At 42.6% G+C, this 226,967-nt stretch overlaps 2 protein-coding genes and 1 long non-coding RNA gene across 6 annotated transcripts; 2 read left to right on the top strand and 1 right to left on the bottom strand.

Moving 5' to 3' along the window:
• Positions 1 to 220: 220 nt before the first annotated feature.
• On the bottom strand, positions 221 to 15,694 carry LOC144327007 (uncharacterized). 2 transcript variants are annotated; one of them, XR_013391975.1, is made up of 5 exons: positions 7,824 to 8,102; positions 6,666 to 6,782; positions 4,706 to 4,780; positions 2,810 to 2,942; positions 221 to 1,570 (listed from the first exon to the last, which is right to left on the bottom strand). It is a non-coding gene; the product is annotated as an uncharacterized LOC144327007 (long non-coding RNA). The 2 variants fall into 2 exon arrangements; XR_013391976.1 differs by lacking the exons at positions 6,666 to 6,782; positions 7,824 to 8,102 and adding an exon at positions 15,614 to 15,694.
• A 113-nt stretch (positions 15,695 to 15,807) lies between these two features.
• FGD3 (FYVE, RhoGEF and PH domain containing 3) lies at positions 15,808 to 126,570 on the top strand. 3 transcript variants are annotated; one of them, XM_028719019.2, is made up of 20 exons: positions 15,808 to 16,314; positions 69,688 to 69,858; positions 70,838 to 70,897; positions 72,473 to 72,644; positions 73,724 to 74,321; positions 84,866 to 84,955; positions 85,704 to 85,744; positions 87,165 to 87,321; positions 88,802 to 88,940; positions 90,849 to 90,907; positions 93,372 to 93,518; positions 94,867 to 94,959; positions 95,738 to 95,817; positions 96,121 to 96,151; positions 97,432 to 97,533; positions 100,270 to 100,332; positions 106,552 to 106,674; positions 110,918 to 111,070; positions 122,784 to 122,924; positions 125,028 to 126,570. In XM_028719019.2, the coding sequence occupies exons 1-20, from the start codon at positions 16,302 to 16,304 to the stop codon at positions 125,250 to 125,252; spliced, it is 2,658 nt and encodes an 885-aa protein (XP_028574852.2). In that variant the 5' UTR covers positions 15,808 to 16,301; the 3' UTR covers positions 125,253 to 126,570. The 3 variants fall into 3 exon arrangements, with proteins under 3 accessions (XP_028574852.2, XP_028574850.2, XP_028574851.2); XM_028719017.2 differs by having other exon boundaries at positions 15,811 to 16,314; positions 85,608 to 85,744; XM_028719018.2 differs by lacking the exon at positions 70,838 to 70,897 and having other exon boundaries at positions 15,816 to 16,314; positions 85,608 to 85,744.
• A 49,551-nt stretch (positions 126,571 to 176,121) lies between these two features.
• SUSD3 (sushi domain containing 3) lies at positions 176,122 to 225,365 on the top strand. The gene is made up of 5 exons (XM_077924911.1): positions 176,122 to 176,865; positions 202,157 to 202,345; positions 206,150 to 206,297; positions 209,717 to 209,878; positions 224,976 to 225,365. Exons 1-5 carry the CDS (start codon positions 176,778 to 176,780, stop codon positions 225,190 to 225,192), a joined length of 804 nt encoding a protein of 267 aa, XP_077781037.1. The 5' UTR covers positions 176,122 to 176,777; the 3' UTR covers positions 225,193 to 225,365.
• The last annotated feature ends 1,602 nt before the right edge of the window (positions 225,366 to 226,967 follow it).

The raw sequence follows: 226,967 nt of genomic DNA, 5'->3' as shown, positions 1-226,967 counted from the left end.
GCTTGAAACTCTTCAGAACATGTCAAATTTTGCTTACTCAAAGCAGATATGCTTGTTGGCCAAGATTGTTCATGGCCAAATGACAGGCAATACTTGCATGAGATATGGTAATTGGTTCCCGGAATCAACTAGGTAAGTAGAGTCTCCTGTCTGTGGGTGGCACGTGTTTGGATTATCCGTGGCTTGCACTTCTGAGGTGCCCTTGCTACCACAATGAAACTCTCATTACTCAGAGCAAAAGCAAACCACACACATAGTTTGGGAACGTATGGAAAGTATCAGCTGAACCAAGCTTCTTGATAACAGATCTTTATTGTTGATCCAATATAATTTGTATAAAAAAACAAGCCTTTCTGCTTTTGGATATGGAACAGAAAAGGATTTATTGTATGGATTTATTCCAGCAGCCGTCATAGCAAATCTAAATCAATGTACCTGTTAATAAAATAGTTCATCAGGAGAAACATTTAGTCCACATCAAAAACAATACCTATTTATCTTGGCACACATTTTCTCTCTCCCTTTCTTATGTTGAATTGGGCGTTTCAGGTTTACATGAAGCAAAAGGAAGGGTGTCATCAGTAATAACACTATTAAGGGTTTGATTTTAGATGCAGGTCTGATTATTGTTGTTAAACAAGGGCTTACAAGCTTGGATCTTTGCAAAGGGTAGAAGTTCCGCCTGACAGATGTTGCTCTGCTTAATCTCAGGGCAAGGAACCTTCTATTAACCTAACACTTACTCCCACCTGTCATGAACAATCAACAATTTAATGCTGAGTCCTTGTTGCCTGCCTATAGTGACGCTCTTCACAGACAAAAAAAATAAAATCGAATTATAGTGTAGACATTTGTGATGAGAGCAAGACGGAGTTTAAAAGAACTAGGTGACTGATCTGTTGAGCTGCTGAATTCCATAACTGTTTTGTTAACTTCAGGGAATGCTGGAATTATTTGCCTTCCTGGCATGCCACATTGCGGAAGAATATGGACTTTCTGTAGCCCACTTTCCTGACTCTGAAAGGGAGATGGCAGCAGTGATGCATTCTCTTGCCTAAGAGGGTGTAAAAAGTGAATTCATTTTGGCAGTAAGTGCAACACTACCTAGATATTATAAAGGAACCAGCACTCATGGGCAACATTTCTACCCAGAAACAATGCACCCAGCTACCATGACATCACAAAAGTGATAAAAGCCATAGGTTGGGCTGTGCCACAAAGTCCTAGTTAAGCGCATCCTTTGAACATACTGGGCAACCTTCATTGCTTTGTATCTACAATCTGCAACCAGCCCTGTACTATTTCCCTAGTACATTTGCACATAATATTAGGCATAGATGATATTAAATTAGATGCACAGTTAATATTAGAACTTCTTAGTATGGAGGGTGAGGAACAATCTGAAGCTGGCAAAGAATGCAGAGGGTTTCAGCCTCCCTTCCACTTGTGCAGCCTTCCAACACTCATTTTCAAATATCTCCAAATATGGAACACCATTTCTGTCTGAAGTGACATAGACAGGTGAGAGGGCAGTTCTTCAGAGCAGCAAACCAAGTTGACAGCCCTGTCGCTGAAGGAGGAAACCAATAAAAAGGAGAAAGAAAACACATCAAGTGGAAGACAGCCACCTTTGTGTGTTCATTTGTGTCAGAAACATTTTCACTGTATTATTTATTATAAGCTGCTTTGAAGCTTCATGAGATAAGTGGAGTAAAAATAGGCAGTATGACGCCATGTTTTGCAGCCACACTGTCTTGTTTATTGTCTCTTCTTAGATATGCTGTGACTACATTGTCCTTGAAGGATAGTTCTCAACCCGTCCAATACAGATAGTGGAACTAGCAATCTGCGGTTAAGACAGTGATGCTTATTTTCAAGTAAATATGGTGGAATTGGGCTATACAGAACTAGAATCAGACCACCACCATAATCCTTTCCAATGCCAAATGTAGTGATCCAGTGGAGATAGACTTAAAAAATGTGTTAAAAGGCAGGGGCAAAATGGACTGACAGACAAAGATTCATCCTTTGGGATGTTTTAAAACTGCCACACGATTTGAGAGTGATTTCCCCCTGCTCTTGTTTCCATCTGAAATCTTGGCACTCCATTTTCTTTTACTTCTAATTCCACATAAATCCCTATTACTAGGTTATTTTATCTGGCATTGTAGAGTTTTGCTATCTGCAGTTCTCACAACAACCATATACTGTAAAGAAGATAATAAATTTGGAGATATTGCAGATTGTGGGCTGGGCTTTCTAAAAATAGGGTCTGCGGCTTTGGAGTCTGGCTTGCAAAAAGTAAGCTACCCAGTGCTTTTTTTTTTTTTTTTTTTTTTTAGGAAAAGGTGCTGGAACTCACCGTGAACTCCCTTGAATGGCAATGGTGCCCACCTGAGAAGTGCCGGAACTGAGTTCTGGTGAGCTCCATCTAAAAAGCCCTGAAGCCACATAAAACAATTGTTTCAGCTGGGCTGCAGGTTGAGAGTCCGTGGCTTGGAGACAGAGCACGTTCCTTGCATTGCAATGGTGTTGGGTTCACTTCCTGTCATCTCCAGCGAAAGCAGTAGTGGGAGAACCTCAGGCCTGGGGCTGGATGGAGCCTGAGCAGGCCCCTCTGGCCCTCAGGGCTAGCCATGTCGTGTACCTCCCAGACCACATTCCTTCCTGGTGCTGCTCTATGCCCTATCCAATGCTTTTACCTGGCCCTTGAACTAAGCTAATGCCTCTTGTTTGCCTGGGTAGAAGAAGACACAGCTAGCTGGACTGTAGCCTTCTGTACAATAGTAAGAGCTGCAATCCTGCTCACCTTTGCCTTTGGTTCCTGCTCACTGTTGACATGTGGTCCACACGGCTTCTAGTTCCCCAGGAGGAATGTGTCCCGTCGCTGAAAGTCAGAAGACCCCAGGTTGCAGAGCTGGAAAAAAGCCAAGCCAGAGCCACTGTAGTAAATACAAAATATGATAAACAAATTAAATGGTTGTAAGACATCTTCACCCAAGGTTATTTATTTTGTTTTTAAATCATATTGACAGATACGCTTATTCATGAAAGAGATTAACTGCGTTGTTCTCTCCTCAAAAGAAAAAGGTACCTCAGGTTGTATAAAACCCATAAACAGGAAAACAAAACCTTCACAACTAAATCTTCAAAAATAATTTTGCATGCGCGTGTATGTCCTCCATACTGCACAGAGTGCATTATTATCCCTCAATGTCCTTGTGTCATAAACGTACCAGCACTAGCATAGCAACAATTCAGGCCCTGCTAGCAGTTTATTCCTGTTAGCCTAGACAAGTGTCATTATCACCTTCTGCAAATTTATTGGCTATTCTGGGCACTTTGACAGAACCACTTCCTGACATCTCCTCTTTCTGCAACTGCTCTTTATCACAACCAATGACAGCAGGGCTATCTATACAGGGAATGTGATACCTGAAGCCTCTTTCTCCTCTAGGTTTTCCTTCCTGTGTATCCTGTTTGCTTCTTACTCAGATGCCACATCTGGCTTGCTTTTTCTAAGATATTTTTAGGTGAAAAGTGGAGCGAGTCTCTCTGTGTGAATGAATCACCGTACATGTTTTTCATTTTATACAGGGGGCCATAAACATGGGAGTCACCTTCCTCTATTTGATACAGTATTGGGTATGGATGTTAAAAAAATAAATTCCCTGTTGATTGACTATTTGTTAAAACCAAGTATATACCACTTTCCATTTCAAAAAGTAGAAAGGCAGTTCAGAAACAAACAACAAAATAATATAAGAATAAAAAACAGCTCAGTAAAACAAAGTTTAGTAGTGAAGCTCACACCATTGTTTCCCAGCCTAGACTTAAATTTGAGTAAGTGGGAATAAAAGGACTATTATTATTATTATTATTATTATTATTATTATTATTGATTGATTTTGTATACTGCCCTTCATCTGAAGATCAGGGGGTAGTTCACAACATAGAACCCAAAATACACAATAAAACAAGGAAAAAACAATAACCCCCATCCCACAAACACATTTAAAAGGGCATAGAATGTTGATCAGCCAAAGTCCTGGTTAAAGAAAAACATTTTCACCTGGCACCTAAAGATATGTAAGAAGGCGCTGGTGAACCTCTCTGTGGAGAGAAATTACAAGTGGGAAGCCACCACAGAAAAGGCCTGTTCTCATGTTGCCACCCTCCAGACCTCTCACAGTGGAGGTTCCAGGTTGGTTCATATGGGAAGAGATGGTCCTTGAGGAATTGTGGTCCTTTATAGGTGAAAACCTCACTTTGAATTGAGCCTGGAAACTAATTGACAGCCAGTGCAGTTGGGCCAGGATCCATTGTAATATGCTCATACCTCATTGCCCTGATGAACAACCTAGCCACTGAATTCTGCACCAGCTAAAGTTTCTGAATCATCTTCAGAGGATGCCCAATGTATAACATGTTGCTGTAATCTAACCTAGAGGTTATCAGAGCATAGATGACAGAAGTTAAACTATACCTGTCCAAATAGGGGTGTAGCTGAGCCACCAGCTGAAACTGATGGAAGGCACTCTGTGCCACCGATGCCACCTGAGTGAGCCTCAAGCAACAGCAGAGGATATAGAAGTACCCTTGAGCTATGTACCCACTCCTTCAGAGTGAGTGGAACCCCTCAAGAGCAGGCAACCGCCACCCATCCAGTCTAGGGAACCACCTACAAACAGTACCTCCATCTTACCTGGATTCAGTTTGTTCCCTCTCATCCAGTACATTACCGAGGCAAGACAACAGTGCAGCACATCCACTGCCACACCTGCAGATGAAAAGGAAAAGTAGAGCTGCTCTTATCAAACTTGGGACTATTTTTATTTCATTTTTTAAAAAAATAATAATATATATCCTTCTTCATGGAAAACTCCAGGTGGTTTACAACAATTAAATAAGAACCATGCTGTACAAGAACACACACACCCCACCAGAAAATCCACAGTAACAAAATTAAAACACTGTGAGCTAGATAATTACAGAAGCGAATGTTTAGAAAACGCAGAACACTACAATATTCACTATGTCTACTCAGAAGTTAGATTGCAGCCCAGTTCTTCAGCAAGCACCTAAAACCAGTCAACTTTTGTGCTTGCCTGACATCTAGTGCAGGTAGGGGATCTGAATGCAATTATAAATAGGCTGTCAGGAGGTGTGCTTTTCTGCTCACTGCCCTTGGACAATTATTCTCACGTAACTTTTCTCTGCTTTAGGGATGCGGGTGGCGCTGTGGGTTAAACCACAGAGCCTAGGACTTGCCGATCAGAAGGTTGGCGGTTCAAATCCCCCCCGATTGGGTGAGCTCCCGTTGCTCGGTCCATGTTCCTGTCAACCTAGCAGTTTGAAAGCATGTCAAAGTGCAAGTAGATAAATAGGTACCGCTCCGGCGGGAAGGTAAATGGCATTTCCATGCGCTGCTCTGGTTCGCTTAGTCATGCTGGCCACATGACCCGGAAGCTGTACGCCGGCTCCCTCGGCCAATAAAGCCAGATGAGCGCTGCAACCCCAGAGTTGGTCACGACTGGACCTAATGGTCTGGGGTCCCTTTACCTTTACCTTTTTAACTTTTCTCTGCTTTACTCTGTCTTTTACAAAGCATACTGAGTACATAGATGACGAATATTTGGCCCTTGAATTCAGGGTTGCTATGATGTAGCATTTAGCAGAGGGATCCTTTCTTCTGTTTCTAAATGTATTTATTCTAAAGATCTCAGAGTAGCTACTGATTAAATGACCATATACAATAAAAACGGGAAAATACATGAACTCCATATACCCAACTTTTAAGTTGTGTGGCAGTGATAACTCAAAGTTAGGCTTCAAAAGCTTGAGTAATGAGTCACACTTGGACCTGGTGTCTAATTATCAACAGAGGTGACAAGATGGCAGAAGTGCTGCAGCTGAGAACAGTTTCTCACAAGTCCCTGAGTAAGAAGGGACTTCACCCACAGATCTTAACTCCTGGGTAAGAACACACAGAACCCAACAGAACAGGGACTAGAACATCAATAGTAGCACCATGTGACTGGAGGGAGAAGAACAGGACCCAGAGTTGAGGACAACACACAAAACACTTGCCATGGAAGCAAGGTTATCAAGGAACACACCTCCCTGTATCAGGGGGCAAAGAACAAAAATAATATCTGAATTATGTGCCAGCCAGTAGTGTGGTACCAATCTGGAAGCAGGCATAATACATGATAATACATAATGATGAGGGGGATCACTCCCTCCAAGGAAGGAGACACAGAAGGGCCAAAATGCAACAACTGAGCTCAGCAGCACACAATGCCTTGAGTGCTGGTGTTGCTAATTTAAGTAAGTAATAACACTTTTACTTAGCAGGTCTTCAGGACCTGGTTTGTCATTTTTCTCCACTGCAGCCCTACCTGTATTGAGAAAAGCTGCCCTGGTTAGGTTACGGCCTCCTGCTGCTATGGTTTAATGGCACAGGATTACTATTGGAAAGAAGGGGGTGAACAGCTACTTAACTGTGGATGGCTCTCTTCCATGCAGAAACTGCTAGGTACTTTTTAATACTAGCGAGGAATTCAAGGAAACATTCCTATGCAATGAATTAAAGAATTAAAAATAATTAGAAGACATGCTACAAAGGGACCACTAGATGGTAGTACTGCACAAAATAGTCTTACAACAATCAATGCAAGTAGATGGAGAAGTCAAGCAGCTGTATTAAATTCCCTTCCATTTGGGGCACTTGACTCCTCACTGCACCCTCATCCTCCACTGTGTCTCAGAAGAAATGTTTCCTTTGCCAAAAAGAAAAAGAAAAAAAAGGTTGTTATTTGTGTATGGTTTTTTCCAATAGGACCATGCAATCTTCTGAGATGCACATCTTTCTTAAACTGGTAATACCTGGGATTTTGGTTTTTAAAGGGTGAGGCATTTTTTTCAAGCATGGACCCTTGCATGCATCTAAACAAATATATGATGGTTCCACAGGGTATTAATGAAGTTCTGGGCCACAGCTCTTCATGTGTTGTTTTCAATTTAAACTTGCTTTTGTGTAATGTTCACTAGATGTTAGCCAGCAGAATTCTCTGGAGAAGGGAGGACCCTCTGAAAGAGACTGGTGTGTGTTTGTGTGTGTGTGTCTTGGGAAGGTGCTTGGGGGAAGAGAAGGAGAAGTCTTGCTGCATAAGCAGAAATCCATTTAGCTGATATCGGATATTATTCCCCACTGTATTTAGAGTGTACAATCCAAGGAAGAAAGTAGAGTGGTACCTCGGGTTACCTACGCTTCAGGTTACATACGCTTCAGGTTACAGACTCCGCTAACCCAGAACTAGTACCTCTGGTTAAGAACTTTGCTTTAGGATGAGAACAGAAATCATGCTCCAGTGGTGCGGCAGCAGCAGGAGGCCCATTAGCTAAAGTGATGCTTCAGGTTAAGAACAGCTTCAGGTTAAGAACGGACCTCCGGAACGAATTAAGTACTTAACCCGAGGTACCACTGTATGTATTTTCTGTGGCCTACAGTAGTTGCCCTGCTTCTGTGAGTTGCTATAAATATTGGCAAGCTAACAAATACTGTATCTGGCATCATTTATGCCTTTCTTAAATTATATAAAATCTCTGGATATCATGTGTGTGCTGCTTGCCTCTTGGGCGTAGAAAATCAGCTGATGAACTAGAGCTAGACTTCAAAGCTTCTGCTTTCCAGCCTACAAAGGAACTTTGCTTCATCTGCCCAACTTTTATTATTTTATTTAAATATGTTAATCCGATACAGCAAACAAACAGAAGGCCTGTAAAAAGTTCTTCATTGCTACAGTGTGGGATAGGCTCACCTCATAAATCCTTTATCCCTTGTATACAATATTTAAGGGAGGGATCATCAACTGGGGTCCCAGGCCAAATCTGACCATATGAGAAGCTTCGCCTCCTTCCCTGTTACCTAGAGTTAAAGAAAAGAAATTGGCAGCTATACTAACAGAACTCGATGCAAGTCTATGAACTCTGTCCTCCCATAGTAGCCATCCAGAAAAACTAGCTACTAACCAAAGCTTTTAAAAAAAGATGTTTACACTGAAACCTAAACATTTTACTAGAGTGTAAAAAAGCTAAATATAAAGGACCCCTGGATGGTTAAGTCTAGTCAACGGCGACTATGGGGTTGTGGCGCTCATTTTGATTTCAGGTCAAGGGAGATGGCGTTTGTCCACAGACAGCTTTCCATGTCATGTGGCCAGCATGACTAAATCGCTTCTGGTGCAACAGAACACTGTAACGGAAACCAGAGCGCACGGAAATGTCATTTACCTTCCCACCGCAGCGGAACCTATTTATCTACTCACACAGGTGTGCTTTCGAACTGCTAGGTTGGCAGGAGCTGGGGCAGAGCAACGGGAGCTCACCGTATCACAGGGATTTGAGCCACCAACCTTCTGATTGGCAAGGCCAAGAGGCTCAGTCAGAATGCTTAGGGTTGTACTGTTATTATTATTTCAGCGATGAGGGATGGTTATCGGCATGAAATTATAGCATCATATGTGTGAGCTAGTGCTGTGTGTAATGGCAAGGATGAGACCTCATCTGTATTTTTCTCCTCTTGATCTCAGTAGTTCAGCAGGAAGGCATCACCAGCTGCCATCTATATTGGTCATCACTATAATCTAAATTATATTTGTGTGACCACCTGCCTTTGGCCTTGAAGCAGCCAATTGCTTGGCTCACCACTGTCGCTCTGAAGAGCAGAGGCAGCAGATGTGATAGATGATCAAATATTTGCTTTGATGGTAAATAAGAGGGTAGAGGAGACAACAAGGACTGCATATACAAGAATGCTTAGCATTGTCCAGGTGTGCTTAAACAAATAAATGTCAAAGTGGTTTGTTAACAACAGAAGTACAGTAAACAAGAGTATTTTCATGACAAAGAGGTCTCTAATGCCATTTTTGAGAACGCATGATATCTTTGAGAATGCATTGTCTTCCATCCATCTGCCCATATATTAACATCAGAGGAAGATAACTTTCCTGGTGGTTGCTGGAGAGGTGTGTAGTGGAGGACAACAACAATTTCTCCATGCATGCCTCTAAAGAGAGGGAATTCTAGAGTTAGGGAGCAATCTCACACCCCACCAACATATGCAAGACTTGCCAGCAAGACTGCAAGCTGCTCAGAGTAGCAGGGAAAGTTCCCCTCCTCTGGGGAGGCCTGGACAGCACTTGTTTGAGGCCTTCTGGAGCCCTGAAAAGCACACCCTGTATGTTCTTTATTGTACAGTCATACATTACTCTGAAGCATAGATGTGCACATGAGGTGTGTCAGCCACACTCTAATGCTCAGGCAGACCCCCCCTTTGTTTAAGGGGGAGGGGGGATTAAGGGAAGCAGAGGGTTGCAGGAAAAATAAAAAGGCTGGAACAGATCTGCAGCTTCTGCCTGCATCTGTCTCTGGTGATTGGCTCCAGCAGCAGCAATAACGGAGGAAGAGGAACTTCCTCCTCTGCAGGATTCATTCCAGCCTTTTTCTTCTGCCTGTGCCTGTCACTGTCTCGTGACTCTTGTCTCCACTGGAGCTTTGCTGGCCACCTTTTGCAGAGAGATCCATGGGAGTGAGGGGCTGCTTGTGTGGTGCACAAACAAGGAGAAAGAGGAGTCACCCAGCCCTTGGTCATCCTGATCTGTCCTGCTCTGGTCAACTTGGCACAGGTCTTCTTCTCTGTGGGAAAAATCTATCTTTTTTGGTTCTTGACCACTTTTGTTGTGGTCGTCATGTTGGCTTTTTGCCTCTGTGCCTCTTCCTTGTCCTTATTTATTTGTCTTGTTGTTTCCCATACCACCACTCCCTTCTTCCTTCATTGAAATAATCAATAAAAAAATATGGGTGCACACCCCAAAGCTCTTAAGGAATAATGTCTAAAGGCAACACCCCTTTCATATTCCAGTGATAGAAATCTTACTAATGTATGCCACTAGCCTGGCTGTGAGTGCTCCAGTAAGGAAGAAAAGTACTCCCCCTGCTGGTCTCCTAATGAGTCTAAGCCTGATACTATACAGCAGTGGCTTTCAACCAGTGTGCTGTGGCACCCTGGGGTGCCTTGAATGATGGTCAGGGGTGCGGCGGGCAACACTGGCCTCTGTCCCTCTTTCCTTCCCTCCCTTCTCTGATGCCCTCTCATGTCTCTGTCTCCCAAAGGCTTGCATAGCTGTTTGTTGCAGCAGTCCCAGCTACAAGCTCTGCAGGCAAGTGGTGCCTCTGGGGTTGGCCAGGGGGTGCTTCCCAGGCCCCTGTGGGGCAGTGTGAGGAGGCACTTCTCTTTGGGCAAGGGGGACAGCTCAGAGACCAGGGGTGGCTGAGGGAACACTCCACAAGGGACTGTGCTTGAAAAGGGGTGAAGGGCTGCCAGCTCTGCAGGCAAGGGGTGACACAACTGGGCTCCTAAGCTTCACAGGGATGCTGCAGAAAGAATGTAGTTGGTCAAGGGAGCTGTGGACTCAAAAAGGTTGAAAACCTGCTATGCAGCAATGAGTTTTGCAGTAACAGCAGCAATGTCAGTGTGACCACAGTGTGTGGTGAAGTGACTAGACTACCGAAGTTAATGATGAAGCCTGCCATGTGATGTAAGGCTAATTGACTGCTTTCTCTGCCTAATTTACCTCAGGAAGCTTTTATTCTCTTTGAGTATTGTATACACACACACACACACACACGGTTGCATACACAGGAAGAGCCGCCAGCAAGTTCCTTGAAATAGGCTATTTGTGAAGGGCATCATCAGAAGTATTAACTTATGGCAAAGAAAAACATTATTAACACAAAAAACCTGCTCAAGTCAGCTGTTTCCTGAAAACAAAATAAAAACAAAACAAAAATATTTTACAAACAAACCAGAGCATTTGAGTGCTTTACAGATCAAAATGTTTAGGTCATTTTGAGACGTTGCCACTTGCTGTTTGAAGTAAAAACATAATACTTGTGCTAAGGGCAAACATCCCCGTTAGGCTGAAATCCCACTGCATTGAATGGGACTGAATCAGAATAAGGCTGCACACAGTAACAGAGCCTTAACTGTCCTTTTATCTTTCTGTTATGTTTGAACTGTGGCAGCAGTTCATACAAGTGCACCCTACTGATCTAGTTGTGTGCTCATGTACCCTTGGAGCTTGTGCACAGGTGAGCTGCTCCATGAATTCCAATAAAGGTAGCCGAAACGTATGTGTGAATTGTGGACATGTGAACCATCTCTCTGCATTTAAATGAATAGGACAGCTTTGTGGGCAGAGAACTGTGTGTGTTGCTTGATTCAGGGGACCTGTGTTTAGACTTACCCAGGAAGTCTTAATAGCAAGCAGTTGCTGTAGTATTTTTTCCAGCCTATTCCTCTAGCCCCAGCCATATCTGTTTCCTGAGTTATAGACTGCTTGACAATGAGTTATTATAAACTTGCAATCTAAAAGCCATTTCTTAGTATACATTTCAGTTTTCTGCATCCAGAATAACATCATAGAGTTTGGTGTAAGTGTAACTGTGCTTCCCATTTGTGGCATAATTGTAATTCACTGCTTTGCTGTTTGTTTACATGTGATAGGATCTTAGTCCAAAGAACTTCAGTAGCAAAGTTCATAAATAATCAGGGTACAACAATTTTAATTCATCTTCATGAGAAAAATTCTTGTTTAAGGAAGTGGGTTCTAATTTAAAATCCTGCCATTTATAAATAGGGAGCTGTTGCACAAAGGAAGCACTTTGTACATTCAGTAGAGTATCATATGATGGCAAACGCACATGAGGGTCACCCTAAGGATTACCTCATACAGCAGTGAATGAAACACATATCTCTTAAATGAAAATTGTGTCAGGAGAAACTATCTACTTTCAGATGTTGTGGTTTATAGTCTCTGATGACTCATAAAATGCAGAGGAATTTATATGTATAGATTTATTTATCATGAGCATATTTTGGGAATCTTCAGTAATGTGAAAAGCACACCACCAGGAAGAACAGAACTGTGCACAAAATGTTTTCCTTCTGGATCAATATCAATGCATTATGGTCAGAATTATGTGTGTTGCTGCTCTTGTGGAGTAAGGAGACAATGAAGAAAAGCTCCACATTAAAATATTTCATTTTGCACCAGAGACTGAAAAATAAAATCTGAACTAAAGCAGCTATCCTCGTTTACTGGAAATACTGTGTTTACAATGCTAACCTCAAATCAAGTATCACATACCACAGATTCTATTATCTCCAGCTCTAATTGCGAGATGGGAAGTACCAGGAAATGTCTCACTTAACTCAGTGACAAAACATGATTAGGACTGAGCTGTTTGTCAAATCATTGCTGAAGAAGTGGAAAATCATAACAGAAACTTGTAACACCTACCTGCATGAAATATACTCCAAAGAATGGTCGACATGACAGATGTGGAATCCTAATACACAGGAAGTACCATGAAGTGTAGTTTTTAAAGGGTATTTTGACACTGCTTACTAAGAAAATATATAGTTGGTGTTGTATATGAATGCTTAAGTCCTTTTTCCCTAGAGGAATAACACTGCTTCTCCGTGATTATTTGCATTTTCATTAGCTGCCAGAGACTACGATTTATTAAGTATAACCTAAATTTTTAGTCATTCTGGCAGGTTCTCTTTTCTGATGTGATTTGTAATGTCAACTCTACTGCAGAATATTAGATGGCAGCAATGAGTAATAGATGAGCCTTACATTTTGCCTTGGGAGGCAAATAAAATTCAAACCACATTAGTTAAGGAGCACTGGAGCTGAACTCCTCCCCCTCCTCCCCTCCCCACCCAGGTTTTGTAGTGTTTCCTGGGGCAGCTTAAAGGAAACCACAAGCACTGAAAGATCATCAACCCTGTTCTTTCATCAATGAGATACATAAGCCTCCTTTTAATTCCACACTGGCTTTCCAGAATTAATGGTATTGCCACACTGATAAGCATCCCCTTCTCCTCTCCAAGAAACCAAACACAGGAAATACACTTTACGCCTGGTCCTACAAAGCTGTTATGTCATTCCTATATGTATAAGCACAGCCCCCCCCCCCCAAGCCGGAACTTGCCAGAACTCAGTTCTGCAACCTCTCAGGTGGGTGCCCATTGCCATTGTTAAAAAAACCAAGGGTGGCGTTCATAATGAGTTCCGGCACCTCTTTTTCTTGAAAAATAGCACCGTATAAGCATTTGCTCATAAAAAACAGCAGATATCATGGCAAAATAATGCATTTTCCTTGTTGCTCTGTTCCCATGATACCCAACCTTAAATCCCAACACTAGCTTTCTGAAGACAGGAGTGCCTGGCGTGCTCTGGTCCAGGGGGTCACGAAGAGTCGGACACGACTAAACGACTAAACAACAACAAAGCTTTCTGTCCACTCCTGGATCCAGCATAAATCCCTTGTCCTTACCTTCAAAGCTCGGGTCCTCCCCACAGCATCTAACTACTCTTATGACCCAAACCACACTTTCTTGTCACCTTTAGTCCTCCAGCTCTGCCACTTGACCATCTGCTCTCTCAAAGGACCCCCCCCCCATTTTGTCGTTATGCTTGTAACGACCTATGTCTTGTAACCTGAACTGCAACCCTTTTTGGCCGAAGAAGCAGGGTAAAAAAAACAACAACTTTAAACAAACAAACAAACAAACAAACAAACAAACACACACACACACATGTGTTTATCCGACCCAACATGTCTCTCTCTAATCTGGCACATAATTTTAATCTAATTAATTGCTACGAGTTTCTCCATTATCATCCTGAGACTATTAGAGGCAAGAAGGCACCCTTTAAAAAATGGAAGCCTTGTTCAAATGAGAAGAAAAGAGAAGACCAGCTTTGGCAAAAGGAATGAAAGCAGACAAGAAGGAATGCATAAGAAAAATTCAAGGAGTGCATTGCTAAAAACAAAAAAGATAAGCATAAAAAACGCACTTTAATTACATTGGTAGGCAGCAAGAGACTGGCAAGGGAGGTGGCAGAACACTTGGATGACAAGGGAGTCAAAGGTGATACAAGCGTGTGAGAAGTGTGGGTTCAAGTGCTATGGGTCACATCCAACCTATACATTTAAAGCACTTGGCTACCCCCAAAGAATGCAGTTCCCAGAACACTTCACTACAGTTCCCAGGATTCTTTGCAGGGAGTCATATGCTTTAAATGTATGGTGTGGATGTGACCCTGTTGTTTAGGATCAGATATCCCTCTTTCTTTTCTAGTACAGATATACACTAGGATGCCAGAGCAAGACAATTTGAGGAAGCAAAGTGATGGCCAGGACTATTTTAGGGGAGCAAGTACTTAAATCCATGTTCAAATAATAGAATTGTAGAGTTGGAAGGGACCCTGAGGGTCATCTAGGTGGAGTCTACACACATATAAAAAAAAAGTTCTGAAAATGCTTTTTAAAAAGTGTTTTTAAAAATGCATTGAATTTTCCATAAAGCTCACCATCTCCATCTAGTGTCACATTGTATATTGCACTTAAAACACACTTAAAATGTTTTGTTTGCAGCTGTACAGCTGTGTCTAGTCTAATCCACTGCTATGCAAGCATCACAACACACAGTCTCCCATCCAATTTGAAACCATACTGGACACTGCTTGGCTTTGAAAATGTGCTAGCAGTTTCATTGCTGCCAGTTGTATGTACATACCTTAACGTACTGTGACTGAAAGCTAGGAACTTAAAAGTGGTAGTGGGAAATACTTTTCAGGGTGCATCTAGTACCCATCAGCACCATCACCAAGGCACAGAGATGTCACGGGGCACCTCATGGGCTTATGCCTCCTCACTTCAGAAGGTAGGGTTGTCCATACGTCGGCAGCAGTGTCCGGGTGGAAATTGATAAAATGTCCAGGAAAAATCGGATGTATGGCAGCCCATGCCAGCAGTGCTGTTGTTCGATAGAAATAGCTCAACAACTTTTCTGCTCAGATTTTCAGTTTGAAATATGGCAACCCTACAGAAAGTGACGGCCAGTTCAATCTTCAGTCAATGCTGCTTATTCGAGTGGCGCCCCTTGCTCAGCTGATGTATTTATGTTGTTAGGGCATTGACTGTTTACATAATAAGCTAGATTTAAATGAACTAATGTGCATTGTTTTAGTGCTTCTTGTTCTGGGATTGTGCAGACAATGATGAGCACATTTGAATACAGTCATACCTCAGGTTAAAGTAGCTTCGGGATAAGTATTTTCAGGTTGTGCGCTGCGGCAACCTGGAAGTAATGGAGCGTGTTACTTCCAGGTTTTGCCGCTCGCGCATGCGCAAACGGTCAAAATGACATCACGTGCATGCGCAGAAGCAGCAAATTGCAACCCGCGGGTTGCGTTCGCTTCTGGATGCGAACAGGGCTCTGCAACGGATCCCGTTCGCATCCAGAGGCACCACTGTAAATAAGTAAACAATATAAAATAATGATTGGTCTGGCCCTGCCCAGGGCACCCATTCCTCAAATATTTGCCAGGTGTTATCACTTTGCTTCACCTCTCATAGGCAGGCATTTTGGCAGAAGACCTGGCAGTAAGACTCCCTCCCCCAAGTTACTCCAAGAGTGCAGAACACTGAGGAATATTCGTTGTTTTATCTCAAAAGAACAACAGAGTCTTACCACAAGACCCTTGTTGCTTTTGCTGCGCCAGGCTTCGGAGGGGCTACTCTTTGCCCTCCAACGAAAGACCAAAGGCAAAACTTTTCTCTAGGTTGGGACCCCCCTCCCCTCCCCAGGCAGCTCAGGCCTTCTTCTTACCCACAATCCCCCCGACTTTTAGCGAGGCCAGAAGAGGCTTCTCGCTCTTCCCGGCTGTGGGATGCGAGCGGGGAGTGGAAGAAACCTGAACCCAAAAGGCGCCCACCCCCTTTCCCCGCTCCCGCCAGCCTCTGTGCTGCGGCTGCACCTGGCGCCTTGGCAGGCTGGGCACGTTCCTCCCCGCCGGGCCGCACGCCTTCGTCGGCCGGCCCCCAACCGGGGCAGCGCACGAGCCTGGCTCGCGGCGGCGGCGAGGGGGTGTGGAAGGCGAGGCGGGCGCCTGTGTGCGGCGAGAGCCGCGGGGACCGCGGTGGCGGGCAGCCCTGTCGGGAGGCGCGCGCCGCCGCCGCCTTCCTCCTCCTCCTCCTCCCGGCCGGTGCCACAGGGCGAGATGCAGGCGCCGGAAAGAAAGCGCGCGCGGGAGAGACGGCGAGCAGCTCCCCGCGTCCCCTTCTGAGGGCGCCTCCTTCGCCGTTGTGCAGCCCAGCCGTGCGCCTCAGGGCCCGTCCAAAGCTGCGGAGGCGCGTCTCCTGAGGGGCTGAAAACGGAGATGGAGCCAGAAGGTGAGCTTGGGGTGGCAGCTTTTGCTACTCGGGGAGCGAGTTGCTAAATCTCTCTCTCTCTTGCCCCCTTTCCAGGGCTCCCTGCTTGCATGTGCTTCTCATCTCCCTGCGCCTCGGGAAAAACTTTCCGTGCAAGTTGACTTGGGACTGCCAAATCTCACTGCACGGAAGCCAGAGTCCTGCATTGTTCTCTGTCTGCCCCCCTCCTTCAAGACTTTCCTCAAGGTTTGACCGAGGGGGGAGCTGGCTGTCTGGCGGCGGAATGTGCTGGAGTGAATGGGTTTTCTTTTTAAAACTTCCAACATGCAAGGTTTCGCTGGAAGTGTTAATATCAGCCGACTGCCCAGACCTGCGTTTTCCTTGAAACCAGCCTGGATTGCTTGCTAATAAATCCGGCGGCCCACATTTCATTCAGTAGACGCCAAATGGTTTGTTCTGGCTCTGCCTTGGAGGGAAACACCTTGCTGAAAAATGTGGAAGGTTGAAGAAAGGGAGAGGACAGGGGTTTATATAGTTTGGCGCATGACCTCCTTTCTTGGTGTGATTAGAAAGGATTGGATTGATGTGCATCTTAATGATGATTGTACCTGTGGTTAGTTTGTTCGTGACGTTTTTCAAACAACAATACTGGGAGACCCCTTCCTGATGGTTAAGAATTCAATGTTGGTTAAGACTAGTCTTGTAGTTGTCCTTCCAGTAGCAGCTTGCCACAGATACTTGGAAAGTTCTCAGTGTAGCGCATGATGGCAAGTGCCAACCCCTTTTTGCATTAGCACTTGACTGTCAGGTATACTGGTTTTGAACATGGAGCTACTCTCCATTGAGTGGTTTACTCCCTTTTGATAAATGAATTTAAGCTAGTGTCTGTCACAGTACTTTGCGGTGGCAGATTTCATTAAGCCAGATCCATTGTGTAAATAAGTGCTACCTTTTGGCTTTGTCTGTGTTGAACCTGCTGCCTCTCAGTTCCATTGGGTGATTCATTTATTTAAATCATTCTGACTCTGTTCCTCAACAGAAAGGGCTTCCAGAGCAGCTTCCAGGTGAATAAAAACAAGACAGCCCCCGTTTTCAGATTCACAATTTAAAAGAGAGAGAGGCATAAAAGGAGAAAACAATGAAGAGGGAGAAGGGGAAAGCAAAATCAGGCACCAGTTGCAGAGTCCTTATAACCAGCTGGGAAGGAAACAGTTCTGGGAGAGGAGGAGCCAAAAGGAGTTGGTCTCTCAGCTTATCTGATAGAGATGATGAAATGGTTGCTAGTAGGTGACAGCTGAAGGAGAGCCAAAGGCAGCTGCTGGTGTCTCAACCGAGCCAATGGACTTGGTATTATAAAAGCCTGTGCAGTCTCTCCACAGCGTTTATAATACAGGATCTCTACCTTTGTTTTAGCTAAAAAGCCCCAAATGCTTCCTAACAGTGAAGATGTTCAATATTTAGCTTATGGCTTTGGCTTTTAATGTCTAGCCCCTGATTGTTTAATGTTCTGTTTTTTTGTTAGGAAGTTCGTTGTTTTAATGGATTATTTTAATTGGTTAGCCACTCTGAAAGCCTTTTCGATACAGAAAACATAGGAAGTTGTTTTATACCATTGGTCTGTAAAATTCATTGATTCCTTCAGTGGTTGGTTTCAGCTGGATCTTTCCCAGCCCTGTGCCTGAGGTTGGAGACTGAAGGTTTAAAGGGTGGGATATAAATATAATAAATGTCCAGTTTGAGGTGGGACAACCAGAATAGTACATATTAGAAGACATGAGTAACCAAAGCTAAGCACAGTAAAAGAAGCTCTGTATACTTATTCAATGAAAAGTTCACTTTCTTTCTTTTCAATCACTTCATTAATTGTCTATCATCTGTTTGCTTTCTGGGACAGAGACTTCAATGCTGTGAATAGTTTCAAACATCTTGGGTGCTGCTCCTATTTTCTTTCTTTCCCCTTACATTAAACCAACTTCTTCATTGAGGGCCTGGATACAAGTCCAAGTTAACAACTGACTGCTGATCTAGCCTGCCAGGATCATTGTGTGGTAGATTTGGCAGACTGGAACAGCTGCTGCGTTCAATTTTTGTTCAGTGGGAATGTATACCAAGTGCATATTGCATCTTGAGACATCCCAGGAGTGCTTGAAGCTGGTTCTAAAGATTTCACCAGACCTGTGAGGTTAGGGTTACCTTTAAAGGCTTGGACCTGTTATTCTCTTAGAATTGCTAAGGTAGACACTGAACCCATTTCCTCTCTTAAGGGTGCTTGCTAGTTTCTATGTGCATAAAAGATATTATTAAAACAACAACAACAGCAATGAAAACAACTATTAACATAAAACACACAAGGACAGCCGCACAGCCAGCTTGGGGGTGTTTCGGCTATGCAAGGCCCCAGATTTGCACCTGCTGTTCCTCCCCTAGTGTGTGTGTGTGTATAGCATATATTTGTTGCCCTTTTAGAAACCTGTTTGAGGTATTGCAGTGAATGTAATGCTATTTTAACTTTTCCTGTTCACAACCACTGGCTTACTAAGGTATCTAGCATATTTTAAAAAGAGCGAAGAAAACTGTATGAGACACATTTATAGAACATTTGAAACTGTTCATGCAAACCTCATATTTCCCGCAGTTTCTATTTCTGAAATGCATGTTGAAGTTCAATGTCCAGCATATCTCTGCCACTTTCAAAAAGAAAAGAGGTGGCCAGTTGACAGTCATTGGGGCCTGTCCCAGCCTCTATATAGGTCTGCACTTGTAATGTAATGTAATGTAATGGGCTTTTTTAAGGTTTGAGGATGATGTAGAACAGCTGATGGTTCCCTGTATAAGATCCAAGACGGTTGGGACAACCTTGTATTTTGGGAACAACCTATGGGGCTTTTTTAATATCGAAAAAAAAAGTGAGTAAGGGAGGGGGACATGATAGAGCTATAAAATTATATATCATGTGGAGAAAGTAGATAAAGAGAAGTCCTCCCCTCCTTCTACAATAACACTAGAACTTAGTGTCATCCAATAAAGGTGAACGTTGGAAGAATCAGGAAATACAAAAGGAAGTACTTCTTCATACACCACATAATAAAACTATGAAATTAACTACCACAAGATATAGTAAAGGCCACCAACCTTGATGGATTTAAAAGGGTTTTAGACCAATTAATGGAAGGCAGGCTATCTACAGCCACTAGCTGTGATGGCTGTGTACTTCCTGCAGTTTGGGTTGGGATGTGCTATGCCTCTGAACACCAGTAACTGGGGAGCACAAGTGGGGAAATTGCTTATGGGCTTTAAATAAGGCATCTGGTTGGCCACTGAGAACAAGTTGCTGGACTAGATGGACCCTGGTGGTCTGATCCATTGGGACTCCTCTTATGTTCTTATGCCACTGATGGGTAGGGCCTGAGGCAAAAAGGGGCAGAACAACACATGGAACTCTAGTGTTTGTATAGTAGATTACATCCCAGCCATGCAGAAGTCAAGGGGCTATACACACACACAGGAATACACATCTCTTCAGGCATCCATTGAAGCAGGGTCTAGAGAAAGAGGCCTATAAGTCTGCATTTGGGTCTCAGCTTACCCAATCCTGACTTACGGTAGGCTTAGAAAGTAAAAAACAACAACAACCAACTTGGATCTGTGTTGCTTTTTTCAGTCATCAACATGGAACAGAGGAGCCAACTGGCACTTCATCCCAGGCAGGCCAATGGAGGAGGCCCTCCTGCCTTGCCACTCTCTTGGTCATTGCATTTGGGGTTCCATTGTGATTCCATCTTGTCTCCCCATTCTGTTCGATGTGTAATTAAGGCCAGTAGGCGAGAGGACAGACATAATGTTTATTGGCACCTGATACCTACTCTATCCCTCCTTCGTTTTTTCTACAGGTACTGCTACAGGTTACCTCAGGAGTTTCCAACTTGTTTAGGGCTGAGGGTCACAAATTGATTTTTGAGCAAGTGCTGTGGGCAATATTTCTTCTATTCCCTTTTCTTTGCTTTCCCCTGCATCAGCTCACACCCCACGCCATTTGAAATATGTCTGGTATCTGGGTAAAAGTCAGATTCAGTAGAATTACTCTGAGTCATGAAATCCACAAAGAAAGAGGGGCTGAGTACCCATCACTGTTTGGCTCCCATGTGCCCCACCACTGGTGTTAGAAGCTGAATACACATGACATTTGCCACAATTCATATGTATCCTGTAGAGTCTTGATAAGTACTTTTGTTTGATGTACAGTGGTACCTCTGGTTACAAACTTAATTCGTTCCGGAGGTCCGTTCTTAAGCTGAAACTGTTCTTATACTGAGGTGCGCTTTTGCTAATGGGGCCTCCCGCTGTGTGCGCGCCTCTGATGCACGATTTCCATTCACATCCTGAGGCAAAGTTCGCAATTAGGAGCAGCTACTTCTGGGTTAGCGGAGTTTGTAACCCAAAGTGTTCATAACCAGAAGTGTTCGTAACCAGAGGTACCACTGTATTCCTTTAAGCTACCTTCCATTCAATTTGAAAATGCAACGTGTACAGTTCAGACAGCTGTTGTACATGCACAGATAACAGCTTTTTTGAATAGGTTTTTTTTGGGGGGGGAGTTGCAGGTAATGGGCAGTGGAAACATCATTGGGTGAAGACACCCCTGCTCCCTCTCTGGTGTGTACAGCAAGTGCTAATGCACTTGAAATTCATGGCGGGTGTGTGTGTGTGTGGATGTCCCCCACTGTGTTTTGAGCTAATGTGTACATAGTCAGAATGTGGGAAAGAGTGTCCCTCTTCCAACTTTTGCATTCAGCTATCTATACTTTGCAAGGGAGAAAAAGGTAACCACCCTCACCATTTCATGACCAAGGGAGCAATGAGTGAGCAATGATTTTCATGTGGGGAGGGTGATGATGGCAGAGACTTCATGGGTTCCAGTGGAAGACCTGACCTTAAGGGCACCACTGTGCTCGTGGAATAAAAGTTAGCAACTTCTGGGTTACCATATTTTTCGCACGATTGGACGCACCGGACCATAGGACGCACCTAGTTTTTTGGGGGGGAAATAAAAGAAAAAAAATTTCCCCTTTATTTCCCCCCCCAAAAGCAGGTCAGGGAAACCGAACCAGGTCGAGGAACAGCGGGATAGTGGCGCTGCGCCTCCCTGCTGTCCCCCGAGCTTGTGGGGCTGGCTGATGTCTGCCTGGCACGCGGTGCGCTCTGCTTCAGGGCGCCCCACCCGCCGGGCGGCAGGCTACTATCCGCAGCGTGGGGAGCCCTGCGGGGAACTCCTGCAAGGCTCCCCACTCTGCGGATGTCTGCCTGGCGCGAGGGGCGCTCTGCTTCAGGGCGCCCCACCCGCCAGGCAGCAGGCTGCTATCCGCAGCGTGGGGAGCCCTGTGGGGAACTCCTGCAAGGCTCCCCACTCTGCGGATGTCTGCCTGGCGCGAGGGGCGCTCTGCTTCAGGGCGCCCCACCCGCCAGGCAGCAGGCTGCTATCCGCAGCGTGGGGAGCCCTGTGGGGAATTCCTGAAAGGCTCCCCACGCTGCGGATGTGTTCCCGAAGCGCCTGGAGCTCTGCTTTCAGGGCGCCCGACGCTCCGGGAAGCAGGCTGCTATCCGCAGCCTAGACACGGCTAGCGGAGCGCTAATCCCGAAGCTTGGGGCGCGCGGAGCTCAGCGCGCCCCAAGCTTCTGGGCGCCGGCAAGGTCTCCGCTAGCCCTTGCTGGCGCCCAGAAGCTTGGGGCGCGCTGAGCTCCGCACGCCCCAAGCTTCGGGATTAGCGCGGCGCTTCGCTAGCCCTGGGAGAGCCCCGCGACGTCGCGGGGCTCTCCCAGGGCTAGCGAGACCTTGACGGCACCCAGAAGCTTGGGGCGCGCTGAGCTCCGCACGCCCCAAGCTTCGGGATTAGCGCGGCGCTTCGCTAGCTCTGGGAGAGCCCCGCGACGTCGCGGGGCTCTCCCAGGGCTAGCGAGACCTTGCCGGCACCCAGAAGCTTGGGGTGCGCTGAGCTCCGCACGCCCCAAGCTTCGGGATTAGCGCGGCGCTTCGCTAGCCCTGGGAGAGCCCCGCGACGTTGCGGGGCTCTCCCAGGGCTAGCGAGACCTTGCCGGCACCCAGAAGCTTGGGGCGCGCTGAGCTCCGCACGCCCCAAGCTTCTGGATTAGCGCAGCGGTCCGCTAGCCGTGGGAGAGCCGCGCGACGTCGCGGGGCTCTCCCACGACTAGCGGAGACCTTTCCGGCACCCAGAAGCTTGGGGCGCGCTGAGCTCCGCACGCCCCAAGCTTCGGGATTAATGCAGCGCTCCGCTAGCCGTGGGAGAGCTGGGTCTCCCACGGATAGCGGATAGCTTCCTGAAGCCTGGAGAGCGAGAGGGGTCGGTGCGCACCGACCCCTCTCACTCTCCAGGCTTCAGCGAAAGCCTGCATTCGCTCCATAGGACGCACACACATTTTCCCTTGCTTTTTAGGAGGGAAAAAGTGCGTCCTATGGTGCGAAAAATACGGTACCTAGTGTACAGTTTTGTTGGAGGCAGGATGCAGCCGAGATGATTGAAGTTGAAAAGCTTAAGTTACGACTTATGGGATTTGAATTCTGGTTATGAACTTTTGGCTTTCTTAGATCATTCAGGGTCACAGCACTGAGGCATTTCTACATTAACTGCAGTGCTTGAATGCTGGTTTTACAGTGGCCAGACGGGCTTTGCCCCATTCCACCTGCTAAAAACGCTGCAGCCTCTCCTTTACAAGTCAGCTGTGTAGACCACCTTTGCAACCTTAAAGTGGGACTTACAGTTTAAAGACTTACATCTTTCATGACTGCTTGAGAGGTTCATTTTGTGTAGAATGTGGTGGCCATCTCCTGACAGGGTTACATACTAGCACCATACTATACTAGCGTTCCAGTTTATACCAGCTCCCCATTGTTTTCTAGGGAATAGCTGCTGATGTTTTTGAACTTCAAAGCCACGGACAACTTGTCCCTGTGTTCTTTAAGAACATATGCAGAACCTATAGGGCAATTGTTCCTTGCTCAACAACCCATTCATAGTATAGTTTAGGCTTCTAATTTTTTTTTGGCAGTCTTTTGTATTGCATTGTATTCTGTTCATTTGTCCGTGTAGCAGGCATGCTGCTCCACTTTGGTGTAATTCCTAAAAAGGCAATAAAATACACAATGATAAAATACACTATAGGAAACAGTTGGTTTCCAGGAATCGTAATGTAAGCACAGTTCAAGTCCCTCTTTTGGCAAAATATAACATCTTGGGGGCTAATTTTTGGGATGTTATGAGCAAACCTGCAATGTCTAAAACCCCTGATCAGCATTTCAGAATTATAAATGTGACAATCTTGCACTGTTACTAACTTTGCTGTTTGGCTTCTTTTGTCTGACAACTTTTAACACATTTCCCACGACCGTAAAGGATGGAAACGTTTTCTTTAGAAACTGATGAAATGTGAGACTCTCTTTTCAATGGAATGTAGGGATGTACCTTATATCTTAAACTGCAGCTGCACAATATTCCTGGCAAACAAATGCTAACTTTGTATGCATAATAGGAATTCAGTTTTACAGCTATCTTCCATCTTCCATGTATAATGGCTAAAAGAAGTAATAATGTAATCACAAGAACAGCTGCTACAGTAAAGGCCCAGTTCCCATTTACAGTGCACATTTTAAAAGCTAGTTACAAATCTTTGGAAGTAAGGTTTTGTAATGTTAATAGATTAATGAAAATGGCATCACCTTAAATAGCTTGGTTGTTGCAAACTTGATTTGAGCTAGTCCACCCGATAAAGGTCTAGATGACATAAGCAACTTAAATATACCAGCCTCAATAGTCACATCACAGCCCTTTATCAACTTGTAAAGCTTATAGAAAATAAGACTGTAGTCTGAACAAGACTGTTTGGTAAATTATTTATAAATGCTGGCACCATTAACTCAGAACTCAAATGTGAGGTTCATTGATTTCAACAACATTTACTTCAGAGTAGCTGATTAGGATCGAGTTCAAAACTGTTCTCTTGCATGCTGAAAGCTGGGGCTGGGATCTAAAGCTAAGCCAGCTTGCCATAACTCAGGGATGGGGAACAACTTTTGTTAAATTTGTATCCCACCCTTCCAGTGCTCGAAATTCCCCAGGTGCCTGGTGCATTTTGCTACTGGTGCTGGTCCAATTGCAACTAGGTAGAGATTCCTGGGTGCCAGATTGGCAGCTGACAGCTCCATCGAGCCAGCAGACTCACGCGCAACAAAAGATGCACTTCTTGTGCTTCTGTGCTGCTGTGTGAATCGTGGACCCTTTGCTGGGCATCATCACATCAAGGAAAGTAAGTGCAGGGGGAGTACAGATATACTTTGAGTGTGCTGCAGCTTTTCCACAGGCCAACCAAATGGAACTCACAGACCAAAATTAAAAACCTCTGCCTTAGTCCATAGTTAATACCAATACCATTTCCATTTGCACTGTGTGTGTTTCTCCTTCTTGCATACTGGGACAAGTAAATCATTGTAAGAGCAAGCTTACAGTCAAGCAGAGCAGTTGAGATCATAGAAACATAGAATTGCAGCAATGGAAGTGACCCCAAGGGTCTTCTAGTCCAACCATCTGGCAAATAGACATGCTGTTGTGGCGACTGTAACCATTTGGCACCCAGCTTATGTGCCTGAGCGTCTAAGACTGCACCCTTCCTCCCAAATGAGCCCAGAGCAGGAAAAAGCAAATGATAAAATAATAATAATAATTAATCTTTAAAATAATTCCAACACAGCTGAAGACTGGGGAAGATCTCAACGCAGTAGCCTTGTTTAAAGAGGAAGTTCTGCAAAAAGACAGCAGACATGGCACCTGTGTAATATTCAAGGAGGGGGGGATTCCAATGGGTAGGTGCCAAAACACTAAAGGCTTGAACAGATACCCCTCCAGATGCTCCTGAACTACAGCTCCCATAATCCCTGACCATTGGCCATCCTGGCTGGGACTGATGGGAGTTGGAGTCTTGACAACTGGAGGGCTACAGGTTCCTCACTCTTGCCATAGATACTTGCCCTAATCCCACAAGAGAGAGCAGCACATAGAAACCAGGTTTTGTGTGTGGATTGCCCTGCTAGGTTACATTTACATTTGCATGTACAGGTCAGGTGTCGTTGTGTGTGCTTTAATGTGATCTATATCCACACTCTTGCTTTATGTGCACTTCCACCCATTTAGCAATACTGATGAGAACATGCAGTATGCCACGCCGTGTTGCACATGACTGTTGTTGGAGCAGAGCCAGTTTAAGGCTCTCCAGTGAAGATAATAGGCCAGTCGCATGACACAAAAGTATCTGGATTTTTAAACAAAAAGAACATTTTACATAATTACTGCATGCCTGGACTAAGAAGACAGGTAACTGCATTTTCTGCTCTGTAAATGCAGTTGAACAACTGCTCTGTCCAAGATGCTTTACAGTGGATTGTGCTGCAAACCGCTTGCCAAAAGCCACATTAATAATCTTTTAAAAAGTGTTAACACCTAGTTCAGTTTTCTGTCACTTTGTTAGTTGAACTGGATTTTTGATCAACAGTCATGGTTAACTACTGGTTTTGTTTTCATTGCATCACATTTAGCTTTAATGTGGAAACTAACATTCCGCTCAAGAGATAGCAATTTGTGTACATTGATGCTTATAGTTGCTCACCGTGTTTTCCATTATGAAAGTACTTGCATATTTTTTTAAAAAGTTATATTACCTGATGGGGAAAATGCTTAAAATGCTACACCATGGTCATATAAAGAAGCGATAGCTCATTTTCTTCTTCTTCTCCACCCTACTCTCTTGATTCGTGTTGTTTGAAAATAACATTCTAGTGGGGTTTTTGTTTGTTTGTTTGTTTGTTTGTTTGTTTACAGTCCCTTTCCTATCTAAGCAAGACACTGCTGTATATTTGCATTGGCGAATGCAGACCTGAAGCCAAAACTACCACATGTAGCTGCATCTAGTGGTGACCAGAATGGTATGGCTGTGCCAGGTAGTAGCAGCAAGACTGACTGGGTGCCTAACTTGATCTCCACCTGCTACTTTTTCCTGAGAGCTCCTTCCTGCAGTTCCCTTTCTACTAGCCAGAATGATCAGACATGCGTTCACTACCTCAACTGTGGGAAAAGGAACTTAGGAAATTGCAGGAGGGAAATAGCCAAGTAGAGGAAAGGTTAACCTCCCCCTACCCTTTTGGCTGCCGCTTCTCTGCTCTCAAATCACTCTGTGTCAGAGGTTAGCAGTAGAGAAGCACAACAGAGTGTAGGTCAGGGGTGGCTGACATTTACCTCCTTTAAAAAATCCTTTTATTAAAACTTGAAAGAACAAAGAAAAGACAGCATACAGAAATAAACATCAAATATCAAGCTTTTTTTTTTTTTTAAAGATAAGAATTAAAAGAAAATAGATAAAGAAGAAGAAAAAGGAGGGCCATATTGCACTGGTCATATGCCTCTGGTGGGTTTGGTTAAATATTTGTGCACACTCTCAAATGAACCACATACATACGCCAAAGCATGCACACGCGCATTGGAAAAGAAGTAAGGATGGCTTCCCTAGACTCCCTCAGGTCTCATCCAGACTTGCCCTTGCCCTGCCGCTTTCCCCCAAGGAAACCTGATCTTTACCACTGAATTGGAGGAAACGTCAACCAGGTTTTCTCCAGATTGACATTTGTTTCTTGGGGAAGCTGCGTGGGGCAAGTGGGAAACTGCTCAGACCCATGCTTTCTAGGCATGGGACAAGCACAAGTCTGGATGAGCCCTTAGATGAGAATGGCATGCTTTGTCAAAGTTGTGGCACTGCATTTTACACAGTGTATAGATGTATTACTAGGGCATGGCAAGACACCCCCCTCCTGAGATCTTTGGAAAAGGGGGATAGAGGGAAGATACTTTTGCGTTCAGGTTTGTTTGAAAAAGCATTAGAAACACAAATGCATACAAGATAGTCTTCCTGCCTATGACAACTCGGGCAGATGCTACTGAGTTCTATTGGCTTCTGTCAGACAGCACAGATTCCATGTGATGCCAAACAATGGTTTTTTTGTCATTCTCAAAAGCATTGAAATAATCAGGGATATCTCCACTGGCTTTTCCTATAGGCCTTTTTTTTTTGAGTAGTGCATTGTGAATTTGTGAAATGTTCACAGTGCAATCCTATGTATGCCTGCTCAGAAGTAATTTTCATTGAGTTCAATGGGGTTAAAAAATAAAAATCTCATGCAAGTAGGTACCCTCTGTGTGGGTTTGCCATATACACACACACACACACAACATTTTTTTAATGGTAACTGCCAAGTTGTCAGATGGCAGCATTGTGCACATACAGAAATGGCAGGTTCAGGTCAGAAAAGGAAGTACTATTTTACACAGCACAAAATATATTGTGATGAGCCCTGACCTGGATAGCTTTAAAAGGAAATTTTATGAAATTTCATGGAGAAAGTTCATGGAGAATAAGGTAGAATCAATGTTCTGCCTGCAGTTGTTGAGAATCAGCAAGGGAGGGAGACATCTGCACTCATATCCCACTTGTGGTCTTCTCATAGGCATCTGGCTGGCCATTGCGAGAGCAGAATGCTTGACCAGATTACTTCAGTAGGACTCCTTTTGCATTCCTTAAATACAGTTGTACCTTGGAAGTTGAACTGAATCCGTTCCAGAAGTCCATTCGACTTCCAAAATGTTTAGAAACCAAGGCACGGGTTCCAATTGGCTGCTGGAAGCTCCTGCAGCCATTCGGAAGCTGCGGAAGCCACGTTGGATGTCCGGGTTCCAAAGAACGTTTGCAAACCGGAATAATCACTTCCAGGTTTGCGGCGTTCAGGAGCCAAAACATTCGCCTCACAAGGCGTTCGACTTTTGAGGTATGACTGTATGCTCATTTAATATTTAGAGATGATATTTTATTTCATCAATATTTGTCACATCTTAGTTAACCAGTGCTTCTGCTACCTTCTCACAAATGTGCATATCCACTCTGAGAGATGTCCTTGCTTAAAGCTTTTGAATCAGTTAGCCGTCATATAATAGTCAAAAATCATCTGAAAGAGACAATTGCCTTCAGAATTTAGCCCATCAGTTGCCTGCAGAACTGCTCCACATTCTTTGTGCTAATCAAAAGGAAAATCTTTGGGCAAAATATGAGCACTAAAACAGTGATTGTAAGCTCTCAAATCGCTGAGGGGAACCTCATGCAGTCATTAGACAATAGCTATTCTATCGAAGATCGTAGTGCCACGCTGTGGAATGTAGACAACAATTCATTCCTTACTTTTGGACAAAAGATAAACAAGAGTTGGTTTATTGTGAAAAGTAGACTGGAGATATGATAGGATAAAAGCCAGCAGAATTTTATTTGTAGAATAATTATATAGGCAAATCCCCATTTGCACAGGGGTTGCGTCCTGGGTCATTGCGTGGGTCAGTAGTTGGCATAAGCGCCTTCCGCCCGCCCCCCACAGTTCTGCTCCCTTCTGGGGCCGAAAATGATGTGCATTTTGGCAATTGTGCATCAGTTGGGTACACGCAAAATGGTTGCCACCTGTATACACTTCCCTGGAAGTGAGCAATATTGAACTCAATAGGTATGACTTCTGAGTACATAAATACTTTCATACATAGCTTTATTTGCATGCCACCTTTCCATAGTTCAGACCGTGCTCAAGCTGGCTTACATGAAAAAATACATAATTGCAAACATAATAGAGCACTCAGAAGTAAACAACCAATAGCCTATCTACACATTAAATAAAGATACAAAAATAATATCAAGAACAGCAACAGCCCCGTCCAACACAAACCTCTAAACAATACCGTATTACAATACAGTGGATTACACAGTGAGTTAAGAGTTTTGAAGAAACATTTAACATTTCTGTATGTAAGGAATGAATGGAAAAACATTCTGCTCTGCTTCAGATCTTTTACGGGTAGGAAAAAGCATTTCGTTTGATGACACAGTCTTCAAGGAATTAGAAGAGTAACCTAGAGCTGGCTAAAGGGAGCTCTATTGTAGTAAAGTATTGTTAAATATTTTAGGGCCTCATGATTTTTCTTTAATGTGAACATGAATAACTTGATACTTTCAGGCCATATTTTATTTTCCTTTTAAAACACTTTATTGGACTGTGATGTATTAGATATTCCTTTGATAGCTTCCGTTTAGATGGATGACTGTTCAGTTACAGAAAAAAGTATTTTTATGCCTGACTGAGGCATGAATGAATAAAGTGCTTGTGATTCTGCTGTCTCAGAGCCTTTCATACATATTGCAAAGCTGAATCATGAATGGCTTATAGTGACCTCTGGGATGTGATGCAACTGCAGTTTCATGGCACAATTTGAATCTTTACTTGCTGAATGGATGGTGTCTGTCTGATGCAGAAAAAAGCAGCCTAAAGATTAAAAACTATTAAGCTAGCCGTCTGAACAACCGGTTGTATCTTGAAACTTTCTACAGCAAATTGCATTATTATTATTTTGGATACATGTATAAAGATTCTGGGACGCGGGTGGTGCTGTGGGTTAAACCACAGAGCCTAGGACTTGCAGATCAGAAGGTCGGTGGTTCGAATCCCCACGACGGGGTGAGCTCCTGTTGCTTGGTCCCTGCTCCTGCCAACCTAGCAGTTCGAAAGCGCGTCAAAGTGCAAGTAGATAAATAGGTACCGCTCCGGCGGGAAGGTAAACGGCGTTTCCGTGCACTGCTCTGGTTCGCCAGAAGTGGCTTAGTCATGCTGGCCACATGACCCGGAAGCTGTACGCCGGCTCCCTCGGCCAGTAAAGCGAGATGAGCGCCACAACCCCAGAGTCGGTCACGACTGGACCTAATGGTCAGGGCTCCCTTTACCTTTTTATAAAGATTCTAAACACCCCCCTTCAGTTTAAGACCATTAAGGCACTTACATTCATTCATGGGCTCAAAAGGATGAACACTGTAACGTAAGGCATCCTGGCAGTAAGCACCTGTTCTGCATTCTTACAACTCATTTGCAATGGTTTTTCATCACTAATCCTCTTCCTCTGCAGATTGGAAGAACAGTGAAGCTGGGATCAGTGGTGCATCTCAGACTACATGTTGATTCACACTCTTACATCCTAACCTTCTTAGGTCTAACAGCTGGCTTTTGTGTACAGAGGTAAAGCATCTTGAACCAGAAAGTAAATCAGCAAAGTAATTCTTAAGTCATTGTCAAAAATGTCAGACCTGCTTCCGAGCTCTGCTCTGCTTTTAAATCTTAAAAGATCTAATTAATTACTTTGAAAGAGGGCCAACCTGTTGCAAAGTCCACAGTGCCCACCCAGAAATACAGAGTTTGCATCCTCCGTTATATTTTGGACCTGTGTGCCATGTCATGATGATACAAACACAAACCTCAGAATCTATCTGCTGCCTATCCTGCAAGAAAAAATATTATATATCTATATAGCTACGTCAATATATCTGTATATCTCAATCACACACACACACAGCCATTAAGACAGCACAAAATATCCCCTAAATAACCCTGTTCCCATGCCTCTCCATATCTACCTACCTACAGAATTTTACTTGTACGCTGCCTTTCCACAGTTCAAACCATGCTCAAGGTGGCTTACAACATGAAAAATATATATAACTACAGCATAAAAGTAGTAATGAACAATAAACAAAACATTTTAATAATAATAATAATAATAATAATAATAATAATAATAATAATAATAATATATTATTTATACCCCGCCCATCTGGCTGGGCCTCCCCAGCCACTCTGGGCGGCTTACATAGAAACCAAAAATACAGTAAAATATCACACGTTAAAAACTTCCCTGAGCCTTAAGATGTCTTCTGAATGTCAGGTAGTTGTTTATCGCTTTGACATCTGCTGGAAGGGCGTTCCACAGGGCGGGCGCCACTACCGAAAAGGCCCTCTGCCTGGTTCCCTGTAGCTTTGCTTCTCGCAATGAGGGAACCGCCAGAAGGCCTTCGGCGCTGGACCTCAGCATCCGGGCAGAATGATGGGGGTGGAGACGCTCCTTCAGGTATACTGGACCGAGGCCGTTTAGGGCTTTAAAGGTCAGCACCAACACTTTGAATTGTGCTCGGAAACATACTGGGAGCCAATGTAGGTCTTTCAAGACCGGTGTTATATAGTCTTGGCGGCCGCCCCCAGTCACCAGTCTCGCTGCCGCATTCTGGATTAGTTGTAGTTTCCGAGTCACCTTCAAAGGTAGCCCCACGTAGAGTGCATTGCAGTAGTCCAAATACACAACTAAACTTGATTTACCTTTTTGACTACTGACTCTGCAGTTGCAGTTTATTATTTATTGTGTTTATACCCCATGTTTATTCCAAGGAGTTCCAGGTGCCATACCTAGTCAGCCTTGCATAAGCTGTGTGAGGTAGTTAGGTTGAGAGTGAGTGACTAGCTCAAGGTCACCCACAGTGAGCTTCATGGCTAAGTGGGGATTTGAATCCTGGTCTCTTAGATCCTTTGCTGTTGTTTAGTCGTTTAGTCGTGTCCGACTCTTCGTGACCCCATGGAGCAGAGCACGCCAGGCACTCCTGTCTTCCACTGCCTCCCGCAGTTTGGTCAAACTCATGTTAGTAGCTTTGAGAACACTGTCCAGCCATCTCGTCCTCTGTCGTCCCCTTCTCCTTGTGCCCTCAATCTTTCCCAGCATAGGGTCTTTTCTAGAGAATCTTCTCTTCTCATGAGGTGGCCCAAGTATTGGAGCCTCAGATTCAGGATCTGTCCTTTCAGTGAGCACTCAGGGCTGATTTCCTTAAGAATGGATAGGTTTGATCTTCTTGCAGTCCATGGGATTCACAAGAGTTTCCTCCAGCACCATAATTCAAAAGCATCCATTCTTCAACGATCAGCCTTCTTTATGGTCCAGCTCTCACTTCCATACATCACTACTGAGAAAACCATAGCTTTAACCCTAGTTACATGTGAAAGGAGGCTAGCTAGTTCTGGCCAGTTAGCCTTTGTGAAAAAAATGAGCTGTGAAATCATCCTCCTAACACTGATGTTCCTGCAGCTTATTTGGACAAGGCGGGGCAGTAGTTTGAAAGCATGCTGGCAGAGTCAATCTGGTGCTTTCAACTTCCCCAAAGAGTGTCCTGATCACAGAAAGTCTCAAGTGGTAAACCTTACCAGACTACAGACTATAGGGGTTCATCACTATTACTATTCTTGAATCTTTCTGTATGCTGTAAGGAGTACAGAAATGTACTGACCATTGCAGCAGAATTTGGATCAGAAGGTGGAGCCTGTGAAACGAAAGCACTCTGAAGACCCCTAGCAAGTTGATGATTGTAATTGGTTTGCAACCATGGTTTGTGTTAATTGTGGTTGTGTAGTATATCTGCATTATTAGCCAGTGCCAACATACTGTAACACACAACTGTGGTCAACACTGACCATAGCTGCTACTTCAGCTTTAGAGAAGATTCTGAAGGTGTAGTAAAATCATAGTTCAATTTGGCAAGCTAAGCTTTCCCTCTAGAGGGTGTGTATCTGTAGATGTCAATGAGGAGACCTGCTTGTCATCTAGCATGCAGAGAGGGTACAAAGGTAGAGGGCTTTTTCACTTATGTCTTGCTTGTGGGCTTCCCATAGGCATTCAGAGGAAAACTCTTCTGTTTCAGTTCTGCAAATTGGCTTGTGACAAATTTCTCTACTATTGAAACGTAATTGATGGCTTAGATTAAGGTTTCCCATGGAGCATTAGCAATCAAGCCATGTTTTAGTCTTACTTTCAGGCTGCTATGGAAACCATTTGATTCTTGTTTCGAAAAGAAGTAAGCGCAATTTTTAAAACCAGAGCTTCTACTTGTAATGGAGACAAGGACTGAATTGTAATGTGTTCAGCAGTCTGTACTTTGAAGCTAGCTGTTGTTGTTGTTGTTGTTGTTATGCTTACTTGTTGCTTTACGCTTTCTTGCCCTTACCGGGCAATAGAGGCAAAAGATGGTCTTTCAGGTAACCTGCCCCGGAGTTGTTTAGAGATTTACATATAAGTAGTGGGGGGGGTGTCTTACAACTAGTTCAGTGGTTAATAGGTAGCCAATGCAGATCCCTTAGCACTAGTATGATGTGCACCCAATAAAGTGTAGCACTTACCACTGGGCCATGGCATTCTGCGCCAGCTGCAACTTCTGGACCAGCCATAAGGGAAGCCCCAAATATAGCACATTACAGCAGTCTAAACCTGAGGTTACCAGCACATGTCACAGTGGCCAAATTATCCCTTCCCAGGAAAGAGTGCAGTTGGCACACCAGCCATAGCTGGTGATAGGTGCTCTTTGCCATGGAAACTGCCTCCATGAACAAAGATGGAACAAAGAAGCAACCCTCCTTCTATAATACTGCCAATGCTTGCTTGCTCATTTATTTATTTATTTCCCTAAGGTTCCAGGGCGGGCTGCAGCGTTAAAACACAATATGAAAAACATCTTAAAACAACTTACCATCATAAAAATAGGATGGGGGCTAATACATATATATATTTATGTTATGTTAATGCATCCCACTGGAAGTTTATGCAAGTCTTCGTATCATAAAAGGTATTACTATTACTTTGGAGATCAGGGGCTTATTGTTCATTCTTGGCTCCGTTGTTGCAACTTCTAAGTTTAGAGTGTAGGCATTCTTCATATGGTGGCCATACGCCATGCCAAATCAGTTGATGAAGTTCATCATGTGAGCAGCAGTAACTGTACACAAACGTGCCTCGTCGTGTTACATGACTCCACTTACTTGCTGTTACTTAAATCAGTCATCAGGACCCAGCTAACACACGATTGATGGATAATAGTATAGCATGACTCTGATGGACCAAGTCACCTGTTCTGTTCTATCTGTAGTCCAGAATATGCCAGCAGAAAGTATACGGAATTGTTTTTATTTTGAGATGTGGCTAGCAAAGTAACTTAAACTTACTAGGGACTCATGCTGGGGGGAAAACTTACATTAAAATATGGGTGTATTTTGTTATTTAATGCTTTTAGATGTAATATTTTTTCTAATAATAATAATAAATTTTATTTATATCCCGCCCTCCCCAGCCGAAGCCGGGCTCAGGGCGGCTAACAACAATAAAACAGTACAACAGTACAACACAACACAACACTCTAAAATCATTCATTATAAAATTAATTCAAATCAAACCAATGGCAACCATTGGGCCAGAGCTCCGCGAAGATTGCCGAAGGAGGGAGTCAGGCTGTGCATGCCTTCATTCCTCTAACTTTCCAATTTTGTTTTCATGAAGAGAGATGTTGAAATTGTTACTGAAAACCACACTGTATTTTAAAGGCGCTGTACAAAACTGGAAACTTGGGAACTAGGAAACCATACGAGGAATGAGAACAGCTGTAAAAATATTCAGGAAAACAACAATGGCAGTTGGAGTTCTGCACCTCTTAATATTCAGGCCCCCCCCCCCAAAAGGGCTTCCAGATCTTTACAGACAAGTAAGACAATTAGAGTAAGAACAGTTTCCCTTGAATTGGAGGTAGATCACATTGAAGTTAGCGGGATTTACTTCTGAGCAAAAATGCACAGTATTGCACTGTACTGTAATGAGTTAGTATTTTTTAAAGGTACAAATCTTGCTCCAATAAGTGACCATGCAACAGCATCTAAATAATTAATTCTGGACATAGCATTGGTGTAGAATTCTGAAAATTCCAGGAGCCTAACTCATATTTAGGCTGTTATGCACATAATAATAAATATGGTGAAATTGTTATAGTAAGCATTTTTTTCTTTCTTTCAAGTACGTTGACACATAGTGCCTCACTCAGATTTATATTTTGCTTAGATTATTTGCTAATAATATTTGCTAATATTATTCTTAAAGGCAGGAAAACAATATGCACTCCCATTGGTTTAAGCAAAATAGTCAAAGAGTTATGCTGTTCTTTCATTGTTTTACCATGCTGGGTATGAAAGGAGTTTTCCTATAGTGCTAATTGTTCGTTCTGCTTTCTCTCCCTCCCTCCCTCCCTGTCCCATATCTTGCTCAGCTTGTTTTGCTGGGCCAGACAGCAAGGAGAGGTCACACTTAAATAGATTAGCAGAGGACAGAGAGAGATAAAACCTTGCCTGAACTATTGGAATAGACAATACTTTCCATGATGTGCTTGTTAAATGGATTGAGAAACAGTGAAAGGGTGTCTTAATACAGCAGCATATTAACCTGGCATAGATCCCCTTTGATCTCTCTGTTGCAATAATTCAGCACTGGGATGCTAAAATAAATTTGTTTTTTTTTTTAAATAATTTTTATTAATCTAAAATAAATTTGTTGAGAGTAATGCACACAATTAAGAACAAGATTGATAGAAATAAAAGTAATTATAGACATAGGGCATGTTTGTAAAATGAAGGAACATGAGGTCTTGCCAATCTACCTCAGTAGTACTGAAACCTGTGCCTGGCTAAGGAAGAATGGGAAAGTGATATTTGTATCACTATGCTAATCAGTTGAGGGAGGTGGAATAGAGTATCCTAGAACAGGAGTTTTCAAACTGTGGTCTGTCAACTTCATTCAAGTGGTCCATGTGGCATGTCTGTGAATTTGTGATTGCAGATGGGAGAGGACACATCCATCACACTTAATATTGATATTGATTTAATTGCTTTTTTATTTCTTCTTTTATTTTTTGTATTGTATTGTATCAAGATGTGAATTCTATGGAATTACAGTTCAAGTGGTCCATGGGAAAAAGTTTGGGAACATTGCCCTCGACTTTACCTGATCCAGGATTTCCCTTGCCTTTCTTCCACCATGGGAGAGTTGGCAGGTTAGCCCAAATCATTTTGTGGTTAAAGATGGTGAGATGGATATTTGACTGTGCTAACGTAGCTGACAAGACTGTCTGTGTAGCTCCGGACAAAAGTTCATTCTGTTTGTTCTTAAGATAACTTAAAATGAGATATGGAGTGCAATTGATAAGACCATTGTAGTCTTTCAAGATCTTGTTTAATAACAGTAAATTTGCATTCATTTTCGCAGTATTGTTTTTCAATGCACAGGTTAACTTTTCTAGAGGAGAGTGCTCTCCACCTAAAGCACTGGGTTCATATTTTGGGAAAATGTGATTATTGTGCAGCAAGGAGATACTGGCAACAAACGATTTGAACATGTCTATCAGCTTTGACAAGTGTAATTCATTAGAGAGATAGAGACAGAGAGTAGAGTACTCTTTTGTGAAGTTGTACACTTTGAATCCAAGCGTACAGAACTAGTTTGAAATGCTAGCTACAATATAGAGTTCTGTGCTCATGGGGGCTTCCTGTTCTTCTCTATGAAAAGGAAAACTTCATTGTGCTCATTTGGAAACTTCTTTCTTTCAGAAGTGCCATTTAAATTCTCCTTAAAAAAATTAATAAATGGTGATATGGTGCAAAAGCTTATACAAAGGTAAAGTGGTGTGGGCGTCATGTAAAGAGTGTACAGTGGTACCTCAGGTTACATACGCTTCAGGTTACATATGCTTCAGGTTATAGACTCCACTAACCCAGAAATAATGCTTCAGGTTAAGAACTTTGCTTCAGGATGAGAACAGAAATTGTGCTCCGGCGGCGCAGCGGCAGCAGGAGGCCCCATTAGCAAAAGTGGTGCTTCAGGTTAAGAACACTTTCAGGTTAAGTACGGACCTCCGGAACGAATTAAGTACTTAACCTGAGGTACCACTGTAGTTGACTGATGACATTTCTTAAAGCGCTCAATATGAATACTTAAAGTCCTTTGGAACTTAAAGGTAAAGGTAAAGAACCCCTGACAGTTAAGTTCAGTTGTGAATGACTCTAGAGTTGTGGTGCTCATCTCGCTTTACTGGCCGAGGGAGCCGACGTTTGTCCGCAGACAGTTTTTCTGGGTCACGTGGCCAGCATGACTAAGCCGCTTTTGGCAAAACCAGAGCAGTGCACGGAAACGCCGTTTACCTTCCCACCAGAGCGGTACCTGTTTATCTACTTGCACTTTGACGTGCTTTCAAACTGCTAGGTTGGCAGGAGCTGGGACCGAACAATGGCAGCTCACTGCGTTGCGGGGATTCGAACCACCAACCTTCCAATCGGCAAGCCCTAGGCTCAGTGGTTTATACCTTAAATTTAGAACTTAAGTGATGTTAAAGACCACTTTTGTGGTTCTTCCAAAAAACCTGCCATGGCCTTGATTTTTAGAAGCTTTGTATTGCTATGCTTTTATAAGGACATAGAAGAGTTAACATTTTTTTTCTTCAACCATCACAGTGGTACCATTAGGAAAAACAGAGTAGTACAGCCTGTTTTTCAGTTCTTTTTTTCCACTTGTTCTTTAATTATAGGCTTGATATGGACCTTACAGTTTAGAGGGCATAGTAGGGTGTTTTTTTAAAGAGGAAGTGATAAAGAGTTGTGCTTTCTATCAGGCTACACACCCCACTGTTCCACTTGGAAAAAAAGTCAGTTGAGAACTTCAAACAAATGAACAACAACAACAAAATCCTCATTTTGAGAGAAGATCATGGGTTCCCTGTTCCGCAGAGCTAAGTTAATAAGAGAATGCAGTTCTGCTAATGAATAACAGTGCCGAGTCTGGAAGAGCTGATGTTCGACAGCATGGAAATGTAACTTAGTTTTTGTTCACGAGAGGCTGTTCCTGGAGAGCTGCAGCTGTGACATGTATCCCTTCAACCCGGATTGCAGATAGCATGCTTTCTCTTTGCGACAGCTGATCTGGCTGGTAAGATTGTGGTGGGAAGAGGGCTTGAGGAGGGGGGTATAATGGATGTGTGCTAAAGGGATAAAAGAATTCCTGTTTTACTTTACCGCTTTGCAGTGCTGCTATTACATCAGGCTCAGTTTTGAAACCCTAAACCCCGCTGCACTTGCTAGTCCTCTTTGCTGCAGTCTTTCAGGGAGCCCAGGTGGTAGTGAGGTTTGCTTTGGCTCCTGCAGTGGTTAGGTCAGCCTGCTAGATGAAAAAAAAACCAACCCGTGCCTGTCCTCTTCAATAATCATCTTCTGCCAGCTGGTGCTCTGCAGGAAATTCCGAATTGTTAATTTTGTTAGGGATATTTGTTTTCCACACTGCCAGTTTGACTTACTCCAGGGCTGGCGAACATTGCCCTAGGCACTGTGACAGCCAAGGAAATCCTAGAAGAGAATTAAGACATTAAAAAAAAAAAAAGCACGTAGAGATTGAGAACAGAGAAGCAGTTCTTCTTTTAAAATGTGCTGTCTAGATTTCATCTTGTATTAATCAGCCTTCCTTTAAACAAAAAAGAAAAAAAACCTTGCTTGAAGACCATGAATTTCTCATGTCAGCTGAGGAGGGATTTGTATTATGGTGGTGAATGTCTATACAAATCTTCTTTAAACTGCTGGCATGTGTGTTGATCCTTAAACACTGCTTCTAAAGTCTCCAGCTCTTACTGGAGCTGCTTCTTTTAAAGCTGGTTATGGGAGAATGGAGGGCTTCTTTTCATCTTATATTCCTCCCCTGCCACAACAGGAGGTGGCAGCCTTAAGAGACCGCATTTGAACACCTTGAGAACTTCTGGGTCATGCCACCTTAGCTGATATTAGCAGTCAGGAAATAGTAGATGATTTGTGCTGGTTGGGTCTCTCTGGACTGGGTACAGCAAGGCAGGTGACTTTCAACCTCTTTTTAGTGGCTCCCCTGCCAGGAAACTCATGCGTGTTGCTGCAGATTTAGGACACACACTCTGTTCACATGGGCCAGGCCTCAGTATTGTATTACATGACCTGACAGTGTGCCTGAGAGCACTCTCAGTACTGCATCTTCTTACATATTTCAGCTGCATCTTAACAAAGGAAAGACTGGTATTGATAGACGATCCTGTCCTTCCTCCAAGAGCTCAGGATGATGCATGTGGCTCTCCTCACGCCGATTTTGTCCTCACGCCAACTGTGTGAGGGGGATATGGCTCAGAGTTGGAATGGGTGGCCTTAGGTGAGCGTCATGGCTGACAGAGAATTTGAACCCAGGGGTTCCTTGTGCTAATCCAACACGTTTTCAGCTATACCTCACTGGTTCTAAAATTAGTTAGCGTTGGTCATTTAATAACTGTACGGATATGAGGGAATTGCGAGGGAAGAGGGATCATTTCTTCTGGGAAGATTATCAGGCGTTACTGCTAAGCTTCTGAGGCACCAAGGCTTCCCTAAAATTGTCATTTAAAAACACTGACTTGAGATGAGTGCAGAAGCACTATTTTCTGTACAGTGGTATCTTGGGTTAAGAACTTAATTTGTTTTAGAGGTCTGTTCTTAACCTGAAACTTTTCTTAACCTGAGGTACCACTTTAGCTAATGGGGCCTCCCGCTGCTGCCACGCGATTTCTGTTCTCAACCTGAAGCAAAGTTCTTAACCTGAGGTACTATTTCTGGGTTAGTAGAGTCTGTAACCTGAAGCGTCTGTAACCCGAGGTACCACTGTATTCCTAATTGCAGCCATTTTGAGAAATCCACTACAGTTAAGCCTATGTTGAAAACGACAGGGTTGGATCACAAACAGCTTAGATTTGCAAACAACTTTTGGTTCAGTTGGTGTCAAATCTGAAGAAAGGAAATGCTCCTGATTAACTGGCTATGGCAGATAGAGAAGGATGGAGTGGCATTACACTAGTATCCCTCTCTCTTAAAGGGCTCAGCCTTTGTTTTACGGGGCAGGAGAAATAAAAACATTTTGAGAATAAGTTCAAAAACTGCTTGGGACATGGGTATCTGTTTTGCTCATCACCAGTGATACTATAGGCTTCAACCAATAGGTAAAGGTAAAGGTACCCCTGCCCGTACGGGCCAGTCTTGCCAGACTCTGGGGTTGTGCGCCCATCTCACTCAAGAGGCCGGGGGCCAGCGCTGTCCGGAGACACTTCCGGGTCACGTGGCCAGCATGACATCGCTGCTCTGGCAAGCCAGAGCCACACACGGAAACGCCGTTTACCTTCCTGCTAGAAAGCGGTCCCTATTTATCTACTTGCACCCAGGGGTGCTTTCGAACTGCTAGGTTGGCAGGCGCTGGGACCGAGCAACGGGAGCGCACCCCGCCGCGGGGATTCGAACCGCCGACCTTTCGATCGGCAAGTCCTAGGCGCTGAGGCTTTTACCCACAGTGCCACCCGCGTCCCATAGGCTTCAACCAATAGTCTGTGATAATTGTGGCACACGTGGTAACAACCAAACTAATAGTGCTCATAGGTTTGGTGGGAACTTTGATTTAGTGAGCAGCCATGATTTATCATTTGACGGAGGCTGAACCTGAGAATAAAATTTGGGGGAGGAATTTGAGATTGTGCTATGGCAGTCGTTTCATCAGCTCAAGCATTTCAGGTTGGTGGATGGAACAATACCCCCTCTCCTCCCTCTGCATGCTGTTCTGATGTTTTCCCGACACCCCCCCCCCAGCCAATCTTGGGAGGCCTGCAGGGGGAGGACAGCGGGGGAGCCCTGTTACCCTAGTAGAAATCATTGTGTGGACTTCTGCCAACAGGACTTGTTAGTTGAACCCCTCCCTTTGTCAACCAACTGAATGATCACCAAGATCCCTTGAATTTCTGAATAGTAAACAACAGTAAGATATTTGTTTTCATATAACAACTTGTTGTTGATTTCAATTTTATGAATTGTTTCTTCCTTGGTTTTCTGTCTGTGGACACACAAAAGCGGCTTATGGTTTTTAAAAATAAAGTTAAACTTGAAACATAATGTACAACAATGGCTTTCTAAAAACTTCCCGCTGAAGTGACATTTGGGGCATGGTCTCTATCTGTTAAAACTTTTCAAAGATGTCATAGGGAGACTTTATAATTTATATTTTAGCTATTAAAGGTTGAAATTAACAGGAACAAATGCAATGTCTGAATCCAACAAATAGTTGTATTTCACTTACCATGACGCTGGACTTTTCCCAGTTGCTTATACTCTTGATACTTGATAGAGAACACAAGTTTCCCATTGCTTAATGTGCAAAGTAGCTCATAGAGAGTGAAGAGGCAACTAGTATGCAAGTAAATTTTCTGAAGTAGTTTCACATAATTTCCTTGGTCTGAATAGGCTATGGTGGAATCTACACATATATAAAAAACGCTGTGAAAATGCTTTTTAAAAAAAGTTTTGAAAAATACATTGTGTAGCATTTGTATATTGCACTTTACAACACATTTAAAACGTTTTATTTGTAGCTGTATGGCTGAGTCCTATGACTACCAACCAAAATGACTTATACCATGTTTAGATATTTGCCATCTTCATAAAGAAGGACATTGCACAATCCATATGTCATAATAATGCCTGGAAATTTTGAAAGTAGATGGCTTTAGCCCATGCAGTTGTCTTCTTCTGCAACATCTACTTCAATGCCTTCCATATGGCTCCCTTAATAAATGCTTGTTGGTTTCTGTCAAATACTTGTTTCAAATGGTGAGAATTACTACTTTTTCATTGATGTGGGATATCCAGTCTTTACTGCTATATGTTGTTAGGGAACATGGATTCAGTTATCCCAATTTAATATTTATATGCACTTAATTTAATTTGTGGCTAAACTTTTGTGGGGCTAAACGGTTTTGGAGACCACCCTTGTTTCACATACTAGCACCTCAGTGAAAAGGATAGCTAGATTGTATGTGTAACAATCAGAAATTTCAGTGTCCAAAGTGGACATTGACAATATAATACCAGATACAAATTAGAATTACAAACAAGTTAATAGCTCATTACTACCAAAGGTAGGATTTTAAGAATCTATACTCTGTTTCCATCCATATAGTTTATGCATAGAATTCAGTCCAAGGAATGTTCATATATCATTTATAGTGGTATAGTTTTTTCAGATTTTTTTGCATGCTGCCACATGACATCGTCTTTATTCAGCTAGTATTCTGGATTAATGTACCCCCTAAAATGCATTTTCTTCTACCACAAAAAAATATGCCTTGGGCATCTATTGTGTATGGAGTTGTCTAACAATCAGTGCAGGTAGATTTGCTGTTAACTGTAATAAAGAGCCCAAGAGCAGTCTGAGCAATTGCATGTCTCCTTCCTATTTCGTGCAAAATCTATCACTGCAATTAAACACACAATTTAGCGGTAACATTAAAATTGTTTTGGGTTAGACTTAGATCTCTCAGGCTATAGGTGAAAATGTATTTGTGACATTCCTATCAATTTTAAAGGTTCGGGACTATGCCTGGTCAATAATAGAATTATGCTGCCAAAAACGATTTCTGCAATGCAATTCTGCATCAATCCACCAGATGACACTTGATGATTAAGGTTGAAAAAAATTAATAAATTTCCGCTGACAATTGGATTCCTCCTCCCCATACATTTTCCACGTTGCCTTTGCAATTTTAAACATGTGCGTTACAAAATGCAGATGTTTCACATTTTGATCTTTCACTGTATGCCACTAATTTAGAAAAAGAGGATCTGTTACGTGTTTACTGCTGTTTAATTGGAAGGCTTAGTGATGGAAGCTGAACATTGCTCGGATATCTTTCTTATAATTGGTAATGAATGAGTTGCATCTGGGAGGAAGAACATGAAGTTACTAGCACTGCCAACCGAGGCAGATGGAGCAAGCCAAGTTGCTAGCTTACCTCTTTCAAGACTTTTCAGTCAAGCATTAGCATCCCTCATGTTGCATGGTATATGAGTTTTGTCATGCTGGGCTTTGCCTTTTCTCTTCTGACATTGAACATAGGAGCATAGGAATCTGCCTTATACTGAGTCCTGCCATTGTTCCATCTAGCTCAGAATTGTCTGCACTAACTGGCAATGGCTCTCCAAGATTGCAGACAGGGAATCTTCCCTAGTCCCACCTGGAGACAGCAGCCGTAGCTAGCCGCTTGGGTGCCCAGGGTGATGTGCATGCTCTGCACCTGGGGGCAGGACAAGCTAACCACAGAGCAGGGCGAGCTAGGGCAGGGCGCACTGCGCGGAGCCTCCTAGGAGTCCACTCTCCGGCTCCCCCTCAGCTGTAGGGCAGTTAAGGGAGAGGCAGTGGGCAGACTGCTATTTTGGGCAGTGCGGAGCCTGCAGGCCCCGTGGTAAGTGCCGCCCCCCGTGGTGTGGCGCCCAGTGTGCCCCGCCCCCCCCTTGGCCATGCCTATACCTGGATTGGACCCAGGACCTTTTGCATGCAAATCAGATGCTGTCCTACTGAGCTCTGGCCCTTCCCTTGTCTAGTCCTATTGTCTATCTCCACAACCAGTATGTTGCTGGAACCATCTGAATGTGGATGGTGCTCTTGTAGCCTTCGTGGCAGTAGTCACCTAAATTGATTCAGTTATGATACTTATTTTCAAGCTTTGGTGCTTGTCGCTGTTGCAACATGTACTGGTAATGAATTTATGTAATGTGCTGGAGAACTTTTTACTTTGTGCTTTTTCACATCCTTAATATACTTCTTTTGCGTTGAACTAAAATTGGAACTTCGAAAAAAAATATTGGTGTGTTTTAGACATCTAGCTGTTGCATCGACCAGTTATATACATACGGAAGCATGTTGCCCTCTAGTGGTTTGTTCAACAATGAAATGTTATCTAGCATAACTTTTTCAGCTAAAGATTTATTGTAACTGTGGGACCTTGTCATAGACACAGCAGTCCTGGTATTTATTTCCATGCAGGCCACTGAAAATTTAGCAGGCCCCTATGATTTATAAACAGTTTTGTGCTCCTGTTCCAAGCTCTTTTAGAGCTGCAGTAGCAGTGTTAAGATATCCATATTGCAAAGCCCCCTTTCCTTCCAGAAACACACAATTTGTCACAATCATCCTATAGAACTGATAATGTTTTGGGGTAAATAAAGGCATGTAAAGGATGGTGTTGTCATTTTTTTCTTCTTGTAAAAAGAGGCTATTGCCTTGAATTTTCCTTGTCCCATTTTCCTGGCTCATCAAAGATTGATGAAAGTTCTCTCCCTGCCCCCCCTTAACCTCATGCTTGCAGTGTTCATAAATTACATAGCAAACCAGGCAGTTCAGTCTGATCTCTAGTGGATTTGCACAAAACGTGCCTATCCTCCTTTTCCTGCTTTCATGTTTCAAACTCTACTTATCCTACTTTCTTGCAGTTCATTCACCCAATACTAAGTGGACTTTCTAAAGAAAACATTTTAAAGTTTAATGTACAATGCTCCTTTCATTGGCACTTTAATGTTGGGTTCTTTTTTATTTTTAGCAACCATTATTTATAGAGATCACAGAGTATACAAAATGCTTCATATACATGCTCTCTGTAATCCTTACTGTATAAAGAGTATTATTATTTCCCCCATAATATCCTGAAGAGAATATGGTTTGCATCCTATTGTGTTTCTGGCAGAGGAAAAATTTAAATGGAGGAGTTGTCAGGTCCTGCTTTTAGCCAGCTTTCATTCATTCATTCTACAAATCGTCTTGCCAGTGGCCTGCACAGTATGGCTACCCTGGGTGCCCACACTTTAATTAAAGCACAGGAGAGGACATAATTAAGTGCTTCCTCAGCATGAGCAGCCAGGGAGGCTGCATAGTGCTGGGAAAATGTTTACTAGAAAGAGAAATTCATACACCACCCTTGACAACTTCTTAACGATATGTTAAGATCAAAATGTTGTACCCACTGGAATTCTCAAGAAATTCTAAAGTGCCCCGAGAATGAAGCAGCAAAAATGGAGGCCTATTTTGCAGTGGAAGACAACTTTCTGGAAATACGAAGGCAGATTTTTGGCACAGCACTTAAATGCTGTGATCCTAGAATTGCAAGTCTGGGAAAAGATCCAATGGATTATTTTGTCTTAATTCCCCACTCTGAAGAGGGCTTCTAAATGCCTGAAGCATCCCTGTTTAGAAGTGTTGTGAGCTCACTGCTGCTTCTAGATTGTGTTTGAAAGCAGCTCCACTAAAGCACATCTTAGTATCCCAGCCTGGAAGTTAACAGAGCATGGATAAGTGAAGTTGGTGCTCACTTCCATCATTCAACATGGCTCACACAAAGCCAGTATTATAAAATCAGTAACAACAATAGAAAGCAAAGCAGCAACAGCAAAAACAGTGAAATGCCAATCAAATCCTATCTGAAACAAATTGGTTTTATGCACCTCTAGAAGGTGATGAAGGAAGAGCAAGTTTTATTTTTTCCAGGGAGCTTGTTCTAAAGCTTCAGGGCCGTGAGCCTTATTTCCTGTGGATAATGTTCTAGTTTCATGCCGTAAAAGATCTCTGAGCAGGACCCATTGTGCAGAACACAGATAGAGCAAGGGTTCATTCCAGGAGAAGCAGTCCTAAGTTGTGACGGACTTTAAGAATGAGAAGCTTGAATGAAGCCTGGAAGTGAACAGGCAGCAAGGCTATAGCTGCGCTTCTGGTGGAACATGTTTTTGCCTCTCTCTATGTGCCAGGAATAAATCAGCAGCATTTCCACCAGTGTGGTGTAGTGGTTAAGAGCGGTAGTCTCGTAATCTGGGGAACCGGGTTCGCGTCTCCGCTCCTCCACATGCAGCTGCTGGGTGACCTTGGGCCAGTCACACTTCTCTGAAGTCTCTCAGCCCCACTCACCTCACAGAGTGTTTGTTGTGGGGGAGGAAGGGAAAGGAGAATGTTAGCTGCTTTGAGACTCCTTAAAGGGAGTGAAAGGCGGGATATCAAATCCAAATCCAACTTCTGAGTCAATTTCAAGGGCAACTTTGTCTAAAGGGCATCATCTCTGTTTCAGCTTTAGATTATCCAACTTCATCCACTTGGCAGTTTACAGGCACAACTTTCTAACAGATACAGGTGTTCCTTGATGTGTGTAGTTATGGCAGGTGCCAGACAAGCTTACCAGGAGAGCGTATTCTACATGCAAGAAGCCACCTCAAGCAACAGATGCTGAAGGGCAGAGTGGACAAAGTTGTGTGTCATGTGGCCAGCCTTGCACCCCTTAAATTAGCTTGATTCCCTCAGAGGTTCCCTACTTCAGGTGTAGGGTCTGCAGAAAGCCTTTTCCTGCATAAGAGCTCCATGCCACTGTCATCACATTTAAAAGATTCATAAGCTGAGATGAAACAGAGTCTTGTGGTGCCTTAAAGACTAAACAAATGTGTTACGGCATAAGCTTTCATGGACTCAAGCCTACTTCATTAGACCAACACCATGTACAGCAGCATGACCTCATGGGCTTGAGATCACTTAAAGGCAAATAGTACACAGGATAATAATAACTTCCTAAATGTGTTGATGGTTGAGTGGTTCATCTAACAAAGGGATTTTCTCTACTCTTGCATGCAGCAAGCATCACATCTAAACTGACCCATAATTTTACTGAAGTATATTGTTTTGCTCAGTTGCCAGCAACACATTGTAGCCTGTAGGATGAACAAAGTGAAGCAAGACCATTGGTTTTAACATTTTGTTTGTTTTCCCCCCTTTGTCTCCTTTGATGCTGGATTGAATTTGGAACGTTCCTTTTTAATACCAGTTTGACACACACACCCATGATGTGTATTTTGTGAAATCAGGAAAGGTATAAGATGCACCATAATATGATACCTTTCTTGAACACTGATAGATCTCAATGAAACATGACTCAATAAATATTTATTTTTTAATTTTATGTAGACTTTCTCGATAAAAAGGTGTCTATTTCTGTGATACAATGTGCTGTTAGAAGCAAACCATTTTATCTAATTGGAAGGTCCTCCTCCAGATTTAAAAGAAAATAGTTGAGGATCCAACTTTTGGTAGGTTAATGCATGGGGGGGGGAAGCATTGATGTCAGTGTGTATGTGGTTCTGAATTAGTTTTGACAATCAGTCACGCTATAAAGGCTGCTCACTTGTGATCTCTTTCTGTCTCAGAAATTCTTTCTCGCTTTATATATATTTCCGCAAAGAAGTGAGAGGCTGTGCTGGGATCTTTGATTCTCTCTTCCAATCAGTCGGCATTTCTGCTTTGTGAGTGAGATTCTTTTGATCTTAATATGCCTAGAATGCAGAGCTGTTATATTAAGACTGCACAGAAAAATAAGGTGTGTTGAAATAGTTTCAAAGTCAGACATCACATGACCTAGTCTTGGTTTCACGCAAGGTTAATTTTAGACCCACGATTCTTTAAATGTATTGACGCACACAAACTGTTATTTAGAGCTCCACTTAATGTAGACCTTGTCTTCTGGTATGTCTGCTCACTACACACGCCACATTTCTGAACAGGGTCTGCACAGCTTCAGTGTTCTTTATAGCTCTGGAACTCCACTGGTTTTAAGCAAATATGTAGCTGTACAATTAATGAGGTGTAATATTCAAAACACAGCTCATTATCTTTTGTGTAGATAATTCATCTTAGTTCATCATATCTAAATTCTCTAGATACAGTGCTTTAAAATGGTGTGGAGATGATAGTTTATGCAGGAAAATTGGAGCTACTTCACCCACCGCTCAGTGATGTCAAGGTAATAACCCCAGTCAAGCATTGTTAGTTTTGTAACATGTTTTGGGAAGAGAACCTTGCTGTGCCAAATATTCTCAATTTGTAGGTTAAGAATAGCTGTTTTAGCAGGGTAGAAATACTTCCAGAAAATCACTGTGTTTGGATATTCACCCTTCTCCAGTGTTGCTTGGTGCCATTGCTTTCCCCAGTCTTCCCTTTTCACTGCTGGATTACTCCCAATCTAGAATCATACAGTGAGCAGGATAACATCACAATTCAGCCAAAAAGATTTTGGCATGCAATAACCACACAGGCCTGGTTCACACATAACACTGAGCCAAACCATGGCTTTGAGCTATCAAGTCAACGGGCAGCCTCCCAGAGAAGATTTCATGGCTGCTTTCCTTTCCCCTAGTCATTTTGCTTTTGCGCTGTGCTGAGTTAAGATGTGGTTTGGCTTAGTGTGTCACCTGTGAGTTAGCACTTTGCAGAGAAACTGTGAGCTTTGACAAAGGCTTGATCACAGTGACTGTGCTTTCCTCTCCAGGAGCCTACACATTTGCCCATTCGTGCTAAGCCATGGTTTGGCTTTGAGCTATGTTCAAACAAGGGGCAAGTGAAACCCATTGATACCAAGAGCAAGTCTGGACAATGTAATTGAAAGCTCTAACTGCAGGGAATTTAAAAAAAAAAATTGATTAGAAAAACTGAGGCATTTCTTTACCCTGCTGAAATTTGTGAATAGTTTTGGCTTACGGTACTATAATTTCTATCCAAATTTGTAATACTAGCTCCTTCTCCTTGACTAATACAATTCAGTAGAGTGCTGAAACTGACCAATTCCAAAGCAGCTCCTCATCTGGGCAATTCCTTTCCTAAGGACTGCAAGAGAAATGGAGCTGCAATGCCTTTTTTTCTTTTCCGTTGCACATTGTGTTGACAACTCCACATCCTTTAACATGCTGAAGTTAGTTTATTTATTAATGTGCAATTCTTTTAAAAGTGATGTTGCATGCCTTTGGTAGGAGGCTCCACTCAGCAGCCAAGCTGCCACTTTCTGCAATAACTTCAGCTTCCAGACCAATCTTAAGGGCAGCCCCACACAGAGCACATTACAGCAGTCTAATCTTGAGGTTATGTCCAGGAATGGCCCTACCTGCCACACTAGCAGAAGCACAGAAAGCGTTCTTTAAACCAGTGTTTCCCAACCTTGGGCCTCCAGCTGTTTTTGGACTACAACTCCCATCATCCCTAGCTAGCAAGACCAGTGGTCAGGGATGATGGGAATTGTAGTTCAAAAACAGCTGGAGGCCCAAGGTTGGGAAACACTGCTTTAAACTATGGTAGCCACTTCTGTCTCTTGCAGCAAAGATGGATCCAGGAACACCAATTCTTCCAGATTCCTGGACCTGGGAACCACCCAGCCACTCACAATACCTCAATTTTTCCTGGATTCAGCCTCACCATGTTATTTCTCATCCAGCCAACCACTGTGTTCAGGCACCAACTCAGGACTTGCACTGCCTCATCTGCCTCCGATGTAACAGAGCAATGCAGCTAATTTAAAACAAGCTTCTCAAACTGATTTCAAAGCTATACTGGCTATTTTGGGGTTGTAGGATACAGAAGACGACAGAGTTTGTCATCCTGGGACAATCTCACCAAAATAATGCTGTTGCAACAGCCATGAAATCTTCTCTGGGATGCTGTTGGAATTCCATCTTTCAGAAGTCTGCAATATCAGTCAAACTGTATTAGAACCCCAAATGACAGTCCTTCAGTGCCATCTACAACTCTCTGAAAAGCTGTCTACCCTTAATATCTGCCACTGTGTGCTTTTGTGTCACAGCTTTAGGTATTAATGGCACTGATTCCAGTACCCTTTTAGTGACATAATCAATCTTCAGTTCAGTCCCATAGGGTGTTATTGATATGACAGTCTTATATAAGTGTTGTCAGAGAATATGGGAAAGGTTTTCCCCACAGGATTGTGTAGGGCAGTAGGCCTCTTAGAGGCACCTGCGCCACCTAGAATGGTTTTAGATTTGCATGGCACAAAGCCTGCTTTTTTGACAGATCTTTGAAAGAGGGTAATATGGGGAAGTTTTTTTGGGTTGTTGTTTTTTTGCATTTTGATATGTACAGCACAAAAGCTTTTCCCCATGGTAGCACCCCATGCATAAGTGGTAGCATTTAGAAGTATTTTGTCAAGCATATCAGCCAAACACATGCAGTTTCCCCTTTAATCTGGAGTAAAGCCACAGGGTGGAACTTTTCAGGGACCTTTATTGGGAGATGTAGCATCTGAGCTTTTCCTTTAAAAGGTCAAATATTGCTGGGAGTTCCAATATAAATGTAATGAATGAAGTTAGACTAACTTGGTATAAGACAACTTCATATGTTTAAAAGATTCAAAAGCCAAAATAAAGAAGGGTGGTTTCTCTATATGGTGCCTTCCATCCCTTCGCTATAGACTGCAGATACACCCAGATAGGATTCTTTCTCAGAACTTCCTTTCTCTTACAAGCTCACAGTTCATGAAAGCAAATATTTTCGAGATGATGGTATAAATGCTTTTTTAGGTAGGGTGTTTATTATAATATGATTTTTTAATTTAAAAATATTCAGAGGTGTTATATGAATTTTTTAATCCATCTATAGATTTCAGGCGAAGTCTTGAATTCAAGCTCTCACCTCGTAGCCATTGGTGATATTGGTGACAGGTGATTACATGACAAGGCAAGGGTATGGGCTGTTGTAAAAGAGACACAGGGCTATGCCACTCATCTGTGCCCAGCATGGAAACCAGACTGGACTCTGTGCCCAGCACGGAAATAAAGTGAGCTGCTGGATGAGGGTCAGAACTCTTCTCCTAGTCCCCTGCAGACTAGTAAAATATTTTGTAGGCTAGTAACTTTTGTAGACTCATTTTGAAGACAGGCTTAGACCTCTTTGTGCGTGCGTGTCTCTATCCCACCCCTGTGTAGTCAGTGTGTGCAAAGCCCAATAACCAAGTTGTAGAAAGCAAGTGATGTGTGCCTGAAGATCTTCAATGCAAAGTTTTCATGAATAGTTTGAGTCGTCTTTTAATGGAAACACTGACTTGCTCCATCTTGACTGATGATGCCAAGTATTCTACTTTTTGTTCCATGTGTGGACTGTTAACTGAACAGTGTTCAATGAATTCTCCTTCAGAAAAGAGCACTCCAAGAACACATTTGTAGCATTTCAAATACTAAAACATATTCTCAATTGTAATTCATCTCAGTTCTTCCTATCTAACTCTGCAACAAGTTCGCTCTCTACCAACACTGATATTTTCATCAAAATGTTATAAGTGGCACAAAGACTTCTCTGTGGAAATGCAAATAAAGCACTTTTCAGGTGTCCTAGTTCTTGATGGCACTAGAGATCAGCAGCTGCTTTAAGGACCTTCCTCCTGTGTTTCTATGGCAACTCCATATGCATTTAAAAATAAATAAATTCAGCTTCATAGCGAAACAATTGAAATCTGAATCAAATGCAGGTCTGATGCTAGTAGTAATAGTAAAATGCATTTTCTTCCCCTCTTTCACAGCCCCCATTCAGCCTCCCTTCAAAGCTTGTCTCCGTTCAGAAGCAGCATTTGTCATCAGAGAAGCCCCCTCCCCTTTCCACATTTATTTCCATGGTAACCCTTTTAAGGCATTCTGCAGCCTGAAAACTACTTTTGCTCTTTCATCATGCAAGCTGGCATTGTGAAGGGCTCAGTGTATTCCTCCAGCTCCTGAATGAATATCAGAATAAGCAGCATTTTGGATGGACTGTTTGTTTTTGAAAAGGGGGACCCTAATGAAGGAACCGAGAGGCAACCTTCCTATGACCTAGTTGTCAGCACATCGCTTGCTATGGAAAAGCAATCTTCGTTAATTGATTAATTGGTTAACTTTGTGGGTAGGTGTTATCGGAATGATCGTTCTGTGAAATCAACAGGGCAATTCCCTGAATCCAGTTCAAGGAAAAAATGGGCAGATGGCTGGATGTGCTGTGCTGGTGAATTGCGGGTAAGCTCTCATGCTGCGATCAACTGCAAATCTCATTCTTCTTGTATACTCTTTAATGTATATCCAAGATTTCTTTAGAAAATGGTGTCTTAATAGGTTCTCATGTTACAAATTTGTCTTTTAATGTCTCCCCCCCCCAAAGATACATTTAGTTGTGTTTGTCATCTCAGATTTGTGCACAAAATGACATTTGATGCTATACATCTTTTTGCTGCTCTTCCTGCTTTAATGACCTGGGTTGACTTTATTATTATTTTTAAAAAGGTCATCTAGAAATTACGAATATTTTCTTCAAACACTTTAAACATTTTTATTAAATGCAAAAAATTGCAAAGGGTGAAATCCATACAATTTCATATGCTGAATTTTCATCATATTTAAAATACATTTTATTTCCTGTTAGTCTATCTACATCACAAAGTGATGTGTCAGCAGTCTTATTTAAAAAATATATATACCTTTGTTTGTTTGAAAGCATGAACTGACACTAACTGGTTCCCTGATGGGTGTTTTATACCTGTTTTATCTGTTAATAGTATTTCATTTTGTGAAACTGGGACAATGTGTGGTCGACTTGCGTTACGGCAATAAAAACCTACCTTAAAAATGTGAAGTACATAATGATTGGAGAATCACCATGACAACATGGTTTCCATTTCACGTTTTCTTACTATGCTGTGGAAACCTTTACACATGCCTTTTTAAACAGATAAAAGTAATGGCAATGCGTAATGTGAGAACACTATTCTGTCCTTGGCATAATGCTTACAAACTCATTATTGAATATTAAGCTGTATCGTTCTCTACAAATCTTCATGTAATCTACCCAGTTCATTCATTTCCCCTCCTTTGTATACTCGAATTGTTCTATTATTACAACTGCACATTTTATCGGGAAACAAAATCACGTCAGCATTCACAAACAGAGCTATTCCTGATTTTGTATATGCTGAGAATGATGGTGGTGTCTCTATTGAGATGAATAAACACACGTAATGTAAAATAACTTCATTAGAAAGGGATCCTGCCAACATGAGCGCAGATGCTGAAATGCTATGCTTGGGCAGCCTTCCTCAAAATACTCCTGTTAGTTTCTGTGGTTTGCCTTCTGGATCCCTGTGCTCAAAGTATCAGATCCCTCCAGAGGTGGTTCCACTGCCCCTGATGGTTCTACTCTGTATCCTTGAAGCTTGACCTTTCCTTCTCTGCATTCCCTGTTTCCATTCAGCATGGCTTCCTGCAATGGAATTAGAGCATTCTTTTAGAATGTGCTTTTGTGTCTATAAATATGTGTATTGGGTCTTATTTTATTTTATTATGAACGAATTCAGCCGTACACATTTGCTCCATTTCAAAAAACCATTTGGCGTAGAGACAAAAAAGAAGAAGTTATATGTGCTAATAAAGGCATATTGATAGGTTAGGCATCCCTGATAGCCTAACATATCTCTGGACTTCTGAGAACAGCACAGGATTTCTGGGGACAGCTTAGGAGAAAGTTATAACAACAGCTGCATGATTGAGCCATTAAGAATATAAAGCATGAGGTTTGATGGTTTTGCACCAGAGATGCTATGCCATCATAGACAGATGGCTTGGATGACTATTTAAAATTGGGGTGTCAGAAATGTTTCTCGATGTGCCATTCTTCTGGAGAAGTCTTACAGCTTGGTTTAAGTCCCTAGAGGAGTAAAAAGAAATTTTTAAAAAGCTGGCATCTGCAACTGAATTTCTTCGTTATGGAAGTGACAGTGAGTTTATTACCATACTTTCCTATTAGGAGGGAGGACATGCAAATTGCAGAGACAGAGTTTTGACCAGGGGTCAGCAAACTTTTTCAGCAGAGGGTTGGTCCACTGTCTCTCAGACTTTGTGGGGAGCCGGACTATATTTTGGAGAAAAAACAAACGAATTCCTATGCCCCACAAATAACCCAGAGATGCATTTTAAATAAAAGCACACATTCTACTCATGTAAAAACACCAGGCAGGCCCCACAAATAACCCAGAGATGGATTTTAAATAAAAGGACACATTCTACTCATATAAAAACACGCTGATTCCCAGACCGTCCGCAGGCTGGATTGAGAAGGTGATTGGGCCGGATTTGGCCCCCGGGCCTTAGTTTGCCTACCCATGGTTTTGACCCTCAGCAGCTACTAATCTTCCTTGCTGATCCTAGCAAAACTTTAAAAGTATTTACAATTTTTTTTTAAAAAAAATAATGCTAGGGATTTCTTAAACACCAAAACAGAGCCCTAATTTCCACCCCATGATCATAATAGAATTCTGTTCACATAATCAAGCATTTCTGACTCTCCCTTCCCTTTGCAGACCTTTACGCTCCTTGGAAATTCATTTCTGAGGGTTGGGAGATCCTCTGTAGAAGAATGATATGTAGCTGGGCAAACCCCCTTGCTTGAATTAAAGCGCCTTCTGCTCATACAGCAACACATTTTGGCTCAAAGTTCAAAATAAAAAAGGTAAAGGTAAAGGACCCCTGAAAGTTAAGTCCAGTCACAAACGACTCTGGGGTTGCAGCACCCATCTCGCTTTACTGGCCGAGGGAGTCGACGTTTGTCCTCAGACAGTTTTTCTGGGTCATGTGGCCAGCATGACTAAGCCGCTTCTGGAGAACCAGAGCAGTGCACAGAAACACCATTTACCTTCCCACCGGAGTAGTACCTATTTATCTACTTGCACTTTGATGTGCTTTCGAACTGCTAGGTTGGCAGGAGCTGGGACCGAGCAATGGGAGCTCACCCCGTCGCAGGGATTCGAAACGCTGACCTTCTGATCGGCAAGGCCTAGGCTCAGTGGTTTAGACCACAGTGCCACCTGCATCCCCAGCAAGTTCAAAATATGTAGGTGCTAAAACTAATGAATTGGTTATAAGTGTTTAGGCGTGAATTCAGCTGGTGTTGCCTTTGCACAAATATATGACTGTTAGATTGCTATCAGAGCAATCAGTCATAGTAAACACCCATGTTCCTATACAAAGCTCATTCATACAAACACTTCAGGTCAAGTTTGTACTGCTCAGATTGCACGCAAGAGATCCTACCAATACTTTTATGTAGTGCTTCGACAGTACTTCAACAGAATCCAGACCTCCAGCTTTGACTTATTGATGGAAGATCCAGTATAAGTTTGAATTACTGATGGAGCAGCAGCATAAAGTTGACTCTTCACTCCTTGCTGCCCCTTTAGTGCTTAGTGTTGCTACCTAATTGTGACTATATTTCAGGACCCAGGGAACTACATATGTAGTGTATGCTAGAATGGCACTATTTCATACTTCAGATTTGGCTATGGCACATTTGCTAAAAGCTACTTCAACTGTGTGGAAAGCTGAGGAACCCCATCTGTAATTGCTTGAATATCTCAATAATTTGAGAAGAGATTTCTCAGGCCTCTTCCCAATGAATTGTTTTTAATGCTAGAAATGCAACGTGCTAGCACAAATCCTCAGGTTATACAGAATCCAGATGACATTCTCTAACTTACTATATTTATTGCAGAGGTAGCAAAGCATCTTTCTCAGCTAGTGCTTTGTTTGTAAATTATACCTTCCCATGCTTGGACAGCAAGCAAAGTAGACATGCTTTCCTGCTAGTTAGAAAACACTTTAGGTGCATATGTGGATGGAGTTGAAGCTTTGATCCTCATTAGTGCAGTGGTTTGCAATGAGATTCTGTGTCAGGTAATCAGTAGAAATGTCAGAGAATTCATTTTAAAGACTAAATAATGGTCAATAATAGATTCAAATACTTTTCTTGACAGAGATTATGTTTCTCCAGAACCATTTCTCTTCCCCTCACCAAATCAATCAAGGATCTCAGAAATGACCAAGAGGACATCACATTGCTATAGTAGCAAATCCTGTTTAGCTATATACTGTTATTACTGAGGAGGGCATATGAAGCGGCATTGCCCCCATTGTAAAGGAGAAGAATATTTTCCTCAATGGCTGAACCAAATTGCTCAACATATTCCATTGCCAAGAGGGGCTATGAACCCACCATTGCAGTGTAGCACAGGAAGACTGAGAGTGGTGCTCATTTGCCTTCTTACTTTCCTCTCCCACAGCAAGCACTTTGACCTACCTCTGTCTGTGTGTCCAGGGGGTGAAAACATCTCCCATTGTATGGGGAAAGGAAAGGAAAGGAAAGGAAAGGAGGAAGGCAAGACATCTCGCCATTACTGAGGCAACTGGGCATGCTGCATTTCCCATGATGCACTGTAAGGAGGGGGGAGTTAATTGTCTTTCACAGTGCTCAAAGTCATGGGAATATCATGCAGTTGCTTCAGCTAGAAGGTGGGCCATTTTTGCAGGGTGAGAGAGAGCTTTGCTGAACATCCATGTGAACATCAGTTTTGGCTCAGGTCAGCTATTTAGGTAAACCCAACCTCTTCAGATTTTACAGGAGCTATCTTGTTGTTGTTGTTTAGTCGTGTCCGACTCTTCGTGACCCCATGGACCAGAGCACACCAGGCACTCCTGTCTTCCACTGCCCCCTGCAGTTTGGTCAAACTCATGTTTGTAGCTTTGAGAACACTGTCCAACCATCTCGTCCTCTGTTGTCCCCTTCTTCTTGTGCTCTCAATCATTCCCAACATCAGGGTCTTTTCCAGGGAGTCTTCTCTTCTCATGAGGTGGCCAAAATATTGGAGCCTCAGCTTCACGATCTGTCCTTCCAATGAGCACTCAGGGCTGATTTCCTTAAGAATGGATAGGTTTGATCTTCTTGCAGTCTATGGGACTCTCAAGAGTCTTCTCCAGCATCATAATTCAAAAGCATCAATTCTTCAGCGATCAGCCTTCTTGATGGTCCAGCTCTCACTTCCATACATTACTACTGGGAAAACCATGGCTTTAACTATACAGACCTTTGTTGGCAAGGTGATGTCTCTGCTTTTTAAGATGCTGTCTAGGTTTGTCATTGCTTTTCTCCCAAGAAGCAGGCGTCTTTTAATTTTGTGACTGCTGTCACCATCTGCAGTGATCATGGAGCCCAAGAAAGTAAAATCTCTCACTGCCTCCATTTCTTCCCCTTCTATTTGCCAGGAGGTGATGGGACCAGTGGCCATGATCTTCGTTTTTTTGATGTTGAGCTTCAGACCATATTTTGCGCTCTCCTCTTTCACCCTCATTAAAAGGTTCTTTAATTCCTCCTCACTTTCTGCCATCAAGGTTGTGTCATTGCATATCTGAGGTTGTTGATATTTCTTCCGGCGATCTTAATTCTGGCTTGGGATTCATCCAGCCCAGCCTTTCGCATGATGAATTCTGCATATAAGTTAAAGAAGCAGGGAGACAATATACAGCCTCGCCGTACTTCTTTCCCAATTTTGAACCAATCAGTTGTTCCATATCCAGTTCTAACTGTAGCTTCTTGTCCCACATAGAGATTTCTCAGGAGACATCTAGGAAGCTATCTAGGAAGGCTTTTTAGTAAACTACAGCTCTTGGTGTGTCTTGCAAGAGCTGCTTTTGAATCTGTGAATTATTTAGGCTATGTGTGTTTAACTGAATTACATAGCACAGACATGCCATTCTCTGCTCGCCTTGGAAAGATGCCTTTGTCAGATTGATGCTTCGCTGATGTTGGAGGCAAATATTGCTCAGTTGCTATTTACATGATATTGTTTTGCTGCCGCCTTTGTTATATTAGATTTGTTAGAGCTGTTTTAGTTGTTTTGAATCTGTTCGTTGTTTTGTTGTTGGAGCGCTGACAGTCTCGGGCATATGTACACTATTCTCTGCTGACTTGTTTCTTGTCTGCATTGGCACCATCACAGTGGTGGTGGGGCTTGCACATCCCTTTGTTGAGGAACTAGATGAATAGGGCAAGATATTTGTACCATCCTTTTAGCACAGAAAACTCATCATTTAGAAATACTCTTCGCTGGATATATTTAACAAGTGGAGCAGGCCTACATATTTCCCAGAAGAACGTGTAAGCAACTGAAAGATAACTGATGTATCCATATTTCCCTTTGCCTGGAATGGGCCTAGTGATGCCACATGAGGCCTTTTCATGTGTTCTGGCAGTGTGATGCATGATCAGTGGAGGAAGCATCTCTGCAGCAGTCCGCCTAGCAATGCACACTTTTGCTTGCGTTTCTGCAGCCTGTCTACATGTCGTGCTTGTTTCCACATAATTGGGAACACTGTGTGTTTACATAGGTTTGCAGCTGTACAAAAGCATGAATGTGTGATGGTCCCATATTCTTCTTCATGTTACTTTGAACACATTGAGTACTACTGAACAACTGAAAAGGGGTGGCAGTAATAATAATAATTTAAAACATTTTATACTGCCCAACATAGATTTGCCAGTTGTCACTTAGACTCAGCATTAACAGACCACAAATTCCAGATAGCTATTTTGCAGTTGAAAGAATGAAATGAAACAAAAATCTAGTGAGCAAAAATAACCTGATGATTTTGCTAATACAGGGTCCCTCCCAATACTGAAATTTGGCTTGAATGAAGAATTCTATTGTAGCTAATAGAATAGGTTGTGGTGTGTGTGTGTGTGGTACCCATGGCAGCTTTTCTAGTTTGTAAATGTGCTCGTGGACATAAAAAGGCTTTCCATCCCTGTCTTATGGTATACTGTTAGCAAGCGTAGTCAAGATGTAAGCTAGCATTCTGAATCTGCAGCTAATCCCTAAACTTTTGTTTAAATCTGATCTAAAATGTCTTGGTGCTATGAAACAAAATGTCTAGACATTATAGTTCACTCCTCTTTTCAGTAACTTTCGCGTGTAGAGGATTTGGCTCTTACTCACCAACCTGAATGTAAGTAATTTAGTTTCTTTTCCATGCAGGTTGGATGAGTTCTCATTTGAAGGGGAAAAAAATCCTGACTGCCAAGGTTTTAGTTATGTGTGTTGGATTTACTTTACCACCTTCTTAAATCTTCTCATTCTCTACGGTGAGCTCATTAACTGTGGTCATAAGATGGTATGAGTCATGAACCATCACCTTGTAAAAGATGACACATGTGGCTTGGTTCTAGCTTGCTGTGTGATTTGTGGGCACTGCTTAACCAAGTTTATAATTTCTATAGGAACTTCAGTGGGTCCATAGGAACATCACAACATCCAGTGGCAATTTAGGGGAGGTTTCGCATCAGGGCGAAGTGCGTAGCACCTAGCGCCTCCACCTGTCCCTGCGCTGATCCATGAGGGGCGAGCCATTGAGGCGATGGCGGGTCGCCAGTACCTTCCGTACCCTGAGAGGTTTATAGTGGATGGTTTAACCCCTTCCATCCCCTTTTTTCAGCCTGTGCCTCTCTCTAATGTTGAGAGAACCATCGCCATTGCCATGGCGCAGGACAGGAACCGGAAGCCCAGCGTTCCCTATTCTCAGACTGTATTGTTGTTATAGACTGTTTATTTTCTATAAGCCACTTGGAATGCACATGTATTTGTGAAAAATAGACATAGGAAGCTGCCTTATATTGAGCTGGGATAGCTCAGTTGGGAGAGCATGGGCCTCGGCCCAGTATACCTGAAGGAGCGTCTCCACCCCCTTTGTTCAACCTGGACACTGAGGTCCAGCGCCAAGGGCCTTCTGTCGGTTCTCTCACTGTGAGAAGTGAAGTTACAGGGAACCAAGCAGAGGGCCGTCTCGGTAGTGGTGTCCGCCCTGAGGAACGCCCTCCCATCAGATGTCAAAGAAATAAACAACTATCTGACATTTAGAAGACATCTGAAGGCAGCCCTGTTTATGGAAGTTTTTAATGACTGATGTTTTAATGTATTTTTAATCTTTTGTTGGAAGCCACCCAGAGTGGCTGGGGAAACCCAGCCAGATGGGTGGGTTATGTATGTATGTATGTATGTATGTATGTATAAATAAATAAATAAATAAATAAACAAACAAACAAACAAACAAACAAAATATTATTAGGCTTTGTAGGGGCCTTGACTAGATTACCATTGGTATCCCTTCTAATTCTGCAATTCTATGATTCTATGAATTATTGGCCTATCTAACTCAGTATTGTCTACACCAGGGGTTGTCAACCTGGTCCCTACAGCTCACTAGTGGGTGTTTCAGGATTCTAGGTGGGCGATAGGAGCTTCTACAGCACAAGCTGAATCCTCCTTCCATCGAGCACTGGTGGGTGGTAAGGAAATTTTACCATCAAGAAAGATGCATCAGTGGGCGGTAGGTATAAAAAGGTTGACTACCTCTGGTCTACTTTCAGACATGAGGCATTTCCCGCCCTGCTTGCAGATTTCAGAGATTGATCTTGGGATCTTCTACATGCTACATGCAAAAGAAATGGTGTACCACTGAGTGACTGCCCTTCCCCAAGTCTCTGGTGTATTGCTAATTGAGTATAACTTCATGTCTCTGGTTTTGCCTCATTATATTGAAATACATAGAGCTTTTATTGTTGCTTTCTTCCCCACATTTGGAAAAGCACAATAAGTGCAAATTAGGTAGTTTGGCATTAAAGAACAAACAGAATGAAATTCTCTGCCATCTTTCTACTTCATGCATCTGATAAAGTAGGCATATGTTGGTACCACAATAAATCTGTTATTCTTTAAGTGCCAAAAGGCTCCTAATAAATAAATTTGGAATCAGATTGCCATCTTATATAAACTAACAGAACTTTGGACACTTTAGGTAAATGGTGGATTTGTTTTTAATTTGATCTCTTTTGAGTATTATTGTTTTTTGTTTTCATGTTTCCTTTTCTGGGTACACAAAGAGAAGCTGTTTGCCCCAGCTATGTTATCTTCAGGTCTTCTTTTGTTCTCACCCAGTTTACTCAGTGAATAGGAAATGTACTTGCTTTTTCTCTAAGTAATTTCTTTGTATTCATGGAATATTACCATGCCAGTGGTTTTCGTTTCAAGACACATAATTAGTCTTTAGAGACAAAGTCAGATAGTTTCTGCCAAAGGATGTATGTTTTTCCTCTATATTCCAATCCAACTCCTTCCCTTTAGTAAACCCTTAGTCACAGCTGCCTTCCAAATATGGTGATGAATGTACAGTGTTGATATTAGAGGTACCTTGGATGCCTTTGTCAAATGATTATGTTTGATAGTTACATTGTACTTTGGCTTGATAGTTCTGGAGCTTTGATGCACCTTCATGCAAAAATCAACTGTCTAATTAACTGCAGACCTCATTTATTTTGAGCTGTTTTTGTGCTCTGGACAACATACTTAAAGTCACAACAATGGATTTCTGCAGTCAGAAGTGTGGTATGTAAACTCAGTATGGAAGGCCAGAGCAGCTGCTAGATTTCTCAATGGCACTGTTGATTATGAAGAGAAGAAATTTAGGCCTGAATAACAAAATACATTCATACTATGAGCAGATTATTCCTCCACATTAAAATGAAGACTGGGATCAGATTGCTTAGGTAGTAATAACATACAGAGAAACAATGTATCTTCAGGATATAAAATTATATGTTTATAATCACCACACTGGTCTGAGTAGGGGGAAGGTTTCAGGGGTGCAATTCTTATCTGGGTTTAGTTTCTGTTGGAAGGAGGACACCAGTCACAGTCATCAAACATTTTTCTTTGCCATTCCAAAATACACCCACAAAATCTCATCAGTTACAATCCCTTGCAAAGTTATATTTTTAATAAATGTAAGCATACTGACATTCTACTGCAGAGAGCAGAACAGTGTCCCCAAATCTGGAAACAGTTCCTGGAAATAAGTGTCCCAAAGCACAGTCGCCAACGTGAAACTATTCATTTTCCTGGGTGGCCCTTTGGCCCAAGGGTTTCATGAAGCTTCATATCTGCCCTGATTTACTGCTGCTGTGCAAAGGGTTTCAATGCACCCCCCCCAAAAGATCAAATTAAACCACCGTATTTTCTCTTGTCCTGAAAATGGTCTTCTGGCCAGCCCAATGCATCCCTTGAGTCCAGCTACAACTCTAGGTACAGCCACAAATCTTAATCTATGAATGGAACAGAAACAATCTTTATAAAGTCTTTCTTTAGGACCACGTGGACAAATACACCAGCCATTTCTTCCCCATTTCTTCCCACTTATGCAAGGCATAATCTCAAACAGAGGCAGATTACTTTTACAGCTTCCTTCCCATCCCCACCCCAAACTCACAGACTTTGTTTAGTGCTTGAGCTTGTCTCTGGTGTGCACTAACTGTGCACCCTGATCCCATCCACTAAGAGAGGCAGCCATCAACCCAAAATGCATATGGGCCCATAAGTCCTCCCTCCCTCTGTCTTAGGCCGTGTGCATGCTTGTTTGTAGCACAGCAATGTAGTTTTCCCTCTATGCAGAATCATTCATGCTCACCTTCAACGTGCTGCTTTCAATCTAGATTGATTCTAGATCCTGCCATCCACAAGAGTGGTTGTGGTTACTTGATATGCGTTTGAAATCCCTCCCTTTGATTAGGTATCCATGTCTTTCCTTTGGTGCCCAACTCTCAGGTAAACAAAGAAGGAAGTGTGATTGTGATCTTGGTATACATTGACCCACAATGTCATTTGGTACGGGTCCCATTGCCACAACTGCCCCCATCTGTTTTCAGTGGACACACTGCAGGGCAATTCAGAATCAATTATCAATGAGTTTTTATTCCTGTAATGAAACCAGATTCTTAAGAAGTGCTCTTTAGGAGCAAAAAATAGGCAAAAGATCTAGATTGTGTGTGGACTATGTCAAGGGCGGGGAAAGGACTCAGTTTACATGTGTATACAACCTTGCTCCCTGACCTGGGTAATTTTAGTTGTTTCTTTTCATATACACACACAAATTGTATCAAGGTGTGTGATGGGTTTTACTACTTGAAATACACAGTGCTTGTTTCTGTTTTCTTGTTTAATGGGAACATTTTACATTCTAGCAAGTTCTTCTCTCACTTAATCTTTGTGAGTCTGGGCATGTTTACAATCCATTCCGGAGGTCCGGTTGTAAACCAAAACAGGTTGTAACCCAAGACGCGCTTTCGTCAGTGGGGCCTCCCCCCCAAAAAAAGTTGTAATCCCCCCAAAATGGGTTGTAATCCCCAAAAAGGGACACACACTTCAGGGTTTGACGTGGTTGTAATCCAAAACGATTGTAATCCAAAACGGTTGCAAACCAAGGTACCACTGTAAAGGTAAAGGTAAAGGTAAAGGTAAAGGAACCCCTCACCATTAGGTCCAGTTGTGGCCGACTCTGGGGTTGCGGTGCTCATCTCGCTTTATTGGCCGAGGGAGCCAGCATGCAGCTTCCGGGTCATGTGGCCAGCATGACTAAGCTGATTCTGGCAAACCAGAGCAGCGCACAGAAACGCCGTTTACCTTCCTGCCGGAGCGGTACCTATTTATCTACTTGCATTTTGATGTGCTTTCGAACTGCTATGTTGACAGGAGCAGGGACCGAACAGTGGGAGCTCACCCCACTGCTGGGATTCGAACCGCCGACCTTCTGATCGGCAAGTCCTAGGCTCTGTGGTTTAACCCACAGCACCACCCGCATCCCAGAAGATACCACTGTACTTTCCCTTTATACATCTTAAACTAGGTCAGCTTTTTTTTATCAATAAGGATAATTTTGCTCTGTCAATAGCTGAGATTAAAACATTGGTGCTTTTATGAAAGGTATTATGATACTGACGCATGCCAAAAGACTTCTTGCTTGGTCTATAATTATCCTATCTCACTAAGCAACAGTGGTGCTTCTCTTGAGCCTCCCATTTTCTCTTTCTAGCTGATCTCGAAAGTTGAAGGTTTCCCTACAAAAATATTAGTTTCCTACTTTAGTGTATTGTGTAAGCCATGTTTTGTTTTAAAACAAATTGTTTTTAAACAGCATTTGCTTCTCCTTAACATGAAATAGCATCCTTTTATTTATTAAGCAAAGTTCTTCAGGGATACAAAGCGGGTTGATTTTTATCAGTCTTTGCTATGACAACTGCAGTTCATGTGTTTTTACAAAAGCTCAGTTCCTGTTAAATGCAAAGGTAGTGCATAGAGCAAAGCAGAAGTAGAAACGAGATGTCTCTTTGGGAGCGGGTGAAGTGAAAGTTCACAGTGGAGCATGCATTTTATATCTGGAAACAACTGAAGCGCACGTAAGTATTGCTTGCTGGCTTGCTTTCACCATTAAAGGTGCAACTGCAGATTGTACTGGAATGCTTTTATTGACCACCCCTCCCTCCACCCCACAGTCTTCTTGATATCTGGGTGCTCCTGGTGTACTTAGTAAGTGCTGCAAGCACTTGAAAACACCCTGACCTTCTCCCATATCGACCTGCCCATCTGTGGGGGAGGAGAGACCTGGTGGTGATTCAGCTTGCTAAGACTCTCTTTGTGACAACCCAAACGCCCTTCTGTCTTGAGATATGGCTTTCACCTCCTCTTATGATTTTTAGGCAGTAGCTGAGGACATGCCTTTTTGTCCAGGCATTTAGTTGCTTTTCCTTTAGTGTCTGTTGTTATTTATGTGTCATTTCCTGGCTATGAAGAATATTTTAATGCATGTACATGTGTTGCTTCAGTGATTATGGCGTCTGCCATGATGTTGCTTTGCAGTGAAGGGCAGACAAACACCTATTTGAAGTAAATCCATAATGGCACAATCCTGTACATGCCTACGCAGCAGAAAACCTCTTTGACTTCAATGGGATTTACTCCCAGGTGTGTAAAGGATTGCAGTTGAAGACTATCAAGCAGTGGTTGCTCTATGCAACAAATTTCTTTGTTAGAAAATTTACTGTGAACAACTCTTGGCAGTTATCATTTTCTGCTTCTGCTAATTCCTTCAGTGGGATATGTAATGTGGACAAGTACTTGCAACAACTATATTTAAATTTACATTTATTATACACATTTTTAAAGCCTTGAAGTTGCAGTCATCGCTAGAGTAAAATGTAACTATGTGATCTGCCCTAACAACATATGCTGAAATTTGAATATGTTACTTGGAATAGTGTAGGAGCAGCTATATGATAGCACAATGGTGGGTGATGCATATTTTTGAAACCCATGTTTCCTCACAGAGCTATCAGTCTCAGAGGGTTTTTAACAGTCAGTCCCTCTTTCCAGGGAACTCTGGGAATGGAAGTTCCGTGAATGGAATAGGGGTTTCCTAAGAATGCGCAGAACACACTAAACAAACTACATTTCCCAGGATTTTTTGGAAGAAGCAATGACTGTTTAAAGTGGTTTGATAGTGTTTTCAATGTATAGTGCACATGGGGCCTCACTGAACTAAGTGGTTAACTTCTATTGCTTTATTAATTGACTGTTTATAGTTACCTTGTTTGAACTGGAATTGCTAAAAAAAAAGAAGTTTTAATTTAAAAATCTAACCAGTCCTAAAGAGTTTCTTCATTTGGAAACAAAATATTAATCCCTAAGATGATTTGGTTCCCATTGACAGATTCACTCTTGCTTCTTGTTTTCAGATGTGTGGTCTAAGTGTGAGTGTCCAAGTTAGCTGAATTAAAGAGCAACATCCCAAATAGGGGACATTTCAATAGCTCAGGCCAGGCTACATAGTGTTTGTAAGTGAGGAGTTACTTGCTATTGTGCGACATAGTTACATGTCTTCGATAAGGCCAGTTTGTCTTAACTGTGGCTGTTGGTTCCCGTGGCTAGATAGCATATGATATGAACTAGATCAGTGTTTCCCAACCTTGTGCCTCCAGCTGTTTTTGGCCTACAATTCCCATCATCCCTTGCCACTGGTCTTGCTAGTCAGGGATGATGGGAGTTGTAGTTCAAAAACAGCTGGAGGCACAAGGTTGGGAAACACTGAACTAGATAATATTGTTGAATGGGCTGATTAGATGGGATAGTACCTTATCAGCACAGGTGGCACCAAGCATTTAATTTCATTTCTGACCGCCTCTTTCTCCAAGAAGTTCAAGATAGCATACATAGTTCTCCTGCTCCCCATTTTATCCTTACAACAGCCCTATGAGGCAGCTTAGGCTGCGAGGCAGTGAGTGACTGGCCCAAGGTCACCCAGTGAGCTTCATGGCCAAGTGGTCTCCCAGGTCCACTGCACCACGCTGGCTCTCAGAGGGATCTCATACAAGGTAAAAAGAATGACAGCCCTCAGTTGTTACATGGAGGCAGCCATGTTTTCCCTAATACAGCTTCTTCTGAGAGCAACAGAATATCATCAGGTGCCGTCGCTCCCAGGAACTTGCTCAATTCCTTTCAATGCACACAGCAGCAAGGAGCCCAGCACATTAACCACACAAGGCTGTGAGCGACTGGGTGACTTCTGGAGCTCTGTAAAAGCAGTGAGGAATGGACAAAGGCAGTGCTGCAGCCCTCATACCACCTTGTAATAGTATCCACAGGACCAAAGTGGACTCATGATCCAGTCTAAATCATGATTTTCCTGGATTGAATAAGGCTTTGGAATAAGGTTCTGCAAATTCTTCCTCCATCCCTGGTTGCAATATTCAAAATATACATGTGTATATTTATGTACATGTTTAATTGTCTTATTTTTGAACTGATTTTCACTGTTTTTACTAGCATAATAGTAGGGCTATATTGCATATCCCTTTTGAACTCCTAATTCAGGACTGGAATTTAACCTGCCCTATGGAACATCCTCCCACCAGATGTCAAAGAGAACAACAACTCCCAGACTTTTAGAAGACATCTGAAGGCAGCCCTGTTTAGGGAAGCTTTTAATGTTTGACAGACTACTGTATTTTAATATTTTGTTGGAAGCCGCCCAGAGTGGCTGGGGAAACCCAGCCAGATGGGTGGGGGTATAAATAAATTATTATTATTATTATTATTATTATTATTATTATTATTATTATTATGGCGGCACTCAGTCTTGGCATGATGGATGAATTGCTATACAAATATTTATTAACTGATGTTGTACTCCCAATACATTTCAGAATAATAGTGCATGAACTCTTAAATATATGTTTTTAAACATTAATTTAACTAAATTGATTGTAAACTTGGATCCAATGACCTTTTGTGCTGAAATAAAATAAAAGAGAACACTTAAGCAAACAAGATTGTATTGGCATTTACTTCAGAGTAGAAATTCTCTTATTGAGATTTGAATAAAAACCTTACCAATTCTTCCAGTAAGCTTCATGATTGAAATACCAAAGCCATCAAAATGATTTAGTTTTGTGTTTGTCTAAAGTTCTGGTGGTGATCAAAGTGTATCATTGTCTTCACTGACTGATTCTTGTTATTTTAGCTGAATGATTTAAGTGAACTTGTGTCCCCACCCCACCCCCAAGCAATTATTTGCCAAAAGGCCATAGGGCAGTTTGCAACATAGAACATGATAAACAATATATGAACATGATAAACAACGTATGCCAATACTTAACGTAACAGCTGTACAATAAAAAAAAATTAAAACAGTAATGTAAATACAAGTCAAAATAATAAGCAATACATGGTAAAAAATAATAGTAGATAATATATAATACATAATGAAAACATACTAAGTTAGCAGTAATGTAAAATTATTTGCACCAGCACCCCAACAATAAACTCCACAAACCCAGTAAAATAGCATGAATTATTCCATGTTTTTCTCAGGTTCAGGCTAATACACATTTCTTAACAACAAACTCCTACAACTTAATAGAGGGGGAAATCAACAGCAGTATATGTGAAGTTTAGAAACATTGCAACAGATGCATATACAGTATTTCTCTTTGTACAAAACTAACTCTTAATCCCCTGCAGAAAAGGCAGGTTTTTCCAGCTCTCACATGGGAACTTTCCTCTCCTCCTAGTCTCTCTACATGAGAGACCTCCGCTTCCCTTCCCTCGGGGTCCTTCCACCATCTGTCTGCCACTTTTAGGGTTTGTGTTATACTTGTCCCATAGGCAGCCCAGGAGAGAAGGGGCAATAATTTTGTTATTGTTGTTCTCCTGCTATTTGTCTCATGCATTTTAGCTTGTGAACCTATGGACAGGATTGGGAATTTATATTTCTGTACTGCACCTATATTTCTAGTGCAGTTAATATTAATATAATGTCACCATAAGGGTTTTTTTTTTGGGGGGGGGTAGTGGAAGAGTGTACCGTGTAGCTTGCTTGTATTGCATGATGTTGGGTTTTTCTTTTTTAAAAAGCACTGCTTGTTTCTTGTTTTCACTTATGACGTAGGTGGTGGCTTTTGATAAGGAAGTGGCTTTTTAATCATCAACTAGGAGTTCACTGAACCGTGTTCTTTGCATTCTCTGAGAAAGATTGTTAGCTGATGTGGATTGATGAGGTCCATTTAAAACAACTGAGCTGTTAGCTTGCACCATCCCAGAAAATGCCACTTTTATCAGTTTGTGATATATGGATGCATTGCCAAAGCAAGTATTAGAAATAAATAATGCTTTTAAAAGTAGAAGGATGAAAGAATGATTTTACCTCTATTGAACCACTATTTCACAAACACCCTGTGATGATTCAGTCTTGAGAATAAGCAGTCCAGGGATGGTTGCTCAAACCCTTCCACTCAGCCTGCAGCTCTGCTGAGTGACCACACAGACCCAGTTCCAAGGCCCCTCTCTCCCCCACTCTTTCATCTGGCAAGTGCTGTGGCTGCACTCATGAAGCCAGGAGTGGACACACAGCTCCTTTGGTCTCCTCTCTTCCTCACCTTCTAGCTGCATTTCAACCTGGATATGCAAGTGTGATTCTTTTTAGTCTTTGACTAACAAGTGTGTAACCCTTGAGAATGAGAGAGAGAGACAGAGAGACAGAGGCAGAGAGATAAATGATGCTAAGTAATGACCACTGTAATATCTAAGTCATGAATTCACATGGCGCATTGCAGTTACTTTTTTGTGAATGGGAACTTTGGCAAGTTGTGGTTTCAGAGTTCACAGAAGGGTGTGTGTGAACATCTATGCTTGTTTGTTTGTGTGACATTACACTGCTTGCATGAACCAGGGTATTAGTTTCATGGATACTTTAGTGGAGATTCCTACATTGCAGGGAATTGGACTAGATCACCCTTGGTGTGCCTTCCAACTCTATGATTCTGGTTTTTTTGTCGTCATTGGTTGACCACTTATCACTTGTATTGACTCTTTGAGATCAGCAGACAGACCACATAGAGCTGTAGTGTTATTTTCAACCTGGTTATTTTAAGGGGCCATATGGGTTTGTTTTCAGTTTTCTCGAAATTGAAGTAAAAATATGGATAGCATTACTTTTTGAGTTGCTCATGAACATTAACTATACTGGGTTAAGGAAGAGGGCAGATCCTCAGAACTTCTGAAATGCAACACTGATGGCGCATATATTCATAATGGTGTTTTTCTTTTCCTTCTGGTACTTTGAATGGGCAAACACACCAGCTCGGTTGGTTAATTGACCAATCAGCGCCTGATAATACCTAACTGGTAGCTATTACTAATGCCTGCTAGTGTGTTATATAATATTTTTCAGCACATGGACATCAGAGGTGGGGGCTGACATGGCCCCTGTCATCACACAAAATGTTTTAATAATTATATGGGTATCCCCACAGTCATTCAAGGTTAGAATATTTTAATAAATTTAGAGCAAGGGTGAGGAATCTGTGGCCCTCCAGACATTGCCGGACTACAACTCCCATCATCCCTGACAATTGGTCATGGTGACTAGGGCTGATGCGAGTTGCAATCCAACATCACGCCTTCCGGGTCACAGTTTCCACAGCCCTGAATTGGATTATTTGTTTATTTCTAAAATGTATACACTACTTGATTGTAGAAGAACCTCAACGCAGATTATGTAATACTCTTCTTGAAAAATTGTTCATGAAAGCTGTTATCTTTCTGTCATCAGCCATCCTTTGCATGATGACAGTAGGGATGGATGGATTTAAACTGATGAGTTTGAAGTAGATGTGTCAATCATTAGATCAGTTCATGTGACAAGAGTCTTCTGCTTACTCATTAGCAAAAGGAAGAAGTAAATACAAATTCATTTCTTTATTCCAGGTTGCCCTCATTCTTCTTTTCAAGTCAAATGTCACATTGACTCAAGGACAGTGCTGGAAACATGTAGTGAGTTGCAGCGTGTGGATCCCATTCAGTGCACTCTTCAACCTGGAAGAAAGCCCAAAACCAAATGCCATTTGGCCAAAAAGCATCCTCTGCCAAAACCCCAAGGTTTGTAATTTATTGGTGTTATTTTAAAAAATGTGTTGAATGGTGCATGGCCACCCTATCAGGCCTTCTGAGAGGCTATATGAGCTAGAGGGCTTCCATGTATGGATTGCTATAACTAGATGGGATATTGTTTTTGTTTGTTACTGTGTTAGTATTTTTGTGGTGTTATATTGTGAACCTCCCTCCGATCCTTGGATGAAGGGCAGTACAGAAATTTAATAATAATTATAGTAATAATAGTGAGGGCTGAACTTCACAAGGCTATTCAGAAAGTAGCATAGGTGGTGTAAGTTTTGATCTGAAGCACATTCCAGTGGCACAGAGGTTCATTACTTCAACTGGGTTGCTATCAATGGAACAGAAAGGTATTGTTTGGGTTTCACTTGATTTTTATTGCCGTATCTGCAGTGCACCATTGCCCATTGTTCACCTCAAAGGCATGTTCTGTATGATAGACTAATTTGCTGCCATTCACTTCCATTAAAAAATGCAGGGATAGGGACATTTGCACATGGCAGGTGGGCCAGGACAATCATGAAGAATGGCTGCTTCTGAACGAAAAAAGTATAGCATACTAAATTTAATTGAAATAATGTGTTAGCAGTTGAAATCCAGTCTAAGGGTAATAAATATGTATTAAAAAACATGTTCATTCCAAAGAGATTTCTCTGGGATCTGTTGTATGAAAAATGTATGACTGCGTACACAGTATACCTTTATAGCATATTCAAAACACATCTTTCCCCTTCAAAGAATTCTGAGCACTGTAGTTTGTTAAGGGTTTGCTAAGAATTGCAAGGCAGCGAGGGATAAACTGCAGTGCCCAGAATTGTTTGAGGGAAGGAATGTGCTTTGAAGGTATAGCGTGTATGCAGTCTAAATTTCACAATCTGTAAGATGTATTAAATTGTTTTCTATGCCTGTATATATAGAAAAAGATGGGTTGGATCATTAATAATCAAAATATATCCTTTAACAGGATACAGCCTGGAAGCCCTTCCATCCACTCACAACCACACATTTCTTTCACCGTCTCCAGGTCTGGCATGTTCTTTCTTAGAATACAGGTTGAATTAATGATGTGTCTCTGCTGAAAAAAAATTGGAACTTTACCTCTTGCCTGTCATGTGACCACCTTCTGCCCAGGGGTTGCCATTTTTGGTCCTTACCTTGGATCATGCTTATTTGGGACTAATAACCATCTCCCTCTGAACCTGGAAACCAGACCCCTTGATGGATTCTAACCCCAAAATGATGTCTTGTAAGCTGATGTTCTTTAAAGAACTCCTCTAAGGCAGAAATCAGTGTTCCAACATATATTTTAATGGGTTATCTGACAAATTACAATGCAAAATGTTCCTCCTGGACATCAATTTTCATACCTTACTTTGCTTTGTCCATTGCAGGTTATATATTCATACCTTAGCACTTACAGTGCCAGTAAGTGTTAAAACATAATAGTTTTCCAAACCTTTTCTTCTTCATTTTAGCCACTTCCGTCCCATTCCACACACCCCTTCACCTGCTTCAAGTTAAGAGGAAGTTGACAACATTTTATGTTTTACTTTGCTGTTTCCTACTCAGTTAAACATTTTATTTAAATTCCTGTCTGTTTTGCATATGTTTCTTTGTAAAGTGTCATATATGTTGATGATATTATACAAAAATACAGTGCATGTTTTTTTTAAATGCTGAACCCAACACGCTTTAGAGAGAGGTTCAAAATTTTAAACTTCACCCCTTTCCTCATTAAGCAGTCTGAACCTGAGTGTGTTTTGCCAGCAACTGTTGAAGGATGTGAACAACTGGAATTAATTGCCCCTTTTTTACAGTATCTAGTTTAAAGGCCGGTTAAGTTAAGTTGCTTCTGGCTGTATGGAACAGTGAGATGACATGAACCCTGTTGCTATGGGTTACCGCTTGCATGCTTGAAAAACTACTATTTACTTGTGAACAATATGAGGACCTCGCATGGCTTGCTGCATTTTCCAAAAGACTGCTGCAGTAGGACTAATGCTCTTTCCCACCCCCACCAAAAGAATAGAGAGCAGTACTTGGTAAGTGCTTTCTTACAGTAGCGTGTTTAGTGCAGCAGCAAAAGAGGAAGGAAATTTCTGCAGTTTATACCTTAAAGAGGTGGGGGAAGGAAAAAGAAAGGAATACGGACAATTCTTGGTTTGCTTTCTGAATTTCCAGAAGAATAGGCATGAGAGAAGATCTTTAAAAATCTCTATTAACTCTTATCAGTTTTGTTCAGTGCTTTAATCCAAAAGAACTCAAAGTTCTGGATCACGACTACCGAAAATGCTCATTTCAAGACTGGGGGTTGTGGTGGAGCTTTTGCAAAATGCAGTGTCTATGTGTGCTATGCATCCTGTTTAGCAACAAGGAAGTGGTTACGTTCCGTCAGTCTTTGAAAGATCTACCAAAATGCAAAAGAGAAGCCCAGTGAGTCTTGGCTTAAAACAAATTATTCTTATATATAAAAACAGTCTGGCGCTACATTGGTGTTACTGTAATAAAGCAGTGGCCTTTTCAGCTTTGTAGAGGTGGAGCAATTGGCTTGGTTGCTGAAAGACGGACCATTCCTCTCTCTCACTCTGTTTGTTTTCAGTACCTCCAAAACCTGTTCATCTCCAGCCTGCCGTGCACGAGAAGATTCCTCCAGCACCATCTAGGCCTTTGCCAGCAGATCCCAAGTCAACAAGAAGCCCAGGGCCTGAAGAAGAAACAACACAGACCTCACCAGACATTAACAGACTCATTGAAAAATTCGAAAGTATTAGGTAAGTACTTTTGGTTACTTTTGCTATCCCCCTCTCTTCTTTAAATAACTGGAGGGGAAAATACGTTGTAACAATGCAGAATGAAAGTATAACAACTCACAAATGTGAAATGCATAAAATGGTGTGTCTATTTTAATACCAATAGCAATTAAGCCAAGTCCATCTAAAACCTAGTGGAGAGTTTTGAAATGTGTCTGATAATTGATGATGGTTTACAAGTAAATCACTCAGGGATGACACATTTTTGACAACAGAGGGTTACAGTAAAAATGATGTTGGGCTGCCAGCCCAGATTCCAAAAGGATAAATACATAACCATACACTAAGAGACACGATTCAGTCCTGGCATAGGTGTTCTTGGACAACAAGTGATTTATTTAGGTTGGACGGATTTTCTCTAGACATGATTGATTTTAAAACTGGTTAACTTGTCAGAGAACCGAGAACTTATAGGACTGTTTTTTGGTGTTAAAAATGTTGAGTAAGTAAGTATGCTATAAATTACTTTTATAATTTCAGTCTCTTGGGATGTTGCAGTCTGTTATGAAGATAAATATATCTGGCTAGTCTTTTAGCAAACCGTAAATGATTTATTCATTATTTAGGAGTGACTTTGCTGAAGGCCATGACTTCCTCAATATGGTTCCCTTACATTTTTAATAGGACGAATTTGTGGGTTTCATTTCCTTTAAAAACTGAATTTTATTATGGTTTAATATAATATGAATATTTATGGCAGCCACCTGTTACATTTTAAAGATATTTTAAAGAAATTTCTGTGCCCGGTTGTATTTTTACATAAATGAAAAGAAGAAGCTTACAGAGACAGCCAAAAGCATTTGAGGGCAAGAAGCAGAAAGTTCAGCTGACATGCTCGGTAGTGGTAAGCAATGCTTGACAATTGGCTGGCTTTTTAATGACAGACCCAGAATTTGCCACTTGAGGCAGGCCACCTCACTCAGTCTGAAGTTAGACATAGCCTCTAGTCTGAAAGAGGTTAAACCAAGGGCACTAGCTTCAAAGTGGATTTGTATGTGATGCCAACGACCCAGTGCCTTTGTCTTTATCTTCATTTGCAGGAGGCCCATCCATGCTGTTCAAAGAAACCAGTTCAACTTAGCTTTTAAAATGGAACCTGAGACAGACTCTTCCAAACAGTGTTGCCCAAGCATCTGTGATGTAGTAGGTTCCACTGCATCTTCTACCAATGAAAATAAAGAGCTGGATGAGAACGAACCTGGCATGTTGTGTAGCACTGAACTGTCTAACACAGACATAATGAAAATTAAAGAACTAAATATAGATGATGGCACAAGCGCTGAAGATTGTGCTGATGTGCAGGTCAGCAAAGCCCCCACGGAAGAGCTTGTACCTAAGGACTCATCCGTGGAGCTGAACAGTAATGGTAAAATTCCCAATAGGGACAGTGGGATTGACAGCCCTTCTTGTAGTGTGGCGGGAGAGACTTTCCTGAATGAAGACGGTGTGGAGCAGAAAAAGGTCAATGTGACCGGGAGCTCAGCAGAGGTGGAGACGGACAAAAAGGGTGCCAGGTTTTCCGCTGGAGAGCAGAAAAGAGACTCTGCTCAGGATGAAGACAGTGACATAGATGAGGGAAGCAGTGAGGAGCAAGAGACAGCGGAGGTGCCAAAACTGGAATGTGTGGACATTAATAAGGTAAATATTATATTTTGTATTGGTTTGATAACAGGTTGCAGTGGGGAAGAATGATCTTCAAAATTTGCTGAGCATGCGAAACTGCATGATTTTGAGTCAGATAGTCTGTGACACTTGCCCCCCAGTAACTGAGTACTGCTTGGCAGTGGCTCTCTAAGGCCTTCAGTCAGACGCCTGTCACTTCTGTGCAAAGCATTGTTCTGTTGCTGAGGAGTGAGCTCGCTTGTCTTTCTTATTTTTCTCTTTTCTTCAGTCCTAGTCTATGGTGGATATGTAGTCAGTTTGAGTTTCAGACCCAGCCTACTTTCTTTCTGAGGTCTCCAACTTCCCCTTGGTTTGTTATTGTTTTCTGGGAGATGTTGATGCTGGCCTTTTATTTTTTTATATAATAATTTTTATTAGTTTTCAATTACAGTCCAATAATAGCCTCATGATAACAATACCAACTTAAAATACACTTATTAATGCCTATCGTTCAAATACTGAACTGTATACAGTGGTACCTGAGGTTACATACGCTTCAGGTTACATAGGCTTCAGGTTACAGACTCTGCTAACCCAGAAATAGTGCTTCAGGTTAAGAACTTTGCTTCAGGATGAGAACAGAAATCGTGCTCCGGCGCCACAGCAGCAGGAGGCCCCATTAGCTAAAGTGGTGCTTCAGGTTAAGAACAATTTCAGGTTAAGAACGGACGTCTGGAACAAATTAAGTACTTAACCCGAGGTACCACTGTAATTTAGATAAAGTGCCCCCCCCCCGTGTGCTAGATTTGATGGTTTGATTATTTTATTTATTTCTGAGTTCCAAAATCTTACTAATTTCAGTTTCATTCAGGTCAAAAAAATAATCCCTTATACAACAACTGCAATATTAATAACTTCTATTTGTGTTGATCCATTAAAGGATTTATAAAACTACAAGTGAAGAACTCAAGCTATATCCTTGTTCTTCCTTTGTGTGGCAGTTATTCTGCCCATGGTGTTTCTTCCTGTCCCTGTAAGATGTTATGTCTTTCCCCTGGTTGTTGCTGTTATCCATCATTCCTTGGGCGGAGCTGATATCCCATTGATGTTCCAGAAATTTCTCCATCGCTCCGTCCCGTACTTTGTTTTTTTGCAACTTTAACAGCTGCAAAAGTCACTCTGTCCCAGTAAATACGGTAACCTGTTGTCACCTTTTCCCCTCTCAGCCTGGGAAGAAGAGCAGTCTATAGAACTGCAGATGACTCAGTAAAGAATATTATCAATTCCTTTGGCAGTTCAGACTCCTTTCATCCTTCCTTCTAACTGAAGATATATGAGCAATTATACTTCCAATTAAATTAAATTCCAAGTCTTCTTGGCGTTATTCAGTTCACTTCATAAATAATAAAGGATGGGGAAGAGTCAACTCTAAGTTTCCATCATAAACCTTTTGAAAAATAGAGCTTTCCTCCCTTTTTCCTTTTTTTTACACACATCTCTGTTTGATGTTATATTCCATATTTGTAATCCAATAGAAGGTACAGAAAGAATGGAATTTTGTAAAAAGAATATCTGGAAAACTATTGTAATAATAAACATCTCCTGGCAGAACTAGAATGATTCTTGTAAAATAAGAAACATAATGTTTTTGGTATCTGATAAAAATAGAGAAAGTAATACAGTAATTTGGAACTATGTGTGAAAGAACAATAGAAATAATAATACAATGAGTCTAATCGGAAGTCAAATGTGTTTATTTTTTCTTTAAATTCTTTTAAAATTAATTTTCTTTCTTTCTTTTTCTTTTCTTTCCCCTTCTTCCTCCTTTGGTGTTTTATTTTCTTCTCACCTCGTCTTTTCTTTCTGATTTGCTAAGAAAGAGGTGAAGTTAAATATGAAAAGTTGTCTAACTCAAAGTGATGTTTTGTAGTTTGTTAACTATTGTTAAAGATGGTCAACTGTAATGAATTGATGTATTAGTTACTGCTGATTTATTGTTGTTGTTGGAAATATATTCCAATTTCTTCCATTCTTGCTTGTACAAATATAATTTGAACTAATTCAGAGGAGGGTTGCCAAATCATAAATTTAGAGAAGAACACTTTAAAGAAAGAAACCATAGGCTCCCCACTGTCTTTTGCACCATGTCTTTTAAACTTATCTCAAGTTCAAAGCTTAAAATCTTGTAGCTGATTTCTTCCGCAGTTTGTGATCTCATCTCTTCTAGCATACACCTGTACTTTAGTCTAATTAATAGGAGAATTAAGCTCCAATTAATAGGAGAACCTCTGCTTCTTAATGGCGGCATTGGAGGGTTTTCGGCAGGTGAAGCGCTTTTGCACTCAGCACCTCCCTGCCCCCCGCATTCCATATCAGAGCGAGAGCCGGGTCCCGAGACAAACTCTGTGTTCCCCACCCCTATACCTGGGAGGAATTTGCAGGGATAATTACCCTCAGTCATCCTTGTTTTTCCTTCGCCAACCATCTCTCGCTATCGTGGGGGCTGCTTCCAATAAGGCAGAGTGAAACTGGAAGCCTGTTGTTGGCCTTTTAAATCTGCCTGTTAGAAATGTGACTGCTGCTGTCATTTTGAAATCTGCAGCATATAGGCCAGCAGCTTCATGGTTGATATTCAAAACTTCCAGACATGCAAAGATGGGCAGAGGGAAGGGCAGACAAAGCAAGCTGATACCACAATTTCTTTTCACTCTCCATTAAGCACCGGTTTATTACTGTTCTTTTTTGGAGAATGGGTATGTGTCTCTATTCAGAGGTTCCCTTTCCCTTTTAGCTCCTGTCTGTGTCACTGATGTGATTAAGAAGTAAAGATTTTCACAGAGACAAATTTTTACATGCACAGACTTCGGAAATATTATTATGGAAGATACTCCTTATACGCTGATTCCTGGAGCTGTTAGCAGTGCCAGAAACCACAAGTAGGGGAAGTGCTGTTACACTCATGTCCTGCTTCCCATATGCATCTGATTGGGCACTGTGAGAGCAGGATGCTGGACTGCATAGCCCTTATCCTAATTCTGCAGGCCTTTTCTTCTGATGACCTGTTCCCAGAGTTGAGTAACCATGCTGTAAGAGCTGTTCAACAGTGGAACGGTCTCCCTCGGGAGGTAGTGGACTCTCCTTTCTTGGAGGTTTTAAAGTAGAGGTTGGATGCCCATCTGTCATGTATGCTTTAGTTGTGATTCCTGCAATGCACGGGAGTTGGACTGGACGTCCATTGGGATCTCTTCTGAAGCTACAATTCTATGAAATACTCATCTCACCATATTGATAAGTCAATGATTGCTCAGCTGCCCCAAAACCTAGAATACTGTTTTCAATCAACAATAATAAATTTATGTGGCTTCCTTTTGCCCTGAAGCTTATCATGTACATCTGCAACATGGTCCATAGGGATGACTGTATTAATAGTCTTTAGTCGCAACAATAAAGATACTACAAGGCTCTTGATTATTTTCAAGATGTCATTCAAAATCCAGATTGACTCCAAACTAGCATTAAGCCAGTGGCCACCATGGGGATATCTTGATTTATTTAACCATTTATATACAGCTTTCTATCAATAGATCTTGAAGGATTTGGGTCTACACAGGAGATCTAGGAGGAGATGTCATGAGTTAGAAAATGAGAGGATGAAATGAATCATTAAGTATGGGTACTTGCACAGCTTCTAGTGATGGGGTGATTTAAAAGATGTATATACCATATTTAGGCAGAACTTCTAAAGCAGTTTACAGTTTTGTTAGGAAGCATAGCATTAATAGAATCATAAGTAACATTATGGGGCCACGAAGAGTCGGACACGGCTAAACAACAACAACATGAGTTCAAATAGCCATAAAGACATAGTTTGCTACCTTTCCCCCATCAGAGATATAGTAAGTACTGCAATTGACTCACTTGGGCTTAGTCTCTGAAATAGTTTGTTTTTTTATCCATATGTCTGAGACTAATCAGTGTATTAATATGAGTCAAGTCAGAAGAAAGGGCAAGAAACATTGATTTTGGTGTCATTGCAACCATTAATGGTAGAGTAATGGCCAACATTAAGGCAAAACCTGGAAGTATATTCTGAAGAATTCAGTCTCTCAGTGTGTGTGCTTTGCTCTAGAATATAGCATGATGAACGAACACAGTCTCCAATATAATAAAATATGTCATGGCAAAAAAATTAATTTATAGATATGGAGCTAGTAATATCTATATAGTGGGAGTTCGGATTTAATTACGACCATAGCTGATTGATCTTTAAGTACTCATCAATCCTTGGGATCAGTTTTCCCTATTTTATTTAACTATGCATACCTAGATGGCCATACTTATATGAGATGCATCATATAATCAATGCATTTTATTAATAAACATCTTAATTGAATAATATATTTTATTAATATACATATTAATATAATGCATTATTTTAACAAATAATGTTATATGTGGGGCCTTTTGACCTTTCCCACTGAATAAAAATGGGAAATAAATAACTTTACAACTGCAACATAAAGCTTAGAATATTTTTAACCTGAACCTTTAAATTGGCAATATATATGGAAGGTATTTTAAATTAGTTTGACCAAATTTTTTGAATGGCTTTCATTTAGTTGGAAGTTAAATTTCCCCATGTTCAATTATAGCAGCATCTCATATATGCTTGACTCTTCCTCCAACATTGCATGATACTGGGCTATGTTTTGCTTGTATATTATGCAGATGTGATGTGTTATTTTTTTAAAATATCCATGGCATCCCTGTTCAAATGCCTTCTTCTATAGACCTGAAGATGCAAAGTACAGTGAGGCTTTCTCTGAAGCAGGGATTCACAACTCATACAATTTGACTTTTTTCCTTTTTCAATCTGCTAACATTTCTCCTTCTTTGCAACCCATATCGTTCCATCCCTCCCATCCCCGTTCACCTTCTTCCTCAGCATTCTGTAGAGCACGCTCCACAAGGGGGTCTAGAAATAGACAGGGGAGGGAGGACCATGGGCCTTAGGTATGCAGGACTCATTCACTTCCTGCTGTTGTGGGGTAAATGCTAGGAGTACAGTGGTACCTCGGGTTACATACGCTTCAGGTTACAGACTCTGTTAACCCAGAAATATTACCTCAGGTTAAGAACTTTGCTTCAGGATGAGAACAGAAATTGTGCTGTGGCGGCGTGGCAGCAGCAGGAGGTCCCATTAGCTAAAGTGGTGCTTCAGGTTAAGAACAGTTTCAGGTTAAGAACGGACCTCCAGAACGAATTAAGTACTTAACCCGAGGTACCACTGTATTACTGTTTGGAGAACTAGAATTGTAACGTTAAAGGCAGATTTCATTCAAACTAAAAATGGGAAATTATTAATTTTACTTCATTACATTTCCCCTCTTTCCTTTCTTCTTTCACGGAATCCAAGGTAGCCCACCTAGATACTGGCTAGAAGCAGACCTGCTCAGCTCCAACAGGGTGGCAGTTACATTTGCCTTCAGGCAATACCCTGGGGCCCAGTACATTCCAACAGCACGTGAATTGCCTGTGTTCTTCTGTAGTGGTATGGCATGCCCTAAAATTAGCTAAATGAGGAAAGTAAACCCTGTGTTAACCTAGTTTCTGTTTCCCTGTTTTGTTAAAAAAAAAGTGCACTTGGGTTTTGGGCAATTCTACATGCAGGTATTATCATCACCATCATGTTGTGTACGCTAATAATTCAGTACACCTGATCCATGTAAGCCACAGTGAAAGGATTAATATTGATAGGCAAAACATTGCATTGCATTCGTTGCACAGCAGCTGCTTTCTGCACTAAAGCTCTGGACAGGAAATGTGGTAAGTTCCGGAGCAAATGTGTCTGATAGCCTGTCTTGCTCTGGGGACTCCAGAATGTTGTTGACATCACTTAACCAGAAATGACACAGTTGAAGTAATTAATATAACTAGCTTTGGGGAATAAAGGAGCACCAGCAATGTCACGAGAAGAGTCTTAAGTGGAGCACTTGAGAGACTGCTTCCACTCCCACCCCAATTTCAATTTTCTTTACTCTTTTTAAAACCAGGATAAGGATTCTTGATCACATTGACGTGTGCTGTTTTCTCGGCACTTCCTGGTGTGATGTAGGCATTCGTAATGCAGAGAGATACATTGTTGCAAGTTTGATGAGGCCTCTTCAAAGGACTGAGCTACTCTTAATAATTATGAGTAGAAACCTCTTGAAAACACTAATTCAGGTTTTCATTTGCTCCATTGCACCTCTTCACCTCCTAAACTAGTGTCTTTTTGTAGTGTGCATAACAATTATTTTTCAATAGCATTTTTCAGTGTTCCTTTTATATTGCACTCTGTTCAAAATAAACCTTTCTCTGTAGTCATTGCAACAGTAGCTGACTACTGTGATGATAATTGGCAAGAGCTTCCTTATATATATATGTATATTTGTATGTGGTAGTGCTGCTGTTGCAACCCATCCTTCGGGGAGGATAAGGCTCTTAATGGCTACTAGCCATTAATGGCTACTATGTTCTGCTTCCACTATCAGAGGCGGCTTGTCTCTGAATACCAGTTGCTGCTGCTGCTGGTGGGGCTGTTGTTCTCAGGTCCTGTTTCTGGGCTTTCCAGAGATATTTGGTTGGCCACTGGGAGTATAGGATGTTGGACTAGGTAAGGAGAGAGAGACTTTCTGTTCTTCATCAGGCAATGGCCTTCCCACCTGCCTTGCTCCACCCTCCAGCCCTGGAAGCCTTTCCCAGACCACGACTTTGAGAACAGCAGCAACAGAAGAGCGAAATTCAGGGATATGTTTTAAAAGTTTTATAAGTTGTGCGTCCTTGATTCTCCATTTGATATTTTTACATGGTTTTGTATGTTTTGTGGTATTTTATGCATTGCAATTTGCTGTTAATTTATTGATTATGGATTGGTAATTCTTTATTGTGGTTGATAAGTATAAACTGTTTAATTATTATTTGCTGAAGTTTAATTTTACTGTTTACTATTAGATTCTGATGGATTGTTGAATGTTGCTTTGTTTGATATAAGTTGTTGATTTTAAAGTTATTGTGACTTTTTATATTGGATCAGATTGCTATTATTTTATTATGTTTTCATGTGTGTTGGAAGCTGCCCAGAGGGGCTGGGGCAACCCAGCCAGATGGGTGGAGTATAATTATAGTTATATAGCCCTGGAGAGACCCACCAGGGTTCTTCTTATGCTCTTATCAAGTCATGACCCAAGAATGGGCCTGAACACACCAGTTGAAAACCAGTGATCTAACCTGATGCGGGACACGGGTGGTGCTGTGGGTTAAATCACAGAGCCTAGGACTTGCCGACCAGAAGGTCGGCGGTTCGAATCTCCGCAGCGGGGTGAGCTCCCGTTGCTCGGTCCCAGATCCTGCCCACCTAGCAGTTTGAAAGCACGTCAAGGTGCAAGTAGATAAACAGGTACCTCTCCGGCGGGAAGGTAAACGGCGTTTCCGTGCGCTGCTCTGGTTCGCCAGAAGCGGCTTAGTCATGCTGGCCACATGACCTGGAAGCTGTACCTCGGCCAGTAAAGTGAGATGAGCACCACAACCCCAGAGTCGGTCATGACTGGTCAGGGGTCCCTTTACCTTTACCTTTAACCTGATGCCAATTATTTTGACTGCTGGCCAAGGTCTCTGAAGAGAGGTACCGTATTTTTCGCTCTATAAGACGCACCAGACCACAAGACGCACCTGGTTTTTGGAGGAGGAAAACAAGAAAAAAAATATTCTGACTCTCAGAAGCCAGAACAGCAAGAGGGATTGTTGTGCAGTGAAAGCAGCAATCCCTCTTGCTGTTCTGGCTTTTGGGATAGCTGTGCAGCCTGCATTCGCTCCATAAGATGCACACACATTTCCCCTTACTTTTTAGGAGGGAAAAAGTGAGTCTTATAGAGCAAAAAATACGGTATTTCCCAGCCTATTACCTGAGATCCTTCAGTGTGAGTCATTGAACTTGGGACCTTGGGCATGAAAACCATTTGAACACAGCATCCAGATTATTTCACAAAATGATAGGTTCTCCATTCTTTTGCCATGATCACTGCTCTTTTTCACTCAGCTTAGTTTGAGTGTTGATGCTGGGGTAGAGATGCCATTCCATGTCACTTTAGCATGTCTTTACCCATAAATCTCTTCTGTTCTATTTCTGCCTTAATCTGTGATTATTATTTTTAAATCACAACTTTAAAAGAATACATATTTTACATTGTATTTTCTCTCAAAATACACATGTTAAGTATTTTTTAACCTGAAAGAATTGTTGCAGATGGTCATCTGTCCTGTATGGTCTAGTTGAGATTCCTGCAATGCAGAGGATTAGATTGAATGACCCCATAATTCTAGGAAATGTGAATACTGGTGGATTACTGAGTTCTTATCTACACATTAGTCAAGAGGCAATGATAAGGTCAATTCATAATGGAATACAGAAAAACAGATACTTGAGAAATTCGGTGTTGAGAAATTCGGTGTTGGATCACATCAAATTGTTTTTCCTTAAGTTATCCACTGTTTCTATAGTGGAAAGATGAAGAGAAATAAATTATTGATATTTTTAAAAATCCAAATAATTATCCAATTTAATGGCATTATTCTTAATTTACTCTAATTTTGGCAGACTGATACTTTGCTGTGCATTCTTTTTAGGACCGCCCCCCCCCCCCCCCGCCGGTGAGAAAATGGGCAATAATAAACAACTAATGGGCACATTTGTGTGTAAAATACTGAAATGAAAATACTGATTAACCTGGCTAACTTTTAAAGATAGTGTTCCTGAAAGTAAGAAATGCCTCATTCCACATCACTCTTTTATGGAGTCTTATTTTATGCTGTAAGGCATCAATGTCATTGAGCATTTATCAGAACCTGAACACACATGACTGAATAATTGTGTGTCTTCTCTGTCTTTTGTCCAATGAAAACTGACAAGAAGGAGCTTATTAGCTTTGATAATGTCTCTCTGACTGACATTGCTGACGTTGTATATGGGATATCTCAGCCTGGATACTTCTAAAAGAAGAAATGACATGAAAGTGATTGATTTTAGCGATTTTGCAAGTGTGTGCCCATGTTCAAGCACAACTGCCATACTGTTTTAATTGGTTAACTGGACTAGTAATAAAAAAGTGGAAAGAAGAGATACGGAAATATTCTATATTAGTGCTAAGTCGTAGGAATGAGAGAGGCCCAGGCATATCTTGTATAGAGAGGAATAACCTAATCAAGTGAAGGCTTTCTATTCATTGAAGCCTATTGTTTTTGGAGATGAAAGACAGTTGCCATGTGATGAACACTTCAACTGACCAGGTTATCATATTTTATTAGCTATCAGGGTGTAAAGAGCGGGATTGTCTCCGTTCTCTTACTCGGTCTTCACTTCCTTTGCCCTCTTCTCTTCCTGCTGCTGAGCAGTGTTATATCCTGAGGAGGAAGCAGAATAGAATAATAGTTGTGAATGTGTCTGCATAAACCCTGAAATCCGGAGATGAAGTTCTGGGCTGAGAACTTATGCGGCTTCATATCCTTGCTCTAATCAAGTGTGATGCTTTGCTGTTACCATCAGCCTTGGTAACAAATAAACTTGGCATGTGATGCAGAGCTTAGGAGGTGCAGGGTGCCTTAAATTGAAAAGTTTTTTGGATCTTGTTCCAAAGCCACCTGTTAGAGTTTTGTCATCAGATTTGCTCAGATCAGAAGTCAATAAGGAAGTTTTGAAAAACCAGCATTGCATAGGTATTTTTATCTAGTTTTCTGAAACCAGTAATTTGGAGCCTTATTTTTTAAAAAAGTTGAGAGTGGTTTTGTCCTTTTTTTGTTTGCCCCAATGCATGGACTATAGTTTCTTTTTTCCTAGTGAGAAGGGATTTCAGGGCTAAAGAGACATAGTAGTAACAACAACAACAACAACAACAACAACAACAACAATAACAACAACAATCCATAAACACCTTTTAACTTTTTTGTTCCTCATAAAAGCATTTGATTAGCTATTGACTATGCAAGATCAAAAATCAACAAGAAAGTCTGTTTTACTTTGCCCCTAAACAGGTTTGCTTTTCCCTTTTCATTTCTTGGGTTATTTTGTTTGTTTGTTTGTTTTAAAATGAAGCAGCAGCAGCAATGTTTTAAGGCCATAAGTTGAATTTGGACATTTTCTGTGGAGCTGATTGCCACCAGCAAACCACAGGAAAGGCATACTTTGATTTCTTCCCTCTTTTTGCTCCATATCGTACTAAATTTTACTAAAGGATGCCTTGTGAGAGGGTTCCATAGTTCACATTTGATGACAATGAAGTGAAATATGCAAATTAGATGGTTGTAACTATACTGTAAGAGGTTGCTCTGTACTAAATTGATTTTAGAGAAACAGTGAAACATACACCATCCGTAAAGAGATTCATGAACCATCCAAATGTATACTTCATCAGCTCAGTAAAATGGAAGACTTTTTATGGCAGTGTGCACTTCATCAGTTGCAAGAACATAATATGAAAACGATTACTTCCTCAGCATTTGTAATCTTGACTGAAAAATTCAAATTGCCTTTTTCATGTTGTCTGCAGTGTTCAGAGCCACAGAAGCTGTTTAACATTGCAAGTGAACTTCTTCATACAGAAGAAGCTTATGTTAAAAGGCTTCATCTTCTGGATCAGGTAAGTCTACTTCTATATGGGAAATTAGCCTTGCTAAAAACTTGTAAGAAAACTTAATTTTTCTCTACTAGATCAGTTCATTTTGAACAAGTATGTCTGTATAGCTGATGGTAGTTATTTTGGACAATTAACTTCCTCAAAAGTCAAATTTATCTGTAATAGCTGAGTCAGATGTCTGTTGTCTTTTAACCAATTGTGCAATGTCTTGTGCGGAAATAGAAAAATATATAATTGGACCACATTGTAAAGAAACCTTTCCATTTAGCCTCTTTCTTTCTTTCTTTCTTTCTTTCTTTCTTTCTTTCTTTCACTAGTTTTTTTTTTTGTCTAGCCAAATGTTAATTAAGAATGATACTTGAAAATATTTGTAAAGCACCTTTATATATTACATCCATGGTTTTTCTTTAGTTGGCTTTCACTCTGAATGGCTAACATAACAAATGGCTTTGAAATAAGCAGGTGGCAGATTTATTGGAAATATATATGGATGTCTTTAGTTGAGGAGTCCTTCTAACAAGCTAGACATGTCTCTTGAATACATCTTGGGGAGAAATTCAAAAATACATATCCGTTATCTGTCAACATCCAGCTGCTTAAATTAGTATAAATAATATACTTTTGGTTCTGATGTTGTGTGTGTGTTTTGGTGCAGGTTTTTTGCACTAAATTGTTTGAGGCGGGGATTCCACCCGATGTGGTAACAGGAATCTTTTCAAATATTTCTTCCATCTATCGCTTCCACGAACAGTTTCTTCTGCCTGAGCTCAAAACAAGGATTACAGATGAGTGGTGGGTAAATGAAGGACTACAAACAAATGTTTCTATGTTAAGAATTTACTGGAAACTAAAAACGTCCACTTCTGTAACATGCTAGCACAACAAAATATAATGCACTGTTATTGGTATGTATCTGTATGTCACATCTTTACACTCCTGAGTGTTCCATGAACTTTACAGAATAAAGTTCAGGAGATGGCCCTCCTGAAATAGTTCCACCATGTGGTTTCACTGGCTTTGAAACCCCTGCTGCATCTGAAATTATAGCACCTACTAAGCCACATTAACGGGACGCGGGTGGCGCTGTGGGTAAAAGCCTCAGCGCCTAGGGCTTGCCGATCGAAAGGTCGGCGGTTCGAATCCCCGCGGCGGGGTGCGCTCCTGTTGCTCGGTCCCAGCGCCTGCCAACCTAGCAGTTCGAAAGCACCCCCGGGTGCAAGTAGATAAATAGGGACCACTTACTGGCGGGAAGGTAAACGGCGTTTCCGTGTGCTGCGCTGGCTCGCCAGATGCGGCTTTGTCACGCTGGCCACGTGACCCGGAAGTGTCTCCGGACAGCGCTGGCCCCCGGCCTCTTGAGTGAGATGGGCGCACAACCCCAGAGTCTGTCAAGACTGGCCCGTACGGGCAGGGGTACCTTTACCTTTACTTTTAAGCCACATTAACACAAGCTTCTATCTTGTTTTGCTTTCCTCTGTCTTTTCAGAGGCAGGGATCAGCAGCTGGTGCAGGAACAATGCTCTTTCTCATTGTTTTCAGTGTTAGGCACTGTTCCATGCTTGCATCTGAACTGCATGCTTGGAGCTAGCCTCAGGGAAGCCCATCTTTGTGAAAGCTCCATTTCCAAATCTAGCATACAAAGCCTTGCACCATAAGCACACAAATCACTGCCTGCTCCAATGCCAGGAGGCCGCTGCTGCTGCTCCCCCCATATACCACTGCTGTGAAGACTCCAACTGGTGTTTGCCTGTAGAATTGTAGAGTTGGAAGGCACCCCGGGGCCATCTAGTCCAACCCCCTGCAATGCAGGAATCTTAACACACGATCCCTCATCCAGTTTGAAACGATACTGTGCCCTGTTTAGCTTGGCAAACGTGCTAGCGGCTTTACTGCCACACAACTTGATGCAAGATAATTCAAATATGCACTTTTACAAAACTTGTAATTTTGAATTCCAAATGGTATAATAATAGAAGCACTTGTTTACAAAACAATGGAAGTGTTGTTTTCAAACTCGTGTTTAATTTTGATGCAAGTGAGTAAGTAGAATTTCCCCCCATCCACGTCATTTTAACTATACTTGTAATTTATAGAGATCAATTATATCAGACTGCATTCAAACATAGGATGTGCAATTGTAGTTGCCAGCTGATGTCATCTTCCATTTCCGTGTTTTTCTTTAAATTTGTCTTGTTGTTTCTTCTGTCTACAGGAATACAAACCCAAGGCTTGGAGACATCGTCCAAAAACTTGCTCCATTTCTGAAGATGTATGGAGAATATGTAAAGAATTTTGACAGAGCAATGGACATGGTGAACACATGGATGCAGAGATCTGTTCCTTTTAAAGCTGTTATTCAAAACATACAGGTATAAATCATTTGTACTTCTCACAGTCCATGCCTTGTTGACATTACACATGCGAGGGAGTGAAACCAGAAAAAGTTCCATTCCACAAACTTATGGTATTATATTCAGGATAGGTCTGCCTGTGTAGCTCTGTAGCCAAGAAAACCTTTTAGGGAAGGCAGGGTTGATTTCAGTGACATGTGATTGTGTCAGCTAGATCTCTGGCCAGCTCACTGGTTTTACACAGAGACTATTGTAATAAATATAAACCATTAAATGGGCATATGAAATTTATTATTATTATTATAAACTCTGAATTGAAGCCAGGCTGCAAAGGAAAATAACTTCCTTGAAGAAGCCACTTTTTATGGCTTGACTTAGTGTTATGCCTGAACCTGAGATCATGGTTTATTTCTTCTAAACAAGACGTGAACAGTAAGACCTTGGTTTCAGGTCATGGTTTGTCCAGAGCAAAATAAACCATGATCCTGGATTCAGAAATAATGCTAAGCTAAGCCTGAGGCCACAGTAGGAGAAACAAAGCTGCTGCAGCCTTCTAACTGGGAACTGTCAACATTTGCTGGCTTGCATTAATCCACAGTTTAAGATAAACCTGTTTTTCTCTTCATGCATAGTCATTATATTGATCAGTGTATTCCATCTTAATTAACTTGCAGACTTTGAGTTGAATCCAATGTTAGTTTTACTTAGAGCAGACTAGTTTAAATTAATGGACATGTGTAACTTAGGTCCATTCATTTCAATGGGCAGGATTTGTCTATTGAGTCCCAGTCAGCAGCAGAAGCCCCGTGGAAGGATTTCTTCCTGCACAGTGAGCCTCCTTCCCTCTCCTCCCCCTGGATTCCCCCCTACGCCTCCCTAAAGTGACTGGTGGTGGTGGTGGTAGGGTGGTCATGAGAACTCCCAGAACAGTGCATGGTGGGAAGAGACAGGGGATTGTTCTGCCCAGTAAGGTGAAATGCTTGCACTGGTGGAATGATCAGAAGAGCTTGATGTTATCTTCCTTCCATTGGGTCTATTCTGTATACAACACTTCGTACTTGTTTGTTTTGTGATGAATATACCACTGAGAAATAATGAAATAATAATACTGTTACAGGAAAGGAACATGAATTGGGTAGTAGATGTGGGGATGGACTGCTGTACTGGACTGAGCCTAGGTTGAAACCAAGGTATCAGTAAGAGATGCCTTTGGGCCTGGATCCAGCATGACATAGTAACTAAATGTCCTTTCCTCTCCTTCCCCTTTTTATTATGATGATAATTTGTACATCTGAAAGCAGTTCTATAGAACACTTTGCTTGATTCTGTATTTACCTTGCCATGACCACCAGCATCTTTATGATAATTTTAAAAAACTGACTAATTAAGCATATGAACATCTTTCTACAGTCCTACATCATTAAATGGTTTAAGTACATGGATATGGCAAAAAATAAATAAATGTTCAGAAAATCAGCCTGTTTTCCTTCAATTACAGAAAGAAGAAATATGTGGAAACTTGACATTACAGCATCACATGCTGGAACCTGTACAGAGAATTCCACGCTATGAGCTTCTCCTAAAGGATTACCTTAAAAAACTTCCTGAAGAGTCACTAGACCGAAAAGATGCTGAAAGTATGTACAGTTTTCATCCACATGGTTTGGCATCTTATTCTGTGTGGGGGCATAAATATGTATCATGTTATAGCTTTTCAAAATTAAACCTTTTCCTCTTTTGTCAAAATCTGACAACAACACTCTTTGATGACAACAATCTGATAACTACACTCTTTTTATTGTGGACCTGTTAAACCAAACATGTCATTTCTTTTTTACTTAGTGCACAGCACCTGATACATACCTTTTGCATGATAATGATAGTTCCGATCAACTTATTCTCTGGTAGTGAAGCTTCTGACACCAGTTGGCTGAAGTGTCATGGTGATGCATAACGTTTTCTGACATTTCAACTGTTTGCCAGCCAACTTTTTTGAGAGAGAAATTGAAATTTCTGATTGGGTAGGATTTCAACTTTACACAGGGACAGAAATAGATTTGAGAGGAGACTCAGTATAAGGAAGATATCATTGGAAATGGGTAAACTAAGAGGCAGTAACTCAAGAGGCAATGGAGCTGGGAGAACAATGGGCATGGGAGTGAGAATGGAATCTGAGACAAGGAGAAAGACAGTGGGTCACAATGGTTGCTAGGTTTAGATTCTTAAAGTAATTGATTGGTAGTAATCATCTAGTTCAGGAATGGGGAAATTGTGCCCTCCAGATGTTGTTGGACTCCAAATCCCATCAACCCAAGACTGTGTGACCATTTTTGTGTTTTTATATTGAAAACTGTCTTGTGATCCTCAGAGGAAGGTATATAAAATTTAATATCAATAGCAATAATAAATAATTAAATAAATATGGAGTGGCATAGGTTCCCCATCTGCTGATCTATATCTTTTAATGCCATAATACATTATTCTATATATTACATGTAAATAACATATCTTTGGCCATTTCCTCCCTAGGTGCTATGAGTTGGATGTAGAATTATTCCTGTTCAAAAGTATCCAGGCCAGTTCATGCAATCCTCCCACCCACATATATAGACTCAGCATGTGCTGGGACAGAGAAGCAAGCCTTCCTCCTATAGCTTGCCATACGCTCAGTCTTGCTTGATCTGTTTTGTATGCTTAACTGGCTGAAAGTCTAATGTGATATCAGTTCCCCTGCAGGTTTCCTTCCACAAAGAAAAGTACAGACAAAAGGGGGCTTGCAGTTCCTTATGAGGATTCTGGGCAACTGAAGAGAAGCATTTGCTAAAGACAGCTTCCTTCTATATAATGAATATGTGCCTTGGAAGCACACAACCAGAAAAGGCACAAATTATGTTCCAGATGTGAAACACCTTCAGAGAGGTGTTTGAGGCTGGGCTTGAACATTAAGAACCTACATTAACACCAACCATAAATTAGGGAAAAGAAATTCCTGTTCCTGCACAGGAAGTTGTATAAATAGGGCTGTGCCTAAGCAAAATAACTATTCATATATTGCATGCTTTCCTCTCTTGGTAATTTACTGGGTAATTTACTGTTGCCCACTGTATACGGGGACTCTCGACTCACCCGGTAGTTACATTCTAGGTATCACACATAAAACCAAAATCGCATATAGTCAAAACACATTGGGTTCAATGGCAGGTAGGATTGTCAAAGTCATTTTTCCTGGAACACCCTCCCTCCTTCCCCTTTTTATTTTTTAAAAAATTCTTTTGCCAAGCATGTAAATCTGAATGCACACAAGTTGCAAATTATCTGTGCTACTTATTTCAGTTTTTAAAAATGTGTCCTATGTTAATACTCTTGCATACACACTTGACCCTCACAAGCGCAGGAATATGATGCAATGGATTTGTCCTTACAAACCTGTCATTTATGTGCAGCAGCATTTTTGCAGAAATGCTATACACATCAGGGAAATAAAAAACTGCACTATTAACTGATAACGATCTCAAGAATGTGTAACTGCTGCTGCTTTATTGCAGAATCACTGGAGCTCATTTCTACTGCGGCAAACCATTCAAACGCAGCCATCCGAAAGATGGTGAGTAGAAATTGTGTAACTGAATCATCACCTGAGCCATTAACTGAGCTTCCTATTTGAACCAGTGGTTTTCTCATTACTCCATGAAGACTTAATGTTGGTTTTTCATACTTATTCAAACTTTCTAGATCAAACTGAAGTATAAATTAGTGCCCTTCTATAGTTATTATCTATTATTTATGTATATGAGGTCCGCCCGCCCCCCGGCATTTTCTCTCTTGTGACTGATACTAATTTATGTAGCCATTTTCAAAAACTCATCTTTTGTTGTAGTTTTTTTCCTGTGTATTCTAAAAATGTTCATAAGTTTTAAATATTCAGCCGTTGTTCTTGCAAATGAAACAGGCCAGTTAAGGGATTTGACCCTATATATGGCAGAGAGCAGGTCCATATATTTACCTTTTTTACCCATATATGAATATGAACATATATGAGATAGGTGCTGTGTGAAATTGCAATTGCCTGTGACCCTAATACCATTTTGGGGGCAGGAGGTATTCTCGTCATTAGGCAAATGAATGCATGGCTCACAATGAGCTTATTTATAGTGTGGCAAGTGAACATGTTCCTAAGGTTCATTCCCACTTGGCCAAGTGAAAAATAAGCCAAACCCAAATTAAAGACCATGCTTCTTTCATTAAGAAAACATATATAAAGACAGTTGTCTATAAGTGAAAATCCTATAGGAAATGTAACAATGATGGAATAAGCAGCAGAGCGTATGCTTTGTCTGCAGATGTTTCTGGTTTCAATACCTGTAGAGCTTCTTTAAGTGCTAGTGTTCATGTGGTTGAGCAGATGACATCTAAGTTAGTCAAATTCTGAAAGGTAGGCTTAGTCTGGTTTCCAAAACGGCAATGTATGCACTAACTGCAATAAGAACATTTACAAAGATTAGCAATACTTCTTTGTAATTGTGTTGAAACACTGAAAATCCATAAAACTCTCTCTCTCTCTCTCTCTGTGTGTGTGTGTGTATACACAATACTGAGACAATTTCTATAAGATCCAAGCTTTGTGTATGTGTTTATTTAATAAAATCATCCTGCCTTCTCTTGAAAACATTTTAAAGAAAATGCAAGGTTTATTTTAGATGTTACATATTTACTTGTCTAATTTTACCTCCCAGCAACACTTCTGTTTTTGTTAGAAATAATTATAGGCAATGTTTTAAATGAAGCCATTTGTTTCTCACTCTGGGCGTTCTTTACAGGAAGTAGTTGTGGCTTCTTCTCTTTCTCAGATTCACAAGTTAGAGGTGTTTTCATCTTCTTTATTGAGACACCATTATTCTTGCACAGGAGTAGGGAACATTTGCATTCAAAGGCTCTCTTATCTTGCCAAGTGGATGGGATCAAAGGCTGGCAATAATGAAGAAACCATGCAACTTGCAACACGCACATATAGCAAGGCATGGGGAACAGTTGCTAAGGAAGCTGAAGTGTGTGTAGTGTGTAGTTTTAATCCTAACAATGTTTAATTGTTTTTTAATTATTGTTTTTAGTGTTTTAATGTACTTGTAAGCCACCTTGAACTGTGTCAGGGGAAATGGGGTGGGGGATTAACAACAACAACAACAACAACAACAACAACAACAACAACAACATACAGTGGTACCTCGGGTTACATACGCTTCAGGTTACAGACTCCGCTAACCGAGAAATAGTGCTTCAGGTTAAGAACTTCAGGATAAGGCAGCGCAGCAGCAGCAGGAGGCCCCATTAGCTAAAGTGGTGCTTCAGGTTAAGAACAGTTTCAGGTTAAGAACGGACCTCCGGAACGAATTAAGTACTTAACCTGAGGTACCACTGTACTAGTTGTACTCAGAATAGATCTGTTGAAATCAATAAACATTACTACCTCACGTCCTTCAATGCCAATGGGTCTACCCTGAGAAGAATTTGGTTGTCAGGAAGAAATTAATGGCTGCACTGGAAATTGGTGTACAGACCTTTGTGACACATATAAGACAGTCCCTGCTTGCTACAATTCATATGTGGGCATCAGATCCCCGTGAAACTGTCTTTCTCTAGCTTCCAGCACTTATTACTGCTGTTGTGAGGGCTAGAATTTTTTCTTCTTTATGATCTTGGGAATCAATTTCCTGACTACTTTGACAGAAGAGCTATTTGGGATTCTGTGGCAATGCAATGAAGTACCAAGAGATGATTAAAATAGAGAGGATTAAATGCTTTATGTTGCTAGAGTGCATTCTGTTTTCATGGTTGCTTTTTTAAGGCTATGAAAAACCATGGACTTGCACTGATTATTTCTTCTTTCATGTGTGTTTTTTGTTGGGTCATTGTTTTTTATTTTTTAATACCAATATTTAGTAATTCTTCAGTAGGTAGCATTTCCCCTGTTAATTAATTGAATTATTTTTTTTCTTCTACTGTGTGTATCGTAGAGCAATAGACAAAGACTAGCTGTTAGCTGAGTTGGCATTTCCTTTTTGTGCTTGTAGGAAAAGATGCACAAGCTGTTAGAAGTGTATGAGCGTCTTGGAGGAGAAGAGGATATTGTTAATCCAGCCAATGAATTGATTAAAGAAGGGCATATTCAGAAACTGTCAGCAAAGAATGGCACCGCTCAGGATAGGTATCTATTTCTGGTGAGTTACTTCATTTCTCAGGAGTAAAGTGTTCACCTACTTTGTAGACACAAAGTCTCCTTTGATCTGATTGGTCAGGTCTTGCTGGTGGAGTCTGCTCTGTATTGCACATGTATTTTCCTTTCACAAAAGCAGGTTCTGTTCTGTTTTAAAGAAAATGTTCTTTCTGTCGCCATACCAGTATTTGATGATGCTTTGGGTTTTGTGTAATTGGCACTTTTCTTTTATTAGTTTATCCCAGAGTATTATGCTGCTGAATATTAAATAGTCCACAGACATTAACCTGACAAACCCATTGCCACCAGACTTAAGTATAATCTTATAAATTATCATTAACAATCACAGGCTCATGTGGACATTTTGTGCAAAAAACAGGAGCAGCACTTTGGAAATCTGAGGTCAGGCCCAGCCAGCCATTAGATGTTGATCTTCTGACATGGCTCTCTGAATATAATATCCACACATAGTTTATCTTTGTGTGAGTCCACATGTGACATAGAAGGCTTTTCTTATTTTTATAGTTCTGCAGAGAATACTACTGAAATATCTGCTGGAAAACACTCTGGCATCTTCCCAGCATGTTGTGGGTTGGTTTTGTACAGCTATATTGTACATTGCAGGTATAGGGCAGGATTCACCTGACTCCTGTTGTCACAAGCCCTGCATGAGGACGTCTGCTTGTACAAGGGGTATTTCCCCTCCCCGGAAATTGGCTCTGGGGTGGGTGAGTAGGAGAACAACCAATTTAGTGTGTGTGGAGAAGAGGGCGGTGGGGGGTGTCATTCTGTCTGGCAGTGGCATTGAATTTCACTCATAGTTATTGCCAGGCAATCCCCTCCCCCCCCTGTAACCAGGTCTTTGGCCTTTAACTATATCTGTGGCCTTTTGTACATGGCCAGGATGTTTTTAATGTGTTTCTTTTTCCTTTTCCTTTTAATGTATTTATTGTGGGGTGTTGTTTGTTTGTTTGTCTGTTTGGTTGTAAGTTGCTTTGGGTTGCTCTGGGCAAGATGAAGCGACCAAGAAATTTAATAATAATAATAATAATAATAATAATAATAATAATAATAATAATAATAATAAATCACAATTAATAGAAGGTAGATGATTCACAGTCAAAATCGAGCTTTCCTCAATCCCCCTATGAGCCGTTGCTATAAAAATGAATTCCTGATAAATTTCACACACCATAGTGCTAGAAATTTTAACCTTTATTGGAGAAATGAACTATAACAACTGATTTTTCAATTAAGGGTGTGGCTATGCTTACTGATTTTATAATGAAGGGTGTGGCTGAATATTAAAATGATTTCCACATACCATAACAAGAATTTTTCATCAATTGCAGTTTAACAGCATGGTGTTGTACTGCGTGCCCAAACTGAGATTAATAGGCCAGAAATTCAGTGTGCGAGAAAAGATCGATATTGCAGGATTGCAGGTTTGTATCTTGTTCGCTTGCATTTATAATACGCTTTTATAACAGTGCTTGGATAGCTCAGTTGGTTGGAACGTGCTGCCGATAATGCCAAGGTTGCAGGTTCGAACCCCATAAGGGACAGCTGCTTAGTCCTGCATTGCAGAAGATTGGACTAGTTGATCCTCAGGTTCCCTTCCAACTCTATGATTCTGTGATTCAGGATTTGTCACTCTTGTTGAGAAACAAGCCCTTTGGCCATCCCCAGATGCATAAGCAAAGTAAAACACAGGCAACGTGGAAGGCGGAACATGACATGCTGTTATTGAAGATGGAACTGCAGGAAATGAGTATGCAGTATTGCAGACTTCAACAGGGGGACTGTGCAAACAATAGCACCAATAAAGCCACAGTCAGTTTCTCCTTTGGCATTAGAGTACCATCAGTGCCACTTGAAAGCCACTGAGCTTAAAACATAGTGGATGTGGACCCATACATTTCTCCGTGCCTAGACAAGTCGCAGATACAGTCTAGGTTAGAGTTCAAGTCTCTTCCACCAACTGCTTCTGCACCTTACAGCTGGCAAACCTTGTTTGTATCTCAGAAAAACCCTTGTGTGAATAATGCGTCTGAAAGCATTATCATTAAAAAGTAGACACTAGATGTTATTTTTAAACAAACCGTTCATTATTATTAATAGTTACTGCTGTTTATTTAGAGAGAGTAGAGGTTTGTTTGGTAATCTTAAAAGTATTTGGAAAAATACATTTTAAAGTATAGCAAAATATACTTGGTTTCCTAGGTCCAGGAAATCAGCAAGCAAAACGTGGCTCATACATTCTCAATAACAGGAAAGAAGAGATCATTGGAGCTACAAGCTAGGTACAGAATTTTGTTCATTCATTCTGCATGTTTTGAGCAAGGAATGTTAGGCTGTGGAAGCAATTGGTAAGATAATTCATTCTAGTAAATTCTATTGTTTTGATACATAAATAAGGTAAAGGGGAAGCAAAGGGTAGTTTTCAATTATATGCTGCCGAGTTTAGAATAGGTGGCATATCAGATTCCAGCAACAAAACATGAATTTACTGTAGAGATGAATAAGACTATTATCTGCTTATAAGACTGCAGATATTAAAACAGCTACTGAATATGCAACATGTATGTCTTTTCTGCATTTTATAGGACAGAAGAAGAGAAGAAAGAATGGATCCAGGTCAATATAAGCATATTTTACTTAGCCTTTGTGCCAGCCCATTTCATTTTCAGTGCTCTTCTTTGCTAAGCACATTAAGCTGCATATAGAAACTTTTTTCTCCATTTCATTATTTCCAAGCTGTTATAACCCACCCTGCCAAAAAGACACCTTTCCCTGAGCAACTTACAATAAAACAATAAAATACAACTATACAAAGATAAGTAAAGCTGAGTAAAATAACAATAAAGCTAGCAAAATTGTTTTTTTAAAAAAGCATGATTAAAAAAACAGACACTGGAGATGAAAGCATGCCATTAACATGCCTGAAATGGTAAAAAAAAGACTTTGGTGCTAAGATGACGTCAGAGTAGGCAAATGTGAACCTCCCAGTGGTATTTCATAACTAGGACAGTAGCAGAAAAGGCTGCTCCCTAATCATAATCCACCAAGGGTTGTATCTAGCAAAGCCATCCTATTAGTGCAAGGACTTCTGCCTGAACAACAGAACAGCCTCTCTGCCCCATGTGACGCTGCACTCCACCCAGATCTATCCTGGGGTTTCCTCCAACCCTCCACAGCAGATTGGTGAGGGAGTAGAGGGAGAGGAAGTCCCGTTATGCAAGCAGAAGTCATTATGCAGCTTGGTCGGATACAGTCCTGTATTCGTGATGGTTATCCCAAGTCTCTTAGGATTTTCTTAAGGCACTCATGTGAAGAAAATGGTCAAATAAGTCCCAAGCCATGAAGAAATAACTTTAAAAGTGGGCATAATCACTTTAATGTGAGCCTGGACATAGACGAATAGCCAATGCAGATGCTTCAGAACAAGCAAGATGGATTCCTAATGCCGAGTCCCAGTTAGTATTTCCACAATAGTATTTTACACTAACTGCGTCTTCAAAGGCAGCCTCACATGTACTCTATTACAGTAATGGAAAATATTGCTTCGGGGTGAGGAACTGATGACTTCTACATTGAAATCTTATTGGTGTTTGAGCAGAAGACCCATTGCCTACCTCTCCCATTACATTTATATAATTCTGATAGTGCTTTTGTTCCTTATAGTTAGTTAACTGAAGTGACCTTTCAGTTTTTACAGAATACATTCTTAATTTGAGGCTCTACTTTTGTAAGTCATACTTGGAAATTCTTCATCTTGTAGAAACAACACTCTTAAGTAATGACATCTGCAAACAGTTTTGTTTTGTTTTGTTTTAAAAAAGGCTTTTGGTTTTGTGTTCTAAATAAGATTTTGCAGCTTACTTTTACTTACTGCATTTCTTGGAATTTTATTGCAGGTCATTCAAGCAACAATTGAAAAACATAAACAGAACAGTGAAACGTTTAGAGCTTATAATAGCTCTTTTTCTCAAGAAGACGAGCATCTCCCAGATTCATCAGTAAGCATTTAGTGATCATTATTCCTGTGGGTCTTTGCTGTCATATATATTGCACTTAAACTTGCATTTTTTTTGTTTTTAATTTGTAGCCTGTGGTTTTCATCCAGAGTTCCCATAAGTGGAGCTTCACTCCTGGGACTTTCCATTGGGGAACTGGACAAAGGGAGGCAATTTCCCCCATCTCTTGACACTTGCTTATATTGAGTTACATTAGTCACTTTATGAACATGCTTAAAAGCACAGGTCCTAGTACCAATCCTTGGTGGCATAGGAACCAACTCCTACAGGTCAGGGTCCTTTTGCCCCCCCCAAAAAAAAAATATTTGAGCGCCCCCCCCCACCTAAAGTAGATGGGCATTACCATTCAAATAGCATGTGTGTGCTGTGTCTTTGATTGATTATGCAAGGTCGGCTTTCTTGCTTGGTGGACTCCACTTTCTGCTTCCATCCATTAGGAGAACTATCCATTTATTCCTGCTCTCTGCTTCCTGTTTCTTACCCAGTTACTGATTCTTAAGAGGACCTCTCCTCTTATTCTGCGACTGATAAACTTACTCAGGAATATTTGACGATGTACTTTTATCTATATACTTGTTGGCACTCTCAAAGTACTAAGAAAGGTTAGTGAGACAGGACCTACCTTTGCTGAAACTTATTCTTCTATATGCTTGGGAGTTCTACCTTTAATAAAGCTTTTCACCAGTTTTCCAGGAATAAGTAAACTGGTCTGTAATTTGCTGGATCCCTTTAAAAGAGATTCATGTTAAGTTGGCTACTTTCCACTCCTCAGGTATGGGGATTGATAGTAGGCACATGTTACATATTTTTCTTAGAAGATCAACAATTTCACATTTGAACTCTTTAAGAACTCTCAAGTGGATGCCATCTGGACCCAGTGTTTTGTCAGTTTTCAATTTGCCCATAAGACCTAGAACGTAGTCACTTATCACTGCTATTCTCATACTCCATCTCTAAGAAAGTTCAGACACAGGGATTTATCCCACATCTTCTGTGAAGGCAGGCATAAGAATTCATTCAGCTTCTCTGAACTTTCTCTTCTATCCTTTAACAGTCTTTTGATACCCATGTCATTCAAAGATCCAGATGCTTTCCTAGCTGGTCTCCTGCTATTCATGTATTTAAAGAGTTTTTTGTTGGTGGTCTTTATGTTTTTAACAATGTGCTCCTTGAATTCCTCTCCCTCCCCTTTCAACAAAGCTGCAATTTTCTCAAGAAAATGGTCTCTAATAGCCTCTAAGAGCTTCCTTTTCTCTGCTTGCTAACCATGATGACATCCTCTTGGCCCTGGTGGTACATTTCTTGAACTGTAGTATACAATCTAGTCGAGCTTTCATTGTGGTTTTGAAAACCCGCAAGCATTCTGGAGAAATTGGGTCCTCTTTACTTTGCCTCTTAGCTTCCTTTTTACCAGTTCCTTCATTCTGGGGAGCTTTTCTCTTTTGAAATCAAATGTGACTGTGTAGAACTTTCTGGGCAATTGTCCGCTTACATAGATGTTAAATTTGATAGTATTATGGATCACTGTTCCCAATTGGCTCAACAGTACTTATATCTCACGCCAGGTTCTGAGTGCTACTCTCTAGTTGATTCCCATAGAACATCATCATTTAGGATATCTAGAAATAGATGTTACCAGTTTGTTATGTTTGGAGCATATAGCCTGTCTGTATTATATTATTATTATTATTATTATTATTATTATTATTATTATTATTATTTATTATTATTATTATTATTATTATTATTATTATTATTATTATTATTATTATATAGCCTGTCTGTATGAGGGTAATTAAAGTCACCCATTACTACAGCAGTTCCCCTTTGGATGTCTCCTGGATTTTATTCTCCATCTCAAGATTCTCTCAGCATTTTGGTCAGGGTGATGATAGTACACCCCCAGTACTAAATTGCTCTTGGAAGCCGGTATTACCACCCACAGCAGTTATGTGGAGGAGCCCCTTTGCGGATTTCTAGCTTGTTGGACACTGTACCTGTTGATGTGCTGAGTGACACCCCTTCCAGTCTTGCTAGCTTTCAAGAATTTTAAATATGATGATTTTATGTTCTATTAGAACCAAAATGTTATCATATCATGGGCAGATATATGTTGGTGTGCACAAAAAGAGCTAGTGTGGTATAGCCTATGGCATGTTTGTATGAGCCTTTTGAATCCAGGTTCAAATCACCACTCAGATATGAAATTCACTGGGTCCTTGAGCAAGCCAGTATATCTCGGGCAGTCCTAACATGCGGGTGCTTTGCTGGGAAATGCTAAAATGGGAACTCCCTGGACAAAAGGTGGATAGACTATAATAAAGTATAACTACTGATATCCTGTGTATATTAGACAGAAAAGGTCTATTCTGGTGCCTCATTTATCATTCCACAATGTCACATTGCAATGTCGGGTAGTGGCTGAAATGCCTCTCAGGTATTTTGTGTTGCCGCCCGATTGTCTTTAGCTATTCTGTATTTCACAACAGCTCTTTCATCAGTGGTGTCATATACCATTACGGTCTGGTGCCCATGTAACAGTGCAGACCTTCATTGCACCTCTGGGTCACCTCGCAACCACAAGAACGGTGTAACAGCAGTCATAGTGACCCTTCCCAAACACTCCTTGGCCAGTGCAAGAGCTCATAGTATTGAGCTATTAAAGAGCTAGGTGTTTTATTAGTATTCATGTGCTTTCTTATGGCTTTCCCACAACAGATAGCGAGCACCAGTTCTGTGGAATCCATGCCAGGAACAGATGGTAGCAGCACATCTGGAGGGGTAAGCGATTGCGAGGAGGATGCCTCATTAAATCAAATGTTCAAATGTTTTGTTTTGATGGGGGCGGGCGGGAGAGCAGGCCCGTTCCAGACATGGTCATGCATTAGCCTATATTCTCTATTTGAATTTTATTTACTTGAACTGTGCCTTTTCACCATTAGTGAAAATTGCTCCTGACCTTTTCTAATGTAAAATTTTCAACACTTACCTCACTTCTGAAACGCAAGCCCATATGCAGACTGAATTAGCTTCCTTTGAATACTGTTGGAAAAGAAATCATTGTCTTCTGTTTACAAGCGAGCAGGACTCCTGAAGCCAGTACAAAATAAGCCATTGTTACTTGACATATATGTTTCCTTAAGTCTGAGCCGAAGACTGGAAAGATAAGCTCGTCCGTTCTGTGTTTCACTAGAAATCTTTGAATTATCAGCAGAAACGCTTTACTTTTGGCAGCTGGGAAAGGCACAGTAATTTCCCCCCTAATGATGGTTTTCAATGTAAGCACTGCAAATCGTGGCTCACATCCATAATATGCCACAGATGTCTTTTATTAGGAAACTAGAGTCTTAGGTCTGGTTCGGATGTTCACCAGTTAAGATATCAGATGGTGCTTCTGACATGAAAAGCTGCCGCTCTAGGCTAAACTGCTTTAATTCAGTGTGCTGTACTTGGCATTCTTTATAATTAGGGCTTTCACCTGATGAAAGAAATTGTAGCCAATTAATCAGATGAGTTTCAGTCTAGTAAGATTGGTTGATTAAATCTGTGTAAATTTGCATATGAATAGTAATGCTGGGGGGGGGGGGACATACAGTGGTACCTCGGGTTAAGTACTTAATTCGTTCCGGAGGTCCGTTCTTAACTTGAAACTGTTCTTAACCTGAATAAGCACTTTAGCTAATGGGGCCTCCTGCTGCTGCTGCTGCGCCGCCGGAGCACGATTTCTGTTCTCATCCTGAAGCAAAGTTCTTAACCTGAAGCACTATTTCTGGGTTAGCGGAGTCTGTAACCTGAAGCGTATGTAACCTGAAACGTATGTAACCCGGGGTACCACTGTATCTCTCTTGTTTTTCCGATGTCACACTCATATGTCCCAGCAGGCATCATCTTAGAAGAGGGATCCTTTGAGAGAGAGCAGGAGGTGGAGTCCCCTTTCTGAGATGGTGCCTGTCACCTACAGTTTTTGGAAACACTTGCATTTAAACCATTTTCCATTTTAAAAAACTGCTGCCTGCTTAAATGAAGGGCACATTTTTAGCCACTCAAATTGTAATTAGGTATATTCACTGATTAAGTATTGCAGCCCTTCTTACAGTTTCAGTCACACCATAGTATTCTCAAGCTCAAAATGTCTTGTTGTAAACAAGCGTGCACTCCAGTGATTCATACAGGTCATTTGACTAAGTTAGGCCCACTAATTTCAGTGGTCTACTCTGAGTGAAGGGACGTGGGTGGCGCTGTGGGTTAAACCACAGAGCCTAGGATTTGCCAATCAGAAGGTCAGCGGTTCAAATCCCCGTGACGGGGTGAGCTCCCGTTGCTCAGTCCCTGTTATCTGCAATGCGTGCTGCCTGAATGATTTCCTATGAGGTTTTGAAGAAAGAGATCATGTGGATGAAATTGGGGGGGGGGGTGTTTCCCTGCCACAGTCCACAAGACCATTATGCTATGTAACTCAATGGAAGGGGTAGTCATTTGTGGTACCCTCCAGAACTCTGTCGCCTATTATCCTCAGTCAGCATAGCTAATGGCAGTTGTAGTCTAGCAACACCTGGAGACATAGTCCCAGGCCCTTCAGTAAACCCAACATGCAGTACTTTTCCTAGAAAATCTGCCTTTGCTGTCCATCTACTACCAAACCAGGTTCTAGATCCTTGCGTTACTTAACAGAGCCCTGAAAAACCTGGGTCCTGGATTGCCTAAACCCTTATAACCGAACTCAGTCATTGAGATCATATGTAAAAGCATCATTGACCGTCCCCCAAGTTGGGGCGGTGATCATCTGACAACAAGAAACCGAGCCTTTAGTATTGTTGGTCCAGTCCTGTGAAATGCTCTGCTAGCAGAGCATCAGCGGGTGTTTTCTGTTTCAACCTTTAAAGACCTGCTGAGAACTTCTCTGTGCTACCCTATTTCCATAGTGGTCAGTTGATGGTCTTTGATTTTAAAATTTTACATGTTTTTATTAGAGGTAGTTGCTGTTGCATATATTGGGCTGTTTACTCTGTTTGCCCTTCAACAATTTGAGATGCTGCCTGGCATTTTCACAAAAGGCTTGGAGGACAACTGTAGGGATATGGCAACTTAATTTCTTGGTTGGGATTTGTTACAACTGCTCTAAATAGTCACAGCAATGCCAGCAGTTCTTGAATGGCAGCTGGCGGCAATGGTAAATCACTATTACATCTGATGTTTGCCAGGGCTTGGCTGCTTGCTGTAGTATGGGAGAGGAGGAAATGCATAAATGCCATGGGGAGCTTTTTGCCGTGGGGAATTCTTTGGGTCTTGCTGTGAACAGTGAATATGGTTACTTTTTTATATTAATGTACAATATTATTATAAGCATCTATTACGTTTTTTGAACTATAAAAAACATTAAAGAAGATAGCAGCTTTATATATTTTGCATTATGACATTTCTGTACTTAATCTCAATTGTGTTACCCATTTAAATCGTTGTTGTTTTAAAAAATAAATCTGCGTATTTTGCTTACAGTAGACATGCTACTTTTTAATAAAAAGCCAAATGGCTTCTCTGTTTAATAGGAATGCCACTTAAAGCTCACAGTAAAAGTTGAAATCAAGGTTCATATTTATACATTTGTGTGTGAATCTTTTTCCTAGCATTTGAAAAGCACCTGTCAACGGCTAGCTGGATTGTGCCATCCAAGAGCTTCTGTGTTAAGCACAGCCTTTTTGCTCTCTTTAAGTCTTTATACAGCTGAACCACTTGGTGGTGGTGATAGGCAGCAAACTAGAAGCTGCCTTCTTTATTCTGTCCAGCTTCCTAAAGGAATGCTTAAGACATTGCGGTATGGCCAGTATTAATTAAGAAAGCTATATCAGATAGTTGTGGGGTAGGGTATTCAAATGATGTAAAATACATTAGTAAATACTGCATAGTGGTTTTGCATCCCAAATACACAGAAGTTTCTGTTGCTTTTTTTTATTTGCTGATTGGCATTCTTTTCAGAATTGTCATTGAGGAATGGCCATGTCTTCACTGCCATTTTTATATAGGTTGCCTTATTTACATCATACAGTCACTCTCTAAAATATAAATGGAAGTAAATTGCAAAGCCTGTAGCATTACACGGGGTTGAGTAACTGAGCATTCCGTCAGTTTCACTCCCATCATTGTGAAATCATGCCTGTTGAGTGAGTTTCCATGCCGGCATGTAAATGCTGAAGGCAGAACACTAGAGATTCTGCTGTGCTGGAAAGTGGTCTATGGAACTCACTCCCCCAGAAGGCCGTGATGCTCACCGGCTTGGAGACTCAGACAAATCCATGGAGGAGAGGGATATTGATGGCTATGCCATCAATATGGCTACTCCAAGTGTTGCAGTTGGAGGCAGCAATGCTTCTGAATACCTGTTGCTGGAAATCACAGGAGGAGAGAGGGCTTTTGTGCTCGGGTCCTGCTGGCTGGTTTCCCATAGGCATCTGTGGGAAATAAATTATTATTATTTAGGGAAGTTTTTAATGTGTGACATTTTAATGTATGGGGTACAAATAATAATAAATTGTTGTTGTTGTTGTTGTTATCTGGTTGGCCACTGTGGGTACTGAATGCAGGACCACAGGGGCCATTGACCTGATCAAGCAGGCTATTCTAATGTTGGAGAACCCCCTGTTCTTGTAGAAAAGTAGTGGGGCTGTGGGAATAAACTCTTAACCTATGCAGAACCCCAAAGCGCACTCGATGCAGGTTGCACATGTACCATTTCCTCAAGGCACCAGTGTACATCCACAAGGCAGGAGGATTCAGGGGAGGCAATACTCATATCCCAAGAGTTCCAAGGCACTGGGATCGGTAACCCTTGCATCCTTTATTTTTCCACTTCCCTGAAGTTGCCATGCAACAAGACTCTTTTTGGTGATGGATGGGAAGTGCTCCACCACCACCACTGAAATATCCCGGGGGAAGCTGATTTGGGTTCTGACGACATATGCCCAATTCCTTTCTGTCGGATCCTTTTGGTGGTTCAGGAGCGCTGAGACCCGTTCACTGCATACAGAGTTGTTGGGGAATGTAGGAGCTGGCAAGACATTTCTTTCGCTCAGTGTTATTTGCAGGGCTCTCTGATAGATGTTAAAAGGGACGCGGGTGGCACTGTGGTCTAAACCACTGAGCCTAGGGCTTGCCGATCGGAAGGTCAGCGTTTCGAATCCCTGCAACGGGGTGAGCTCCCATTGCTCGGTCCCAGCTCCTGCCAACCTAGCAGTTCGAAAGCACATCAAAGTGCAAGTAGATAAATAGGTACCACTTCGGTGGGAAGGTAAATGGTGTTTCCGTGCACTGCTCTGGTTTGCCAGAAGCGGCTTAGTCATGCTGGCCACATGACCCGGAAGCTGTATGCTGGCTCTCTCGGCCAATAAAGCGAGATTAGCGCTGCAACCCCAGAGTCGTCCACAACTGGACCTAATGGTCAGGGGTCCCTTTACCTTTACCTAATAGATGTTGCACCTGATAAAGTACAGCTTGGTGGAAATCCCTAGCAATAAGGCTGAGGCAAATCACAGGCCGCAGTGACAGCAAAGGTGCAAATTGGTGGTGGTGGTGTTGTAGTCTGAGCCTGTATAATCGGCAACACAATGCTAGCTTGGTGTGGAATGGCCCTTTAATTTATTTCTTTCAAAAGCTTTTGTGTACACCTGAAATAAATGTCATCAGTAGCTAATATTCCGGACAGTTGCTATAGTAATTGAGAGCTTCTTTACATACTGAAACAGCCTCTGAGTGTGTGGCTTGTAATGTGAGCAGAAAAGGCAGTGCATGAAAGACCGTTAGCAAACCTATAACGCACTCCATAAAGTTTAATTACAGGCCATACCTATACCTTTAAAAAACGATCTTTGTGCTCTTTGGGGCAAGACATGAATGTTGATATAAATTAAACAACTTCTCTGAAATGAACCCTATGCTCGGTTCTGAACTGGGTAGTGTTGCAGTTGCTGCTTTGCTTATAGCGATGAGATGGAATGATTAAAATCTTTACTGCTCATGCATACGTACTTGGCAGGCTAAGGTTCTTGGCTGCGCATGCATCCCAGTTGTTTCCACTTTGCTCCTTCCCAGTGAGAGCAGGTAAACAAACCAGGAAAGGAATTCCTGAATGTTATGTCCAAATGCAGGATCGTAATTTGTTTCATCCTAACAGATTATGATTTGTAGCCATTCTGAAACCATGACCAGTTGTTGGCTTTCCAATACAGTGGTACCTCGAGTTACATACACTTCAGGTTACATATGCTTCAGGTTACAGACTCCGCTAACCCAGAAATAGTACCTCGGGTTAAGAACTTTGCTTCAGGATGAGAACAGAAATGGGGCTCTGGCGGCGTGGTGGCAGCGGGAGGCCCCATTAGCTAAAGTGGTGCTTCAGGTTAAGAACAGTTTCAGGTTAAGAATGGACCTCCGGACCGAATTAAGTACTTAACCCGAGGTGCCCCTGTATGCTTGAAGTTCTCCTGATGTCTGCCTGTAACTGCCTGGGAAGGCCTGCATTCTTCCTTTTGAGTAGTTGTCTCAAATTCTTCAGACAAAGAAGTCTTGCTCAAAATATACATCCTTGCAGGTAGTTTGCTTGCATGTTGCTTGCACAGCAGGAAATACTGTCTGAGGGAGAAGGCAGCTCACATATCAGGAAGGGTAAAGAGACCTTGAGCATGCGAATAATAGACTTCTTGGAAAATCTATAATTCTTAACTAAACAGTGCTAGTTCAACCCTTGTTAGAGGCTTTTAAAATAGCTGGTCTAGCCATCATTCCAAATGTCTAGAGCTGTTTGGCTGTGAAAGTTGGCCCGTAACAACTGGCAAAACTTGAGTTAAGGTATATCTGGCACTCTAAATGCTAACCACGTGTGTTAAAATCACAACATTATACATACCAAACGTTAAAATAATGATGATAATACACTTGTGGGGCTCAAGCTGCCCTTCACTGGTTCAAAGTCACATTGTTTAACATTAAAATTTTATTTTTTCATCCCAGCCTGAGTGTTGCAGAAAATCCTCCAAATCAAAGAGAGAAAAGGAGAAGCAAGCTTGCAAAAGCTGCAGTGAAAGCTTCAACTCCATTACAAAAAGACGTCACCATTGCAAGCAATGTGGGGCAGTGAGTATTGGAGTGAAAATTACTATTTATATGTATGTGCATTGTTACTCATGTGGAACAAGCTTGTTTTTCTTCATAAAATTCTGCAAAAAAAATGGAAAAAAATAATATCATCTTCTCAAGTATTATACTGCCCTTCAGTTCCCAAGACTGTCTGCATAAGTAGACTGATTTACCCCTTTCCACGTTTTTATCTTCTGGTGTGCCATGCTCCTTAACAATGGGAAAATCAGGGTCAAAAAGTATTTGGATGGAGCTCTTAGGACAAATTTCACATCATTTCTAAATAAGAAAAAAAGTTTTTTCTTTTTAAACACAGATACTTCGAATTAAATTCTGTTGAAATCCAGTGAAACTTTAATCCAAGGTTTATTGATTTCTTTGGAATTTGTTTTCAGTTTTTTCCAATCACAGCCATTTTGCCCATGTTTTGCTTAATTTAACATGAATCATCCAAACATTTAAACTTGCCATTATTTAAAGCCACAGATTATCTTTATCATAACAGAACCCGGTGTCAGATGTACCTCCCATTGATAAATAATCAACCCCAACTTTTAGATAGCTTTGTTCCTTAACCACTTACATTCTAATATAGCAACAATAGTTTTAATAATTTTAATATTTTTACCGCACCCATCTGACTGGGTTGCCCCAGCCACTCTGGGCAGCTTCCAACATATATGAAAACATAATAAATCATTAAATATTAAAGACATTCCCTATACAGAGCTGCCTTCAGATGTCTTATAATAGTTACGTATGTACTTGTCATCTGATGAGAGGGCATTCCACAGGGCGCCACTACCAAGAAGGCCCTCTGCCTGGTTCCCTGTAACCTCACTTCTCACAGTGAGGGAACCTCCAGAACCTCCAGAAGGCCATTGGAGCTAGATCTCAGTGTTCGGGTTAAACAATGGGGATGGAGGCACTCCTTCAGGTATACAGGGCTAAGGCCATTTATGGCTTTAAAGGTCAGCACCAACACTTATTCTGGTAATTGTGCAAAGAAGGACGTTTGAATTTTCTGAGCTCAATAGAGTAATATAAAGCAAGCTAATGAGGCTAGACACTCTTGTTAAATTACATTAGTGTTTACTAGGCTGTGTTTGGTTTCCTTCAAATTATCTCAGTAAACCTGAACCTATCAAGACCTATCATTATCAATTCACCATTCTCCTGATGAGCATTTCATTTTCTTACATGCTATTTGTCCTCAGGAGAACCTACAATTACAAAGCAAACGTTATGTCACTCTTCCTTGATGACTAGATTAATTGAGTTGAATATAGGAGCAAGCCATTTGCTCAACTGCTGAGCTGTCCCTCTTCAGTATGAATTACCAATAGTGGTGCAGAATTGAAGCAAATAGGCTTGAGGTGCTGGCAGTGCCCAAGAGAAGCAGAGACCAATTCAGGGGCAATGGTGATGGAAGGGAAGGAGTCAAAGACTCCGTGGATCTCATGAGACTTATAGGCCGTCTCTTTAGGAAGAGTACTCTAGAGAATATTGCTAGGAAACTGATCTTACTAAATGGGAACCCCCCAACATGTTGAGTTAACTAGTAGCCAAAATTTTGGAAACCTTTTGGGAAAAGTGCATTTTCGAGGTTTGATGGCTCATAACACCTGATTGGCTCTCTAAACATTATGCTCATTGGCTACATTCAAATAAAGGAAAACTACTACATGTCAACCTAAGCCAGTTGTGCTTCCTTTTTCTGGTTATTTGGCTATAGCTTTTGATAGAATACAGATAATTGAACAAACTTTGTTGCATTACATTCTTCATTAAATTATCTTTCCATTGATGTATAATTTTATGGTATTGTTACCCAAAAAAGTGGTGTTATGAGCCATCAAACCTCAGAAATACACATTTTCCAAAAGACCATGCCACTAGTGTACATTGCATGGTCTTGCTCCCAGATATAAGCCAGCTAAATGTGTCCCTAATTGCCAACTACTGCAACTAAAAGATGATAGATTTGCCTTCCTCTTTTGTTAATCAAAACTCATTGAGCCAATTTGTTAGCCTATACCAAGGGTGAGGAGCCTAATCTGTTTTTGGGCCTTGGGACTCTCCTATGGTCATTCCTCCTCCACAGGCCACACCCCTCATTGCTTACCCTGCACACTTGGCCCCCTTGGATGCTTTTCCCTGGCTGGATTGGGTCCCTAAACTGCAATGATGCCTCTTGCTTGTCTGGATGGAGAGCAGAGATACATGTGTGTAGATAGAAACATCTGATGTCTGCAGGTAGCCAGCTGTACAAAGGCAGGAGTCACACACAGTGCTCCACCTTTTCCCTCTCTGGCCCTGCCCATCACTGACATGACTCCCAGAATATTCTCCACCCCTGGCATATAGCTATCCAATTCCCATCTAATGAATGACATCCTGCATTTCTCCCAGAAGATTCTCCAGAAAATTCACAAGGTCTGATGAGGTTTGATTTTCAAGCACATATGTAGGCTGAATATATAGAGACTTTTATGACCTGGGGAAGAAACCCCCTTATTGCCAGTATCCACATATATACTTTTTACAAGATAAAGTGTTATTCAGCTGATATGCCAGATTCCTATCCAAAATCATATTTAGACTTGATTTCAGCCTTTCACCTTCACTCATTTAAAAATACTGTACTAACTTTCTAGTCATTCTAATTGATAAGAGAACATGCTTTGGGAAAGTTTAGCTCCACCCTCGTTATAGGAGTCAAATAGAGTATGATGAACTTTCACAAATAATATACGTATCACATTTTTCATGCATTCTATGCTTTAAAATTATTGAGGTATAATCTTCCCCTGCACCCTGCAGCCATATGCTAGGTCAGTGCATTAATTGTAATCTTCTGTTTTATCAAGCATTATGTTTTGGATCTAGCTGCAAGTCTGCGTTCCAGACATGAAAGGCCATTACCTAAAAAGATGCTTTCAGTTAATGCCTTACCAGTATGAGAGTCAGTTAAGTGTGTCAAGATATACTGTCTTGTGGATTATCAATGCTCCAGTCACTCGCGGTCCTGTACAAAATAGACTGCTGTTACTGCACCCAAAATAGCAGTATCAGAATGGTTGGTACAACTGTCATCATGTCTCTAAGGCAATAATAGTTCTAAAAAACCCACAACAGAAATATCTCTCTGGGGTGCTTCCTGTTCCTTGCTGCTGTTCCTGTTTCAAGTAATGTTCGGAAGAATCCTGTGAAAAAGCAGCTCATTATTCATCCATCAATTTGCAGACGTAAATTCTTATGTCGAAGTACCTTCTCTCTCACGGTTTCCTGCATTGTTGGATTTTTGTTGCTTTGAAAAGAATGATTTGTTAATTGTTGCTCTGCTGTTTGGAAAAATTTCCAACAAATAAATATTGATGCCCTTACTTGTTCAAGTTCAACGTGGCCAAAATGATTGAAGTGCTGAATTTCTACCTCTCCCTTGCACGATGCAGAACTTTAGCTGGTGTAAACAAGATGTCATGTTTATGAAGCACCAATTGGCATCCTTTCATTAATGGGGTTCTTATAAATTTATGGGAGGCGGGTGGTGCTGTGGGTTAAAGCCTCAGCGCCTAGGACTTGCCGATCGAAAGGTCGGCGGTTCAAATCCCCGTGGCGGGGTGCGCTCCCGTCGTTCGGTCCCAGCGCCTGCCAACCTAGCAGTTCGAAAGCACCTTCGGGTGCAAGTAGATAAATAGGGACCTCTTACCAGTGGGAAGGTAAACGGCGTTCCGTGTGCTGCGCTGGCTCGCCAGATGCAGCTTGTCATGCTGGCCACGTGACCCGGAAGTGTCTGCCTATAGAGTGAGATGAGCACACAACCCTAGAGTCTGGCAAGACTAGCCCGTACGGGCAGGGGTACTTTTACCTTTTTATAAATTTATATTTAGATGGGCTTCTAGGAAACCGGATAAAATTTTAATCCAGTGTAACTGAAAATGCTTTTTATAACACTGAACAGGAAGGCTAACCCATATAGGGGGGCCTTGTTATCCCCCCCCCCATTGTAGGTAGAGTTTTAACAAATAGCATGGAGTAGCAAAATCATTCTCTAGTGCCAAGCAGGTGGGAAGTAATCATAACTTGGACATAATACCTGAAATTCTTGTGTTATTATCATTCAAGATCATTGCTTTTGGGAACAGGAACCAAAGTGCTTCTAATTATAAAGGAGTTTTTTGGGGTTTTTTGTTTCCAATAATGACTTAAGAATAAAGTCCTGTGCTTTTTCATCCAGGTTATCTGTGCAAAATGCTCTGAATTTAAAACACTTGCTGATAACAGCCGCCACAACCGAGTGTGTAAAGAATGTTTTCAGCTGCCGTCAGCAACCCCGTGTGTCTTGGGCAATGAAGGTGCAGGAGAACAAAAGAAAAAAATGGCAACGGAGGTATATTTTGTCATATTAACACCTAAAACGACTAGTTACTCAGCAGAAGCATACTTTTCATTGTTAAAATCATTTCATGGTCTTGCCTCACAATACTTAAACATTCAGAAATCCATCATTTATTACATAGGCCTACCAGAGGGCCAGTTTCATGGTTGCTGCTGCATTATGTCTTTTCAGTCCTTTCAATTTTATTTTATATGCACCTTTTTTCTCCCTGCACAGAAGCCACCCCCATGCACATAATTTTCATCCATTGTTGCTTTCAGCATGAACAGGGGGGTTGCACATTATGGAATGAAGCCCAATTCTCAGGAGCAGAGCTGTAGATGTATAATGAAATTGTTTTATGTTAGAGCAATTATGTACTGACACTTGCACATTAGAGAATTCTGCCTTCTGAAATCTTCATTTCCTTTAAAAATGTGGATTGTGTGGATATCAGAGTAACAAAAAACAAAAAAGGCAATAGCAGCTGTTATATTGAGAATTGGTTTGGTGCAGCAGACAGTGTGTTGTGTTAGGATGTGGAACTTGAAGATTTAGACCCAAGCTAAGCAGTTAAACCTGTGCCAAGGCTTGTTCTGTGTGTAGCAGTTGCCCTTTCACTTTTAGCTATATGGCCATACACAGGGAGGGCAGGCATCAAGGATAAGGACTGTAAACACTAAGCATGATAATATAAAGTTGTGCTGCAAAAGTTTAGAATAAATTCTCAGTGCAAGGAGGTACACAAGGTTTTAATAGATGCAAGGAACATAAACCTGATGAGTGTACCAACCACACTGATTATATAATTTGTAGTGCTTCTTCTTCTTCTCCAGAATTAAAGCTGTGGCTGTATATTAGGTTTTTTCTGCACAAATTGTTCTGTTCTATTGTAGTTCTTTTATATACTGTGGAGTCCCTCAGACGGTTGGATGGCACCTTGTACGCCTCCTTCCAGCAACTCCTGCAGCTATGCTGGTGCCAAAAATATTGCTCTGTTTTACTTTGGACCACATCAGCAAGGCTGAGAGAGGGGGCTGATCGTCTGGGCAGCTCAGGACTTCCATACACACTGCCCAGGCTTGCACCCAGTGGGAGGGGGTCACTTCAGTGCTGCTAACACAGGTGCTTGACTTCACCCCCAGAGGTGCCTTCTGGCTCTTCTGTTCTCTAACCATCTTAATAATAATAATAATAATATATTATTTATACCCTGCCATCTGGCTGGGTTTCCCCAGCCACTCTGGGCGGCTTCCAACAAAATATCAAATTACAGTAGCTCATCAAACATTAAAAGCTTCCCTAAACAGGGCTGCCTTCAGATGTCTTCTAAAAGGCTGGTAGTTGTTGTTCTCTTTGACATCTGGTGGGAGGGTGTTTCAAAGGGCGGATGCCACTACCAAGAAGGCTCTCTGCCTGGTTCCCTGTAACTTGGCTTCTCGCAGTGCGGGAACCGCCAGAAGGCCCTCAGCGCTGGACCTCAGTGTCCAGGTAGAACGATGGGGGTGGAGACGCTCCTTCAGGTATACTGGACTGAGGTAGTTTAGGGCTAGGGCTTGCTGATCAGAAGCTCGGCAGTTTGAATCCCTGCAACAGGGTGAGCTCCCGTTGCTCGGTCCCTGCCCTGCTCCTGCCAACCTAACAGTTTGAAAGCACATCAAAGTGCAAGTAGATAAATAGGTACTGCTCCGGCAGGAAGGTAAACGGCGTTTCCGTGCACTGCTCTGGTTCGCCAGAAGCAGCTTAGTCATGCTGGCCACATGACTCGGAAGCTGTACGCCGGCTCCCTCAGCCAGTAAAGCGGGATGGGCACCGCAACCCCAGAGTCAGCCACACAGCCATGACTGGACCTAACGGCCAGGGGTCCCTTTACCTTTTACCAACACTTTGAATTGTGCCCAGAAATGTACCCAATGTAGGTCTTTCAAGACCGGTGTTATGTGGTCTTGGCGGCCACTCCCAGTCACCAGTCTAGCTGCCGCATTCTGAATTAGTTGTAGTTTCCGGGACACCTTCAAAGATAGCCCCACATAGAGCTCATTGCAGTAGTGCAAGTGAGAGATAACCTTATATTGACTACTACTACTACTGACTTAGGGGACGCGGGTGGCGCTGTGGGTAAAAGCCTCAGCGCCTAGGGCTTGCCGATCAAAAGGTCGGCGGTTCGAATCCCCGCGGCGGGGTGCGCTCCCGTTGCTCGGTCCCAGCGCCTGCCAACCTAGCAGTTCGAAAGCACCCCCGGGTACAAGTAGATAAATAGGGACCGCTTACTGGTGGGAAGGTAAACGGCGTTTCTGTGTGCTGTGCTGGCTCGCCAGATGCAGCTTCGTCACGCTGGCCACGTGACCCGGAAGTGTCTCCGGACAGCGCTGGCCCCCGGCCTATAGAGTGAGATGGGCGCACAACCCTAGAGTCTGTCAAGACTGGCCCGTACGGGCAGGGGTACCTTTACCTTTTTACTACTGACTTATATTTGCCTCTCTCCAAACTCTGCTGTTAGGAATCCCCATCCATAGCTTTCGCTGCAGATCAGACCTCCCTTTGCTTCTATCAAATGACTTAACCTGCCATGCCATGGAGAAAAAATAAAAGCCTTGGCAATCCACTAGCCAGAAGCAACCTGGCATGGAGGGAAGCCCCACTGCCCCACCCTCCCAGCAGCAGCATCACTTCTGTTTACTGGAACTGCCCGGGGGTTGGGGCAGGGCAGGGCAGAGGCGAGGTTGAGGCTGCAGGGGCACCCCAGAGGATCCAGTCTAGTGTTCCTATGTTGGTTTCTGTTTTCCTTCACTGTGCAGCGAAAGGGCTTGTCACGAGACAGGTGTTTACATTCCACAGTCTGTACTGTTGGAGTTTCTCACGGGAAAGGGAGACTGGATGTGACGTACACTGGTTTCCTGTTTTTTCACTGTGTGATTCTCTCCAAGCTGCCGAGGAGAGAGGATGCAGCATTCTCTGCTTCTGCAGAGGCAAGATGTCTTTCTGTAATATAACTGCTTTGAACTGTAAATAAAGCAATATAGAGTATGTAGTATGTACTCCTCATCCTTCCGCTGGGCACGGAACTCTGCTTTACACCAACACGTGGTTATGGGCTCCAGAAGTCGAATCGGAGTGCCGGCAAAGGATCGGAATGCAGAGGGACGGATCGGATCGGAATCTGCTCTGCGCGTAAACATGATTAATGAGGTATGTGCTACTGCTCCGGGCAGCCTGCCAGCTTCTAGTTAATGGCTTTATGGCTGGACTTTGAACTTTTAAAGCCGTTTTGCCGGGAATACGCAAAAGGCTCCCAGGCACAAGTTACTATGCTGGGGAAATCGAAAGCAACTTTTAAAAGCGCCTTTGGAATAAGGCAGCTGCAGCAGTGACGCAGCAAGGTTTAAAGCAGCATATATGACGCTGAAGGCTAATGCCAGAGTCATGATGGCCCTTCAGGATGCTTGTGGGATTCCTAAGCTCAACAAGAAAAACTATGCAGACTGGGTTCAGTATGCAGAGGCAATTCTGCGGAAAGAGGGTTTGTTTGAGGTGATTACAGACACCCCCCCAGCTCCAGTTACAGATGCATGGAAAGCTAAGGATTCCAAAGCACGGGGAACGCTTACATTGATAGTATCCCCAGAAGAGCTCTGTCTATTGCGTGATAAGACCTCAGCCAGAGAAATTTGGGATTCTTTGAGAGAGGCTCACTTAAGGACAGAAGCTGGATCTACTATGTTTTACTTTAACAAGCTGCATAATATGGCTCTTGCTGAAGGTGGAGATGTGCGTTTACATCTGATGGAGATGCAAAATCTGAGACATGAGCTGCAACAGAGAGGACTCAACTTTCCAGAGGCTGTGTATTCTTTCATGATACTACAATCTTTGGGTTCAGGTTGGGAGTCTGTTGCAACCCAGATTGCTGTGCAGCCAACAGCTCAGCTGACAGTGGACTTTGTTACTGCCGTGGTTTTAAATGAAGCAGATCGCCGGGGTGCTAGCTGCATGGGCAAGGGGGAGTCTTCACAGACGTCATCCCATAGTGCAGTGGAACCACCAGATGGCGCCAAAGCTTTGAAGGCAGTGAAATGCTACTCATGTGGACGTCTAGGCCATATGAAGAGGGAATGCAGATATCCCAGGGCCAAGACAGAGCAGCGCAGCGAAAGCTCATCGCGTGGAAAAGGCCGAGGCAAAGGCAAAGGTCCAGTGTCTAGGACAACGCAGCACAAGGCTATGGTTTCACGCTTCACTCCAAAGGTTGCAGAGGTCCAGAAGACGTCTAGATCTTTCTTCGTTGTTGATTCAGCGGCGACCCACCACATGTGCAATGATAAGAGACTGTTTGTGTCTTTTACACCGCAGGAAGGTGCGATTCACCAGGCGGATGACCACACTATTCCCAGTAAAGGCTACGGAACTGTTGTTCTTCACAGTTTGGACTTATCGATACAGAATGTCCTTTACGTGCCAGATTCCAAACATAACTTGCTCAGCGTAGGACAGCTAATTGAGCGGAACATTGACGTTTCCTTCAAGAACAAGAAGTGCATCATCACAAAGAAAAATGACTATGAATTGCATGCTGAATATGTTGATCGTTTGTTTGTTTTGTATTATGATGATGTTGTGCAGGATGACACTTGTTGCATTGCAGGTTCTAACAAAAGTTTGCATGCAGGATGTATTCATGATTTTCATCGAAAATTTGGACATTTGCATTTTGAGGCAGTATCTAAAATGCCTGCCTTGGTTGAAGGTATGACTATTAAACCCTGCAGGTACCACATGAAGTGCAAAGCATGCGCAGCAAACAAGGTGAAAATGGCTGCGAAAGGTAAGGTGTCTAGTAGGCAAGCTACGGAACCATACCAAATTGTTCATGCTGATTTGGTTGGACCACTAGCGCCCTCTTTGGGTGGAAATAGGTACTTCATGGTTCTCATTGATGCATTTTCTAGATATATTTTTGTGTACAATCTCAAGCAGAAATCAGAGGCTTTTCCTAGGTTCAAGGAATTCTGTGCTTGGTTGGAAAATGTGCATGGTAAGAAGATAAAGACTCTTTTCAGTGATCGCGGGGGAGAATTCACTTCTCAGCAGTTTGAAGCTTTTCTGACTGAGAAAGGAATTCAACACGATTTGTCTAGTCCTCGCTCGCCATGGCAGAATGGACTTGCGGAACGGGCAAATCAGACATTGCTTCAAGGGTTAAAAACCTTGCTGCATGATGCCAATCTACCAGAGAGTTATTGGGCCGAATCTCTCTCGTGTTTTGTTTACAGTTACAATCGCAGGTTATCTTCAGCGATTGGTTGTACCCCCTATGAGAAGATGTTTGGCAAGAAGCCATACATCAAACACATGAAAATTTTTGGTTCTGACATGTGGGTTCACTCACCACAAAACTCCAAGTTAGACAAGCGTGGATTGCATGGTATCTTTCTAGGTTATCAGAAAGGGTCTTACAGAATAATGATGACTGACTCTAAGACAATTAAGCTCACGAGAAGTGTTGAGTACAATGCAAAGTGGGGGGAGAATGTGGGAATTTTCCAATGTTATCCTGATGACGGTGATGAGACTGAGGATAGTCAAAAGCAACCACAACAACCCACACCCACTGATGAAGGTTCTGAGTCTGAATCTGAAACTGAATCAGGTGATTCAGAGGATTTCAAGAGTGCGAAAGCCTCTATGCGACCCTCTGAATGCTCTGATCAAGAATTGGAGGAACCATTGTTCACAATAGGTCGTTTTTCTCCCAAGAAGGAAGAGGAGAGTGTTGAAGACTTAAGGCTAATTCGTAGGTCACAAAGAGCCACAAAGGGCAAACCTCCAAAGAGATTTGCTGATGAGTTTGCTACTATAGCAGTAACAGCTGTTAAAAGCTCCAAGAAGGTATTTGAACCTTCAAGTTTCCAAGAAATCCAGGGTTTGGATTCAAAGGAAGCTGAGCCATGGTTAAATGCCATGAAGGCTGAGCTTGATTCCTTGGAAAGGAACAAAACATGGGAACTAGTTCCAGTAGTTCCAGGAATGAAACTGCTTGGAAGCAAATGGGTCTTCAAAGCGAAGACTGATCAAAATGGCAAGATAGTCAGACACAAAGCCAGATTGGTAGCCAGAGGTTTTGCACAGGTACCAGGTGAAGACTATCACGAGACCTACTCACCCACAGTGAGGTATGAAAGCATTAGGCTTATGCTCAAGCGAGCTGCAGAGGAAAATCTACACATTAGTCACCATGATATTAATACAGCTTTTCTGTACGGATCTCTGGATGAATCACTTTATATGCTTCCACCTGATGGCGTACAGGTAAAACAGGGATTTGTTTGTGCTCTGAAGAAATCCCTTTATGGTCTCAAACAAAGTGCACGGTGTTGGCACACAAAACTCACTGAAGTATTGTTTTCTCTAGGTTTTCAGCAAGGGAAAGCTGATCCCTGTGTATTTGTCAAAGAGGAGGGGCAAAAGAAACTGTACTGTTTGTTTTATGTTGATGATTTATTATTCTTTTGGAAAGATGTCGCAATGTACAATAACGCCCTAGCTCAACTGAAAGAGCACTTTGACATGAAAGATCTTGGTGAGGTAAACAACTACCTATCTCTTGAAATAGAGAGAGATCAAGATGGTAACATTCTAGTACACCAGTCACGGAAAATTGCTGATGTGTTAAGCAGACTAAACCTGATGGATGCTAACCCTGTAGACACACCGATGACAACAGGTTATCAGGTAGATGACACTGAAGAAGCATTTTCTGACACTACACTATACAGAAGTGTGCTAGGCAAGCTAAACTTCATTGCCAGATGTTCAAGACCAGACATTGCTGTTAGCTGTAATTTGCTAAGCAGACAAGTCAACAATCCTAGTGTCAAGGATTGGAAAGCTCTGAAACGCATAGCGCGGTATTTGAAAGGCACTATGCATTACAGACTGAGATTTAACAATCAGAAGTCTGGTGGTCTTGAGATATTTGCAGATGCAAGTTTTGGAAGTGACACTACAGACAGGAAAAGTACGTCTGGAGTTTGCTACATGTACAATCAGGGTCTGTTTGATTGGTCATGCAAAAAGCAAACAACAGTTAGCTTAAGTACTTGTGAAGCTGAACTGAATGCACTGTCTTATTCACTTAAGGATTGTGAATGGTTGATACAATTGTGCAAAGATATGAAAATTCCTGTCAAATGTCCAATCCAGGTTTACCAGGACAACAAAGCATGTTTGGCTTTGCTAAAGTCTGAAGGTTGTAAGCAAAGCACGAAGCACTTGCAATTAAAGTTGCAGCATGCTAGGGAATGTATTCAGAAGGGACTCGTAACGGTGTCCTATATGCCAGGTAATGAAATTCCTGCTGATGTATTGTCCAAGGTTGTATCAAGGGATCAACACTGTACCTATGTGCAGAAGTTGGGTTTGTACTGATATTGTACGAACACGCTGCCCAGTGATGTTCACAGAAAGGGGGAGGATGTTGGTTTCTGTTTTCCTTCACTGTGCAGCGAAAGGGCTTGTCACGAGACAGGTGTTTACATTCCACAGTCTGTACTGTTGGAGTTTCTCACGGGAAAGGGAGACTGGATGTGACGTACACTGGTTTCCTGTTTTTTCACTGTGTGATTCTCTCCAAGCTGCCGAGGAGAGAGGATGCAGCATTCTCTGCTTCTGCAGAGGCAAGATGTCTTTCTGTAATATAACTGCTTTGAACTGTAAATAAAGCAATATAGAGTATGTAGTATGTACTCCTCATCCTTCCGCTGGGCACGGAACTCTGCTTTACACCAACATCCTATTGTTGAACCTATGCAGCTCTGACCTCTCTGTCCCATCCCTTCACCATCTCAGAAGCAGCATCAGCACCATGGTTGGGGGGGGCAGCAACACCCCACTATATGTTCCTGCTGGTAACTTAAAAGTTTGGCTCCTCTTAGTAACTTGAAGTTTGGTGGTTTCAGCAACGAGAGGCAAAGAGAATATATGGACCCACCAAATGGCTTTAATAACCTTTCTTACTCTTCTACTCGGAAATATACTCCTCGTAACTACAAGCAGTTCCTTGTACTGCAGTTGAAAGCTGTTGCAGAGGAACTGTAATGGGGGAATCGTTGCCCCAAATCCAAGTTTTTGGATAATCCTAAGAGCCATTCAACTGCTTAAAATACAGTACAGTGAAATATGACCTGCTGTCTCAAGTAGGGCAGCATACTGTTCACATTCAGGAGAAAGGAAGCTCATCTCCTTAATAGGGTTAGGCATTTAGCTCTGTGCTAAGTCTTGGAGATTCAGGTAAAACACACAAGGGAATAGCACAGAATGCAGCCTAATCTGGGCTGCTGCCTTGTACTATGAAGGAACGGATGGACGTCTTTGGGTTACATCCAAGGAAATGCTCCTAGGATTAGGGGTTCAAGTGTTTTCCCCGAATTAATATTTCATGAACTCAGTGGCTCTTCAAGGATTTGCCTTTTTTCCTGATCTATTAGCAGATGTGTAGTTTCTCTGGAGATTTGTTATACAAAACATAATAGGTACAGTGTTTCCATTCCTAGAGGCTCTTCTGCTTTTTTGATACGTGGTTCTGGGGAAATTATTGATTTAATTCACCACCACCACACCATTTGCATATCACAGAATAGGATTTTCTTTTTTCTAAAGACTCCAGTGAAGTCAGTGGCAGGACGCCAAACCCTCTTGCCATTTGCAGTTTGCAGAACATAGCGCCGCTATTATTTCTAATGGTTTTTCTTCAGAGGTATTTTTCCATCTCAGGTGTGCTCATTCAGCCCACCCTTGTCTCGTGCCTGTTCACATAGCCAGTGCAAGGATTTGTAGACTGTAAATTTCACACAGAAGATGCCACAGTTTAAGCTTTTAAAAAAATTTGAAAGTACATCTTACTAAGGGGAGCAGAGCATATCCATCTCCTCACAGTTCTGTTTGCATGTTAAGGTGCAAATTGAGAGTTGTCAGCACCTGACACTCAGGCAAATGCTGCTGTTAGATGATGCAGTCTCACAAAAACCATCCCTGTGCAAGACCTATTGAAACAAATAGAAGTTGTGCCCTTGCATTTTGTTATGACGGTCTCATACACACACACAAATTAATTAATTAATTAAATTTTCTGTTTTACAATTTAGAATGATCATTTAAACAACCTTAAAATAACAAAACTTCCCTTCTTCTCTTTCCATGGTTCATTTTGCATAACATAAATCCCTGCATATTAACTAAACCATTCAGTATTCCATTATTAAAGGTAAAGGAACCCTGACAATTAAGTCCAGTCACGAAGAACTCTAGGGTCGTGGCGCTCATCTCGCTTTACTGACCGAGGGAGCCGACGTTTGTCCACAGACTGTTTTTCCAGGTCATGTGGTCAGCATGACTCAGCCGCTTCTGGCAAACCAGAGAAGCGCACAGAAACACCGTTTACCTTCCGGCTGGAGCGGTACCTATTTATCTACTTGCACTTTGACGTGCTTTCGAACTGCTAGGTTGGCAGGAGCAGGGACCAAGCTCACCCCATCGCAGGGATTCGAACTGCCAACCTTCTGATCGGCAAGCCCTAGGCTCAGTGGTTTAGACCACAGCGCCACCCGCATCCTGATTCCATTATTACATCCATCAAAACTTATTTACCGTATTTTTCGCTCTATAGGGCACACCGGACCATAGGGCGCACCTAGGTTTTTTTTTGGGGGGGGGGGGAATAAAGAAAAAAAATTAGCCCCCCTCGCCCCAAAGAGCAAAGAAGCCAAGACAGCCAGCGGGATCCATCCCGCTGGCTGTCTTGGCTTCCTCTTTAGCCACGCACAACCTCTCCAGCCGGGAGAGGCTGCATGCGGCTTTGGCAGAAGCCAAGACAGCCAGCGGGATGGATCCCGCTCGCTGTCTTGGCTTCCTTTTTAGCCGTGGGGCTGGGGCAGGGGAAGCCTGAGCTTCCCCCGACCCCAGCCCCCAGAACGGGTCCGGGAGCGGGGGCGAGGTTGCGCACCTTGCCTTCGCTCCCGGAGCTTGCTGCTATCCGCAAGCCTTCTGAGCCCGGCGGGCACTCTCCAGGCTTCAGCGAAAGCCTGCATTCGCTCCATAGGACGCACACACATTTCCCCTTCATTTTTGGAGGGGGGAAAGTGCGTCCTATAGAGCGAAGAGTACACTGTTGAATTTATCTTAATGCTGCCAGTGTTTTCAAGTGCACACAATTTCCCCCAATATATTCAATAAACATTTTCCAATCTTCTTTAAATGTATTTTATTCTTGTTTTCTTATTCTGTATGTTAGGTCCGCAAGCTGTGCATATTCCATGAGTTTTAAGTTCCCATTCTTCTTTAGTTGGGACCTCGCTCGTTTGCCATTTGGTGGCTAACAAAACACAGGCTGCATAAATAACCTTTTTTTGACACATGGGAATTTCAGTCTGAATTATCCCCAACAGAAAGGACTCTGGGGTTTTTTAGAAAATGTTTTTAAACATTTTTTTCTCAATTCATTATAAATTATTTCCCAATACTATTTTGCCCTTTTACAGGCCCATGGTCTTAACAATACTAGGTTTTGTTTGCTCACAAATTAATGAAAGTCATATATTATGGAGAGAGGAGATGTATGGAAATCCCAGCATTACAGACTTCAGAGATGTCTGGCATCTCTGAAACAGCAGGGTTATTCTCTGCCTAGCACAGGGGTCTGCAATCCGCTTCTCTGGAGCCGCATGTGGCTCTTTTACACCTTTGCCGTGGCTCCGGGGCGGATACTAGCGAGGGGAGGAGGCGCATTGTGCGCCCCGACACTCCCCACTGTGGCGGGTGCTGTACTGGCTGTGACGGCGCATGGGGGCGGTGCATGCATTAGTCACGCACCGTCCCGACGTCACCTTCCCGCCCGCCCGCTACATTGTAAGGGGCATGTACGCTGGTCACTGTTTTGAAGGGGAGTGAAGAACACACACACACAAAAAGGTAACTTGTTAATTTAACGTTTATTTCTATTAGGAGGAGTAATTCTGAGGGGTCAAACAAAGAAATAATTTTAAAAAGTGACAAAAACGTTATTTTTATAATGACGAGTTTTGCGGCTCCCAGTTTTTTTTTCTTCGGAAACGGGTCCAAGTGGCTTTTTTTGTCTTAAAGGTTGCAGACCCCTGGCCTAGCAGCAATCCTTTGAATACTTGCCTGGAAGGAAGTCCCACTGAACACTATGAGTCTTACTTCTTAATAAATATACATTGGATTTGGCTGTTCTCACTGATTTGGAGTGGAATTAAAAAAAAAAAATCCCCTCCCTAAATAATAATTTTTAAACCCTGGAGATTTTATTTATCCTTGCAGCAGCACTGCACTGTGACTCTATTCACTTGTGCTGAAGCAGCTTCCTAATTAATTTTCATTCTCCTTCCAACCTACTTTACGTATGAAAGTAGCTGTATCATCTTAATTGCTGTTCTCAACTTTGACTGTGGAGGTGGGGTTTTCAGCTTAACGTTCTCTAAAAACAGTTCAGCACCTACGTGCGAGTCTTTTAATCCTGATTATATGTAATGATGATTAAACCTCTGTATGCTTAAGGATTAATACCTTGGTAATCACACTTCTGCTCCCATGGACCATTCATGAACAAATATTTGAACATAAACCAATAAACCATTAAGGTGCGTAATAAATTGTAAATGCCTTCAGCACAAGCGCATGAATAAACACAGCTTGGTTTATTTGTTATATATAGAAGCAAAGCGTTTTGGGAGCAGAAAGCAGCCTTTTCAGCAGCCACCTCCTGTTCCAAGAAAAAGGAAAGACTTGGTGTAAAGTTTGGGTCACCATCCCTAAGGCTGAACCTCTCGTCTTATATCTACAAGGAGGCAGTCAGGTAAAAAGCAGAGCATCTTACATAGCTGTTAATATATATATATTAAACAAGTCATACTGAGAAATGGTCTGGAACAGTTATTCCTAAGCTATGTGCCAGGGCTTGTGAGCATGCTGCGTGAGAACCGTACAGGTTCAGGAAACTAATGGATTAATTTGTAGGTTTTTGTGCATCCACTGTACATCCCACTGAGGCTGCCTGCCACGACTGATCGAGTACTCTGCCCTTTCCCTTTCTTCAGTCAGCTTCCTCTGGGGAGAATTAGCTGCCCTCTAGGGAGGCAGCTCATTGCACCTTTTACTGTAAGCGCAGATAAATAACTCTTACACTTCTTCAGCAGAGCAAGTACCCCCAATTTTAATTTGCAGGGGAAAGTGTGCTCTGATATCAGATGATTTGGCTAGAAGGATTTGACTTCCTTTCAACAACAGAATGTCTTGCAGGCATTCAGAGAAAGCATTCTCGTCTTTTGAAAATGATAAATGAACTTCTTGCTTTCATCAAAAAGGTGTACAACTATGATAATTATTTGTCCCACCCCCATCCCTGTTTTTAAGAGATGCATTTCCCCCCCACCAAAAAATGAAGATCTCAAAGGGTTTATTGAGCTTTGAAAAGCATTCATCCTCTCCAAAGATAAAAATCACAAGGCAGAGGCAGTAAGACTGCATGCCTTTAAATCTTCATTTGATTTATGAAGCTCAGCATTCTGACAGTATTAGATCTGTGCACTTGCAGAAGTGCTGAGAATGTGTTTTGATAATGCATGAAACAAGTAGATTTCCTCAGCTCGGGCATACTTACAACTAAATCAAATTCGCCAGATACATACAGGATTAATACAGTAATAGAAGCAATCTTCAGATCTCTCCCTGGCGTTTATACTGGGATGATAAAGAGGAGCAATATGTTGACTGACAGAATATGTAGAAAAATTGCTTTCCTATCCCAATTGGGTTGAAAATCACTATGTGTGCAGTGTCAACATACGCGCATCAACAGTAGCCCCAGGAGCCAGTGAGAACGAATAGTAGTAATTTGCGAATATTGTTATGAAAAAAAGAATCACGGTGGATGCCTTAAAAAGCCCAGCAGCTTAGTGAATCTCTGTGCACGAATGTTCCCTGGTGCAAAGTGGTGGTGGTTCTTCCCACATGGATTTGTGAGGGAACTGCAGGGCACGTCAGCTAATGCAGCCTTGACAGTAGCTGCTCTTGTAATAAAGTGAAGAGAATGTTGCTTTCTTTGAAATATGCCTCTTTGCAGAATGCTGGTGGAATGTGCGCGTAGAATCACTAGAGAGGTTGTTATTGAGAGAAGGCAATCTGGGCCTCATAACGCTTGAATCCAAACTTTGTAACATTTGTTGTGGTTTTCTTTGAAAACCCCTCAAGGCAAAACAAATACACGAGTCAACCGTTTTTGTGTTTGTTTAGTTCTGTTAAAAACAAAATGAAAACCATGAACTAGATTCTAGATTCTTTTTTTCCCCTTTTCTAAAAACCCAAGGCAGTTTACAAGTTAGTACTGTTCAAGACCAAGGAGTGCAAAGAGGCCACTGCATAGCGAAGTCTATAGAGACCACTTGCCACCCCAACTGTAGCTGGTTCAGTGATTAGGGGCAGGCAAGGCATCTTTCTGAATGCAGACTGCTATGATCTGTGGAATTTCACAGGGAAAAATCACTGATGTCTGAGAACATGGGCAGGGAGGCATCCCCTCAGCTCTTCATCATCCCAGGAGGTTTCTTCAAAGAGGAAGATTCCTCACAGCTAGTTCTTGATACAGTTTGGAGAGAGTCTCTTCCTTGACCTCTGTGTCATTAGCATTCCAGGGCTTCTTGGTTTCAGAACCATCCCAGCCCTGGTCCACATGATAAGATGACCTCTCACTAATAATTTCTTTAAAATACATGCTGATAAATGCATGTGTTTTATACAGTGTTTTATCTTCAAGTACTACTCATTCCTAGAAAACTCTTAAAATTGGGAAATAATGGCTATCCTCTTGAATTTTTTTCACCATTTTACCTGTCACCTGCTTTCTTTTTATTTCCAGCTAGTTTTTGGTTTTGACTCCTGCCTTTCTTTCGTGTGTGTTTAGGATGGACGGATTCCACGAAGCATACCCCTACCAGGATATGAAGTTGAATTCCCGCATTCTGGTGAGAAGTTTGACTCAAAACATGTTTTCAAACTCTGCCAGTCCCAACAGACTATGTATTTCAGTGCAGACGATGAAGAGTTGCAAATAAAATGGATGGATATTCTCACCAAAGCAGCTAAAGGGGAGATTTATGATCCAAGTGAAGGAGCCAGTGAGCCCTAAAGCCTTTTTCTGGGGTCCAAGATATATTTCGGGAGCAGGGGGCTGAACTCGATAATCATGGCACTTTCAAAATATGTATGGTTTTCTCCCCACCCCCTTATTATTGTACATTCATCACATACAGTACTGATTGTCTGGCATATATGTTAGATGGAAAAAGTAAGTGTAGTAATTAATGGTGTTCTTGTTGACATTGATGGAAAAGAAAAGAAGGAGCAAGCATTAATTTTATTGAAAGTAACTGCGGGAAAAAACCATAATTCAAGTTAGCCATCTTCAAACACCTAAAGGGCTGTCACATGGAAGGTGGAGCAAGCTTGTTTTCTCCTGCTCCAGAAGGTAGGACCCAAACCAATGGCTTCAAGTTACAAGAAAGGAGATTCCGTCTAAACATCAGGAAGAACTTTCTGACAGCAAGAGCTGTTTGACAGTGGAGCAGACTCCCACGAGACCTGGTGGACTCTCCTCCCTTGGAGGTTTTTAAGCAGAGGTTGATGTATGATCTCGTTGTGATTCCTGCATTCCAGGTGGTTGGACTAGATGACGCTTGGGATCCCTTCCAACTCTACAGTTCTATGATTCTCTTACTCCACTCCCTCACCCTGTATTTTTTCCCTTTCAGTTGCTGTTTGAGTGAAGGATATGTATAGTCCGTGCGTTACAAAAGTGCTGCCTTTAAGTTAAATGTTGTACAAGGCTTGTGGCTGGCCACTGACATGCTGTTTTCTGTCTTCTGTTTTGGGATTTAAAAAATAATAATAATGGTCTCCTCTGTGTTGTAAGAACAACGTGATGGATCTGTTTCTTTTGGTAACTCTGTCCTTTCTTACAATGACTTTTTTCACTAGACAGATACTGTAGAATACGTTTGCAGAGTTTTCTGAAAGGCATTGTGGAAGACACCTTGAAATCTCAAATATCAAGTATTCCTATATATATATATAAATATAAATATTTTTGTTGGTTTTTTTTACTTTTACCCACACTTTTCTTATTTCTTTATACAACCTCCTTTTTAATGTATGCAATCAAATGTTTTACACTGCAAACTGGGATGTTCCCAATAAATGGACAGTTTTAGTACACCCAGTAAAGGTGACCTTTTTTAGGACGATTAACTTTTTTGAGTAATCAAGGATTTATTTATATAATTTGTAAATACCACATGTTAAGCTTCTTCTTTTTTTTACAAAAGTGATCTAACTGAAACTTAGTCTGTCAGTTAAGACACTTGTATAAATTGAATTTGTAATTCGTTTCCTGTGTACTTTTGTTTGCAAAAATATTTATGTATGCAAATAAAAACCCATGCCATTGATTCTTGAGCCGGGTACTCAACGTAGAAATTTTAGGTGGGAATCACCTAAGAGGTAAAACCAGCGTTCTTGGATTCAGTCACTTGCGTCATGTGGCTCTTCTGGTCTGTGAATCCTCTTGTTTCCCCCTCATCATGGCTTCCATGGCCATGTCCTATGCAGCTTGCCACACCTCTCCATTCCAATGTTCTCAGTATGCAGGCCAGGACTTCATCGTGCAGCCTGTGGACTCCTTTTGCAGCACGATACCATAAGAGAATGAGACCACACGCCCTTTCTACCAACCAGTCAGAAGGGAAAAAAAAGGAAGCAGCATGTTGAGACACTACAGCAAAAGTGGAGCTGGGGCACTTGTCTGAGTAGGTGAGGAATTGCTGCAGGAGGCGATGTGTTGATCAGCGTTTGATTCTTCTCTGCCCTCATTCCTCCTCAGTAGCTACTACAAACCTGGTCGCAAGCCAGACCCGTCCCATCAGTCACCTGGGTTAAATGAATGGGGCATGACAGGGAGGGAGGTGGCAGGTGTGGGACTCCCATCAATCCTAGTCAACTGAGGAACATAAGTAGTGCATATAGCCATGGCTGTATGAAAAAGCAAAGCAGCTTGCACAGATACAATTTAAATTTATTTTTTAAAGGGGGAATCCTTGTGCAAGGGATTGCTTTGGCCAAATGGATTAAAAGCGCTCTTCCTTCCTGCAGTGCCCAAGACCAGGAAGTGGACCATGGCAGAAGTGGTGGGAAGGAGCGGGTTCCTTTCTCAGTTGCTGAGGAGTGTTGGGCTGGCTATTGGTGGAGTCAGAGCTTTTTGTCACTGTAAACAACATCTCAAATGAGCTAGACCAAAGCATTGTTTAACCGTGTGCACTCTTGTTGCTGTGTGGGATCTTTTAAATGTTTTGTTCCCTTCATAAGGCCATTTGGGCTAGTCTTCCTGATCAGATCCATCCACCCCGTAGGAATTAATAGAGGAAATAGATTTGGAAATTTGTTGCTTTTGACAAGTAGATCGAAATATTCATGTTAAGATGTCTCCTCATGCTTCCCGCTGAAATGATGCAATCTAACAGTAGCTGAGCTTGGTATTAAAAGGGAAAATAGGATAGGAGGGGGATATATGCATGATGAGCAAGGGAAATAGCTGCCGATTGCTTATACACGGGAGAAGATTCTTGTGAGTATCCGCATACAGTATAACAGTGGGCTTATCTCATCTGAAACGCAATATGGTAAGAAGCAACAGACTAAGAAAGTGAGTAAAACAGTTCTACAATTAGCAATCCCAAACAAAGCAGTGACTCCAGTTTATGAAACAGGATTGGTCCATCTAGCTCACTAATATCTACACTGGCTTGCAGGGGCAATCTGGGGTTTCAGACCAGGGCCTTTCTCAGCCCTCCCTTGAGATATCAAGAAGGAGTTGAAGTTTCCAGCATTTTTTATAACCTGAGATAGGAGGCAAAATGTACAGACACCATTGTTTTCATTTTTGGGTGAGAAATTATCTCACGCAACTCTTTCACTGTTATACGTACTTGCCTGCCCCTTTGAAACATCCACACACACTCTTGAAAGAAAAATCCTACTGATGCCCATGAGAGGGAGAGACACGCTCGGAGGACAGTGGTATGTGTGTGAGAAAGGGTGTGTGTGCTTGTATATGTGCATGGTCTACAAAGGTGAGGTATGAGTGGAAGGGGAAGGGATATGCATGAATGTATGGCCTGCAAGACAGGGAGAGGTGCATATGTGAAGTGTGTGAGTTTGTGTGAGAGAAGCATGTGTATCTGTGGTCTGTATGTCTGGTGATTGCACCTGCGCAAGAGGGTGATGTCACCTTATGTATATTTTATATATATATTTCTTACTGGGAAGGCTCCCTGTTTTTCTTAGGCAGCAAGACCACTCTGTGGGGGGAGGGGGGAGAGAGAGAGAAATCACACAATTGGGACCAGCAGGACATAGCTGACTTCCCAGAGTAAGCCTTAGGTTGTCCAAGGAGAGGGGCAATGAATGTACTCTTTCTAATGTTGTGACATGCCATGGCTCCATAGCCATTTTGTAAGTAGTGCCCACAGCAGGTCATGTATCCACAGCAGTGACCAGAAGAGGAATGGCCACTAGGAGAAGCACACCATGGTTTCTAAAGCAGCAAAGTCAAATGCCCCTTCACCTGCCCCACCTGCAATAAAACATTTCTCTCCTGGATCGGTCTCTGCAGACACAGCAGGCTCAGTCATTCTCCAACAGTTTGTCTTTACCCCTGAAGACACACACTTCCATTGTCTCCTGAGGCAGATGGACGCCGCCGCCGCCACCACCAACTTCCTCAAAATATAAAATGAGCCTATTGGTCCAAGAAAGACAGGTTTCAGACAGTTACAGCGTCTACTGCTATCTGCCTCCTTGAGTAGACAAAGTATGTTTTTATACGCATCACTCTATAGAAAATCCTCACGATCCAATGACAGACTTTTCTTTTTGGTTTGTCTTCTCACAGACATGTTTCTTCTGATCTAGGTTGCAAACAGCTATTGAAGCAGACTACTTTTTGCAGTCATGTACCGAACAGATAAGGCAAGCCTCTCCCCATAAGGAAAGGAACCCAGAGCTGTTCTTGTATTCCCACCACTGCCAAAAAGATTCCTAGTTCACAGTTAGTCATCTGAAGACCAGAATCAAATCTATGTTTGGTTTCCGAAGCTTCCTGCTTAGCCTTGGGGCAAGCTGCAGTTTCTCTTCCGAAAGTGCCGTGGTTCTGTGGCTAACACAGTGCTATGAGTTTCTGGGAGGAAGAATGGGGGTGGCCAGGGGAGAACTGCAAACTTATAAATAACAAATAAGGCATCTGCTGAAGGGCAGACCTACATGCGCTCAGACTAAGCAAGAAAGGAAAGTAAACTTACAGGTAAAGTAGCTGTGAAACATGATTATTTTAGAATATACAAAATAAAAAAGTCAATGGGGAAAAAAAGGGAGAGAGGCAGAAATGTGACTAGATGCTGTTACACTTACTAAATGATTGTAGCTGGGAAGAGAAGAAGCCAAAGGCTAGCATGAGGAATAGTTTTAAGATGACTGTCTGACGGCAGTCCACATCTAAATATCAAAATATAGTAAACAATATTAGAGGTCTTCAATTGTAGATTCTAAATGGATCGTCTCCTAATCCATTACAAGGTTTCTTTAAACTGGACAGTGTTAGTCATGTTAAGCTCCTGTGACAAATTCCCTTTCCATTCTTGGCCTTGACTTTCCTGCACTAGTTTATTACAATGCAGTTATATGGATGTGACTTTCCTGACTTTTCCATATATTCTTTCATACATCTATAGTGCTTCTCTAGCATCCACAGGGTCTGACCAGATGCCTGTGGGATGCCCATGAGAAGGACCGGGGCAGCAATAGCCCTGTCCCGCTGTCGTTCCCCACTTCTGCCTTCATTCCTTTCATTGTGTACAGTACGTGTACTCCTAAATATTTGCTTACATGCAGTGGCTGGGATCCAGCAAGCTACTTTAGCATGCCCAGTGAGATATTGACTTTTCTTTAGAGAGCAAATCCACAATTCCACGTTGTAAGCTGCTTTTGAAAGCCCGCTTAGGAGCATTTGTACCATCTTGGGAACATTTATTATTATGTTTTATTACCCTTTTCAGTCAAATAAGAGTTCCAGAGCAGTCAGCAATCTGGTGGCAAAATGATGCCAGGCTGCCTGCCTTCCTGGAAGAGTGCATGCCATGGTCATCCAGGGATGTGCGTCTTTCGGAGTTGCGCTCCTGCACAAGTCGCATGACTCACATGAGAGCACCCCCCCCCAAAAAAAAACATGTTTGGAGGCCATGCTTTCGCAGGAGCCAGGTGGCTCACGCAAGAGCATAGCCCTCTGAAATGGGTGTCTTTTGGGGCCGCACTCTTGCAGGAGCTCAAACGGGACATCCTGGGATCCAGTCAGAAGCCAGGATCACCTCTGTAATTCCAGGATGTCCCCCTGAAATAGGAACAGTTGATGGGTATGTGATGAACTTTTGACTCAGTCTGTTTTTATCATGGCCTGGCATGCAAGGGTTAAAAGTCTGGATGTGATGTGTTAAAGGGAACAGAAGATGAAAGGGATACTGGCAGAGGATTGGGGGAGAATAAAAGATAGCATTAGTTTTTTCTTAAAGCAGATCTGACTATTGACCAGATTCCAATGAACTATACAGCTAGCCGATTCAAAATACAGTGGCACAATTGCTAACTAGGACTGGCCAGTCAAAAGGAATAACCCTTGCCAGTTCTGAAATGATAATGAGGCATATTGGAGGGTATGCCATTGATTTTGATTTTCATATCCCAAGTAGAGTTTTCTGTGAACCAAAGTACGGTATTTTTCGGCCCATAGGGCGCACTGGCCCATAGGGCGCACCTAGTTTTTTGGGGGGGAAATAAAGAAAACAAATTTTATTTCCCCCCCCCCCCCCGGCATGGGGCTGGGGCGGGGGAAGCCCGAGCTTCCCTCGACCCCAGCCCCCAGAACACGCAGCTCTCCAAAAGCCGTGGGAGAGCTGCATGACTTCACACAGCCCTCCCACGGCTTGCAGAGAGCTGCCCGAAGCCCGAAGCCTGGGGAGCGCTGAGCTCAGTGCGCCCCCAGGCTTCGGGGTGCAGGCAGCTCTCTGAAAGCCGTGGGAGGGCTGCGCGAAGTCGCGCAGCTCTCCCACGGCTTGTGGATAGCTTCCTGAAGCCTGGAGAGCGAGAGGGGTCGGTGCGCACCGACTCCTCTCGCTCTCCAGGCTTCAGCGAAAGCCTGCATTCGCCCCATAGGATGCACACACATTTCCCCTTCATTTTTGGAGGGGAAAAAGTGCGTCCTATAGGGCGAAAAATACGGTATATTTTTAAAAAATGTGTGAATTATTGAGAATGTTCCCTCCTTCCACTCCTCTCCCCATTGCCATTATTTCTTCTCTCGGCACCTGCAGTAGAAAAAAAAATCCTTAGGGTTTCTTTCTTATCCAAAAAGTCATTTCAGCTCTTCCGCAGTCTACATTTTCCTCACAACATGCAGTGGATGAAAATTGTTTGTGTACTTATATGGATTCATAACTGGGGCTTGTAAATAGGTGAACCCATTAGTGCCTCCCTCTCTGCCTGTTGCTTTTACAGATCATGAAAGAAGTGGATTTTACGCTGATTTTGTGACTTTTGCTTCATATCTTTTTCTTTTTTTAAAATAGAGAACATTTTAAATCCAGCAGTGCATGTTTCTGTTGACAGCAAGGGAGGCAGACTTATGGATACTTTTTTAATATACTAAAGTTAGGAGCTTTGGTTTCAAATATTTGATAACCTCAAATACCTGTGTCTTCACTCAAAACCTAATCTTATTCTGGAATCCAGATTTATTCTGCAGGGGCTAGATGTTGGTGGATAATGAAATAACAGGATGTCTGTGATCGAAAAGGTAGTTTATTGGCATAGTTGGTAGCTTCAACAGTGACCTGGGCCATAACTCTTGCTCAAGCTTGAAAATAAATCATTTTCCTATACTTAAACTCCCTTTGCTTCTACATCAACCCTCAGCCTCTCCACAATTCCATATTGAAAATGAAACAATCTTGGTGTGTTTATGAGGCACAGTATTTTTTTTAATGTACAGTTAAACTCAACTCAACCGCAAACTGTTTTAACTCTACAGAGGCCTTAGAGACTCTTATTGGTAGCTATTCCAGTGTTTACATTACAATCCTAAAAGCTGATACCAGCTTGTCATTAAGGGATTGTATCTATCATTTGAGCTTCTTTATACTGAGTCAGGCTATTGGTCTATCTATAGTTCAGTTCTGTCTACACCAGTGTAGAGCCAGTGTGGTGTAGTGGTTAAGAGCGGTAGTCTCGTAATCTGGTGAACCGGGTTCGCGTCTCCGCTCCTCTACATGGCAGCTGCTGGGTGACCTTGGGCTAGTCACACTTCTCTGAAGTCTCTCAGCCTCACTCACCTCACAGAGTGTTTGTTGTGGGGGAGAAAGGGAAAGGAGAATGTTATCCGTTTTGAGACTCCTTCGGGTAGTGATAAAGCGGGATATCAAATCCAAACTCTTTTTCTTCTCTACACTGACTACCAACAGCTGTCCAAGGTTTCAAGCCGGGGACATTCCTAGTCCTACCTAAAGATGCTGGGAACTGAACCTGGGACCATAGGTCTGTATGACAGATGCTCTTACCACTGCACCACAGCACTTCTTCAGACATGCAGTTTGGTCTGGAAGATATCTGAATCTCCTTCTGAAATTAAAAAGCCCTCAAAATTTGCCTACTGTTTTCGGTGCATGTTGGGTAGGCAAAGTAAAATGTATAAGCTGGTATTCTTCCTGTTGTTAAATCATATGTTCCGTATCATTTGCACTTGAGATGCTCCATCTAGTGCAGGGATGGGAAACGTGTGATGCTACACATGCAGCTTGACTGCAACTCCCATAATTCCTGATCATTGGCCATGCTGACTGGAGCTAATGGGAACTGGAGTCTCAACAATGTCTGAAGGGCCAAATGTTCCTCATCTATTACCTAGTAAATTAGGTATCTGCACCATTAGCTAAATTTGCAATATGCATAGCCAGATCCTACATAGCTTTATTTTAAAACATGGAAGTAATCTAATCTTGCTGTCATCTATTCATGTCAACTGTGTTGAAACCAATGGGAAGTGAAGTAAAAGGCAGTAATTCAAAATTACTTCTGAGCAGTAGCTGTGGAAGCTGGCACTTAGGGATAAGATTGCTGTGCACTCTCATATCCTGAACTCCTTTTATTTCTCTGCTTTTTGAGTTCACTGTACAAAATAATACATGAGTGTAATGCAGTACAAAATAATAGGAATTACTGTATAATCAAGATGGCAATTTCTGGAAACTTCCAACTACGCTAAGTTTTAGGTATTGTAGTTAGCTTTCCATCGGAGTTTCTAAGCATGATTACAAAGAAGTAGGATTCCACAATACTACATAGAATTAAGGCATTTAGCTTTGTTTTGCATTGTCTTTTCTATGTACTTATCACAAATTGTGTACTTATTTTGTATGTGATAAAGTTTGTGTGTGTTTTAAGTTGGATTGAATAAATGAAGCACCCTTTCATCATGCTCTGAGATGGAAAGCAGTTCAAATTAATTTCAAAAGTTTTATGAATATTTTGTGCTTTTGCTCATCCTATGAATCTCTCTCACCCTCAAGCCTTGCTTTGTTTTTCAAGGTTATTTCACCGAGTTTCAGTAAACTGGGGGGGAGCTGTTAAAACAGCTGAAATCACATCTATCCTTACTCCAAATGCATCCTGATAATGCTGCAGGCGGTCTGTTTGATATATTCAAGTAAAGCCGTTCATATGAATAAATATTATATTCATTGTAAAGTTTAGACCACATTCCAATGTGTGTTTACTAGAAATTAAGTCCCAATGAAATCAATGGGATATACTAAAAAATGAGCATGTCTATGAAGAATTTAAATGGTATGCTTTAAATCTAGTCCATGGAAGAAAATGAAAAACTCAAAACTTTTGCTTATTGGCTCACAAATTCACAATGAGTCTTTCTTTTTGTAAACTTCCAGCAAGTGTGCAGCTTTGCTTGTTTGGTCTCCCACCCCCCAGTGTGAAGTTGAAATTTTAATTTCCCAAAGTCAGTGTATACAAACCTGGCATTGTTTGGATTGTTCCCGATGACTTGTGGACTGGAAACTCAAGCTCATAACTAGGGGTTGTATCGTGATATCGTATGAGCCAAACTTCACTTCCCTCTTTTCTTCCCATGCATGGCCAGCACCCATCAAATCTGCTCTGCGGTTCCTACAATCCTCCAGAGCATATTTGGGCGTGTGTGACAGAGAGCACCAAAGGGAGGAAAGGGAAGGGAATTTCCATTGTGCAAGTGGAAGTCATTCTGCAATAACTTTGTTAGATTCAACCCTAGATATGTCATAACCATAGGCTGCTCTACTCATTTTTCCAGTTATAAATTCAGTTCTCTACATTTCCACATCAGTTTGTGATATATACTTTTAAATCTTCATGAAAATTGATCAGTATTCTAGTATACATTTATCCCAGTCCCACACATTTCTGTATGCAATTCTACTGAATATGCACATTTTTGCAAGCAATTTCTCTGACTGTACAGTGGTACCTCGGGTTACAAACACCTCGGGTTACAGACTTCACTAACTCAGAAGTAGTACCTCGGGTTAAGAACTTTACTTCAGGATGAGAACAGAAATTGTGCAGCGGCAGCAGGAGGCCCCCATTAGCTAAAGTGGTACTTCAGGTTAAGAATGGTTTCAGGTTAAGAACAAATTAAGTTCATAACCAGAGGTACAACTGTAATGAATTTTGTATGTTAAATAATATATGCATTTTTATGTACACATTACACGTAATTTGGTTGGAGAGCTGCACTCCCAAATTTGGAGAATGGTGATTTTTTTATGCATATCTGCATCACTTCATGTGTTTTTGAAAATGTGAATTAGGTAGGTTCACATTAAAATGAAGCCAAACTGGATTCCTCCCCCATCCCTAGTCATGCCAAGGGTTATGGGTCTGTGCATGACTAGAATGGGATACCAGAGCCACCATGCTGCTTATTGTTTTGTCTCTCTACTAATTCCTGAATGTCATATGCAGTTTGGTTGCTTATTGCTTTCCAGTCTGGGTGTTCCATGATAGCTGTTCATTGACAGTATTTGCTGTGTGTGCTGGCTGTCACAAGCAATCATGTTCAAGATCCCTCATGGCTTTTTAACATGTTAATATCTAAAGTTACGGCAGAATGCAGCCCCTGCAGCACAGGACTCAGCCACAGAAATGCCAGACCCATGTGCAAAAAGGGAATGCAAATGTTCAGCTATGCTATCACAGAAATGAATGGAGGGCACCAATGGTTCATGCAAGAACTCTGAGTGCGCATGAGAGTTTAACTGAGTTTGGCAATCATGGCAAATGGACAAAATCTCTGTATTGGTCAACTTTCTCAGGAGCGTAGTCTTCATAATGAGGTGTCAACACCTCTTTGAATGATACAGGATATAACCATTCAGAATCAGTTACGGGCATTTTTCAACATTACGTTTAGAAGAAATGGATGTGGATCAAATACAACAGTCATAATGGATTGTGGGTGCCAGGGCAGCTGAGTAAAAAATAAAATAAAATCGGACGAATTCCTTGGGACTGTCTATATAAGTAAAGCTTCCAAAAAGTTTCCATGACTTAGCTCCCACATTAAACAGTGTTATAATTACTTGCAGGTCAAAATATGCATCATGCCTCATTTACACATATTAATAAAGCTGGGTCTGGGAGAAGAACCATTTCTTCCATTAGCTGAGGGTAATGGAAAGGAAACTCTTTAGATCAACACATTCCAGCGACAGTCTCTGTAGGGCACTTTGCAACCTTTCAGATGTACTGCCCCAAATCATTTTTCTTCCTGACTAAACATTGGGTCTCTCTATCTTTCCACTGAATTAAGCAAGCTGTCTGTTTCATACAGAAGCCCACACAGAATTGGAGTAGGATTTACAGCCTATGATTTGAGGATGTGGCAAACTGAAATTGATGAAATGTACACTTAACTCTCCCTCCATCTGATGCCTTTCAGTGACTGATCTGCTATTGCCATGGACATAAAATCTGAGGAAAGAACTAACAATTCAATTTTCTTCTCATTTCCCCCCCTTTACCTTGCAGAGAAGTTAGAGACTGAACATTGATGATGTATTAAAAGAAGACATTTGTTCTCTTTGGAAAACTGCCCCGTACCCAAACTGATCTCCCAGAACACTTGTATGATTTCTTTCAGTCCTTCCTCTAAACCTGCTTTTTCTGGAAAGCTTTTGGCATAACCTCTCAATCCCATTATCGCTCTGTGACTGAAATAAAGGAAAATTCTACCTCCAGCTCCCACCTGCCTCCTTTCCCTTCCTTCTTCCCAGTGTTAAATTGTAGCCCGAAAGACCCTTTGTGGAGGAGCTTCTCCTCCTTTACTTTGTAAAATGACATACATATTGATCACATAGAATTCATATGAGGTGCTGATTTAACTTTCCAGTATGGGTTGGAAACCTTTTTCAACCTGAGGGCTGCATTGCCTTCTGGATATCCTTCCAGGAGGTGTGTGCCCTCTGGTAGGGCCAGAGGCAAAAGGGGGCAGAGTCTTGGTTCCACATACACTTGCATTGTCAGAGTTGAAGGACACATTCCAGTCAGGCAAAAACACTCAGGGAAAGTGCAAAGCAGAGCTTATAACAAACCACCCCAGAGGAAAACCAGGAAGTGCGTCTTTTGGGGCCAAGCTCACACACGAGTCATGAGACCCACATGAGAACATGGTGCCCCCAAATGCATGTCTTTTGGAGCCACGATCACACACAAGAGCACAGCTCCACAAAACTGAATGTCCCAATTAAATTGGGACAGTTGAGGGATTTGCTATAAGCAGGTGGCTAGGGAGGGTATGTGGCCCAGGGAGAGTCCTGGGGGCCACACAGACAGGCTTGCAGAGTCACATTTCGGCCCCTGAGACCTTTGCATACAAAGCAGATGCTCCGCCACTGAGTTATAGTCCTTCCCCCTCAAACTCAGGAGTGGATAAACAGTAAATAATCTTAAAACACAAGCAACAGACATTGCGAATTAAGCAGTGAGATTAACTAAGAAGTGGCACTGCAAATCATGTTAGGCAAATTGTTTATTTTGCTTCCTTGGATTGCTATTAGATTTTAGGAAAGTGAGAAATGAGTTGTAAAAAAATTCATTTAGAATATCTTAGGAAATATGCAGGTTCAAAAGCACGCATTCTGCCGTGCAGGTTTTTAATGAGACAGCACAGTAGACAATGTCAATCGTTACAATATCACGCTAACCTTTTATAAGTTCTTCAGTAGCTCAGTTGCAAATAAAGAATAAAGCATCTGAAGAATGAATGAGTGGGCAGGCCTGTCCTGTTCTCTGGTGACATTAGGGCCCCACAACCACAAAATCAATTTATGCATTACAATATAGATTACCACTGTAATGCAAATAATAAATTTGTTCAACATGCTCTGCCTGTACAGTTGAAAAAAAAAACCTGCAAATTTTCTTGCAAAGACTGATTGAAATTGATCTCTGTCAGTAAAACAAGACCTTTGGTCTGTACACATTGGGTTTGTAATGAAGATCTGCAAATCAAATCAGTTTGGTGTGCAAACAAGTCTTGAGAGAACTTTTTTAAAAAACAAGTCTATTCCCTCTCCACTTCCTTCCCACCCGCTAAAAAATGTCATTTGCTGGCAACTGTGACGACATGCTACAAGTGGGTACAACCTAGTTCGTCTTAGAACAGTTTTTGCCTGGATGTTTTATTTCTGGAATGGTGTCAGTAGAAATATGTTGAGCACGTCAAGGAATGTAACATGAGGCCTGAGTCTCATTTGCTACAACTTTATTAATCTGTCACTAAGAGACTTGCTAAATAAATCAAGAGGAATGTGTCTAATCAAAAAGAATATCTGAGCAATGCAGTAGTAATGGAGAAGGAGTATCAAAATTCCTTTTTTAAGAAAGAAGAAGAAGGAGGAGGAGGAGGAGGAGGAGAAGAAGAAGAAGAAGAAGAAGAAGAAGAAGAAGAAGAAGAAGAAGAAGAAGAAGAAGAAGAAGAAGAAGAACAACAACAACAACAACAACAACAACAACAACAACTTTAATATAATCTATCTTTTCCTGGATCCATCACTGTGACTGGAAGCTCTGGTGGGCTCCAAGGTATGGAGTGCCTTCGATCAGTTTCAGCTGGTGGTTCAGCTATGACTCTATCTGGACAGGCATTGCCTGGTGTCATTGGTCTAAACTTTTATTTTTGGATTAGATCGCTGCAATGTGTTTCATGTGTTGGAGGACAGTTTGGAAGCTGCAGCTAGTGCAGAATTCAGCAGCCAGATACTGATGAGCACGGGAAGGGGGGGGGGAGGCAAACATATAACTTCCCTTTTGTCTCAGCTGCACTGAATGACAATTCGTTTCCAAGCCCAAATCAAAATGCTGGTTTTAATCTATGAAACCTCACATGGCTCAGCATACAAATACCTCTTGGATTCCCTGTCTCCACAGGAGCCTATCCAGATCCTAAGATCATCCTTTGACTCCCTTCTCTGCATACCCTCCTCCACAGAGCAGCAGTGATAGAATGGGTCTGTTCAGTGGCTGCCCCACATTCTGTGGGATGCTCTCCTAAGGAAGCATAACAAAAGAACATCAGAAGAGTCCTGCCGGATCAGGACAAAGCCCCATCTAGGCCAGTCTTGGTTCTTGCAGTGACCTACCAGACGCTTGTGGGAAGCCCCAAAACAGGACTGGAGTACAACAGTGCTGAGCACTGGCACCGTGTTTGACATCTTTTTGTCACCAGCTGAAAAGAGATTTATTCTCCCAGGTGGTTGGGCACCAACTGAGGTTTTTGTGGCCATTTTTGATATTCTTGGCTGTTCATCCCAGTGTCGTACGTTTTTGCTTTGACAGGTATTTTGTTACAAATTTTATTATTATTATTACTATTCACTTTACTTTTATGAGTTGCTTCAGTACTTTTTGTGGAAAGAGACAAGCACTTCTAATGATGATGACAATGACTAGAGACAATTCTATGGTTCTATGTGGTGCTTTTTTAAGAGAAAAAAAGGTGCCAGTACTCACCATGAAGTTGTTACAGTAAGTGCCACATTTTTAACATGGGGTGGTGGTGGTGGCGGCAGCAGCACCATGTGCCCTTGAGTACCACCAGAAAAAGCACTGACTCTATGAGGTGTATATTACCCTGGCTGCTAGCTCAGTTGGTAGAGCATGTGAGTCTTAATCTCAGGGTCGTGGGTTTTTATTATTATTATTAGATGTCCCTCAGGGTTCCTTCCAACTCTACAATTATATGATTCCATGATTCTAAGAGCCCAGGTCTGACTTGCAGCACTGGCATGCATGTTCTGTGGGAATGCATAAGAGCTTTTCCCAAGCAGGGAGCTTGCCAGAATTAGCATCGCAATCCGAGGACTCCCCAAATGCCTGGCATAATTTGTGCCATAATTCATTTAGCCCCTATGAGAAGGTGCTGGTTTTCACAAATGGCATCTTCACATGTCTGGATCCTGCTTTTAGCTCACCAACATTTCCCATTTGCTTCCAAGGTGTAACATTTTAAATTGAGGGTTAGTTTATTTTAGCTATACCATCATATTATATTCATCATAATTATTATTAATCATTTTTTCATACCATTTCCCCTGATTAGACACAAGGCTGCTTACATAAAATAAGAACTGCCAAAAATATAGGGGGGGGGGGATACCATGTGCTGTAAAGTCCATGCCCTCATGTATGCTAGAAGTCAAGCTATGTTTTAAAACAAATTTTCACACACTAAATTGCAAAACTGCTTATGAAACAAATTAGTCATCCACAGAGCAAGCTTTGAAATATAAGCATTGCCTGTTGTGTAGGTTAACCAAAGTTTAGTACCTGAGCAACACACCTTATTTTCACCCTGTGCTTGTTGCAAATGAAAGCCTTTTGCCTATGCAGGACACAACTGGGGAGACAAATGGGAAATCCATTTTGTTCCTGGAGGCATGGATTAACAAATCAATTAGTTGGACTTAATACTGTTGCCGCGCAATTTTCTGTGTGAGTGCTTTTCTATTAATTTTTCAATCTAGCTAAATGGGGGGGGGGGGTTAGTGTGGTGGAGTTGGGAAGCAAGCCGAGGCAAAACAAGTTACCTCACAAAGAGAGGCAAAAAAAGCTATGAGGGGAGTGAGGGGTCCTAGTCAATTATTTGCATATTCTCATGGCTTTGGATAAAATGTGCTAATGACAAGAAAATCATTGCCATTTGAAGCCACTCAACAGTACCTTTTACCATGTTTGGTTCTCTAAGGTCTGGCCTTGTTCCGAATCATTTAAAAGAAGTTGACAAAGTAGCTTGGTGTGTGAGCTTGATCTAGCTCTCGGTTGCACCTGACAAAGTCATCATGAACTTCCTCTCCCTCTCCTTTCCCTGCATGTGTCGTCCCCCCCCCCCCGCAAATCAGCTCCAGGGGGCTTTGGAGACCCCAGAACCGATTAGTGGGGCCACACAGGGAGCATGAGCAGGCAGAGCTCCTTACGCTAACAGACCGACTTTGCTGGATGCAACCACAAGTTTGTGCATTGACATTCTATAGAAAGTCATTGCCTTGTTGATGAGAACTCCCTTCTATGCTTTGCTCTATGTGTTGCTTTACCTTTGTGGTTGCTCCCATGCTGCTCTGAGAGGCGCATTGTCCATGTCTTATCTAATGTGCAACTGAATTCTCAGGGGGAGAGGTGGGATAGAAATAAATAGAGTAACAACAACAAAAATTATTATTATACTACCCATTTTTTCCTTTTGTCTGCTACTTGTTATTCCATGAATGCTAAGTCTCCTCAGTACTCTTTGGTGAGGGACTTTGTGAAATGCTTTCAACTGCCAAAACTACACCATGTCTATCTAATCATTCCCATCTATCTGCTTGTTGAAACTCCTGAAGAATTCTAAAAGGTTAATGAGACAGGACTTACCTTTGCAGAAGCCGTGCTAATTCTTCAGTAGGACTTTTTCTTCAGTATACTTGTATATTCGTATCTTTAATAATGCTATTCACCAATTTACCTGGTGTGGATGCTAGCTGCCCAGTCTGTAATTTCCTTGATTCCCCCTGGTCTTTCATTTCCTCATCTTTCTGGGAAGATCCGAAAGGGGGAGGTTAAGCCTGAATTACAATGGCTCTTTTGATCCTGCAGGAAATGATCCAGTTTTATAAGGAAGCATTTACTCTCTAGGTTTACAATAGTTTGGACGAAACCCAGTCTGACTTGCAGCTTTTATAAGGAACATTTTAATATTAAGATTTTTTTAAAAAAAATAATCCCCAAAATACAGTATTTAACTCATCTCTGAATCATGTATTTTTATTTATTTTGATTCTGCAGCTTGTGACGTTTCACTGGGCTATTGTAATGCAACATGAAGCTCTTGATAGACACAACCATGTTATTTTCTCTTTTGTTCAACTTCCAAAAAGCAGAATTAGCCATGCAACACTGAATCCTTATGAAACAAACCTAACTTACACCTGTCTCATTCTTTAGATTTTCATGGTTCTATGCTGTAGCATCTGCTGTTACTTATTATTCAAGAATTGTTACATGTTCTTCAAGAGTCTTCAAGAGTAGGGAACAGTCACGCTGCTGTGCAGTGTTATCTGACACGCAATTGGTTAGGTTAACAGAAAATGTATTGCATGAAATGAAGAGGAGACAAGGTTAAACAAAATATGGTTTAATAAATACTACTGTGACGGCTGCAGATCTGAACCAATCAAGGAAGAGAAGACGCATGATAGGAACAATATTTTTAATAAATCAAATTATAAAAAATAAAAGCCATGAACCCCAGCCTCAGTGAAGATGATCCAGTTTTTTGCTCTGTATACATTTTAAGACTAAAATCAAGTAACCCCCGCCTTTTGTCCAATGTTATTTCATCCAAAATAACAGATACTGCCCTTGGTGCTGAAGTCAGTGTCACATGTACTTTTTTGAAAAATGTAATGTTTATAATGGGGCTAGAGAAACTCTGGTTACACAGTCCTTCCAATGATGATTCTTCAGAGTCTCTGTTGCTTGTTTTCTTGAGAGGGCTGTCATTTTTTAATTACAAGTTGCAAAATTTCTAAACTTTGCCATTCCCCTTAGACCATCTATGATTCCCCCTCCCCTCTCTCTAGAGTCTTTTGCCTTTTACATTCTGTAACTTTTTATCCTGTGCTTTGTGGACCATAAATAGATCATATTTTGTATTCATTCGGTCAGGTGGACTTTCATCCTTTGTAATTTATGCTAAAATGAATCTAGTGGTTTTTAAGGTACCACAACACCCTCTGCCATTCTGTGTACATACACAATACTGCATAGGGCTGTTACAAGGTAATCATAGTCGAAGTTGTTTTTCTTTTGCCTGGAAAGAGCTGTCCTCATTTGTTGCTCATACATCTGTCTGTCTTTGGGATATGGGTGTCTATTGCAGAACTGGAGCTGGAGCTATAGCAATATCCTCCTGAACAGGTGTTAGCTAACATGCTTCAGGGAAGGCCAGGAAAGCTAAGTGTATATCAGGGAAGTTTTCATTCCTCCCTCTGCAGAAGAAAGCAGCTAGGAATGAAATAATTTGTTCTTTTAAGTGCTTTTACAGATGCTTAATTCAAAAACATGAATCAAAAAGCATGTAATAGGTGCTGGGGAAATTTGTCGCAGGGGCACAGATGTTCCTTACTGTTTTAGAAAGCAACCAAGAGATGTGCTCTCCTGTAGCACAGAATTTCTTTACAGATTCCTCCCCATGGAGGATACCAGCAGTGTGTCTCCAACTCTGCAAGGAGTTTGTGCCAGTTATGAAAAAATCAGTGTCCTGGTTGTGCTGTGATAGCCTACAGTGCACCTCTATCCGGAATTTTACATAACGTTTTATAAATTGTGGGCTCAAAGGGTTGCTTCTACACTAGCAGTTTTGTCTGGAATTCCCACCCTCGGACTATTCACTTTTTAAGGAGAATCTATTGCCATCCATTGTTCCCTGTTGTACACCTGCCTATTTTTAAACCTGAACCCTGGTGTGTTATTGTTAGAGTGCTAGTGAAGATTTTTCAAGACTTTGGTGCGGCCCTAACAATGATCTTTTGTACAAGAAGCCGCTAGGGGCCCAGCAATGCATGGAACTGAGCATCAGGATTTCAACGCCAGCACAAGTCTGCCTCCTTTGCTCGCTTATATGGCATTCCATGACATGTTGGCAGTAGGGAGGACTCAAGTGATCTGCACCTGTCTTGGATGCTAGAAAAGGCTTGTTTGGCAAACCTTTTCTCTGCCTCCTTTGCCAAGCGTGGGTTGCCATGACACTTGCAGCAGGGGAAGCTATCAAAAAAGCTAGCTGTTAACACTGGAACAAGATTTTTTTAAAAAAAGGAATTTTCGTTCTCTCTCTCTCTCTAATTTCTATTAAATTTTCTAATTTACATTTCAAAATATTCATTTAAACAACCTTATATCAATGAATTTTCTCTTTCCATGGTTCATTTCGCACATCACATATCCCTGCATATTTTACATGAACTAAACCATTCAGTAATCCATTGTTACATCCGTCAAAACTTATTTACACTGTTGAATTTATCTTAATGCTACCAGCATTTTTAATGAACACAATTTTCACCCATATATTCAATAAACATTTTCCAGTCTTTTTTAAACATACAGTCTTCTTGTTCTCTTATTCTATATGTTAAATCTGCAAGCTGCATGTATTCCATCAGTTTAAGTTGCCATTCTTCTATGGTGTGGAGGTCGCTCATTTTCCATTTATGGGCTAACAAAATGTGGGCTGCAGTAGTAGCATACATAAATAGCCTTTTTTTGACACCTGGGAATTTCCCTCTGAATTATCCCCAGCAAAGAGGACTCTGTTTGGTTTTTTTTTTTTTTGGAAAGGTCCTTTAAAACATTCCCCCCCCCCCCAATTCATTATATATCATTTCCCAATACTTTTGTACCATTTTACATGTCCAGAACATGTGATAAAACATACCCTCAACCTCATTACATCTCTAGCACTTATCTGATTCGGACAAATACAGTTTAGCAGATGTAAAAGGTAAAGGTAAAGGTACCCCTGCCCGTACGGGCCAGTCTTGCCAGACTCTGGGGTTGTGCGCCCATCTCACTCAAGAGGCCGGGGGCCAGCACTGTCCGGAGACACTTCCGGGTCACGTGACCAGCGTGACATCGCTGCTCTGGCAAGCCAGAGCCGCACACGGAAACGCCGTTTACCTTCCCGCTGGTAAGCGGTCCCTATTTATCTACTTGCACCCGAGGGTGCTTTCGAACTGCTAGGTTGGCAGGTGCTGGGACCAAACAACAGGAGCGCACCCCGCCACGGGGATTCGAACCGCCGACCTTTCGATCGGCAAGTCCTAGGCGCTGAGGCTTTTAATCACAGCGCCACCCGCGTCCCTGCTAGGAGTTAAATCCCATCTACAAATCATTTTCAGGTAGTTCTCCTTCAAAGAATAACAGCACAGCAAGCAGCTCCCTTCCCCTCCCTTGCATCCCTGGTCCCCTGTCCATTCTGAAGTGTGCCAACAAACCTGACCTTTATTGACTGGCGCACTTAATCAGATACCAGCTACCTTTAACTGAAGTTGAAATGTGATGGTAATAAAGTGTCATCATAAACTCTCCTTCTTGCTCACCGACAATCAATTAAGATAGCATGGCCAGGAATTCAGATTGGGTGCCATGTTGTTAAACGTCTTAAATTAAGAGAGCTGCTCTGCAAGCCATTATTTTAATAATAACAGTAATAATAATAATATAGCCCCGACATTTCTTGACACATAATGTCAGAATGGTTAATAATGAGAAGGAGCATGCTATGACATGGCAGGGCTCTTGCCGTGACAAGATGACAGCTTCCCCATATTTCACTCTCAGGAGAATGCTCTGTAACAGGATTCCAGAGCTAAAGGCTGAGGTGGTAGCGACTGGAGGTTATCTGCATTTGCACTGGCTCTTCAGCGGAGCCAAAGTTCCCGCATTAATAGGAAAAGTGTTGGAAAATGTAGGCACCTTCTTGCTAAGGGTTCAAAGAGCAGCCTATTATTCAAGACAATTTGCAAGGCTATTATTGATCTCAGCTGCAAACATGAAGAGCGACATTAATTAAAGCAGTGTTCGCATCAGTTCATGGTCATTCTTAAGCTATTAATATGAGCTGGTTTACTTATCAGGGCCTACAGCGCGGACCACAATGACACAGATGGTGAGGCATACAACAGCAGCGCTTGCTGAAAAGGAATTCAAGTGCTGCTCATTTGCGCTCCTTATTCTCTGCAACCAGCATAGCTTGGTGCACTAATTTGTAAGAAAGCCGGAGTTAACTTTGATTTGCTGTCAGGCTAATGCTGAAATATCTTTAATTTTAGACCACAGATATGCTCCAGATCTTCTCCCCCCACCCCTCGCTTCTTTTTTTCTCCCTTCCCAAAACGTCGCAGTGAATGCTACTTTAAAATAAAATCTGAAGGCCCTGGTGGGGTTTGACACAGAATTTCACAAAAAATTAGGATCTCCATGATTCAGATCAGGGTCCTAGACCAGCTGCATGACCCGTTGGAATTCACAAAGATTGTTCCCTTTTGTAAGAGTCCTTGAACTATGTTAAAAGTGTGAAGCTCAAATAAACCCTTGCCTTCAGGCTGAAGGCTCCCCCTTCAGCTCAGGACCACTTTCCATACATGACAATGGATTCTCTTGCACATTATGATAACCCTCCTAGTTTCTACATGCAAGTATTTCCAAAATTTGTGCAGTGGTGGTGAATTATTCCACAGAACTCAAATGGTATGTTTCATTTTTCAAAAACAAGCATATTGCTTAGAGTGTTTCTAGGCTGGCGCTTACTGTAGGGCTGATGCCCCTTGGATATTTTAGTCTTTTGCAGCATCCACGCAACACTATTGGCACAAAAATACCGTATTTTTCTGCGTATAGGTCGCCCCCATGTATAAGACGACTCCTGTTATTTTAAAACTCAAAATTAAGAAATTAAGTTGTTTAGCTTTTGGGCAGGGGAGGTCACTTCTGCCAATCGCTCACCTGCCTGCCCGCCACTGCCGATCACTTGCCACTGCCGATTGCACAGCTCGCCACAGCTGCCAATGATCTGCCCACTCGCCATCACCAAGAGCCAATTGCCAGCAGGCCTTGCTGCAGCCACCAATCACCCGCCCAGTCACCACTGCCAACCTCCTGCTTGCTGCTGCCATTAATTGCACGTCCCCTCCACATTTACCGTGTATAATATGACACCCAATATTTGCCTTTCTTTTAATAGCAAAAAGCATCGTCTTATACACATAAAAATATGGTACATAGCTTGGAGGTACACCTACATCTTTGTCATTAGAAGCCCAGGTGACCTCTCATCAGCTTTGTTTGCTACACCAGCTGTATCTGTGTCTGTATCGGGATCACTTGGCCCCTGTTTTCCATGCATTGGTAACCTAGACTGCATTACTATAATGAATTCTCTTGGCCCTGGTCCCCAAGCTCCAGCTGGTGCAGGATGCAGTGGCTATACTGCTGATGGGGGATGATGGCTGGTAGTTTTTAAGCAGAACTTGGATGGCCACCGGTCATGGATGCTTTAGTTGAGATTCCTGCATTGCAGAGTGTTGGACAAGATGGCCCTTGGGGTCCCTTCCAACTCTACAATTCCACCTCTACCTCTACCAAAACATCTGCATTGGCTTCCCATGTGCTGCTGGACCAGATTCAAGGCTCTTGTGTTGGACTACCAAGCAATAAAGAACATGGGCCCAGGATACCTTATCTGATCCCTTATATCCCAGACCAATCACTGGGACCATCCACAGGAATCTATTTCCTGTGCCCTGTGCCACAGAGGCCTGAGTTGCCTCAACCAGGTCAGATATCTAATGCTGTGGGTCTCATGCTGCGGAACCCTCTTCCAGCAGGGATTTGGTAGGCCCCTTTGCTTTTAAATTCAGGCATCTCTTGAAGATTTTTTTTTTAAATATCAACAGGCCTTTGCAGCTGTTTAATTTTTATTTTTAATTAGCCAGTCACCTTAATGATCATTTTAATTTTTAATGGTGTTTTATGTTTTAATACTGTACACCTCCCTGATATTATATGATATGGGAGTATATAAATACTTTTATAACCAAAATTAATAAAATGGCAGTCCATATCCCCCTCCCCCCATTGAATAACTTATAATCCTATAAGGTTTTTTTTAAAAAAAAGATCTGTTGGCAATAACTCATTTGTGATATCTGAATGACTATTTGCGATACTCCTCTGTATGGAACACCCAGAAAAAGCTGACTGATTAGAGAAGCTCTCTGACAGAATGCATAAAGTGGAAATAATCCAAGCCAGATCTACAGCTGGTGTAATGTGGCAGAGCTCCACTGAAATCAACGGAGATGAATCATGTTTCCTAAGATTCTTGGGCCGAACTGTAAACATAGATCAAAGCAGCACATTTGAAGGCTTGTGAATCAACACCCTTGATGGAACCTTGGCACGGGAATGCTTGGGTCTCAACGCCACCAGCTACACAGCAATCTGATTAAACTATTTGACAGGGGCATAGAGATACTATGAATCTAGAAGGATAGGTCACTGTGGTTTCCAAATACAGGAAAGTAATCAATGAATCCTTTAAAAAAAAAGTTGGGGCTGACCTTTCAATATGATGATTTGACTTGATCTTATCTCCATTTAATATATTCTCCCTCTAAAAAAACACCTACCCAGAAATTATTTGAAGCTATAAAAGTGATAACTGATACCAGGGATGGGGGCATGGAGGGAGCGAAACCATTACAACATCAGTAAATTAAAATGATAATAAAATGTGTGTTTTAGGAGCATGTGCGTGACCCCAAAACACACTTATGAGAGGTGGGAACCTTTACAGAAGCCAAACCAGGCACTTTGTTACGTGGGTTTTTTCCGGCAGCTCAGGAAGCATCCATTTATGATGGATGACAAATAAATTAGCCAGAAGTTGGCTAATAGGGTGCAGCATAAACATAAAACCACACCCACATTTAAACCAATATCTTAACACACTCACATTCTGTATCTAGAGACATAAGAAACCCTAGTCTACATGGAAAATAAAGCGGTAGAGTTATGATACTCATATAAAACAGAGAAAGGTTGCCCCAGTTCTTACCAGTCCTGTGTCTGGAAAGGCTCTTGCTGCTTTAATGGTGTTGTATACATGTGTAATGGTGTGCTTAGTAGGATAAATTGCAAATTTGTCAGTGGGCGGGTGTTTATAGTGCAGCCAATGCCAGAGGTTTCGGGAATTAGTATCAGGAATTGCCACACTCATGTTTCCTCTTGAAACTCACAGACACTGCCCAGTGCAGTTACACTGAGTTTTAGGATGGCAGCAAAGGCGCCAACTTGTGCAGAAGACTGGGGGAGGGGGGGAGTGATGATGTGTGCATGACGTCGTGCGAAGTCAGGACATCAGGAGGAGCCAGGGGACGGGGCCGAATGCGATACAGCACAGCGCAGCTTCAATGGCTGGTGGCTCCTCCTCTCTTCTGCTCCTTCCCCCATCTTTCCCTTATGCTACAGAAGGAGGAGAAGGAGGAGGAACCATTAGCCCCTGAAGCTGTGCCACGCTGTGTTCAGCTCCATGATCTGCTATTTTTCCTCCTCCTGCCGCTGCTGATCTGTTTCTGGGCACAATTGAAAGTGCTGGTTATGACCTATAAAGCCTTACACAGTTTAGGTCCAAGCTATCTGAAAGGCCCTTGTCTCAGTCCTGCCACACTACCTTCTTGGTAGCTGCTCTCAGACTTTGGAACTCCCTCCCTAGAGAAGCTAGACTGGCTCCCTCCTTGTTGTCCTTCCATTGGCAGGTGAATACTTTCTTGTGCCAACAGGCTTATGGGAACTGACTGCTTTTAATGAAAGGGCTGCTGGCACGCTGTTTTTATTGTAATTGCTTGTATAGTTTTAATAGATTTTATATATGTATATAGTTTTAGTTCTGTCAATATCTTAATTGTTTTAAATGATTGTGTGTGTGTCCCCCCACCCCCGGTGTTTATAGTGGTTCTTATTTTTATCTGTAAGCCACCTTGAGTCTTATCAGGATAAAATGTGGAGTATAAATAAATAAATAAAATTAAGCCACAGTGGACAGCTGTTATTTTTGGTGGAAGCTGAAGTGCAGTAGAATAGAAGCAGCGCTGATTACAGTGTATACAGGTCAGAATTGAAGTTGATGCCTTCTCACATTGCTCGCTGCCTGTTACTAGATGCTAGAGTAAATAACCTGTTGTTGAAATGAAAGCATGGTTACTGCAGGCAGATCTCAGAAGCAAGGATAAGTAAGGGAAAGTCAGGTTTCTGCATCATCTACTAATATGCTCTTCCCATGTAGAGACCTTTTTGACCACTTTGAGATACAGCTGCAGATTGGAATGCATTTTGATCTTATTATTGATATCCACTATGCTAATTTGTCTATGGGAATCAACTTGAACCATTCTGGAGGCATTCAGGTCATGCCAAAAGTATCTGCTTCTTACAAGGCAAAATATCTGCACACGCCAGCAAAGCTGGTAAGGTGAAGCGCTTTTGAAAGATTATCAAACTCCTCAGCAGACTGGCCTAATGTCCAGTATAAATCAGACCCCTGCTGAACATACTCAGCCATCTATAAAAGGAAAAGAGGGGGAAGCTTTCAGCTTCATCTGAGATTTAAAGGAACCTGAAAAGGTTCTGAGCCTTATGTTGAGCTAATTGTCTCTGATCTTTTCCCTTCTCACCTGGAGACCTATGTGAACCTCTGCTGCTATGAAATATAAATTGCTTTCTAAAAATATTTTACATGCTCTTCACATCCCTTACTCAGATCCTATTCCATACTGTGGCTGCATCTTTGAGGTGAAAGCTTTTAGCAGCACAGGGTTAGAAGTAGGGACAGAGGAGGAATTTGCTTGGTCCACATATTTAAGTAAGCTGATATAATTTGCATCTCCCAGACAAATACATGAAATACAATATAATACAAGAAAAATATTATTTATGAGCAGTGTCCAGGCCTGCAGGGAGTTCAGCCTTGTTATCAGCCTGGGTTAGAATATCTCCAGCACTCCACGTATCAGCATTGGTGACTGCATGCTTGAGGTGGTAGACAATTTTGTCTACCTATGTTTCACCCTAACCAGTAGCAGCTTCTCCAGTGAGCCGGACAAGCATATTGGAAAGGCAGCTATAGCAATGGTTCACCTCTCCAAAAGGGTATGGGAGAATGTGATGCTAACGTCCAATACCAAGATGAAGGTCTGCCAGGCTTGCGTGTTGAGCATGCTGCTTTATGGAACTGAGTCATGGGCAACTTACAACCACCAGGAACAATGCCTCAATGGTTTCCATATGTGCTGTGTCAAGAAGACTTTGGGCATCACATGGCAGGACAAGAGTCTCAAACAAAAATGTGCTCTCCCAAGCCCACACCCCCAGTGATGTCTGTGCTGGCTTGGCCATGACCACAGAACAGAAGCTGGCAGGATCCCCAAGGATGTGCTCTGTGGGGAGCAGGCTTCAGGGATCAGGGCCATTGGCAGATAAATTCAGCATTACAAAGATGTTTGCAAACAAGACACGAAGGCTGGCAACATCAACCCTACCACTCGGGGCTCCCTTGCAGATGACCGTAGTGCCTGGAGACGCAGTCAGGTTGTACTGTATATCCACAGCAATGACCAGAGGAAGAATGATGACTGGGAGGATCACAGAGAGAAGAAATGCCATGGTGCATCTGCAGCAGCGCAACTGAGAGCCTTCATCTGCCCCAGCTGCAACAAAACATGCCTCTCCTGTATCAATCTCTACACCTACAGCAGGTGCTGCAACTCTCCAGTGGTTTGACTTCACCCCCAAAGGTACACTCCTCCATTGTCTCCTGAGACAGATGAATGTCAACAGATACAATAGCATTTAAATCTGAATTTTAATGTGGCTTTTTTTAGGGACTGGCAGGGCTCCTAAGAGTGTGTGGCAGAGACAAGGGACCAGGAGAGTGACCCAAGAGAGGGGATCAGTGATTTTGAGGGTGTCAAGCCACCCCCAAGGCAGAAGCCAGGGGAGGAGGCAGAGTCAGGGCTGTCTGAGGTGCAGGAAGGTAGATAGGATGCTGCAGAGGAAGAAGGGATGGTTCAGGAGAGGGACAGATAGGAGATTCCACACTTTCCCCTGCTCCACTGTCTCCTAGAACCAAGAGGGGCTTGAAAAATGGAAGAGCAGCAACGACTTCTGTGCAGGAGAAGTCTCAGGTTGTGGGCATGCAACCTGTCAGAGGAGGATATATAAGCTGAAGGAGGGGAGGAGCTACAACTTCTCCATAAGGCCAAGACTTGTGAAAAGCTATCTATAGGTCAGAAGCGTGTGTATCTGGAGGACCGTGGAATCTGCTGTAAGTGTTTCTCTTTCAAACAGAAAGTCATGTGCCTTCCTTATCGGGGATGGGCCGTAACAGGTGCTATCCAATGCCTGTTAGGAATTGACTCACTGAAGTTTATAGCCATGACTAACTTAGGTTCATTGATTTCAGAGGATCTGTTATGAGGAGAACTTAGTTGGACACAATCCATAATCACAGATTAATGTGGAAATGGAATGGTGCCAACTGATGAATAAACACATTCAAAATGGAAATGGGGAACAGTGATCTGTTATCCCAAGATATAACCATAGTTCTACATTTTATTCCAATAGTCCTGTGATGGTGGTGGGTATTTTGAGACCTTAGGAGACCTTTAATCAGTCAATCCTGCCATAAATAGGAAAAGGATTTGGGGTGGGGGTGTCCCATTTGATCTGGAAGAATCAAGGGATGGCGGGCAGGAGATCAGTCTAAAGCGGATGCCTCTGATTATTTTCATCTTAAGAAGAGCAGTGAGTATAATCTTGCTTTAGAGCAGAATGGCAAAGAACAGAAAATGTAATGAAGCAAATCCTTTGCAGCTGAAATGGGAAGAAGAGCATAATGATAAAAAGAGAACTGGGGCTGGGAAGTGGACATAGCTAAGCCTGGCAGGACAGCGTACTCTATGGTATTAGCCCCTTCGTGCATTAATTAGATGTAAGCATGTTGGTTATATGAGGCTGGTTATCCCACAAATAGTGGTTTGTGAGGGTGGTGGAAGATACTGTTCTGTCTGGCAAGCTGAAATGCCTCTGCACTGACAGAACAGTCTCCTTAGAGCTGCCTTGAACTCCTTCCTTGGTGCTTAAGGTAAAGGGACCCCTAACTGTTAGGTCCAGTTGCTAACAACTCTGGGGTTGCGGTGCTCATCTCACTTTATTGGCTGAGGGAGCCGGTGTACAGCTTCCGGGTCATGAGGCCAGGATGACTAAGCAGCTTCTGGCGAACTAGAGCAGCGCATGGAAACGCCGTTTACCTTCCTGCCGGAGCGGTACCTATTTATCTACTTGCATTTTGACGTGCTTTCAAACTGCTAGGTGGGCAGGAGCAGGGACCAAGCAACGAGAGCTCACCCCGTCACGGGGATTTGAACTGCCAACCTTTTGATTGGCAAGCCCAAGGCTCAGTGGTTTAGACCACAGCGCCACCCGCATCCCTCCTTGGTGCTTAGTCTTCAGCAAAAATATCTCTGAAGCTGCTCTTTGCATTTCAATGGAAGCCTCCATGGCTCCCTTGTCGTGCAAATAGCAGCTGTCAGAAGACAATTTTTGTCTGGATCACATCAGAGGGAAGCATTAAACTCCCCCCCACCCCAGGCCTCCTAGTCTCCAAGCTCCTCAAGTTTCCCCACAGCTTCTGTCTGCTGTGGGGCAGCTAGAACAACACCCCAAACACATTTGGATTTCATTCAGATAATTAACACTAGCCTCTCACTAAGATGTCTGAAGAAGGTCTTTCCAATAAAGCCCTGCTTTCCTCTAGCAATATTCCATCATCTTCACTCCAACCCTTCAACACATTTGTATTATTCTCATGCCTACTTTATCTGCCAATTACATTTTATTGCTGTAATTTGGAAGCAAGTCCCTTAATGTTTCATATTCTGTACAGTGTGATGTTATCTTGAGACCATCATTTATAGAGAAGAGGAAGAAATGACTGCTGGGACATCATAATATATCTGCTAGATTTGGAGTGAATCCAGATACCACTGATGTCTGTGGTGGCCTATAATAGGAATTGGCTTGCAGCCTCTGACAGAAGGCAGAGTGGTGGGGACAATCCTGTAGTCCTCTCTCATATGGCTTCCTGTCCCTAACTTGAAATCAATAGAAATTATTTGGGGAATAAAAATGATGATTCACCACTATATAGTAGTGATGCACTGTTTATGGAAAGTGGAGCTTTCCTGCTGTTGGACACCATAATTACCTTGTAGAACTGAGCAATAACACTTTGAACTCAGTCCAAAAAATTCGTATAGCCAGCTGCATTGAAACAAGGAGCAGGTTTCATGCAGGTTCTGAACTGGTGTTTGAAATCTGTGATGGGTTGGATGAGGTTAAACAAACTGAAATTAAAACCACAAAAGACAGAGGCACTTGTGGTTGGGAGGCCTACTGATCTAGGAACAGGAAATCAGCCTGCTCTATATGGGGCAGCACTCTAAAAGAGGGCTTCACACATTGGAGATACTCCTGCACCCTGGAATGAGCTACAGATCTGGCCTTGTTGTTACATGTTGGTTGTGGCTAGGAGTGATCCCATTCTTAGTATGGTCAGACCTGGCCATGGTCCTATATTACATCTAGAACGGGGTTTCCCAAACTTGGGTCTCCAGCTGCTGTTGGACTACAACTTCCACTATCCCTAGCTAGTAGGGGTCAAGGATGATGGGAATTGTAGTTAAAAAACAGTTGGAGACCAAACAAAATGCTGTACAAAATGCTATATGAATCCTGGAGCATGGGAAGTTGAGAGTAATTCTGCTTGTGATTTTCAGTGGAAGAGGAATAACTGGATGGCACTAGGAGCTGCCAAGCTGGAAGTACCCTAATTCAGCTAGTGGTCATTGCACCTATGGCTCCTCTTTTATCTTTATTATAGTCCTTGGCTTAAAGCTGTTTTGCATATTACAAGAATTGGCACTGGCAAAACAAAATGTATGTGGCACTACTGAAACAGGTGCAGTTTACCCCTCCCTCCTGTTGTAATGGTGGCAATCCAGCCACATTAGCAGGTCTACTTTTCTGGTAGACTAAGTAGCCAATATATCCATTCTGAGCATGCTCAGAGCTGTTTCATTGAAGGTAGCAGTTCCCTGAACAGCTATGTTGTATGATTCTTTATTACTTCTTTCAAAGTTTGTGTGAGTGAGTTCCACTGGACACACTGTGAGTCTCTTATCTGTAAAACAAATGGGCTGGGCTGGGGTTTTGCTTTTCTTTCAAAGGATGGGAATGATTGGGATGACAAATTGCTTTTAAAAAAGTTTTTGACACATTTGCTGTAGCAGTTCACCCTCATTAACAGCATAATTATGCTAAGAGAAAAAGAAAAGAGAAAATAAAAGAAAGGAGGCTGTTTGTCGTCATAGACATATATTTCTATTTGGCCAGCAATGGATGCTATATGCCAGTGCTAGTCCTATCATATTATTAACTAACTCATTCTCGGCTCTGATATCTTTTCTGACGTTATCATGTTTATTTAGGTGAACCAATAGCCCCGCCCCAAAAAGAGGTCTGTGCACCACAAATTGGTCACTGTTTCCTTCCGAGTAAACATGCATGGGATTACACCGCAGGTTGCCAATTTTGACATTTTTGCACATTCTTTTGTTTGTTTTACTGTAGCATCTTACAGGGCACCAAATTGGTTCTATCAGATTTTTGAAATAAACATCTGCTTGTTTTCAATGTAGCATGGCAGTTTTTCTTCCCCCTCCCCTGTTGCTTGAAATGTTGATGGAAAGGCCATTAGCATTCACGCTTTTGGGAAACCATCATCAAGCACATACATCTTTAATATTTACATTGGATGTTTAATAAAGCAGATAAAAGATAATGACTGTTTTCTCGTATTTTAGGAGAAATAATGGGGCTAAGCTATCAATAATAAATTACAAGAAGCTCTGTTTGCTTTGAAAATTTGATATACTATCAGTCAACTTTGGTCTTAATGATCTGTTGCTCATCTACCTCCTAGCTATAACAAGACAGGTAGTAGATTTTTACTGACTCTGAGCTGAAGTGTGTGTGAAGGGGAAAGCAACCATGCAGGCCACTGTGAAGTCCAGTAGGACATGATTTTCGTTTGCTCAACTCACCTGATCCCAACTGACTGTACTCTGTGTCTCTCCCACCTAATCCCTTTTTAACCAGTGTAGATCCATTAAAATAGATGAACATAACTAAGTCAGGTCTATCAATTTTGATAGGCTTATTGTACAGTGTAAGTAAAACTTTGTTGAATATCGTACTTGGCATTTGACTTGGAGCAATGGTTTGTGCTCGGTGTTGGCAAAGGAATGGATAAGAATATATGGAATAGGGAACAGGATATGGGAGAGGAAAGAGGCTCACAGTGTGAGTGTAATGTGTGTTAGAAGAACCAAGTGCTGGGGTTTAGAGGAACAGGGAACCAGAAGCTTCGCCCACCTTTAGATTTAGTAGTCTTGGCATCATACAAGAACAGCTACATGGACCCACAATCAACCACCTGAGGGTCAAATGCCAAAGTGGATGTGGTTGGAGTGTAAATGTGAGTGTGGTCTATTTTTGTGTTTTTTATTTAAAGGACACCTGGCAGTGGGAGGTCTGAAAAACTTTTGGGCATTGTGGCAAGAGTTCTATAGGTGTAGTAAGTTTATTTTTTTAAGAGTTAAAAACATTTTAAAAAGCATTTTCTTTTTAAATAAATAAATTTGGGAGTGCATTTTGACCCAACAGAAACTTTTTAGTATCATGGGATCATGGCAGTTGTTTTTAAAAGTTGTGTTTTTTTAATGACACATTTTGGGGGAAATCTTTGGGAGTCACAAAAAACCTTGCAGGGGACCTATGTGGCTAGCCACTCCTGGCAAAACAGTCTTTTAAGAGCTAATAGAGACTAGTAAGTAATGTGTATACGGAAATAAGCTATGTGGGTAATTAAGGTTCCTATCTCTTTGGATCTCTCATTGACCAAGGATGGAGAACCTCCAAATGTTTCTGGACTCTAATTCCCATCATCCCTGACCATTGGTCATGTTGCCTGAGCCTGAGGATGGGTTTCCCATCCACCCTTGCAACTCTTGTCTGTGACCAGGCCAGCTTCAGCTACCTGTGATCCTATCACTGGCATTCATTGCCACTTCCAAAGGAGCTGAAAGGTTCTGTACTGTACTGATAAAGTTACATAACATGACTTGTTCAAGTTAGGTAAATTGATATGGCTACATTTCATTTGTACTCAGAAGAAAAGATTTCTTTCAGATAGCTCATTTATGAACAAACAACAGGAAAGGACATTTCTTCCCAAGAGGCAAGTTAACATCATAAAAGTTTCTTTGATTACCTCAGGAACTCAGAAATGAAAGGCACATTTCAACTCCATCTGTAGATGTCCTCGACTTGTTTTGTTTTTTAAGTTTGCTATCTGCAGTTGCTGCTTTGTGCTGCAGTCCTAATCACACTTTCCTGGGACTTACTTCTGAGTGGATTGTGCTACAAGACAGCTTTGTGCAAATTCTGAATTCAGGTAAGTCAAAATTCTGTTTTAACAGCGCAAAGTACCATTACTACGCTTGTGAGTTAGCAGGGAAGAGGCTTTCCATTGGTGGATTTAAGGCAGCAAAACCAGTTCCACCACCATATCTGAGTGGTGTGAGATTCCAGGTGTTTCCTTTGGAAAAGAGGCACAGCGGATACCATGGTGCCTTTATGATATGTGGTTCCAGCACTTCTCATGTGGGCACCAGTGCCATTATAAGAGAACAAGGGAGGTGTTCATGGTGAGTTCTGGCACCTCTTTTCCTAGAAAAATAGCACTGGGTTTATTTACACATATATACAACCTGAGCCTACGATGGGGGGTTCACACTCCAAGAGGGTCCTGTCTCTCCCATTGCTACAGCCTCCAATTCAAAACAAGCAGCTCACATTGTGCTCTGAACCCCTCCCCTCTAGCCTATTGCATTTAACAGACAGACCCCTTTCCACCTTGATCACACCACAGCCATCTGAAATCCTAAAACTTCTTCCTAACAAAATCTCTGGCATTGTTTTCTGACTTACAATCTTGGAGGTCAAGGTGTGGCTCCACCCATCTGCCGGCTGGCAGAGAGTCTTCTTTGCTGATGGCCCATCTTGTCTTCGTTCTCTGTTAATGGCCTATTTCTCTAGCAATCTCCTGACAGGAAGCTGAGTCCAGCTATTAAGAGTCTAGCTTCCAGTTTAACTTTTCAAGCATCAATTAAATTCTGACACTTACTAAATCCAGGAATTATGGGTGCCTTGTACCCACAAACTGGCACCAAAACTCATAACAATATAAAAGCAGCAATACCCCTGATTTACTTTAAGGTGTAGAAAACCACTTGATCCTGATCACTTGGTCATGATCAAAGTGCATTCTCTTCACACTCTGTTCTGCTAGCAGACCTAGGCTAGGTTGGTTGCTTTTCCTTCTGACTGAGAGGGACTCTGGGCAACAGATCAAGTCGCTTAATAGCCTTTGTTAAAACAATGCCCCAAAACACGGGTGGGGAAAGCTCATGCCAAAGGGCCAAATGTGACCTGCCAGACCTCTCCATATGACCTTTGGGGTTTTACCCCAGCCATATCCCTACTCAGGCCACACCTTCACTCCCTCGTTGTGTGCTTTTGCCTAGCTGGAACTCTGATAATGCCTTTTGCTTGCTTGTTTGGGGGGCAGGGAGTGGTGTGTGAGTTTGAGTAGAAAATGGCCATTTGTGCAAAGGTAAAATTAACATTAATTCATTGCTTGGCCAGTCCACCATTGGCATGCGTCCCCACCTTTGCCCCAAAGTGTACACACTCAGAACAGGCTTGCAGTTCTAGCCAAATATTTAAATGGCAACCCTCCCCTCTTCCTCCTCTCTTCCCTATAGGCATAGCCATGCGCTAGGTTGTAATAAATAACTGTTCCTGAAGACTGCCTGCATGGAGTAGTTTTAGTGAAGTGCAACTGTGTTTTATTTAGAGTAATAAACTAGAAATAAATGAGATCCACTTGACCTATTCCAGCCACTAGCAAAGGTATAGGCTGCACTTTCAGAAGTTGCTGATGTGTCTATTCGCTACCAGAGCAGGGAATGTATTTCTTACTTCAGCTGCTGTCATTAGCAAAGAAGCTTATGAATTTGCAGGGCATCGAGGTATCATAAAATGAACGGATCCGAAGAAATAAAAAGTTGCTAACACAATTTTGGGATGGCTGTCAGCATTCTTTGGTGTGCTGCCAAATGACACAGTGTGGTTACGGAGCACTCAGAAGTCAGGACTTGGTTTGCAGGGGGAATAGAAGTTAGCATAAACATCTCACTAATTACTTTCTTTGTGTATTAAATTGCGCTGATGGGTCTCGTGGGGGGGAATAACTTGTCTGAAAGGGACTTTTGGAAGGTGATTATCACTGTGCTTGGTTTTGCTGACACAAATTTGAACTTTCAAGGAGATGGTGCCTCTTCTTTAGCAATTTATGGTTGTTATGTGCAACTGAAAAACAACCACAACTCCTGGGTCTTTAAAAAGGAGAAACCTCAGGGAAGTGGAAAAGATAGTATATTGGCCTCTAGTTTGAAGCCAGTCCTGTGAAAAAGTCCTCAGTTGTCTCTAAATTAATTCTCTTCCAGAAAGGCTTAGCTTTAGCATCCATACTAAGCCACTTCCGGCCTGCCCAGGAGGTGCGGTTGCGGGCTTCACGCCCACCCCACATGAGCGGGGGCTGGTCCCAGCCCCCGCGAGAGCAGGGGAATCCCGGTTGGGTCTGCCCCCCCCCAGCCAGCCAATCAGCTGGCTGGCTGGGGGGCGTGGCCTGCCCTATTTAGGGCCGGCACAGAGGGGGCTTGCCCTCTTTTCGCCGGCTCATCCCCACGTTTTCCCACCCTCCCTCCCTTTAGCTGGGCTTAGGTAGGTCATTGACTTTGCTATGGACTTCGGTCTGTCGCCGCAGATTCATCTCTGCGCAGATTCATCTCTGCGTCTTGTCTTCCCTCATCCCCTGCTTCAGCTTCTGCCTCTGATTTTGGACTGCTCTCTGCCACAGACTCTCCCAGCTCACTAAGCCCTGTTACCTCTTCAGTTTGCAATGCTTTCTCCTCCCAGTCTCCTCCCTCTTCTGCCTCTTCTCACTCAACATGGTCCCATCACTACTCCCTGGGTTCTAAGCCTTTCTCCCTTGCGGGTTCCCCAGCAGTTTCCTCCCACCTTCCTCTGCGTCCAACCAATCCAGGACACTGGAGCACAACTCCCATCCCCATTCACCCTAGTGGCTGGGGCAATGTCTGACATTGAAAGAGTCACAGGTTTTCCAACCCTGCTCTAAATGGCACCTTGTTATACAATGATCCCTCCCCCCTCCCCGCCCCCACCACTTTTCTTAAGATCAAAATGGGCCAGGAGGATAATGACGGGGGATGTTCAAAAACCAGAAGTAAAAAAACTATCTTATAATTTGTGCAGAATAGAAAGCTATGTTTTGACTAATTATGTGACCCACTTTCCTCAGCGCCGCTTCCATTCTAAGTTCTTTATTCCTCTTACATTTTCTGGAACATTTGAAAGTTAATTTGTCAGGTCTCTTGATCCAAGAAACTTCTCCTCTGTGTGACTCTGTTGCTGCCAGCCCCACCTCCTCTTCCCCAACAGGTATAGGATCTCTCTCATGCTGCAAGCTTCAAAACACTGATGCTCAGCAGAATGCTGCCAATTGATTAAGGAAGCTGCCCGCCCTCAAGGTCACGATGATTTCCTGCTTCCCAGTCATCCCCCCCCCCGTCCCCCCACCAGCTCCCAGTGGGGCATTCTCTGTGAGAAACAAATCCTCTTGATCTGTTTAGTGGTAGAATCTGCTAACTTGCTGATAATACTAGAATACAGAGGATATTGGATTTCCTAAGGAAGCTCTTGAAGTTGTGTTCTCGGACCTTTAGAGGTAATTGAGTTTCCAGCAGACAGAGGTTTTGGTGGGTCCCAGTTTGCATTTACTATGCATTATCTGAAATATTTCCTTGAGTGTTATTGGAGAGGGTTGGCTGAAGGTTTTACTGGTAATGGAAGAAAGGGGGGAAAGGAGGCAACATGATCCAGTTGCGCTGGAACGGCAGCAAGGAGGGCAACAGGAGATGTGGAAAGGAAGGTGTGTCCCTTTTGCACTGGGTGGAGGTGTATCTTGGTGAACCTTCAGAATTACCAGCGTTGGGATACAAATTTGGTTAACTCAGAATGGCACTTGAGTTCCTACTGGGACCATTCCCCCATAACTCTTCCACAGCTCAGGTTGCAATCCAAGTCACAGAGAAGCCATGGAGTGTGGGAATAGGCTTTACTCTCTCCTGCTCTCACTGCTGTTGCTCCAGTGGTGGGCAGGGAAAGAAGTCCCTTAGCCCTTCCTGTTCTTCCTTATCACCATCCCTAGCGCCTGGAATGTTGGTCTAGCAGTATGCTAGATTCTGGGACTCTGGGACACATAATTTCCCTACAGCACCTGATGCCCACATTAAGGACATCAGGGGCTCTGATAAAATTACATTTCCCAGAGTCCTTGACACCTGTAACACTTCCCTAGCAGGGAGAAGGAGAGGTCACTGCTAAAATAACAACAACCAATCAGAGTGTCCTGCGTTTGAGGGTTCCCCAGCCCTTCAGAATAGATTTTCTAGGGGTACTGACTCTCTTCCCCCACCATTAGTGCATGCTTCCACTGGAGCAACACCACCAAAAAGGACCAACTGGATTCCACCCATTTCTTTGATGTGCTGTGAGGATCTTTGTTAGATGGGATGTAGAATCATGTAGCCTTCTTCAGAGGCTCTGCTTGGAGTGCCTCCACCAAATTAAGTGAAGCAGGCAACCCACAGTGCCTTTTTAGAGGACCTTTTCAATAGTGAAAACCCTAAGTTATGGAAGAATGTTCCCCAAGAGGTTCGCTTGACAACATATGTGATATTTTGGGTGCATAGGAACACAAGGAGAGCCTGCTGGACCAAGCCAATCTAGTCCAGCATCCTGTTCTCAATGTGGTCACCCTTCTGCATGTGGGAAACCCACAAGCAGGTCCTGAGCCCAACAGCACTCTGCCCACCTAAGATTGCCAGCAGCTGGTATTGCAGGAGCATTGCTGCCTCTGAACGTGGAGGTAGAACATAGCTATCATGGTTGTGCCAGAAGAAGACTTTTTGTTTGTTTATTCAAGCCTCTTAAATGACTTATTTTGAAATAGTTGGTGTCCTTAGTTTCTAATAACTTGCAAGATGTTTTATATTGGACCAGACAATTTATGAGGAAATGCATCAGTTCCGTTAATGGAGGAAGATGGCTTCTGTTGCAATATGATGTTCATCTTGTGCTGTTATGTTCTTTTGCTTAATTCAGCCGATTGCTTAACTGCAGGATACAATGACTGGCTTATAAACAATTAATTTAAAAAGCGGGAATCTCATGTTTGCGCTTATTTATTTATTTGATCGTCTGACTTTGGAGTCTTTAGGATGCAGCAGAGATGTGCTTTAATCTTTTCATTCTTTACCCCAAAGGCCAATTGCATACATTTTAAAATAAAACAAAGGAGACCAAACACACATACAATTCCCACAAGACCTCCAATGCTAAGATTTGAGAAACCCTCAACTATCATATACGTAAGTTGAGAAAGAGAAGCCAAGTTAGTACATAAGACTTAGACACTGAAATCTAGCCTTGCCTTGCCATTTCAGTTAATTTCAGCTCCCTTCAGGTCCCAGATGCAGAACAAATACTGTTAAACACAGGAAGAAACAAATATTGATTGATATTCTGTGTTCTTTTTTTTTAGCAGGTTGCTGAGGGAATGTTCAAAGCTTGATGTTCTTCAGGCACTGAATCCAAATGCAAACACGACTATTCTCAACGGAAATGCAGAGTCTGGTGCTGCCTTCTGCCTGTGGATGCTACTTGCACAAAAGACTCCAACTGCATTGTGCTGGAAGTGATCTAAGTGAGCCTTGGGACACCGGGAGTTGCGGTCTTGCCTCAGCTTCCATGCAGCACTTGGACCCCTTGTGGCAAGAATGATTTACTCATCACAAAATTGTTTACATTGTCAGAATCAATGGACTTGATCTTTTCCGTCTCTGAGGTAAACAAGAATGGTTGAAATATTTCATAAAGTAAACTTTCAGAGGTACTTATATTACTGTTTGGAATGATTTAATATATTAAAAAAAAAACACCTTCTCCCTGCCTCACCCACCATCAGGACAAATTTTGGAAAACATGTTGTTGTTGTTGTTTAGTCGTTTAGTCGTGCCCGACTCTTCGTGACCCCATGGACCAGAGCACGCCAGGCACTTCTGTCTTCCACTGCCTCCCGCAGTTTGGTCAATCTCATGTTTGTAGCTTCGAGAACACTGTCCAACCATCTCATCCTCTGTCGTCCCCTTCTCCTTGTGCCCTCCATCTTTCCCAACATCAGGGTCTTTTCCAGGGAGTCTTCTCTTCTCATGAGGTGGCCAAAGTATTGGAGCCTCAGCTTCACAATCTGTCCTTCCAGTGAGCACTCAGGGCTGATTTCCTTCAGAATGGATAGGTTTGATCTTCTTGGAAAGCATGTTAGGGCAGGTCTATTCCAATGAAAGCCATTTCATTCCTGGATAATGCCTGCATCATGAGGTGCCTTTCTGTAATGGAAGCAAAAGAAACAGCAAATATTGTACTGACCCAATCTGCCTTCGCCCCCTCAGTGTTTCATTACTGTTCTCTTCCATGAAATTAGTCTCCTACACACTACCAGAGCTGGTGTCAGCACTTGGCATCCTGGGGCATCTGCTTATACCTGCCCTGTCCCTATTTCCCTTTTTTCTTTTCCTGCAAGCAGCACCAGGCAACTGGATCTAGCCATGCTTTAATTTCCCACAATGCTTCCTAGCACCACAGCCAGGGCCCACCACTCCCAAAGAGGAGACCCACCAATTTGCCTAGGAATGCCCACCCCTCAAAGCTCACAGCTGGAAAAGAAGATGTAGCAGCAAGGAATGAAAGGAATTCTTAACCGTGAATTTCTATTCCCAGAGACTCCTGAAGGACAGCAGTGATACCTGAAGGTAAGCAATGCCATTACATATGAACCAGTAAACAACAGGCAGAAAACTTAGGTTGAGGGGAGGGTTCTAATCTAGCCATATGCTTGAAGTCCTGCCTTTCTCTCTCTTAGTTTAAAAATTCAGATTAGAGGCAGGGAGGCAGAAGTAAGAAGGATGAAGGGGGAATGGAGAATTGTGGATCTGTTCCTGACTGTCAGATTGTACTCTGGGAAATGATAAAGTAATCCACTGGGCACAAGTGCATCCAAGGAGCATTTCTGTCACATCTCTCTCTGACAGCTGCTTGAGAGAGACAATATGGATCACAGTGTCCACTATATTTGAGAAGAGTTTCATTTACTTATTGATTAAAATTAAGTGAGTTGAAGAATCGACAGGCAGTCCGACACTCATCTAATAATTCCAAACAAATACTAATGAACGAAAGGAAAGAGCTGCTTTATTTATAAATAACTATCCACATATTCTTAGAATATATAAAATAGGCACATTAGTGCAACAGATTCTAATCACTCCAAGGTGAAAAGGAGAAGAAAGCACTAAATCTTGTTGGTGTTTATCATGCAGCTTTTGCCTGTCAAGGACACTTGCCCCTGTTTGAGGCTCCCTATGATAGAGGCAGAGGTCTGTCTCCAATGTTAGCCATGTTCAGAGCTGACCTATTGTAATGAATGGACATTATTTGTTGTTGTTTACTCGTGTCTGACTCTTCGTGACCCCATGGACCAGAGCACGCCAGGCACTCCTATCTTCCACTGCCTCCCGCAGTTTGGTCAAACTCATGTTCGTAGCTTCGAGAACACTGTCCAACCATCTCGTCCTCTGTCGTCCCCTTCTCCTTGTGCCCTCCATCTTTCCCAACATCAGGGTCTTTTCCAGGGAGTCTTCTCTTCTCATGAGGTGGCCTAAGTATTGGAGCCTCAGCTTCAGGATCTGTCCTTCCAGTGAGCACTCAGGGCTGATTTTCTTAAGAATGGATAGGTTTGATCTTCTTGCAGTCTATGGGACTCTCAAGAGTCTCCTCCAGCACCATAATTCAAAAGCATCAATTCTTCGGCGATCAGCCTTCTTTATGGTCCAGCTCTCACTTCCATACATCACTAGGACATTATTTAGATCCATTCATTTCAATGGCTTTATGCCAAGTAGAACTTACCTGGGCACAACTCAGATAGACTAGGGATTGGCAGGAGCTGGATATGAATCTACTGGTATATTTCTGGTTCCTCTGCAAAAATTATGACTCTCAGCTATTTAAGAATAACAATTGCTGAAATGAAGAAAGGTAATCAGGAGCAGACGTGTGTGTGTGTGTGTGTGTGTGTGTGTATTTTCTACAGATCAGTGTCATTTGTTGTGAGACATTAGTGTTACATGCAGTGTTAGGTTAAGAAGAGGGGGAAAGAGGGGGAGGGGGAATGGTAAGTGGGGTGGAGTTGGGCGGTTATGCTTCCATTCTTCTATTTAGTGTATGTGTGGGGTTTTGTGTCAGCGTTGCTTGTATGGGTTCTCTTACTATTTGCTTGTTTTATTTCCTTGGTGGTTGTGGGTGGCTTAGGCCGGGTGTGGTTGGTTGAGGAGCAGACTTTTTGCAAAAGGAGGGCTGTGAGTTCAGTTCAGTTCTGCTACAGAAAACCAATTCCTGTGCTTAGAATGTGCTCAGAGACACCCTTTGATACAATTCTCACTGTATTTTCAATGTTAACTAATGCATGCATAGGCAAACTAAGGCCCGGGGGCCGGATCTGGGCCAATCGCCTTCTAAATCCAGCCGGCGGACGGTCTGGGAATCAGCATGTTTTTACATGAGTAGAATGTGTCCTTTTATTTAAAATGTATCTCTGGGTTATTTGTGGGGCCTACCTGGTGTTTTTACATGAGTAGAATGTGTGCTTTTATTTAAAATGCATCTCTGGGTTATTTGTGGGACATAGGAATTTGTTCATTCCCCCCCCCCCCCGAATATAGTCTGCCCCCCCCCCAAGGTCTGAGGGACAGTGGACCGGCCCCCTGCTGAAAAAGTTTGCTGACCCCTGAACAATGCATCCCATCAGCACAAGGATGTTCCAGGGAGTTGGGGAATCCCTAAAACACATTTAAGCAGGGAGGAGAGGCAGAGAAATGAGCTGAAATCCTTGTGTGGATGGAACACTCACTTAGTGTTTCATGACTTTTGCACCTGGCTCTGCCTGATGGATCTGGGGTTCTAGTAAACAACAACCCCAAGGTGGATCCAAGAAGCCCAAAGTCAGCCCACCCAACCATCCTAGATAAAGCTTCCCTTGGGGTTAGTTCACAAATCAGTTTTGTGTATATATATATCAGTAAGCTTTTAATTCATCTGTAGCAACCCCTCAAAGCTAAGAAATCTCACTGGATTAAGTCAGCCTAGCTGTGCAATGAGTGAGACGTCCAAAGTCTAGAGTTTGATCCTGAAGTGAAGAAGAAGATTAGCATTTTTCTATGGAGCACAATACAAACTGGATAGCTATCCGAAATACAATTCTTATTAATGAGGTCAGTCCATGTGTAAAGGGGTCATCAAGTATACAATAATATTTTCTCTGTGAACTTTAAAGTGAGCAGCTTGTGCTTGTACTAATTTTTATTGATATGCAAGAGTTTCTTCCCCCAACTCTGTTAAGCTCCTGTTAACACCCATGGCTTCCTGACCCACTAACTGTGAGATATATTGATCCTTTTTGTATTGTGATCTATTTTTTTAAAAGGCAATCTTCTTCAGAGGTTCAAGATTAAGCTCTAGACTTGCACGCCTCGCTAATCACACAGCTAGTCCAACTAAATCCGGTGAGATTTGTCAGAGTTGTAGAGTTTGCCTCAGATAAGCTTTGATTCAGACCCTTTGGCTGTTTCTGCCTAGAGCTTTTTTTCAGCGGCTTAATCAAACTCAAATGATCTCAGAAGCTCCCGCCAGTGGTACAGTTTAATGACTGCTCCATATTCTAAGGAGTAGCTCTGCTGCCTTAAGAGATCAACTAAAGGACAGGTTTCAGATTCAGAGTCTGCTGTATAAGCCTCCTACATTTCTGGATGGGATTTTAATTGCAACCCTGCTTCCTTTAGAACTGGCAAAATAATGTCATCACAGCTGTAGGGCAAGAAGAAGAGAAGCAAAAATATTGGCTGGATATTCGCTTTCCTGTAGCGAGAGAGACTTATTTCATATCTTCCTTTTTATAAATTGGTAGATATCGGGCCTTTGTACCTTTCAGACATTCCCTCATGGTATGAATTGAGCCACATTCACATCACATAGTTAAAGCACTATGAGATTACTTTAAACAGTCAGGGCTTCCCCCAAAGAATTCTGGTTAAATTAATATAATATAATTTAATTTAGATTTACATTAAATTAATTTTGGTTAAATTAATATAACTTAATTTATATGTGTTCATAATTGCATAGAAATCATTAAAATGATTGTCAAGTACTTGCAGTTATATTATATATTTATTTGGCATTGCCTGACATTTTCAGAAGGTAAAATTAAAATTCTTTGGTTTTCTGAAAGCAGTTTATGTGCTTTTTCTTCACACGTAGACTTACCAAGCTAAATGTTGTCCAGTCACACAAAAAATAACAGCAGATTTGAATTCCTCACACCCCAAAACATATTTTAAAGACCCCTCACCGAAGAAATGTGCAAAAATTAAGTTAACCTGAAGCAACACTTTAGCTAATGGGGCCTTCTGCTGCTGCCGTGGCGCCCGAGCATGATTTCTGTTCTCATCCTGAAGCAAAGTTCTTAATCTGAAGCACTATTTCTGGGTTAGTGGAGTCTGTAACCTGAAGCGTATGTAACCTGAAGCGTATGTAACCTGAGGTACCACTGTATTTGCATTTCTTTAGAAATGTAGAGGTTGGTCTAGGTTTAGACACAACTTAGCACTTTAACAGACAGCCAAAGTCCACTCCTCCTGCATTAGATCTCCAGGGAAACGGTCAGCCTCCTCATATACTTACTCAGCAGTACCTCTCAAGTCTAGAGAACATAATGTACAAATAAATTGCAGATAACAATTTCAGGTATTGATTTATGTTTTACTTTTTTGCAGAATAAACCGATGTTAAGTAAACAGCGTGGTATTTTTAGGCTTGGATGAAATGGAGCTACTTATCTCACAGGACAATACATTTCTTTCAAGTGAAGGTTAATAAGGACAAATGTTTCTGGAGAGAGAGTTAGCACAACTGTTGTCAAAGCTTCTTTTCAAATAGACAACACGGTGGCAGTTGCTCAGCCCTCCTAAAAATCAGTAAGACTTTTCATTATAAGGATTGGGGTGATTACAGTTCTTACTATTATCTCAAAGCAGATTTCTCTCTCTCTCTTAGCCCATCTCATAGACTTCTCCTGTGTCCTCCTAGCAGCAGCTCATGCTGTCTCTGTGCCTTGTGCAATATCTTTGCAATGACTCTGACCCCTGAGCATCCTTGACACAACCTTTTGAGTGATGGATCCACATTGATAGAGGGCCCTAGAGAACCCTGGCTTATTCATGGGCTGACGTAGCAAAGGGTCAGAGTTGTGAGCGCTTGTCTTCTTTAGACATAGCATACCAATTAAATCCATTTCTGTATTACCAGAAGAGAATAATTTGCATGCAAGAGGTAAGAAATCTAGTTTGGCGACAAGACTCACATGCTTTTTTTAGAAATGTGCTCTCCATCCTAGAAAAAAAAGCAGAAGAAATTAAACATGGGGGAAGAAGATTGACCTTTGCAGGTCAATTTTTAACCTAGTAAAAGTGCATAAATCTTTCTTTGCAACAGAAAGGGAGAAACTGCACTAAAATGTATAAAATTCCAAGTTGTTCATTATTATGATATTAAGTCACAGAATATAAATTATTATTCTTAATTACTCACCCTTTATCCAAAGGTCCCAGGGCAGGTTACATTTTTTTTAAAAAAAATCATTAATATGAAAACACAATTTTAAGAACAGCTTAAACCAATTTAACTTAATAAGATAAATAAATAAATAACCCAACAGGAATAACAGATGTTGAAAAACCTCTGTGCTCCTTGTTAGAAGTAGCTTGTTGAGTGGGTTTCTGTTGCTCAAGAAGAGGGAGCGGGCCAAGGCAATCTCCCAGGGGATTGTGGTGGGATGATGATGAAGAGGTAGCAGGGTTTCGTGAGCAGCAAAAGACAGCAGCAGAGAGCAGTCCAGAATCAGAGGCAGAAGTGGAGGCTGGAGAGGTTGGGGGGAGGAAAGAGGCAGAGATGAGGCAGGCTGCTGAAGAAGCCAGGGGGTCTCCCACTTCTACTTCGCCCAGCTCCCCTCCCTGCTGGTCTCCCAGGACCAGTAGAGGTATGAAGAGGGCGAGGCAAAGACAGAGAAGGCATCAGAGTCTCAGATTGCTTGGGAAGGAACTGGGGAAGGAGGAGACTTAGGTAGCTGTGAGAAGGCAGGGTCCTTCAGTCCTTGCAGCTGCCTCACTGGGGCAAGACCTACTGTGTTCACAATGCCTAGCCTCCTGAGCTATTCCTATTTCTTTGAAAAAAGAGAGTTAACTTCATTGACACCGTGTGAATTATTGCTGACCTGCTCCTGACACTCACCTTGACAGAAGCATGCAGTTGCACTGGCAGGAGTGCCAGATTGGCTCCACTGGTGTGTTTGCATCATGCTACCCTCCCTGTCACCTGACTCCACCTGACCAACCAGTAAGCAAGTGTAGTGGTCAGTGGCGTAGTGTGGGTTGTCAGCACCCGGGGCAAGGCAAGTAATTTGCGCCCCCTAACCCGTGGATTTGCGCCCCCTAGCCTGTGGATTTGCCCTAACCCCAGATGTTGCGCCCGGTGCGGCCGGCCCCCCCTGCACCCCCCACGCTACGCCACTGGTAGTGGTTCCATCCCACCCCAATGGGCTGCTTCAGTTCCTTGCAGAGCTCAAGCAAGCACAGTCTTCCATTTGCTTTTTCAACGAGTGGCTGATCAGATGAAGCTGTATTCTACTGGCTTCATCAACCTCAGTGTCACCCTCCCCTTCGCCAACTAATTACTAGGAGTGTTTTGCAGTCATTCTAACTCTGCTAACCCTCCCCTGTTCAAACCTCTCAATCTCACAACACTGGCTGAAATAATGTTTTAGCTGTAATTGTTTTTCGGTGTTTTTCACATTGCAAGCAATCGGACAAGATGACCATCAGGATCCCTTCCAACTCTCTGATTTTATGATACTAACTGTTTTTAGAATGTTTTAGAACACTTTAAAAAATGAATATTTTCCCCGCTCTGGGCTTCTTTAAGAGGAAGGGCAGAATATAAATTCGACTAATAAATGACCCCAGGATCAAATTCTTTGAAGACTAGTGGCTTCCTAGAATCTCAGGTACTGGTCTTTTACAGCCTTGCTGCCCATTTTGCTGGAGATACTGAAACTGGGATTTCAGCATCCAAGACATGTACTCTGGTGCTGATAAATGAACAACTTACAACCCCAGTAGTTTTCTCCCCCAAATCTGGCTACTGGTCCATCAAGACAGGGGTAGCCACCATAGTGATCTCAAAAAGTGGACTATAGTTCCTATCATCCCTGACCATTGGCTAACGTGAATGGGGATTTTAGTCCATACTCTGTAGATGATCTAGCCCAATATTGTATTCTCTGATCAGAAATGGCTCCCCAAGACCCTAGGTTGATGATCCATTTCTTTTCACCTCCACACTTCCAGCTTCCTCTTTCTCATTCAAAACTCTCCCCTCCTGTGGTTTTCAGAGGCATTGCCTCCACCATGGCCAGTAGCCATTGATAGCCTTATCCTCCACGAATTTGCCTAATCTACTTTTAAAGTCATCCAGATTGTTAGCTATCACAACCTCCTGTGGGAGTGAGTTCCATAGTTTTAATATGTACTGCATGAATAGGTTCTTGTTTCTGTCTGTCCTGAATCTGTCCTGAATCATTCACTTCATTGATGTCTATGAGTTCTAGTGTTTTCAGAGAGGAAGAACTATTCTCTATCCACTTTCTCGATGCAAGGCGTAATTTTCTAAGCTTATTTCATGTCACCTCTTACTTGTCTTTTCTATAAACTATCAAGTCCAAATGTGGCAACCTTTCTTCACAGGGTCTTTGCTTGCTCCATCTCCTTGATAATTCTTGTTGTATTAACCGCTTTCAGTTTTAACCTGAGGATTGCCATTTGTTCAGTTTTAACTTTTTAAAATTTTTATTTCGGGATTTTTGCGTACATTATATTATCTCCTTCCAACTTTTAAATTTCCCGTACAATTTTTCCTTTCTACCCCCCTGCAATATCCTTTGGAAGGGTTCAAACAATTATCCTCAGCCACAGGCATAGCGTCTTTAGTTTCCACCAAATGTCTTTTGTTCCAGTAGTTTCTATCCATTGAAGATAGGAGTTCCATCTGTTCCTTATCGTGGTGGACTTGACCTTCCACGTTGTTTCCTGTGACGTTACTATGACAATGTCCGACTGTTGTTCAGTTTTAACTTTAATTTATTTGGATTAATTTTGGGATGCATTTTAATCAATTGCTTGCTTGTTTTTATGCATATTGTATTATTTATATGTTAGCCGCTCTGAGTTCGGCTCCGGCCAGGGAGGATGGGGTTCAAATAAATAAATAAATAAATTATTATTATTATTATTATTATTATTATTATTATTATTATTATGAACATTTTCCAACTCTGCAATATCTGTTTTTTCAGGTGAGGTGACCAGAATCGCACACAGTACAGTGGTACCTCAGGTTACATACGCTTCAGGTTGCATACACTTCAGGTTACAGACTCCGCTAAACCAGAAATAGTGCTTCAGGTTAAGAACTTTGCTTCAGGATAAGAACAGAAATCGTGCTCCGGCAGCGCGGCGGCAGCAGGAGGCCCCCATTAGCTAAAGTGGTGCTTCAGGTTAAGAACAGTTTCAGGTTAAGAACGGACCTCCGGAACGAATTAAGTACTTAACCCGAGGTACCACTGTATTCCAAATGCAGCTGCGCCAATATTTGTATAACGCAATGAGTTACATTTCATTGTAACCCATAACTGTATAAAGTCTGGAGAACCCAGTTTGGAAATCACAGTGTAAGAAGCAGTACTGCCAATCTCCTATCCCTTTGGATTTACATGTGAAAGAAGGAGCCTTTGATCAGCTGGCTAGCCTCACATTGTTCTATGGAGAAAGAATAAGAAAGGAAAGACAGCCTCTTTTATATCGCTGACAGCCGCTCCTAAAACGACACTGGTCCTTCAGCAATGCTCAGTATTTAAAATGTCACTATTCTTTGGTAGAAAAAATGACAACACAGCATTTTTTTGCAGAATGATATTGTTGCAAGTCAACATTTCATGTAGCAGGAATTCAGGACCTTGAATAAGTTGGCAGACCAAGCTATGGCTGCATACACATCAAATGTATGAAGCACATTTTCCACCCAAAGAGTCCTGGGAACTGTAGTTTGTTAAGAATTATGGGAATGGTAGTTCTGTGAGGGGCAAACTACAGTTTCCAGGATTCTTTCAGCAGGTGTGGATGAGCTTTAAATGTAGGGCAGATGTTCTTTAAATGTAGGGTATTTTTGCAATCAAATCAGGATGAACTCTCAGTAAAGAAGATTTCTGGAGAAACGGTCGGTCTTCTGAGTGGCACTGGCTGCAATGGGGAGTACAAGCCAGTGTTGCAAGTTTCCAAGTGACTACCAGGCTAGCAAATTTGCTTTAAATGTATAGTACACCCACCCACCCTGAGAGACAAGCTGAAGTGAGGAAAGAACAGGAAGTCAAAAATAGCACTCTCAAATTCTGTCCTATCTGGTCCTGCCAGCATTATAGGACCATCACAAACCTAGTTACTTGGCTTTGGCAAAGAACCATGGTGGGCGGCTCCCACATGAGACAGAATTTGGGAGCGGGGATGAGTGTTAAGGACTGTCTTGTTCTTAAAATGTATTGGCAGCCCCTCCTGACTAGCTCCTTCGGGAGCAACAAACACTGTTCACCTGCTCCCATGAACAGTTTTTGATAGTTTATTAGTGTCTGTTCATTTTTTTAAAAAATAAAAAAGTTCAACGGGATTATATATCCCAATTACAAGAGATTAAAGGCCTTTTTCTGTAGCTGTGATGGAGGAGCAAAAGGAGGCTTAGCCTTATTGATTGTTCCAGCTCATAACTAGTTCTGTCTCCCTTTGGCTTTGGACCTGTGGAGCGTGTGGCTTGGTTTCTCCTGCCCAAACATCCAAGACTGCTGCTGTGTGTCACAGCCTTGCCTCAATATGACAGGCTCTCTGGGATCAATTTGCGCTAAACACAGGGCTGATGACCTAAGGCTGAGAAAGCTGACAAATGCATTGTGGTGATGAGGCAAATGGATATCAGTGTGCAGGTAGTGTGGCAATTTACAACTGTTTGGGCTGCAGCCTTCAGGCCATGTCTAATAAGGGTGGTGGCGGTATTGGGCATATCTCAGCCAACGCTAAGCCCCTTCAAACAACGTTTATTTCCTTGGGAAAGCAATGCATAAACTTCCTACAGCTGGATGGGAGCATTCAAATCTCCTACAGCAGTGTTGGGGGATGAGGGCCACATTGCTTTCTGGCCATCCTCTGGGGGTGTCTCATGTCATGGTCGGTGGTATCAGAAGCACCAGTGGTCAGATAAGTAAATGTGAATGCTGCTTTTGTACAGTAGGCACCCTCTCTATTCTCCATCCAGGAGAGAAATGGAGGATATGTGGCATGAGGAGGACCTGGGAAAGAGATGTGGAGGGCCATAGTCAGCCCCAGAACATGAGATTCCCCATCTCTGTCCTGTGAGTGACTTGGCTCTAGTCAGGTAGGTAGCAGTGTTGGTCTGATGCAGTCAAAACCTTTTAAAAAATTGTCCAGTAGCACCTTAGAGACCAACTAAGAAGTTCTGGGTATAAGCTTTGTGTGCTACTGGACAATTTCAATTATTATTTTTGCTCTAGTCACCAATTCTTGGCCTAACCTACCTGACAGGTGTGACACAAGGGTCAATTGGGCCCAGGCCCAGCCCATATGCTGTCCTGAGCTCCTCAAAGGAAAAGTGGGAGAGGGGCAACAGAATTAATAATGACAGTACTCCTTCGCTGAATTTTTTAAAGCGCTTTTATGAAACGCCGATCATAATAAACATACAAAGACTACTTCTATCTGTAAGAATATTTTTCATTTGTGGTGGGGAAGGATTAGTCTTTTTAAATTTCTCATTACCTCATGCTTCAGGTGGTACCAGTGGCTAGCAGTGCTTTTAAACAACAGCATCCTAATAAGACTACAATCCTAATAAGACTACAATTAAGGGATGCGGGTGGCGCTGTGGGTTAAAGCCTCAGCGCCTAGGACTTGCTGATCAAAAGGTCGGCAGTTCGAATCCCCGCGGCGCGGCGCGCTCCCGTCGCTCGGTCCCAGCGCCTGCCAGCCTAGCAGTTCAAAAGCACCCCCGGGTGCAAGTAGATAAATAGGGACCGCTTACTAGCGGGAAGGTAAACGGCGTTCCGTGTGCTGCGCTGGCTCGCCATATGCAGCTTGTCACGCTGGCCACGTGACCCGGAAGTGTCTGCGGACAGCGCTGGCTCCCAGCCTATAGAGTGAGATGAGCGCACAACCCTAGAGTATGTCAAGACTGGCCCATACGGGCAGGGGTACCTTAAGACTACAATCCTTTCTTCTTTCAGGTATGGAAGCACTATTGCTTGCTGCTGGAGCACATGGGAAAGGTCCCAGGTTTAATCCCTGACATCAGGTAAGGCTGAGAAAGACCCCAGAAAGCTGCTGTGTCAGTCAGTGTCAGCAGTGTTGAGCTAAATGGACCAAGGACTCTACTTCCTAGGAGCTTTGAGAACTGCAGTAAAACTTCAAATTGGTGCTTACCCTCAAAACTGGCAACTTAGCACTGCTAGCTGAATCTGTGTTGATCTTCTGTGAATTTTTGTATAATGAAGGCTTGGAAAGAGGCCATGAGTGGAAGGAGTAGGTCAGTTTGGTCTCAGGGTTTGGATCTGAAATGTCAGGATTTCAGCCTCCTCAGGGTCTTAAGGGGAAGAAGGAATTTGTACCACACAGAATCTTAGTGGGAAATTAAGTGACTGAAAACCATCAACACAAACCATACACATTCATTTTTTATAACTGAGCATTTGGTGATGTCACAGGAGCACAATGGAATGCAAACTGAGCTCAGATTTGTTTGATGTTTTGTTTTGTTTCTTTATATTTTGCTGGAAGCTGCTCAGTGTGGCTGAGGTAACTCAGTCAGTTTGACAGGGTATAATAAATTGTTGTTGTTGTTGTTAACCTGTTGTTGTTGTTGTTCAGGACAATCTGTATTATTCTGGCCTTAAGACATCTGCATGTTTTTGTGCCTGCAAGCATGCGTGGCATCTGTCAACAGAAATGTGTAACTGCTTCAGAAGCAATCCCTGGTGCTGATTTTAAGATTGAAATTCCTAAGTACCTGATTTTCCACAGACCACCATTCCCTCTATTTCAATGCCACACTAACCAACATGATGGAGACTGTACCATCTACACTATAGGCTACGCACCCATGCAACAATTTGGGGGTCTTCTCTCTGTGACTGCTCGCTATCTCTGTATGCGGTCTACTACAATCCAACCAAGCAGATTGCTCTTTCAGTAATCAGGTTCCCCTTCTTCTAGCCAGATTGTCAAATTGTCTGAGCCCCTCACTTAATAACCCAAGAATTCCACCTTGCTTTTGGTTCACAGGGCCACAGCAAATCTGGGATTCCCACAGACAAGGCCTTGCCTGCATTCGTGCCTGTGGCTACATTTGGTGCTTTTCCTTAACCTGCATTCTTTCCCACCACTTCCTGATCTGCTGATCTGATAAGGCCTCCTTCTCACGAAAGGTGGCTTCTACCTTGAAAATTGCACCCTGCTCGCTGCAGATCATCAGGCCACGGGAATATAAACAGATGGCCTTGCCCTGACTTAGCCCAGCCCAGATCAGATTAATTTCCTGCAGCCAGCCAGCCAGTCAGCTGGTGGCGAAAGCTACCGGGCGGGGATTAGGTTATCATTTCCAAGGCTCAGAATTAATAATGACAAATTCATTAAGAGTTCTCTCTTGGGTAAGGTTGAGAGAAATATGTGAGATTCCCGATGCTTCCTCTTTATTGCACACCATTTTTATCCTCCTTGGTTCTTGACTTTCCCCTCATTCATTTTCTTTGCCCTTGACTCTTCCTTTTTCTTCCTTTCCACAAATTGGGGGGTAATTTGCACAGAGGCGTTTTCTAAAGTGCGAGTAGGTGCACATCTAAGGATCTCAGCACCCTTCACTCATTAACGTTGGGGCGTTTTTAATATATGGGCAAAAAATTAAAATTGAAAGCCAAGTCTCCTAAAGGAAGTGCAAAGTATAAGCACAAAGTACAAATCCGTGCTTTTGTAAACACCCAGGCACAGAGACACGTGCCTGATGGAAGCCTTCTCCTGATGTCTTCACCCATGATATTCTTACACGCGAGTAAGAAACTTCAGCCACGTGTGAAGATCGGGCAGGTCTGCGTTTTGCGCCAGATCAGCCTGGCAACCTTCCCACGAAGCGCCTATGATCCATCCGGCCCAGCAGGCACTTGCCTGTTTGTCTCACCTCCCGACCCGTATGCGTTTCCCCCGGGCAGCCTTAGTAGTGGAAGCAGACGGGGCAGCGACCCTCCTCCTCCAGCCAGGCCTGCTGGCAGCTCTCCGAGGGAGGGAGGCGTCGCCGCTGCTGCCCGCGCAGCCCCTGAGCATGTGGCTGAAGTGGAAGGAGCCCAGCCGATCTTGCCATCTGCAGCTCCGCGCTGCTGATCTCGGCTAAGGAGGTTGGGGGAAGCGGGCCAGAGGCGGGGGGCGGCGGCGGCGGCGGAGGAGGAGGAGGAGGGCGGGGTCTTCAGGTGCTCAGCACCGTCCTTCGCTCGCTGCGAGCCAGACGCCGTTGGAGAAGTGCGAGGCGGCAGTTGGGCGGCGAGAAGTCGCGGGGAACGGATCGGGTCCCTCTGCCACGGCACCCTCGCGGGATCCTCTGCCTGCAAGCGACGCCGCCAGCCCTTCCTCGGAATCCCCTGCAAGCCTGGATCCCTCGGCTGCCGGAGGAAGAGCCAGAGGCCGGCGGGCTGGAAGACCTCCAATTTGAAGCTGCTGCACTCACCGTTGGGCTGTACTACCTCCTCCCTCCCTCCCACACGCACGCACACATTCTAGGTTGGGCGCCCCGAGGGTCGCGCGAAGGGTCCAGAGAGGGAGAGATGCAAACGGCGACTGCCTCGATCCTCGACGTTTCAAGGACGGTGGTGATCCGCGAGGACGGCAACCATCCCCAGAATAACTACACGGGTAAGGAAAGAGCCGTCTTGGCAGCTGAGGGTCGCCTGGAAGGGGGGCGGGGAGGGGGGGTCTGTGCTGCGCTGCCTGACGCTTGAGATGGGCGCAACGACACAAAATTGGGGGGGGGGGCAAGGGAAGAGGTCTTGGATTGTATGGGTGGGAAAGCCCAGCCAGGTGTGGGATCTGGGTTTGGGCAGGTACCCCGAGAGAGACAACCCCCGCCCGCACACTTTCCCTGTAGGCATGATGAAACCCCTGAAAAGAGAAGCCCCAGGTTTCCTTTGGAAGGGTTGCTCTTCTGAGGGATCTGTCGTCCTTATGACTGCACGATGCTGAAGGATGGGCACTCTGCAGATGCCTCGAGGCGCTCTGGTTTGGAGCGTTGCTTGTTAAACTCCAACCTTGGCGCCGAAACAGGTTCCGGGGCTGAGCCCTGCTGCTGTTCCGTGATGCGGAGGAGCCACCGCTCAGGCGCAAGCCATGAATGGAACAGGCTCCCGAGTTCATCTTCTGCCATCAGCGCCACTTAAAAGTTCAGAGGTGGCTGGTAGGAAAGATCTTTTCTTGAGCCCTTGGGGAACTGCTGCCTGTCAGAATACACAGTGCTGGGTTGCACTGACCAGCGGGCTGAGTCAATGCAAAGTTTGTTAGTGGTCAGGAAGATCCTTCAGAGACTCACTCCTGAAGCCCTGCAGGGGTCTTTCATCCTCAAACGGGCCTAACCAAACTCTGTAACATTTCTAAGGAGCAAATTGCTTTGCGTTTGGTCCCAGGTTCAATCCCCAGCCTCTCTAGGCAACCCTGGGAAATAATTCTGGAGAGCAGCTACTATTCTCTTGTAGCCAGTGGATGGATCAAAGGTACTATTCTGTATAAGACATTCTGTATAAGAAATTCTTTTGTTTCTATCTCATTTACCCCAGCCTCATGAGACAGGCCACCTTCTTATTTTATAGACTTAGGGAGAAGTTTAGAGACAGTGAGTTGTCTGCAATACCACCTCCAGATTCACAGAGAGATCAATCAGGATGCAGATTTCAAAGGCACTCAAGGTATCCTGTGCTGTATGTATCCTGCACGACTCTTCTCCTGTGTGGGAAACATTTCCCTGCAGTGAAATAAATGTTGGATTGAGCTTTTGGTGGGAGTGTTTGGAACCTATCAAGAGCCCCCCAAATCTGACATGCGCGTCAGGCTGTATTTTTGGGTAACCCATATCAGATCAGAGGAGTGACTTAGGCGTAGTAAAGCAAGGTGCAGGATAATATATCTGCCTGTGCTGTAGTTTGCCCAATCCGGCTACCTGGAAGAGGAACTAGCTTCTGAATTTAAATTCAGATTTAATGAAGCTGACTTCAGGGCCAAAAATACACATTATGTGAAAAATCCATAACGGTTCTTGCTTTAAAGTGGAAGCTTTCTCCTTCCACTATTTTCCTGATCTAACCTTTTCCATCTCCAACAAAAAAAAAAAAAGATAACCAAGCTGCTGTTAGCCCACTGGAGGAAAGAAATTGCAGATACATCCCCCTCTAGAGTTAAAAGCAGGTTGTTGAGTGTGATTTAGAACGAGAAAATGGTGTGTGTGTGTGTGTGTGTGTGTGTAAAATCACCAACACTGACACTGCTCCAGTCAAATGTGAAGCCCCCACAGCTTCTTTAATGTAAAAAAAGAAAAGAAAGAAAGACGATGGGCAATCTAATAATAGAGTTTTCATGTAATGTCTATTTTGGCTTTAGTATACCTACAGAGGATTTTTCTCTTCCTCATCTTCAGAGGAAGCAACTTACTTTTGATTTGGGCACCCTTCAGGATATCCTAAAAATATATGCTCATCGTGATGGCATCCTAAAGTGATATACTCAATGCTAAATGTACCAGGCGAGATTTTTTTTTGGGGGGGGGGGATTCATTGCTTTTGATAGGGGAAATCTAGGCACATCTAGGGACTCGGACGTGTGTATCTTTGGCCGGATACGACTGTTATTCAGAACTAAGAAATCACCAAGGGGAAAACTACCCAGTAAATGCATTACTTCAAAGCATGTCAGGGGTTTCCTTTTAAAAATGTAACAGTGAACATGCCCCCCCCCCATTGATTTCCATTGAGGCCATCAGGTTCAGGTAGGGAAGGATTAACTTTTCAGTCCCCGGCCACAGTCCCAATGAAACTTGCTTTCCCTGCCCCATTGCTGTTAGCCTTAGAAAAGCTCCCATTGTTGCTCTTCCTGGATGAAAATTCCCTCTTGTGTCTACTATTTTTTTTTAAAAAAGAAAACAAAACTGGCATGCTTCCAAGTGACATGTAGTTGGCCCTGATTTAACTTTGCTGCTCAGCTTGTTAGTGTCTAGAACAAATGCTGCCCATTGTCTTTTAGTAGAGGAGGCAATAAAGAGAAACCTATTTTGACTTGCTGATTTCAGCTCAGTTTGAGCAGAGCAGAATGCACATCCTTTGAAAGAGACTAAAATCGTACCCTTCACTTCCCTCTTGCTGGTGCACCACTCATTTCTGCTTCCTTTACAATTCTTACTGTAAAGAGGGAAGTGATGTCAGCTGAGGTCATGCAATAAGCTGGCCTCACGCAGAGCGAGGATTTCTCGGCAAGGACACTTTCAGTGGTCATTAGTGGAATGTGCTTGCAGACACACCGTGATACGGAGAATAGGACAATAGTATGTATTGAAAGTCAATAATGAGTTCCTTTATACTTAGGAGAAAATGAAACTGACGCTGTGGTGCAGCTCTCTTGAGAAGTCATCCATTCGCGGCAGCAGTAAACTTTATTTCCTATCCCCTTGAGCTAAAACGGAGGATTCATTGCGCTTTCCAAAATCTGGAACTGGGAGGAATGGCCTGCTGGGCAGTTCATGATGAGGATGATAAAATAAAGCAGTTTCCCTGCTTTTATTGCTATCTGGAATTTTGAGTGCAATGCTAAGCATTCACTGAACATCAAAATGAATGGGTACAGGATGTGCCAGTCCTTTTCTTTTAGCAGAAGCCATCTCAATATTTTCAGCTAAAACCAAACAAACCTTTTGCAAATGATGCTCCCCTTAATGCAGTTTCAGTTTTGAAGTAAACATTCCATCTTTTTCTGATGTTCTGAAGCCAATATGGCCACACACAAGATGGAGGTGTCAGCAGGGTCAGGGAAGCCCCCAAGTTTGCAGAACTATAAAACTATTTTGGGGCGAAACCCCAAAGTGAGGTGGGGAACCCCAAAAGCAGTCCAGTGAAGACTGGGTGCTGTCACTGAATGCTGACTGACAGTCAGGAGGAGATGGGAAACCATGGTGGAGAAACAGTGGAATGGAGTACTGTGAAGGGGGGCATGGCTGGCTTGACTGGAACAACGAACAGGAGCACTCCACATGGCAATGTTTTGTTGCAGGTTCTGCTTGTCATTTCATAATAGTTATTTAGCAGCTGGTGTTTGTACCATATATTTTTGAAAAGGCTCACTTGTGTTGTAGAATTGTACTGAAAATCTGTCAAGACTCTACTTAGAGGAAATGCTATGGAAAAGAAGGGGAGCATGTCAACATCATTTAGTTCAGAAAATTCCCTCAGCATGCTTAAGACTTATAAATGAGCTTTGCAAGATGTACATCTTTGCAAAGCTGCAAATGCATATTCTCTAACGTTAAAAGTATATATTGCTGGAGAAATCCACAGGTCCCTGATCACGTAAAAATGTAACGCTACCAAGATAGATATCTTACATTTATTTTTGCAGCCCAGATAAATATGAAGAACGGGGAAGTCTTCTGTTCCCCATTTACAGCCCAAACGTTTGTGCCAGTGGCAGAAGTTGCCTGTCTAAATCTCTTGCTCCCGGAGCAGCAGCACTGAGTGCACCTGTCTTTCACGTCCTTCTTTTCACTTGTATGTTTTGTTGCAAGGCTATTAGAAATGTAATCTACTTTGCTCACATAAAGCCTGATTCCGTGGGCTTTACTTTACTATTTATGGTACAGTAATGGACCACCAAGGGAGCCGTACACTAAGAAGAACGGCCTGTTCCAGGTTGGCTGCCTCACTGAACCCATACAGCTTATCAGTCAAAGGTGCTGGGAGGCTGGCAGTTGAAGCGACAGAGTGATCTGTATGAAAAGTGGCATCTCTCTCTTATGTTGCTGTTCTGCCCTCACTTACGAAACTATTCAAACAGAAATGCACAGTGGTGGGCACGCTTCCCTCTCCCAACAAATATCACACACCCCTTAAATATGTTGCGGTGTCAGGAGAGTGCAGTCCATAGCTCTTCCTGTCAGGTGCCTCAAAATTCCTCTAAGAAAATGGCTGCCCTTCTGCTTGTCAGCCCTTTGAAACAGCTTACATTGGTGGTCATAGATGATGTGTGTCTGTGTGTCAGGGGTGGTTTGTGCAATGCACCATGCTTTTCTAGAAGGAATTGTTGCTGGTTGTAGTTAAGTAGCCTACTGCAGGGCTGTGACGACAGTCCATAATGTTACGCTCATACAACTTCTTCAAGGGATGAGAAGTTCAGATGTGCTGCTTTTACCAAGCATTGGTGTCCTAGAGAATGGGGTTATGGCATATTGTGGTGTTTGGGTTTATTTACCAGTATACAGGTTGAACTCCAAAAACAGCCAACTTCATTACCTCACATCAGAGCTTTTTATTATATTCTAGTGGATGGTAAACATCAGGCCAGGGTGTGTGTGAAATGAGGTCCCCCAGGCTTGACCCTTAGGATCCTACCCAGATCATACACCCTATCTCTAGGCTTCTGGCATTTCTTCACACACTAGGTGTTTTTGTCTGTGTCTGGCCCTTCTCACCACTGGTGTGTGGCCCTCAGAAGCTTGCCCAGAAGGGGATGCGGCCCTCGGGCCCTACTGTTTGTAATGTTTATATTTTACTTTCTTGCATTGCTGTAAGTCATCTTCAGACCTTTGTAATAGAAGGCAATAAATCAAGTAATGAAAGGCATTCAGCATTCCAGAATGCTCTTTATAGACAGCCTCTAATAGTGCAGCAGTAAAATTGCTAGCACATTTGCAAAGCTAAGCAGGGTCCAGTATGGTTTCGAACTGGATGGGTGACCGCGTGTAGAATTGCAGGGGGTTGGACTAGATGACACTTGGTGTCCCAACTCTACAGTTATATGGTTCTATGATTCTTAATCTCTTTGTCTTTCTCTCTGTGTGTCTCCAAAAATAAATTCATAGATGTACACACCTATGGAGACCTATATTGCATCAAAGTTACCTAGGGAGAAAACTATGCCCACCTGTTCCCTCTTCTAATCAGCTTTCCCTATTCATAGAATCATAGAGTTGGAAGAGACCACAAGGGCCATCGAGTCCAACCCCCTGCCAAGCAGGAAACACCATCAGAGCACTCCTGACATATGGTTGTCAAGCCTCTGCTTAAAGACCTCCAAAGACGGAGACTCCACCACACTCCTTGGCAGCAAATTCCACTGTCGAACAGCTCTTACTGTCAGGAAGTTCTTCCTAATGTTTAGGTGGAATCTTCTTTCTTGTAGTTTGGATCCATTGCTCCGTGTCCGCTTCTCTGGAGCAGCAGAAAACAACCTTTCTCCCTCCTCTATGTGACATCCTTTTATATATTTGAACATGGCTATCATATCACCCCTTAACCTCCTCTTCTCCAGGCTAAACATGCCCAGCTCCCTTAGTCGTTCCTCATAAGGCATCCTTTCCAGGCCTTTGACCATTTTGGTTGCCCTCCTCTGGACATGTTCCAGTTTGTCAGTGTCCTTCTTGAACTGTGGTGCCCAGAACTGGCACAGTACTCCAGGTGAGGTCTGACCAGAGCAGAATACAGTGGCACTATTACTTCCCTTGATCTAGATGCTATACTCCTATTGATGCAGCCCAGAATTGCATTGGCTTTTTAAGCTGCCGCGTCACAGAACATTCAGAACATTCAGAACATTCCTAAGTGGTCTTGCATCAATGGAGACCCATTGCCAGAATACCCCGGGCTATTAACAACCCTTTGTCAAGTTCAAGACTCTGCCCCCTGCATATTGACATGGGTAGTCAGTGTGGTTTCCTCCAAATTTTGTTGGACTACAACTCCTATCAGTCCCAGCCAGCTTTGCTAAAGGTCAGAGATGATGAGAGCTGCAGTCCAACAACGTTGGGGAAGCACCATGTTGCCTTAAGGCAATCCACAGTGATAGCTCAGTCCATGTGAATTGGATTGTAAAACCAATAGCAATGAATTGTCATGAGGAATTTGAAAGAAACTGTATACAGGGAGTGGGCTGGGCCCTCTGATTTCCCTTGCCAAATACAGTTATGGCATCTAGTCAAGATAGATGCTCAAATCTTTTTGTCATAAAACGATAGAAGAAATCATGTCAGGATTGAGAGCACACTTAGAAATTCAGCTTCTTTGCTCAGGGGCTGGGTGAACAGACAGATTATCCTGGAGTGGACTTATTATTTGGAAAGACCTGCAGAGCCATAAAAATGTGTTTGTGTATGAGAGGGTAGACCACACATATGTATCCCTGAAGTGACTGCATGGGAGCTTCTCTGTGTGAAATGCTTACTGCCGATAAATAACTTCATTTACCTGAAAACCATTTATAACAGAAATTTTACACATGTAAAACAATTTCTTATTCATAGACAAAGCAGATTGGACAGGAATTTAGTGAGGGGAAAGTGCGCCCATTTACACTGTCTTAGGCTGCATTAAATGTCCCCTCCTGGCGCTGAGTTGCGCGAAAGGTCTAGAGTCCCCACTTTATGTATAGGCATAATTGTCACAGTCCTGTCATTTCTTACAGCAAAGGCCATTTACCTTCTGGTTGCCATTACTGCCAAGAGACCCAATTTCACTGCAAAACAATGACTGACCAAAAGCTAAAAGCACAAAAAAATTGCTTCTGTATTTTTGCATTAACGGGGGATTGGATGAGGTGACCTTTGAGGTCATTCCAGCTCCATGGTTTTACGATCACTCCCAGAAATCACCAGTCATTTAACTAGAGAACTCACAGCAGCAGGCAAAGACATTCAAATTGCCAGTCTCCAGAAGTAAAACCAGTGCTTTTTTCTGGAGTACTCAAGGGTACACAGTACCAACACCTTTTTTTTCTAGAAGAAAAGGCACTGGTTAAAAGCATGGCACGTACTGTAACAACTTGTGAGTACCGGCACCTTTTATTCTAGAAGAAAAACACTGAGTAAAACAATATAATATTCCCTTATAGAGGAGCTGCTTGAGTCCTGACTTTATTCCCCTCAGACACAGACCCTGGAGTGAATTAAGAGAATGTAAGTCTCAATCAGTCTTTAATTCAAGGTTCTACAATAGCCATTGATTGCTTTTTTATTAGTTAGGCAGACCAGAGGCCTGAGGTAGAAGCAGGGTAATTAATCTGGCTGGAAAACTATTAATAATTCCCAGGCACTCCCATTTTAGCCAGCATACTAATGGACACTGGAGTTCTGCATTTTGGAGCATAACAAGAGGCCTTTTCTAAGTTCAGCATTCAGTTTCCCAGAGGCCTCTTGGGAAGCCCACAAACTGGGCATGAGAGCAATATCCCTCTCGTACTATGGCTCCTCCGGTGACTGGCATTCAGAGGTATGCTACCTCTGACCCTTATGGCCATGAAGACTAGCAGCTGTATTGATAGTGTTGTTCTCCATAAATTTGTCTAATCCCATTTTAAAGCTGCCTAAGATGGTGGCCACCATTGCATCTAGCGGCAGCGATTTCCAAAGTTCTGCAGCGGTGTTTGTATGAAGACAGGTGAAGGGAACAAAGGGGTTTGTGATATCTTTTGAACACAGCCAAATTGGCTCTCTCTCGTTGCATAGGCTGATGTGGTGGTTGGTTCCACAGAACTAGCCATAGCTCAATGGCAGGGCATCTATGCTGTGTGCAGAAGCTCCCAAGTCCAATCCCTGGTGTCTCCAGTTAGGGCTGGGAGAGACTTCCTCTCTGAAACCTTGGAGAGCTGTTGCCAGTCAGTGCTGACAGCCCTGAGCTGGACAGATCAATGGGTCACAGCCAAGGATGCCTTCCTACCAATATGGCAGATAGCATCCCCGTCCCCAAACAAAAAACCAGGCAAGTCCATTCTATGCTCATTGCATCCATAGAGTATCTTGAGTAAAGTTCATCAGGTGATGGGAATGATTCTCATTGAAACTGGGCCTCCTCTTCACAGGAAGAGGGCAAAAGGCTTTGTCAGCGATTCAGAATTAATAGGTAAAGGATAAAGGACAGGGTTCTCTCTCTGTGTTGCCCAGCTGCTTGTAAATGATTTGTTTCAGTGATGTTACCTTGTGGGAAATGCTTAAGAGATAAAGTGTGGGCAGGTGGGGGTGAGCGAAGACTTCACCTTGCAAGGCGCTTGCCTACCTTTCTGCCTTAGTCAGACCTGAGCAACTTTGTGAATCCCTTTTCGGACATCAGTGTTTCCAAAAGCAATGGTCCGCAAATCTGCACTTTAAAAAGCTGGCTGCTGCTCAGCCATGAAAAGGTCAAGGGAACTGTGCTTCTAGCAATGTCCGTCCTCCCCGTTCCGAGCGAAGAGATCAAAGCCAGGATATAAGTAATATATTACCTGCAATATAAAATGCGAGCACACCAGGCGGGCTGCATATCCTTGCTTCAGCTAGAATCTGCCACAAAGGATAGTTGACTGTGTGGAAAGAATTAATATGACATATACTTAACATGACTTTGGTGCTCCAGGTGTGGATCCTTGCGTAATGAAAATGGCACTGTGCAATGTGTGCATGCACAAGAGGGCCGTATCAGCCGGCTTGGATATGGGAAGGGAAAAAAACTCCCTTAAAGCCTTAAAACAGGCACTGTTTCAAGCGTCACATCATACTTGTTCCACATTTGTAAGAAATTGGTCTTTTAATGTGGCAACACACGCACTTTGGAACTCCCTTCCTATTGACATCAAGCACGCTCTTTCACTGTACTCTTTTCAATGCCTGCTAAAAACATTTTTGTTTAGGCAAGCCAATCCAGACATATTGAACATTTTAATGCGTTTTAACCTGGTTTTAGCTAATTGTAGATTTTGATTATTTTTTAATGTTTTAAATAGTTGTTTTTACTGATAATTTTATATTATTAGAATCATTTTACAGTGGTGCCTTGGGTTACAGACACTTCAGGTTGCAGACTCCACTAACGCAGAAATAGTACCTCGGGTTAAGTTTCAGGATGAGAACAGAAATCGCATGGTGGTGGCGCGGCAGGCCCCATTAACTAAAGTGGTACCTCAGGTTAAGAACAGTTTCAGGTTAAGAACGGACCTCCAGAACGAATTAAGTTCTTAATCCAAGGTACCACTGTATTTTATTCCTTTTGGAAAAACCACATGGACGTTTCATTACAATGAAGTGGTATATACAGTTTGTGAAATAAAACCAAATAAATAAATAAAGACATCTCAATAAGGACTGAACACATGGTTAGCGGCCACAGAATGCTGGGTGATGTTGGTGGGAGGCCGAAAATGGAGGAGTGAGGGAATGGAATGGAGTATCGTGGAAGGAGGTATGGCAGAATAGAAGTAGTCCACACCACAACATTCTGTCACAAGTTCCATTACACACACACACACACACACACACACACCTGCCTTAGCCTTACTCTTCAATACTTTCTTTAGACAATGTATGAAAAACTTGTCTTTCTACTTTATCATCATTTGAGAACTGAAAAAGTGGGGTGCTTGACAGAGTTGTGTGAAAATCCTCATGCTTCAGATGCTGTGAAACTTTTGGAAAGTTCTAGTTGTGGTGCTTGGCCGATGATGACCACTTTGCTCATGGAAATCACATGCTGCACGAACACAGGAATAAACACATACACATGTGAAGCACCATCAGAGTCAGACATATGAGCAAGGCCCAAACAAGGAGTGTGTGGCTGAAATCATAATATATAATAAATCCTGTGATAGTAGTCTGAATTTCGACCCTGAGAAGCACCTAGAAAGCAGCTGTGGATGGGGTGGTGAGGCAGCACTACACACCTGACCTCTGGCTGGTCATTTTGCTGCTGCTTACTAGGAGGTACAGAGGGAGGTGGTGGTGAGTCTGGCACAGTGTGAATGTGCCTGCAGAGTCAGTCCAGACTCCTGCCAGTGTGTTTGCACCACATCCACCTCCCTTCTCTCTTTATCTCCTGTTAAGCAGCTGTGATGTGTCCAACCAGAGTCAGCTGAGTGATGGCACCCCAATGCTCGCTAGTGCTCAAAAGTCATATTCTCTCCATCTCTTTGTTTGTTTGTTTTTAAGAATTAGATTAGCTATCTTTTAAGTTTAACATGAGGTTAGAATTGGTACTGAGCAAGTAATCAGACACAATTCGGGTTTGCCTCTCTTGTTTTCTAGGCAGATGTGCTGATATTGATTGAAAAGGTGAGGGCCATCTCTGCTTTGCTACATTAACCGAGGAAGTCTGTTAGAACTAATTTGCAGCGTTTTGCTTTGCCATTCTTTTCATTACAGTGATAAACAAGCTTAACTTGTGCTTGATCCCTGTCATATTCCCCTCGTCCCCCAGGGTCAGGGGAGCAAAAGCTTGGGCACGGCAGTTTAATCATTTGTAGGATGTGCAAAGGCTTCCCGGTTATCTTATGCATATTCCTGCCTTGCCAAACAACAGTGTTCGCACGTTTGCCACAACATTTACCTGCCAAGGTTGGTGTGCGATTTTCAACAGGGTAGGATCACCTGAACATGCATTGGCCGTATTATTTTGGATGATGCTATAATTACAATCCCATCTCATAGGCATAGGGCAGGGCTGATGGGAGCTGAAATGGTATCTGCTTAATTGTACAAGCTTAAATGTATATGATTTGCACAATTATTGCATGTACAAGCATTTCATGTAGATTTCTGGGCGGGAGTCCAGCCGGATGTCCACCTCTCTGGTCAATACAACTGACTGCCCACATGATTCTGACATGAGCAAACTGTAAACACGAAGGCTCTGTATTCATAGTGCAAAAAGCACCCCCCCTACATATTAGTAGTAAGAACAGCCATTGTATGAATAGTGCTAGTGTGGTGGTACTAATAGATCAATCACCACCTCCCAGCCTAACCCACCCTCAAAAGGTTGTTGTGAGAATAAATAGAAGGGAAGGAAGAATAATGTACACCATTCTGAACAACTTGGAGGAACTGGCATAGTAAATAAATATGTACAAATGCTCTTGTTCATGTTAAAAGATGGAATGGCTGACTAATTGGTCACGATACCCAGTGATGGCTACTGCAGATCATTCAGAAGAACAGACCATAGATTTACTAATTCTCTGCGATGAAAAGTACAGCTCTTGTTACCTTTCCTGTTCTGGTGAAGCTTTTTGGTTTCTGTCATAAAATGAACTGATCCACTCCTGTGCTTCCACTATTTTAATGGTTTTAGTGCAGGAATTCATGTGGCCACCTCCTCTGGGTTCAGTAAAGTACATTTCTGTTCTAGCAGTTCTGTAATGGAGGTCAAAATGGTGTGAAAAGAATGAGCCTCGCTTAGCCTTGAGCTGGGTCAGCTTGAAAATTCAGAAATGAAAAACTGGCTTACATCTTCACCTTCCTCCCACAGAGAACGTTTCCCTCGTCTGGCACGATCCAGTCTGACGGATGTCATGTCACTCTTGCACGAGCATGGTCATGTTGCCATTGTGAGATTCTGTAGATGCACCATGGGCGTTATTTGGGGTGCTGAACAGCATTCGAATATAATAGCTTCCATGTTGTAAAAAGTTGAAATAAAAGGAAGCCCTGTGGAACTCTTTTCTTAGAAAGTGGGCTTGTGAGATTTACTATTTCTCTTCCAGAAAGAAAGAAGCTTGGTTGTTAAGACTAGGATCTTCTGTTGTTTTCATGTCGTACATCTTTTGCAGCTCCAAGGTCTACAGGTTAAAGCAAAACAAATGCAAACTATTAGAAGTTTTCACATTGTGTGTGTTCTGATAATATTTTCTGTTCTTCCCTTTGTCACCCGCCCCAGTAGTGCATACATTAAACCAGGTGTGGGTTACCTGTGACCCTCCAAATATTAAATCATGTGGATGGTGAACCTTTGACATTCCAGCTCATATCAGCCCCAGCCAGCATGACCAATGGTTAGGGGTGATGGAAGCTGTAGTGCAGCAAGTATTTGGAGGGGTACAGGGACCTCATCCCTGCTGTAAGTTTCTAGATTCTGATTAACAGCTGGCTCTAACTGGTATGGAGGGTGGAATAAATGCATCTGTTGATATTTGTGTTTCATAGAGACAGAACATCCACTTGGTATCAATAGTCTGTTGCTTGTCTTTATATTTTCTTTTTCTCCCCAGCACACCCTTTTTCTGTGGCTGAGATTTAGTTTAAGCACAGCACCGTGACAACAAAATATGCCTCTTGCAGGACAGCACAAATTGATGACTATGACAGCTTTTTTTTGATAACGTGCCAAGCAGCTAGTAAATGTAATGTTTAAAAAATATATAATCTCCTCTGGACCAAACTGGCTGAGCATGTTCAGTGAGCTACCTGAACATAAACCATGCTCTGGTTTGAAATGCTGGATAATTTATGAAGGTAATGTCTGCTCAAAGAAGGACTGGGAAATGGGCAGCCTTTTCCATACAAATGTCCACACCTCCCTGCTTTGACAGTTCTGAGGGGGAGGTGAAGGATTGTTTTGTCTGCTAACGCTGGTTATACAAAGTGTGTGTGCTGCAACAAAAGGCAGGAGATTCCATAAAGCTACTCCTGAGATGCTGTCTTGGGCCCTTTCTGCCAATTCAACCCCCATTTAATACTCCTTGTCCCTTCCTGGATTTCAGTATCCTCCAGTTTGGGGTCTGCCGGCCTTCCTCAGACCCTCAGCCATCCTGAGCTGCTTGCCTCTGTCCTCTAAACCAACCTTGGACAATGGGGCAGATCTAGACTTGGTCATGCTAAGAGGACACCCAATGAAACCATGACTAATTTAAGGCATATTGATGCCACCCTGTCTCCAGCAAGTCTGGATCCCAAACCCCATGGTTGTAGCTTCCTTTACTACTGAGAAGGTCCTTCCTTTTCATGGTGAAAATCTGCTATGGTTACCTTTTGTTCTGAATACTGGAGAGGTGAGTATCAGAGATCCTCATGCCTGGACTGAGAGGTGGCATAGAAGAAGGAAGTTGACATACTAGCTGCCTTGCCATTTTTTAAATGCAGCTCAGTGGTAGAGCATGTGCTTGACCTAGAAAAGGTTCTGGCTTCAGTCTTCGGCACTGCCAGGTAGTTTTGAAAAAGATTCCCGGTCTGGCTAGCACTGCTGCTAGTCAGGATTCCCTGAGCTTAATGGACCAATAGTGCTACTCATTATAAGGCAGGTTCTTTGGCTCCTATGATATGCATTGTTCCCTTTAGGTACCTTATAGCATCCCTGGGGCTGTGTACACTATGCATTTATTTAAAGCACACACAGCCCCTCTGAATCCTGGGAACTGTAGTTTCCAGCACAGAGCCACAATTCCCAGCACCCTTAATGAACTGCAGTTCCCATAATTTATTGTGCGTGCATGATGGAACGATGTGCCTTAAAAGAATGGTATGCATGCAGTGTGTGTGTGTGTGAACTCCAGGAGGCCCTGGATGCCTGGGCACCCACAAAATTTTCACTGTGGGTGCCTGGCCTCCACCCATTGCCACTACCTGCTGCTTTACCTCTGGCTCCACGGTGGCGACTAGGCCGGGGCCTTCGCCTTGGGGCTTCTGTTGGGGTCTACTGTGGCCACGGACGTGTGCCCAGGGTGTGTGTGTGGCCTAAGTGGAGGCCTTAGCCTGGTCACTGCAGTGGTGGGAGGGTGTGGGGTGGCGAAACGCCATCTCCATGGGACTGTGGGCACCCATGCTCTGCTGCCCCCCCCCCCGCCACCGTAGAAGCACATCCACGACCACAGTGGGCCCCAACATAAGCCCCACGGTGGAGGCAGATGTGATGTGATGTCATGTCATCGTGATGTCATGTTGTGCATGTGTGTTGTTGGGCACCCAGAGTCTGGGGACCAAGTCAGTGCCTCTGGGATGTGGGTGTGTACACACACACACACACACACACACACACACACATCAAATATGTTTTCCTGTGAAATGAGTGTAGGACGCTCGACATTCTTGTTCACTCTCTTGACATCTTTCTTCCCAATACTGTGGTTTTTGTGAGCTGGCAAGTTGGAGATTGATCTGTTTGCCTTTGTAATGTTTGTCTGTCTGTTGTACGTGGAATATTGTACAGGTTGGAAAGAGGATCTAACATGAAATATCTTTCAACGGGAGATATTTAAGTGTGTGTCCTTAATTTTTTCATTTGTAGGTGTGCTTTGTTTTTGGTGAGCTGGCAAGATGTGGGTCTGTGTAATATTTATTTATTGCATGTTCAATATGATACAGTTTGAAAATTGAAGTTAAACACTCTAGTTTTCAATTTATTTCAATGAGATTTAAGTGTGCGCTTAACTCTTTTCATTGAAATCAATGGGAATTCAAAGTTTTTTAATTGTAGCTGGATTTTGCTGTGGTATGTTGTTTGCTAATGGCTTCCTGTGGAATTAAGTAACAAACTTATTAATTAATAATGAATTAATTTCACATACATGAGTTACACATGCATGCAAACATATTTAGTAATGTGAGGGATTTCTGCCACTTTTGCATTCTGCACACATAGAACCAAAACTAATGGTTGTGAAAAGGCTGTGAAAAGCCTTGTTTCTCTGTTGAGGCTTGATTCATACATCAGCAAGATCTTTAGATGGAGGTTAAGATTAGAATTTTTATGAGAAAGTTATACATGCCTCACAAATGCATAGACTGGATTTTTTTTTTTTTTGCTTTTTTGTATTGAGTGCTGTGACACTTTTAATGGAACTCTTTTACGGTTATTGGAAATGTTGAACATTATTTAAACATTATCCCCAGATAACATGTCGGCTTCACTAAGGGCATGGGAAAGTTAACTTTTCTCTTCATTGCTGCTTCCATTCGAAAATATGGGTTGTAGTTAATAGGTACCATTTGGCACTGTCTCCAGAAGTAGCATGGTTGGCTGCACACATTTAACAAATGAGAGGCTATTCATGAGTACAGGTAGAGAATAATGATTAGGGCTGAGCCAAATGTTCTTCAGGTTTGCTTTTTGCCTCAGAAGCAGAAATTTGGGGTGTCTGGCCCTATCCCTGTGTTTAATCTTTAATCCTGCATTTCTTCATGGCTGCTAGTAGCAACTTATATGTTCCCATTTTCTCGTGGTGCTTCAGTGCCACTTTATATATTTTTTAAAAAATAATCAGTTTTATTTCTTCTTGAGTGCCATTATCCAATAAACTGGGCTTGCTATATTTCAAAAAGTGAAAATTTGTTTTTGGCCAAAGTTATTGAGCTTTTTCTGCAAAATCTCAAAAACAAAAAAGAGAGAAGTATGGTGTAGTGGTTAAGAGTGGTAGACTCGTAATCTGGTGAACCGGGTTTGCTTCCCCGCTCTTCCGCATGCAGCTGCTGGGTGACCTGGGGCTAGTCACACTTCCTTGAAGTCTCTCAGCCTCACTCACCTCACAGAGTGTTTCTTGTGGGGGAGGAAGGGAAAGGAGATTGTTAGCTGCTTTGAGACTCCTGAAGGGGAGTGATAAAACGGGATATCAAATCCAAACTCTTCTATTTGGGGGGGAAATTGCGGAAAAAAGTCAACACTTCCGATATGGACATTTTTGCCACTTTTAGATAATTCTGCCCAGATACCATTTTTGACGGGCCAATACCGGCTATGTCTGGAAAATTCTGGATGTATGGCAGCCCTAAATAAACTGGACACTGGATGGTGATGCCTTTGTGCTAGTAATCCAATCAGATTTGGCTATATCCTGACGTCTTTGAGGGCAAATGAAGTAGGGGGAGCACTTCTAATATAGATTACAGGCAATATAGACAATACTAACCAATCAAGGATCACACTGGCCCATTAACGATTTCATTGCCTTTTGCAGTGATCCCTGGGGGAAAAAACAGTCCCAAGGGGTGGGGCTCCTGTTTGACACTTGACCATAGGAAACTGCCTTATATGAAGTCAGATTGTTTTCTTTGTCCACCCAACTCACTATTGTCTACTCCGACTGGTGCCTTATTCTGCAGGAGCTTAAGGCTCACAATTATAACCTTCCATCATAGGTTAGTTGCTACGGCCCCTTGATCTACTGCCCATTGAATGCAACATCTGCTTCTTTCTGTCCCTTATGAACCACACACACAACTCCTAATCTGCTCCGGATTCTTGGGGAACCCAAGAGGAGGAAGAGGAAGGTCCACTCTTGTGACATTCATTATAACCCATGGATGCTCTGTGGACAGTCAATGGGTTGCGGTTAGGTTGCGGTCTTCCACCATCATCTCATTGGGCTATTAGACTGTGCTGATATTTGGGGTGGGGAAAATACTTCTGCTTCAAGTCCATGTACTGGTTCTTAGGATGATAAACAAACAGTCGTGTTCTTCTGTTTCAGAGCTTGTTTTCAGTTCAATCCTCTTTAGACTTTCTGTTTAAAAGCACAGAAATTAAGTGATTCGGTAAATACTTCATCTTTCTACTCCCTATTTACTTTACAGTGGAATGATTGAAAGTATATAACGTGATTAAATTGTCCCCAGTAGCAAAGGAAGAAAACTCAAGAGTTAGCAACTAGTGATATATGTTAATTGCAAAAGAAATGAATGAAAGAATGGGCACTTTACATCTCTTCTGTGAGTAATTCAGATTTGCAGATGGCATTGCACAGAAGCATAATTGTTCCGACAATACCCGTTGCAGCCTATTTTTAACTAGAAAATAACAGTCAAGATGTAACTCCATAACACCTTTTGGATTTCCTTTAATTAGACCATCTCTATAATTATCTGAGGTGTTTTATTATAAGTCAGTTTTTCTATGCTGTTGATGGATGTTTTGAGGCATTCGGAGGTTTTCATCTTTAAATAGACTAATTTGGCTGTTTTTTTCTTCTTCAAACGGTTGAATTCAGCAAAGGAAGGACAGGAAGATTCAGTTTCCATGCTGCTCCATGACAGAGAACAACATCTTATTGAACATCTGGCTTTGATGTACATAATAAAACTTAGCAGCTGGAAGGAACAAACCCACTCCTCAGAAAGTAACATAAAAGACACAGGAAAGAATCTCCCTGTTAGATTCCACATACTCTGACAAGAGAAGATGCACTAGTCTCTCTTTCAGTTGAAATACTAATTTTTTTTTAAAAGAGATTCTTAGCTCATAACAGGCTTACAATACAGAAGCACAGATTTCACCTGAACATTGGGAGAAACTTCTAGAGCAGGGAAGGTAGGACTTTCTTTTGAGCCTGAAGGCCACAGGACCTTCTAGGCAATCTTCTGGGGTCACATGAGCAGGGCCAGAAGCCAAAGTGGTTGGAGCAACAAATACTAATTTACTCACACAGCCCTCATTACCCTTTCTTCCAGTCAAGGAAGACGCATTAACGGAGTTCAAGGACACATTCTAGACAGGCAGAAACACTCAAGGATGGAGCAAAGCAGGAATGGTGAGGAATGTAGCCTGAGGGTAGTTCAGAGGGCCACACAGAGAGGCCTGGAGGGCCACATGCAGCCCCTGGGCTTGAGGTTTTCCAGACCCATTTTTGTTTTTGAAGGGGCAAGCTCTTCCAAAATGACACCAATTACCTCCTAGAGTGGTAGTGGGTTCAGCCTTGCTGGAAGTCTTCAAGCAAAAGTTGGGTCAGCCATCTGACGGGATTCCTCTAACTCTGGATTTTCTGCATCAGTTGTGGACTTAGACCAGGCATAGGCAAACTCAGCCATCCAGATGTTTTGAGACTACAATTCCCATCATCTCTGACCACTGGTCCTGTTAGCTAGGGATGATGGGAGTTGTAGTCCCAAAACACCTGGAGGGCCGAGTTTGCCTATGCCTGACTTAGACTAAGTAACCTACAGGCCCCAAAGATTTTGGCTGTTTACACCTATTACATTTTATTCTAGAGTCAATGGAAACTGGGTACTCCTTTGTTCTACCTAGTCCACTCATGTAATCTAGAGATCTACTGCATATTTTTCTGCCCCCAAAAGCACTTCTTGAGAAACTGTTTTCATTCTGATTGACTCTGCATTACCCCACCATGCATCCATTGCATTGAAAACAGATGTAGGCAGTACTGGCAATAGGGATGTGTGTATGAGTGTCCACTCCTACCCAATGATGTTGTGAATGGGCATATACCAAGTCTGCAGTTGCTACTCTTTCTTCATTCCCCATGCGCAGGGTGGGAAAGGCATGAATAACCCAATCAAGGGGAGGATTTTCAAATGCCAGTCAAGAAACCATACCCACCCTTGTGGAAGGCAGTCTCTAGAATTCATCCACATTGAAAACAGCATGTTGAGGACAAGTGTGAATGCGTCGGGATTGAGAAAAAATAAATACATACATTTTTGTGCTACAAAATGGTTAGTGTGTACACAGCCTCTGTGTTGTGGATGTGAAATTGAGATTTCCCTGTTGTAGTAAATTGTCTTGAGAAGATAACTTTTTAATTATTTGCTCAGATGTATAGCCTACCTAACACCTGCTGGTTCAGCTGGATAACATTTCCTCATAATGCTCGATGTGATTTGAGGATTATCTGCATAGATACAATGTATTTGCTATGGTTGAAGAACAATATGAAACTGTGCTATTGCGTGAAATTGTGTTTATGCCAACAGCAGTAGAACCCAGTGAAATTAGGAGTGCCTGGTGAATAACATCTCCCCCATGGGGCTATGCGAGCTGGGCATGTACCCTTCTAACTGTGGCAAATCCTAGGAATCAGCTAATTATTTGAGGTTGCACAAGCAAATAAGTTCGCCCCTATCACCTTTATCCATGAAGACCGTGCAATTTGTGCGGCTCAATGGTGGCGTAATATATTGTCTGTTTATTTCAGCCGTTTTTATGCCACAGGGGCACAAGGGTTTCTAAGTGGTGTTCAGAAGGGTTACATAAAGCATACGGTGGATAAAACCAATTTAAAAGTACTGTAATAATAAAATAAAAAAGGCAACCCTGTTTAGGGAAGTTTTTAATGTGTGACATTTTAATGTATTTTTAATCTTTGTTGGAAGCTGCTCAGAGTGGCTGGGGAAACCCAGCCAGATGGGCAGGGCACTAATAATAATAATAATAATAATAATAATAATAATAATAGTAGTAGTAGTAGTAATAATCTTCCTTAAAATGCCTGCTGAAATGGAAAGGACTTGATGAAGCACCTGAAGTTTGACCTGTCTGATCTCCACCAGGAGGTAGTTCCACAGAATTGGTCCTGCAACGCTGAGTAGGATAGCATTATCATCAATGGGTTGTTCTCGTCTGTGTTTGGGCTCTGCGTGCAAATAATACTGACACCTTTTGCCTTGCCTTTTGGATTTACTTTTTTTACTAAGAGTCTCTGCTCCCCAACACCTAGTGGTTACTTTTCCTTTACCCTGCATCTGTGTGCGCGCATTCCCCTACCAGCTAAGGATAACACTTGGCACTGCTTGGGCTCTAATCCACAAAAGCGCACCATAGATATAATCTTTTAAAGTGCCTGGAATTTGGTAATTGAGCGATGGTTGCTAAAGTCAGGTTGGAATAACACATCTTCCAAGACGTTAAATTAAAACAACACAGATATTTGCTTACTGAGAAGCTGAGAGGGTTGCAGACTGGACTGAATCTGCCCTGAGATCAAATGATGAAGGCCTTTATACAAATTTAATAATAGTAATAAGAATAAACTCCTGTGCAGCTCCTCATTGGTCCTGTGGGTCCTCCTCCTAGAATATACTTTTCAGAGGGCACAGGAGGACTGAAGGAGAGAGGAAAGTCTAGGAAGATCAGCTCTGTGAGCAGCCTTCTTCTGGTCATGCAACTTTTGGGTGCAACCTATTGTGTCTATTATAATTAAACTTCCGCAAACTAATTAGGATTTTAATTAGTGTTATTCTTCCATTAATTGCCCATCTTTTTCCATTTGTCTTTTTCTGTCCCTTTTTTTTGTTGGTACCATACAAATGTTTTATAGGTAGGTATTGTGAAATTGCTCTCTCGTCTTTTGTTTTCTCATCAACAAAGCTAAATCCACAGCTTACCAGCAGTGAAACCATATGGTAAGTGTTTCTAAGAAGTACTCCTACTATGCAAATCATACAGGCATTGCACAGGATGAGATTATGTTTTGAGCTCATTTAAGTCCTGGTAGATTTCATTTGTTCATTTTTCAGTATCTGGAATATATATGGCGTTCTCCCTAAAACTCTGCTCACTCTTAACTTTTCCTTCTTTGTGTATAAAGAATTCACATATATAACTTATAATCTATTTATTAACTTATTGGTTTGAAAAATGTACATGGCGCTTTTCAAATTAAAATAAACCTTTTTCTAGGTTTTTAAAAAATGAAGTTTTAGAGCAGCTAATAAAATCTGAAATGTAAGTACAACATTACAAAATCTTTAGCAGCGGAGATTAAAACAAGAACAGTGAGTTGGATTCAAACTTTAAAAAATGTATTTATCTGAAGGGGAAAAAATCAAAGTCTGTGCCAGGCAAGTCTCAGGGAGAACATTCCGGAGGTGTGGTGCCACAACTGTAAAGACCCTGCCAAAGGTCACATTTATGTTTAAAGGCGGGGAGATCCAGGGGAGATTTAAGTGAGAGAAGGGGATTATTAAAGTAACCTGGTCTCAGGCTCAAAACTTTTGAAATTAGTGGTGCTTACTTCTGAATATACATCCATAAGATTTCAATATTAAGGATGTTTACTCTGGTATCTTGAAAGTTTGTTGTATAAAACTGTAGGTTGGAATTCAGCATAGCGCTAAGGAGACTGTTTCATCAGTGCAAGCATTTCAGCTTGCCCCTTATTTCAGGCTAATATTATCTGGCCCCATCTATTCTAAAGTGGCCTTTTTGGATGCAAATGAATGTGTGTGTGTAGGGGGAATCACAAAGCAAGTTTAAGCACACCCTAAGTGTCAATTCAACCTTCAAACTAGAATAAGCTTAGGCTTGTGTTAACAGACAAAGCAAAGTTTGCTGGTTTTTCAGACGATGACCAAGAATATGTAATCATTTAAGACTAATGAGCAACCATAAAATGTGAGCCTTTATGGAAAACTGATTCTGTCCAATGACTCTGCTTAGCAAACGTTTTGTAAAATGATTTTCTCATTACCCAACTAAAGCAGCCAGAGGTTCAAAACACCCCCCACATGTTATGACAGGACCCAAGGATTTGCCTCCTAGTATTTCCTTTCTTGAAATACAAACCATGGCAGCTGCCAGTTCATTTGGAAGAGCGAATGGTGTTGGGAATAGTTAATCCTTTCTTCCCATCATGTGCTCCTGTTCAAGTTTGCGCCTGGTAGCATTTCAGTGAAAAATAAATTTGAGCATAACGTGAGATTCCAATGCAAAAGATATGCTGATGTAGCATTTGGTATCTACCTTCCAATATGTCACAGGTGAAAATGGGGACATCCTTGTGACGCCCCACTTCCCAAGGATCACTGCCCAGGCTACCTTCTCTCCTTCCTGGCTTTCCTCCACTTTCTCTATTCAGTCTTCATTCTCTTTGCAGTTCTTTGTGCTCCACCAGAGAAAACCCAGGAAGGTGTTAAAGAGATACTTGGAAAAACACATTTTCTACCATATGTGATCAGTATTCAAGACAGCTGCTCTGTGTGTGTGCGTGTGTGTGCGTGTGTATGCTTGTGTAAGTCTGGCTGTGCACTGCATGGTGCCTTGGTATTCACGCATGCCCATTGGCCTACATGTGAGCTGAAGCCAAAATGTCTTCATTCACCGACTCGGATATATAACTTCTAGAGATGACCCTGGGGAGGAAACTGAAACCTGAAAAATGACAGCTCTTGTGAAGTGCAGACAGAAGATAAAGACAGCGAAAAAGGAAAAAGCTGAGACAGTGTTTTACCAGGGACTAATAAATAGGGACAATGCCTGACAAACAGGGATAGTTGGATTCAGGATAACCACAAGGAAGAGGAACTGTACCAGTAAAGAAGAGGGCAAATGAGGCACTGGATTGCAGTAAATTTGCTAATTTATATGTATCCAGCGCTTTTTTCTCGGGGGACACAGGGGTACGTGTACCCCCAAACATTTTGTGAATCTAACAGGAGAAAAAACTTTAAAAATTTAGTTTCTTCTCTAGCACGGTGAATCTTCAGTTCTGTTGCTACCCCCGATGGCGGCCTCATTTCCTGTCACGGTGTTTCCTGAGTCTCAGACGGAAGCGAGCGTTTAGTGTGTGAAGTAGGACATGGAATCTAGCATGGTGATTGGTCAGTTTCGTAGTTTGCACCTCCAATGGCAGCTTCATTTCCTTGCCCGGTGTTTCCTGAGTCTCAGACACAAGCAGAGGAATCGGGAAGATGTTAGTGCACACAACCTCATGCTAATGTGGAAGTTACTGTGAGCTGTCAGCTGTGTAATTTACTGTATTTATTTCCCCCGATTTGAAGTACAAAATGGTATTTTCTTGAGTCAAAATGAGAGTACCCCAAAACATTTTTTAAGAAACAAAGCAATGTATGTATCTATGCAAATTTAGAAGCAGTTATTGACAATTAGCAGAAATACAATACCTTTCACCATGGCAAAGAAGATGGAGATATTGATGGGCGACTTCAAGGTCCTTCCCTACTCTCTCATCTTAGGGTCCTTTATCTTTCAGTTGGACCTGGACTAGACAAGCCTTCAGAGAGAAGTCCCTCAAAGAGAGCATTGCCCTCTGTAAAGTAGGACACATGGGCGCCTTCATTGGCGTGTTTGAATCCAACTCAGTCCCAGGGAAGAAACACTGAGTCTGATCAAGGAAGATTCTAAGCTGTCTCTAGATCAGAGAGCTAAGTCACTGGAACACCTTTCAGATAGACGTTTAAATGTTGAGATGCTCTTTTGAACACAGGTATTAAATCTTCGAAAACACACCCTTCGTGACAAATTGGCTCCCCTTTTAATCTAGTCCACACATACAAGTAGTAATGACGTAATACTATTAGGGCAGGAAGGGCCTGTCAGGCAAAGGACACGTAGCTTAATGGGCCATCGACTGACTAGTCCTAAGCACTCTTTGAAGGGATCAGGAGAAGGTAACGTTTGAAAATACATGGCTCAGGAAGAAAAGCCTACAAGCTCAATACTTTTTAATTACTCTACAAATACGACTTCAGGTAAATGACAACAGATAAAAAATCAAGCATGCCACCTCATGGACATCATTTTCCAGACAATAATTTGCCATTTGACAAGTCATTTTAATATGTTGTGATGAGTGTTGTCTACATTTATCTAAATCAGTACTATTCAAGATTTTCTGCACAGCAATCAGCCCTAGGAAGAACAGTTGGAATCTTTTAATTTCTTTTTGTCCACCCATCTGATTTCCCTCTTTCCCCTCTGTTTACTCCCCATTCCTCAAATCAATAAAGCTTTCTTTGTTAGGACCAGTCAACATAGTACTTTGTCCTACTCAGCCTGGTTGTGCATTCACATTACAGAAAATGAGAGTGCAGAGAGTGAGGTTCTCTTCAGAACTGGCCACCCTGAGTGGCCCCCACCCCACTCCTGTCAGATATGTGTGTGGCTGATTTATGAAGCTTTTGTTGGTTTGGAGCCAGCAGGTCTGATTCTTGACATCCATGATGCTTCTCAGTTCTTCAGTCTGAACAGCTTCTGAGGATCTGACCTAGAAGAATACTCTTAATTCCTCTTCCTTTCCAGCCTGTCTTAGACTCACACTTTGCTCCCCTTTTTGAGTTTTTGGATTGCTATGTGACGGCTAATCTTGCTTCTTTCATCAGAGATCATATCTCTTGTCACCACTGTCCTCACTGACACCACCCCACCTGTGATCGGAGACCCCTCCTTAGGCTGTGGACTTCTTCATCTTGAAGAAACCTATATAGACACAACCCTACAACTCTTGTGGGACCTCACATTATGTGTACACCTATCCTCCCAATATATATTATATAATGTGGCTTATATTGAACATAGGATCAAGTTCCATCAAAATTCATAAGATTTCCTTCATAAACTGGTTGATCCCATTTGTCGTAACTGCCTTTTCTTCTTCTTCTTTCAGTAGTATAGTAAACAGCTGTACTGGGAGATTTGATGTAGTGATAAATTCCATCCTGGGTTTCTCCAGCTGAAGTAATGGCCGTGACTGCTGCCAACAGTGTACTTACTAGTGACGCCAAGGACATAGAGTAAGGGGTGGATTGTTGCAGTGGCTGCTCTTTTGGGGCTGGCTGGCAGTGTTGGTGTAAAAAGGTTCATGGGAGCAGAACGCTTCTAATGGTATCTTCATTTTGAATGCGCTGCACTGCTGTGATCAATTTTACTGATAAGTGTCCTCTAATTAAACGGAACGAGAAGATCACGACTTATTTTAAACTGGGAAATGAGTTGGATGTAATTGTCTAACACTTCTAATGGTTTTCCTGTACCAGTCTTTCATTTTTATTTTGCTGGTGATGAAGATGCTGGTGTTGCAACTGGAGACTTGAGCACCCTAATCTTCATAAAAACGGGCCTAATATGTACAGAATGAAAGAGGTCGCTATTCAAGTGAATCCCAGAACAGAAGAAAATGCCACAATACTAAAACCTTTGAAATAAATGCCGTGGTTATACAATTTAGTATTTATACCAAGCACTACATTCAATTAAACTGAATTACAGCATAATCCTATGCACGTTTTCTCAAAAACATATCCCTGTATGCACTTACAATCCAGTTAGCTTGTTTGCTTTTCGTAGCTGAGATCGAGAGCTAGTAAATCTTCTCCCTCATCTCTGATATTCTAATGCTACTACTTAGCATTTATAGAGCACATTTCAAGCATGTAAAGCAGTTCTATGCATCATCTGAGTAATCTTTATTGCCAACTCTGTAATGTAGGGCAGCACATTATCTCCCTATTGCAAATGGGAAACTGAGGCTGAGAGGCTAGCCTCACCCAGTGTTTGTGTGTATATGTACGTGTGTGCGTGCTATTGAGTTGATCTGAACGCAGGAATTTTGGGGTTATAGTGCACATGTGTGTCTTCACTGTTCTGCACCAGATATTAATGGCCATTTTAATCTGATGGTAATATGGGAATGGGCTAATGCCAAAGATGTTTCAGGTCTGCTGATAAAAGCATAGCAGCTATTTACTCTCTCCTTTTAATAGGACAATGCAGCCGAATATTCCCACCTCACCTTGGCACATCACAGATAATCCATGGCAATGGTACCACCGTTGGCACAGTAATAACATTCCAGTGTTCTGCAGAACACCAGCTGATTGGACAAGGGGTTGTCACATGCATTTGGAAAGGAAACAGCACACAGTGGACAGCAGACATTCCTTCTTGTAAACGTAAGTATTTTCCCCCAACTGATTTGGACAATTCTTTTACCTTATCTTTTCCGAGTTGATCCATAACACTGGCAAAGCTGATGATGGATGTGTACAGAGATAATGAATGTTACTGTATTTTTCCGTGTATAAGACGAGCTTTTTTGACCCAAAAATGAGGTTCAAAATTTAGGCTCGTCTTATACATAAGTAGTGCTGAGGGGGACATGCAAATGGTTTTTTGGCGCGAGCCCAAGATTGTAAGAGATTGGCTACTTGATTGTTGGGGGGATGCCGAAAACCACTCACCCATCAGAATGCAGCACACAACCGCTCGCATCGCTTACAATTGCCGCTTGTGTTGCAGAAGCCACCTATCAGCTACCCGATCGCTGCCAGTGGCCGCCAATCACGCTCTCACTTGCTGCGACAAAGGCAGCTGTCTATTGGTTGTGGCAGCGGCAAGCAGGAGGGCTAATGGCGGCGATCAGGCAGCTGCTAAGCGAGTGGTTGTCTGCTGCGTTATGGTGGGTGAGCGATTTTTGGGATTCCCCTTCCACAACAATCAAGCGGCCAATGCCGAAAATCGCTCACCCGCTGGAACGAAGCGCAAGCCCAAGTTTTTAAGCGGTGATTGGCCACGTGATTGTTGGGGGGGGGGGCAGATGCCAAAAACCGCACACCCGTCAGAACAAAGTGCGAGCCCGAGATCATAAGCAGCAATTGTAAGTGACGCGAGCGGTTGTGTGTTGCATTCTGGCAGGTGAGCCATTTTCAACACCCCCCTAAATAATCCTCCCCAAAAGCTCAATCCCCCCCTATTTTCTAAATTTTGAGGCCCCCAAAACAGGGGGCGTCTTATAGATGGACAAATATGGTACTACCATATGCAAGAATACTTGAGTCACATTCTGATATTACCAGCTACCATCAAAGAAAAGGTTGTTGAGAGCTTTATGAGGGATATAAATGCTTACCCTTGTACTTGTTTCATTTTTGCAATTGTGAGACATGTTCTGTACCCTTTCTCAGAAAACTGCAGGTCTGACCAATCAGGCTGATTTTTTATATAACTTGTCTGTGAATAGCTTTCGCTCGCTCTCTTTAATTTAATGATAGGCTTTTGGGGAAAAAATTGATTCATCTCCTAAAAATATGGATAGTTCTGTAAAGTGCAATTAGGCTACTGCCGGTAGATAGCAGAAAGAAGAGGCTGTCACATTGACAATGGGCCTTAAATGGCAACAATATTAGCCCCTTTTCACTCTGTGCTTTTTCTTATTTATTACATCAGTGGTAATGGTCCAACTGGGGGAAAAGAGGCTGCAGCCAAGCCATAGGATTTCAGCAAGTTGCTATCAATCCTAAATAGACCGGAAGTGCATCCACATCTAATTTTAAAATGACAAGGCTTGCCCAGTCATCTGAAATTTGCTTGCAAAGCTGAACCACAGTGGTGCATTCCTGGTTAATTGTGTTTCCAATCACAGCAAGACACTGGCAGCAACAGCTGCTCTAAAGAGTATAAAAGCCGTCTTTGGAAGGTGACTTAATAAGCTATTACCTAAATATCTGAGCCCCATGTTAAAGTCTTGACATCCACTTATTCAAATAAATCAATATGCACATTATACTCAGTTCTGTTCCTCCTTTTCTTTGCACTCTGGTGTACCTGTAGATTGTGGGCTGTTTAGTCTGATATCACTATTGATGGCCAAGATGTTCATGGCCCTGGATCTCCCTTCTTACGGTTGAACTTCAAACCACAGCTGGAGTGGACAGCCCATCAAATAGAAGATTCTCATCTGATAGCCCTTCAGAGAGAGGACACCGGGCCACCCTAGTCAGTGGCGAACGAAGGTGTCGTGACACCCGGGGCAGCGCGTCACTATGTAGGGCGCTTATGTGACATTGTATGTGAATGTGCATGCACCGTACGTAGTGACGCCACACATGCACTGTACATAGCTGTTTGCTGCTGGAGCCGGGATCCTCACATGTGGCTGCACCACCGCGAGCCCCCACGGGCTGCCTTCTTGTCACCCCCCCCCCCGACATGGCACCCGGGTCGAACCGCCCCCCCACCCCCCGTTGCAACGCCACTGACCCTAGTACAAGCCATCAAGTGTGCCTAGTTTTGTGTGCTGACTTTAGCAGGTGATATAGCAGAACCAAAGATTATTCACATGTGCCTGATATCTACCTAGATCCAAGCTAACAGAAAGAAACAGCCCTAGGAATTATTCTACCTTAATGTAATATGTGAAACGGCCAGCGGGATGGCACAGCAGACAATGACTGCTGCTTACCTGTCTGTGCCTCACAGCTAGCCCTGTTAAATACACATGTTCCTTTCTAATATTAGGAGTATCACTTTTCTTATTGTTTGGTAGGCATCACAAGTATGTCTCCCAATATTGCATTGATGACAGAAAATCTCTTGCACCTCCTTAGACTTGAAAAAGGGTGACCCTGGGCAGTGGTATATCTTTGCTTGCTGGGAAGATGAACCCTGACACTGTTATCCATAAAGATAACCCGTTAAATATCAGCTGCCAGGCGAAGTATACAACTAAATTAAAGAGCTGTCCTAACCATTAACTTCTTTAAAGGTTTGCCTCCCATCATTCCCTCCCCCACCCATTTTTTTGGGTAGCTCTAGCATTTGTTAATGTCATTCCTTTAAAAATTCAAATGCATGTATTGTATTGATTCAAGACTGTACAGCATGCGACCCACTTATGTGGTGTCCGACCAAGGGCTTCATAAACATCCTAGTTTCCCCAACACCACCCTCCCTAGGACTGAAAGAATAAAGAAACAATCTAGCACTGAACAGGCTGCAAAGACCTAACTGGTAGGCTGTGTTTGGATTGGCATGCCACAACAGCGCCCAGGGCCGGCCCTCCCATTAGGCCAAATGAGGCAACTGCTTTAGGCAGCAGGTGATGTGGGGCAGCAGTGGCGGCTGCCTGCTTCTCCCGAGCCACCTGTCCATTCTGCTCTGTCGGAAGGCAGAGATGTATGTTTCTCATGAACTGCCTACGCTGACCTGCTGCTTCAGGTGTATGGGGGATGCTATCCCATCACCAGTGCCAAAGTAAGATTCAGCTGCCAGTTCAGTCAACTTCTGTTCATGGAAAGGCTTCTTGCCTTTTGCCTCAGGCAGCAAAATGTCTTGGACCAGCCCTGGCCATGTCGGTTCTGAATTTGATGGGCTATATTGGCAAATATTCTATCAGTGCCCTCCTTGCTGAGTACTTTAACTTCCTCTTCTTGCCGCTGTTGCTGATTGGTTGGCTGTTGCTGATTAGTTGGCTGTTCCCTCTGGGCCCAATCAGCACTGCCTTCTAGAATCTAGAGGAAGAAGACAAGGTACATGCTCTTTGCTTTCTTGGAGATGGAAGGTGAACACTCAGCAGCAGGAAGAAGGGCAGTAGCACAACCAGGAGACTCCAGGAATTGGTGACTGGAGCCTTATAGAGGCATGGTTCTGGGCAGGGTGCCTGACAATGCCAGTCCCTGGCGCCAGGCCTGTGCCACAAGCTGTGCATATAGACAGAGTGCTTCCCTCTGCCTCATTTTTCCATTCTTCTTCTTCTCTGCAGGATTAGTTACTGTGCCAAGTTTCTTGTGAGTATTTCATTGCTCACTTATAAATAGGATGCTTTTAAATAGTCTGCCTTGAGATGCTCCCAGGTTGAACTGAAGCCAAAACACTCCACTTGTCAGCACATACTAAAGTGAGGGGTTCATTAGCAGGAATACAAAGGAGGTAGATATCAGGGCGGATGTCAATCTCTGACTGTGTTTGCTGTATTGCAGCCGTATCCAAATACGAAACCTTTGGATTTAAAGTTGCCGTCATTGCCTCCATTGTGAGCTGCGCCATTATTCTGCTGATGTCGATGGCTTTTTTAACCTGCTGTCTTATCAAGTGTGTTAAGAAAAGTGAGAGAAGAAGAGCTCAAAGGTATGTCATGTTTGACAGGGAAAGTCGTTTCAGGGGAAAGGTTTAAGAGAGTAACTTGAAGGCTCAGCTATACGAGAGACAGCATGTTATTGTTCTATTGCTGATTTTCTTTGAGACTTTCGCTGTACTTGTAGAATTGTAGAGTTGGAAGGGACCCCAAGGGCCATCTAGTCCAACCCTCTGCAATGTTGTTGTTGATGTAGTATGGACGTGCAAAGTGGAAGATTCCCTTGGTTTCCCATGCTACAGTGTCTGAAAATTTGGGGATGTACTTTGCTGAGGGGAAGAAAGCCAGTTATGTGCTAGCATTGCACATCATTTTTGGCTCTGAAATAACTGATAACAAAACAAGTGTTTAAAGCATTGTTTGATTTTGACAGCTTCTCAGCTTGATTCTAGTGATGGTACCCCAGTGTTTGCTGTGTCTAGGGAGAGGCAGCATACCTCAAGGAAGCCACGACTCGTCCAATCTTTGCATCACTCCCTGCCATATCAGCAGCCATTCTTCTCCTGATGGTGCCTTGGAAACAATGTTTACACCATGCTGAACAATCACAGGCAGGGTCAGTGGAACAGAGCAGGCCTGACATTAGGACTGGGCTTAGGGAAGCAAGTGCTGGGCTCCCACTGCAGCTGAGGCTGGTCACTGACTTCCCTTTAATATAATACATATTAATATATATATTTGGAGAGCAGCAGTACTCAGCCTGTCACTGTGAAGAGAAGTGCGTGGCAAACTACTGCAATAGCCACTACCATTTTCATTTCCCCAGAATGGTTCTGAGCCCTGATGCAGCAGCAGCTGAGTCCTGTAGTAACAAATTTTAGACTAGGCCAGGTGACCCTTTACAGACAGAGGGCCTCATTCCCTTCTGGAGGCCACACACAGGTGGTGGGCAGGGCCAGAGACAAATGTGGCTGGACCAACAAATGTATACTTTCCCTTTATACAGTAGTTTCTACTAGGGTTGCCATATTTTGAAGAGCAAAAAAGAGGACATATTTGCCGACTTCTACTTTTAACTATGGAACGGTATGACGACTCTACCCATGAAAAAGAGGATGTGTCCTGGAAAAAGAGGACATATGACAACCCTAAACACACACTCACACACTCACACAATTTTTCTTGAGGAACTGGCTTTAAAAAGGGACAGATGAGTTGCCCTGGGCAAGATGCCCTGGGCAAGTGAGTAACAAATTTAATTTATAATAGGAATAATTTCAGGAGAAACTTCTTGAGCAGGGACAGAAAACCTTTTACAGCCTGAGGGCCACAGTCCCTTCTAAGCAACCTTCTGGGGGCCACATGCAAGTGGTAGGCAGGACCAGAAGAAAGAGTGGGTGGAGCAATATATGCCAAATTACTCTCAAACCCCTCTCTATCCTTGATCCAGCCAAGGAGAAGCCATTATCAGAGCTCAATAACACATTCTAGCCAGGCAGAAATACCCAAGAAGGGGCTCAAAATTTAGGGGTATGGCCTGGGAAAGAGGAGGGGTGTGAGATTCTTCAAGAGGCATGGAGTGTAATTTCTGTATACAATTTTTGTAGCTGGGGAGGGGAAGACAGTGGCATCTCCAGCCACCAAATGTAATGTGTAGGCCAGCTTCTTATAATCTCCAAGTTTCTGGGCTGTGGTCTGAAAATGCTAACAATCCAATGCTATTTCTGAGGGTTGTACAAAGGCCACAAACACACCTTGATTTTTAAATAATGTAGATAGGGCAGAAGCAAAGACCGCACAAATATTACCAAGAAAAAGAACAGACTTTTAATTCTATCACCTGACTGAACCATGGAGGGGTGAGAGATGTGTCCCTTTTGTTAAAGATTTAACTATGATGTATGAGGAGGAAGTTAATCAGTATTATATCCTGCAAATAGAGGTCTGTGGCCTGTGGTGAGAGGGCAACAGGTGGGTTGTCAGTGCTTTAATGTAAAAGAAGGAAAGCCATGAAACCAATTAAATTATTTTTTTAGCTGGAAACAGCCAGTGACAGCAGCACAGCTTGTTTATATAAGTGCTGTTCAGGAAGGCAGATAATGGCAATTATACTTTAATTTCTGAAATACTAGTGCTTCCATATTATATAATTGAAGGGTTTTTGACACCTGTCTTTTGTTCTTACATCTCCTGAGAATTGTATTGGACTTTCCCAAATGCCAAATTCTTGTTTATGCAAGCATTTAGTGGATTAGATACTTAGTACCCTGCTGGATCCTTCCCATTCTTATCCACTACAAGCAGCCTCCTCACACACACGAAGATCTTCTTTCGGGGGGTGGGTTTAGTCTGTATGCCAAAGGTAAACAAAACAAAACAAAACAAAACAAAACAAAACACTGTTTTGCTTCAAAATCAGAACTTTGTCTTGTGATGGCAATTTTCCTGGGTTTATTGCAGAAAATCGCAGTAAAAGTTTCTAAAAGTAATTTAAAATGTGGCTATTGGAACTCTGGTGAAAGTTGTCCCATCTGTCTGTCTGCAATGACACTTCGTTAATGCATGTGGCAACTTGCTCTGCTCCCAGCCGTTGTCATGTTCACACAGTCTCTTAAAAGGTGAAAGGTAAAGGACCCATGGACGGTTAAGTCCAGTCAAAGGCGACTATGGAATTGTGGCACTCATCTTGCTTTCAAGCCGAGGGTTGCCAGTGTTTGTCCACAAACAGCTTTCCAGGTCATGTGGCCAGCATGACTAAACCACTTCTGGCATAACAGAACACCGTGATGGAAACCAGAGCACACAGAAACGCCGTTTACTTTCCCGCTGCAGCGGCACCTATTTATCTGCTCACACTGGTATGCTTTCGAACTGCTAGGTTGGCAGGAGCTGGGACAGAGCTACAAGATCTTACCATATTTTAAACACTTCCTGCTTCCCAAATGGCACCTTTACCCACCCTGATATTATTTAATAATATGCATTATTATTTTCCAGATTTATTAGTTGTTTGCTACAATTGCAAATACACACAATAAAACCACCCACGTCCAAATTGCACAACTGTTCCAGAAGTCCTGATAGTGTGACTGATGGTGTCAAAAGCTACCATGAGCTCAAGGAGCATGAAAAGCTCCCCGCCCCCCTGTCACTCATTCACAGTCCCATACGTGTCTACATGATGGGTGTATACTTTCTAAAGCAGTAGCAGAAAAAGAGGAATGGCAGTAAAAATAAAAAATTGAAAGTATCCCCTGCAGATTTAATACTGTTTCCAATTTATTTTCTGCCTGTTGATGTCATGTGGTCTCTTTTCATGGGTGCTCTTCATATTTGGGTGTCCTTCCTCTGAAACTCTTCTTTGCTTTGCTCTTTGCCTGTGCTACTGAAACCTTTTTAGCTCAGTCACCTGCCTGGCTAACGACACTGCTGCCGCCCATGTTTATCCTTTCCTCTGTATCCATTTTTACAGGGATATGCAACTATGGTACCAGCTCAGAAGTGAAGAACTGGAAAACATGCAAGCGGCTTACTTTGGTTTTAAAGGCAGAAATAACAACAATAACAAAATAAAGAATAAGCCAGTATTTGATGATGGTAGTAATATGGCGTATGACAACCGAGGCTTCTGCAGGTAAGGTAGCCCAGGGTACTGGGTTATGCAGCTTTGCAAGACCAAAACTCTTTAACACATTGAACAGTCTACAAAGTACCTTGGACTGAGGTGGGCTGTTTGCCAAATCAGGGTCTGAACCAATTCTTGAGGTCTGTGGACCTCTGTACTAGACAGTGGCAAATGACTGACTTCTCTGGTGTTCATACAAAGCCCTTTATCATATACATTGTTTGACTGTATGGGCTCCATTCAGATAGTGCTAAAATGCCTCTGCACAAAAAAAAACTCAGTTCAAAATGAAAACTTTTGATCATTCTTGGCATCGTGCCTCCAGTCTTTGTCTACATGTCATGGTTTACTGGTTTAACTTACCGTATTTTTCGCACCATAGGGCGCACCAGACCATAGGGCACACCTAGTTTTTAGACAGGGAAATCAATAAAAAAAATATCCCCCCCCCCCCAGTCCCAAAGAGCAGCGTACAGGCTGCGCACAACCTCTCCCTGCCGGAGGGGTTGCGCACGGCTATGGCACAAGCCAAGGCAGCGAGCGGGATGGATCGCGCTGGCTGTTTTGGCTTCCTCTTTAGCCCCATGCAACCTCTCCCTGCCAGGAGAGGCTGCGCAGCGCTAAAGAAGCCATAGCCCTGTGGAGCCTCTCCCTGCCAGAGGGGTTGCGCGTGGCTATGGCACAAGCCTGCATTCGCTCCATAGGACGCACACACATTTCCCCTCAATTTTTGGAGGGGAAAAACTGCATCCAATAGAGCGAAAAATACGGTAATATATATCACCTACGTGATGCAGTCTTATTTGGGATAATGCAACATAGAACACAGTATGAAGCTATAGTCCTGATTGTGTATACATTGGGGCTATGTAATTTGAACTGGTCAGTGACTCTGATTTGGATGTAGTAACAGAAAGCGCAGCCTTATTACCTTTTGTAACCACCATGTCGTCTGATGCTTGCATACACATCAGGTTCTGCTTTCCCTGGGCCATGGGCACTCCCAATTCATGGGATGCAAAGTCCATTCAAGGTGTATGTGCTGATGGAATCTGCACCCTTTCACTCAATGCTTCTCTCCCTTCCTGGGAGGAAATCAAAATCTGGTTAAATCAGAATACAAAATCTGATAGAGCAATGTTGGATAGATTCTTTTTTTCCAGGTATCTCTGCCCAGCCTGTGGAACTCTCCTCAGGCCATGCCCTTTCCCAAACCATTTTTCATGCTTTTGCATGGCTGGAATGTGTCCTTGAACTCTGGCAATGCCTCTTGGAGAGGTGTATGGAAACCTCTGTTGCTCTCACCATTTTTTGCCTCTGGCTTCCAGCCACCAGAAGACTGCTTATGAGGGAATGTAGGATAGCTCAGTTGGTAGAGCACGAGACAGGGTCATGGGTTTGAGCCCCATGTTGGGCAAAAGATTCCTGCCCTCGTGGACTCTTCCAACTCTAGGATTCTATGACCCGCCAACTTAAAGCAATATATTTTTAAAAAACTAATGTCATCTGCCTCTTCTTCTATTCTTGGCTAAGGAGGCAGGCCAGTCTTTAGTGCCCCTGAGTGATAACAACAGTAGGGCAATGCCTTCACTTCCATTCAGGGCATTGGTGGGGAACCTTGGGCCAATTCCATCCTGCCAAGCCTTATTAACTGGTCTTTAGCACTTTTCCTAGGCTCTGCTCCACACCATCCTGAAGTGAATTTGCTTGGCAGGAATGTGTCCCTGCTGCTTGCCCAGATGGAGAGATTTGTATGTAGAAACTGCAGGCCTGTGTGACTCAAATGCAGCCCCTATCCAAAAACCAAAGTCCCCTTCCTTGCCCTGCCCACTTCTTTGCCTCCGGCTGCCCCATTACCTTGGGCTTGCAGCCCCTGGAAGGCTGCCCATGAAGGCAGTGTGTCTACTCCTAATTTAGGGTTTTTAAAGGAGTCGTTTTACTTGTTGTGGAGGTTTTATTTGGTTGAATAAAGAGTGTAGGCACAGTCTGCAATTTTTCTGGGAAGGAGATTTATTTAGAGCAGCAGGGAGCTGAGCTCTATAAGCTACTCCATAATAGCAATTGTTTTTATTGTCGGATATTCCACTCTTTGTTTTTGAATTTATTACTGCTGCTTTTTTTGCTGCTAGTAGCTGGAAGAGAGCGAGCAGTTTAAATGGCAGATGCATGTTGCAATAACACTCAGACTTGAGAGGGTCGGAGGAGATAATGCAAATAAATTACGGTACATTCAATTCAGCTCCTGCTTTGACGGATGCCTGATTCTGACTCATAGGCCAATCCTGGGCACTGCTTTGCTGCAGCACAGGAAAGTACTTCAAGGGAGGCATATGTGTTCATGCACTGCAACATTTTACAGGATATCCCTTAGCCTGCAGACTCTGGTCTACATAGCACAGGGAGCTCTCTTAACAGTTCTTAAGCTGTTGGGGATCTCCTTGGCATCAGCAATACCACTTTAGCTGCTTTGTACTAGGTCAGACTTTTTCTTCCATCTGTTGCCTGCTGTGAGTGACAGCCACTTTCCAGGGTCTCAGGCACAGGTCTCTCCCATTAGATGCTGCCTGATCCTTTTAACTAGAGATGCCAAGGATGAAAACTGGGACCCGCTGATTGCAAAGCAGGGATCCTACTACTAAGTTCCACCATGCACCAGCCATTCCTATTTTCTAGTAGCTATCCCTAGAACTGCACATTGTTTTTCCTATTAGGCCCCCATTTTTTCTGGTGGAATTACTTTTTTAAAATGTGGTTAGTGTGAATGGTGGAGTGTATGGGGTGTTAGGGATGGAGTAATACCTCTGGTGGGGGGCAGGTCAGGCTCCTTCTGGGATAGTTTGTCCACTTTTGATTCCTACCCTGCACTCAGCTCTCCCTTGTGGCTCCCAGAAGCTGCCAGCATGTGATAGCGGCCCCACCCTGGGAATGGCTTTGACTGGCCAGCTAAACCAGGTGAGGGTTGCCAATGGGTCCCAAACGCTCAGTGAGTTAGGGACTTGCCCTGCGTGCAAAGACAAGCTCTGGCAGATTGAGTGGACGAGACCAATAGTGGGTCCAACAGTCAAGAAAACTCTTGATCCTAAACCTTTGCTACCTTGTGTGATTTCATTGGGAGAGGGGAAAAAAAGGCTGAGGAGTAAACCCTACACCGGGCATAGGCAAACTGGGCCCTCCAGATGTTTTGGGACTACAACTCCCATAATCCCTAGCTAACAGGACCAGTGGTCAGGGATGATGGGAGTTGTAGTCCCAAAACATCTGGAGGGTCCAGTTTGCCTATGCCTGCCCTACACCAATCCAGAGTGGAGTCCCTGAGATGGTTGGATGGAGCTTTGTATGCATTATTCTGGCACCTCCTGCAGCCCAGCTGGTGCCACGGGCTCTGCTTTCTTTTGCACCACATCAGTGAGGCCAAGAGGGGTTTCTTGTCATCTAGGTGGCTCAGGACCTCCATACACACTTGCCTAGGCTTGGAGCCTGGTGCTGCTAACGCAGTGGGTTTGACTTCATCCCTGGAGGCACACTCCATTGCCTCTTAAGACAGATGGATGCCAGCGACCATAACTGTGTGAATGGCTGCAGTGGCAACTCTCCAGTGTTTAGCTCCCTCCTTAGGATCAAATCTGTGTCTTGGGCATGGATGTGTCCCATTTCTATCTGACATACAAAAACAGAAATGAGCTATGTATTGCAAGCCCATATTTCCTTGCCCAAACCTGAGGTCTTCACCTGAGGCCTTTGTTAAAATGTCTTAGCCCACTGAGCTGGCAGGTGGCTAAAAGTGAAAAGGTCTTTGTAAACGGGGTGCCACTGCTTTTTAAAAAAATCTTGTCACTTTCAACTCTGTTTTAGCTTTGTTGATTTTTATTCTTAGCTCTCTGTTCTGCTCCTGATGTTACCTGAAGTTCTAATGCCACTTTTTACATTCTTGTCTTTTTATTGTATTATATTGGGGACAGCCAACTAAATCATACTCAGAGTAGACCCTTTAAAATCTCAGAGAACCTTTTGTCATTGGGCAGCGCATAAATAACATAAACAAAATAATAAGCAAATAAATTAAAACCTCTCATTTCATATGGTGGTGAGGTATTTTTTTAAATTACTTTTGATAGCAGATTCTAGTGTAAGCATTAGCTTGGCTTTTAAAAGAGTGCCGGATAGACCACAGCAAATTCAATTAATTACTGTATAGTTTATCGCTAGCTTTAAACTAGTGTGATGTACCTGTAAAAAAACACGGGAAATGGTACGTTTGGTACAAAGTCTAGTGGCTACTTAATCAATTTTTGAGTTTTGAGGGGTTTTACATATACTTAAAAAGCTAATTACACAGTGATTATATCCTAAGGCACTTCGTCAAAAGGATTAAGAGCTTGCTTTTAATTTTAGACACCTGCATGTAATGAAGTGCTGAGATTAGTTCAATATGCAGTCCATATTTACATTTCTGGAATTTGTACCATTTTGTTTACTAAGCAGGACAGTTGTTTTCAATTTAAAAACAAATAAAATATATAAAGCAGCAAATACTTGGTATGCAACAGTCTGTTTCACTAAAATCTCAGAATCTCTATTCAGGGCCGTAGCTAGGGGGTGGTGAGGAAGGCCCCCGCCAGGGGCACAGGCAAGGAGGGGGCGCAAAATCTGCTAAAAATATTTCCATAAATATGTCTATAAATAAAAATATCAATTATTGCCTCTTAAGAAAATGTTTTTAATAGAGGGTATTTATATGATATGCGGGGGCCCTGTTTCCCCCTATTTTTTTCTGTGCCACATTCCCTAGGGGGCGCAATCTGGACGGTTCTGCCAGGGGCGCAGGATCACCCAGTTACAGCTCTGTCTCTGTTCTGTGCTAATCTCTGTGGAGCACAGACTGTTTTACTATAGCCCTCACTCAGTTTCAGGGATATGAAGGGATGAGCAAGGCCACACTTCCTGCCTCCATTCTGTCATTCTCCTGTGGCTCCATTCATGTGTTATGGAAAGGCGTGTCTGAGGTTGAGTCCATGCTCTGCACACTTTGCCCTGGTTTGTATATCACATTAAACCGGGGTGGGAAGACCTCAGTCCATGGGCCACATTTCCACCTGTGCAATATTTTGGGGGCCAGATGCCAGGTGCCTGGAGCATTGCATTACCTCCTCCCTCCCCCATGCTGCTGCTGCATTACACTGTTGACTCATGTTAAGTTTGTAGTCCACCAAGAGCCTTAGATCCTTTTCGCATGTACTACTGGTAAGCCAAGTGTCCCCCATCTTATATCTGTGCAGCTGATTCTTCCTGCCTAAATGCTGAGCCTTACATTTGTCCCTATTGAAATGCATTTTGTTAGTTTGGGCCCAGTTCTCCAGTCTGTTAAGGTCTTCTGTTAAGGTGATTCCCTGGGAGATGGTGGTGGTTCTAGTGGACAGAAATAGTTGGAGGTGCCTACAGGAGACTGGACAAGAGCCTTTTGCTGCAAACCCTGCCCCTACTTCATTGCTTGAGTTGGAACTTCATTTTCCCTAATGGTAGGGCCAGCCTATGGCCCATTAATCAAACTCTTTTGGGCAATGTAGTAGGTTCTTGAATGCAAATCTATATTCACTAAATGACTTAACAGCCATGGGTCCAATGTATTATGTGGCATGCCTTGAAGCTGACAAATGGGGTGACAGCTTTGTGCATCACTTAAGGGACATTTGTTTTGTAATGAATTAGACAGAATCAAATCTTCTTCTTCATCCTGAACACATAAATTATTGCAAATAGCAAGGCAGTAAAGAGGAATTTGCAGGGTAAGTGCAGTCTGAAGAAGCCTTGTAATGCATTATATAACAAATGAAATTGGAAGACAACAAATGAAGTGTCATTGTAACACATTGTTTTTCAAGGTCTCTGTCCTCCCTCCCTCGGTTCTAATTTTCACAACATGGTTGTGCCACTGAAATCTAAGGCTGTCGTGTGAAAAAGCCTCATGTTATGGAGTTGGCTGCATATTTACTGCAGGAAATCCCTCCCTGGGCCTGCAGGCGGTGCTGTTCTGAAAAGACTGAACTGGACTTCTTACATTGAAAGTCAGACACTTCCCTTTTCTAGCCAAGTTCCCCTTAACCAAGAGTGTGGAACCTTTTTCACCTCAAGGGACACTTTCCAGGCAGGGCTAAAGGCAAAAGTGGGTGGAGCAACAAATGTGATTTTTACCTTTGTACAGTAGGCTAGTTCCTATACAGCCTCACATGCCCCTCCATCCACCCAGGGAAGCAAGAGGCATGACCAGAGCTCGAGGATGCATCCCACCTAGGCAAAAAACACTCAAGGACCAGGGTGGGAAGAGTTTTAAGAGCCAGATAGAGAGGGCCCATATCTGCCCTTGACAAACCGAAAGCTTTTTCCTTGCCTAGTGTTCAGAAATGGCTCTTCTTTCCATTACCTCTTGAGGCAATGGCTGTTGAGCATGTGGGGCAAATGCAAACAAGAACCTAAAGAAAATGTTTTGCATTTGACATCCAGTCTGTTCAAGTAAGAGACATGCATTTTTTAAAGGGCCAAACTCAGTGTGATGTGGGAGACTGGCAATGTCATGTTTTCTTTCCCTTTGGTCAAAGCAGCCATGGAACAGGTGTGATTTGGATTTGAGAGCTGGAGCTTGGCAGGAGGAATTTATCTCTCTCCCCACTCCAATGGATATTCCAGTGGAAATTGTGTCCCAAAGCTTCTGTTAGCTGAAGAGGTGGGTAAGACAAGAGGCCCAGCCATTCCTACTTTTAACCAAAGCGTGTAAAGAGATATTCAGAGAAAGATTTTAGGAGCAGGGCCATAGCTCCGCGGCTGAGCCTATGCATCCCATACAAGAAGCCCAAAGTCCAGTCCTTACTATTTCCAGTTTTAAAGGACCAGCTAAACAGATGATGGTGTAAACAATTTTTGCTTAAGACCCTCAACAGTGGATAATTCTGGACTAGATGGGTAAATCATCTGATGGCATAAAGTAGCTTCCTAAACTGAGGAATGTTAATCTACCGGTAGTTTGGCCTTCAGAGCTATAGATGCTGAGTATTGTTATATTTATATATTTTCTGGCATGATTGTTTTCAGAAGATTTGAATGCTACACACACACTGCACATCATCCCACTTTTCAAAGGCTCAACATTCCCCACTTTGCCACAATTTTATCTAGCTGAAATGCTAATGGGGAAAAAGCCCTGGTTCAGTGAACTAATTGCTGGGGGACTTGTAAAGGCTGTGCATTTGACTCTAGGTGTAAGAGGCTGCGTTTTCTCCATTAGGAGCAGCTGGCGTGTATTTCCATGAAAAATCTTTCTTTCTTTTTTTTTTGTAGGGCTGCTAATTGGTGCACTCCTACAGAAGTATTTACTGGGTATTTTTAGAAGTTGCCTCTGAAGGACTGAGATGCTGTGGCTTTTCTGAAGCGTTGATTCAGAATGCTTTAGCGCTGTGTGTTATGGACAAAAAAGGGAAAATCTCTTAACAAGCAAGTGGCCCGTTTAGCAAAAACAAGCAAAGCAAGCATCCAGGGGGAAAACAGAAACAAAACAGCAATATCTTGGCTGCATTTGGAAAGGAAGGAATAAGTGTACACAATGAAATGGGCTGTTGCCTGAGAGAGGCTATGCAAAAAATAAGTGAGTCGACCATATTTGGGGTCAGAGGGTGGAGATCACTTGGAGTAGGGAAGATTAAGGGTAAGTGGGAGGTGGAAACGGAAGAGAGAATAGAATGACAGCTGGAGTGATGGTTGGAATTTATGCCAGAGGACTGTTGCAAGAGAGGGAGAGGGTGGGAAACAGAGGTATTAACTGACCGGGAGTAGGTTTCAGAGATTAGTAGTTCTTACTAATTCATCCCACACTTCAGTTTACTTTGAATTTGTTTTACTGCTCCTCAAATAAACACTCTTGTCTGTTAACTGTTGGCAAATGTCAGTGAAACCCCTGCACTGACAGAGAGTATGAACATGCCACCAGGGTATCTACACAGTGCTTTTAGCACAGACAGCGACACAAGCCCCTTAAAGAGCTAAAGAATGTTTTGCTGTCACAGCTAAGCAAAGCCACAATTTAGGGAAAAGAAGTGCAAAGTCAGATTAGGGAACTGATCTCCCCGTTTTTTCTTTTTATGGTAGGAATATAAAGTGTGGAATTCAATGTCACACTAAGGTGATGGTTCCATCAGCCCAAGTGTTTCTGCTTGCTTGATGGAACAATCTCCTCCCTCTTCCTTCCTGTTGGGTGTTCTGGGCAGACCTCCTGACCTTCCCAAGCAGTATTGAGGAGGAAACAGGCGGACAGAAGTGAGACGTGTGGAAAGTACCATTACACTAGTGGGACTCATTGCAGTGGCTCCCACTAACACAGCTATTTAGTCGAACCTGGCCCAAACTATGTATAGGACTGTACAGGTTATATCTGATGAAGAGGGAGTTACTTCTGAGTAGGCCTAGCCTTTGAATAGCACTTGCTGGGAACTACAAAGTGGGGAGAGGCCTGTTGTGCTCAAGCCCTGCTTGTTCCCATAGGCATTTGGTTGGCCACTGTGAGAACAGGATGCTGGCCTAGACAGGCCTTTGGCCAGATCTTCTGCTCTTAGGATTGCACTAAGTTTTAGTCAGCTATTAAAGGCGTCTAAGCTGGTGGCCATTGATGTGTCCTTTGGCAGAAAATTCATAAATTAACCAAGAATTTACATGTGCTTAAACTTTATATATATATAAAAGTGACAGTTAAAGTGCTATGAGTAGGCTTCAACACCTCAGTACTTAGCAGCATTGTGGGGGCAAATTGAGGGAGTAGGCTGTCAAATTGGTAGCAAGTTAAATTTTTTTGTAAAGGTTGCAATCTTTGTGAAATGGGGTCAAATGTATTTTTCAAGATGGTGTACTGTAAGGGAAAAGATTGGAAAGTTAACTTTAGAAAGTTAAGCTGCATTTAAAATTTTGTTTTTTATCATCAAATATCAAAATTCCCTTTTTTCCTCTGTGTTCAGAAGGTTTCCCCCCCCCCCTCTGGTGCCCTTTAAGGCTTGATGCTACTTGGTGTTCCTAGAAGGCAAGGGGATTTCTTTTTAACCTGATGATTCCACAAAACAGGGCTTAGTCCCAGTTAAATTCCTTAAGTAGCACTCTCTGGACCTAGAAGTGCGTGACTCATGCTCTCACCAGCTGAGCTATCCAGCCTTCATATGCCCTTTGAGGGCCCAAAGCTCCAAAGGGTGGTGGCTGTTCAGTGCCAGGCATACTTAAAAGGTAAAGGTAAAGGTACCCCTGCCCGTACGGGCCAGTCTTGCCAGACTCTGGGGTTGTGCGCTCATCTCACTCTATAGGCCGGGAGCCAGCGCTGTCCGCAGACACTTCCGGGTCACGTGGCCAGCGTGACGAAGCTGCTCTGGTGAGCCAGAGCCGCACACGGAAACGCCGTTTACCTTCCCGCTAGTAAGCGGTCCCTATTTATCTACTTGCACCCGAGGGTGCTTTCAAACTGCTAGGTTGGCAGGCGCTGGGACCGAACGACGGGAGCGCACCCCGCCACGGGGATTCGAACCGCCGACCATGCCATCGGCAAGTCCTAGGCACTGAGGTTTTACCCACAGCGCCACCCGCGTCCCTAGCCAGGCATACTTAAAGGAGGCCAATTAGCTGGATGCTTTTCAATCCAACTTCAGACTTGGTTTTGGCATGAAACAGCTTTGGTCATCCTGACTGATGATCTGGCTGTATTGGGAAAAGGATGTGGAGAGTGTGACCTTGCTAATTCCCCTCATCTTGCAACAGACTTACGGTAAATACCATAGTATCTTCCTGGATCGGCTCTGTGGGCTGGGAATCAAAAGATAGGAGATTCTGGTCGTTCTGCCTCTAGCTCCAGAACCAATTCTAGAGAGTAGCTTTGGGAACTCAGCCCCATGGCAATTGTGCTGTGGGGTCTCACAGGGATCCAGCTTGCCCCTCGTGTTATTTATGATAGTTAAGAAGCCATTTGACATGATTATCAAGCGACTGGGGATGAAATGTCATTGGTATGCTGATAACATCCAGCTCCAGCTCCCTTTTCCGTAAGAGTCAGGAGAAGCTGCTCTAGTGCTAAGTCAGAGTTCGGGGTGTCAATGAATTGGATGAGGGCCAATAAACTGAAGTTGGCTTCTGACAAGATGGAGGTGTTGTAGATCAGGTCTGAGATTTGGATGAACAGCCTCTTCTGGATGGCGTTGCATACCCCTGAAAGATCAGGTGCGTAGTCTGGGGTTCTTCCTTGAACCTGCTGGAGGCTCATGGCTGTCGTGGCGCAGAGCAGAGCATCTGTTTCCCAGTTTGGCTGGTTTACTAGTTCTGGCTGTTCAGGGACAAGAATACCTTAGTACAGTAATCCATGTGCCAGGGTTGACTATGGCAATGTGATCTTTGTGAGATTGCTTTTGAACAGAGTTCAGAAATTGCAGGTAGTGCAAAATGCAGCTGAGAGATTGCTGATCAGCACAGCTGCATGAAATAAAAAAAACTGTGCTTGAAAGATCTGCACGGGCTACTTGTAGTGAACCTAATTCAAGGTGCTTGTGTTAAAGCCCCAAACGGCTTGGGACTCCATAATCTGGAGGAGCATTTGCCCATGTGAGTTGCTGGAGAACTTCTTTTGGCTGTGCCATCACCTAGTGAAATCTGGATGATTTGAACTCTGGATATTAATATTATCATTTTATTATCCATTAAATTTATATACCACCCTTCACCTAAGTATTTCAGGGTGGTTCACAAGATAAAAATGCAGGATAAAAGCTCAAAATAAATAGGGCTTTTGGTATACTCTTCCCAAACCCTTTGATTAAGATAAATTTTAGTTGTATTATAACCATGAAATTATGTTATAAAATCTTGTTGCAAACATTGTACTCTGTATGCTTTGTCATATTCAAGTCATTATTGTTTCCACAACAGCTGCATTATTCCCACCAAAATGTTGTGCATTGTAACAAGCGAAAATTTCTACCCACCACCTTTCAGAAGAAATTCCAGTGCAAAGCAATTTCCAATGTCAATCAGGAAACAGAAGAGGATACTTGTTATGTGCTGAAGTCTTAGTACAAGTCCTGTTTGCATTATTATCATTAGGAAGAACACAAAGGGGAATTAAGTTGATTCTTCTGAACTCAACTGGTGATCACTTGTCTTTTTCTATCTGTTGTATAATGAATGGAGGGATGCAAACTGAGATCAAAGCTGCACACAACAACAAAATAAGACAGCCTCCCGCTGATCCAGCAAGACAGATCTGCTTATGAATGCAACCTTCTGCATGCATTTGCTGATACGGGTGTTCATGTGGATTCTCATCAGAACACTAATGAATTGGAGAAATGCATTTTTAAATACCAAATAGACTTACCAAAGTGTTGAGAAGAATGAACAATGATCTATCAGAGTAGCCAAAGAGTGCAAATAATACATCACATACAGCACTTCCACCCTCTTAGTGTCCATGGGCATTTTTAAAGAAATCCTAGAGTTCCTTTTCATACAAGTATCCAAGCTTGTGGTGGTCTATGAAACCATCCTTCTGATAAAGGGATGCCATATTTTATCAAAGTCACCAGGTATGGCAATATTTCACAATATCCCATACATGCATTTCTCTTTAAATAGTTGGCATATAAGTCCTTCCAGCCTGCCATTTCATGATCTCTCTCATGTTGCCCCCAAATCCTATCACATGTTCACATTCCCTATACATGTGCCATTAATCCCATGAGCCTTATACCCCTTCAAGCACAGTGGAGACATTACCTTTTTATTACCAGTGGGGATGTGCAACTTGGGCACCAGACATTAATGCACAACTAGTTGCTTATCTGGGGCACGGGTGGCGCTGTGGGTTAAAGCCTCAGTGCCTAGGGCTTGCCGATCGAAAGGTCGGCGGTTTGAATCCCCGCGGCGGGGTGCGCTCCCGCTGCTCGGTCCCAGCGCCTGCCAACCTAGCAGTTCGAAAGCACCCCCAGGTGCAAGTAGATAAATAGGGACCGCTTACTGGCGGGAAGCTAAACAGCGTTTCCATGTGCTGCACTGGCTCACCAGATGCAGCTTTGTCACGCTGGCCACGTGACCCAGAAGTGTCTCCGGACAGCGCTGGCCCCTGGCCTCTTAAGTGAGATGGGCGCACAACCCCAGAGTCTGGCAAGACTGGCCCGTACGGGCAGGGGTACCTTTACCTTTACCTTTTTAGTTGCTTATCTCTTCAGCAGAATCATGGTCCATGATGACAGGGGAGTCTCTTAACCTCTAACAGGTGAAATTGTTACTAGGATTTTATATGGTGATGCAAGTGAAGAATTTGGCCAGGCAATTTCCTTTAGACACTGAGCAGAACTGGGCACGGAGTTAGATGTGCAGAAGTGGCCTTGATTTCAACAGAATGCAAGTGCATATAATATAATTGTACACTACGTTGCGATCGCTATAAAGAGTTGACAGTAAAAGGAACCAATGATATGGCTGAGGGAAACAAGATTTCGCGTGTATGTGGTGGGGTCAAAATCTGTGAAAACACGTTCCTATCTCCCTCCTCTCCCACAACGTCCAGCATCTATACCTGCAGTGGACAAATCATACTGAGTCAGATTGTTGTTATTTGAGTCAATTCGAATTTATCAAGGCTTTCGTATCTAGTCCTTGGTGGCATTTGCACACTATCTAGCCACATGCAAAGGGCATCGTTTATCCAGATATCATTTGTTTTCTTTGACACTCTCCAAAAGACTCTTGAACACAAAGCTTCAGAGAACACTATCACTCTGGGATCAATTATAGAAGTTGGAAAGCAACTGTAGTATAAAGAGAACGTAACTTTTTTTTAAAAAAAAAATGCTTCTATCTGGAAGGGTTTTTTCTTTTTTTAAAACCCTCCTCCTGACAGAGGCCTTGAAAATAAAAGTAGTTTTTATGTGTCACCTGGTATCTAGCAATCAGATATAAATGCACAAAGCAACCACACCTTTCCCCTGAAGTAATCTTTATCTTCCTGCCTCCTTTCCTCCCTTGTCGTTATATCACTTTGGCTTTTGACCTGCAACCACTTGTATTATTACCTCAAGAAAATTGAATTCTGTATATGACACAATAGGGGAAGCACGTGCCTTTGACAACATATAGGATAAAGGAAAATGTTACCTGTAACTGCTGTAGCCTTCCCCCTCCTCCAAAGCTGATTCCTATAAGTCAAAAATTAGGTCAATAACATTTTGTGTTGGATGTCGGTTTCCAACGTTTGATTGGAAAATCTTTATCCTTTGATTTTTCTGTGGCTTCTCAAAGTACTTGCTTTTGAACCATATATTTTACAACGTGTTGCCCTTGAACGGCAGTTGTTAAGCAATCTGCACACCTCTACAGTACTTCCTGTTGAAATATATTGATTTCCTCTTTGGCTGTGCTAAGCTAATATGAGAAAAAAGTGGATGTCTCTTCTGAGAAATAGCTTCAGGGATCTCTAATATGGTTCCAGTAGCCTACATGAATCACCTATTATTATTATTATTATTATAAAAGACTTGTATTTGTCTAGTACAGTCGTACCTTGGTTTTTGAACAGCTTAGTTCACGAACAACTTGGAACTTGAATGCCACAAACCCGGAAGCAGGTGTTCTGGTTTGCGAACTTTGCGTCGGAAGCCGAATGTCTGGCGCAATTTCCGATTGGCTGCAGGACACTCCTGCAGCCAATTGGAAGCTGTGCCTTGGTTTCTGAATGTTTCGGAAGTCGAACAGACTGTCAGAACCCATTCTGTTTGAAAACCAAGGTACGACTTTATTATCTTAAAAATACGTTGAGCTTTTATGAAGGCATCAAATTGACTGCCATAAAAGCACGTGGTTTTTTTTTAAAAGGTGTACTGTTCATCTGTGCAGAAACTTACAAAATCTCCATTTAGAACAGGAGTGGGAAATTTCAGGCCCATAGGCCACACATGGTCCTCCAGACCTCCCTATGTAGCCTACAGGCTTCTCCTCAGGACACATTCCTCACTACCTTGCTTTGCCCTTCCTTGCGTGGTTTTTGCCTGGCTGGAATGTGTCCTTGAACTCTGAGAATGTCTCTTGCTTGCTGGGATGGAGGATACAGAGGTATGTGTAGAAACATGCAAAGATGTAAAATTTTACCTGTACGGAGGTAAAATTTAGTTGCTCTACTCATTTTTGCCTCTGGCACCTCCCACCACTGGGGTGTGGTTCCCGCTACCACCAGGTGCCCAGAACTGAATAAGGCCTCAGACTGAAAAAGGGTCCCCAGACCTGATCTAGGAAGAGCGCCACAAGGTGGAAATACAAGATCTAGGAATATTATAAATAAATGTATAAGCAAGCTGGTAAGATCTGCTGTAGACAGAATGAATAAGCAAATCCCCCCCTTTTTTAATTAAAAAAAAGGTTATTTATGTATGCTTCTACTGTGGCCCATGTTTTGTTAGCCCCAAAATGGAAAACAAGCGAGGTCCCAACTAAAGAAAAATGGCAACTTAAGTTGACAGAATATGCACGACTTGCAGACTTAACATATAGAATAAGAGATCAGGAAGAACATACGTTTAAAGAAGATTGGACAACGTTTATTGAATATATGGTAAATAATTGTATACAGCTGAAAATGCTGGCAGCATTAAGATAAGTTCAACAGTGTAAACAAGTTTTGATGGATGCAATAATGGAATACTGAGTGGTATAGTTTTTGTAAAATGTTCAGGGATTTATGATATGTAAAATGAACCAGGGGAAAAGGAGAAGGGAAATCATTGACATCTAAAGGATGTAATATGAGTATTTTAAATTGTAAAACAGAAAACTTAATAAAAATTATGTATAGATATGATAAGCAAATCTAAACAGTGAGGGAGGTAACCGAACCTCCCAAGGAAGGGACAACTCCCTATCTTGTGGTTGGCAGACCTGGGCGAGGCGTGCTATATTTATTGGGTATTCTAGATTTTTATCTGCTCTGCTATTTATTGACAACTTCTTTACTGCGGTGGCGGGGGGGGGGGGAGAGAAATCCAGTGACAGTACTATATCAAGGCTATAGTTTTATCTAAATTTTTAAAAGGTTTCTTTTCTTTTCCAGCTTCCATGACGAATGGGCTGGAGGCATCACAGAGACCGGCTGTATTGGAGAAAACGATTTACACAGCAAACCAGCCAAACCCAGCAGTGCACTTGGTAGACAGCTGGGACCGGGGCATAACGTTGCCATACATACCATAAGTACGATACATGTTGTCGAGGTCTATGGGCATGAAAAGGACCCGCAGGGGACAATGGATACTCATTTACCTGGATAGGCAGTCTCATAAACGCAACGAAGGATTTGCTGGACCAAAGCCAAATGTGAATAGAGATACCTGCTGAATGTGCCTTAAAACACTGTATAGAAATGAATCACTGCATTGTTCCCATGCATCAGTTACAATAAACGTCAGAATATCGACAGATTTAACAGATCTGACAAATGTTATTTGAAAATGCATTCTGTTTTTTTTGTTTTTAAATTAAACAGTACATCTCAGAATTTAACAGCAATTTGCTTTCCCAAAAAGAAGGTGATCCTATCATGAAAACAAGGAAACACGTATATCCGGTATATGTTTCTGTATCTCTGTTCTTAACAGTTTGTGCTTTTGCTGCCTGTGAAGGTTTTTGACAGCAACAAGGACCAATGCACATGACTGCGAATTTATTTTATCCTGTTTTTATAAGCATATCAGATAATACATGAAATGTATTTTTTCACAATAAATATGAGGGGATTATAATAAAGATTTTTAATTAAGAAAAAAATGTCAAATTTAGCTGTGATTTCATTGCTCAGATTCTGAGGAAACCTTCCATTTCTAACTTTTATTTTTAGTTTCTCATACCTCAGCTAGCCCATATTAAAGGCATCCATTTATTTAAAAGATTTCCATCCTGCCTTTCCCACATATGGCTGTCCAAGGCAGCTGGGGACACGGGTGGCACTGTGGTCTAAACCACTGAGCCTCTTGGGCTTGCTGATCGGAAGGTCGGCGTTTCAAATCCCCGCAACGGGGTGAGCTCCCATTGCTCTGTCCCAGCTCCTGCCAACCTAGCAGTTTGAAAGCATGCCAGTGCAAGTAGATAAATAAATACTGCTACAGGGGGAAGGTAAACGCTGTTTCCGTGTGCTCTGGTTTCCGTCACAGTATCCCGTTGTGCCAGAAGCGGTTTAGTCATGCTGACCACATGACCCAGAAAGCTGTCTGTGGACAAACACTGGGTTCCTCGGCCTGAAAGCGAGATGGGCGTCACACCCCATAATTGCCTTTGACTGGGCTTAACCATCCAGGGGTCCTTTATCTTACCTTTACCAAGGCAGTTGGCATACAATTAAAACAAAACAACAGTTTGAAGGCAAAAATCAAACTAAAACATCAGACGAAAAGCTGCAATCACTTCGGAGAGAATGAAAGCTTATTCATAAACTCAAACCCTTGAAAGCCTTTGGTGAACAAAAGCTTTCATCAGATGCTCAAAATAATTCAGGCATTATGTTATCTGTGTTCAAATGGACTCATTTAGGGGGCTCAGGGATGCAAATACCGGTATAGACAAAAGTAGGTATTTATTCACACACTGCATAATTAAGCTTTGGAGACATTGCTGGCCACCATCTTGAATGGCTTTAAAAGAGGATTAGACAAATTTGTGAAAGAAGAGATTATCAGTGGCTCCTAACCCTGATGGATATGTTCTCCCTTCACTGCTGGAGGCACTGTGCTTCTGAACACCAGTTTCTGGAAACCGCAGAAGGGGAGAGTGCTGCTGTGTTCAGGCTCTGCTTGTAGGCTTCTCTCAGGCATCTGGACAGCCATGATGGGAAGAAGAAGAAGAAGAGTTTGGATTTGATATCCCGCCTTTCACTCCCTTTAAGGAGTCTCAAAGCGGCTAACATTCTCCTTTCCCTTCCTCCCCCACAACAAACACTCTGTGAGGTGAGTGAGGCTGAGAGACTTCAGAGAAGTGTGACTAGCCCAAGGTCACCCAGCAGCTGCATGTGGAGGAGCGGAGACGCGAACCCGGTTACCCAGATTACGTGACT

The sequence above is a fragment of the Podarcis muralis genome, chromosome 2, assembly GCF_964188315.1.
Source record: "Podarcis muralis chromosome 2, rPodMur119.hap1.1, whole genome shotgun sequence".
Taxonomy (NCBI): domain Eukaryota; kingdom Metazoa; phylum Chordata; class Lepidosauria; order Squamata; family Lacertidae; genus Podarcis; species Podarcis muralis.
This window is presented reverse-complemented; position numbering and strand designations above follow the sequence as displayed.

Bases quoted from the DNA above. Each gene is read 5' to 3' on its own strand.
- SUSD3 (XM_077924911.1), top strand. From the start codon at position 176,778: ATGCAAACGGCGACTGCCTCGATCCTCGACGTTTCAAGGACGGTGGTG. The intron at 176,866-202,156 runs GTAAGGAAAGAG...TCCTTTTAATAG, and splicing joins TCCCCAGAATAACTACACGG to GACAATGCAGCCGAATATTC. The intron at 209,879-224,975 runs GTAAGGTAGCCC...TTTCTTTTCCAG, and splicing joins GACAACCGAGGCTTCTGCAG to CTTCCATGACGAATGGGCTG.
- FGD3 (XM_028719017.2), top strand. The intron at 97,534-100,269 runs GTAAGCATTTAG...TTCCCACAACAG, and splicing joins AGCATCTCCCAGATTCATCA to ATAGCGAGCACCAGTTCTGT. The intron at 122,925-125,027 runs GTAAAAAGCAGA...GTGTGTGTTTAG, and splicing joins ATCTACAAGGAGGCAGTCAG to GATGGACGGATTCCACGAAG.